General features: G+C 38.6%; 12 protein-coding genes across 14 annotated transcripts; 3 read left to right on the forward strand and 9 right to left on the reverse strand.

Moving 5' to 3' along the window:
• Nucleotides 1-1,895: 1,895 nt before the first annotated feature.
• On the reverse strand, nucleotides 1,896-25,105 carry cabp7a (calcium binding protein 7a). The gene is made up of 5 exons (XM_085368699.1): nucleotides 24,997-25,105; nucleotides 6,937-7,080; nucleotides 6,678-6,790; nucleotides 4,746-4,896; nucleotides 1,896-2,026 (listed from the first exon to the last, which is right to left on the reverse strand). Exons 1-5 carry the CDS (start codon nucleotides 25,103-25,105, stop codon nucleotides 1,896-1,898), a joined length of 648 nt encoding a protein of 215 aa, XP_085224825.1.
• A 50,666-nt stretch (nucleotides 25,106-75,771) lies between these two features.
• Nucleotides 75,772-108,195, reverse strand: nf2a (NF2, moesin-ezrin-radixin like (MERLIN) tumor suppressor a). Of its 2 annotated transcripts, XM_085368700.1 has the most exons (16): nucleotides 107,497-108,195; nucleotides 106,288-106,413; nucleotides 106,049-106,171; nucleotides 101,472-101,555; nucleotides 91,923-91,991; nucleotides 91,405-91,487; nucleotides 89,861-89,936; nucleotides 88,233-88,367; nucleotides 87,812-87,886; nucleotides 87,551-87,664; nucleotides 87,091-87,213; nucleotides 86,614-86,831; nucleotides 85,004-85,109; nucleotides 83,547-83,665; nucleotides 80,420-80,579; nucleotides 76,838-76,947 (listed from the first exon to the last, which is right to left on the reverse strand). In XM_085368700.1, exons 1-16 carry the CDS (start codon nucleotides 107,608-107,610, stop codon nucleotides 76,897-76,899), a joined length of 1,776 nt encoding a protein of 591 aa, XP_085224826.1. In that variant the 5' UTR covers nucleotides 107,611-108,195; the 3' UTR covers nucleotides 76,838-76,896. The 2 variants fall into 2 exon arrangements, with proteins under 2 accessions (XP_085224827.1, XP_085224826.1); XM_085368701.1 differs by lacking the exon at nucleotides 80,420-80,579 and having other exon boundaries at nucleotides 75,772-76,947.
• Nucleotides 108,196-109,418: 1,223 nt separating this feature from the next.
• fbxo21 (F-box protein 21) lies at nucleotides 109,419-116,870 on the forward strand. Its single transcript, XM_085368702.1, has 12 exons — nucleotides 109,419-109,642; nucleotides 110,221-110,356; nucleotides 110,711-110,820; nucleotides 111,435-111,556; nucleotides 112,189-112,335; nucleotides 112,613-112,749; nucleotides 112,858-112,994; nucleotides 113,640-113,819; nucleotides 114,107-114,239; nucleotides 114,507-114,697; nucleotides 114,834-114,991; nucleotides 116,235-116,870. The coding sequence occupies exons 1-12, from the start codon at nucleotides 109,419-109,421 to the stop codon at nucleotides 116,474-116,476; spliced, it is 1,917 nt and encodes a 638-aa protein (XP_085224828.1). The 3' UTR covers nucleotides 116,477-116,870.
• A 1,268-nt stretch (nucleotides 116,871-118,138) lies between these two features.
• Nucleotides 118,139-124,820, forward strand: tesca (tescalcin a). Its single transcript, XM_085368703.1, has 8 exons — nucleotides 118,139-118,199; nucleotides 119,508-119,577; nucleotides 120,187-120,267; nucleotides 120,883-121,022; nucleotides 122,949-123,010; nucleotides 124,363-124,470; nucleotides 124,554-124,601; nucleotides 124,702-124,820. The coding sequence occupies exons 1-8, from the start codon at nucleotides 118,139-118,141 to the stop codon at nucleotides 124,792-124,794; spliced, it is 663 nt and encodes a 220-aa protein (XP_085224829.1). The 3' UTR covers nucleotides 124,795-124,820.
• A 953-nt stretch (nucleotides 124,821-125,773) lies between these two features.
• fbxw8 (F-box and WD repeat domain containing 8) lies at nucleotides 125,774-147,840 on the reverse strand. The gene is made up of 11 exons (XM_085368704.1): nucleotides 147,301-147,840; nucleotides 147,109-147,213; nucleotides 146,062-146,226; nucleotides 145,321-145,409; nucleotides 139,956-140,113; nucleotides 139,489-139,685; nucleotides 138,869-139,087; nucleotides 132,251-132,378; nucleotides 127,557-127,730; nucleotides 126,979-127,095; nucleotides 125,774-125,980 (listed from the first exon to the last, which is right to left on the reverse strand). Exons 1-11 carry the CDS (start codon nucleotides 147,748-147,750, stop codon nucleotides 125,815-125,817), a joined length of 1,968 nt encoding a protein of 655 aa, XP_085224830.1. The 5' UTR covers nucleotides 147,751-147,840; the 3' UTR covers nucleotides 125,774-125,814.
• Nucleotides 147,841-150,949: 3,109 nt separating this feature from the next.
• On the reverse strand, nucleotides 150,950-160,225 carry rnft2 (ring finger protein, transmembrane 2). Its single transcript, XM_085368706.1, has 10 exons — nucleotides 160,175-160,225; nucleotides 160,021-160,098; nucleotides 158,665-159,176; nucleotides 158,503-158,579; nucleotides 157,743-157,843; nucleotides 157,265-157,418; nucleotides 153,397-153,546; nucleotides 151,988-152,053; nucleotides 151,781-151,882; nucleotides 150,950-151,084 (listed from the first exon to the last, which is right to left on the reverse strand). Exons 2-10 carry the CDS (start codon nucleotides 160,065-160,067, stop codon nucleotides 150,950-150,952), a joined length of 1,344 nt encoding a protein of 447 aa, XP_085224832.1. The 5' UTR covers nucleotides 160,068-160,098; nucleotides 160,175-160,225.
• A 137-nt stretch (nucleotides 160,226-160,362) lies between these two features.
• spring1 (SREBF pathway regulator in golgi 1) lies at nucleotides 160,363-167,722 on the forward strand. Its single transcript, XM_085368707.1, has 5 exons — nucleotides 160,363-160,959; nucleotides 164,606-164,762; nucleotides 164,860-165,011; nucleotides 166,588-166,701; nucleotides 167,221-167,722. Exons 1-5 carry the CDS (start codon nucleotides 160,864-160,866, stop codon nucleotides 167,302-167,304), a joined length of 603 nt encoding a protein of 200 aa, XP_085224833.1. The 5' UTR covers nucleotides 160,363-160,863; the 3' UTR covers nucleotides 167,305-167,722.
• Nucleotides 167,723-169,016: 1,294 nt separating this feature from the next.
• On the reverse strand, nucleotides 169,017-170,488 carry LOC146621672 (uncharacterized). Its single transcript, XM_085368567.1, has 3 exons — nucleotides 170,470-170,488; nucleotides 170,227-170,381; nucleotides 169,017-169,481 (listed from the first exon to the last, which is right to left on the reverse strand). Exons 1-3 carry the CDS (start codon nucleotides 170,486-170,488, stop codon nucleotides 169,017-169,019), a joined length of 639 nt encoding a protein of 212 aa, XP_085224693.1.
• A 4,968-nt stretch (nucleotides 170,489-175,456) lies between these two features.
• castor1 (cytosolic arginine sensor for mTORC1 subunit 1) lies at nucleotides 175,457-198,432 on the reverse strand. The gene is made up of 9 exons (XM_085368708.1): nucleotides 197,877-198,432; nucleotides 191,873-191,943; nucleotides 187,922-188,115; nucleotides 185,602-185,737; nucleotides 184,549-184,672; nucleotides 183,927-184,037; nucleotides 182,669-182,751; nucleotides 182,012-182,106; nucleotides 175,457-176,317 (listed from the first exon to the last, which is right to left on the reverse strand). The coding sequence occupies exons 1-9, from the start codon at nucleotides 198,032-198,034 to the stop codon at nucleotides 176,246-176,248; spliced, it is 1,044 nt and encodes a 347-aa protein (XP_085224834.1). The 5' UTR covers nucleotides 198,035-198,432; the 3' UTR covers nucleotides 175,457-176,245.
• A 1,772-nt stretch (nucleotides 198,433-200,204) lies between these two features.
• nipsnap1 (nipsnap homolog 1 (C. elegans)) lies at nucleotides 200,205-208,181 on the reverse strand. 2 transcript variants are annotated; one of them, XM_085368710.1, is made up of 10 exons: nucleotides 208,052-208,181; nucleotides 205,641-205,768; nucleotides 205,043-205,088; nucleotides 204,606-204,700; nucleotides 204,215-204,285; nucleotides 203,788-203,928; nucleotides 202,569-202,600; nucleotides 202,354-202,448; nucleotides 201,286-201,369; nucleotides 200,205-200,741 (listed from the first exon to the last, which is right to left on the reverse strand). In XM_085368710.1, exons 1-10 carry the CDS (start codon nucleotides 208,096-208,098, stop codon nucleotides 200,677-200,679), a joined length of 804 nt encoding a protein of 267 aa, XP_085224836.1. In that variant the 5' UTR covers nucleotides 208,099-208,181; the 3' UTR covers nucleotides 200,205-200,676. The 2 variants fall into 2 exon arrangements, with proteins under 2 accessions (XP_085224836.1, XP_085224835.1); XM_085368709.1 differs by lacking the exon at nucleotides 200,205-200,741 and having other exon boundaries at nucleotides 200,978-201,369.
• Nucleotides 208,182-210,645: 2,464 nt separating this feature from the next.
• On the reverse strand, nucleotides 210,646-230,566 carry lrrc74b (leucine rich repeat containing 74B). Its single transcript, XM_085368711.1, has 10 exons — nucleotides 230,468-230,566; nucleotides 229,464-229,638; nucleotides 228,850-228,992; nucleotides 223,980-224,112; nucleotides 217,737-217,943; nucleotides 215,653-215,762; nucleotides 214,502-214,617; nucleotides 214,050-214,128; nucleotides 210,845-210,940; nucleotides 210,646-210,762 (listed from the first exon to the last, which is right to left on the reverse strand). The coding sequence occupies exons 1-10, from the start codon at nucleotides 230,564-230,566 to the stop codon at nucleotides 210,646-210,648; spliced, it is 1,275 nt and encodes a 424-aa protein (XP_085224837.1).
• A 4,537-nt stretch (nucleotides 230,567-235,103) lies between these two features.
• Nucleotides 235,104-277,659, reverse strand: nos1 (nitric oxide synthase 1 (neuronal)). Its single transcript, XM_085368712.1, has 29 exons — nucleotides 277,400-277,659; nucleotides 277,078-277,084; nucleotides 273,925-274,685; nucleotides 271,177-271,279; nucleotides 267,562-267,699; nucleotides 260,128-260,273; nucleotides 259,665-259,827; nucleotides 259,384-259,475; nucleotides 257,277-257,418; nucleotides 257,038-257,177; nucleotides 255,853-256,027; nucleotides 255,142-255,243; nucleotides 254,577-254,771; nucleotides 254,409-254,494; nucleotides 253,784-253,928; nucleotides 252,777-252,881; nucleotides 252,633-252,691; nucleotides 252,410-252,526; nucleotides 250,580-250,754; nucleotides 250,128-250,266; nucleotides 248,664-248,742; nucleotides 248,258-248,451; nucleotides 247,340-247,509; nucleotides 245,673-245,883; nucleotides 244,597-244,684; nucleotides 236,960-237,081; nucleotides 236,615-236,763; nucleotides 235,944-236,138; nucleotides 235,104-235,226 (listed from the first exon to the last, which is right to left on the reverse strand). Exons 3-29 carry the CDS (start codon nucleotides 274,644-274,646, stop codon nucleotides 235,104-235,106), a joined length of 4,275 nt encoding a protein of 1,424 aa, XP_085224838.1. The 5' UTR covers nucleotides 274,647-274,685; nucleotides 277,078-277,084; nucleotides 277,400-277,659.
• Nucleotides 277,660-288,358: the final 10,699 nt, after the last annotated feature.

The following is a 288,358-nucleotide window of genomic DNA, read 5'->3' on the forward strand; positions in this document are numbered from 1 at the left end:
CATTTGACTCAGATCTACTGAATGAGGGACACAGCACTGCAGCACTTAAAACACTCGCATCTCAGACAACACAGTAGAGGCTTGGGCAGAAAACAGTATCATCAAAAGGTCAATACATCACGACTTAACAAGGGATATTCATAAGATCTGTCTTTATAGAGTCTTTTTTCAGGGTACTGTGGAGGGCTTTTTTTTATATCTTTGGCTGGTGTTAAATACAAGTTTATAAGAGACTGCAGCATTTCTGATTTCTGTTCAATAATTCAAAATGATCAGATTTCAGAAATTGTGCCCTTATGTGGCCCAGTTCTCCAGTCACAGATTCCTCCTTAGCTTTGGTAATGTTGGCTTATATGTACAATACACATTAATAACAAGAGACCGTACCTAATTGCATGCACAACAATCTAAACTACACACTTTGTGTGTTGTTTCACATGTTATTATTTTATTGCAATTCTTTGCCATCCAGCCCCTGTTAAACTTTAACTCAATGGGCAGCTTCAGACATACAGTCTTCTCGTGCTTGAGCTTTCCATCTCAATGAATAAGACAGTAGTTCCATTTTCCCTTGAACATCACCAAATATATCTGCTCTAGAAGTGCTATAGAAAACTAATGCAAAACAATTTCAAGGATTCATGTCTGTACTGAGTTTTGTGTAACGTCTTGTGTCTATTTCACATACAGTTATTGCTCTTTAGCAACATGTCCAGACATAAAAACACTTAAAAAGAACAAAATACATTGCTTCACATTTTTCCCTATTACCAACCAGATGCATATTCTTTAAATACTTGAGTGATGTATTTTTTTACTCAGTTACTGCCCCGTGAGTGTGTGATGACTTCAGGCCTGCATGTCCATAGCTTAGCAATTCCAAAAAAAAGACTTTTTCTAGGAGCATACTGTATATTACCACAGCCCTTCTTTGTCATGCAGTTGTATGCTTTATATTTGTTGTGAATGCTGATACCCTGCACCACACACAATTGCTCACAGTTTTCATTAAGGAATCGAAAACAGCTCTAGTACACAGTCATAACAATTAATACATTAAGAAGAACTTTTACAAATGTGTCAAGACGACTGTTTAAATCCATGCATGTCATGCATAGATGATGATCATTGTCTCAAGCCTGCAAAGCAGACAGAGCCGAGTGTTTACTGCATGACCAGTTATTTTCAGCCAGTTGCCTGTCAGTTCAGCATCTTCCCCCCGAGAACAGTTAACCTACTTCACCCTGCACCATCCTGCTAAGACCAAAGCCCCGCAGCCTGTGAATGAATGGGAGCATCCACACAGTCACATCCACCGCCCTGCAAACCTATTAAACCCTATAAACTATTATCTCACTTTCTTACCAAGCTATTGTTATTCCCAAGTGGTTCTGAACAATGTTGCACCCCATACAATTTCTGCAGAGCACCGTGCACTCCAGACCTTGCACACATTGACACTTCCCACAATATTTCACAGATTCTTTCTATTTAATATTAACAAACCCCATAGTACACTGAACAAATACAAAACTGGACAGTCACTAAACTCTCTATAGCTGCCACCATACTGAATGCAACACTGCTCAAATGCACATAGCTAATGAATACTAAATGTTGTGTTACGAAGAGTGATATGTGTAGTTAGTTGTCCATTATAAGAGCGCCACTGTTTCTTGGTACGTAAGGTCCAGGTGTCCTTGGAACTGTAAGTTGTCGGCGTGTATTTGCCACCAAGACAAATGTCTGTGTCCTTGGGGACTCCAGTTTTTGTATTCTACAGTCATGTTTTATTTTACACGCATGTGATTGTCTGTATTTGTTTTTGAGTTTCATCTTCACAGTCTTTTATGGTAGCCAGTAAATGCTGGTCAAGGCAGAAAACGCCTCAACTCTTATTTCATGCCACTTCGCAGCACCTGATTAGCTGCGATGAGCATGACGCTGATGATGAAAGCAATGGCAAAGGCGCATATCAGGCTTTTGCGCACACAAGTTTGCTTGACTTGCTGCGTCGGGCTGGAGCCTGGGGAAAAGGAAGTAGGAAGAGACACAAGGAAAAGCAAAATGAGCTGAAGGTCCACTGAATCTGGTATTATTTAATGGTTGAAAGACATTTGATTGTTATTTCCAAATGAAAAGCTCACCACAAAATCATACAACTACAAGAACACAAATGAAGGGGAGTGTGCACAGCCAAGAAAATTTGCTTTCACACCTGTATGCTACATAATTACATCTAGATTGAAATGTTAATTGGAGTTTTGGAACAATAAACCAATGAAAGGGCACCCGACTGGCATATTAAAGGACAAAACATCATCAAAACTATTGTGAATCAAAGGTGTAATTGTTTAGGTCCAACGCAGCTGCAGAATCATCTCCAGTAAAGTTAGAGTTCATATCTGTTGTACTTTTACATCTCTGCTTCCCCAATAAAAAATAAATAAATGAAAATTGATAAAATATTGTTTAAAAACAATTTACATAGGAGAAAACATCAAATTACTTTTGAGAGAAAATCATCAGCAAATTTCATGTATCTAATAATAAAGAGGCATAATTTGTTTTTTTGTTTTGTTTTTTCTGTTTTGTTTTTTTCCCCCCACTGAGTGAGAAGAAAGACAGAGGGGAGTAGAAATAATGTCATATTTTTCATATTACAGAACAGCAGCCTATAAGAGCACAGCAGTTCACTTACTGCTGATAAGCACCTAGAGCACATTTTAATCGAGTGAGCTTGCTGATGGGAGAAACTGGTTGATGGGAGGGCTGAGTTTTGGTGTGGTTTTTTTTTTTTTTGTTTGTTTGTTTTTTGTTTTCAAATGCGATTGTGGGGAATTTTGAAGTATGAGAACTTAATCTGAAAGAAATAATAATGTATTCATACTGTTCGACAATGTAAATAGTTGTTACTGTATTATTATTATGATTTGGGACAATATAAGTACAAGCAAACTGAATTGGATGCTGGAAGGCGGAAGCTTAATTCAAAACAAGTTGATTAGTCCAAAAATACAAAGTCCAAAATTTCAGGGCCAACTCGGGAAGAAAGCCAGTGATCGAAAAGACAGACTCACAGGGAACCAAGCAAGGAGATACTCAGCAATGCAGAGAAGAGAGCTGAAAGATACAGCTATGAGGACATCACAGCAATGAACGAGACAAGATTACACACAGGTTCACAAGTGGAGAGCTAACAGGTGGGATACACAGCTGGAGACACAATGAGAGGCGGGGGGAAGTTAAGCTCAACACACGACACAGAGACCAACAGTTATAAAATAAAACAGGAAGTGTGACACAACAGAATAGGAGAATTGGATTAACTTGACACGTGAAGAAGACAAGAGGACCAGGTGAACACAGAAAGACAAACAAACATCAGACAAAGTGAAACACAATGGAAACACAAAGTGAACTAAATGAAGTTCACTAAATAAACAAGGCTAGAAAATAAGCAATAAAAACCTATACAAAGCAGGAGATGAACAAGACTTAGGACACAAAAGGGAATAACAACAACGGCATATATAGAAAAATAAACACTGACAACCAAGATACACAAAAAACCAGAGATAACCTAAAAAGTAGACCTTTAATACTAAGCAAAAATTTAGACAGAGGTTGCTGGAAAGATATAATAATTAACAATATATAGTAAAATACAAAAAATGTCAAGAGAAAACAAAAAAAGAAAAGAACTTGAACATACATTTCTTTACACAAAGCCAAAGGAATTAAACATTTAAGAAAGAAAAAGTACTCAAAGACCCAGAGACCATGATAGGTTTAGCAGATGGTATCGCATTACACAATCCTGGCTTACTTATTGTTGACTCCTTAATCATTCTAGAATTTATCTTAAGATTTTCCTCACTGAAGTACATGACAGAAATACTGACCCCATATAAGCCAGTTAGCAGCTTTGGATCCACAGGTGGAGGCCTCTTGGCTTTTTCAAAGTCAAAGTTTAAATCTAAAGGTGGCTGTGCTTTTTTAGCAGGGCCCCTTAGCTTTGGAGTGACCTGCCTGGGGAGGTAGGGCTCTCAGAATCGTGACTTCTTTTAAATCCCTTCTTAAAAGCCCCATTTTTTCCAGACTTGCTTTTATGTGTTGTTGTCTTTTCATCTTCTTTCTATGGTCCTTGTTATTGTTGCTTTTAGTGCTTTTACTATTTATACTGGCCTTTCCCTATAATTCGAAATCTCATACTTTAGACAAATACATAATCATAGAAAAGGACAGAGCTTGCAAGTGTGATGTAATTTACAAGTGAAGATCATTTGTGAAATTAATAACAGATATCATTTACAACAATTAACAACCATTTGTGTGTAGAGAGTGTCTGTGATTATCAGGGCCTGAACAGCCCAGGAAACCTTGTGCTTTGTTTACAAAGACATTGTTATTAGCATAAATAATACATTATTATATGTAAATGTCATATCTTTTAAATACACCATGAAGAGCTACACCATGTTTCATATAGCTTTAGGGACCTATAACCTATAAGCAATGCTAATTTCTACAAAGCAGTTAAAAGTTAAAAAAAAAAAAAAGAAGAAGAAAAAAAACCCAGAATGTTATTTTTTATTCAATATTCATATTTTATTCATTTATTTGTTTATTTTATTTATTTATTTATTTTGTCTCTAGAAAATCTTGATTACGTTCTAGACTTTCGCTTTAACTTCAGGGTACAAAACACACAGCAGTATGCTGAAATATAGGAGGTTCCTTACTGTCTATGTCCACCTGGCAGTCCTCGGGGTTCTCTATGTGATTCTCCTCAGTCATTATGATGTTTTCGATGTCTTTCATGGAAAGATGATCACAGAAGGTGTCATACAGTAGCCTCTTCAGCTCCTCCACTGTAAGCTTCTGCATGTCACACTGGGGATAGACACACCAAACATTAACGTGGACACAGGCTGGAAGGCACAGTAAAAACATTCAAATGCAAAGACAGAAATCTATAAACACACACAGGCATAAAATATAAAGAGAATGTAAGTGCATAAATAGCACTGCTGTCTTGTAATTTAAAGAAAATGTTTTCTGCAGTGTAGGCTTTACCAGAAGATGGAAAATATGAGTGATATCAATGTGCATTTTAGATTTCTAAATGAATGACATTTAGATCAAAGGAAAATTTGAGTGAGAGATTCCCCAGGTGGATCTGTTACTCAACAAATCCTATTTCTGATTTGAGTGCAAGCTCCTCATTTTAGGTGAAACATGTGCCCCAGATCTAAAATTTTAACCTTGGGATTTTGTGTTTTTTTCAGTAAATAATAAATATTAGATTATCTTAAATATTTCATAAAATGGAAAACAAATGCAACATAATCGCTGAAGTCAATCTAATAAAGGTGAATAAGGCAGCAAAAAAAGTATTTACTAGCCTTTACCACATCCCTTACATTCCCCTTTAGTTGGTGTAATCTAAAGTACTTTCCCTGAACACTGTTTTAGATACACTTCTTCAACTGTTTAATACAAATATCTGATCAGCTAATTACATGGCAGTAACTCAATTTCAAACTGAGCATTAGAACAGGGAAGAAAGGTGATTTAAATCACTTTGAATGAGCAATGGTTGTTGGTGCCATATTAGGCTGAGTATTTCAGAAAATGCTGATCTACTGGGATTTTTCCACACCACCATTTTTTATGGTATACAGGGACTGGTCAGAAAAAAAGAAACTATCCAGAGAGGAGCGGATCTCGAAGCAATGTTTCTAGCACCTTGTTGAATCCATGCCACAAAGAATTAAGGCAACCCAGTGCTTGCAAGGTCTACCTAATTAAATGTCTGGTGAGTGTAATTACTTTCTAAACTACTATTAATTTCTCATTTCTCATTTTTATGTGAACAGAATTGTTAAAGAGAAATTTGTTCACAGAACAATAAAACCATTCTGCATTATGTATTCTTAATTTGACTATCAATGTTTTATTTCTTAATTAGTGATCACTGGTCAGTCTCGTCAGCACCCTGGCATCTCAGACACATAAATGACCCTTTGGTGTCAATATTGTGCATCACTGCACAGACACCAGTCTCACTCCCAGCTTGTCACATATGAATTGAGCTCAGCCTAAGCTCATCTCGCTGTTGTGACTGAAGGCACTGTGTGATCAATCCAGCAGCACATGCGTCATACTAGTATTCTGTTATATAATGTTACACGATGCTATGCAACACTCTCTTGGGCTTCTCGACTCCCTCAGCAGGTGTGATTCTTCTTTTGTGCACTGAGCATATGAAAAACTCACATTAATTCCCTTTCTTTCAGACTCAGTTTGGAACCTCATTTTTTTTGACAGGCATTTCAATGCTATTATCACACAGCTACAACAAAAACAACCCTGACATGAGCTACATCCCCACTAATTTCTATCACACTGTCAAAATGAACAGCTGATTGTCTAATGAGGTGTCTGTAAATAAATTAATATCTATTTTGCATGAAAAATTGACTTGACTAAGTGATAAGACTGCCGCCACATGCAAACAAAGATCCAGGATTCCATTAACAAATCAGTGGATGTAACAATTTAAACAGCTATTCCTTTAAAGAACCTAAATGTTTAATAGCTTTGAAGTTTACCACATTAATGATGTCTTTGTCTCCTTTTAATAACAAGAAATAATGTTTTATAATGAGCACCTTCCAAAAAACTGAGTCAAAGTCAGTGCCACTGAATTTGTCTGGTAACCCAGCTGCTGTGAGCTTTGGACCCAGAAGAGTAACAAACTCCTCAAAATCCACCTGGCCGTCACCTGCAGAAAAGAGGAACAGTTAGTGTTCATTATAGCTGATTTTTTCTTTTCTGCAGTAAAGCCTAGTTTTGTGGGCAAAAGCAGAACAAAGCATCTGCGCTTTTGTGATTTAAAATAGTAAAATCCAATCTGTTTGCTGGCCTCACCATCCATGTCCAGTCTCTGGATGATGACTTCCAACTCCACCTCATTTGGCATGTAGCCAAGGGAACGCATGGCCATGCCCAGCTCCTGCTTTGAGATGAACCCATTCCCATCGCGGTCAAAGACTTTGAAGGCCTCACGGATCTCTGCAGAAAAAGACACACACACAAACACACACAAGCTGAAGTCTTACGGCAAACGAGGATATGAAAGTGGGAAATTTTCCACACACCAAAGACACATTTGTTATGCTGCATCACTGCTTGAGTCATAGTTATATGGGGGTTGGCAGCTCAGGAGAACACAAGTTAACTGCCAAAAAAAGAGTCAAAAAAAAAAAAAAAAACCTTGAACACAACGCAATGAGATCAAGACAAACTGTAAGGGCAGTAGTCTCTGCCTTGTATTTTGATAGGGATGATTTAAACTTATTAAATAACAGAAGGTTGTTGTTTTTTTACTATCTAAAAATAGTGTGTAATTCTGCCACACTGAGAGGGAAAACAGAGACATTCTGGTAAATGCTTTCTGCCAATTCTTTAATAAATGACAGTCAGGTTGAAATGAGATTGGAAACTACCAATGGACCAGCAACTCAAAAATACTGTAAAACTTCTCTGTGTAAGGAATGGCATCATCAGATGAAATAAAATCACTCACTGTAATGTGAAGGAATTGCTACAGTAAAAGTGATGAGCTGATTTTAAACTAGCTCCACAGCACAAACACATACTTATCATTTTGTTAGAAATCTAATTATTGTGGGGTCCAAAGAGACTTGAGATGTTTGTGTCAAAACATTTGGCAGTCCAAATTGAAAACATCTGTTGGATGTGTGGCTTTTTTGTATTTGAGTCTGTTTTGTTATTAAGTATCTTAACAAATGATCAGTTACAGTTTGTATCCAAATGTATGCACTCTCTGTCATCAGTTGAAGAAAAACTACAAACTCAAGTCACATTAAAACCAAACCTCAATTGTAGTATGTTTGGAGCCGTTTCTGTGGAGGAGGAGCTTACCGATGAGACAAAAAAAAAAATCTTATAAATTCAATACCTTGGATCATGAGACTACAAATTGTTAAGAGCCAGTCTGCATTTCAGGCTGTAGCCATGGAGTTTGAACAGCATGGGCCTTTATGAGGCAGGAATGGTCTAACAATGAGATCTTATCAAGATACATCACGGGAATAAGCATTGCTTAAAATACTTTCCCTTCCTCTTTTTGTACATAGAGCTTCGAGTCCCCAAGCTGTCTAGTTATTTTTTCAGTATTACTAAGAATATTTAGTTGTCACTATAGCTCAGAGTTTCTTGTTCTAAAATCAGTGTTCATTGGTTTATTTTCTCTTTTGACAATTTAAATCTTTTCATTGAAGGAGAGCTGCATTTCAGTTTATGTTTTCACTGTGTATGAACCTGAAACTAGAACAGAGGTCTTTTATTTTTCATTTATCATTGAAGGGTGACTTATTGTAAATCCCAATTCTATATTTCTGTTTGGGTTTCTTGCAGCCTTGCATTATCGCAGTTCCGAATAATCCTTAATCTTATACCATCCCTTGGTATATTCAATTCATCCACTGTCTGAAATGACCTGTTTTAGCTAACCTCGCTTTACTACCCCTTTGAGCCGGTTATCGTCTCACTGGCTGGCCCTCACATACAGAAGGTTTGAACTACATGTTGGCTGGTATGACTAGAGTAAGGATATCCCCTCCCCACATAGCAAAATTGGTATGGCCCGGATCTGGCCCACACAATGTGCTTACACATGGCCCACGTACGGCAAAGAATGACGGCCCTTTGGTGGCCCAGATCTGGTTTGCCAGATGTGAAATGCAGACTGGAGGAGCCAGGGATCGAACCACTAACCTTGCGATCAGTAGGGGATCTGCTCTACCGCATGAGCTACAGCCACCCAGTGGTAAACATGAGTAAACCTCACTAGGTTTTGGATAAAGTGTACACTCACAAACCTGTCAAACCTGCATTTGAAACGTTGGCTACCATAGCAGTACAGTATTGCAACATGGCATGTGGATCTTCTAACTAAAATAGGAAAATAGGAACATAAATAGCGCCATCATTGCCAGACCTGGCATACATCTGGTTGACATACAGTTTGCCATGACACCAGTCAGTCAGAAGTGCCAGCTTGATGGCAGATCCGGGCCAGACCTGTTTTCTATGAGCCTGGGCCACATAACCCAAACCACAATTGAGTCAGATATTGCATGGCATCACATAAACAGTGCTATCATTGCCAGACATGGCGCACATCTGGTTGACATACACTCTGCCATGATACCAGTCAGTCCGAAGTGCCAGCTTGATGCCAGATCCGGGCCAGACCTGTTTTCTATGGGCCTAGGCCACATTAACGAAACCACAATCGAGCCAGATATGGCATGCTATCACATAGACAGTGCCATTTATGCCAGGCCTGGCCTATATCTGGATGACATATCATGCCAGAAGTCAGCCAGCAGTGCCGGCTTGATACCAGATCCGGGCCAGACCTCCTTGCTATGTGGATCTCAAGGATATCCCGTCCCCTCTTACATGAATCACATGCAGATTCATGTAATCCAAAGCTTGAGTATTTGGCTCATAGAAATGATGTGTACACAAAATGACCTTATCATGCAATATTTTTAATATATTTGCCATTTCAAATGTAATTATAAATTAATTTTAATATAATATTATGATTTTAACATGAGCATCCACCACTTTAACACTGTACAAATACAAATACATGATCAAAAAGCTACCATTTCTTCTGATTTTTATGATTTTGGCGTACAAAATCTCTGCCTTTTCCTGGTTAATGAAACCATCCCAGTCTGTTGGATCCTCCACTGTGAGTGTTTGGGTTTTAGTGTTTAGAGTAGCAGACGACATACAAGTAGGAGCTGATGAGTCCCTTAGTTTTTAATCATTTCTTTTGATGTTTTTATAATGTTAACATATCAAATCTCACATCCACTGACCAGTATTAACAACAACAATGATAATAATTATAAAAATAACAATAATAATAATTATTAGTTTGATGGTGTCATGATCCTGGGCCATGTTGACCCAGCATTCTTAGTTTTCGCGCGTTTTGTATTTTGTTCCTTATTTATGCCTCGGTTCCTAGGTTGTTCTGTTAAGATGTTCCTTATTTGATTTCCCCTTGTGACTTTACCCCCTGTGTGCCCCTCTGTGTATCGGTGAGTCCTCCCCTCCTTGTGTTTTATTCCATGTTTCCCCAGCCCGGTATGTCTGTGCTCTCCCCGTGCTTTCTCTCTCCTCCTGTCTGCACCTCTGTGCCCTTCCTGTTTTACTTTGACAGTCTCCCGCCAGTGTTGTGTTTACTCCTGCCGTGTCTCGTTATGATTATCAGTGTCACCTGTGTTCCCCCACTTCCCTCATTAACCCTCTGTGTATTTATGTCCGCGTCTCTCTCAGTTCTGCGTCGTGTTCTCCCTTATTCATGGCTGTGTGTTATAGTTTCCCAGTTTAGTTTGCATGGTTTTGCTCTCCAGCAATAAAGCTGTGAATTTTGAGTTCATTCCTGCCTCCGTGAGTTTGCGATTGGGTCCCCATCCTGCCTGCACACTGCCGCATTATGACAGATAGTGTTCAAATTAAGTGCAGCTGAGGCTGAGGTACTCTAAGTGTTTTTTTCCCCCCATCACAGACAACTAGAAATCCACACTACAACAGTAAGAAATCAGAGTAATGTGTGTGTGTGTTTTTTTTTCTTTTGTTTTTAGTATTATTTTTACAGCACTTACTTTAAACATAAACTAACAAACTCGACAGCAAAGGGCATTAAGTGTTGCAACTACTCTGTGTCAGCAGAAAGCTTCTTCTAAACTTTGAAACCTTGAGTTCAATCACTATGGGAAATCTTTCAGCAGTTAATTGCTCCTCTTTGCCCCACTGCATATTTCCCTTCATTCTCCACTTGTTTACCTTTCACGAGGGACTGAATCCCTTAATTTATGCAACAACATCCACGACCGAGTCACCTACAATTTGAAACTTGTCACATCCTCGTCTTACAAGCCTGATTAGCACACAAGAGCAGAGCTGGGGATGAATCTTAAAGAGACAATACATAGTGCTCAGGAAATCACATGTCAGATTGGCAGTATTTGTAATTCGTTTGTTGAGATGAAATGTATCACTAAAGACCGATGTGATGGCATCAGCTACACAGGGGTAAGTCAGTCCATTTTTTCACTTTATTAGTTTGCTTTTCTTCATTAATCATTTGGTTAAACCTAACACTGATATTATGAGGCGCGCACATAGTAGCATTGTGTGGTTTTTCTAAAATGTTTTGTTATATTAATTATGTTTCTCTTTCTTTGAGTTACCTGGGTTTGGGCGGTGGCTGTTTCCTGTCTGGGCAAAAGGCGTGGCTGAGGACTCTGGGAACAACATGCCTGCTCAGCAGGACCAACCATGGGCTTACCAGGAGCAGGGGTGTTTTAGGTTTAGTTAGGTTATTCTGTGCTTAGTTAATATTAGTGTGTTTTTGTTTCCCCCCCTTATTGTGTGTAAATGGTTTGGCCAAATCATTATAAAAGCTACCCTCATGTGTCTTTGTAATTAGGTCAGTTTGTGAGTTAAGTTGTGTCTCACTTTGTTTTGTTTAAGTTTCTGGAAATTACTTTTCGTAAAGTTATTTTTAGTTGACCTCTTTTATGGGCCTGCTAAATATGTTTTTGAATTTTGTTAATTTTGGACTTTTTGAGGGTTAAAATAAAGAAAACCCTTTTTGAAGATACTTTTTTGCCTGTTTCCTCTTTGCTTTGGCTGCTTGGTCCCTCACAACTGATGATAAATCTCATGCGGAATTTGTAATAAGATTCAGGAACATTTAAATTCCCCACACGTCTGAGGAAGTTTTAGATCAGGTCAGAGTAAAGACAAAGATAATTTAGGTGTGTAAATAAGAAAAATGTTGAGTAGGTTTGGAATGAATAATGGAATGCTGCTACTAAATAATACATAACCTGTCTCTATTATATGATTTAGTTCCAATAAAAGCTTTCTGGGTAAGGAAAATAAAATTGTTTTTTTAAAATACTTTTCAGCTTGCAGCCAGTAGCTGCCGTTAAATTACTGAACTCTAATGCTAAACGAGTGTACATCATTTGAAGCAGGGTAATGAATAGACAAGCCTAAGGTAATATCGACAGTGTGACAGTACAACAAATTTCTCAGCAGAAAAAAAACCCATAAAATGTCAGTGATGGTAGAAAAGAGCATATAATTGTGCTGTACTGTATAGTAGTAAATCCAGGAAATAGTCTGTTACAATCAAGTAAATGCATAGGATAGAAAAGAAACTGCACGAAGGGGACAAGGCTACTTAAAAATCATGTTTTTCAACAGATTACGTCTGGATATGCAATTTATAAAGCCAAGTCTGGTGACATTCACAGCAGCTGTTTTGACATCAATTTCCACTGCAAAATGTCTAACTGAAGATATATTCTGAATCACCGAGAGCCTCCAGCTGTGTTTTTTCCTTCACTGGGTATGATGTTATTGTTTATAGAAAAAATAATAGCTCAGTATCCACCTGAGGACCCTGCTCCATCTGTTTACTTTAGAAAGAGGGGCTTTCCAGCAGACGCTGCTAAAACATGTTGGTGCCTTGCAGGAAGCAAGCACATTCTCAAATGAGGTGCCAAAACTGTTTTTGCAAATGATCTCCTTCATGAAAGCCTTTTCATGGCTCAAAGGCCAAAGTAGCAGTGTTACTATTAGTAGTTATAGTGTATCATTATATTTGTTATTTAAAAATAACCTGTTGGAGGATGATTTTATGTGGTGACAAACATCATTTACAGAATACTGAAACTGTTGTGTTGTACAGGCTTGAAATATAATGAATGGATTATCGTGTCCTGTGAGATACATGAGCATAATGCTGGAAAATTTAGAGTTAGTTCAAATATTTTATCAAAACCACTTGGTTCCACATGAAACTAGGCCAGAGTGCTACTTGAATGAAGTAACAAATCTCTGAAGTAAAGAAGACCATGTGTAATCTCCATAGGCTGACTAGGCTGACTAATCAGTCTCTAAAATAATTAATTTTTCTATTCTTGACCACATTCTATCCAGATAAATAAATTCTCAAAGAGATAGCACTATATCTTAATTTTACCCAGAAGATACAGCTTTATTCTTTCCTTTTAATTTTATTCTTTTGCCCAAAATGGACTGGACTCATATGTATTATGTACTAACTGTACTGTAAAGAAGACACTCTCTCTATAACAATAATTTAAAAAAAGAAAAATCAATTAATTAAATTGCACTGCACACTAATCAAAGAGACAAATACTTGTTTAAGTTGAGTATAACAGGTTTTAAATGCTCAGCCTAGCTAGCCTTTAAAATGGCATCATTGTCTCTGGGCACCAGTGCCAGAGGGCATTTTTAATGGGAAGATGCAGAAGATCGTGAAAGCTTTCGAGCCAGAAGCTTGTCCTTACATTCACTCACTTGTACCTAGTCATGTTTTCACTTTTTTCCTTTGTTTAACTTGTTAACAAAATTCATAAGGAAGCAGCTTTCTGAAATCAGCATATCCTCCTGAGAACTGAGAAAAAAGAACCTTCCCAATGAACTTTTTTGAGATTTCCTGCCTCTTTGGAGGCCACCCGAACACATGAAATATCAATTGAAAGCCCAGGATGTCCTCTATTTAGTACATCAGGATTTTGTAAGGTCACTCATATAAGTCAAAAGATATAGACCAAAAACAGAGGACATAAATGAATAGGCTGGTTCTCAGGATATGCATAATAAATTTTAAAGATTTAAAAATGAGAAAAAGTTGTTTGTAAATGTCAAATTTGACTTGTTCAAAAATCAACCAGAGGCCGTACAAGTGACGAGCAGTTCCCTTTAAAATGCCATGTTTTTTCAATCCCTGCTCAGAAAAACTTGGGAAACTGCATAAAATGTAAATAAATGAAGAGAACATATCAAATTTATGAACTGAGAAACTGTTCTGTATTAAGAAATTTTGAATTTGATGGCAGTAACAAATCTCAAAATGCTGGGATGGGACAATAAAAGGCTTGTACACAGGTCTAAATAAAAGCAGCTGTAGGAACTTTTTGCAACTCATTAGATTCTGAATCGCAACAAGTCAGTAACATGACAGGATACGAAAAGGAGCATCTTAGAGGCAGAGTTTCTCAGAAAATGGGCAGATGTTCACCTATCTGCAAAATATATATCTATATTTCTACAAAGTGTGAAACATTGTTCCTCAACATAAACTGTTAATATCTCATCATTAACAGTTTAAAGTATCATCAAAGACTATTAGAATCTAGAAATTTCTGTTCACAAGAGACAAAGCCTAAAATTAATATTGGATGCCTGTGATCTTCAGGGCCTCAGGTGGCACTGCAGGAATGATTTTGTCATGGACTCAGGGACATGTATGTGAACACAGTTCACCATGCTATCCACAAATGTAGGTTAAATGCTATGATGCAAAGAAATGGGTGTATATGAATATGATCCAGAAACACCACAGTCTTTTCTGGGCTGATCTCATTTAAAATTGGAGGCAAAGTGGAAACCTGTTCTTTGGTCAGACAAATCTAAATTTAAAATTCTATTTGGAAAATATGGACATCACATTTTCTTCACTAAAGAGGAAAGAGACCACCTGACATGTTATCAGGTCCCTGCATATCTGATGGTATGGGTTGTGTATTATTGCTTATGGAAGATGCTCACACACATTGAAAAGCACAATAAATGTTGAATGGTTTTAGAGCAACACATACCCCCGTAAAATATTAGGGTCTGGGTGATGAACCGGCTTGCAAGCGCTCGAGACCTTTCACCAGCTGAAAACATTTGGCACATCATAAAATGAAAAACACTACAAAGGAGACCCAGGACTGCGGAGCAGCTAAATTCACAACATTCCTCTCCTAGAAGTCCAACAACTATCCTGCAGACTGTTGTTAAAACAAGATGGGATGCTATACATGGATAAATACGCCGCTGTCCCAACTTTTTTGAACCATTCAAGTGTGCCAGTTTAAAAATGTGATGTTTTCTACATTCTTTTGTGAATAAAATATGGGTTTACCATTGAATTGTGTTTATTTATATTTTACACTGCATCCCAAAAGTTTTTATTTTTGCTTCCAGCCTTTTAAATTCCGACTAATGTAATTTTCAGCTTCTGCCTTATTAATATACATCATTTAATCGATTTTTTTCTTTTTAAAGCTGCTTCTTCAGCTCTGTTTCTGGGACCATAGCTTCACCAGGGAAGTGGGAATATTTTCGCTGAAAGCATGTGATATTTGCTTTGATGTACAGAGGTGCTTGTTGGCCTTCAGATGCAATGCCACATAGTCCCCTGTGGTGTGATCTGACATAGGATGAAACCTCAAGTTAAGCTCAGCGGCTGAAAGAGCCAAGCTTCTAAAGCAGAACACCCACAAGAGAAAGGTGCAGTGCACTCCCTTTTGCACTACGCTCCCTGTATACTGCTGTTTATCAGTGAATTGAGCTGCATCCTTGCAGCAGCACGGAGTTGCTAAACAGTCTGTACACAGCTCTAAACAAAGTGAGGAACCACTTAGAAGTGGAGCTTATTCATGCATATAAATGGAAAAGGCTCGACAAGGCTCGCAAGTTCCACTTTCTCTGCAGTGTTTTCCTTTAAGCAACACTGGGACTTTTTCTTTGACAGGTAAAAGTTAATTAAGTAACATTAATGTCTAATTTATTTTAGTACTAACAAGTTAAGAAATTGATATTAACAGTTGCTATTCTACAGATCTAATATGAGATAAATGGGTCAAAAATAAAGATTAGTTTCCCCCCTTTGTTTTTTGCTTTTATCCTGTCACACATATTATAGTTTAATACTAACCAAATACACAGCATATTAACATATTAAAGTGCTAAGACAGAAAAAAAATCAGAAAATAGATTAAACAATGAAAATATTTACTTGAGAGTTTTGAGTGTTTTGGTTTTTAACCATTTTCAGGATAAATTTAGCTTCACTTAAAACTTTTGCCAATTACACATGGTGTTTTTTTGAGCAGACTAATGCCAGGGCTTTTGTAACAGCAACGCATCCGTGAACCTAATCCAGGGCTTGTTTTTCAGAGCCAGGGATCCTCTTTGCCTCATTCAGACCTGCATCTGCTTAGGGCTGCTTTGGATCGGTAATTGAAGCACACCCACTCTTTATGTGAGACCTTATCACTGTGAGAAAAACACTGCTCTGCTCTGTGTGTGCAAACCTTGGGTGACTATTTTTAAACACTCATAGCAACCTTAATCCATCTTTAGCTGGATATGGGCTGACTTGGACATCCAAAAGATTTAAATATTACCATAACAGGCTTCTAATAAGGCTCTTGGGGATTTGAAAGGAGTATATGGTGAAGTGTGTGTGTGTGTGTGTGTGTGTGTGTGTGTGTGTGTGTGTGTGTGTGTGTGTGTGTGTGTGTGTGTGTGTGTGTGTGTGTGTGTGTGTGTGTTGCTTCTCTCTTATCGTTTGCGTGTGTACCAGCATCTCCTGGCATCTATTTCCATGAGCCTTTCTCTGGGACCTGATACAAATGCTTAAAGCTCAGCCTTGGGACTATTTTGAAGCTACTTCCAATAGTGCTGTTGTTAGGCTGTGTGGAAATGGGCTACCCACTTAATTCCACCTGCAGTGATATTGACACTGAGCTGTGTGTATATATAAATGTGTGTGTGTGTGTGTGTGTGTGTGTGTGTGTGTGTGTGTGTGTGTGTGTGTGTGTGTGTGTGGGGAAAAGCTCGTCTTTGGGTTTGAAATGAAATTCCACCCTTCGTTAGAAAATTTAAAGTGCCTTAACTTTGCCAATGCAGCACTGAAGTGACCACAGGGAAAAACTTTATTTGAATGACTGTAGCCAGTGACAGGCAGTGAAATTTTAGTCTGATGTTCAGTTTTTCTTTTCTGAAAAGGAAAAAAAAACATGGAGATCTTTCCATCTTTCTTCTCTCACTCTTATTCTTTGCAAGGCATAAAGTTTTCATTATCACAGATGATGCCAAGCTGAGATGGGCCCGATAGCCACAAGACAAAAACCTGTCAGAAGCACTTCAAGCACAGGTCAGTCAGGAAGAATCAAAAGCCTCCACTACACAGTACATTCCCCCCATCAGTTCCACCAGGCTAACAGTGCACACTCACTTATGGATGTTGTTTTTCTACCACTATTATTGCGTGATAAAGACTTTTGGTGTATTGTTCATCAAAGGAAAGGAATATTACCCTGGAGAAAAAGCACTTCACCTCCCAGAACTCATCACAGTTCATTTCACAGGTAATAAAGTCTGCGGGATTCACTTCTTTGTGGCAATCAATCAAGATGGAAATAAATGACTTAACTTGAAGCCACCAGGCAGCCATAATCAAAGCATTTCATGATATTCCCCGTTAGTCTGCAGCACATGTTTTTCATCAAAACCCATTTTGGCGTGATAGAATGCCATACCAGATTACACTGACTGATTAACTCAGAATTTATATGAGTATATAGATATCGATGGGATCGAAATGTCAAATAACTAAACTATAACAAGGGTCAGGAAAATAATAAATGTCAGTGTCAAGACTTTAACTTTTTCTTTTCCTCATTATGAAGAAAAGATGTATGCAAAGAAATGAAGACTTGTCTTCTGCTTAGGTAATAAATTGGGGGAAATGCTTTGTTTGTCATATCACCACAAATATTGCATAGAGGAGGTTTTGTTCAGAGAAAAAAAATATATCTGAATACCTCAAAATCTCCCCTTATTTTGTTGATTTATTCAAAAAAGTGTGAAAACAATACATCAGAGTTTTGAATGGAGATGTGATCCAGTCACCTCCAGATAAAGTCAGGCCCATTCCCACCCTGCTTTATGCTTGCTGTTTATGGTACTGAAAAAAAATTGCTTTTCAACTCCATAACCTCAAAATTAAAATTCTCTTAATCAAATTAACCTTCATATATTTTTCTGGTAGACAATTTTCAAACCCTTTAAGATTTTTTTGTGTGTGTCTGTGACCTTGTGGTGACACCTGTGGTGCTGGGGCACTTTGCCCTCTAAGAAGAGGCTCATTTGAGGCTCAGTTAACATCTTTTTCACCATCTATGTCAAGCAGAGCTTTTCCATCCAGGCAGGTGATACATTTATGAAATCCATTTTCAAATCCAGTCCTGTCTGCCTGCCTGTTTGTCTTACAGGCTGTGTAAGATGACCCTGCATCTACGCAGAACTGAGAAGAGATGGGAAGAAAAACAAAGTGAGATTTATTATCCTCAGCCTGATTACATACAAGGACGGCGCTTTAATGGCCGTCCCAAGTGACACGCACCTGTCACTTGGGTTTCTCTTCTAAAATTAATTATTTTAATGTTTTTGTCTTGCTTGTGTTTTTTATATATCCTTTTTGATCTTTCTTCTAAACTTACGCAACATTATCTCACCGTCCTTCACTGGTACTCACAAATCCATGTGCATAAAAAGTCAAATTCATAATGAATATGCTGGCTTTATTGGCTTTTTTTTTTTAAAAATTGGAGCAATTGAAAAATTACAGCAGTCTGTGCTGCTGTGCGTCCTTCTTCTTTGTTAATCAACAAAAGCCCTTTTGAGCTTGAGCTTGATGTTTGGCAGACTTGTATCAATGTGAAAAGGACTTGATTTGTGAGTACAAGAGCGATGGTTTCAGCAGTAGAAAGGCACTTCATTTATTAGCTTGATTCACTTTATTGTTAATTTTTTTTTTCAATATATTTTTTTAAGAGAAAGTGTTTAGATAAAAACAAACTCTTCTGCAGGAGGGTATGAAAGCATTCAAGGATTCAAGGATGCAAGCCATGTTTTTTGGGGGGATCCAATTTAAGGGTAGAACATGGTGTTTTTTTCTGAACGAGAACAATAATTGAGCTAATTTTGGCTTTCTAGGAGAGAGCATGCAAATAGCAGTCGATAGCTGATGTGAATAGGAGAGAAAAATAAGTGTTTGGTTTTGGTAAACACTTCTGGATCGTTTGCACACTCCACACTCCTGAAAATGAGCCAGCGTATCTTCATCTATCAGCACTGGTCATTTGTTATGTCCAAATCTTCTTAGCAATATATATGCTTTAAAATGGTCTCAGTTGACCCCTTAGAAGTACACCCCCGCAACGCCTACGGATTCTGCACCAGCAATACGTTATACGCATAATTTCTGTCTTTCCGAGCAGATGCCGGTGTCTTTAAATATCTTCATTTGTATTCATGTAAGTATTTCCAAAGGAATGGAAGTCAACCCTCCACCTCAGGGCAAAGAAATGAGTCAATGTTGCTGCTGCAGCTACAGTAGGAGTCGAGCAGAAACATCAACAACGCCTCACAGGCAGTTTATGCCATTAGAAACACAGTGGTGTCGGTGGTTTTTTTTGAGTAGCTGTCAGTCAAAACGATTTGCAGTCACAAAAACTCTGCCAAGGGAATGACTAAAAAAACTGAAAAAGAAGCCCCAGTAAATGTTAAATGCCTGGTACTGAGAGGAAAACTCATTGAATAAACTAAATCTGAATATTCAATATTCTAAATGCATTTTGATGAAGTAAACAAGCTCTGCAGTCAGTCCTGTACACTACCACAAAAACGCTGACTTCAGTAGTTTCATCATCCAAATAATCAAACTCTGCTGGTTGTTTGAGGAAGGTTTTACATTCACATCCTCTCTCTCCCACCAGAGTGTCTTTTTCTCTGGCACAAAGCAACATATAAAGCTCCATTTAGTGATATTGTTGTAACCACAAATATATGAAGGAAGTGGTAAATTCTCACCATCATTTGTTTGATATTTCATAAAATAATACTAAAAATGCAGTATCTCTAAATCCAGCTTTCAGTCTCACTGATTTCAGTCTCATTGTTCCAGTCACTTCCCGTTTGCACCATCTCGGTGGCTCTGTGCCACGGGAGGGGTGCAGACGACAGTCGAATCTGTGTTTGATCTTGAAACGAGGAAAGCCCCCTCACTCTGCCACAAGTGTGCACAAATGGAGAGATAACTTTGTAGGCTGCACTGATTTCAATTGCTGTGTAGATGGTTAATTGGTGAGTTTAAAATGCTCCGTGAGAGATTTGTCCCTGCTGGTGCTCTGTGACAGGTTGGGGTCGGGATATGCTTGCATCTTTCCGTAATGATGATTAAGAGAATCTTTTTTAATACTAATACCAACACAGTGAAAGTAGAAATAAAGACAGGTTTTATTAAAATCTTCGAATACAATGTCTATTCACTGTAAATTCTATGCAAATTATGTCAAATACTGACTGCTTACATGTTTATTTTGCTGCATGTGCTGAGTAATAATACCTGCAAGCATGTGAAATAGCTGAAACTAATATGCACTAACATTTTCCTTCTGGTAGCTAGACATGTAGAATATAATGCTAATGTGATATTTACTTATTTTTGTTATGAATTCATTTACTCCTTCCATAAATAGCCATTATAATGGTCTTGCTTTTAGGCAGAAAATTATGTTATTAGAAAACTGGTGAGTTATCCTTTTGTTTGGCTTTTTGAGCAGTTTGCATAAGTATGTCAAATGGATTAATTTGCCTTAATGCCCGAATTTATTTACTACTGATGAATACATGATGAATACAGAGTGTTTTTTCGGGGCGAAGCTTCCAAGAGTCTGTCAGCAACAGAGGAAATTTGGGGCTGATTTAAAAAACGATACAAAAGCACATTTCCTTCCAAAGATGTCCTCACGGTCATAAAACAGAGGGAATGAAGAAAAGATGGAACTAAAAGTTGTGTCAGCAGATGTTTCCTTCAATGTTCTTGTGTATTTCAACAGTGCAGGGGAAAAGGCGGAGGAGATTTCAACTGCAACAATAAACAAACTGTATTATCGCAAGTTTGCTAAGAAAATGCAAACATTTTGCTTCTCTCTTATCGTTTGCGTGTGTACCAGCATCTCCTGGCATCTATTTCCATGAGCCTTTCTCTGGGACCTGATACAAATGCTTAAAGCTCAGCCTTGGGACTATTTTGAAGCTACTTCCAATAGTGCTGTTGTTAGGCTGTGTGGAAATGGGCTACCCACTTAATTCCACCTGCAGTGATATTGACACTGAGCTGTGTGTATATATAAATGTGTGTGTGTGTGTGTGTGTGTGTGTGTGTGTGTGTGTGTGTGTGTGTGTGTGTGTGTGTGTGTGTGTGTGTGTGTAGTGGTGGAGGAGGTCTAAACTATATTGAGCACCTGTAATATGACCAACTGTTTTTTTTTTCCTCTTGTGTAGGAGGGGAAATGGACAATCTGGAGTCCAATTCAAATTATGGTCACATTACTGTACATTAAAGTAGTTGTTACCACCTCTAAGTTTCTCTCATGCACACACACACACACACACGCACACACACATGCACACACACACAAAGCATTAGAAAAAAATTGAGTTGCTTTTTCTTTTTTTTTTTCAATTATAGCTTTGACAGCCTTCTTGGTCAAGATGTTTGGTGCCACTGGTCCATTCCCTTGGGTGTCCAAGCCAGTAATTGAAAATCAAGTACTTGGTTATGTGTGCCAATAGGGCTTTAGCCTCCTATGCCTCTACATGCGCTCACATACACATATTCACTAATGTGCTATTTCATTTTCTGACAAATCTCTGACGGCCAAGCTGATGATTGTGACACCTCACACTTCCAGCCAATTCTCGTCCCTCTCTAGAGAAGAGCCACAGGGTCGCTCGGGTAATGCGTTCCTCATTTACAAGTCATTTCTGAAACGTCACTGCTGTCAAAATTTTATCAAAATATGTTTAATGATGTTACTATATATTTTAAATTTTTATGTTTTCAATATTTGCAGTGTCTCCAATCTAGGAAATACTTTATCACTGGAAGTTCAGTTTGTTAAAATTGCCTTTAAGTACTAGTAGCCATATTATTCCAGATATCCATATTTAGGGTTTGGGCATTATTTTTGATCATAATTTGTCAGTTAAGATCCAGAATGAAAATCTTGTCTCCTCGTCTTTCACTTAAAATTTGTCGTTACATAAAGAAGAAAAACATTTTTTCTGTTATTCGTTATATAAGCTGCACATTTAAAAAATAAATAAATCACCCAAATGTGATTTTGTGTTAAAATATGTCACACATAAAAAAATCATGTTTGGCATCTGGAGCGTACCACTCACCAATACTGCAGTGGCATCTTTATACAATATGTATGTCTGTTTTTAATGCAATTCTTCCTCATCACTTTCTTGCTACTTTTGACAGCAACATCTAGAAAATAAGGGCGAGTCTGTGCAGTTGTCAGCTGCTCCAACAGTCGTAATAAATTCCACCTTTGGAATAAGACTGAGTGCAAAATGCACAAGCCTTTACGTCACATAGAAACCTCCATCTGAGATGTTTTACATAGGTTTTCTGGCTGTGTGGAAGACGAAGGTGCTCAGCAGATTTGGATTAAGAATATAAACAGAAACAATTTATGTTCCTACTAACAACAGGACAGAAGTTGTTTCTTAATAACAGACAATCTCATAGTGACTAATATGAGTAATGAACAAAATGAGCATTAAGTCACAGAAAACTGAAACTGGCTTCACTTCTTAGACTCAGAGGCTGTTTCAAGCTTTACTGTTCAATTTATGGGTGAAAGAGGACTCAGAAGCTATGCCCATCTTTTATATACTGTCTACAGCTTAAATAGGAAATGAAGCTATGGTAATACTGGCTAATACACTTTCTAAGAGCTGCAGTGGTTGCACAGAATAAATTAACTCCAGCTTGCGTTACTGTCTTCCATCTCTGCGACACTGAAAACAATAATGAGAGTAATATCAATATTGTTTCCATAGATTTAAAATTTAGTTAACTAAAAGTAAGCACCAATACTGGCACATAACATTTCATTTTCTTTTTCTGCTATTATTCAACAAACCATTCAGCCCTGTCATGTTCTATATTATTCTCATTTTGTGCTTTCTAGTGGGAAAAGCTGTGAAGCTGTCACTTGACAACGACAACAACAACAATGTTCAAATCCCTTCATTGACGCTGGCTTAAAAGTCTGCCTCTTTCGCTTTCTCTAAGGCATCCCTCACACAGCATCACAACAGCTGCAAAAGGCTCTGTCACTGCTGTTAACTGTGCATTACCACAGCCTTCTCCAATCAAACTGCCACTATAAGTTGAGCTGTAAAACCCAAATGGCTCACTTTGTCTCCTGACACATGTGGCAGATAAGTGGATTTGACTAATTGCAGCTAAAATGAAGTGTTGTTTGTTTATTGCATCCAGAGCTGACAGTAAAGTGGTTGGGTGGGGTGAAAAGAAAACTGAGATTTGTCAGTCTCAACAGTCAAGAGCTACTTCTGAAACCTGAAGTACACATGTTTGACAATAAAGCACTGTGATGCAATGCTGAAATTAAGAGCATAACATCATGCAAGGATCACTTTTGGCATTGACATGTATCTCTTTGATCTTTATTTTATTTTATTTATTTTTTGGATTTCAAAGCAAAAAAAAAAGAAAGAAAAGAAAAAGGCAAAAAGCATTAAATGAACAAGGGAGATGTGTATTGCGTGTCTTAGCTTTTCTGGATATTTCTGGTGTTTTCTGAAACAGAATGTTCAAAATGCACTGGGGATGTTCTGCCTTTGAATACCCTCTGGGAGTCAAAACCAATATATATTTGGCCTCTTCCACTCAGCTTTTATAATTAACATCAACCTCAGTGTGAAGGTGCCAACCGTATTATGTGTTTACAAGTGGTTCTTTGCAAGTATTGCAAATGCAAACCTGTTTATGTGAGACAAAATTTGTGCACCTGCAGGTAACATTAGCAGTTTGCTTCTTGGTGTCTGTGCTCCAGCACTCACAGACAGAAATTTTTCACAAGACCAGGCTTGTCTGTACTTCACACATATACATGAAATGCAGCTGTCAAGAAAAGGTTTTAAAGGTTTGTGTGCCCACTCATCTCTCTGAATCTGTCCAGCGAAGGAGTCGAATTTGTCAGAAATGTGTTTGTCCTTTGTTTTTCAAAGAAAGTGCGTTTAATCATTATGGGGGGAAAAGGATCAGAGGTGCAGGGGACGAATCATTTAGCATTAATATGTCAGCTTACAGCATAAACACACTTGCAGCAAAACAAGAACTTCCTCTAATCACATCCACTTGGGGACTTCAGTCATGTCTCAGGGGCTGCTGTATGATAATGTGCAGATGTCACAGGTTCATATTGCAAGCACTCCTGGCATAAACGCTCTCATGATCCTGAAATACACATTGTCCTGTGTAGCTGTCATTTTTCAGCATGCTTCTTGGTGTTGATATTTAGTGCTGTGATGTTTCAGATGTATTCAACTTTTTTAAAAATGATGGGATTTACCCTTAATTTAATAATCTTGCAGATGTGGGACAAATGCTTCACATTCTTCAGGAAAGATGGGGATAAGATGCATAAAATATCTCTAAACCATTCAGTGTCAGTGTGGCCAGGCTTAACAGGCCAGTGAATTCCAGCCCTAGCTTCTGGTACTAGATCGAGCCAATGCATCACTAACCTCACAGAGCAACGTTTTATAACAAAATTCCTTTCTTAAGAAATCCTGCTTTGAACTTATGGAAAATAATGATGTGATAATGTGAATAGACAGAAAACAATTTTTTTTTATTCAATCAGTGAAAAAAAAATCGAAAATGAGGATTATTGTAGCACATTCTGTTTTATATAACAAGATAAAGAAAGGGAACTGTGAAAATAAAAACTGCCCTTAAAATCCAAATCACTTCTAGTCTCGATACTTGTGTATTAAATCAAAGCTCTCCGAGCGCTGTCCAAGGTCCTGACCGCGCGTCAGTTTAAAGGAACTCCACCGCAGGAGCTGACCGCGGCCACATACACTGCCGCTGCACAAAGTAACACCTCCCGTATACTCACAAGTCCTGATAACATTCAGTTCTATGTGAGCAGGTATCATTATTCTCACCTTCTACTTCGTCTTCAGGCAGGTTCACCGGCGCGCTGTAGGAGAGGATGTCAGGGATGGTGCAGATCCCCCGGTACATCAGCGTGGAGGTGACTGGATGCATCGGCATGGCTGCGACCTCTGGATACCACCTGCGCCCTCGTCATACAGAAATGTCTACAGAGAGGATCCTAACTTCCCCGCTCAGTCACCGACGGAAAAGCAAATCCATGGATGAGGGGCTGGGGGTGCGAAGGGAAAACGTGGATTCCGCAGCGTGTCCGCCTCAATATGCCTTTTGGTCAATGAATGAAGAGCTAGAAAATGTGTGTGGGGGGGCTCTTACCTCTCTGCAGTTGTTATATGTTTAGAAGGAATAACACACAAAGTCAGTAAAAGGAGCAGTGCAGAACACCGACAAAATGCGCACATAGAAACATCACCATCAGCTCAGACAACCTCCACATCTGAGCTAATTAGCACGTTTTCCGTCTCTGCTGTAAACAACAATTGTGATAAAATTGCGGGTTATGAATCCATCGATTTCTTGTGTTTTTTTTAGTCCCGATGATTGCCTGCCGTGATGAAACACATGCATCCACTTGTTGGATACATGCGCTAACTTGACGCACTCCGTCCTCAGGCTCCAGCCAGCTTCATCCACAGAAACGACGTGTTAAAAAAAATTTTTTTAATGATGAGTGAATAGCATAAAAGATCTAAATGTGTGTCTTAAAAGCCCGATATGATGGCAGGTAAAGTAGGGCGCATCCGGATCCTTACAGACAATAATTACTCGCTGGCTCTTAATTGGTCGTGAGCACTGGGCGCAGTGCAATCCAGTTGTTCAGTCTTCAGTGTTTTTGTGAAAGGAAGCTCTCTGTGTGGATCAGATATGTAGTCTCTCCCTTCTCTGTATCGCCCCCGTCACTCTGTCTCTCACATACATACATGCGCACTTACACACACACTTATACGCTCAGCGTGTGGACGCAGGCAATCCCACAACACAGCACATAAACGCAATACACCCTCCCTGCCCTGTCGGTTTCTCTGATCTTTGTCTTCTTCTTTTTTCCCTTTTAATTACTCTCACCCTGAGCATTCCGGTTGCTCGCCGACATTACACTAAAATCATAAGTGTGATTGATTACCGTATGAATGGTGGGTGTATGGTTGATTTCCTTCTACCGCTGGAAAGCCGGGGGGATGAATGGCTTGCAACCCCAAATGCCTAAATTATAATCCATGAGGCTGAAGGCATAGCACTTATTATGCACTAGAACCTTTGTAATGACGCAAAGCTGCATACACAATACTGCCAATTTAGCTGCTCAGACTGCGGTCAGTGTGTAAATTGACTCCTGGGAAAACAAGAGTAGGAAGTGATTTATAGTTTTTAAAAGAGAAAGGGAGTTAAAAGACACTGCAGCTTTTTTGTGTCATCTTCTCCAGTTGGATACTCAGCTGCATAACAGTGCAGAGTGACCCTCTGAAATGAACAGCTGTAGCTTAGCAGTTCTGTGGTGGTAAAATGACGCAACAGTCTAGATAGACATGTTTGGCATTTGGCAGGGCAGTGCTGCCTTTAAGGTGCTGTCAACACCAGCAGCAAGCAAAGAGCAAATAAACACGTACAGTAGTTAACCTAGAGATGTGGTCTTAGACACTGTAATACTTCCAAGTTACCAATATTTCCAAGTGGCAACTGACAAAGAGTGACAAATGTGTTACTGAACTCCACTTTATTAAGTTTATTTCTTTGTGTATCTGCTACGTTCAACCTCACTCGTCTTATCTTTTTGTGTTAAAGTTATAAATACTGTCTGCACCCTTTAACAGGCAATTAAAAAAACCATTAAAATGGCGGTGAATGCATATTGTAGCAGTTGAAGAAGCACCTATTTTGGGTCAAAAGAGACCTGATCAATTGTAATCTCCAAAGTCTAAAATGTTTCATAAAAGTTGGGACTCCTCCAAACTCAGTCACTCCAAGTGCGCATATAAAAATATCCAAAGTGCTGGCTGGCATTTTCAAATGTTTAACAGACCATTGGTCAGTCTGACAGAGTTAGCAGTGTCCACGAACCACTGGCTGCACACAAAAGGGCACCGCCAACTTTGTATCCTCAGGTGACATGTGGCACCTTTTATTTCTGCAAAAACAGTCCACCTAAAGCTCTCTTGACAGGGGGAAACTTAACTCTTAACAGTCCTCTTTTTTTCCTGTGATTTCAGTAGCTTGTAGAACCACCTTTAGCAGCAATAACTTGAAGTAATCATTTTCTGTGTGGCTTTATCAGTCTCTCACATCTCATTAGATAAATTCTTGCACATTCTTCTTTAAGACATTATTGCAGGCATTGGCTTATGCACAGATCCCTTCAAGTCTTGGTAGAGCATTTCAGTGAGGTTGGGGACTAGGCTATGACTGGGCCTTTGCAACATTGTGATTCTTTTTGTTTTCAGCCATTCTATACTAGATTTGCTAGCGTGCTTGATCATTGTCCTGTTGCATGACCCAATTTGGGCAAAGCTCCATCTTTCAGACAGATGGCCCTACATTTGGCTTCTGCAATACTTTAGTAGAAGAGCTCATACTCAACTTTAAACAAGCCCCTAAATCATCACCCCTCTATTACCACGGTTGGCAACTGAAATAGGGTGTTTGGTTTTGGCCAAACATAGTATTGTGAGTTATGACCAAACATCTCTATTTTGTTTTCATTTGTCCAAATGACATTCCAGGTTCCTGGTGGAAACGCTTGCATACATATTCAATCTTTTTATAATTGTACTGCCATGAACTTTAACATTTAACATGCTGAGTCCTGTAGAGTCTGTGATGTCGTTCTCAGTACAGCATAGTGTCCTGTGAAAAAAAATCTTTTTTTTCATGACTGTATATCATTTTTGTCAACTAGAACTTTTTGTTCAGGTACTAGGCCTGTAACAGATGGTATGGTTTCCTCTGAATCCCAATCTCAACATTAATGTCTCAGTCTATGATAACAAGATCAAATCCGAAGAGATTCATGCTTGTTCCATGCTTTGAAAATTTCTTGGACCACAATACTTTCTAATTACCTTGAGAAACAAAAACAGAGGAGAGCTGGTGCTGCAATGAGACCTAGTCTTGAAAGCAAATATCAGTCACCCCACGTAATGATTTTTGTGGTGGTGTTTTTGGCACATTATACTCTTAACAACCAAAGTCCCTGTTTGAATCAGCTGAACATGTTCTTTCTGAGTTCCAAAAGTGTATAAAATGGCAAACAAATGAACCTAAACAGTTTGGCATAATTATCCAAGTCTTCTGAAGCCAAATGATTGTCCAATATTTTCTTCATTAAACCCCTGAATTCTCTCATTCACCATGCTTTACCCTACAGCAGTCTGCCCCTGCTGCCTTCATCTGCTGATAAGCAAGACTGAGAGTTGCAAAACACAAGCCTAAACCTTAATGTGCATTCAAGCACATTTGGTTTCTATAGAAAGATTTTCAGTGTCATTCATTATTCAATGTAAAGTTTATAACTTGCACTTGAGTTAATCATTTGAAACAATAAAATTCTGCATCCCGTTGCTTAAGGAACGCTGTAGGACCAAGAGTGCCTGAGAATTTCTCATCTTTGATAAAGAGGAAAATTGAACAAAAAGAGGAATAAATTAGTCATTGTTTTCACAAATTAACCATATAGAGTAGATTAAAGATCTTTATCAAAATGGCCTGAAAATATAGTCAGTAGCATTAAACAGGATTTAATTTCCAGATTAGTAGTAACTGATTCTGAATGCATGTTGGTAACACAGTAAGAAATAGGCTACTAAGATTGCAACTGCCTAAAGTCAGCAAGAATCTGGCGCCTTTGCTACATTTATCCATCTGGTCAGAGACCAAAGAAGAAGAAATAAGTAATTAAAGACAAAAATAGTTAAACCACAAGACAAAAAAAATCAGATTTTAGATGCAAATTACATTTGTCCATGCCCCATGGTAGCTGTTGGTCATGCTTTTGAAATATACAGTATTAATATGGGATTTCAGTTTTTGCAGGCTGCTCTGCCTTCTGTTTTTTCTATAACTACATAATCATCCAGCAGACTTTGACGCAAATAGATGAGACAGTAGTCATAACAGTACAGAAGGCTAATACAGATTATAGTCATTTGCCTTAATCATGCAAAATCAGAGGTATAAGATCTATTTAAAGCTTTGCTACCACACACAAATGTGGTATGGCTTACATTTTATTATCTGCTACACAAATGGTGTAATGTTACCCTGAGTAAAATCAGGTATATCTTACCTTGACTGTACACCTCTCTGATTTCGTTATTCTCGTTATTCCCAGCTCACCTGACTGCAATGGGGCCAAATTGAAATCCTCACGCTCCTTTTCCACACATCTCATCCTCAAATGAGCAAAAAGAAAGGCATATAACAAGGATAAAGCACAAGGAAGAACCCGGGTGCACACACAAGCTGCCTGATTGAATTGTTGCAGATTAAAAGTAAATGAAGTGAAAGACTGCAATTCCATGTCAGGCTACCTGCCACAAGTTGTTACGTCTGAGGATTTACCTTATTTCCTAATAAATATCAAATAAATAAATGTCTTAAATCACCTGAGTGACAGGGAAAAGGGACAAATAAACAAACCAAGATGCATGGGTAAAATGTGGGCATCCTCGGGCACCATTTTTCTATAAAAACTGTGGAGTACATAAGTTGAGGGCTTGTTGTGATGCTGCCCCTGTGGTCAGATCCATCTGCTCTCGTGAAAGAAATAAACTTTTCAATTCCGACTACGTCCTTTGCTATTGACCGGCACAGAGAAAATGTATTGGAGTGAATAATGGCCCATATTGCAAGCCATTGAGCTGGTCTAGGATTATATGCATGGAGCCAGAGATGGCTAGAGACTAAAGGGAATAGATGGAGAGAAAAGCTTTTCCTGTCTGTTTGGGAGAAACAGGAAAGACGAATCTGGTCATTTCTGAAACCCTCTTAACAGGCTTATGTCAATAAAGCTCTGCATTAAAGCCAGTTTATGTAATTAGGTGAAGCATTTTCAAGATGTATGAATGACAAAAAAGTTCTTTTGGTTGCCTTAAATGCTGACAAAAGTCTGACATTAGTGACTAAGCATTATCATGGATTTCTCCTCCACACTATTCATTCACACTGAGATCTTGCATCAGCCTTCTTTGGAGATTATGTGTCTCCTCACGACCAACGTGGTTGGCCTGGTGTTGCCATTCTTAAAAGTTTCTGTGGGAAGAGGAGTTCCAATCTGCGAGGGAATTACGGCTCTCTCTGTAGGCGCCTGCACTGAATCCGCCTCTGAATGAAGCTACAGGATCAACATAAGCTGCACTGCAGGCCCAAACATGTATTCCCAAGGTGTTTTGGCTTGTATCTATCATTGCGTCACACCCTCTTCTCTTTCTTTCCCTAACTGGACAGCCCCAAGCTGGACCCTGTCAACGGTTTTTTGGATGTTGGCGTCTGTTTGAAGTGCTGCTTTGCTATTTGGGGAGCTTCCGCCGGGAGGAGGTGTAGGAGGGGAAAAAAGATTGGATTTAGAAGAAAAGAAAACCTCTTTATTTGTGGAAGAAAGAAATAGCAACCCCTGGTGGCAAACAGATGCAGGCTGGTTCTTCCCTGAAGTAACAGGCTCTTGATGATCCAACTAAAAATCGTGCATTTGAGATGCTGTCATAAAAGACAGGAAATAAAATGAATGGCATTATTCAAAATATTTCACATCTTGTACTATGCTTTGACATTTATGTTTACCTGTCCTGTATTATCTTGTTATTCATAAAGCCTGTGTATGCAAGGAGAAAATATTTACTGATGAATTGGTTTTATAAACATAACTTTATAAATAAAGGCAAATAAAAGTCACCAGAGGAGTTCAGAGAACATTTGCAAACCTGTAAAAATGAGCAACCCTAATGTTATTATTATTGTAATCAGATTACATGTTTTTTCTGTTAAAAATTACTGTAAAATACAATAACTAAACATACCTTTTCCCTTCATTATTGCTCAAAAACTGCCAACTTCAGGCAATCATGTTGTGAAATAGAGATTTCACATGTCACATGCTACAAAGTAATACAAAAGACATCCTCAATACTGATTTCGTATTGGATGCTTCTATAAGTTTGTTAAGTTAACATCTCGATTTTGTGTTCTCTCATTAGCCTTCAGCTGAAGTTTAGTTCATAATGTGTATAAAACACTCAGTTTTTAAGTTTAGTTTAGTTGCCTGCAGCGTCTTGGCCTAAAAGCACAAATTTTGTGTAATATTAATCAAAGCGTAACAATATTTTTTCTAAACTTGTCATTATTGTCCTAGAACCTTAACTACAAAATAGTGTTCATGCACAGATATTTTTTAAATGAACTTACTTGCTTTAGGGTTTGAAGAATCAAACACTACTGTGTGTAATTTTGTGGAAAAGTAATTTCACCATTCAATTTCTGTTGAATCATTTTTCAGTACATTCCAGTACTTAATTAGTCTTTTTAATCACTGGTTTCTGAACTATGATACCTCAGGGCTTACAGTATTGACACCAGCTGACTCCAAGCTAAGCGCAAGAGGCCAGAGTGACCAGTTTTAAATGCATAACTAATACTCTGCATGCATTTTATTACCCAGGCCACTATTCGTAAAAATCAGGAAACCTGTGCTGCCAGTCATGGAAGGGTTATCCCCCAGGCGTTTTATGAAATTTAATGTTCCATTAAGAGTACATCAATCATATTTTAAATAGTTTGGATGCCCATTAGTCCTTATAAAGCCCCAGAACTGAGAGTAATGCAGGTGTTATGATATCGGAGAGATATCATCTTTTGAAAGGGCAGCACATATTTGCCCTCCAGTTTCTCAAAAATGTTGTCTGATGTCAGATTGACTGTTACCAGCAGCCAGAGGCAACTAAACAGCAAGAGAATAATCAGAAAAGGACTTAAGAGCACAAAAATTTGTGATGGACTGCTTTAAGCTCCTAGGTTAAGGGAAATCAGATAAACACGGCAGGAAGCTCACCCTCCCTCCAGAATGTTAATGCCATCTCCCAAACATCAAGTTGTGGAAACTAGGGTAATAAAGCCTCGTCATGTTTACCTCCTGAGTGAGATGCTGAGTGTTTACACACCTTTTCTACAGGAAACGTTTCGACACATCAAAAACGCCCCAGTCTGTTTTCCCTCTCATGACCCAGAAATGAAAGACAACACTGAAGGCGGTGGAAAGAGAAACCACAGGGGAATGTAGCCTTTTGAAAAAAGTTAAGCAAACTCCAAGTTCAGTAAGAGTGAGGTGAAATCTGATTAGATAACCGTGACACCAGTGAAAATGTTCTTTGTTGTCTTTTTTGGGGGGTTATGTTTTTGCTTATTTATTTCTTTTTGCACCAGTTATCCTGAGGGCATAAAATGTTCCAGCAAAAGTCCTTAAACATGGCAATATTCTGATTTCTTAAACATTTCTGGTGCATATCATCTACTTAGTATATTGCAAGCCTTGCTTTAGTACCGTGTTACTTTAAATGTTGACATCTAAGTGAACGCGATAAAATTTCATTCAGATTTCTCACGGAAACTTGATATTATTTCGCAAATTCCTCGGGGGGAAAATCCTAGGCCTACAAAATGTACTTTCTCAAACTTTGGTGAAGTGTTGCAAGTATCAGTCAACTATTGAATCACCTCCTCGAAACTCTCCTCTATATGGAAATGGGGGTGGGGGGGGGGGGGGGGGGGGGCGCAAACGTCTCCCTGGTTAAAATCAATTATTCACAGTCATCTCAAGGGATGTGGAGGCCCCGGTAGTCTCCTAAGATGATTCAAAGTGTGTAAGTGTTTGAGTACGTGAAAGGTTCGAGCTTGGCTTTATTATAATGTGAGTAACATTTGAGATGAAGAGTGTATTTGGGAAAACCCTCTCTGCCACTACCATCTCCTCCATGACTGAACCCCGCTGAGGAAATGGGCCTCTCAGACAGGTCTGCAAGAGCAGATAGGAAAAGGTTACAGTGTCTCTTTAGTGTGGAGTCTTCCCATTGCTGACAAGTTGTGAATCTTTCATAGAGAACGGTGGTGCACTGTTTTTTCTGTGTGCTTTATGACTGGAAGTGTTTCCTCTAAAGCTTCCTCTTTCTCTGTTATACCATATGCCTCCATCTGGAATTATTAGCACACATCTAATGTTATGTCAGCTGACAAGAACAAAATTTTACTATAGTTATTGCTAAATGGTGACAAATTTAAGAGAGAACCTAAATCCTGAGCCTCTACAATAATGGGATCCACTGGCTCTGTTGTTTTGTGGGGAGTTTTTGGCTTCATCCAGAGAAAAAGATACACTTAAATTGTTCTGGTCTCAAATGTTGCCCTTAAAAAAGACATGTATACTACTAAAACACCTAAATCAGAACTGTATGCACTGAATATATCTTCAATTCTGTTTGAAGATATATTCAATTCTGGGATAGGCTCCAGCGCCCCCCACGACCCTGGAAAGGATGAGCAGACGGACGGATGGATGGATAGCTTCCACATACATTAGGGCTTGAAAATGTACTATAGTGAAAAAATCATCTCAGATAGAATTTTACAGTGTACTTAACAGACACTGATTTACCCAGTGTCCCCAATTCAGCTTTTTGTTTCAAGTATAGTAGTATTTTACATCCATTTGTAGGCATCACTTTAAGACAGAGAAAAAAAATGTTTTTATTCAAAGCTGTTCTGTCACTTTCCAGTATGAGTCAGTCAAATACCCTTCCTATAGTTATCTTGTCCATTTTCCTCCTCCAAATTTATTAACCACTCCAATGAGCAGTCTGTCCCAACACAGCCTGTAACCAAAGTCTGAGGTAACTGCCTATTATATAAAGACACCCCACAAATTGGATAAGATGAATTTAGCCAAAAGAATAAACAGAAATTAAATTGTTAGATGACATAGAGATGTAGTAGCAGTGCTGTCTCCAAGCAAGAATATTCTATATTCAGCAGAGGCCTCTCTGTGAAGAGTTTTAATGCCTTTACTGCAGGTAAAGAACTTCCAGGTTCTCCCTGTGCCTGCACGGGTTTGCTCTGCATGCGTTGGCTTCCTCTGCAAGAATGTTGGGTTAATTGGTTAGTCTAAATTTACCACAGGTATAATGTGAGCATGAATGGCTGTCTGTCTTCGTTAGCTGTTGGCTGGGTCTCACACAATGTCAGCCATGTTGTTTTGTGCATATCCCACAGAAAAACTCACTGTATATATGACTTCAGAATGTGAAGTTCAATAAATGACCATACACAGATGGTAAATTGTTGTGAAGTGCCACATAATATGTCTGAGGGTACTTCTGCACTTGCTACTCCATACATAAGTACATTTAACCCTTAAGTTCAGGATGCTTAATAAGCTTGAACTACATGTCTACTGACTGTACTACATTTTCAAACACTCCCCCAACGAACTCTTCTTGCTTGAAAATCCCTCACTTAGAAGTAATACAGTCCAGGGTTCTTTTTGACTATGTAATAAAGTTAGCTCTAGAAACTACATAAACTGGAAATTACCCTAAGTTTGCTTACACATGGGATATTTGTAGTGGTGGTTAAAACCAAAAATTTAGTATTGCATGAAAACCTGGTGGAATCTTGGGCTACTTCAAAAGGAAAAGGAAGGCATTTGGTGTTTAAATGAAACCAGATGAGATATTTTCTTTGAGCTCACTTTTGTCATTTTCTAATAATTCTTCAATTAAGCTCCCAGGAAACAGTCTTTCACTCATCTCAGTCTGATAACAGTTTAAGATCTTAAAATGCTTTTTGATTTTCATCTTACCTCACCAATCTTTATTTGTCTGAACTAATCAGTGATATTCAAAATAAAACTTTATTGGCTTATAAATGAGACTCCACAATATCTAATATTTTTTTTTGCTCAGTTATCAAATTCATGGCTTAATACTTTATCTCCTGTTTTTCCCTTCTTTCACTTGTTATTCTCAAACTGTACAGTATAATTTGTTTTAAATTGATTTATTCATTGCTCACTATTTCTCCTAAGGGAAATTATAGGAAAAACAGGTCAGGAAATCCCCCAAAAAGAGATGATTTATTACTGACTATGAGTGAACAAGAAGACTGTTGTGTGCAGCAATATTTTTCCTCTAGGTGCAGACATCAAATGAGGTTGAGTTTCTCCATAGACTCTAAATAAGATTTATGTTAATTTCTATGCAGCAAACCAACAAATATTGGCTCCTTAGAGTAAGATAAGTTGTGATTTTCAGTTCCATTCCATATTATGTAAGAGCTTAAAGTTTTTATGGTTTCTATGCATTATGCTAACAAGTATGGGTTTACTGGGTTTCTCATTTACAAATGCAAATTTCAAATACAGCTGGAATGCTGTGTAAGATGTAAGTAAAGACACAATGTAACCACTTTAAATCTCATAAGCCTACTGTTTATTTTCTTCACAGTAAAACACAGAAAACTTATCAAAACTAGTTTACACAGAGAAAATGTATCACTTTAAGTTGGTACAGGGCATGTTTACCACTGTGTAATCTGCTCACGTCTTTTAACAACACTTTGTACACATCTGTGAGATCAATGTTGTCAAGTTCTTGTCCGATACAGGAGTCTATTCACTCAACAGTCCTTGATCATCTTTGTTGTAGTTTTCTTTTCATGACCAGAGATGGGCAGTAACTGTAATCCCATTACTTTTTTCAAGTAACGAGTAAAGTAAGGGATTACTATTTTTTAAAGTAATTAGATTACTGTTACTTCCCGGAAGCATACTGCATTACTGAACAGTGATTTTGTTTGTGAGAGTGTCTCATGACAATGACGTCAGACGTGTGCAGATCAACAATGGATGGAGTGCGGGAAAGAGTACGACCGTGCAGCTTTTAAAGCTTGGAAGTACTGACATTACGGTACTCTGACATAAAGATTAGCGTCCTCTGTACACTCTGCGTGGGAAGAAAATGTCTTTCTACAGTGAAAAATTAAACTTCAAATCTGAGCAAGCACCTAGCACGCCACCCCGGGAATGTGATCCTCCCACTGACATGACCGCTGCAGCACCGGGCAAACCTCCAGCAGCCTCACTCAAACTAAACAGGTGAAAATAGATTTAAGAGCAACAGGACTCAGTGCCACTGAATATTTTATTTTATTTTATTTATTTATTGCTGTGTTTTACTTGCATCTATTTGAAAGAGTGAGTGTAAACACAAAAAAAATTATTTTATTTTGTATGCTGGAAAATGCAGAAAATAGGTTTAAATGTTCAACAGATTTCAAGTCAAAGTTGCATATAATTAAGTTTTTGCTTGATGCAATGTGCATAAAGTTACAAGATTAAAACTAATAAAACAAGTTTTAAAAAGAGACTTTTTCATTTGATTCAATTTTATCTGATGGATTATGCAGAAAAAAATAGAGCTCGGCTGAAAGGTCTATTGCTTTATTACGTATTCAGGATGTGTATCATGTTTTTAAAAAGTAAAAAAGTAATAAGGTAAAAAAATACTTTTGGATATAAGTAATCAGTAAAGTAATGGGATTACTTTCTTGGAGAAGTAGTCAGTAATTAGTAACTCATTACTATTTTCAAGTAACTTGACCAACACTGTTCGTGACACACTAAAAAAAATGTTAATTAGCGACAGCTCTCTACTTTAGGCCACTCTGTTCAGGAAGTCTGCCTTGTGTTTAAGATGTAGTATGTGGTTTACCTTAGTTCTGGGTCCAGTATGCGAGGCCTTCCCTGAAAAAAGACGTCACCTGAATGGGACCGTAAAATGTGTATTTACCTTTCAGCACAGATGGTGCCTTTCTAAATGCGCAAGCTACCAATTCCATAGACTCAAAGAAACCCCCATGCCATCAGAGATGCAGGCTTTTAAAATGTGTGCTGATAAAAAGAGTTGATGGTCTCACTGCTCTTTAGCCCTGAGGATGTGGTGTCCATGTCTTCCAGAATTTCTCTGCTTTGCATAAAAAAGCTTTGACCTGCATTTGTGAACGGCACCGTAAACTCTCTTCACAGAGAATGATTGGAGGAACATGCAGTGGCCCATTGCAGAATTCACATCTGCTCGTTGTGACGACGCCATCGAATTCACGATGAGCTAATCTTTTTCGTGAAATAGAAAAAATGTTTAAACACTTGCTATGTTTTCTATGTTCCACTGTGAATAAACTATTATAAGATTTAAAAATCATTGCATTTATTTACATTTTACAGTGTTTGACTGCTTTTGGAATAGGGATTGTAAAAGCCATACAAAAAAACTACATAAGCCCCCGGGTAACATTAGTAATTGGCTTGCAGCATAACTTTCTCATTAAAACACTATAATACAACTATATTCAGAAATAAATGAAGAAAATCTTCTTGCCATATTAATTTATAGATCAGAACAATGACCTACAAAAGTCATTTATAAGTGAAGGTGGATGTAGTATAATAATATTCAGTATTATTTTTTGTTGTAGACACTGAAAAATGGAAGGAACTGCTTATTGCTTTTGCTACTGTGGTTATGTATGAACGCTTTTAACAGAGAAATCTGTCAGTTTCTTGTACTTCGCTCTTAATTGGCTTAGCCTCTCTGCTTTACTCTTATTTAGAAGTAAAGCATGTTTTATTTACAGTGTAACCCTGAGGTTGATCACAGCAGTCAATAAAGCCTGACAGACACATACTTTCACTTGTTTGCTTGCTGTCAGTCCTCTCCACTTCACCGCACAGGATACCAAACCTCCTGAATACCAAACCAGTGATGCTCTTCTGCTTCTTGCGTCAGTATCTTAATGGTACATTATTGCATTGCTGCATGACCAATAAAGCTAAAGAAAAGTGGATCTGAATGCTAACCTGCCATGGAATCTTTTTTTTACGGCCTTTCTTAAGATTTCCCGACCCCCCTTCCTGCTCTGTGAGGTAGAACCAATAGACCGTGACAAAAGAAATGGAAGAGAGAAATGGTAGCTGATGGTTCTGGTTCGTGCCAAACATAATGGTATGCAGTTCACCTGTCAGTTTATTTTAATGGACATGCAGGAAGATAATTGTGTGACTTAATTGCAACATTTATTTTTGAATTCCGTATTTTTTCTTCTTATTAAATGTCATTTTCTACTCATTTGTTGGTGAATGATAGTCATCATTAAAATAATAAATTCATATTGTAAGTAATAAGGCTGTCACATTTATCTTGCTCTTATGAATTCATTGTTTTACCTGTGGTTGTAAGGTGATGGTTGGAATAAATTAAGCGCAATGAGGATATTTTTTATATAACTCTCTTTATTTGTCTTATTTTCTGTTAGAGATACACCCATAATATCTACTTTGCAATTCTGCTACACATAGTGAAATCTCCGGTTAGATTACTCCAGAGTCCTGCATTACTGCATGCATACATTATGAAAATTTAGCTGTAAAATGTAAATGAGCCACATAACTCATTTAACTCATTTCTTTAATGTCTTTCACATTCAGAAAAGTATGAGTAATATTCCTTTCCTCTGACTGCCATGAGAAGACTTTCACTGCAGTGATTCTATTTTTACCTCCTTGAATTAGCTTTGTTGAATCATACTTGGTGATTTCATGACGGAGAGGTACATATGTGAAATCACTCCGCACTCAAAGGTTTGTGAGGTTCCTGTCAGAAGTGCAGTCAGAGAAAAGAAACTCTGCTTTTCCCCACACTGATGAAGGGCATCCTGGTGTCCTTGGCGTGGCTGGATGTGTTGCCAGTAGCCAAACTGGAGGCAATAAAGGCAGGTATGACAGACAGCTGGGAGTGCCACCCTTAATTCCTGCTTGATTTTACAGATGCCATGACACACCATATGCAATCACACCTCTGATGCAAACACTTCTAAAAGAGCAGTAGTTCAAAGGAGCCGTTCAATAGGTCCTGTCTATCAATCTGCCCATCCTCCCGCCCCAAGTCTCTCCTCACAAAAGCATTTCTTCCAAGTAACAGCTTGTGGTCGATATCTCCCTGCTGTGAAACACTCTATTTGCCTGTGACACTACGAATATATGCTCACACTCAAGTATCGACACAGATGGACCCGGCGTTATCTTTTTTTTCCACTACTTGTAAATTGTTCTTTGCTGGATAGTAACATGTTGTGTAACTGTGATACATTTGGCCCTGCAATCATTCATTACATCACTGTCATGACTTCATGCTGCCTGTAGTCTCCAAAGAGTGCTTTGTATTTTTTATTTTTTTTTACGCTGGTGAATTTGTTAATCAAATTAGAAGTGAAACGTACAAGTTAAGTACACATTAGAAAAAACTGCTTTGTTCTCCCTCTTTTCAAAATGGTTTTAGAATCATGGCAATCATAAAACAAACTCAAACTGCAGAAACAGTGAAAGAATCCAAAGTGTTTCTACGGAATGAAAAGAATACCCGTTAATTTCCCCAGAGAAACTTCCAAAGGATCAAAGGCTGCATTCACACAAAGACAGCAGGGTGTGTCAGAGTCTTGCCCCATTTATAAAATTCCAGGTCAACGTCTTTGCTTTGTTTTCTAACTTCTTTTTATTCCACCCTAGAGGTCACGGGTACCATCGTTTCTTGCACTGCTATAGCAGCAGTCAGTTTTTTACTGACCATAGTTTTTGAAGAGGAAATAAATCTTAGCAAATGCTTGCACAAACATGAACACCTGTAAAAAGGCAAATACCTGTTGCGTAGATCCTTTTTCTTGTACGAATGAATTTGTCACAAGGGAGCCAGCAAACCTCAGATAAGAGCTCAAGAGCCTTTCATTTGTCTTCTATACAGATGGATGACAAATGAAAAACCTTTTACAAGGTTTCTTTACAGGGTGATGGTGAACCACAGATTCTGTGGGCTGCAAATGGAAATTAGCTGGTTGCTAAATCTGGCACAAGGCAGCTTTTGAGTTTTTCTGTGTGGTGCCTGCCAAAAAAAGAATAAAACCAAACCTACAATGTAAGCACTGTAAAGTTATTGGATGCAATCATAGATCCTGAATGTTGAATGTAAACATATTCTAGTGACACGATGCTCAAATTCTGATGGATGACATAGAGAAAACACCATTTTCTGTGTCTGCTGTATATCTTTAAGAACAAAAAATGTCTTTACTCCTGTCACTGTCAGTGATGGCGAGGACAAGACCAAAGCAAAAACTACAAAAACAAAAACACTTAAATACGCTGAGCTTCAAATTAATCCTTTGATTGAGCTATTTGTTGTGGACACATCCATACACTTCTACTAAAGACTTTTGACACTAGACAGCTCTGATGTTTCTTGTCTATGAATGGTAACAGCAGCAGAAATATAGTATGATATATCAGTCTTTGTGACTTCTGTTGGAAAGGTGAGAATATGTTTGCATGCATTGTGAATATACACTACATCATAAGCTTGTCATTTCAAGAGATGGATTAAGGGACTGTAGAGGGATTGAAGAGTCCACATGACCCGAGAACCTTATCAAGATTGGCTTTACAGCAGTCATGATGAGCGAGGAAGATAAGAGAGCAGGAACAGTGCCAGAGTCACCAAGGTCAACAGCAGACTAACGGTCACATCTTCAAAGACAAGCTGAACATCAGACAAACACAAACCTGCCTTTGGGAGACATGATAAAATTGTCCTACGTGTTGGCTATAGTAGATTATTTTTTTAAATTTAGCATTATTGCTCTGAAATAATAATACAGAAACAGAATAATTAACTGGGAAAGAAAAGATTACACATAAATTCGTGCCAGCTCGAATGCACACAGTAAAACAAATTTACAGTGAATACTTGATGTAATACCCTGTTTCTCTTATTACTCTCTCTCTCTCTGTGTGTCAGGTCCTGTTTGTGGTGCTGCCCTGCTATTATAACCCAGCGCTGATTGTAACCAGTGAACCACAAACATTACTCAGGCCGCATACAAATATGTTATGCTAGCTGTTGAAAGGTGGCCAGAAAATGAATCATAAATCTTCCCTTATCTACTGCTGTTCAAATAAATCACTGAGTTAGGAGACGAAAAAGGGTCATTTTTTTCATATTATGGCCCTTTATGGATTTTTAATGCCTGGCGTTTATTACCATGTGATGTACTATTTGCATTACTGAAAGGGGTAACTTCAGATGTCAATAAGAGGTTCACAATAAAGGAAAAGTGTGGGATTCTCATTCAATCCTGATCCCACTATGCTCCCTCCACGACTCCACGTCTGGCTGTGTTATGGTGTCAAATGGGAAATGGACAGACAGAGGCTAATGTAGTACTGCCTGTTGAGAAATATCAAACTGTGTCCACTGCGGGAGGGTAAAGAGCCTTCTTTAGACTATTTTAAAAAAACTATCCCTCATCTTTCCCAGCAACACCATCTGAAATTGGCAGTCCTCTCCATGCTTGAGAAGAGATTAGGGATTCCACGGCTGGAGGATTCAGGTATCTGATAATCCTTAATATTTTAGGCAGGCACCTCTAAAGTTAGATATACAGGTTTGTATCAGCAAAGGTTCTTATTAAAGATGAGCAAGGGATGTGTTTGCATATAAATACATCAGGGAACTGCCCCAAATATGTCATATCTTTGCCTAAGTAGTATATCAAAAAGAACGAGAAATATAGAAATGTTTATTAAGTTAGCTACCGATAAAGACAAAGGCAATTAGACCTCATCAGTGTGAGGCATCCTCATAAAGCACATAGACTCATGATGATAAGAGAGAAGACTTGATCCCACAGAGTCTAGAAATCTGTTGGTGGTCAAGTTAGTAAAGAGGAAGGATAAATTCTTGAAGGTACCAACAAAGCAGTTTTGTATTCATCATTAAATACATATTGATGGTTTTACCAACCACAAGTTTTCCATAATTAATGTCAACTTTAATCATTCATTACCAATTAATGTTAAATTATTGTAGTGTGCTATTATTGTAGTGTCTTTACCTTACTAACAACTGTTGTTGTGATTTGGCACTATATAAATAAAATTTTATTTAATTCATTTCAATACAAATACCTTCTAGAAGTCCTAATAAAGTGTTATGTCTTTATATGAAAGTATCATGTGTTTTGGAATTGCTTTTCAACAAATGTAAGACTTCCCTTGCTATTCAAGGTTTTGATAGTCATCTCTGGCCACTGTAACACCTCAACAATAAATCCTGTATTCAACAATTCATACCAAAGAATGGAATAGAAGCAGAATGTTCTTCAGACACCTAAATTGCTTGTTCTTCATAAAGATAGTTGTAACTCCTGAAAAGTTAAGTGCTTTTGTCAAAAAGAATTGGGTGATGGGTCCTTAAAAATCTGAGCAATCTTACTCTTTTGGGTAAAGGATGAAATGCATTAAAAGGGTTAAGAAGGCTACACTCATGCATTAAATTTATGAATCAAATCATGGTGTGAAAATTACAACTAACTAGTGTTGAATTCTCCCAATTCTTTGAATCTTTGGGCTGAAGGAGGGACAATACTCGGTGTATAAATGCTCAATCAACAATCATTTATTTCCATACAATTCAACAGTCAGAGCATTACAACGTCCGGACGGGAGAGATGCTACCAGAGGGTCAGGCACATGTCTCAAAATGGTGACGGGTTGCTCAGCTTTTTATAGTCTCTAGTGGCCCCCAGCTAGTCGTAAAAGCCAAAACATCACATTTTTTCTCTGTTACAGCGCCTAAGTTATGACCTCGGCAGTTGTTTCTCTGCTTTCTGTAAGGTGGGGGTGTGGAATGTGGTCTATCTATCTCCCCTGTCTTTAGACACAGAGTCTCCTGCTTACAACCTTCTCTTCATGATTCAACAATTAAGCATGTCAAGAAAACAGTGTAACACATTCCCAGCAGATCAAGGATACAGAGTGATGCACATTTATCTAATGAACTAATATGTGAATATGTTCTGTTAACTCAAAAGTATAATGAGAACTACACTACATACAGCTCACACACTCTATATTAAAGGTTATAATGTGATCTACAGCAGTATTCTAATTCAACTACTTTGATTACATATATAAGGTAACATATGATAACAGAATAATCTAATACTAGAAATAACTGGAAATGGCAAAAAGTGTAGAAAAGTAGGATAAAGCACAATGTTTCTCTCCCAAAGGTAGAGGAGATTAGGTTAAAAAAGACAACATTAATAAAACTGTTTGCCTACTTCCCACCATTGGTTTTACCAGCCCCAAGCATCGATTAGCTTACAGACAGGGCTGAACTGGTAATCTGGAAAACCAGGTATTTACCCGGTGGGCTGATCCACTTTTGGGCAGATGGGCAGACCTTTGCTGTGCACTCATGCACCATGTAGAGCAGAGTAGTGTGGAAGAAGTGATGAAAAGATGGCGCTGAAAAGCTAAAGGATTTGAAGAAAAATAAGCTAAAAAGGCTTAAAACTTTCCTTTTTTGATAAAGCATATCGTTAGGGTTGGATCCTGAGTCCTGCCTTAGTGAGTGAAAATGCTGATTAAAAAAGAAACACTCAATGCATCATGGATTTCCCCAGTAGCCTGCACTTGACTATATCTTTATACACCTCCACATTTAATTGTTAGTTTTTATTCATCTCTGCAAACTTTTGGCAAACTTTTGTTATTATAAGCAATGTCCTCCCACGACAATATTAATGCATTAATGCAATCCCTTGTATTTATCCTTTGTGTCTCTACCGTATATCTTTGCCACAGTACATTGATATTACTGCAATGGAAACATTCTGCAAACCTATCACTGTTCACAAATAATTGCAGTGTTGCACCCAGATGAACGTAGCTAGTTTCTAATCTTCTTATCTCAAACAACAAACACTGATCAATTTTAAAAGCAATACAACTATATATCATGCTACTGCTGTTGTTCATGGTTCCTTCATGGGTGGGAAACATAGTTTAGAAGTTCTGGTAAATTCTCTAGCTAGCAAGATATTAGCTGCTTTTAATATTATTAGAATGAAGTCATGTCAATAACTTAGTTCTAGTGCGGAAAATGCATTGGATCCCAACAATGTTTACACAGGCCTTTCATCCCGCAGTCAAGTCAATTCTCCATCTGACAAGTCACCTGACAGCCATGGTTATGGAGCGATGGCCTGAGCTGGTCATGCCTAAGTGATCTTGATTGATTTGATTCTGCCTACAGTCAATGTTTCAGTTCCGGCGTCAGAGCCCGCATGCGGCAGCACTGTCAATCACAGCTTGAGACAAGGCCTTTGCTAAGTTTGCTGCTGCAAATCAATATAACATCACAGACTGGTATCATGGGATAAATGAAACCCTTGTGAGGAAGTAAGGAAGACAGAGAGGGATGTATTTGACATAGTAGCTTTAGTCTAGCCATGGGAGTGATTATGTTGACATATGGGAAGATTTAGGTCCACTTCCTGATACCAGAGGAAGCGTCTTTTGGTGTTGAAAATGTGGAAAACAAGTCAAGATTTAATTTCAAGAAAGAATAATTTAAAGGAAAGAAGATGAAATATTGCTAAAGTTTTGACATCCATCTTGGAAGCAGAAGAGGCAAATGCTGTCGTCCTTTCTTCAGAAAGAAAACAATGACTGTGACTTAGTTTCAGAAACAGACATTTCCTTGTATTTGCACTACTAAAGTCTGAAATGTAATGTTGGACATACTGCAGAAGGAGCTTTGTCTATTCATATATTAACAGATAATCAGATAATCAATGCACAAGTCTGGTTAATTTTTAACTGTTGCCTGTGAAGTTTTTAGTTGAAAGCTAAGTAAATGATGTGTTTTTGATTATGCATATGCTGAAATTCTTGGCTTCAAAACGTAATTCTTATATTCTTATATTCTTATTTTAAAACTTATTACTTATTGTCCAAGATGTTGTCCAAGATAAGGACAATACTGGACAATACCTGCCACCCATCCACAATGTGCTGGCCAGTCACAGTTCAGTGAGAGATTGAGGTTACCCAAATGCACCACTGAACAACATAGGAAATCATTCCCTGTACAACTCCTCCATCTAATGCACCATGCACAGTGTAATAGTTACACCCTTTTACACATTCTCTACAGTGAAAATAACAAAATAACAACGTTTTACAGTTTACATTTTAGAGTAAAATGTCAACCATATATATCTCTGTAATATTCTGGATATTTATAATTGAGCTATATATTAGAGCTTTTTCGTATATTTTGTAACTTTGTAAAATGTTGTATTATTAAATGTAGTTCAGTCTATTACTGTTCGTATTGTCTTAGAGCAACTTGAACCACATAATTTCCTTAGGATTCTGATTCTGATTTCTTAGTAGATAAATTTCATTCTAACAATGATCACAGTCATCTATTCATAAATTCCGAGCATCTTGAATCTATTTTTCACAAAGACAAAAGCTTTTGAAAAGCTTGCAGAGTAGAAATTAAACAATACTTTTGGGACAAAAAGTAACCATTAGGAGGCCAAACTACACAAAGAAACATTTATGGTTAATTAATTTAATGTAATACATCTTAAAGCATATTATATTATCCTGTAATATTTTCATGTATAATATGCTATTATATATCATGTACTGATCCTATATTTGCAGAAAAAAAAACACAATTTGTGCAAATCACACATTTAATTTCACACAGTGTGTAGCTGATATTACCCTTAGTGTCATAACTGTCGTGCTGTGAGGACTGATAGCTAAAGGTTATTTTAGACAGAGTTGAAGATTGAACAGAAGAATGTCGGTGTTCAGCTGTCAGTTGTTCTCCTTCTGATTTAAATTTGCAAAAGATTACTGGAAATCTCTCCTTTACAACGATTGTGTCTTATACTATTTAAAGCCAACTGGAACAAACCGCTACTATATCGATGACTGAATAGCATAAATCCTTATTAGTAAAACCTGCAATAGCTTTGGCCTTTTAAAGCCATCTTTTTTTTCTTTTTTTTTGCCTGTCCTGTTTGGCTCTTTTGCTATCAGAATTATTGTCTAAAGGCGAAGAAAGATGCCCAATGGATTTACTTTACCAAATGGACCATCCCAGCCTTGCCGTAATGATCTATTTGATTCACCTTTTATTGTTTATTTTATTTTATTTTCACTTGCTAAATACGGGACCGACTTGACTGGGGAAAAGAAAGGGGAGAAAGAAAGAGGGAAAGAAAAACAGTGGAGAAGAGGGATGGGGATAAAGGGCAAAAAACAAAAACCAACAAAATAGGCAGACAAATATACATATATCGATCACCTGGATCACCTGTTGAGAAAGAAAAAAGAGAAAACAAGCAGAAGAAAACGAGAGCAATACAATAAACAACATCACGATGATCTATGGGAATATAACAGTAAATACTAAATATTAAACATTATTGTGCAGCACGTAAGATCAACAGCGCACAGTGTGCTTTGAGGTAGGAGCCAAAAAGGGTGTAGTTTGTGTGTGTGAGCACCCGTGTGTACACCTGTGAGCATGAGTGCGCTTGTATTTAAAAGGTTCCTTCATGATCTGCTAGAGGGTGTGGGGAGCCACAGCCCCGTCCTCCAGGGCATGAAGCAGGTATGGAGTAGATCAAAACTCCAGACATCCAGAGGCCCTCAGAACACAAGAGACCAACAGAGGGGCAGCCGCGCCACTGTCCCAGAAATAGCTGAGGAGAGTCCCAGATGAGGGGTCACTCAGCAGCCGCGGAGCAGAAGCCAGGGGGGGTTGCAGTGACATGCCAGTGAGCTCCACCGGCAGCCAGCTGCGCCAGAGTGACGGAGCCCCAGGCCGAGAGGCTGAGGGCACCCCACCTCCGAAGTGGCCCGAGCGAGCCCCGGGCTCCAGGCCCCGACAAGCAGCCACCAAGGAGTGAGCCGGTGTGTACCTGGACGCCCATCCCCGGACACAAAGAACCACCAATGCACCGATGTCTGAGGGCGTCTGCCACTGGCAGGGGAAGTGGTGGTAGGGGGAGATAGGCCTCCATACCTTGGAGGACCTGAGATGTCCCTAGAGAGGTGGCGTCTGATAGCCAACCTGACATATAGACACAGACATACAGGCACACACAGATACAAACATCTATTCCCACCCTCATGCTCTCATATGCAATTAAATTTTAAAGCCATCTTTAAACCCCGAGAAATTCGGAACTTGAAATTTTGTGCTCTTTATTTTCTATTAATTGTGAGTTTAACTGCTTCTGAAGTCAGTGTAGCAGTGAAGCTGATTTTTATCTGCTTGAAGAGTACAGGGAAAACCAGAAGTCTAAACAAGATAAGAAAAGAGACACTGATGTGCATCTTAGACTGTGAGGATGTTATCACATCTGACAGCTGGACAACTGACCCACCACACCAACATCTGTCAGCGGGATATTACACTTTAGGGGAGCAGTCGCAAATTATCTCTGGCATGAGAGTGATACATATTATGTGCTTTCCCAATATTGTCGGATCAAGTTAAAATGTTTTTTCCTGGTGTGTACAGCACCAACCAGCATTCACCAGCTGGATCACAACAACTTCAGCTAGGCAAATGAAAAAGACACCTCTTCCAAACTCATTATAATGGAACAGCTGTTCCAGTGGGGACTTTCCAAAATCAACAGTCACTTCCTGAACAGCTTGTGACAGCCACTGCTCGGTCTTGTAAGAGAGCTGAAGACACTCTGGCACTGCCTTTTCTCATTCTTAACACATCTCAATTTGGCATGCTACTGTGGTATCCTACTCTCATACCAGAATGTGTAGAAAGTTGGCAGTTCTTACTAATGTTTTATGGCAGTGACGACAGGAGGAAAAACAGCAAATTTGAACTGATGAGGTTCTCGTTTTGTGGTGCTGGAAACTAGAGCGCAGTTAGTTTCTTTCTCCCTGGGGCCACCTGTGCTGCAATTAATGCACATGACCACCTATCCAGCAAATGGGACATGTATTCTACTGAGAGTTTGCAGCCTCATGTTTATTCAGGCGCCTTGCTGTTGCATGTCATGAATCAAACCATTACTTGACAACTAAATCTCATTAGGGGGATATTTGTTTGTTTGTGTGTATGTGTGTTTGTGTGCATGAGAGAATGACTGACTGAGAAAAAGATAAAAGGACAGAGTAAGGACAGTCTGGCAGACTGGAGAGGGATAAGTAACAGTGGGATGGAGAACGTGGCTTGCTGACAGATGTTCACCATCGCAGTTGTCCAGGTCAGCTAGCACAGCCTAATGGGTGATGTCCAGGTGTTGTGATCGGTTCTCAGTGGACACACATGTGGGAAAGTAGGCGCACAGATGTCCAGCTCCAGTTTGTGTTGATTTATACCCAGATTGAATATAAGAAAAGAGGACAGTGTATTATGACAGAGTCATGCTTGTGTGTGCCAATGAGCTCTAGTTTGGACATACATTTGTTACATACAGTATGTATTTGTCCAGGTTCTGTATACATCTGTAACATGTGTGGCTGGGTAGTGGAAACTATTTAATGATCCAACACTTCAAACAGGTTACTAGAAATCTGCCAATATTCAATAGAGCTTCACAACCAGGGAACCAGGGATGATTTGTGGCAGCAAGATTGTAATGTATGAATGTAGCCATCAGTCCAGCAGAGATTTACCCACACAATGCATTTAATTAAATGAAGTCCTGCTCAGTTTGCTCCAGGTGTGGACAACTTTAATTTCTGAGAGAAATATACGGAAAAACCACACTGCAAAAATAATACACAGAGACATTAGCGTGCACTGCTTAGGTAGATAGTAAACTCAGAAACAATTGACTCTTTTTTTTTTCTGTATTCATTTTCAATTGCTACCTAATCAGTGCTTGCTGGGTAGTTGCATTAATTCACTAAAACAATGCATTATAAAAGGCGCCACCAAAGGGAATAGAAAATGGAATATTTTTCTGTCCAAACTTTATAACATTTCAATCACAAACTCATTGCACCTGCAGTATGAATAAACTTGTAGCTTATTATTCAGCGAAGATTAAACTTTTTAATTATTTCTATCCTCGGAAAACAGCAGTCCGTGTATAAGTGGTATGTATCAGTCATATGATTGGAATTTTCTTTCGCTCAAGAACGAACTCATAAATAAAAAAAAAGTGTGTGTGTGTGTGTGTGGGGGGGGGGGGGGGGGGAGTGTATCTTTATATTCATATTTCTTCTTTCTCGTTTACTTTAGTTCCCCTTTTGCATCTAGTCAATTTCTATTCTGAGTCTCAATGTGCATATGTGTGCGTGAGGGTGTGATGTTTAGTTTTAATTCCCTTGTCTTCTCAGTCATATTCTATTAAGCTGCGATCCCCCAGGTGTGTCCACTCTGCCCTAATGCCCTTCTGTGTATATATCGTCCACATGTCCCTCTGTTCTTTGTTATGTCCTCCCTCATTGTGGTTGTAGCTTCTGTCCATCAGTCTTCCTGTCAGTCAGTCAGTGCCCTGTTATAGTTTTGCTTGTGTTTTCATCACCTCTAACTAGCAATAAAGCTGTGATTTTGAGTTTAGTTCCCTCATTCCCCATTTCACATGACAGTATGCTGATCAGATATTTTTTTTATTTTAAAAGGCATACAATGTATACGGCAGTCGTTCACTCATAAAGTAGGAAACAATGTTTTTTGCTTATATTTGTGTTCTAGCTAATTAGGAGGTAGAAGCACTTCTAATAAGAAGGACCTCTTCTAGTTTAACTTATATACAGTACTCAAGCGACCTGTCTAATTACCTCTAATATCATCTCAACAGGTGTCCCTTAATCCCCCCCACTCTGTGGTCTTGTCACTAATTGTTGCTTCCTTTTCAATCTAAACAGCCTAATATGTCATTATGCAAATATGCACTTATGAATGTGTTTGCCCTGCAACGTTGTCAGGAGTTCCTGAATTCCAGCAGTCAAGAAGGAAATGCCAGCAAATTTATCAATGTGCAGAAATAGAATTCAGTTTCAGAGAGAGGAAAGCGGTGCTTTCAGTGCTGTCACACTTCTGCCTTATTTACAGGAAACTAAATCTCTCTCTGGCTGCAGTTTAATGAGGCGATGGAAATATTTTTTTTTCAAATAGTGAAATAATTTTTGTATTTCTGAATGGATATACTGATAGGTCTGTGCTTCATAGTTAATTTCACTTTTTTAGGTTGCATAATTAAGTAAGGCAATCTGTTGTCTGTGATGAAAAGTGTCATAAAATGAGCTAATTACATTTTGCATTGATTTTTTTTATTATTATTATTTGTATATTTTTAGATAAATATACATAACCTCTATTAAAAGTGACTGAGTTACACAGGCAATATTAATTTAAATACCTTGCAAACTTTAATTACTTTTATAATTAATGTTCTAAGGGCCTTGATAGTATAAAATTCTTTACCTGAGAACAAAAATGTTATTTTGTATCTGAGGCAGGTATATGTCAGGACAGCTCTTTGAATTATGCATGTAGCCTCCCACAGTTTATTTAGCAGCTCCACCTCAGCCATCTAGACAGCTTCACTCCCTGAGTTGTTTTTGCTTGTTATTCAAAGCTGTCTCTGATTGTCGGCATAGTTAAAATTGTCATATAGGGCCCTATTTTAAGTTTGCAATTGCTTAGGTATGTGGTGCACCAAATAGTGCTGTTCATACACTAAAGGTGCAACTTCCCCAGAGTGCTTCTCAAAAACACTCAGGGGACATGTATTCAAAAAATGCTGATGTTTCTCAAACTTTAAACTAGCTATGTCACTGTTGTTAGTGAATATATCTTAATATGCAATCTATAAGATAGCTACTGTGAAAATATATTAAGTGCTGATGCTTGTATGGAAATCTTAAGCCTCCAAGCCTCAACATTTCATCTGCTAAGACCCTTAGCTACCTACTGTAATGTCTCCTTGTGACAAGTAACTATAAGTAGCTTTAAAAGTAGTTGAACAAACTAATACAATATTGAATATAAGGATTGTTTTTAATAACTGTGTGAAAATCCTTTACAATCAATAACTGGAGTCTAGAAGCTATAGACATCACTAAATGTTGTTTCTTCCATCGCTGCTTATTTTGTGGGTCTTTTTACCTTCAATTGGCTTTTACTAACCAAAAAGCATGCTGAGAAACTCCTGGGTTGCTTTTCAGTTTGCTTTAAAGGGTAATTATCCATGTTCATTGTGTGAATACTTCATTTGGCTGAACAAGAGTTGAGAGTGTAGCCATATACAACTCAGAATACATCCTGTGATTTTTGCCTAGAGTTATATGGGGGGCATGCCATCAAAACAAGCAAATTTAAAAATTAACATAAAATGTACCAAAGTAAAGCAATCTCTCTCCTTTCACCTCAGGCAGCACTGTCAAAAAGTGCCATCTTGTGGCCACAACTGGCTATTGTTGCTAAAGGTTTGGCTTATTTTGTATTCTTAGGCAACTATAGCTCTCTCCATTTTATATTCACTCATCTCCCATTAATAATAGCTTGAGCTGGGCAGGCTGGAAGGCTACCAGCTTTTTTCTGGTGGTTCGTGCATACGCATAAACTTCTAGTCTTTCACAGTAAACTGACAGGAGACCAGCATGTGAGGCAAGCTGCTGCGTCCTCTGCTTTCACTGATTTGAGATCAGTTACAATCTGCACTTTGTATGGAAGCATAGCTAGCCTTAGCAAGTAAATAAGCTTCATTGATTTATCATCATATCAGATGAGCTAGTTTCCTTATGCCAACCACCTTGGCCAACATGTGTGATGTAGAGAAGACAGTATATAAAAGCTGTTAATAACTCCTCCAGTACATCAGAGGGGGAAAGCTTTGATGATGATAGAGAAGAGACAGCAGCTCTATGTCTAATAAAACAGGCAAGTTAACCAGATGCAGACTCAACCTGTACTTTGACATTAGGATCTATGATAAATTATTTGGTTGACTGAATGTAATAAATTTAACCAGATGTTTTGCTAACATTCCACCTTAATCTGTCATTAATAATGTTTAATATTAATAATTAACATGCTGCTCAAGCCTTTTAATTCAACTAAAGTTTTCTTTGTTATTAATCTATTTGAACATACTTTTTTATTCTTACTTTTTACTCAAGCAATACAGTTTTGTGTGTAGTAAATGGTTTCATAGTGTTTTATTGTTTCCTTTCCTAAAAGAATAGTTTGAACATCTTGCTGTAAAAGTCACCATACACCCCTAATTCAGATCATCAATAAGCCCTAGTGACCCAGTTCCATGTTGCGGTATGCTTTGGATCACAAACTGTTTCTATTCTTCTCTGTGCTTTTCTTTTTCCATCATTAAATACAAAACTTGGCTTTGACTGTCCAAAGAACTTTTTTCAGAATCGTGCAGGCCTGTCAGTGTAATGACTGCCCTCCCTCTTACGGTTCCATCTTTTTGGCGTTCTTTTCCCCACAGTGCATTGCAGTAGTTAAGAAATATGGAAAAATGCCTGTAAATAACTAATATGAAAAATTCCTTCACATTTATGCACATTGTACTGTATTTTTATGGATTTTTTTTTTTTACAGTATAATTTGTCATACTTGCATGTTTTAAAACATCGAAGAACCAATAATAACCAAAATACGAAATGCATTTTTTTAAATAATAATTTCATTTATTAAGGGTGAATAAAAACTTTTCAAAGTTACCTGGTCCTATGTGGAAATGTAATCAGTCTTGTTTAATCAGGAATTAACTGTGATTCAGTTTGACTGGCCAAATTACTGCTAGACATGTTGAATTAATAGTACAGAAAGAAATATGGAAAAATGTTTTATTGTCCCAAATCCCATAGAACAGTTTAAAATTTTTAAAAGCACCACAGTTTTTACATATCTCTGTATGAATGATATGCATGAAGTTCTTTTCTACTGCTATAAAAAAAACATAATTGCGACTGTATGAAAGAAATTACAATAGCTATATGTTAGTTAATTTATGTAGCCCACTTAACAGTGCTTATGCTCATTTTCTTAGATATAGTTGTATACCAGCTTAACATAAGCTGATAACAAGTGATTTAGACTACACAGCAGACACTTCAAATGACAACATTTATATATTAAAGTGGGACACAAAAGCAAATAAGTCTAATTTGCAAAAAAATCTCCCCTGTTAGCAGTTTAGTTTTTCTCTGGATTATTTCTCCTTAATAAAGTGGGTCAGAAATTGTTAAAAAAAAAAATCTTTATTTGACTAAACTAAAATTATTTTAGTGAGAAAACACCAAACCCAACTGTGACATTTAGAATACAGACTGAATATACTGTATTTTCTATACTGTTCCAACCTTTGGCTGCTGCAAATATTGGAAAATTGTCTTCGAAAGCAAGTGTTTGAGTTGACGTTACAATTCCCATACTGAGTGACTCCCAACAGTGCATGCCAGTGAATGTTTCACTGTCGACTGATTAGATAAAACCCTATCTCTGCTGGCCAAACAGCAAAAGTAATGCACTATCAGTAGTAGATAATAGGATATTGATTGATTAAATTGCTGTCAGCACAATTTCTCTCTCTCTCTCTCACTGCCTTGCAAATATAAATACACAATTTGAGAAGCATGTTATCTGCTTCATCTGCTTCAGGGTGCTTTCCCTCCCTGAGTAGCTTAGGAATGTGTAAGTGTTTATGTATGCGTGTATGTGTGTGTAAGTGTCCTTTATGTCTAAGGATTTGGATGGAAAATCCCCATATCTGACAGCAGAGTCCATTAAGATTCTGCACAAGGACTCAAGGGTGGAGGGGGTATTCTCTAGCTTACTCGGTCTCTCTCTCATTCTCTCTATTCTCCACCTTGCAGCTCTCTCTTCTCCCTGCTCCCTTATATTAGATACACACACACACACACACACACACACACACACACACACACACACACAGCTACAGTCTGCTACACCTTCCCTACCCAAATGCCTTCTCTCTCTTTCTCTCTCTCTTTTTTATTCTCTCTCTGCAACACACTTGTTTCCAACCTGTCATTTGAGCTGCAATGGTACTGCAGCACAGTCAACTAAGGAAATGTCTTCACATGCATACCCCTACCCAGCAAAAAGAAGAAAGAGAAAAACCTCTGGCATGGCGGCACTGGCAACAGAGAATAAAAGAGATGGCAGCAACATGGAAAAGTGAGGAATGCATTGGAGAGAATGGACACAGAATGGATGCTGGGAATTTATATTTTACCCTCATGCGTTGTTATTTATAGTCAAAAATACAAATCACGTTCCACTTGCATGCCTCGATTGCCACTTTGGCCTAAAAGCTCTGTCATTTTTAACTCTGACCTTGGCTCACAGAGATCTTTGAATGTACAACTAAAAAGATAACAGCTGGCATCAGGATTACTATGAAGTGACTTGCAATTGAGAAAAAACTTTAACTCTGTGTGTCAGAGTTAAAAGAACTGTGAAGCAACATCATTCATGAAAATTATCTTGAAAAGGAGAAATAGTAGGACATAAATGTATGTGACTTCCAAAAAAAAACTTGTGCACTTGACCTGTTTAGTAACATCAAGGTATTATTTGTAGCTCACTTGTATTACCTATATTTGATATTTTAACTTGCACTCTGCATGCTGTCTTTTATGTGGATTAGGGCCAGGGCACTACAATTGGTGTGCCTGAAAATGTCTTTGTTACTTGATGAGTGATGAGTGCTGTCATCACATAATCACAGAACAACAAAGGCAGCAAAAAAATCTAAAAGACCTCTTTTTATTTGGCTCCTCAGTCACCTTCAGCAACAGATTCTACTCATCTTTGTGTGCAAGGTATGCCTAATGAACAAATCTACATTTCACATAGACTTACCTATCACAGAGTTGTGCTGGTACAGCATTACACAAAAATGTATTGATGTTCACTATCTCTTGGTATGTCTCTCTGTGTTAGCCCTGCAATGGATTGGTAAGGCTTTATGCCTCATATGACAGCTGGTATATCCTCCAGCTAAGCTGGACAGGCAGTTGACAGAATTGATGAATGACATCGATTTAACTCAATTGAAGTTGAAAATGCCATTCTGATATGGAACAATTATTTATATCATTGTACTGATTTTAACATATCTCCAGGATGTTCAGTGTGACCTGGATTCTTGCCTCTATGTTCATACCACTAGATGTCATGAAAAAGTTCAGTATAGGTCTGCTTTTTTTTGACAACCTCTCATACACATCTCACACATATTTGTGAGAAAAGCAAATTCATGATCGCAAGATGTTACCTCCCAGGGTTCTGGCGCGTCACCATTCTCAGGGACACATTCCTTTTATATATTTTCATCTGAGGCCTATCCCCTTGTTGCCTGATGTTTTAGGAAGGGAAATATTTATTGCATTAAAAAGGCAGATAAAACACTCCAGGGTGCCCCTAATTGGTAGTGGATAATCGTTTAAGATAATTTTGTCACTGTATGCTCAGCCTTTGTTGGGCTCAGGAGTCCAAGATTTCCACACGGATATAAATAAGGTCTAGCAGTTTGGATTAATAAACAGGAAGCAGCTAATGTAGTGCCAGAGAAAAAATACATTTGGGATTAAAAACTAACTATAAAAATGTAAGAATTCTTCTTCTGTGGACACTTTGCTAACCAGCCTAACCATAAATATAATTGCCTCCAAAATCATTCAAGTACATTTTCTATTTTAATAAGGCCATTAACAAGGCAATATTATAGACAGTGCATTTGACAACATGACTCATAAGATGTGTCACAGTAGAGAAAACAGTGGTTTGAGACTATTGCATGACCGGAAATTATTGCATGCTTTCATTGTGTGCTATGAATTTGTGATCTTGCTGCTTCCAAAAATAAGAAACAGGTCTGTGACCACTCGCAGTCACCTGGTCATCAAAGTCTTGGCTCCATTAGCAGACTGACTCTGTCTTATTGCACCAAGTTTGCAATTACATGCAATCTGTTTGCAACAATACAGTGATTGTCTTTGATAAATCAGTGACAACTGTAAATCTAATGCCATCTAAATACATGTAAAAACCACGTTAAACATGAATTCACATTCATTGCTTACATTCAATTAAAGCCACAACCGCATCGATTTTAAATAGAAATTCCTTCACAAATAGTGACAGAATATAACCAGAATACAACCAGTTCTTAGCCAGCTAAATCAGCTCCCCTGTTGGTAAGAGATGTACCACAGATGAGTTCTATTAATGCAGCCTCTCTGCATTTACAAATTAGATGTCAACCTTTATCTGTCTTGGAGTGACTGCAGTCGGTCTGAGTTGGGCCACAATTGTATGGAGACAGGTTGCATCGTAATAGGTAACCTGTGCAATCACCTTGCGATAGGAAAAGGTCGCCCAACTTTTGTGGTCAAACTGCAGTCGGTCAGTGAATACAAAAAAACAAGGTGGCTGCAGTCATATTTTGTTCGCTAGTGGGACTGAACATTAGGTGCCATTAACCATTAGATATATTTTATTGACTTCACCTGTGTTTTGAATGTTGTGGCTCATTATCTTTTATTGAAAAATTATGCTTTTTTGTTAGAATAAATGTTGAGTGCTAACATTTCCTAGTAAGAACAGCCTGTTTTTACAACATATAAAAGAATGCAGCAATTTAGAACCATTTCCCACTACTGATCCATCTATCAGTGGTGCATTACAGTTTTTTCTGATTGCTTAAGCACATTTTTTGTAACTATTGGCTAATTTTGCAAAACTCTTCACACAAATAAGAAAACCTGTCACCCAATAATCAAAACATTGTAGTTCTCTTGCAAAAGCAAACACAGCTAGATTAACTCTTCACACCTTCGTAAAAATGGTGTTTCCGTATCAAACAGTACACACAAGCCATCATCTACTAAGCACACAATGCGCCAACTGCACAAAGATGGTATGAATACAAAACACATCTGGCTTTTGCTTTCTCTGTGCACAAGGTAGGCTATGTCAGTTTGAGCTCATACTTCTGTCATAGATCCATAAGCATAGAGGGATCCAAACTTCAAGTACTGGGCCCTGTTTCAGGAAGCCGGTTTAGTGGAAAAACTGAGTAAGTATACCCTGAGTTAACGAAAACTCTGGTTTTTCGGTTTCACAAAGCGAGTTCAGCTGAAGCCTGAGTGAGTCACTATGACGATACACGCCGTGAAGCTAACCTGCCCCCTAGCAGGTTTACTACAACTAACCCTGACTGTCTCCGCCCCTTTGTCGGAAACCTGACAGTAGGAAGTGTCAGACATGGCGTGCCCCGTCCTTGAAGAGCCAGTAGATCGTGAAGCCCAAATTCTCCGCAGAGCTCTCCGCCGGGAGAGAGTGATTAGAGCGCGTTTGGACATTTTATCATTTCCTGATGATTGTCTGTGCGAACGTTACCGTTTTTCAGCACAATCTATAATTTATTTGGATAACATCCTCAGGCCATATATTACGCATGTGACACATCGCGGACATGCGCTCAGTCCATTACATATTATTTGTATTGCACTTCGGTTTTTTGCAAACGGGAGCTTTCTGTATAATATTGGTGACGCTGAGCACGTTTCCAAGGCTACCGTCTGTCGGGCAGTCAGGAATGTTACAGTTGCACTGAAACGTCTCCTGTACTCGTGTGTGGTGTTCCCCGGTCATAGACCCACAAGATTCATCAAAGAGGGATGCCACAAAATTGCAGGTATCAGGATGACCAAAACTTAATTTATGATGTGGTGATACTTGGACTACTACTTAAATTCTACATTTATTTTCAGGGTTCCCAGGCGTGATTGGCTGTACAGATGGCACTCACATTCCAATCATTGCTCCTTCAGTAAATGAAGGAGACTATGTGAACAGGAAATCCTTCCACAGCATTAATGTGCAGGTACATAGTTCCCTGTAGCATTTCAAACTAACAAATTATTTCATTATAGTAATGGATGCTAATTTGTGTTCTCTGCACTGTGAAGATCATATGTGATGCTGCCAACATTATCACAAATGTGGAAGCCAAGCGGCCAGGCTCTGTTCATGACTCACAAATATTCCGTGAATGTACACTGAGCACAAAATTTGGACATGGTGAGTTGAGAATACTTTAAAATATATAAAGACCAATTGCTTCAGGGACATTTGAACTGAAGTGTACCCTTCTGTCTTAGGAGAGTTCACTGGCTACTTGCTTGGTGATAGGGGGTATCCATGTTTACCCTATTTGCTTACCCCTTACCCTGACCCTGAACCGGGCCCACAGCAGCGATATAATCTGGCTAATTGCAGGACAAGAGCCAGAATTGAAATGACTATCGGAATGCTTAAGGCCCGGTTCCAGTGCCTGCAAAGACTCAGGGTCACCCCAGAAAGGGCATGTGACATTATTGTGGCATGTGTGATTCTTCACAACATTGCCACAATTAGAGGAGAACACTGTCCTTCTGAACCAAACATCAGCAGTGATCCAAACCATGAACATCCTGACCCTCCCACGGACATACAAGATGGAAGAGCAGTCAGAGACACCATATGTCACAATCATTTCCTTTGACCCATCACCTCAACATGTTGAAAGAAGAATAAACAGATTTTTTGTTCAACTGGCTTTATTGGTCGCCTGTGTTTCCTGTACACAAAGTATTAAAAGATGTAAACCTCATAAAGTGTCTCTGTTGCTTCCTCCTCTGTAACAGCTGTCAATGTTTCTTCATTATTTTCCTGTAGTAAAGAAATTAACAACATTGCTGTTCTACTGTAAACTCATATAATCTGTGGAGTATTACTCACAACTGCATGTTGGTCTGGCTCAACAGGAGGCTGCACCAGATGCAGTACACCACCACCATCAACTGATAGAATATGAGGTTTATACAGGTCACTTATAACTTACAAGGGACCAAATGGCAATTAACAAACATACCAATCACCTTACACTTCATTGTCATTATGCTCTCAAAGACAACCAAGACTGAGGGAAGGCAAGATCAGTAGGAAAATAACTTCACTACAAAATAATCCATTATGGTAAAGAGTTTATCAAATGAATGAGTAGCACTGCAAAGGTGACTGTGAAGAAAGGATGTATGCACATCATGTATTATTTTGAATTTACCCCCTATGTAGGCACTTGTGTCTTGCGGGGTTATTGACTCAGAGGATGTCCCCGCAGAGATGCCTTCGGCCACAGGGCGCCCACTGTTTTGGCTGAGGGCCAACTGCTCAGCCTCTGTGAGTGGTGGTGGTGGAGGACCCCCACCTGTTTTTCGGGCCTCCGCTTTTTTTCTGTTGGCTATAACGGGCCACATTTGAGCATACAGAGTAAGCAAATATGTACTTGTAATGTGCTCAGATAATTTCAATAAGTGCTTACAGAAAGAAAATTAATGTAGCCTCTAACTGCAATTGATTTACATGGGACAAACAGACCAAGCACTATGGCTCATAATACAATTACACCTTACCTGTTTGGACTATATTTTTATATTTCATTTTTACTTGCTGCCAGGAACGTTTGGGGCCTGTTGGGTTGCACCTGCGCTCACATCACATCACAAAATAAAATGTATATAATAACAAATAAAATAACATATGATAAAATAACGTGTTAAATGGGTGGAAATCCCTAGATCAATGTTTATATTAACACTCACGCATTGACTCTGTCGGCTATGTTTTGCCATGCATGCTTCCTTTCTTTCGCAGCTGAGGCTGTGTTACTTTTTTCCGCGGAATTTGCATGTTATCGGCATATGCTGCCATCAGAATTTCGGCCTCAAGCGCTGTAAAATACATTGACCGCGCCTTCTTTCCCTCCGTCTCCATGGTGACTCGCTTAATCTGTGCTCCGCTTATCAGGGCTTTATGTATCCTCGTGCGCGTGCTTCACTTGGGGTTAAAGCAACTCCGCGTTGATTGAACTACTTGTTATCAGCCTTTCTGAAACCGAATATTCCGAGTTGGACAGTTCGGGGTTACTCAACCCTGAGTATCGTTTTTCACTCTGAGTTTTCTAAACCGGCTTCCTGAAACAGGGCCCTGGTGTTTATTCAAACACATCAAAACAAACACAAGTGTTTATTTCCAAGTATAGGATTATTTGCAATCGCCATAATGACTATATGGGTTACTTGGTCTGCAGTGAACATGCTTCCTCTGCCCCCAGCATCTGGTCATCTAGCAATTCTGTAAAGTAACAATTTCAGTATTTTTACATCAATGGTATTGGTGTGTTTCTCATTGGCATATGGCAGTGCTACAAATCTTTGTGCGAAGTGACTGTACTAACTGATTCTCATTTCAAGATGTCCTTATGGTGCTTGCTACAGTGTAGCGGCTCGAGTTAGGCTGGACCCGTTGGCCAGCTACCCTCAGGGTCATTCCACGGTTGATTACATGGTCCACTATTGTAGCTCTGATGTCATCAGCAATTCTATTTCTTACTCTTCCTACCCTTCCTCTCCCCCCTCCTCATCTTCCTCTCCCCCCTCCTCGTCTTCCTCTTGCTCCTCCTTGTCCTTGTCGTCCTCTTCATCCTACTTCTTCACCTCCACGTCCTCTTCCTCGGCCTCCTCTACTTCTCACTCTTTCTACTCCCTCCATTGTACTCCACACACACAGCTTACCTGTATTATAGTGCTTAGGCTGATTGCAAAGTGAACTAATTATCTAAAAAAGTTTTCACATGTGAAAGTGTGCCAGACAGTTGGCAAATTAGTGTTAATGATAGCCATACATGTGTATACTTTTGCTAGGAGTGTGTTGGAAATTTGGTAATTGAGTGTTGTGCAGTGAATTGTGCCTACAGTTTTGCAAAGTGTGTGTTACAAAATTGCAAACTGAGTGCAAAGCAGTTTTTGTGCTTTTAGTTTTGCAAACTCAGTGAGTGGTTTTGCTATAAGTCTGAATAGTTTTAGAGATTGTGCTACAGGAATCACAGTTAGGGTTTAAGCATTCAGAAAAAACTGTAAAGGGGTAATCAGGAGGTAACTCTTTAGACAGATGTCATCCCTTTAAGTCACCTTGAACACAAAACAAATTACAAAAGAACAAGTCACATTTTTAAATCAGGGACAAGGCTGTAAACAAACATGTTGTTCTAACCGGACGCATACAGTACATCACCACACAAACCAAGAAGAGAGCTTCTGCACTCATTCTGGCTCCTGTTAGCAGGCAGTGGAAAGATAAAGATGCCTCAAGGCCATATCTATCTCTCTGATATCTGCACTTCAGGATCTTCTAATGGCATCGCTATGCTTTCCGTGCATAACTTTAAGTGCAAAAATATCCTCAATATGTTTGCTTTTTAAGGATCTGAATGTTTTTGGCAGTCTGCACTTCACTGAGATGAAAGCTTCAAGACACGTTGTGAAACATATTATGCCAGCAGATGGTAACAGAAACAATTCCTGGGACTATTTTGTCAGCATAAAGAGTATACCAAAACTCACATGAATCTCAGAGACTACTTAGCTGTTCTGAAAAACCCTTATCAGCTAATTACGTTTTAAAAATCATAGAAATCAACCATAAATGTCCACATTCACCCAAATATGTTTCACATCACAATGATATTTCACAGCAGTCGTCAAGTGAGTGATAGTGTTGCATGAAAACTACGACAACATAACTTCATTATGATTGTGATGAATTAATTAGCTTTACTCCTCAACATGAGCCAACAGCTGGAGTGTGAAATAGACACAAACACATCTTAATCCTTATTTAACTTAAGCAGCGTTTCCTTTCTTTCTTTCTTTCTTTCTTCCGAGTGCTTTCCACATCTTTCCCCCCAAAACACACACACGGTATCTATTGTTTTTGAAATTAGACACATGGCATTTCACGTGCAATGATTGCTTGGTGTGAGGGGAAGAAAAAAAAGTGTAGAAGGACACAAAAGGACACTTTGGGCCTGGAGTGCTTTCTGGAAATGTCTTAGAAGTCAGATATCTTTGTTAGAGAGAAGTGAAAGCTGCAAAAAAAAAAGGTGGGACTTACAGAACTTATATAAGTCTCCCAGATGGTACTGACTGCATTTGATCGATGACAGTGAGGCTATTCTGGAAAGAAATTTGTGATAGGAGTTTCATCACAAATATTGCTTTGTTGTCACACTAAAAAGAATATTTATTACTAGCTCAAGATTGTATGTTTTAATATTTTTATATCTGGAAATCTCGTCACAAGGACATCTGCATATGTATTTTCACAAATCCACAAATACATGCAGATGCATACACAGTGTCAACCTGAGGATTTTTGATGCAAAGCCTAACTTAAAACAAAAAAAAGAGAGTGAAAGAAAATAAAAAGAACAGCTTCACACATTTTCTGTTAAAGCAATGTTCACCCAACCATAGAAGCCGGACAGCAGGAGCTCCTTGTAACACCCCTTCGGCTTTGTCTTTTTCACCCCGCATTCTCATTCATCTCACCTTGTTTATTTTTCCACTAGTTCTGAGGGTAATGGAAACAGGCAGGAGAGCCAATTGTAGACGATCCCAATGAAATTACCCCTGGAGAACAAGGCACGCATCAGTTCCCAAGCCGACTAGGTCTCGGTATTGATAGCCCCAAGATGAAACTGCTTCCCAATTAAACTCACTCATGTGTTTAAAAAAAAAACAAAACGTGAACTAATACCGTCCCTTTTTTGACAGACCCACACGGGCCACAGGGAGGTAAATCGCAATTTCACCCAGTGCACTTTTTTCTTTCTCTTTTCTTGTCTAGTTTTACTCAGAGGCTTGCGGTGAATAATTGACTTTTGGCATCGGTTAACAAACAGTAAGCCTGCCTGCAAGAAGCAAGTTTCACAGGACAGAAACAAAGATGCCCTGAACAAAATTTGTAATGTGTATTAATGATGTAATTAAAGCCGCAATGACTGACGAAAAAATTGCCTCTTTGTAAAAGCCGTTTTCACTGCATTAAATATGCGTAACTCTTCCCCTGCTAAAACGCATTCCAACTTTCTCACACACATTTTTCAACATGTCTCAAAGTGACTAAAAATGAAAACACATATTTCTTTTTGTTGGAATAATTTGATAGTGACACAGCTTCCAAACATAAGGTATTATAATCAGCTGTCATCTCAGACCCAACCCTTGTGAGAAATTACTCAAATTAGTTTAACTTTGTTTATACAGCAGTGATGAATTCACAGAGTTCAACGAAATATGAAATAAATACTGTGTCATCTACAAATATTTGTGTAAGGAATGATTACATTGATTTTTTTTTTCTGAAGACATTGAAGAACTTGTTACTAAAATCTATGACTATAATGTCATAGAGAGGCCATCCAATACATAACAAAAAACGCATTTTTAATCAATGTAAAGAAGCCTCTGGTAGTAGAAGTTTGAAATAACCTGTATAATAACAGACTGTCAGTGCAGTTTTCTTTCTTTTAAATTAAATATACTGTAAACATAATTAACCCATTTACCATCTGCAGAAAATGTGTCACTCAGAAATCTGTCCATGTATGTAGTCATGTCAAAAAGAAAATCTTCACAGAACTCTATGTAGTCCTGCTAAAAACTACATACACTCATAAGAATTCATGGGGTAGGCAGCATGTGTGACCATCTCTATTAAAGCAGACATTTTAGCAAAATGTTAACACAGCATTACAATCTTCTGAGGAATAGAGGTCCCAGAAAATCCATCCTAGTGTCTGACCAAGCAATGTTCAGAAAAACTGCAAAACTCTACAAAACTCTACAGGTTGCAGTTAGCATGTTAACTGTTCACATCATGATGGCATATTAAAAAAAGACTGACCGATTGCTTGTCTGGAAGTGATGCCAAGCATCTCTAACAGAATGACTTAGGTTTGCAAAGTGGCATCTGAAACCATAAAACCTCTGGAACAATGTACTTGGACAGATGAGCGAAACGTGCATATGTCTGCCCATAACGCACAGATCCATGCATATCAGAAATCATACCTCATAACAACGGCCCAGCATGGAAGTGAAGGAGTTATGATTTTGGTGTTGTATTGCAGCCAATAATGAGCCAACCATGAACTTCTCTGTAGTCAAAGAGTCAAATATGAAGCCATGTGTCTGACAGCTAAAGCTGAAATTTGGTCATGCAACAGGACAATGATCCCCAGCAATAAACCTACAACAGAATGGCTGAAAGAAAAAAAATCAAGGCAATCAATGGCCAGACCTCAACCTGATTAAAATGCTTTGACAAGAACTTAAGAGAATTATGCATAAAAAAAATTACAATTACAATGAATGTAAAGGAAAAACTACACAATAATGTGGGGGACTGATAAAGTCATACAGAAAACAATTGTTTCATCTTATTGCTGATAAAAGCTACTTAATCATGGAGTGTATTTAGTTCTCCAACAGGATTCCCAGACATTCATGACAAACCAATAGGTAAGCAGAAACCTGAAAAGGTGCCCCTGGCATCAAATGGCTGGACTATGGAGAGCACCTGCTTCAGTGCTCAGTGGGCATGAAATTGAACAGAATAGTAGTGACACAGGGTATCATCATGCATCCGTTTATTTTGCCAGAGTGTTTTTTGCGTGCTTCCATGATTTTGTAACTGTGAGCAATGTTCCCCTGTGACAATGTGCCAGGGCACTGGTGTTTTGTTTTTTGTTTCTGTTTGTAACCAAATTCATATGTGAAGGGGAAATGAAAGAATTGCTTCACAGCACTCATTTTCTGTGAATTTTCCGCTTTTGACCAGCTTGTTGATGAATACAAATAATCCAGGACTTGGCAATGGAAGCTTCAGGAATTTAAAAATACAAAGTTCTGTGAGTTGTATTGTGAGTAATATTGGGTTGTACCGAGTGACCCACTGCCAGGTTCACAACGCTCTAGGAGGTTTAATGCAATTAAAAGTTTCACTGTTTTGAGACATAATTCATTTCCCAACAATAGTCTTTCAACATTCTAATGCAAAAATTAGAGAAAATCTATAGTATAGTTAGAAAATATATGAGCTACTGGGTGATACAATTTCAGCAAATCCTTAACTTCATGCTTCGTTTTACATTTCAAAAATTATAACCCATTTTCTAAAACCCTAATCCCTCAAAGAAATTGTCCAAACCTAGCTCAGTAACTAGCCACTGTAGCAAAGCACAGCAGGTTTCTGGGGTTTTCTTTAATGTATTTGGGGAATTTTACACTTTCAGAACTTCTATTTTACCCAAACTGTAAAAAATTTAACCTGTACTCAAAACAGCCTTTTTCTTTATTACACTAAAAGCAAAAATATAGTTTTGAATTGAATATATATAATAACAACCTTCTTAAATTGCCATATTCATTTTTTTTTTATTGGTCATGTTCTTTAATTTTATATCATTAATTGCACTCCTTTGTAACAGTTATTTAAATTATTCCACGTTCTGCAATACTTTCATACTGGTAGACCAAGCTGCCAGTACCTTAATGTACATTAATTAGCCAATTTATTAGGTCAGCCTAATGACCTTCTTGTTAACACAGATATCTCATCAGCCAGTAACATGACAGGAACTCAATGCATTTAGCCATGCAGACATGACAAAGATGGCCTGCTGAAGTTCAAACTGACACTGAGCATCAGAATGGGTGGAAAGTGGGATTTAAGTGACTTTGAACATGGCATGGTTGCTGGCGCCAGACAAGCTGATCTGACTATTTCAGGGAATCCTGATCTACTGGGATTTTCGCAAACTACCACCTGTACTGTTTATAGAGAATGATCTAAGAAACAGACAATATACAGTGAGCAGCAGTTCTCTGAATGAAAATGCTTTATTGATGTCAGAAATAAAAGGAGAATAGACTGACTCCTTCAAGCTGACAGTAAGGCAACATTAACTCAAATTACCACTTGTTATAACCAAGATATACAGAAGAACATCTTTGAATGCAGAAATACACATCCTATCAGCTCAGAACAGGAAACTAAGGCTACACTTTGCATAGGTTCACAGAGAAGACTAGAAAAATGTTGTCTGTTCTGTTGAGTCTGTGTTTTTGTTGTAATATTCAGATGGTAGGGTCAGAATTTAGCAGTGTGAGGGATATTTTCTTGGCATACTTTGGACCCAATACTACCAGTTGAGCATTGCTGCTGAGCATGAGGGTCTCTTTATGACCAGATCATCTCAGACCCTTGAGTGTGACAGTGGGCTCTCATTGTGCTCAAGTGGTTTACACAACCAGTAGATCTCAGTTCAATAGAAACCCTTTGGGATATGGTGGAACACGAGATTTGCATCATGGATATGCAGCTGACAGATCTCCAACAACTGTGTGATGCTGTCATATCAATATGGAACAAAATATCTGAGGAATATTTCCAGCACCTTGTTGAAGCGATACCATGAAGAATTACAGACGTTCTGACGGCAGAAAGGTGTCCAACCCAGGACTGGCGAGGTGTATATTCTCTATAACACTTTTGCAGTTGAGACTGCAAAAGTGTTTACCGGTCAATTCTGGCTATGGTTTTATATAGAAACCACACAGACTGAGTAATGAGGTGTCATCTATGCAAATCAGTGATGTCTGTAGAAAGCAAAGAAGTGACAAGCCTGAAAATGTTACACTCTCTGACAAGTAGGTCACGAAACCACAACCTATAACGTGGTGGAGGGGGGGCATGATTCACATCACAGACAAAGGGAAGAGAAAACCTGAAAAAAGGGACATATTGACAGTAGCTGCTGAGTCAAGTAATGGCTACGAGGGGACAGTCTAATTATAACACTGTAGACAGGCTCATGCTACTTCACAATGCATGTTTTTGTTGTGGCGAAGTGAGTCATATGACAATTTTTAGTGGCATTTTTTCTTTGAGGTCTTTGTCTAATTTGCTGTTTTGGTGGCCGCAGAGAATTGGGCAGCAATGGGGAGAAAAAGAACAGCAGAAAAGAAGAAAACTCACAGGAATATGGAGATGACAAGTCTGAAGGACGAGAAAGATTCCATGCACAAGTATAGATTTTAGACAGAAAGGGAAATGCATAAAGCAGAATTGAAATGTGATGTTTGACTGCCAGCCTAAAAACAAGGGCTCAGTAGGAGCACTTCCAGAGCTGACAGTGTTTTGAGTTATGTTTCTTTTGTTGTTAAGAAACAGAGAAATATGAACATCAAGAGAGAAGAACCCTGTGCCAAGTGTGTGAACGTCTTACACTCAACGAGGGATATTGGGATGTCTGCCACAAGGGTGTTAGAAGGCTAGCAGCTTGGAGAGACAGAGTGAGGCACATGAATGAGCAATGCAACTCACATAACTCCAGTGCAACACAGCCTTCTGCGCTGCATTCTGCCCCAATCCCTGCTCGTTACATAACACCATATTACATCCAAATTCCCCAGAGTACAAATGAACCAAAATTGGCATACTTGGATTCAATAACACTTTCTTATTTTTCCATTTTGATTTCATACCAAAATAGAAATCAGTCCTGAAAGGATTGGGCTGGCATTTTTATTTATTTATTTTATTTCAAAGACTCCATGGTAAAAGACAAAATGTTAGCTTGTTTCTCCTCTATGCTGCTTGTACCCCAAAAGCCACAAATTCCTTCTGAAACGCATCATTTAAACATGTCAAATAAAAATTAAATAAATACAATATACTTTAGACTTTTATAATACACTCTCTTTGTAAGGCATTGTATATATAAATATAACAGGATTCCCATCCATGTTGTCAACCTATTATTAGATGGCCGACCGAACACAGCAGCCCCGGCTGTAGGTTTAATCAAATTCAGCTTTTTAATGTGTGACTTCTAAAGTAGAACTTGCCCTACATTCTAAGAAACATCCACTACACCATGTCTGAATGCAAGATTTATATTGCTGTCCTTTAAAGACTGGTGGGAAAAATCAAGGTATAGCAACATAACAGCTGGTACAGTCACTTGTGTAGAAACTCAATTCCAGAAATGTTAGGACTAAATGAACTAAATTATTGCAAATCTCATAAATCAATACTTTATTCAAAGCAAGACATAGAAAACAGAAACTGAGAAAATGTGGTATTTTATGAAAAATATGAGCTTATTTGGAATTTGATGGCAGCAACATGTCTAAAGCAAGTTGGGACAGGGCCATGTTTAGCATCAACTCTTCTGTTAAAAAGAGTCCATAAAAATCTGGAAATGAGTTTATGTACTTTTGGGAGAGAATAATTGTCCATTGTTCTTGTCTGGTGTAGGATTGTAGCTATTCAGCAATTAAGGGCCATCTTTATTTTATTTTTTATATCATCATGTGCCAAATATTTTCAGCTAGTGAAAGATTTGGGCTGCAGGCAGGCCAGTTCAGCACCCGGACTCCTTACCCTGACAAGTCAAGTTGCTATAATAGATTCAGTATGATGTTTATCATTTTCTTCTCCTGAAAAATACAAAATGTAAAGGAGCATATGTTGCTCTAAATCTGTACAGTATATATCTTCTAGCACTGATGGAGTCTTTCCAGATGTGCCATCTTTCAATTGCATAGAAACTAACAAACAAACATACCATCAGAAGTGAAGACTTTTGAGGTAAATAGTGATAATAAGCCAGATGTTTGCTCCCCTCTTTGTCTGGAGGTTGTACTGTCTATGTTATCCAAATAATAATTTAAATGTTTAAGATTGACTGAGGAACAGTTTTATACGCTTCAGTCTATTTTAAATGATCGTTGGTCCAGAGAAGGCAGCAGTGTTTTTATATCATGTTCAATCTGGTTTCTTATTTGCATGATTTGGTTTAATGTGCATTCGTAGATGGCAAGGTGAACTGTCTTTCTGGTGTGTTCCTGAGCCCATGCAGTGATTTCAATCATGCCTGTTTTAATGCAGTTCTGCTTGAGGGCCCAAAATTAATGATCCTGTATTGATTTTAGGTCGTATCCCTCGCACACAGAGATTTCTCCAGATTCCTAGTCTTTTGATGGTTTTATGTACTGTGAGTGATGATATATTCAAAATCTTCCCAATTTTGCATTTAGGAAAAATTTTCTGACACTGTTACACAATTAGCTGTTTACTATGAACGCTTTAAACTGAGGTATACATGAACAATTTACAGTCTTTTAAGCATATTTAGGTTGTGTTGGGAAAAAAGGAAATTTGTCAAGTCCTCTATTTAGCTGCTGTGCAACCTTTCAAATGCAGAGCACAACATTAGTTGTCTGTCAGCCAAACAACAAAACACAACAATAGAGCATCCCTCCTGGTCAAATCTAGCACCAACAAAAGAGGCGACAATTGGCGACCGTGAGTCTGCCTAACTGTAAAAGGTGCCTCACTGCAACTTAATCATGACACTTTTTTTGGCACAAAAAGTAGCTGCATTCACACACACACACGTGTGTGTGTGCGCATTGACCTTTTCATTTCAAATATCCTAAACTGCACTTTCATTTGTAGAGCGAGTACAATGGATACCTGCAAACAAATGCATCTGAAAATCTACCATTTCAGACTCCTAAGATCCATTTGCTTTTACTCCAAGAATTTAGATTTAGGTGTTTATAATTTTTGAACAATTCTTAACAGATTTTCATTTGTGACTATCTGCTTATATTTTATGTGAATAGCCATGCTTCCAGTAACAAACTAATATTTTTTTACTAGGTTTTAGCTAACTTTATGAAATACCACGAGATTTTTAAAAATTTTTAAAAACAAGGGGGAAAAAAGTTACTAGAAAGAAATTGAATTAAAAATGTTGTTACTGTAGGAAAGCTCCTGAAATAGCTTACGTCTGAGGGTCAGACTGTTACTGATGAGATACAAGGTGAGGTGACACGCTTTGAAAAACCAAGTACACAGTGAAATCAAAAAAAGGCCTTAAGCAGGAAAACAAAAACCTGTTCTCCCAGAGCACAACTAATGCATGCTCTGCAACACCATAGCAACCAGGTAGAAGTGGGTCAGACAAACAGGTCAAGATAGATGAACAAGTGACATGTGGTTTCTCTTTTACAACCTAATTAATACCTCCAATACTTGTCTGGACGCCCACCCCACCTCTTTTGGCTAGTTTGTGGGTTTAAAATCAGACTGACAAACCAAACAAGCCACTAGTGGCTAATCTGAGCAGTAGATGAAAGGCGAAAGAAGAAACAAATTGCGAGATGTACTGAACAGCATCTTGGGGTATGTACACAAATGATTCGTTTTTGGAACTGGTGAAAGAAATAATACAATTTGTGTTCTATTTAGCCTCTAATATTTACAAATTCTTTATTTCTTATAAATAATATGCATCCATAGTTGGTCGGCCCTCCCTGAGTCTGGTTCTGCTGGAGGTTTCTTCCAGTTAAAAGGGAGTTCTTCCTTCCCACTGTCATCACAGGGGCGTCATCTGATTGTTGGGGTTTTCTCTGTATTATTGTAGGGTCTTGGCCTTACAATATAAAATGCCTTGAGACTGGTGTTGTTGTGATTTGGCACTAAAAGAAAAATAAATTGACTTGACTTGTTATAGACTCATTAATAGTCTTGCTGCTTAGATATTCTTTACAGGCAGACACTCTTTTACTTTATGCTCGAGTGCAGAGGGAAGTGTTGAGCATGGACTGATTATGATGTCCACTGACACTCACAGAAGCACTGGAGCGGACATGGAAAGCAGATTTATTTAAAAAAAAAAAAAAAGATAACTGATAAAGCAAGAAAAGAGAGTGGATACCTCTTAGTTTGATTTATCTATATCATGATGAGAGAGACAAGCAAATATTCATAGTATAGATTAGAATGGGCAGAGACAACTAAAACAGAGTTTATCATTATCTTTCAGTCAGAAGGAAATTTATTCGTAGCTTTTCATCAAGTAGTCTAGAAATGTAAAAACAGGTAGACAGCAGCACTTCATGAGTCTAACAAGTTGATATGTTGAAAAGGGAGAATTTATTTATTTATTTCTTCAGCCTAAAATACCAAACTCATTTCCATTCCTGCTAACTGCAGGAAACATAATGAACCCAATCATGGCGATTTTCCACAGGTATTTCACTGACATCTGCATCCTGGAATGAAAGAAGATACTAATTTGGCTGGAAGGACCGAGAAGAATTTTTTGATTCTATGGGTGTGTGTGAGTAAGTGTGTGTTTGTCAGAGTGTGGGTGCATGGCTGTGAGAAATACACAAACTCCAGCAAGTGATGAAGCAAGGCGAAGCTTCCAAGTCTTTTATATCCTATACAACCCTCGCTGCTACCATACAGAGTGCCCAGGGACTGGAAAAATTTAATCACGCTAAACATATGTGTAAGGCGAGGTGATGCACTATCAACTGAATACATGCATGAGGAAAATCTGAAAAGAATAATGTCAAGAAGATTCATACTCAACATCTAGTAAATAAGACAGGACCAGTCAGGCTGCTGCACATCACCCCCACATGCTGAGGCACAGTGAGGAAGCATTTCATACAGAAAAACTCAATGGAACGTCCTCAATTTGGCAAAAGACGCTGAAAAATAAATGTTTTACTCAAATATGTCAATATATACTGCAGATGTACAGTATATGTGTGGATATTTAAATTATGTTTCAAAGTGTGGTTATTCCGTTCATAAATCACAACTCTAATGCACTGACATGACTTCTAAAACCCACTTAGAAAAAAAGCCTTATTGAGATTCCTGTGTAGGCAAAGTTTACACCCACATCAGACCGAGATTATTTCATGAACATTTTTTTTTAAAATCTCTACACTATTCACAAAATATTTATTTGTTTTTATTGTAATATTAAGAGTATTTTCTTAACTGTGATGGAGTCACTTACAATTCGTTTATTGACACACCAGAGCCGAAAACCAGTACTATCAGGCATTTTCATATGCTTGGAGCACACAAGCATAACTTGGCACCAAATTCAGTCATCCAAGCTAAATAACAGAAATATGATATTTTTAGACCTACAAAACCCTTCCTTTGGCTTATTACCACACAACCAACTGGAAGGCTTTGATTTGCAGAGCTTGAACATTAAAATATAGTCATGGAATTCCGCATTTTCTAAATAGTTAGAGATGACTCACCAAAACAAAGTTTCTCAGACATATCTGAGACAGGCATGATAACAGTCAATTTCACATCTAACAGCCAAAGGGCCCCTTTTGCATAGGTCTTGCATGGTCTGCTTGTGTGCACTCTCTCAAGGAACTTTAGCTTCCTCCCAAAGACAAGCATGGGTTAGATTAACTGGCAATTCTAAATTAGCCATAAGTATAAATGTGAGCAAGATTGGTTGTTTATGTCTTTGTATTAGCTCTGCGACGGACTGGGCACCAACACCAGGAATGCTTGCTGCCTCTGTCTTAACATCATAACATTTCTCAGTTTAAACACCTTCTGTCCTGTTTTCGGTCACTTCTGTGGTGAGAATATGCAGCTAAAAGTACTCGATTAGGTCTGGATCATCTACACAATTAAAATTGGCAGAAACCGGCTCTGATGCCAACTTATGAAGTTGATAAATGAGTGTTTTTATGGCGAGGACTGGTATGCTTAGACAGTTGTCTAAGCTTACCAAGACAGCTAACATAAAAGCTCAAGTAAAAAAATCGCTCAGGAAGAAATAGATTTGTCACCTGATTTAAATATACTGCTGGATTTGTCCATAACAATATAAAGGGAAAAGACTAAAGGATTTCATAGCTGGCATATATTAGGACAGGTATGGGTGGGAAGAGATTAGCAAATGGGAGTAGATTTGAGGAAGCAGTTGATAAGCCCACAGGATGTAGCAAGCCCCACCATAGCTGGTGCAGATAAAACACACAATGGATGGTTTAGTTTGTGGAGCTCAAAATGTCACGGGAGGACACGGCAGATGAGACGTGAAAGAAAATGCTTCAGGTTGGGATAAGCTGGTCACTGAAAGTTTGCTAAAATGTTGATGGTAGTAATAACCTAACAATTCCTGAAACTGTTAAATATGAGGATTAATAATATATTAATATGAGATTTTTACAAGTATCTTTGGCAATAACATAAACTGGAACTAAAACTGAGGAATCCATAAACACATTTTCTGGACAATGAGCCTCTTGTTGTTCTCTTGCTTGTTTCCATGATAAAGAGCCACTGATCAGCAGGATTATTTCACACATCAATATTCTAGAGGCGTTTTCTGCTTTTGTGCATTTCCTATTTTAGTACGGATCCTATGCACAGTTTTATAAATGAAACCATATTCTCTATTTTTCTGATGCCTATGCATTTGAATTAGGAAGCTACATAACAACAGTACCTATTTGGTTTGTTACCTAAGCTACATGCAACATCATTTAGTAAAATAAAATAAATGAAAGGCATTTTTGATTACTTAATTTGTACATGCTTGAAAAAAGGGTTGAGCTATATGTATTAAACATCTTAAGAGTTCTTGTGAGTTTTCTACTAAATCTTTTGTGTTTGGTACATGAAAATAATCAGTGCATCTACCTGCAAAGTAATTTAACGGTTCAATTCAAAATTTAATTAGGCACTGGCAGTTAACGTTTATTACATGGCTATATCCTTACATTTACATCGTAAATTGTAAAAGTATAATAAAGATATTTTAATGGTTATAGTAGCAGCCAGTAAAACTGCTACTGCATCATACATTTGATTGGTTCCCTAAATGCAGGCTATCCCTGGATTATGTGAGAAGGGTTTTCCCTTTCTATTGTTTGTGCTTGTGCTAAATTCAAGCACTTGGCAGATTCAGTGCAGTGCTCGTCAGCTTCCCCAGCCCTGTGGTAAACTGCAAACCTTTTCCAATATGCTGCAAGTTGTGTATTTGTGTACTCACATCGCTGTGTGCAGGTGTGACATTAACTGTGATCCTCTGAGAATGGATAAATGACAAAAGATGTGATCCTCCCCATCCCCGCCCCTTTTCACTCTCCCTCAGAGACATGTTGAGGGGGAGGCAAGCAATGAAGAAGAATCTGTGTATCTGTCAGTTTGTCTGATAGCCCTGCACACTCTCCACCCTTGTCCCTCTGCAGGGGCTAAGCTCCTGAAGACACTGCTTAAAGTGTCACAACACTTACAAACCAAAGGTAGCCATACTTCAGTTGCAGACCAGAGGAGGCATGGTTATGGAGAAGCCCCTTGAACTCAGTGCAAGTCATTCTGTCAGAGAGTAGTCAGACTGAGAGACACAAAGCCACAAGCAGAAACATACATTTAAGGGTTAATGCGGTGACACACAACACACAGAGGCATTAAAATGACTGCAGGGGCCATGCATCACATGGCGCTCTCCCACACATCCATAGGCATACAAACACACATACGCAAGCACCTTGTCACTCAAGGAAGCAAAGTATGTGATCTGGCACAGGATGGAGGGCGCTTACATAACACTTGATTTTTTAAAGGTGTAATTGAATGTCTTTTTGGGTTAAGTGAAAATCATCTGGGTGCACCAGCCATATCAAAGCTGACATTCATCAAAGTCTGCCATAATAAGAAAAAGTCGTTTGATGTGAAAAGAAATTCACAACACACACAAAAATCATACCTGATATACTTTTATTTGATATGCAAAACTTACATATATATATATATATATATATATATATACATATATATATATATATATATATATAAAAAAGGGGTGCAACAATACTCGTATTGATATTGAACCGTTCGATACAGTGCTTTCGGTTCGGTACACATATGTATCAAACAATACAAGAATTTTTATTTATTTTATCAACTTTTCTTCTGACGATGCTGTCTGTGTTGAGCGCTCAGTGGATCTGTGTTCGACTACTCCACCTAGGCTGCACTGTGGAGTGCAGATCCACTGAGCGCAGCAAGACAGAAGCTAAGCTCGTTGCAACATGGCAACTCCCTCAACGCTACCCGAAATTGAACCTCCCCCACCCTCATTCAGAGCTGGGGTTTGGTACTATCTTGGTTTTCATGTGAAGCATGACCCTGATGGTAAGCGCGTCATGGACAAAAGTAAAACAGTATGTCGGATGTGCCACGCAATGCTCAATTTGTGGGAACTAGTGCATTAGCACAGTTAGCTTGTTAATGTGTTGACGCGGTCCAGCCCCATGCACGGGGCGATCCGTGGTAGCTCGTTAACGGAGATTTGCCGCGTTATGGCGTTAATGTCATTTTAACGAGATTAACGCTAACAGCACTAGTGGGAACACAACGAATATGGCTGCACATTTACGCCAACATCATCCTAGTGCAAAGACAAGTGGAGGCAGACAAAAACAATAAGCACGCATGCTACAAACTTTACCCGAGTCATTTAGACAGCCGTTAGCACATGATTCTCCTTATGGGGACCTGATATGTTTAATATGCTGCTGAGAATATAGCCCAGAAGAAGCTTATAGTATAGCTTTTATTTTGGAAAGAGCCATTTCTCTGTAATAAACTCTCTTTTCCAAAGATGAGTGATTTCTCCATCAGATTAATTTTTTTTATTACTTTGTTGTTTCAGCAACATTAAATTTAAAAACTGTACTTTTGAGTTAAAATATATATTTATAATTTTAATAAATGACAAATTAAAAAGCATGAAAATTTTTTTGTATCGAAAAAATATCGAACCGTGACACCAAAGTATCGAACCGAACCGTGACTTTTGTGTATCGTTGCACCCCTAATACATATATATATATATATATATATATATATATATATATATATATATATATATATATATATATATATATATATATATATATATATGTCACATTATAATTCTCCAGAATAAATTGCTTTCAGTGGGAAAGAACACATTAATTCAAAAAGACACATTAATTCAAAATAGATGCTAATTTATGTTTTTAAAAAAGTGGTTGTGGTCACAAAAAAGTAAAAACAAAAAAAACAAAAAACAGAAAATACAATAAAAAAGCTGAGATGGATCTCAGATGTGACAAAAGCTCACATCTAAGGTATTACACTTCCTTGATCCAGTTTAAATTCCAAGAACCACCTAGTAAAAATGACCATTTCCTCATTTTCAAGAGTATAACACAGTGCACCCGGTGCATTATGTAAGGACACAATAACTATATGCGCAAGGCCGCTAGAGATATGTAGCGTGACATCTCTATGTATACAATACATATATGTAGGTATTAAGGCCTCATGATTAACACATGGACATGCTTTCTGAGACAAACACTGCTCACACAACACAGCTAAGGCAAATTCCTGGTTATAAAGATACATTTTAGTGTTGAGAAAAAGAAACCACAAACAATAAAATTAAAATGGCTCCCTAAATGACCAGTATTTAATGGTCAAACATTCAATTTCAACGGCGGAATCCATTGGGATTATCAGTAAAGTTGACTATAACAAATGGTCAGTGTTGAAGCAGCGGGAAGTTTAAGATCAGTTGTTGTTTACAACACTAAATATTAAACATTTGCTTCAAAGTGGGATCGATATGTAATCATCACCTCTCTTGCTCAGATCTGTTCACGTTAATTTCTTCTTGAATTGTGAAACAGCTCTGCAATCGGACAATACAGAGCTGGGCAAGATATAATAACCAATTTAAGCACCACAAATATAACCACATCAGACTCAGAGTCGAAAAGGAACAGTGCAGTTTCACTCCCTTTTTCACTGTCAATGCTTATTCTCTGACAATAACAAATCCCACACACAAGTTCACTTCAAAACATTCCTGGAGCTTGTGCTGTATGAAACACACTCTCACTGTAAACAAGCACTCATTTTAAGAATGAATTTAAGATTTAGTGCAGGAACAGGCATGCATTCTTGTTTGTGCATACGCAAGGCACGAAGATTTGGTGCAGATTAAGGCAGTGGGCATTTTTTTGTTTTGTCTTTTTGTCCACAGTGTTTTTTAGGAGGAAGAAAACCATAAAGCCTTGCAGGGTGATCTGTCTTTTCAACTGACCAGGAGTGCATATAGAAGAGGTTCTTGGCAGTTGTTCATCCTCATCTCTGCAGCTCTGTTGTTTAAAGTTCCTCAAAGAAGGCAACCCTGGACTTGGTGCTCTGTAGTGTAAGCTGTGTAAGAATCAATAACAAAGGTGTGGTGAGGTTTTATATGAGGGGTAAAAATAAACACAAGAGGAGGAGTATTCTGGCAAGCAATCAAAATAAGTAAAAAGACAGAAATCTTTATTGGAGATTCTGATCATGAAAGTCATCGCCTGGCCTTTCCCTTAGCCTTTTTGCCTGATCTAATCCTTCTGTCTATTCCCAATACACACAGTGTGTGCAAGACCCTGACTTTCAACCAAGACACCATAAAAAGAGTGCAGCGTGCAGATGGTCAGCATGCTTATACATACTGACACAATAAGAAATGTGATTTGACAAAAAATTGGTTAGCAGGTAGCTGTAATTCTGAATGTACACACATGCATGTGTAATCCAATTATTTCTCTGATGAAGCACTTTTAATTAGACACTAGAAAAGCCAAACACATAATCTGACTTGTTTCCCTTGACTAATCAAAAGACTAAATGATCACAAGAAGAGGATAATTGGAGCTTCTTTGGCGTGTTTACTGCAAATATACCCCGAAGGTTATTCTGATTGTAATGAATCTCTGATGGTGTAAAGGCATGCAATGTTGTTGATACACCCTACATAGATTATAATATCCAGAAACTGAAAGAAAATCTGCCTCTATTAAGGTTTACAACTCAATCAGGGTACAACACAACTTTGCAGGTTTTCCAGCTCTCTGCTACAGACAATCAAACAGATGAGGAGAGAAGTGGGAGATCAATGCCAGTCAGAGAAAAAACTGTTAATTGTCTTTCTCTCCAGGTTTAAATGAGCTGGTGATGGATTAATTCGGGTCACTGGCTGTGCTTTAACCATTCAGGTGAAGCTAACCGTTGACTTATCTAATACTGCATAAGACCGCACCAAGGCAAATTGGCTGGGCAAACTAGTTTCTCTTTTTAACATCTGCAGGGCAAAGGGAATTAAACCGACTGCCAAAGTCAATATTACACGGGGGATGAAGGAGGACAGTTCAGGAAATCCAGTTTTTTCTGGGGAATGTGCTGATTGAGGGACTTAAGCAAATCCAAACAGATAATGTGTGGGAAGGGATGGATTAGCAGTGTTATGTTTACTGATCACCTTCTAGTGTCCCTGCTGACAGAAAGCCTGAGCTATATTTGTGTGTGTTAAAGTCTGACCGCATGCTTATCTGTATCTAACTCTCGAGCATTTTTCTCCACACTGGTCACAAACTCCACTTTAGAAAGAGCAAAAACTCTTTCCTCGATGTTCCAGGTATTAGTGCTATGAAAGACACAGCAGCAAGATATTTCCAGAAAAGAAATGCTTTTGTACAATAGCTAACCTCCTTTGTCTGCCACTTCATACGGTCTGAATGGACTGCCACATATAGCATAAAAAAAGCACTGCCTCTCTTAAACTTCACACAGAATCTCTAAAGCTCTTGTATTGAGACTTATTTACAGAGAATGAGCTCTCTGTAAGCCCTGGTGCTAACAAAACAGAAACTGTGGCCTGGATGAAGTGCAAAGGCACTGTGCCGTGTCAAAGGAACGTTCATTAATCATCCAAAGGGGGAGAGTGAGTCTGGGAGGAGAAAACTTTGCCCGGGGTTGCAGCTGGTCCTGATGCTTTGGGCTCAGTGATCTGTGCTTCGTTCCACATTCCCTCTGCTCTTCTTTTCCCACCGTCTCCTCCTCACCCCAACCACCCCCTGGTCACTAACTTCACAGTGCATTCTTGGAACTTATCCGTGACTCAGCCTCCTTCAAACTCCTCTTCCTTTTTAGTGCGCCCCCCGCCTTCCCTAAACTTCTCACCTCTTTTAGCAAAGCTGACTTAGCTTCCTCACTCTTGATTTCTTTTCCCTTCCCCCTGCAATGCCACGAGGCCTGGCCCCTTCCCTCACTAACAAGATAAATGCCAACGCCTCTGGTTCAATTAAAGCAACACTTTTAACTCAGCTCCTTTTCCACTTGCATGTCAGAGGTGCCCCCATCAATCCAAATGACTAATCACCAAGCAAAAATCAATTAGTGCTCCCCCTAACAAGCGTATTTTACACTCAGAGACAAAACGAAGGAGGGTGGGCTCTTTTGTTACACAATGTGCTGTGAACAACCCAAATTTTTATTTGATACTTTTATTTAAATTAGAGAGATACTGGAGTGGTAGGATAAAGGAGAACAAGTCTAATCTGCCAGTTCATCAGAGGACAGCGGAAATATAATCTTTTTATAACAATGCTGCTGACTTTGACCAATCAATTATGAAATATCCCACAGGCCAAGAGCCTGTCACATCTACTGTTTTTATATCATTACTAAACCAGAGACTGGGTGAGATGAAATCGCTAATACTAATGGAGTTGCTATAAGATGAATGCAAACGCACAGATTTTCACAAAGACTGTACCTAAAAGATGGACACAAGTAGGCTACTGTGACGTCACCTGTTGTTCCAACGTGAAGCCTTGAGCTGACCTCTTTATCTGGTGCATTTTTTGTCTTTGGAACCAGATGTGTCACAGCAACAGGTATATATGATTTGGAAATACATCGCACTGCATGCTCATGGCTGCCTGTCAATCACAAACATAACCCCTGTAGCTTACCCTGCTTTAACCTTCTTTTTGACTCAAATGAGCACCATAATTTACAAAATGGCTCAATAAGACTTGAGTGACTGAGACCATAAATTCATGAATACTTGTTTTTGCACATATAGTCGTTGCCCTGCTACTAGAAACAACAGCTTTATTTTTTTAGACCTGGTTGCTAAGTCCATCTTTTATATACAGTTGTTGTCGCTACAATAGGAGGGGGCCATCCAGGAAGTATTCAGAGTTTATTTAAACTTCATAATACTGTAAATGTGGCTCATGTAAGCTCATTGGATAGCAGTTGAATGGCTTAAATAACTGTAAATGTAGTGATGTGTTTCTCACTTCATTAGATGTTTTAGTGCTCATTTATATTCATTAACCATGAGAAAAATATCCAATGCATTTGCTTCACTTCCAGAACCACTTTATGCTTCAAGATTTGCTGTTTTTAATTAAAATAATGATCACATGTACCTGGCATCAGTAGCAGTTTGCCTCCCCCTAAAACTAAAGTCAGATTAGCTTGAAATAGTAGTAGCTGCTGAGACAGCTTTACTCACACTTTCTTATCTCTTCTCCTCTGCAACTGCACTGCTAGTGCCCATGCACCCACTGACATCTTGAAATTTTACTTTCAAAATTCAGAAAGATGGGTTTTTTTGTCAGATGTGTGGGTGTTTATTTATGTAGTGTAATATCTGATTATTCGTTTTTCCAATATATAACCTCGAGGTAAACAGCAGAGGTAATCAGATTTCTGTTTTGGATCTGAAGGCCTATTGAAAACTATTTCTGTGTGAACACAAATATGGACAGACAAGCCAAGGTTACTGGGAAACATCTTATTTTTTAAGGACTGTGTATGTTTATGTGGCAGCTGAGCTGGGAGTTACCTTTTTAAAGTTACTGTGCTTGCTGGTCCCCTGTTCTGTGTTCTGATTGTGAATGATGTCTAGAGAAGTCTCCCTCTCTTTCAGCTTCAGACTTTCAATTTCCGTCTTCAGCTCATTCAGCTGTTCCTGCAGGTGCTTGCTCTTCTCCATGTACTCAACCCTATGCATGAACAAATTGCCAGTTGAGAAACAGCCATTATTTCCATGGTCATTAAGAATAAACACAGTGACAATAAGGTTAAATTAAGTCCAGAATTACACCATATGATTTCATATCAAATAGGCCAAAGGACACATTAAAAGTTTGGCTTTAAAAGCGGTATAACACTATAATATGACATCGTACAAAAAGACAGAATATGTGGATTCAAGTTTTGATATAAATTCTGTTTAACTAAAGATAAAGACAGAATGTCCTTTTCCATTTGAAAATGTACTGCCAGCAGTCTGTAGGAAGTAGCTAAAGCCTGCCACAGTGACATCTCGCGGTAATTAGCATATCCATGACATCACTGTGTCAGCTGTCCTTCTGTCCTTGCATATAATACCCAAGAAGGCTGTTTTCATCACATAATTTTCAGTTTCTGGTATCAGACAATAGAATGAGCATGAAACAGTGACTGTTGACCAAGTTGATGTTTTGATAAAATCCTTATTTTCCCACTGTGATGTAATCTGACAACATCGCTACGTAGATAAGCTAAAGGCAATAGCTAACCTTTGATTTCAGCTATATTCGCATTTAAAAATTATTATATCTTCAAAGATCTAGTACGTTTGCATGTGCAGCTCATTCTGCTGCCAAGTGATGAGCTGAATGTGCTGCTGGGAGAAAAAAGTGTGTAACTTTTTGGGCATTAAAAAATGGGCGCTTTGAAAAAAATCACTAAAAGAAGCTTAATAAAGGTTATCTTATCTTATCTTATCTTATCTTATGTGCAAGTTCAATAAGGAAGATCTGTATTCCCACATTTGCCTGCATTCTTGGGAGTCTGTGCTGCTAGTCTATCCTGTCCATGACTTCCTCTTTCCCACACTTTCAAACTGAATTTTGTCATCATCGCTCATTTCTATCACCAATTTTTATTCTTCTTTCTTCCTGTCAGCCAATCAGCTTGTGTTCTGTGTGCTTTAAACCTCACTGCTCCTCTGTCATTCTAACTCTCCGACTCTCTTTCCTGCAACCCACGTCCTTCCCATCTCGGCTTCCACCTGCTTCATCTCTGCCACCATAAACATGTGGACTCCGGGGGGTCCTGTCCTACTTCCTACCATTGCCACACTCTGCTCTGCTATGTAGCTTCATTGAAGTCTAATAGTCAAATAGAAACTCAAACTCTCTTCTTCAATAAATCATGTTCAGTCATTTTAAATGATCTCTTCTTATTGTAATAAAGTTGGCAACAATGTGGAGAAATTTTAATCAAGTGGAGCTGGGTATGCGTGTGAATGCAGAGGGGGAAAATGAGCTGGAAAAATGTAATAAATAATTTTTATCACTTGCTACTTTAGCACACTATAGTAATGGTGAAACTGCTGAAAACACACGCATCAGGCACAACAAACCAGACTTACTAGCAGTGTGTACCATTGTTAAAATGCTACTGTCTGTACTTACTAAAGAACTGAGATGTGTGGAAAGGAGAATTTTTGTGCATATGTATTTACATGAGTTTACTTTTCAGAATGCAACATTTGTGGAGCAACTTATTTAAATGAATTATGCATTACATGAATAAGATTTGCAACACATTGTTTCCTAGAAATTGTACATTTCTGTATTTCTGTTCCAATCAATAACACTGGTATTTTAATGAAACAGAGCAGAACTGAACTGAACTTAACATGTAATGTCAGAGGGAGGGAGGAGAACCCCCCGATACAAAAAGTATACATGCATGCGTGTTTACATTCTTCAGTGTTTTAGCTTTTAGACACATTTCTACACAGACATTGGAACACAAAAAAATCTCTGCATGGGTTTTGCAAAGTAGTTCACACACATCCTGACTTCATGTACATTCTCATTTTTTTCTCTTCTTCCTTCATTTTCTTTCTTTCTTTCTTTTTTTTTTTTTACTTCTATCAGGGCAATTTAATACCATATTGAAATGTCTATCAAAACGCAGATATTAATGGGACCTGAGTTAGTGTGTAAGATTAAATTACTACGTACCCAGAGACCCACTATTCCTGCAGAAAAAATAAGAGCAGCACATGCATTTCTGCATGAGGCACATTAAAAGTATCTCCATTAATAAATCGATGACCTGTCATTTGACTGTAACTAATTTTTTGTGCTCTACACATCGTACAGGTCAGCTATTACACATAGGTTTCAGGTTTGTACAGTGGACAAGTTCATCATAATGCAGTTCTCTTCTGGATAAATCAGTTGCCTCTCACTGACCTGAATTGCTATTTTAGAGAGAAACACATTCGTAAAAACCTGAATTTACACTGTAATAATTTTTTTAGTACATTACTCTCACCCTGTTGTTCAAATATTTCACTTTTACATGTATACAAGTGTTTGTTTTTTTAATTATTATTTTAGCTACCAGAAATACTTAAATGAAAAACAACAAAAATCAATCAGCTATTTTACAGCATGTGTCTCTCAACTCCGCTGCAGTTTTCTGGTTTTGTGAAAAATTACCAGCTAGCTGCTGCCCTGCAATCCTACTCTTTGAAAAAAAAAAAAAACTAATTACCCAATTAGATGACAACTAAGACCCAGGTAATTTACCCAACCGTACAGTCAGGGTCACACTTGTCAAAATTTACTTTTTCCTGTCTGCAAACAGTGACCTACAAGAACTACTGAAATAAAATGGCCAAATACGGGCAGCAGAACAACTTCAGTTAATGCTGAGGGGTCAAATATTCACCAGAGCCCTGAATTAAAATGTGCATATTTAAAATGATGGTGCTCCTGGACCAATTTAAATCTTTCTCAAGCATATTCTGAGGTTATTCAAAAGCACTTAAAATATGTATTTCTTTTCTACTGATTAATTCCTTCCAATGACAACTGCAAATAGGTGGAGCCACACAACCAGAAAGTGAGAAGGTGCAGTTTTAAGTCAAAATAATAAGTAGGATCAGCACAGAATTGGCTACTTACTTCTCCTTCTCGATCTCCATGGATAGACGTTTCATGTCAGTATCTTTAAAGTCAAAACTGAGGTTTTCTCTACTGAAGCTGACATCTTGAGGCATGCTGTCAGGTGCCAGTCCTGGGGACTAGGATTGGAAAAAAAAAACAATGAGGTAGAGGTTTATGAAGTGACAGTAATCTTAAATTACAAATAGGGGAAAAAAGGCATTACTTTCAGACATAAAAATGATAGAAAGAGAAACAAAAGCGAGCAAGACAGAATAAAAATATGTGGTTTTTGCAGAGTGTATGAGCAACAATGTGTGAAAATATGACACAAGGACACAATAGTAACAGACAAAGTGAAGAAGGGCACATGAGCTGATAAAAATGTGCTTTTAGGGTTTGATTAAATTTTTTGAAATGCATATGTCACAACCTAATACACCAAAATGTAAATTGTGTAATGTGTAAGTGCACTAGTATGTCTTTATATATTTCTTTAGGATCCTCATTCATATTATATCAATCACCAGTATCTCAATGTGTGTGTGTGTGTGTGTGTGTGTGTGTGTGTGTGCGCGCACAGGCTAATGAATGTGGAATGTGTGGGTTTTTAACATGTTGAAAGCCCTTGTGTAGGCTGCCTGATGTGGTGCCTGGTCTTTTGCAAGTATCTCCTGTTCTGTTTGGCTTTGTATGAAAACAATTGCATGTGTCAGTGTGTGAACATGTGTGTTTTAAGGAGTCCAGATAAAACTGGTAACCCTATATGCTCATGTCATATTTAAGACCCACAACACACAATTTTCCAGATGGGGATACATTATCATTCTGTGAAACTACACTGCATGTGCACCTGCACCACCATTTGTTGATGGTTTTCCACAGAAGATATTTTCTCTCTGTGTCACTTGTTATTTTTTATGGATAATCTTTTAGGAAATTATACATAAAGTATATCAAAGAACTATGGAGGAAACATAATCTTTAGAAATATAAATTACAAAAAAGTATATTACATTTAGAGTGATCTTTATAAACACAGAGATGCAATGAATGGTGTATTGGTTATTTTTAAGCAGACATTCCTTTAAATTCTCAATAATGTATGATTATGCTGCTTTTTTTGGTTTTGCATGCATGTAGGAAAAGTGTGTTGGGGTTTGTGACATCATTTTGTGCTTTAGGATGTCATGAAGGGCATATCTTTTATCTTTTCTGATCCTCTGTACACAGATCAAAAGGTAAAATGGTATAACTGATTCGGTAATATGAGAAAATATATGGTCATTTTACTTGATTATTGGCTTACTGATGTATTTCTGAAAACAGATTGTGAATAGTTTCAGCCTCCCTGTTTGATCGTGAACACTCATATCTGACCTTTTCAGATACTATGTACTGCATGAATTACGTTATCTACCTATGCGTTTGAAGAATATGTGAAGATCAAGCCTGTGTGTGTGCCTTGGGTCAGTTACCACATAGACAGCCTTGCTGGTAATCTCCAGCAGCTTGTTTTTTGCTCTGCGCTCAGAATCCCTGGCTTCCAGCAGGTCCTGTTTCAGCTGCTCAGCCTCCTTGGCCCTGAGGTATAAACAGACAGAGAGATTGATACTTTATTCTTTCGTTCACCTCCCAGTCCTTCCAAGGAAACAGAATTATCTAAACCAAATCCAAAAATTATCTTACATAATTGGTACATTGGTACTCAGTGAACCTGGAATGTCACTTTGTTATTACGTAGATGATTGATGTATGACCCCAGAAGACAATCATTCCCGACTCCATTATTTCACCATCGAGTATCCGCACAAAGATATAAAAGTGTTACATGCGAGAGATTACATTTCTTTTGATTGTGTTCCTGAACATTCAGCAGTTGTGGGGGAGCTACGTGCCTCGAGGGTTTGAGTGGACAGAGTCATTTACATGTTGAGTACCACAGGTTTAAATTTTCTCTGTTGCAGAAAAGTGCTCATCCAAAAATTCCAGTTACTGAGAAGTGGTTAATGGTATCCATTTGAAATGATTGCCTAATAAACTGTGAAGTAGAGGCTGTAAAGTGATATTCTTAGTATGTATATTGTTTTTGTATGGAAATGAATTGATCGGCATCTATTAAGTTTTATAAAACCACTCAGTCAAGTCCCACTCTCTTTATATCCATCTGACTGCTACCGAAATAAGAAAAGTCAAGAGCGCACGGTGTACTTGATTGATTTTATCTACTTCAGGAAGTTTAAAAAAGAAAATGTCAAAATTGCTTTGCAAGGAAGAGATAAACCCAGATCAAAAAATACACTTTTAGTATTGTAGAACTTACAAGTACTACGGTGTTATAAAAGAGACTCTTTGACAGGGACTACCACCATCACTTGGTATTGCTACTATCCGTTAACTAGCACAAATATTAGTGCTTCTAGTTCAGATGACGTGCCTCAGACCAAAGTAGTGCAACAGAGTGACTCAAGCTGCAGTGCAGAAAAAAATGCCTTTGAAATTAAAATTTTAAACAAGTTTTAAGTTCTTATTTTTTGATGTGCTCCTGGGCCACTCAGGACTTCATTGTTATTCCAACTAGAAATTTTAAAAAAGGATTTATGACTGTGAATGCAAATTAGTGTAGCCATGATCTTGATCATTTCTTTCCACAAACAGACAGGTATATAAAAACCTAACAAAGCACTCAAAACCGCCCTTTTGGTTGTTTCTGCGACACAACAGGTGCCTCAAGGAACACTGTTTACTGTTTACTATAATGACATATACACCATATTCACGTGCACACACACACACACAACCACAGACAAACAGGCTTGCAAAGTGACAACAATACAATCCTTGCTGTTGCAGCTGGCAACAAGGAAAAACAACTCTTGGGAAGTTAGTGAGATGTGGGAATAAGTTATTTATATCTGAAAATTATGTACTGTGTGCAAATGTCTGATGTGGATACAAAGAGAGAGGATTTGAGTGAAATGCTGCTTATTGAGCCAAAGCCACAAAGCTAAACAAATACACTGTATAGTCTCCACAGCAGGACACACTCTACATTTATCCACCCAGTCCTCCTTCTTCTTCTCCCCACCTCCTTTCGGACTCCTCGGCCATCTTGAGGGCTACCATCTTTGCCTCCAGCATCTTCTGTTCCATGAGTCGCCGCTCTTCCTGGCCACGGATGGCAGTCACTTTGATACGCTGCATCTCTGTCTCAGCCTCGGCGGCTTTCTGGGCCAGCAGCTTGGCCTCCTCCTCTGCGATCTGGGCCTTTTCAGCCAGCAGGTCCGCCGTCTGCTCCGAACGCAGCTGGAGAGAAGAAGGAAGCGCAGGACGAAAGGGCAAACACACACAGATAGAGGACAAGATAAGTTAAAAACAGAGAGAAGATATGTCCAAGAAAAAACTGTAACGGGAGGTACATGCATGTACACTCGGAGGAAATTACCTGTAGATATTGTTGATGTTGAGAGAAAATTATTTTGTTTTAAATCTGGCATATACTGCATGTGTCACAGCCATCAACACAATGGTAAACTCCAGAACGATCGAACCAACTCAATCTTACCAGTGCCTCATTGGCCATGTGAGCTTCATCCTGCAGCTGAATTAGTCTCCTTTTCAATTCGTCCCTGGCTCTCTCCGCCTCCTCCCGCAGCTGTTTCTCCCTTTGCAGACGTTGTCTTTCTACCTGAATTATACATACATATATATTTAGCAGTGTGGTAAAACATAAGATTACATGGTGGGGGAAAAATGGAAACGGGTAAGAAGACAGATTAAAAAAAAAGATCTGTTAACATAAAGGTGGAAAGGTAACTGAAGTGGAAAAGATGATGCACAAAAAGACAATGTGACAAAGCTTTACTGAAATACACCAAAGCAGCAAAAACTATGTGATGACATGGTGTGACCACGCCATTTTTATTAGAGAGAAATCAGGTTCAAATTTGTGTTTGTATTTGACTAGAAATTTGGAAACAAGTTCAACCCATTCTTCTGTTTCTGTGCTTTTCTATTACCGGTACCTGTTTTCTTGCCCTCTCTTCTCTGGCCTGAGCCTTCATCTGCTGTACTTCAAGCGAGTCCACCCGCCGCCGGCGCATAAACAGGTCGTGGTTCCCAATGCATAGCTGGAGGATCTACATAACAGAAATGGTTTACAAAACTCTAATTTCCCACTAACTACTAGTATTTGTCTTTATGTTTTTCAGCCTACTCAAGTGTTTTGATGAAAAGCAGTACTTACTAATCATGGTCAAAACAACTTGAATCTCAGCTCAACTCACCAGCTTGTTGACTCTTAGCCGTGAAGAGTTGAACTTGAAAACGTTGGCTTTCTTATCCAGAGGTTTGATTGTAAACTAAACATTGAAGAAACAAGAAGATGTATTATCAAACATCAATAATAATTATGTATCGTCAAATGACAAAATAAAAAAAACACACCTGTTCTGTAAGACAGTTTCTTTGGAATCCATAGAAACACAACAGGGAATTATTTTTTTTCTCCTATTTTAACTGATGTTTTTTATTGTAATGTATTATCAATTATAAACTTAGATAACGTAAGCTTAACATAATTCATTAAAAGATTGAAAACCGACACTGAACAGTGGTAGCTCTCACTCCTATACTCCCATGACTTCAATTACCTTCTCTTTTGTCCAAATAATATATATCAAGACGTTAAACTGCAGATTTCCCCACCTCTTTGTCGCTGTATGAGATATTGCGAATCTCATTCCAAGGAAAGGAGCACTTGGGTGTCAGCTTGTTGTCTGGCTCGTATATGTGCAGCCCCAGGGCATCTACTCCCAGGAGAAGATCTGTTCCCTTTTTATTCTGAAGCATATCAGCAGAATAAACAAAGCTTTTTTATTACCCAGCTGTTCAGGGCCACTGGCAAGCAGCTGTGAAACCACCCTTCCGGCCACCATTTATTTGTACCTGCATTAACCCTTTAAGACCTACCATAGAACCAAGTTCGCCAGAGCTTATATTATATTTTTACATGCTGTGGAGCCATTTTTGGGAGCATTTCAAGTTGCTATACATCAATACAACCATTATAGCCCAAACTTTAATAATATGTCTGCATTAGGTGCATAGTAATTACATAAATTGCAAAAAAGTGCAATAAACTACAAAAAAATTGAAAATCGTTTTTGTTTTTTTAACATATATTTCTAGTTAGAGAAATTTAAGAGGCTTATCCCTCAAAACTGTAAATACAAAAAAGTTACACAAACTAGTTTCCCACCACAGGAAATTTATTTTGAGTGTCTTCATAGTTTTATTTTTGAAATACACCAATTTTTATATACTGCAGGAAAAACGAAAATAAATATTATAGTGCAAATTTGCAAAATAACAGCATATGCATCAGAATAAACTATTTCCAGCAGTGCAATATGAGTCTTAAGCATCCCAGAAACGACACAGAAAGTCATAAAGTCAAACATAACTTTTTAAAACACATAACAAGTAAAACACAAGCTCATAAGGCCCCGATCGTAAAAAACTACATTTCCGCAAAATGACGTCACTTCCGGTTTCGGGCAGGTCATGCGGTCATGTGATAGTTCGCGCTGATGGACGTAGGAAGTGTTACAAACAGCTGATGGATCGGCGAAGCGTGTTTCTGGAATATCATGTTTTTGTTGCTGCAAGTGATTTTTATGCAGTTTTTGCAAAGCTATATGTGGAAGGAAACTGTGACCTAGGACAAGCTGATGGCATAAGATGTAAGTACAACTCCTCCAGTTTCATATGCAAAAAAAATTATTGCGCTAGCTTACGTGGTTTCAGAGCTACCGGGATTTAAAAATAGTTACGCAAAACAGAGCGTGCCCGCTCCGATCGGCTGTAAAGGGTTAAACAGTAGTGGCTTTGTGATGCTCCTGCTTGCCAAAACTTTTTGCTAGATTTGTGATAAACAATGCCAATTGCTAGGTGTATATATGCAGTCTGTGTTTGTTAATCTGAAAAGGAATGCTTGAAAACTATTTACTTAAGTCGGGTTTTACTTTTTGTTGATACTTCAAAATGTCTTGGCTTTTAGTGAACACACTGATAAAGGCCATAGCCACCACCAGTGGATTACTTTGTGTTACAGGGTTGTTTTTGTGATGACTCACCTAGAAAATACAGAGCTAAATAGCACTATATTTAACCTAAAATATACCTATTTCTTAAAATATAACTAATAGAATCAAAAGGCAATCAGTTAAGTCAGGCTATTCTTTAATTAATAGCAACATGGTGAAACTGACACACCTCCAAATCCCTTATATCACCTGCTTTTGCGATGATGGAGCGAAGCAGCATTGACTCACCCTGATTAAAAAGTAATTCACGCCATACATGTCCAGGTCCTGAGCTATTTTTAAATACTCCATCTCAGCTTCATCCCTAGTTCAAAGACAGAAAGAGAGAAAACGATTGAGAGGGATCCAGAGGAAAGAGAAGAGAAAGACAGAGGGTGGGAGGAGAGGAGGTGCAGAAGTAGAGCGAAACAGGAGATCAGACCTTGTTTCTTCTGCTTTCGTGTGTGGCATCTGTCGTGTTTGTGTGATCTATAAAAACTCTGCCACGCAGCTCTTGCGAGGGTGAAAACATAACCACAGTGCTGACACAAAACACAACTATAATTCCCTAACAGGCTTAAGAGGTCATGCTTGATGGCAAACGAGACTTATTCCGATGCCTCCAAGACTCTAAATACTGCAGGAGAGAAAACAAATGCACAAAACTCTTCTCCCTTTCTTTCTACAGTGCTGTTAGCAAGTCAGGGTCAACTTAGCAAAAAAAAAAAAAAAAAGAACATTAGCATACTTTGATGGCTGAGCAAAAATTAGGACAGACTTAGCCCTAAACTTTTAATAGTGTGCTGCATGATATGGGTGGTTGGGAAATTGATGATTTAAGCTTCATCAAAGTTTTAACAGGAAAGAGAGAATTATGCCAAGTAAACAAATTTTAACTAGGTTGGACACTGAGGATCTGAAAAAATAATATGGGAGAGCTTGATTTATGGAAAAACATGTAGAAGCACATAACATGTCAATTGCTTTGATGTGTTTATGCACTAACTTCACGGCTGTACTGAGTTTTTAAAGAAATAGAAATACATGCCAAATCAACCAAAGCAATTGCTTTAGTGGGAGTTCCGGCTATAGCAAGGGTCTCCAGGACGACATCGTGCTGGGTGAGGACCACCAGCTTCCCTCCCACTGATTGGGTTGAGAGGGTTATTGATCAGTACCAGTGACTCAGTTATTACTTTTCCAAGTGCTGAGGTTTATGGCTTTTAGAAATCACTGTCCAGCATTGAACTCACCACCCACAGAGTTGTAAGACACTCCACATCCCTCACACTTGCTCCCTAATCATTTTCAGCTTAGCTCAGTTTAGCGGTGGAGCAAAGTGCAATGGCACAAAAATAGATTTTCATTCTCCTGTCATTTTAGGTTCACTACAGCAATTAGGGCAATGCAATACCTATATACAGTGCAGTATTTACTCTTAAAATAGCTGCATTCATTTTGCTTCCTATGAATGTAGAGGGTGTTTAGCTACACTTAAATGATGTAAATTCATAAGTTAATGGACTTTTTAATATTAATATTAATAATAATTTTAATTTAATGGAATTTTTTAATAGTCCATCTAGTAATGCTGCTGAAATACAAAAAAACCTCAGTTCAGAGACAACTGCTATGAAATCCTTTTTGCATTTCAATGTAAGCCAAGTCCAGTTTTACATAAAACATTTCTTGCAGTATCAAGTTTTAGGCACATCCCGTGTGAACTCAAAACTTAAATAGTGCTGATGACTGTGGAACTTCACAGCAGTCCAGTTCAGTGCGGCAGCTTTTACCTAGTCCTACCCCTGTGCTCCGCATAACATGCTGTGATCCTTTCCTCCCACATTTCTGGAGTCATCTGGTACAAGTTAATCACCTGAAATGGAGAGGAACAGATTTAAATACAGAGGATATAACACATATTAAAATGGCCACGTGACCCGACCTCGGATAACCAGAAGAAGGTGGATGGATGGAAAATGCTAATAATGCAATAATATAACAAATATGTCAATCGAGAGTAAACTATCACACCAGATACTTCAGTTCACTTATCTGTAAATTGGCCTTCATTTTGAGATCAACTACTCACCTGTAAAGCCTTAAATTACTGTAATTGTTGTAATCCTATTGATTTAACAACATCTATTCATAGAAACATACATTGCTACATCAAGTGTCTCCAGGACCACATTTTGCCATGATCGCACACGCACACCGCCTCACGAGGTGAAAACAATATCAGCTATGCTTTTGTGAACGGTTACAATATCAGCCTCTCTGTCACAGCCGGTAAATGGCCATCACTCACCCTCTTTGGCAGCAGTTCCTCCTCAGCCAAGAAGCCAGGCTTGTGAACAGCAGGGTCATAATCTCCGTACTGTAAAATAGAGCAAAAGTGCCCCAATTGTTAAAATCACTATCCACCTTTCATTCAATAACAGCCAAGACAATATCTCTCCTGGGAGCTGTTCATAAGTTAGAACTAGAGCACCTTTAAGAAAATGGTTTCCTGGACAATGAATGTCATTCATATGCACTGCACATATCAGAGCCCAGCTGTTGGGAGATAGTGTAAATGATGTTATTAGAAATATCTCTTGGACAACTGAGATCACTTATCAGCATAGATCTAGGGTGCAAATTATATTATGCATGTTTAAATAGAGATATAAATGGATTAGGCATCTCCAACTGAGGAGTTGTGGGAATTTGCTCTGGGCTACAGTAAAACAGGTAGAAGGATGTGAATTATACATGCGGCTATAGTCTGAAAAGTGGAGATTTTTTAAAGTAGGCTAATATGAACACTGACTTTCTTTTCTGCACAGCTGTACATTGCTATATGCACTATGCACTTTGTGGTTGATGTAAGATGAGTCTGGTAATGAGGATAACAATTTTTAATCCTATAGTTTATATTTTTGGGAATTACACCAAGCAACAAATAGACTTTACTGTCCCAAAATGTTGATTCTGTTCATCTGGACGTAGCGTTTTCAATGGGAAACATTTTGTCGCTCATCCAAGTGACTTCACGAATCAACTTTCTGAGATTTCCTTACCTGGATGATTGAGCACGCATCGAGACAGTTCTTTATTGTGTGACTACCAGTCACTCAGTTTTTAATATGAAAATATAACTCCATTTAAAAGTTGCCCTTCAACAGTTTTCTGAATCTGTAATCCATCATGCTAACTCACTGATGAGCTGCATCTTTTGTGGTAGACCGTTATAGAAAATTACTTTTAAGGGCATCTTAAAGTGCATAAACTGAAGAGAGAAACCATCAAAGTCACCTATGCAGTTCCTGAACCTTGGTGAACAGTACACTGAAGACGTTCTGGGAAAAAGAAAACAAAAACACCCTCGCGGCTCTGCAGAAATCAAAAATTTAATTTGTCCCGTTTCTTCTAATTTTCCACAATTGATGTATGTTTACATTTCGACTGTTATCATTGTAAATATAAGTCAGAAAGGTGTTTTTTATTTATGACATTGTCTTGGGGTTTTCCACTTGAGACTGACTGTGAAACTCCAAGCCTTTGAAACCCTGTTCAACCAAATATCCAGTGACAAGTGCACACCCGCTCTAGCTTGATTATAATTGTTTGCTGCATGGCTTTGTGTACGTTGACGCTGATGAAGGCAAAGTGTAAAAACATTTCCATCACACAATTAAAGGTTTTAAATTAATCAGTGTGTTCCAGTCCCCTGTTCTCTTCTCTGGAAGTTTTCCGTTTCTTGGGTTGAGTAGTGTCTGATCCAACTGAAAGATGACTGAACAACTCTGTTTTTAAGTATTGTGTCTGTATATCTCTTCACATAGATTTCAACCATTACAACTAGTGAACCTTTTTGTTATACCTCGGTGAAAAACAGGTGCTGTACAAAACGAATTAATTTCCTTACTCTGATTCTGGAATCTTATTCTATATAAAGTTAAGGCTGCTAAAAACCGTTTACTGCTATTACTGGTATTGTATTGAAAATGTAACTGAGTCACCTTTAGGTAATAAGTAAAGCAGAAAAATACACACAACAAAGAAACTGGGAAATGAAGAACCAAAACCATGTACTTTGATGTTGCATTCAATAGAAAATACATCCATAAACAATGACATGAGCTTTGAAATGCAATTTTCAACGCAATGATCTTTTGCACTTTAAGTGTCTATCTTTTGACCATGTGTCTGTCTATAACAAAGTAAAATTAACAAATACTTTGTTTGGTTGTGATTAAAGCTTTAATATTGGTATTTTTATATTATTTTTGTGCACAATAGCGTGAAAACAGTATTTAACAGACCTAAATGTAATATGCCTGCAAATCCTGAACATCACTGCAGTGACTAACAGACTGGTGAAGCCAATGGCCATTTAATTAGATCCCTTTATTTCAGTTTCCCATCTTCCCACTTCTGCTCCCGAGGTTCAACACCTGCTTGTTTGTAATTGCTTCATAATTGATGATATATAGACTTATTAAGGTTTTGTGGCTCCACTGGGCTTCAGCTCAGTGACAGACACGGTGATATTTTGCCAGTGACAATGCTCTCAGATACGTTCTGATTACTTACCTTCCAATTATTTCAAAACAACTCCAAACTACCCGTGGTAATCGACTGTCCAAGATAGCTTTTTGTCAATATCTTTAACTGATGACCGCCAACAGCAGCTCCGCAGTCTGCAACGGCTAATTAATGGACATTATATTCAATAAACCCCAAATACAACAGAAGAAGGGAATTTATCACACTATTCCATGTAAAGAAAACCAATAAAAAATGAAAAATACAGATTTTCTCACACCAGCAAAGGAAATGTTCTATGGATTCAACAATTCTCAGACATTTCTGTGCTAAATGGCAATTTTAAGATGCTTGCACAAAGAGATGGAGAAAATCTTAAACATTGCATTTACTTTAATTACCATGTAACAGTAAGTAGGCCTCAGTATTTAGCTCAAATTACTCATTTACCTAAGTCCAGGCAGTCATTATGATCACATCTTTTTGCCACCCAGCAATTATCTTGGCAACAAAATAAGATTACATATCGACCACGCAAGTGCAATATTTCATGACATCAACACGCTTGTGTCAGACCGCTTCAAACTGCTCTCATATTAGTAAATTAGCTTGATGTTTCCTGGTATAACTGTTTACACTCACTGAGTAAAACCCTACCAAACACATGGAGCACAGTCAGGTAGAGAAGAAGAGTGTTACTCAAATTAGAGACAACTTGTTACATTACTACAAGTGCAATAAAAGCTTTACAAAATGGGTTTATCTGGCTGAAACAACAAGGGTTGAATCTCACTCTGTCTGGCAAAAGCAAGAAGCCAACAGGGAAAGGCTTTGTTCATTTAAGTCATCATATTTAAACATGCTTCAGCCTAACCCATGTGCACTACAGTTGGAATAATATAAGTAACAACAATGACAAATAAATAAAAAATACTTTCTGGTTTCATAGCTAAGCTTTTCCAGTTACTTGTTGCTACAGTGAACGACTGCAAAAGGGGATTAACCTGATGTGTTTCACCAGCTTGTTGTCTATATCATTTTTTCCACAGTTCCCTGCCTCAGTGTCACAAATGTTAATGCTAGATGACCTGACTGTGGCAGGATTACCCATTATAACACTTTGGACAGGTAGAATTTTAATACTCTCAAGGCAAAGCTGACAACTTCCAATGAATACTGAATAACCAGAATTAAACTGAAAAAAGCGACATATTTGAAATCATTGTATCTGTCCCATAAAACCCAGACTGGGATACAACTACAAAGTAAGTAGATTATGGCTCAGGATTTTCAAAAAATATATATTAGTACATGTTTTGTGAAAGCCACCTGTAAAACAGAGCTATTCCCACCTGTGTCTTTCATGCCTTTTAGCTTCTCATATCCCTCCCCACTCAGCACGACACGTATTACAAATGGCCGAGTGATTCAGTCTCATTCCCTACATACCCTCTGTGCCAAAATGACTGCCTGCACATTTTTCCAGGGTGGCTTCTTGTTGAAATTCCATGTCAACACTCCCTTCTAGCACTGCACTTGCTTAGGATATAAAAAAGGACACAGTAAAACTTCTGCAGACCTACAAAGGCTGAAAAAGTATGGACACTGCTGGCTTTACTGAAAGTTTTGGAAAGGCATCGCATCAGATACAGAACCAAAACATAGAGGGTATTTACATGAACGCAACCACATAGAAAATGAAATTTTCCAGTAATCTCCCAATAAAAGGTTCAGGTTCAGGTTACTTTATTTGTACCCGTAGGTAGGTCTGGTTTGCAGTTGTAAATCATCGATCCTCACATGCACACTCTCAATACAGACACAACAGACAACAGATAAGCGTAGTACAAAATACTAAAAACTAATAATAGTTTTGAGCATCATGTAATCCACAAAGTAACAAAGCTATAATTTATTCATCTGTGTGATGGCTGCTGAACAAAGCTGTTCTTAAACCTTGTTGTTCAACATTTTGGGACCAGAAACCTTCATCCAGAAGGAAGAAACTGAAACTGACTTTGCAAAGGGTGCAAAGTCACCATGAAAACTCAAACCAGGCAACCGCTGTTAAATATGAATACTTTTAATATCTGTGGAAAGATTTAATACATAAGCTAGGATTGTTCCCTTCACCAGATATCATTTCTTAAAGTCATTTTTGAATAATTGCCCACTGTTTCTGACAACAGCTTTGGATATGTGGTCTCACGTTATCTTTAAGTATGTTCTGATTTGATGCAGAATTCAAAGCTGAATCAATGACTGCAAGCTGCCCAATTCCTGAGGCAGTGACTCAACCCCAAACCATTTTCATCATAAAAGGCTTTTTTCCTGGCATGCCTCCCATGCAGGTCAAATTTCTGCAATCTCTTTCTGGCTGTATACACATGCACTTTCAAACCAGCCAGCAGCTGTGAGAATTACCTGCAGATATTGAGGACATTTTGGTGATCTTACAGACATTAAACAGTGTACTTTTGGGCTGAATACATTGGGGCAACCAATTCAAGACAAGTCTTTTAGATGACTTTCATTCCAGACTCACAAGATTCCACAATCATAGAGTTCTTTAGATGCTGGCATGAAAACATACCACACTTCAATAACAAAAAGTTGTCACTGGCATCTAGTTTGAACCCTCTAAGTTAATTTTAATGGATCCAAAAAATGTAGAGGTGTACTTACTTTTTTGTGCAACTTATCTGTTTTCTCTTCCCTAATGAAATTCTGAAAATGACCAAAAAATCTCCAGGGCTATTTTCATCAGTTATTATCTAAAAAATAATTATCATGGTCTTGGTCCATGGTTCATCATCAGATGGTCAAAAAAATCCCCACCAAGGTCATGTCTTCAATTTAAAGACTTCTGATTTTTCCCACAATCGTAGACTTGAATCTTTCACTTAGATGTAAAATATGTGGAATATTTTTCCCTTCCAGCTCATTTTTCCATTACTCAGGCCCCTGTCGTTCCCTGATAAGATGTTTAGAAAATGGATACAATAAAGAACATATAGAACACACAAAGTCCAACGTGTACAACTGTGTACAATTGGAACCAACAGTAGATATCCCCAAAGTTCAAAGAGGAATGTTGTCTTTATCATTAAAAAAAAGTTTAATAGAGACTAATTTATGCTTATTTTCTTATGGAATTTCAAGAATATAGTTTTGTTAGCAGCAAAAAAAAAAGCTAAAGGTTTATATATTTATAAGATTTAACATTTACTCTCAGTTAACAAAGCGAGCTTTCCTTTGATATCAAGTTCACCGTTTAATGACGATACTCCGTCAACAAATTATATTATGGATCAACCTCTTGAATGCATATTGCATTTCTCTATTTCTCTACTTTCTGATATTTCAGAACAAGTTTTTTGAAATGTTATATTATTTCTTTTGAAATATCATTCACTGAGTTGAAAACATCAGACACTGACATAAAAGACTGAAAACCCTGACAGGTTAATATGTGCAGCTTAAGAGATGATCAAAGTTTAACTTCTATAAAAAAGAATAATTTCCATGGAGTGTACTGAATTTTTCACAACTGTAAAATCCACACACAAAGATGTGGCAGAGCACCAAAGTAGATCCCACTGTGTGATATACTCTACTTCACTGTCTGCACAGTGGTTATGGACAAAAAAAGCTCATGATGAGAGAAGGAGAAGGGAAACGTCTGCCAAAACCCTCTCAGCAGCTGCACTACTAAACAAGTACCTGCCTCTTCTACAATCCCATTTTATTCGAACTGACACTAATCAAAGTGGACTGCTGATTAAATAAAAAACAGATTGTGGACCAGTATGTTATGTTGTTGCTGATACCGGGGAGCACAGGGATTGTGCTGATTTGCTGACTTTTCTTGATCCACACAGTTTCTTTTAACCTAGCCCTGTCAAATTGGCATGGAAAGGCAAGTCTCTGAGGCCTCTTGGGCAAATCTTTGAGGTAGCAAGCAAAAGCTGCACCTCAGTTTCCCGATCATTTTCTTGCGGGTTTAAGAGAGATGGGATCCTTCAACCAAGACGACTAAGATCGCTTGACATTTATTAAGTGTGCTCTTTTGTGTGGAATGATTTCCATAGCCTACAGGTAACATATGTGATCCTTTACCAATAGATCAAAGACATATAAAAACAGAGCACATTTCATACAGGGCAATGCACTTTATAGAGATAATATGCCTACTTTCATGTAAAGTACTGAAAAAATAAACAGTGAAAAGATATTGACTAGCATACACATATCACCAGCTAACAGACATCAAAGTAATTTTAATAATCTTAAGTAAAAACCAACAAAATTAAACCCTAAACCTAACCCTTGGCAAAAGCCACTCTGGAAAGGTCAGTTTGAGCTGGCATGAATAATCCACCAGTGCAATTAGTTGCATTTTCTTCCATTTTGGGAATCTTCAATGATTCACATTGATTACATTCTCATTTCTCAGGCTTTGATTTGTTTAAATCAACATTTACGCAAGTCTAGCAATCTGAATGACTGTTCAGCCAATTCCATAACCGGCTCCTAGACAAATGGCTCTACTACAAGCTTCTTCCATATTAGTTAACAACATTTGTATTTTTATGTATATTATTAGTTAGAACTAGAGTGTAGGGCTGAACGATATATCGCATTTGCGATAATATCGCGACATGATCAAGTGCAATTTTCTAACCGCAAAGGCTGCGATTATACTGCGATTATATTATACAATTCATGGGCTGCATCCTCCTGAGGCCGCATTTGTAGACCGATTACGTCACAGCGACGCGCCGAAGGCTGTCCAAATTACTACCATATCCCAGAATTCATAGCGCGGCCCAGCCAAACTCCAGTTTCCAGCAATGGCGGCCGCTACTAAGTTTTAAAATTACTCATACTAATCTTTCTGGGTCACAAAATAAACTTTTAACATATTTTCAGGCGAGAAAGTAGTTGTGTAAACATCAAATATCTGCTCGGTTTATCAAGATATCCCATATTTGCAAAAGTGCTTCGACGTTTTCAGAGGCGTCTGCTACCCACCAGCTCGACAGCTAGCCGGGAGCTCGAGGGTTACTGATGCGGCCGAGAACGGCACAACTCCCGGCACATCATTTTCAGATCACCGCGGAGTTTCGCTGCTCGGGTTAAACGTAATATATAAGTCACTTAGACAACCTAAAAATGTTATTGTTGGGCTTTTTTCAGTGTTTTGTTTGTTCGTGAGTAAATCGGTTTGGCTGAGATTAAAGTTATTAGATTAGATAAAATAAAACTTTATTAATCCCCCGGGTGGGTTCCTCCTTGGTTTTCACACAGCTGACTAAACGTCAAACAGAAAACTTATTAAACAGAAGTATGAGACAGTCGAGAATTTACACCAGTGTCTGGTTATATTTTAGATAGCAAGAAGCAGACGGCCGAGTTTATTAAACTCCACCGAGACAGCGGTGACGCTAATCAGAACTAGCCTTCTGATTAGCTAATCAGAAGGCTAGACCGTCCAATTTCACGCCTTTAAACTTTAAAGGCGTGTTTGTGTGTGTGTTTATACAATTGCTATTATGTTTGCACTTTATGTGTAATGTTACTGACTGCAGAGATCAGTAAGATGTGTGTATTTTTTATTTATTAGTTTTATTTATTTAATATTATTTTTTAATTGAATGACTGTCTAGTAGTTCACAGATGTCGAAAAACTGAGTGTGGTAAAGCCACCGATTTTTTTAATGTATATTTCTGCAATCTGCACATTGTACTGACTTTCATTTTAATGTTTACACCAGGGTTCCTTGTCAGCACTTTATGCTCAGATGTTTGTAAGCTAAAAATAAACTATTGTGTATGTTCAAATATACTGTTGTGATTGAAGAAGTTAAATAAAAATGTCAGTCATCAATTCATGCATCACCTCATGTCATCATAACAGAGGTCTGTCTTCCAGGAAAGAACAGTTTAAAATTAATGTAATATAGTATTGGCCATACTATATGATGTATTGCTTGTCTTTGTTTAATAATACAGAAGACAAATACCTTAAAAAATAATCGCATATCGCATCGCAATCGCAATATTGGGGCAAAAAATCGCAATTAGATTATTTTCCATAATCGTTCAGCCCTACTAGAGTGTACAATAATTATTGAGGATCTAAAACTTATCTGGCCTATAAATTTGCTATTTCCCGAAATATATCCATTTCAGCATTTATAACGACCGATAAATGAACTACTGAATTTGAGTAAGAGACAGAAGAAACACCTTTCAACCATGTCATGACTAAGTGTTACATAGTTTGTCCACCAGAGGTCAGTCTGCAACTTCCTTGTTGGCAAGTTGTTTGGAATGTCATAAACACAACAACTAACCACGTAATCCATCAGTCACCCTATCGATCTCATGCATCATCATAGTCTTGTCTTTGAAAAAGACCTCAATATACCCAACCTCCTTCACTTAGACAGCAGCAATCTGGATCAATTAAGGGTGATTTATGACTTCTCTGTCGGGAAACCATTTGCTGCCAACTGCAGGATTTTTCCACAACAGTATTGCATCCTTCAAGGTGATAACCCCTATTACTACAAAGTTCCTTGTTCTTGTTACAGCTTGTACACCTTACTTAAAAGAGCAAAATGCTAAAGCCATGAAACTGAACAATGGACTATTCTTTCACACCTGTTTAGTAACGAATGTCATGCTACTGTTTAATGAAAATGGATTGTGCCATTTTATTTAGCTGAGATTTCCTGCTGCCTCCACACCTGCTGGGTGGCTGCAACACCCAGCTGGTGCTTTAGGAGTGTAGCTAATTCTATGTTTTAGAACACTTATTTTAAAAAAATAAGCTTGTAGCTAGGTTCTTGGTTTGTATACTTCAGCTGAGGTTGTGTAGTACCTCATGAAAAAGGCAGAGCTCTAATATCCTACCACTATCCTAAAGACAGTGATCTCTCAAGGAGACTTTTTTACCAAGTTCCTTCCTGTTCATAAAATTCCACCTCTTAGTTTTGTAAAAACAGCCAAAAAACACTGGAACTATCAAGGGAAAATGAAATATGCTCTTCTGGTCCTTATCAAGAACTGAACAGCAGCAATCTGGATCCACATTGGATGATTTATGGCTTCTCTAGGCAAAGCCAAATATGAGAAGATTATAGAAGTCAAACCCACAGTTCATAAGAGTAAACAGTACATGCAGTACTAAATTCAGGTACTGAACAGAGAAAATGCCATTTCTTCTGAAATCCCATAAAATAAATCCATGCTGTTTACAAGTTCATTTTAGAAAGTTTTTAGTAAGCTGCATCCACAAAGTCCCAAAATGAGTACCTACCTCAGCGTGGACAGCATAGGAGGCCAACAGCACAGACGCCTCAGGGGGACAATGAATCTCTTCGTCAAGGATCTTCTTTTTCACCTGAGGAGTACCGAAATATAACCAGCTTTACTTTTTTCCTCTGAAGGCCATAGAAAGCTCTTGAGATCTTGGTACATACAAAAGAGGGCCTGACCCTGGCTATGTCAGGCTTTTTAATCAGACAGTTTCCATTTTTAACTTCACAAAAAAGTTTCCATTCATTGGTACTAAACCTGGAACCACAGACTCTAACTTTATAAATATGAAGCTGTCATAAATGAAGGTGTGAGCTTGTAAGACATTTTCTGTTTAGAGTAGATTTTTCCATTTGATAAGGTCTCAGAGACCCGACAGCTCAAAGCCTCAGAGAACAGTCTCTATTCATCTCTTCCTGAGAACCATCTTTCTTACCTAATTTTGTGAAGAGAGGCATGGACCTTGCTTAAATAACACTTGAAATGTGTAGAACGAATGAGTATAAATATACCCTGACAGAAATAGCTTTCACAATTGGGTAGCAGTACATCATGTCAACACATGCGACCATCTTTGCTCTCCTTGATCTTCTGAGTCTCTTCCTGCATGATTCAACCTGATTTCACGAGATTCCCACAATCATACTTAGCAATTTCTTGCGACTCATCTGTTTTATTTGAATTATGACAAAATGTCAATTTTATGTGTCTTTGAGCATATTACCATTATAAAGGCAGTGCTTCAAAGCAGATTATGTGTTTGCTTGATCAAAGATGGTTAAAAACAACAGTGCCAAGGGATGTGTTTATTTCCTTACATAAATGCAGTCTTCAAACCAGGTAACTTAACTTTCAACTATCACTGCTACAGTGTTTGGTATTTGATCACTTTCGAGAGAGGTCTGGAAACAGGATGAAGTGTGCCAAATAAATACAGTGGGGCAAAAAAGTATTTAGTCAGCCACCGATTGTGCAAGTTCCCCCACTTAAAATGATGACAGAGGTCAGTAATTTGCACCAGAGGTACACTTCAACTGTGAGAGACAGAATGTGAAAAAAAAATCCATGAATTCACATGGTAGGATTTGTAAAGAATTTATTCGTAAATTAGGGTGGAAAATAAGTATTTGGTCACCTCAAACAAGGAAAATCTCTGGCTCTCACAGACCTGTAACGTCTTCTGTAAGAAGCTTTTCTGTCCCCCACTCGTTACCTGTATGAATGGCACCTGTTTGAACTCATCATCTGTATAAAAGACACCTGTCCACAGCCTCAAACAGTCAGACTCCAAACTCCGCCATGGCCAAGACCAAAGAGCTTTCGAAGGACACCAGGAAAAGTATTGTAGACCTGCACCAGACTGGGAAGAGTGAATCTACAATAGGCAAGCAGCTTGGTGTGAAAAAATCAACTGTGGGAGCAAACATCAGAAAATGGAAGACATACAAGACCACTGATAATCTCCCTCGATCTGGGGCTCCACGCAAGATCTCATCCCGTGGGGTCAAAATGATCATGAGAACGGTGAGCAAAGATCCCAGAACCACACGGGGGGACCTGGTGAATGACCTGCAGAGAGCTGGGACCAAAGTAACAAAGGTCACCATCAGTAACACACTACAACGGCAGGGAATCAAATCCCGCAGTGCCAGACGTGTTCCGCTGCTGAAGCCAGTGCATGTCCAGGCCCGTCTGAAGTTTGCCAGAGAGCACATGGATGATACAGCAGAGGATTGGGAGAATGTCATGTGGTCAGATGAAACCAAAGTAGAACTTTTTGGTATAAACTCAACTCGTCGTGTTTGGAGGAAGAAGAATACTGAGTTGCATCCCAAGAACACCATACCTACTGTGAAGCATGGGGGTGGAAACATCATGCTATGGGGCTGTTTTTCTGCCAAGGGGACAGGACGACTGATCCGTGTTAAGGACAGAATGAATGGAGCCATGTATCGTGAGATTTTGAGCCAAAACCTCCTTCCATCAGTGAGAACTTTGAAGATGAAACGAGGCTGGGTCTTCCAACATGACAATGATCCAAAACACACCGCCCGGGCAACAAAGGAGTGGCTCCGTAAGAAGCATTTGAAAGTCCTGGAGTGGCCTAGCCAGTCTCCAGACCTCAACCCCATAGAAAATCTGTGGCGGGAGTTGAAAGTCCGTGTTGCTCGGCGACAGCCCCAAAACATCACTGCTCTCGAGAAGATCTGCATGGAGGAATGGGCCAAAATACCAGCTACTGTGTGTGCAAACCTGGTAAAGACCTATAGTAAACGTTTGACCTCTGTTATTGCCAACAAAGGTTATGTTACAAAGTATTGAGTTGTATTTTTATTATTGACCAAATACTTATTTTCCACCCTGATTTACGAATAAATTCTTTACAAATCCTACCATGTGAATTCATGGATTTTTTTTTCACATTCTGTCTCTCACAGTTGAAGTGTACCTCTGGTGCAAATTACTGACCTCTGTCATCATTTTAAGTGGGGGAACTTGCACAATCGGTGGCTGACTAAATACTTTTTTGCCCCACTGTATTGTAAGACTTAAACATCATAGTCACATAGGGACCTATTAGACAGAGCCAGGAACTATGTACATAAAACAACACCATTTCATATGATCATTAAGATGCCCTAGGAATACCAGCTTAGATACCAGAAGAGCCTAATGACAAGTCCTAAAAAAGCACCAAATGATAACTAAAGGAGAACCACCCGTTTTTATAATATGTGTTATTTCTGCATCTCCAGGATTAACTGTTCTGTCTATGAATTCACTCTTTTCAGTGTCAAGAGTGGTAAACAGTTTGTAGCTTACAGAAAGACCGGTGCATGTTTAGTGTTGACTTAACTGTCAAGGATCACAATATTAATATGACTTTTTTTAATGGGCATGAATCCCCTATAACAAGGTCCCTCCTGATAAGAGTTCTGCTTCTCATTAGGTGTCACTACCTGAATAGCATCACCTATCAAACTAACTGAGTTTCATGCTTGCATAACTGCATACTGAGCACAAAATCTAATGGTAAGGTTAGATGGTGCAAACATACTTCAGCTGTACTTATATAAGACAATTTTATGCTTTTAACCTCATTAATTTGCAAAGCCAGTCATGCTGTCTTCTCTTGTTTTTGAACTAACAAAGGTGTGGAGCCAGAGGTGACAGCCCCTAATCATGGCATGCACTCAGAGGTTGACGCTGGAATCTGGTTTACAAATGAGACAAAGTTGTTGCTAAGATTACAGGCTGAGGTGACAAAGATGTGCATGTGTCTGTTTGTGCGAGTGGTCTAAAGTATGTGATAAGTGTCTATGTGTGTTGTGTGTGTGTTTCTATACGGGTGGGTGACCATTTCTGATAAGGACTAATCCACCTGACATGCCTGTGACACTAAACAGAGAGCACCTCTTGACATTATAGGAATTAATGAGAGCAAAGTAATAGGAAGACAAGCAACGCAATTCACTACACATTTGTATTTATTTCCCCTTGTAGCTCTGCACTTCTTGTGCACTGCTGTTATTTCTTTGCTCTTGTCTTTTTTTAAGCAAGGTCTTCCCTTTGGAATAAATAAATTACTCCAACTACCTTTATACGGATTAAGGACACAGAGAGACACTTTATATGCCTTAAGTAGATAAGTGCTCTACCCAAACACTGGAATGCACTGCAGTTGAAAGTCACGTTAAACTAGCACATTTGGCTAGATATGATGGGAGTGTTAGGGGAGATAAACATTCCATAGAGGATATGTTATTAATTGGGGCAATAACTGAGCCTTTAAAATCTAACTATTAATTGATAAACGTGGCCGGTGGCACTGGACGACAAGCGCACAGTTACAAATCCTATCTTGTGCGAGGGGAATGGTGTGTCAGGCTCTGCGGGAAATCCTAGAAGAGTATTAAAAGGATAGAAAGGATAGTGGTAATATGTTGTGCATTGATTCCAAGTGGCCGCACACAATCAGACCTAGAGAACAGAAAAAGTATATTACAGAGCCTTCTGCTCAAGAACCTAGGGGGAAAAATATAGATTCAGAGGCCCTGTTGCCACTGGATTAGAAGAGTAAGAAAGTCACAGAAAAAGCACATTAGCCAAATGCATGTTGTGCAAATGTGCAATGGATAATCTCCGTGTTGCAAAGTATTTTCAAAGCTTTAGGTGCAGGTTTGTTGGGGGGGGTTGTTTGTTTGTTTTTTTTCAGAAAGTTCCTCCTCTGATGTTGTGTTGTTTTAAAGGCTCAAACATGCCCACACCTGCACTGGAAAATGTAGAGAGAGAAAAAACGCTCTTCCCTATTACCCAAGTAATAATCCAAAATCCACGGTTCTTCCAAGACAAGCATGTTGTGTAGCTAATATCCTGCAGTAATTTTGACTTATAGAGCTGCTGAGATAACATAATGTCAGAGACAAGCAAAAGCTCCATAGCAAACCCAGAGGCCAAAGAAAAATCTGGTAAAATCAAATATTTCAGTGTGCACTACATATGTCCTGACTTACATTGACAATGAGAGAACAAATGTATAAATGTACAAAATGATGCACATAAACAGCGTATAGTTACTTGTAGAAAGAAGAGATGTTGTGTGATATCTTGCACTAGCTCCTCCTCTGCATTTTCAGGGTAAAACTTGGCCAGGAAGTGAAAGGTGATGGGTTCTTCTTTTGGCACCTCCTGATCTAGAACCTGCAACAACAAATAAACAACTTTTTTTTTTTTTTATTGTCATGACTCCTATATCTATATTAACAGCATTTACATAGCACATAGTTTTTTTTAAACAATTTAAGTGCAGCAGTCACCTTTTTGTCCATTTTAAGCCATGCAACTGTGTCCTTGATGTTATACCGGAGACCAAAGAACCATGTCTCTCTCAGTCCAAGAGTTCGGCACACCAAGTCAAAAAGATCTTTTCCTTTCCACTTGACCTGTAACACAGAAAAAAATAGGAGGGAATTTTGCATTCATAATATCCTGCATCTTTGTTATCTAGTCATACTGGCATTTCTATTACAACACTGGGTTCCAAGCAGAGAATCATACATGTTCTCCTCATCCTGCTGAGAGCTAAGAGGTAGGCATATCAGGCACACATATCCAATTTAGATTGGCTTTCATCTCTAGCCTCTGAGTTAACTTGGGTTGCAAGCTACTGTCAAGTGCTTCCAAGGCTGGCATGAAAAAATGCCCTAAGAACCGCAAAAGAATAGGATAAAAAACTCTCCATGCACAAGGAATGGCAACCTTGACCATGCAATACTTCTATGCAAGGCTGAAAGAACACTGTCTATATGACCAATACTTATTATGTGGTTCTTCTTCAACCCATAATTGATACAATCGTCATCCTAGCACAGAAAATAGAAACCTGTAACTCGGATGACGCTGTTATGTGTAATTACTATCTCTAAAGTTTAGTGGGGTTCCTCCCTTGTAAAAATTAAAAAAGGCATGGTGTCTGCAAGTCATTTTGAAGCCTTTCAATTCTCACATATCCCCAAGTCATTTGATAAACCCAAAACACCACACAAAGGCCAAAATTACATTTTAAAAAGCAGCATAAATCTCTGTTAGCAGATAAACTTCAGCAAACCTTATAATGCACTGACTTTTGCCACCAACTATTTCCCTGATCACATTGGTGCAGAAGACACAGATAAATATATAACAGATAATCATCTGTTATATGTTATATGTTTATATATAATATTATACATAAACTGTAGTTGATATCACCATAATATCAGCTACAGCTGTTCAGTTCATGGGTCACAGTTGACTGCTGCCATCTAGTGTCGAAAAGTGCTAATTGTTTATCTTAAAAAGGAATGGACACCTGTACCCATTCAGTTACTCTATCCATTAGATTCTTATCAAGCAGTTGTAAATACATTACAATGCATAGCAATTAGTAACTAGTCGTTATTAGCAGTACCTGGCGTTGTGGCCACGGTCACTACAAATGTCGAAAAGTCTCGGCTCAAGCTGAATGGATTTAAGATTAGTCTCACCTCGCAGCTGAACTCCAGGTCCGACTCCATTGTGGAGATCCTGACGTTGAAGGTCTTCGCTTGTTTTCTCATCAGCGAGTTAAATCCCATTTTTGCTGCAAAGGCACTTGCCATGGCGAACAGTTCAAAAAAACTAACAATTCAATTGTTCAAAGTCGCTTCTACACTTACCTACAAACTGAGTGCACGGTCAAGCCATTTTGATTAACTTTTTTAACTCTCTGATGGAAACAGAAGACGAGTCATCCGGCATAGTTGAAAGATGAACACAGCTGTGCATGTGACTTTCCAGACTTAGTATTTATCGTTCATCTATCGCTGGATGCTCAAACGAGAGTTACATGAGTTTTTAAGACTCTGACTGGCATGTTATTGCTCTATTGTTGTCCCGCAATTACGTATTTATGTTATTTTTCCCTTTAACTGCCAAAAAGAAAATTATCAATATATTCATCCCAAGCAGATAAATACAGCGTAGGCTTGTTAGGCTTGCTATTAGTTAGCTAACTAAGATTACATATAATATGAACCCTTAAGTGGCGACAACTTTAAATAAATCCGTAAGAAATACGATAATGTTCACATTTATGCGTCTCACCCAAATCATTCCGTCTGGAGACGTCAAAACACTTAACTTGTTACACATGAACTACGCTAAAAAGGAAGCGAAACACCAGCTAACCGCTGCTAACCACTTGTTAGCCATCTCATCCAATGATGCATTCGGGTACCGCCCAAAATGTTGTAATGACAAAGTAGTACATAATAATGGCATTGACATAAAATGCCATTTTATTTTATGGCAGGGCAGAATGCTATTTATGGCTAGGCCATTATAAATGAATACTTGCATGCACTTCGCTTTCTTACTCTAAGACAAGCTCAAGGGGTTCACTTTGTGGTGACTAAATCCACAACTATTCTGGTGATCAATAAAAATGTTGTTGTATTTTTCAGACAAAAATGGCAGACCTAATTGTGTTGTGTCTCAGTTATGAGAAGCAACTGCTTTAGTCTGTGAAATGGGATCATAATCTGAATATATTTGATTTTAAAGTGCTGGGCAGTAAAATTAATTAATTAAGTAATTAACATTTAAATTAAAGGAAAACAATATCAGCTCATCTTGGGCATTTGAGCAGTGGATTCTTGAAGAACAAATACATCTGTTCTAAATACAGGATCTCGTTCCTGGAAATCAACACCAGTAACCCACCAGTACCACGTGCAATAACTATCTACCATAACACTCACAGAATATTATTATTATTAGTAGTAGTTGTAGTAGTAGTGGAAGAGAGCGTGGAGATGTGAGAAGATGGTACTACAAGATGATAGTAAGACCTGTTATGATGGATGGTTTGGAGACAGTGGACCTACAAATAGCCAGGAGGCAGAGTTAGAGGAGGCAGAGTTGACAATGGGAAGATTTGCAATGGGAATGATCATGGGCTGCCTTAGAAATGACTACACCAAATGGTGTAGTCAATACACTAAGGGTGAGTTTCGAGAGTTTAGAGATGCTTGGTTGGCGGTGGCTTGGACTTTTGCAGAGGAGGGACAATGGATGTTATTATTATAATTATTAATATCTTAAATAATTTCTCAAAGGGTAAAATGCTGTAGAATATATAAGTGAGACCTGTTAATTACATCTGACACTACTTGCCTATTAAACAAGACTTGTACTTTTTTTTTAAAAGTTTCCTTTTATGTTTTTGACTTGCCTGTAGTTTGTTTTGCAAAAAATAAAAATAAAACATAAATAAATAAATAAAATATATGCAGAATTTCCGATGGTCATGAAGGCAGCACCGCTTTTTATTTCCTCTTGAGTGAACGTGGCTCCACCCTCGGCCCGGCCCCCTGCGCCATAAAGGGGCGGCGAAAAGGCAATGAGGTAATCGGGGTAAACAGTAAAGATGGCGACGCCTGTGGATGGAGAGGGACAGCCAAGTCTAAATGGGACTATTCCCGACCCCCAAACAAAAAAACTGACAGACCTGCCGACCGAGTTGCTCGAACACATCCTGTGCTTCCCTGTCCTCAAACATGTCGACATTTGTAACGTCTCCTGTTGCTGCAAGCGGCTACACGACGTTTGTCATGGAAGGGGGAAGGTCTGGGGACACCAGTATAAACTCAGGTGCTGTTTTTTTGTGGTACTCTCTGCTGGCTTCTGGTGACTTTTTGTGCTGTCTATAGAAATGAATCTGACTCTTTTGTTATTTATGCGTAGTTTAGAGCTATTAATCTCCAAATGTCTGCTCTGAGGTGGGTTCGTTTACTGCGAACTCACAGGCAGCTGTCAGCCGTTGACATTGTGCTGATGCACCAAATTCATCATCACGCCATGCCGGTGGCTTACCTCCTGCAACAACAATGAGGCTTATAATTGTTTACAGCTTTTGCAAGTAGCGATTTATTCTCCATTACACCAAATGAATTCATTCACAATGAATTTGTATGACCTTGAATGTTAGCCTCTGATCTGCAGAAGAGTGAAGCTCTTGGCAAAAGCTAGTTACTGTAAGCCCTCCTCCTGAGTGACTTGGCTGACAGCTTTGCTCTTTTTTTTAAGCAGAGCAAAAGACACCTCTTCAGCAAAATGATAAACAGTTCTAGAGACTAACATCTAATGCTTGAGGCACCAGGCAGTTAAATAATTCAGAATTTTTAATCTGTTTTCCTGTAATAAAATAATTACACTGCCTTTATTAACAGATGGCCAAGACTGCAGAGGTTTTATCGTCAGAATGAGTCTTGTGACTGGCTCAGAGAATACAAAACACGCCATAGAGTTGGGATACAAATACGAAGGACTGTGGAATCGATCTCAAAGAGATTCTTCACAGAAGTTGTGAGTAATCATTTTTATCAGTGTTGGGTTTTTTTTTCATTATCTGTTTTAGTGTTATGTGTGACTTCAATACCTTGTGATAGACTGGCAAGACATGGATCAGTAGCAGTTATACATATTTCACTTAAGATGCAACATTTGATCTTACCAACTTAAATGCATGTTTGTGAGAGATTACGTGGGATGCGTCTGAATTTTTTTTATATTTCTTAACACATGCAAACTGTACAGTCTAGTATTTAGCATGGAAAACACAGATATAATGGTCTTTGTTTGGTTTTTCATGCGCACATATTTATGCAAGAAAACCTGAGCTTTCAGTGTTCCAAACTAATCTTGAGGTCTGTAACGCAGCCTTGCGTTGGTCAGGTGCTGGGAGACAGCTTTGCAGAAATTGAGTCACTTGGAATGCCTGAGCACTTCTGTGAAGATGAGCTGCTCTTCATACTCAACTCTGACAAGAGGTGAGAGCAGCATTGTGTTTATACTATAATCTCAGTACTTGAAATTCTTGCTCTGTAGCTGCACACCCACTGACCTCTGTATTAGGTACACATGTTCAGTTGCTCATTAACACAAGTGTCTAACAAGCCAATTACAGAAAATCAATGTATTTAGGCTTGTAATGATGACCTAATGCAGTTCATCAACATCACAATGGGGAAGAACAGTAATTTAAGGGATTTTGAATGCAGCATGGTTGTTAGTGCCATACAGGCTGGTGTTAGTTAGCAGTTTCAGAAAATGCTGAACACCCAACATCTCAACACGAAACTGGGATCCATCCTGTCTTGTATCAGCAGGTAAGGCTGGTGGTTGTAGTGTATTAGTGTGGCTGATATTTTCTTGCACACTTTTATCCCTTTGAACATGACTATGAGTTCACAGCACTCAAACGGCTTTCACAGTCACCAGATTTCAGTCTGATAGAGCACCTTTGGGATGTAGTGGACATTCAGCCAAATTGGGTGTTGATCATGTTAATCCTCTCTAAGACCTCTGTGATTATGATAGCTTTTGTTTTGTTGCATGCGCTCTCCTTTGATCTACCATCTCTCCATTCTCGACTCAAAATTAGGAAAAGCCTGACCCTGAAGTACTATGCAAAGAAAATCCTTTACTTCCTGAGACAGCAAAACATCCTGAAGAGTCTGAAGAATTTCCTGGAGCAGCCCACAGAGCAGCAGTCAGCTCTAGAAGGTGAGGCATCTGTCCCGATAATACAAAGTTATTATACATTTATGTAGACTTATAAATCTCTATTATTACTGTGTTAATAATTTATAGCTACTAATTTTGCTACTAATTATAACATTATACTGTGCTTAACAAATTATTAGTCATAAAAACAACAACAACTACAAAAAAAACACAAATATTTTAGAAATCTGTCAAAAACCTTTTTTTAAAACTAAAAATTTCTACTCAAATTTCAGCCGGCAAACTTCTGAGTTCTGAGAAGTCAGACATTGATCCATGACAACATTCAACCATTAAAATGTATTTTTCTGTTCAGGAATGCAAGTAAATGCCTGTCATTTGGCATCTTGAGAAAAAATAATGTGAGTTACTATTTTTCTCCCACCTTTTTTTCAAAACAAATAACAGTCACTTCAATCATTTTATTTTGGCATAAAAAGATACAATTTCGATTGACGAGCTTGTGCAAACTGGTGAATTACCCATTACAGAAACCTAGAAAAAACGAGTTTAGGCTACTGTGGTGGTGGTCTAATAAATTTGTTATGCACAATATATTGAAATAACAGTGCATTTAAACTTTCCGCCTTTTCCTTATGTAATTCCTGTGGTTCCTTTTTTTTCCTCCTTAGGTGCTGTACTAGTTGATCAGTATTGTAACCCACTGGCTGATGTTACACTTGACAGCATATCAGCCCAGCTGGATGAAATCACAGAGAAAGTCAAGAAGATGCTGAGGATCAAGAACCCATCTCACCCCAGCCTGCGTATTGCCCAAGGTCAGCTTTTAAGTCTCACAGAACTTGAAAAGAACATTTGCTTTCTTTTCTTTTCCGTTCTTTTCTTGTCTTTTTTCCCCTTTATTATGTTTCTCCAAAGATTTATCATCAGTTGATGCCTAAAGCCTGAAGGCTTGGGCTTTCCATTTCTAGTGCATTCTAAAAAAAGTCAATATGAGCAAATATGTTTGGCAAAGGTGGCACAGCTGCACAAAATCCATAACCTTCACTTTAATGCAAAGTTTGGTTGATGTTTTATTTCTTGTGTGTATTGCAGGTAACTGTTCTGTTGTAGAGGACTTTGAGCTCCAGAGACAGGTCATTTGTGCCCTTAACTCTGTCCTGTATGAGCAGCTTCAATACAAAGGCAATGAGTGTGACTACTACAACCCCCTCAACTCTTATATCCACCAGGTAGACTTTCCAGAAATCCTTTATCTTCAAGGTGTCAAGCTTTTGAATAATTTTCAAATTATTCTTCTTTGTGGAATATTTTCACTTATCTTCTTGGTAATTGTGCAGGTGCTACTACGTCGTACAGGCATTCCCATAAGCCTCTCCGTTCTCTACATGACATTGGCCCAGAGGCTCGGTGTTCAGTTGGAACCCGTCAACTTTCCCAATCACTTCCTGCTGCGCTGGTGCCAGAAACCGACAGGGTACAGCTTTCATTTAAAAAAAAAAAATTCAGATCCAGTTACTGACTGAAATTTAAGCTGTCATGCATGAAGTTTATGGAAGGGAAAGCATGGAGGAGAGGAATAAATAATCAAGATCAAAGCATCCATTTTCAGGGTTTATGCACACATAAATCAGTAAATCAACACCCATCAGCATTCATCAGCATCAGCTTTAGGAAGTGGGAGTTTACAGTTTGTGATGTTCATTTATTTTTTTATCTTTCATTTGATTTAAGCTACCACAGACAGTCATTTGCCATTGATTTCCCTTGCTGAGGTTACCTGTAATAGACACAAATGATAAACGGCGATGGCTGCATAGCAGAGGTATGAAATCCAGCTACAGTAGTTAGAACAACCATTCCTAATGGGAGTTTGGAGTATGTTAAATGTATGCCAGTGTGTTTTAACAGACACATAGGAACATATGTAAACACATTTCTGCACCTTACTCAGAGATAAGGACAAACAATTTTTTTAACTTCCTTTAACATTCTTAAAACTCCTAAGCTAATTATCATTTATGTTTTATAAAATTATACAAAGCTAAAGCTGGTGGCAAAGTGTGTGTTTAATGTGAAATGTGTATTTCTATGACATTAATGGAATTTCTTTTTCCTGCAGGACTGAGGATATCTATGACTTTGTCTACATTGATGCCTTTGGAAAAGGCAAGCAGCTGACAGCAAAGGAGTGCGAGTACCTCATCGGCCACCAGGTTACAGCAGATTACTACAGTGCCATAAGCACCACAGAGGTGCTGCTTAGGATGGTGGGAAACCTGCTTAACATCGGCAAGAGAGGGTAAGGGAAATTGAACACCTGACTCTACAATCGCTACAATCGCTTAGAGATAAATGGAGGGCGGATCAGTGGATGATAAAACAAAGAGGCTAATCAAGAATGTTGCTCTAAATTCCTGCTTATCTTTTTGTTTTATGATCTGACAAAATAATTATGGCATTAAACGGTCTCAAAGCAAAATAAATGATTAAAATGGATTTGATGTCTGTCAGATGAATAAATTAATAGCATCTTCTCTTTACTATTTTATTTCTATTTTTTTTTTCTTTTTTTTCCCCCCTTGTCAGTGAGGGCAATGAAAAATCCTACCAGCTACTCCGAGACTCTCTGGACCTCTACCTCACAATCAACCCAGATAATGTGCAGTATTTGCTGCTGCAGGCACGCCTCTACTTCCACCTGGGAATCTGGCCAGAAAAGGTCAGAATAGCCAACTATGTGTTAAAAATAAGTCTTGATTTTTAGACTACTGAAAGTAGTTTTTGTAGTGTTACTATACTGGAATTGTTTTCCTCATTCTCTACCTAAATTAAGTGTTAAATATTATAAAAAAAACAATTAACATTGTACTGCTCTTGCACAATAGTTTAATATGTAACATAATGTGCAGCTGCATAGGACAGCTATTCTCAGAGGTCATATATCTGACATAAACACATTGTGGATTGACTTTTATCCTTTTCCCAGGTGCTTGACATCCTGCAGCATATTCAGGCACTGGATCCCTCCCAGCACGGAGCGGTGGGTTACTTGGTGCAACATACGCTGGAGCACATCCAGCACAAGAAACACCCTGTGACACCCGAGGTGAAGAGGCGTAGTGCTCCAGAACACCTGGAAGTCCAGTATTCAGTCGGCCTTATTATGAAACACAAGCGGTAGGTCACACCGTAATGTCATTCGCCATGCATCATACATGACAAAACCTAAAATCCTTTCTGATCTTTCTCTCTGATCATACCCTGTATATTTGATCACCTGAGCATTTTGGCTCTTTTCCACCTGTTTTATCAGCTCTGGGTATAACTGTGTGATCTATGGATGGGACCCTAAATGTACAATGAGTCCAGAGTGGATCTCCACCATGAGGGTCCATCAGCTGTCCAATGGGGCTAATCAGCCTTTCTACAATGTACTCGTGCAGGATGGGACTTGCCGCTATGCAGCACAAGGTATGAATCATATACAATAGTGTGGTGATGGTAACTATTAACATCCCCTGTGTACAGGTTGTGTGATTGAAAACAAAAATGTGTAAATAATGTATATACTTGGTAAATTCCTTCACCTTCAAGGTGGCATATAGCTGTTTGTTTGGTTTTGTTGGCACTTGTAATACACATTAATGGACAGAGTCTGATCAGTGCTCTACGTATGGCTTATTTACTGAGTAAAAAACACACAACAGTGGCAGTACAGATTGAAAGTTTGTAGTTTTACTAACTTGGGGTATGTGGGTCTGCTCTGACTTTGAGTGGGAATTCCAGGTTAAAGGGGCATTCCACAAAAACAATCAGACTGGGAACGCTGAATTTCCAACTTTAGACTTGTTTAAGAATGCAGCATTAGCCAGTCTCTCTGTACTGCTCTGGTGCTTATTCCACTTTCCAGAAATGAACAGGACTTTAAGCTGTGATGTGAAAATAAATTTAATTTGAAATTATCTTGATGAACTTAATTTTTCATTACACAATTTTGACATATTATTTTGTAATTGTCCTCTGTGCAGCGCCACAGTGGATTTTAAAATCAATCAATCAGATGTGATTCGTGTCACCCTTTCAGCTTCAATTTATAAGGTTTAACAAGTATTGCATTATTTTAAATACCCATTTTTATTGTACATAGATGCCCATTTTCAGAGGCTCAAAAGTAATTACTCCATTTACTAACATTCAGTTTCATGGCCAGACAAGGTCAGTTCCCCCAATATTGCATAAGAAATTCAGCAGATAAAGGATTTGGGGCTAATTTTAAGTGTTAAACTTGCATTTGTTAGCTGTTCACTGGCACTCTGAAGAGGCCGATAAGGATGTAGAGGCTATCGTTGGGCTAAAAGGACAGATTACACCGTGCCAGAGAACCTCTAGAGCAGGCTGCAAAGTTCTGGGAAAAAATGGATACAATGTTGATGACGTTCTTTGGACAGATGAAACCAAGATGAATTTATACCAGAATGATGGGAAGGGAAAAGCATGGAGAGGGGAAAAGAACAGCTCATGATCCAAAGCATACCACATCAGTTGTCAAACATGTATGGCTGCCAGTAAAAATGTGTCACTAGTATTTATTGAATACTGACAGCTGTGGTTTACAGAGGTAAAATTACAAAAACATAAGTCCTTGTTCAAATACTTATGGACATGTCACATATACTCAGTCCCACCTGAAGTATGTTTTTCCTTTGTTCTCCAGAGAACCTGGAGCCTCACTCAGCCCCCCTGGAGATTGGCCACCCAGAGGTGGGTCGCTACTTCTCCGAGTTTGCTGACACCTACTATGTTGCCAATGAAGAACTGCAGACACGATACCCAGAGGACATGGATGAAACCTTGTGTACAGTCCGGGAGTTCTATCACAGACTGACACCCAGTGCTGGGAACCAAGAAGAAGCTCCTACCACAGACCAAAACAACCAACAAGCCATGTCTATGTAGCAAGCAGCGCTGTCTAGCACTCTGCCAACCCAGGCTAACCGCTTACAGGTCACAATTAACTTAGCTGGTGCTTTGTTGTCAAAACCAGAGGGGTATACTATGAAGGAAATTCAAGAAAGCCAGGCTTTTGTTGCCTTAGCTGGCGTAACAGACCCTAAAAACCCAGTTGGAGATGATCGGTACCATGACGGTAGTTGTCAGCGTTCTCTATTAAGCTTTCTGCTTCAAACTCTGTGTGTGCTCACATAAAAGAGGGGAGTTTCACATGACATGCAACTCTTCTTGCATATAAAATGACCCATATGAGTGCTACCCTTTCCATTCAGAGCCATTATATGATGATGATTATAAAAGGTGATTAAAATCTATAAGGAAATTTGAAAAATATAACAGTAAAATGCAATACTGTTTACTCACCAGATCAAAGTGAAATCAATTTGACTGAATAGGTATAAAAAAAGTATAAAAGTATAAAAGAAATTATACATTTTCAGTATCACCAAATTAATACATTCACCTTCCTGTGACAATGCAAAGAACCTTTATTCAGTCACTTTAGCAATGTGTGAAAACCTGGCGCTTCCAGATGATTTTCAAACTAAAAACCAGAACATAACCAGCTCCTGACCAGGTTACGAGAACACTACAAGTTACCATGGTGATTTAGCCAGTTAAGACGACCACTTTCATGACACAGAATACTTTATGTGGAAGTAGCTTGCTAAGCCATTGAAATTACTTCATAGTAGACCCCTCTAGCCGTGTGGAACAGAGAGTTTTTGCTTTGATACATCTGTCCTAATACCCGTGTATTTGTTGTAAAATCAAGGTTCAAATTGTCAGACAATGATGTATGATACTCATTTAGCAGGGATGTATTTTTCACAACCCAAATACCTTCAGAGAGCCAAGTTGGAAAATTAATCAAAACCAGAATAATTTAACTTTAGAAACCACTAGATTTAAAGTAAACAATTAAGCGGACAAGTAAATATCAGAATGAGTGTCCACGTGCTGCAAATCCCCATTGTCTAAAACCAAGGAATGCTCTTTTACCCACAACTCCACGCATCCAGCACCAGTCTTAAAACCATTTACCCTAAATCCCCAGTACATTGACACCCAGACGACTAACTTTGTAAATTGACTTTTGCTTTTATTTCTCCGTATTTTAATGGTGACACTCACTTATGAAGGTCTAACTTTCACATTTCTAGTATTTTTTTTCCTGTATATTTACAAGTGAAATAAGTAGGATGCCATGGCTCATCAGTCTTTAATGAAAAAAACAAAAATAAGTGGAACCAATAAGGACACCAACTACTTGAAGCCGAAATGACTGAGTTTTGAGGAGACAAAAAGAATAAAGCGTTCCAGGTTGTAATACTTACTTTCTGACTCATTTCTCTCGCTTAGTGTATTCATTGTTTTCTAGTTCACGACACATCACTAACTACATCTGCGCTAATGAGAAACATGAAGCAGCAGGTGGTTTATCCGCACACTGTGTGGATTTAGGACCTTGAGGACGCCAGACGTTCCCAGGACGCCAGAAGCAAACTACACTTCTAGTGTCTTGCAGAGGGAAGCGGGTTAATATTGCAACACTACAGAAAAGTTCAAACAAAGTATGCGCTCTGACGGAGCGGTGAAGCAGCAAGAATGGGAGCTTCGCAGACGCGCCCCGAGCACAACTACGACGATCTGACTGACAAAAGTGGATGTAAGTAGGAAGATTCTCGTTTGATGCCGTGCACCGTGCTGTTTGAGTTAAGTGCTTCACTTGCATCGTGGAAAGGCTGGTAGCTGTGATACGCGTCGTCGAGGAAACGAAGGGAGACTAGTGATTAACAATTAGTTGATAGCCGTGCCGACCTGTTTTTCTAGTGTGCTGGCTGATATTAAAACCGCTTATCTTAAAGAGGTCTAAATGGTACTTAGCAAAAGTAGGTCAATTTCGGTTTAAGGCGGAAAGAGCAATAACCGCATTTTGTTCCAATGTTTTTCAAACGCCTAGCTATTTTTAAATTAAAAACCTAATCTCAACGGGAAGAAGAGAGGTTGATTGCTTACACGGAGTAGCTGTCAAAGAAATGAGAAGGTCCCATAACTTTGTGTAAATGGGCTCGACATGTGACACATGGTGTGACAGGTGTAATATTTACGTACTTAATATGCAAAAGAGGATCTTTAAAACGATCTAATAGCGATAGTTATGACTAACAGACGCAAGTTTAAAATCAGGTCTACTGTTCAGTGCGATTGTATACATTGTTGGCGCATTGAGGCACTCAACACTTTACCGTCTGTATGTGGAAGAGTGAAATAAACAAGTTAAAACACTAGTAAGTAGAGTTTTGTTTTTTCGTCTTCTTTTTAAAAGGCGAGTCTCCAAGTAGCGGCATGCCAGTCTGATAAACGGGGATTAGATTTGAATCAACTTTATGGCTTTTGTATGTTTGAGACTTTGAACTATTTTATTGCCTTCATTTCTTCAAGGTGCGTCTCTCTCTGGGCTCAGCTGGAGAGCTTTCTGGACTTGAGTTCTGCGCAGTTTGATGAATTGATATGTTTCATTGCACCCACAAGTGTGTGTGCTTTTTGTTGAGCACAATACTACAGATTCTTCTGTTGTTGTTGTTGCCCCCCCTTTTGGCTTTGGCTAATTGGTCCATGAAGTTGAGTGTTTGTTGCACCACCAACAATGACTAACAAACTGGTTTGTAGAAAAGCATTAATTTACATGCTCTTGGGAAACGGGGGAAAGGTCACAATAAACAGGGGTGTTGTCCACAATGATTAGAAATTCCAAACTAGTTTGATAAGGCACCAGGTAGAACTAGAAAATCATGCTTAAGGCTTCTGGTATGTGTTTGTAGACCTAAAAAAATGAGTGCTGATTTAAGTAACCATGTGAAATTGCATAAAGGTGTTCAGTTTGTTTGCACTGTTAAGTGAATGTATAATTATAAGCATTACTGTAAAAATCTTCACAAATACATTCACATTGTTGATGTGTGCTTCTTTACAGTTTCACAGGAGCAGATCAAAAATCTTTACCAGAGATTCCAGCAGCTGAGTGGAAATCATGAAAAAATAAGGTAACGTGTCTTGTTACATGGGGGTCAGCTCGCAAGTGGTTTTAATGGAAACACCTGGGCTTTCTTTGGCTGATATAGTAGTATGGCAGTTGCAGAGTGGCAGTTCAGACTCACAATGGAGACGTTGCAGTTGCTGCTAAAAGATGAAATACTGTATGGTCAGGCTGAGGAACTGTGAGGATTTCTGGCTTTTCCAGCACAGACAAAAACAAGTAATGTAATGGTAATACAGACACACACCAAAAGAGAAACATTAGCCAAATATAACATGCAGATAATGATGCATTAGTAATACAGAGCAAACACTTACTGTGCAAACACACCACTTCATATATAGACATGCCACATGATCACAGTGGCCGGGTTTTGGTTCCTTATTTTGAAAAAGAAAGGGGGAACAAATGTTTGTTCTGGTAGGTTGGACAGATAGCACTATTCACACTCATTACCACCCTCTAATGTTATTTAAATTTGTCCAAAAAAAAAAAAACCCAATCTGACTGTGTAGTAGACTGGAGTATAGTGAACAACAGGTGCCTTGAGTTGACAGGTTGCGATTTGGTACCACATGAATAAAACTGAATTAAACCTTATCCTGTCCCACTGCAGCCGAGATGACCTGGAGCGCATACCGGCCCTGAACAACAACCCAATCAGAAAGCAAATTATTACTGCATTCTTTGATAAAAGGTGAGTACAATCAAATGACACCATATTCTCTCTGTTACCTGTATGGTTAATGTCAAGATGACTGAACTCTTTAATCAGAATCAGTTGTTTACTGTCGACTTCTGTGTGTTTTGGCTGATGAAAACAATAGGCTGAAGAGAACCTAATATGTGGAAGTAACTGTTATTGTTGGGTTCAGTCTTCAGCTAAAAGAACATCCATACACTTTGTGAACACACATTATCCACCTGTTCACATGAAGCAGCAGCTTTGAAAATGAGGGTTTTGTTGCTATTACAAGACAGTTGTTGGCATTTTTAATCACTGTGTCATGCTTTGGAGGGTGGAAAGCAGCAGAACAAACCACAATGAACTGCATAATAAACAAGCTGTCTGTGAATGCATGTGGCTTCTGCTCACAAGCAAACAGCTCTTGTGACAAACTGAATAAGGAAAAAAATGTTTTATTTTCCCACAATATGGAGATATTTTCATCCATTGTATCAAAATGAATAGTTTAGGATTATCATTATTTATAGTTATTCTTTTTTTTTTTAACCAGAAAAGGCAGGAAAATGCAGAAATTGCATTGGTTAAAACAAGCCTATACATTGGTTTGTTTTGATTGTGATACAGGAACCAGCATCAGAATGATGTTGGCTCCCTTGACGAGATTGGCTTTGAGCAGTTCCTCATGGTCATGTCCCACTTCCGCCCTGTGAATTCAACAGCGACAGAAGAAGAGAAGGTGACTGTAAGAAAACAAAAGCTTCGCTGTAAGTATCGAGGTGGTTTTGTTTTTTTGTTTTTTTCCCCCCCACTGCTGTCTTCACTTCTCTTTGTGTGTATCTCAAGTTTAAATTTTTTAAAAAAGTGTGCCGTGCTTCTGGATAAGACTGTGTGGTGATGCTTACACATAAATGACAACTGAATTCTTCACTGCTTGTCCAGTACTATATTGAGAGCCACAAAGGTATTTATGACCAGACTGGGAATGTTGCCCAGGACAGCCACACAATGTCAAATGTCACAAGTATAAAGGTATGATTCGTCCTATTATAGAAGAGTGAGACACATGAGATTCAAATAAATGCTGACGTGAAATCTGTGGGAGAGCCTTGGACCCAAAACATGGTTGAAGTACAGTTTAAAGGGAAAGAAGGCTTTTTAAAACCAGTTTTTTTTTTGTTTTTTTTGGGGGGGGGGGGGGTTGTTTTTGAATCCTTCTAAGCAGTTGTTGTCAGATTTGAATAATGGGTCTACGCATGTAGTTATGCCCCTGTAACCACTCAAGTGTGTGTGTGTGTGTGTGTGTGTGTGTGTGTGTGTGTGTATTGAAATAAATTTGGGATAAATATAGTATCTTATCTCTATAGGAATAGATAATAATTGGTCAGAGTGTTCCAGTAGGCACTACAGTCTACATTTGTGATTTCTCTTTATTTTGGACTCACTTTCTTTTTAAGCTACTTGTTGTATAGTGGGACAAATGCATATAACACAATGTTAGATGATAAGGAATATTTAACATTTGCAAGTGACAGCAAATTGTGGGTTAGCTGAGTAATTTGTGAGCACAAGTGTGTCTGTAAATGAATTGAGTCATTCCTCAACCTGCAAAATTATCTTTAGCAGTACCGGATTCTAGTGCTTGGTTCTTAGTTTTGCACGGGGGCAAGGAAGCATGACACAGTATGATACCAGAAGAGCTCAAAATGACAGATGCATGATAGGATCCAGGTAGTTGGCCTTCTTGTTCGATCCATGGGTCAAAACCTGAAGCTACAATAGCAGATGTGACTCATGGTTCATACAGGCAATTATTAATTTCTTTTAACTGCCCTAATTTGGTGTGGTCCTGGCATATTCTTTCTGTGTTTCATCATACCTGATGAATGAATGTTTACAGTGTATATTGTGTAAGACTTCTTTGAAGTCTTACAAAAATATGCCCATAAAACTTGACCTTAAAGCTAATTTGTCTCCTGGCTAAATGTCTAATTTGATAAAACATGAACAAATGTAATTTGAAAAGTTTTTTTACTATTCTTGGCAGTTTTATTCCTCTTTAAATTCTAAAGAGAAGAAATGGCATACCACAAACATTTTTAATGTTAACACAACCATGACGAGCAGGAAGGGAGGGATGAATAGAAAGGTAATATAAGTTTCAGTCTCTGACAACCTTAAACTATGGAGGCGTGCAAGTGACTAATGTGACCTCTTGTGTACTCTTGGAACTCCTTTTAAGAATAAATGACATTTAGAATAACAAGAAGAAGGAAAAACAGTTTGCTCTCCAACAGTCAGTTACTTGACATAAAAAGAAAGGAATGCTTTCTGTGTTGTCACCTGTTGTTTCTGAATATTTACTTCCCATGTTTTATTTATTTAAACTTTGGGCAACTTTTAAGTTAGCATAGCCTTCCTACTGTCACACTGATACATTTGTAAAACGGAGACAATGCGACATTAAATCTCAGATCAGCAAAATAGTCAAAATGTCTGGTTATTAGCAGAGAGTAGTTTATGGCTGTTACTAGTAAATTTGTTATGGGGCTACAGTAAATAGTTATAGTACTGTTATTCCAGTATCTTCTTAAGCATACGTCTAATTGCTTCTTCCTCAACTTTCTCTGTGAAATCCTGTGACTTGATGAAAATCTGATAAACCATTTTTCCTTTGTTTGTGTGTTTTATAGTCCTGTTCAACATGCACGACACAGACAATGATGGCATTATTACTCTGGATGAGTACAGGACGGTAAGAGAAATTAACCATGCACACACTAGCATACACAATAGCTGCTGATAAGAAGCCTTAAGTAAAAATTCCAACACAGGAATATTTAAACGGAGGACATAACAAACTTAATTATTGTAAATATTAAAGTCACTTTAATTACTTTAATATAGCTCAAATTATTTATAGAGCATTTTAAAAAATGACATTCATCACAGGCGAAAACAATGTTACACAAACCTTTTTATTACAGTGCTGTAATGTTCAAAGTTCACCTGTGGGTTCAAAATAAGACGGGTAAAGAATAATACTCTATTTAATCAACAATTACATTATCTGTCCTGTCAGTTATGTTGACTGATTTTGTGAACAGTCGACTATTGTGTCACTTTGAATTGTGGGACAGCGTTATCTATTTTCCTATTATAAAGGATGAAGTAATCAAGGGAGATTGTAAGTGAAGCACATTTCTTAATGGTTTATTAATTTAACTAGTGCTTACTATGGCTATGATGTAGCTCCTTGCGTGTAAGAAAATCTGAAGGGCTGGCTTTCACCAGAACTTACAAATGCATTTTTCCTCAGCAGTCCTGATATAGTACGTAAGTGCCCTTGAGGAACTTTTTTTTTAATTATTTGTGTTGACATTTTTTTTTTCTTCAGGGATTAAGATAACCAGACTAGGTCATATACTCTACTGAAACCCAACTGGCCCTTGTTTTAAACACTAGGCAGCATTATAAAACAATGCCACCTGCACATAACGTGTATGTACTTTAAGTATTTTGTATTAAAAGGCTGGACTGTGGAAATGTTGATGACTAAATGTACATCTCAGGTTTAAAAACAGAAATCTCCTTGAAATTATATTTAAGACGACTCATCAGCTAATGTTGCAAAAGATTTAAAATGCCTTGCACTGAAAGACTGACTGAACCAGTCTGTACACACCCACATGGCCCTCAAACAGCATTATCAGCCAAAGCACATAAAGACATATAACATACAGTACTCTTCAGCCATCTTCACCGTTAATTTTCGTGTGAAAATAACATGGTAGGCACCTGCTGTGACACATACGCGATTAACTGCAAACCAACTGCAGAACAAGTTAGAGTTTAATAGCTCAAAAGACTGTTCATACTTGCAAGAATTAACCCAGATGTTAAGTTGGGTTAAAGCAAGATTTACAGATAATGTTTTATCACAAAGACTGTTAATATAAATCCAAGTGGATTTTTGGGCACTTAATCGAAGCAAGCTGATTGGCTGCGAATACCATTCTTAAAATATAACAGCTGAATTTCTTACCTCTCGCTGTATTTGGAAATCATCGTGTGGAGTCGACTTTTAATATTCTGTTCACATCCAAGGTGGTAGAGGAGCTGCTGTCTCAAAGCGGAGCCATTGAGACCGAGGTTGCCAGGTCGATAGCAGATGCTGCCATGCTGGAGGTGGCAAGCACAAATGTGCCCCACATGGTAAGAGAACTCACCAAAGCTGAAATGTTACAAGAAATTTGCACATGTGCAGCGAAGTAACACAGTCACTGGTCTCATTCCAGGCCCCGGATGATTTCTATGAAGGAATCACATTTGAGCATTTTGAACAGGTTTGCACTTACCTTATATATGCAGATATATCTATATATTAGATTTAGATGGATAAATATATTTTCAATGTAAGAAAAACATTTTGTTTTCTGCCCACAGATTTTAAAAGGCATTGAAATGGAGTCCAGGATGTCCATTCGCTTTTTGGACATGAACACCGCAACAATGCGTTGTGGGAAATTAAGCTCTTGATTGGGTTGTTGTAAGGAAATATTTATGTTGCTGCTGTTTTAGCACAGTGTCACCAGTCGTAAAAAGGAATGAAGCCAGCCACTTCTGATATAAATAAATATATAAAGACAAACAAATATATTTTTGAACAGGAAAAAATGCTAAATAAATGTAACACACTGCTGTAAGTTCATTTTCATGCCAGTTTTAAAGACTGCATGTCACTTGTGCCTTTCTAGAGTTCTTCAGTTAAGCTTTAAGAATTCAGTTTTTATGTTTTATTATCTGAAAAATAGCTAGTATGAACGAATGCAGTGAGGTTTACATTTAGGCTTTGGTCACAACACACACCAGTCTCTCAGCACTACAACTATTCTACAAGCTCCACTGCAGCCAGCAGGTAATGTGAGGGTTTCTTTATACTAGAGAGAATCTTCACTTTAGCTTAACTCAGTGGCTACTCTGGCATTCATGGGTCAACTGTTATGGCATCCAAAGTGAGACGCTGCAGGCACACACCATTTCCTCTGTAGCTCCAGAATAGCTCTTTTTGCTGTGTTCCTCTGTTTAACCAACCACTACTGATGTACTGTAGAAAAATGCACTATTTTTGATTACTGGTATATGGGAGAGTGTACTTTCTCTAAGGTGAAATCTGACATCCCTCTCAATTCTATTAATAAACAAAATAAATGTGAAGAAAAATGCTTGTGTACATTTTTTTTGTTTTAATAGGAAAAAATATTCAAATGATTTGCATATAGTAAATGAGGTAAAAATGACTTTATTCCTGTGATGTTGGACTACATCAAACCCAGTGTTTCATCGGGCAGCTAGATTCAACAATAACATAGAGATACCTATGCAACAGTTATATACAATACACCGACACTACTACATTTTAATAGCCTTGATTTGATCAGGATGATGAAAGAGGACCTGTTAAATAAAACGACAGAGTTTAAAGGTTCAAACTGATAAATGTTACTGTCTTTTCAATTGCAGTCAATTAAGTCCATTTGCAGTCTGGAAAACTGCGTGTCATTGGGACGGATGGGAACCAGACAGCCTGTCGTAAGGCACTGCTAGGCTGATGTTGTAGTTGTAGCCATAAGACTCTATGTAGTCAGACCTGCAGATGGGCAGGATGTGATCCTGTGACAGGGCGTCCTCAGAGAAGTCATAGTGGCAGATGACTCCTCTGTGTCTGAAGTTTAGAAAAACACAACATTGACATCAGTAACTGTTAGGTTTTGTATTGTTGATTGTCATTTATGCTTAGACTTTGCTTTAGAAGACTGAGACAAAACGGCAGACATGCAGTTTAGCACATTTATCTCCTAAATGCATCATCTCCAGAAAATCATAAATTACTGTTTTTAAATGTGGATATGGGATAACAATCACTTAATGATTGTTTGTGTGTGTTCAGGGCAGACTGTAGCTTTCTGAAGAAATGCTTATCCAAGCAACATGAATGAGTGACTGAAGGAAGCCAAAGACGTTACAAAAACATGTCTAGCATCTCTTTGTGACTAAACATTGTAAAACGGTTTGTCCAGTTGTCATTTTTTCCATACCCATTCAAAAGGCCTGTACGAATTAAATTTGTTAGTTTGTGACTACATTAACAGCGAATCTCCTCACAAAAATAGCCCAACAAACGTGCTTGTCTGAGCGACGCAGCCACACAGCAGTCATTTTTGGGGAGATGCTGGTAACACGCTTTAGCTCAAATGTGAAAAATGCTCATCCTAACAAAGACACAGGGGGTGTGTGTGTGTGTGTGTGTCCACTAATAGACCTACCAAGAACAGACAGAAGCATAGGCAGACAGATTTCTCAAATTACAGGTAAGGTGATGAGTAAGGTCTTACTAAAAGAAGGTACTGTTGTTCTGTACAAAAACATGATCTCACCTAAGGATTTTTGCTACCTCTGGTTACAGTGAGACTACCTTCTTGCTAATGAAGGTCCTCAGCAACCTGTTGAAAAACAGGTTGCTGAGGACTCAGAAATGACAGCTGTATCGCTTTTCTCAAAAGGAATCAACCATCAATCCCTCCATTCTTTTCTGCTTGTCCTTATCAGGGTTGCATAGTGGCTGGAGCCTATCCCAGCTTTTGTACAAGAGACTTATAGGAGGTAGAAGAATAGAAGAGATCCAGGCAACAACAAAAAAAAGTGTAGGAGGGAGATCACGACCTGCGATGAGCTGTTAGGTCATCATCTGTGATGCAAGCTCCCCGTGGCGACTTGTCATCAGGGATGTTGGCTGTTACCAGAGTGCTGGTGTTGAAGCGTACATGCCTTACAGGATGCCTGCAGCAAAGATGGATAACACCTTGAATATTAAATATATAAATCGCATTCTTGCCAGCATGTGTTTCGCTGATGGATGTATCCACTACTGTAGCATCTACAAAAGATACCAGTTAAGATGCTGAATGTTTTCTATGCGGTGAAGGCGCCACAAAAATGACAGTTACTGCTTGGAGATGTGAGTGTGATACTAAACTGACTCCACAATATTGTCTTAAGCAATTTAATTTACATGAAATAAAAACATTTATGTGAGAAGATTACGTTAACTGTGGCACAAGAAACTGAAATGAGAAGAAAACAGAGTAATCATAATCACTGGTTAAATGTGTTCGAATGAGGAACTACATTTACTACAATGTTAAAGTCAAATATCATACTCATAATGTGATACAGCAGAAATAACATGTTTAAAAAACAATTTTAGTGTTTCTGACAGTTTGTACTGAAAACAGTCCTACCTGTTGTGCATCTCCCATAGCTTTGCTCCCATCCTCATCTCCCAGACACACACCAATCCCTCGCCTCCGCCGCTCACAATCTTCCAGTCATCCGCTTGCACAGAGGTGACCCCCAAGTGGTGGGCGTACAGAGATGCGACAGAAGAGCCAGATCTTATGTCGAACACCCTCACCCTGAGACATAGTAAGGAAAAACCAAAACTAATATTAAGTTATTGAGAGAAAAGTGCTTACTTTTGTCATAAAACTACAGTTATTTAAGTCAGACATCCTTCACAGGCCACTTTATTGTTGGTATCCTTGATAAAACTCCCCTGACGATCCAGCGTAAGACCCAAAGAAAAATAAGTGAAGTAAGTACAATAGCACTCTAGCTAATTTTGGATTTTTTTTAACAAAAGTGGACATCTAATACCAAGGGAGAGCTACAGTTTATCAAAGAGTGCATTCATTTGCAGACAAAAGGACTCTATTCTCACTTCTTGAAGGAAACGTTTCAGCACAGATGGCCCACTCCAAACTTTAGTCCCAGCTTGATTTGTTCTCGCATCTGGACAACTATTTCATAATTTGATTCAACAAACCAAGATTATAGTAGTTATTTAAACATGACTACCAACTAATAAGTAACTGGAATACAGACAGAAATCCAAAACCAACTAAACAAGGATCTAAACAATATTCAAGAACGAAGCAAAAAAAGAAAACACAAAGGGCGAGCAAAACACCCACATGCACAAATGTGGAATGAAAAGGCTGCTGTTGTGCAGATACTGTAGAAAATAAGAAGGAATTCAAAGTGTATAAATATATTTGACAGCACATATAGGGAGTGTATATTGTGCACTGTAAATAAACAGTTCATATGTCGAACGTGACAGAATGAACACGACAAAGGATACTTTCTCTGATCCATTTTCAAACACGTATCTTTGTCACCTCATGTTTTTAATAAAGTGTAGCAAGTTTTACTTCATTTGTTGTACTTTTGTTCACTTTTGTATTCAACGTTACCGTTTTTCTCTTTTAAAGTTTGACAAGGATTTTCTTTTAATCTTTTCTATGTTTCTCTGATCCTTTCTGTGTTAAAATAAGCTTTTATGATGATATGATAATTATTATTAATTTGCTGGTATATCTGAGGGATGAAAAGCAATAAGAGCAGGCTTTTTACTCTCCAGGTTTTATCAGCAACATGAGCCCAGGGGACCCTCAGCTCCATCTGTTGTCATTGTGGGTTTATTGCAGCTGAAAGCATCCAGGACATGACTCTATCCAGGCCCAACCTTCTTCCAAGACCTCATTACCATAATCAAATTCACTTTGGGGACTCAGACAGATTTCATTTTCCCTTCCAAACTTTTTAAAAGAATCAGCCTTAAATAGCTAAATGGGCACTGAGGACTTGTTGTCTGCAGTTAGTTCTGCCTGTTTAGTGGCATTACGTGATGGAAGCACACGTTTAAACAATGAGGACTGACCATTACTGCCAGACCTTGGGGAACCATAAATCTAAAGCAGAAGGCGGCTCTGTCTTCAGTTAACTGTCACTGGCTAGGCTCTTCTTCATTAATCAAGAGGAGCTCTCCCTAATACGAGATGTGTGGGAGAAGTGCAGTTAACCCCTGAAAAGCTATTTACCTAACGCTGGAAGAAGACATCAATCATTGCGCCCTGAGAGAGACAACCGATTCAGTGGTGTGATTGGATGATTGCACCGGTCTTGTAGTTTTAGCTAAGCTTGATATTCCGTTAAAATGGATGTCTTAAAAACTGGGAATAACTAATTTTGGCTCCTACAGTTGAGTAACAGTGTTCAAATAATTTGTTAAGTTCATTTTGTTTTTTTTCCATTCAAAGTTATGGGTTAAGTATTAAATGATCAACAATAAGATGGAGATTTAAGTGGAATAAACCAAATTCCACCACAATTTTTTTTTTAAATTGATCGATTTTGGAGTAATATAATGTGCACAACTGTGGATGCTCCCCTTAGCGTAGAATAAACTGCTAGTTTGTGTTGCGTGCCAGATAATGCTGTGCCACGTATAGCCTGTGCACCGAAAATGTTGTAGCAAAAATATTCATTTGCATATGCAGTGGGCAACACGATCTCCAACTAAACCCATATTTTCTTGTGCGTTTCTCGAGCAATTTTTTATTCAATTGAAAGCCTGCTATTTTTGGATTGAAATATGCATCTGTGGTTTGTGAAAAAAGCATGCCACAAAGCAAAAATCACTTAGGTTTTCGTATCTGATGTAAAGTGCTGTTGTTGATGTCCATTAGTCTTTGATTATGGAAAACACAGGGACATTCATTTTTTCAGAAAGATTGATGGAAAAAAGGCTAAATAAGTGATTGCATTCTGTTACAGAGGCGAGCCCAGACATGACGTAAGGACATCAAATTTCTTTCTTTTGTTTCGAGACTAAGCATGCTAGCATTTTCTAATTAGCACAAAGTATAGCTGAGAGTGATGTTAATCCTATTAGGATTTATTTATTTATTTATTCTTGTGGGAAACAAATGGCGGTTTGGAATTTAATGCCAAATGAAAAATATTTCATTGAAAACCACAAATATCAACCGCATTATTTCTCTAGAAGAAAAGTTCAAGGACCACAAGAAAGTAAATACAGTTTTGGTCAGAAGTTTACAAGCACTCATCATGGGCATGACTGTCGTGGTAATTTGGAGCTTTTAGTGCATTGTGCATCTGTAATCCACATACTGTCTAAAGTATACTTGCTCAAGTAAATGTCCAGTAGCAAGTTGCACCTTGACCAGGTGATTTTGGTAGTGATCAACAAGCTCCTTCATTCATAATTCAGGCTGGATCCTTCACCACTCTAGGTAGAATTGGAAGAAGTTATTTAAATTGGTTGGTTTCCTCGCATAGACTCGACTTTTAAGCACAGTCCAAAAATATCAGTACTGTTGAGGTCAGAGCTTTGGGCGGGTCATTAGCTTAGTGTTATCCTGTTTAGTCCATTCCAAAACCTTCCTAACTTGTATATCTACAGTTCTCCTTCTTAGACCTTCCTTGGACTTTCCCTTTGTCCTCAAAAGATTTAAGTGAATATATGTATTTAAGTACATGGATAATTTTGACCGCGTTTGCAAAAGAGAAAATCCAAAATATTCAAAATTCAGGCTTATACACCCAAGTCTTCTTTTTTTAAAAAGATTATTAAAGATGCATGCTGTACAATCGCTCTACCCTGAAAAATCAACAGTTTAAAGAAATCATTACAAGCATATGTAAATGTCTGGTCACAACAGTGTCTGTGAAATATTTTGGTCCAAACCATTCAATAAAACCTTAACTGTTTCACTGTATGTCAGAGATGTTCCTGGTTAGAATGGACCTCTGTAGGTCAGCATGATAAGCCCATGTATAATCTATCAAACTTCAAACTGGCATAGCTGTTCATGAAGCCGTGCCACAAAACATTTGATTGAAGGATAAGTTTGCCAGTAAAACGGTCTCAAAGCTGAACACAATATGTGCAGTCCTTCTTAACTGTAACAGTACTCATTATTTCTTCAATTTCTAAATATATGTAATATTTCCCTTTGTTACATTGTTCCTGTTTACACAAATATGGCAAGGTTTTTCCCGACAGCCATCATTTGGACTCCTCATGTGCTCCTTGGATCTCGCAAAAAACAAAGGGACAAAACTCATTTGGACAAAAAGAAGGGATGCATTAGGCTCTGGCCTTAAGCCACCCTGTTGAAGGGCCAAGATTTCAGACTGTCCCTCAGTTTCCCAATTTCCATTTGTCCTCGGCTGTGCGCTGCATCAGCTGGGGCCAAAGTGGAAGAGCCAACCTGGTGTGTGTACCTCTCTGGACAAAATCTGATCAGAAAGTCCAAGAAGAAATCACTGAATTATTCATTCAAAGGGTGCTGTTGAATATTACTATGAAAATCACAATTCTGTGACACTTGACAAAAGATCTTTAGTGGAGCATTTCCTGCTTTTGTATGAATGTCAGGAGTCATAACTAGTAAGAAGAGGGGGAAAAAAATAGAACCTAAACAATACGATGTGGTCTGTCTTTTGCTGTCAGCCAACTACTTAACAGCCAGATGGATTTGGTGCTGAATAGAAACAGCGGGGGCAGCTTTGGACAAAGACACGCCAGGGATTTTTTTCTTTCCTGCCAGCTCATGCACTGTAGCACCACTAACAAGTAGAGAATGGCTCTTTTATGTGTCCTTTTCTCAACTGGAGAGCCAGGTTAGCAATGTGGTAAGTGTGTCTACATGAATGAAGAGAATCAAGATAGCCAAATTTTTCTCTTCTATAGTATCCCAGGTACTGGAGGAGAAAGACAATGAAAAGCGAGATATTTGTCTATTTAAGACAAAGAACAGAACATCACTCTTCTAAAAAACTGTTAATGAATTAATTTTCATCTCAAAAAGCTTTTCAAAGCCTTGTTTTTCAACATAAAAGGTTGTACTCTAAAAAATTCACAAATTTAATCAAGCCACGTCTTTCACACATTTTCAAAACATCTGTTATCCACTTCAAGTAACCTTAGCTTTCCAGCCTTCTTCATCATGAGGTGTCGCTTTGAGAAAACAATTTCACAGGCACACTCCTTTTAGCTTGCATTCTTGGCTCAGGTTTCTGATATTATGCACGATTTTACATCTGTATGTGTGTTTTTGTGTCCTACCTCCTGTCTTTGTTCCCACACACCAGCAGATGAGGAGAGCTGTCTCTCAGGTTGATGCAAGTGAAATCTCCCGGTGAGTTGCCGACAGAAACTGTCGGTTTGCGCGTCTCCAGGCTGTAGATGTGGATCTGAAATTTGAGACAAACATTACTCTTTTCATATATGACAGTTAGTCAACTTCCAAGACTGTCACCACATGCATAAACCGTACAGCAGATTTTAGCTCTCAATATAAGACACTACAGTGGAAGTGTGAAACCAAATCAACCGAAATAACAGCATCCTACTGAAAAACTAGAAATACAACAAAAAGCTCCTAAAACCAGCAAGCATGCCCAGCTGAGTGTCGCCAGGGAATATATAAAAACTGCATAAGGGTGCATTGTCAGTGGGTTGCACTGTTACAGAGACAGTTAAAAAGAATCTATTGTATATAACAACTTTAACTGTTTTTATCGGTGTTAATCATCATCTAGTTATATATGCTAATAAAATTTTGTGTAAAAAGTGTTACAATTCATAGATTATCTGATCTGCGCACACACAGTCAATAAGGCTACAAACATTTTCCTGTTACCCAACAATGGCTTCTTCATTTTGCATCTAATTTAAGTGCAGCAATGAAAGCACAGGTGAATAACTATTGTAATAGTTTAAGTGCTGGGATTTTCAAGAGATATTCAAACACACATTACTATGTTTATCTCCATTAAAATATTGTTTTTAAACTTTAATCACAAATCTCCTACAAATCTCCTACAATGTTACAGGAAATTGACCAAAAATCAGAAAGTTCAAATAGCTAAAGCCTGAATCACAATGAATGATGCTTAGATCATTCTGATCCACTTTGTTTTCCTCAAATAAATTATACACACACACACACACACACACACACACACACACACACACACACAATATGTAACTACACCTCAAAGTAAAACTTGTGATACTGGATAGACGGTAATACTGCACTAACTTACTGTACAATTGACAATTACAGGTAACGGCAAACACCCTTGGCCAATTATGTGAATGCATGAAGATGAACTGAGGGGGGAAAAAAAGACCTGAAGGAAAACTTCAATTACAGCCTTTCCTGCTTTTGGCTTGATGACGGCAATAAACTTTCCTCATACAAGTTACAATGATGTCATCTGGAGCTGGCCTAATTGGTCAATTAGCGGCTGGTGTTTTCTCATCCAAACGAGACAGAACAAACAGGATAACCGCCAGGCAAAATTGTCTTTGAATAATTAAAACGACAAAGAAATTAAAGCGAGAAGGGAGGGAGAGAACGAAAGAGGGCCAAAAGGAAAGGAGGGATAGAAAAGGACAGACAGAGAAAGCGAGAGAGAGAGAGAGAGAGAGGGAGGGGGGTAGAGAGACAGCAGGAAACATAAAAGAAGTTTCAAAAAAGGAGAAAGATGATGTAAGCCTTGAGGAGGTGCCAGCAGTTTTTGTGTGTCCCTTATTTGGGCCAAGCAGAGCTTTAATTGTGCACCACCCCGGGGCAAAACCCAAATCACACCGGACTTTGAAATGACAGCTTGATAGGATTTGGACAGGAGAAAAGAGGGAGTACCATGAATTGAGAAAGGAGGGGGGGGCACAAAGCCTGCTGTTCACAATGAATCACTGCAGATTCTGGAAGATACTTCTATTAAATATCTGCCTACCTCACCCACTAAAATTATCGCTGAGGGAGGCAAAGGAGCTGTTTAGTGATAATATTACAGGCAGTTAAAAGAAAGCAGCAGAGAAAGGATAATCGTATGGCGACAGAGAAGCTGTTAGGTTAATGCATTAGATGAATCTCCAGTGAGGCTTCCAAACAAAAGCAGCTCTAATAGTTGCTTGTATTGGGATGTTTATGTAATTACTCTGTATGCTTTTAAAAAGATGAAAAGCTTAGCAATTACTACTACATCTCAAAGAAAATCTTTTATGCTTTGATAATCTGTACAAAAGTGCAGAAACTGGCTTGGTGTGTCATATCATAGACCAGCAATGGGAAATCATCCTGTGACATGGAAACTCAACCTTCTGTTGGTTTTTGTTCCAACAAAAGAATCCACCGGTTTAAAAAAAACCTACAGACTGCGGGCTTTTTTACTGGACCACACCCTTTTGTTTGGATTCAGCTCTATATTTGCTTTAAATATACGGACAGACAGATGTGAGCGCATCGGATGAAACGCATATTGTTAGGTTTGTTCCAGCCAACACTTTCTAAGACTTGCACTTTACATTTCACTTTGTGAACACTTACAGTGTCGTACAGAGGGTTGGGATTGAGGCTGAATTCTCTATGGACAAACAAAAAATTTACATTTATACGTCAGATGTCGCGCCATGCTGCTCTTTTTAGATTTGCATACTTACAGAATATTTACTTAATCATGCACAGGTGACTGAAAATTGCTATTGGGCTCTTTTAAAAACTTTATCATTATTATTATTATTATTATTATTATTATTTACCTGGGAAGGAACCCATTTCAGGTTTTATTGAGCAATTCATCCCTAATGATCTGATTTCTGTCCTGACAGATTAGTAGTTCTCTATATAAATATAGAAAACCCACATTTGTACATGCTGTACAAACACAGCCCATCTAACCAGCCCTCTGAACTTTGGGCAACAAGCAGATGACAGGTTTTCAGACAGCACTTGAGCTCAGCGGTAGATCCACTGCAGAGGATTGATAGTTTGCCAGTGAAGAAGCCAGCCTGTTCTGAATGCAGTGCCACAAGCAGGGCAGATGCCAGGGTGCCCCTAGTCCAATGGCAAGGGGAAGACTAGTAGTAATGAGGACCTGGAGAGTAGCTTCAACCACACACGCAGAGACACACACACAAACGAGGGAGGGGAGATTTACAAAAAAAAGAAAGAAAGAAAAAAGTGCAAGCTAAAAGCTGTTGCAAGCCAACGTGTGAGAGATAATCTCTGATGTGATCGACACAAAACAAACTTTGATTTTCAAACAAAACTTCAATAAAGTCACACAACAGCACAACGAGTCAGCTCAACAGAAACGTGGCAGCACGGTTAGTTTTATCTGGGTCAAAATGCTGTAAATTGAAATACTTCACTCTTCTGTCTGGAAAAAAAGGTGTTACATGACTTCCTTGGATGCCACCTCCATGTATCTTAACAGATTTTAATGAACCATATGTTTTCTTACTAAAGGCATAACTAATAGCTGCAGCCAAGTTGTGCTTTGTCTTCTTCACGGTATGAAAATTGCTGATAGAAGCGTGACAGGAGTGACAGACAAGTTAATTAAATTTGTAAGATATTTTAATTAGTCATGCCAATCATGAATTGGCATAATTGAGATGGGATACCAAAGACCACATGTATCTGATCTGCGAGTGAAATTAATCAGATCTAAAAGGCAGTGCATACTGGGAGAGGAACCTTTGATTTTCATTTTTAACCAGCTTTAAAATTTTAACCAATTTTAAAGCTGAAGATAAAAAATATGATCTCAGTTGGACTGTCTGAGACTAGCTGTGTTTACGGAATAATGTTAGAGCTGGGTGGGGGGTTTTAGAATCAGAGGCAATCCCAACAATGTACAGTACTCGGGATAACACTTTAGGAGTAGGGCGCCAACTACAGCCTGAACGATCCACTTAGCTGTCTATAATTTTTCCAGTAAATATTTTGTCACACTGTCTATGAACACCAGTAAGTTAGGAAACAAATTTCATATCTGGTGCTATCTGATTTACAGACCCCCACATCCCACAAGAAAAACTGATAGTAATCAATTAAAAATGAAGCAAAAAGAGACAAAAACAGATAATTCTCACTCTGGAAAAGCAAGAAGCAAAGAATGTTTTCAGTTATAAAACCAATTTCCTCTTTTATCAAGCTACAAATATTTTTTCTACAAATCAGCTCAAAATTAAATACAGAAACAGCAAAAACAGCACGTTTGAGACTGCATCCATGGATCCATCCGTATTAGCTTGTGATATTTTCTTGAGAACATTAAGACGATGTTTCCCAGTTTTTCTTGTTTCAGTTAAAGAGTTTTGTGAAGATATGAAAGGAAATTTCTAATTTTGCCTCAGCTTCGATGGCATAAAATACTTCCAAAATTCCAACTAAAAAAAAAAAGTTAACCACTTTCCAGTTGGATCGAGCTCTACCCCAGGTAAATATTTTCACCCAACTCTGGCTCGAATTTTGAAAAATTCTGTTAGCAATTAGACAAACAAACAGAAATATATTGAATCAATCAGATAACCTTCTTGGTTGGTGGATTTAATTAAGTGATACAAAAGTGAGACCCTTAAAATAACAAATGCTTACCTAAATGTCAGTCTCTATACTATTTAAGAGCATCATCATATATTAAGGTTTCACTGCTAGTCTCTCTTTGGTCCACTATGTGGTGCTTTAGTGCTGTCGCTGAAAATGTGCTGCAGCGTTCCAGCTGTGATTTCTAACAGGAATGATGTCAGTGTAGTATCTTTGCCAAAAAGCAATAAGTCACCAACAAACTGGTGTGTGCACTCACACACACAGTGGGTATTTGCAGCTCTACAGCTACCACTCCACCACCACATTTAATTGAGACTGCCTTCTTTGAATAAGCAGTTTACTTGAATCTTTATCATCACAGAAATACATGATTTAGATGAAGTGAACCTGACCACATAATAACTGCTGACTAGTTGTCCCCAGATCCCAAAAGATGAGTTTGTCTCATGGCTATTTGTAGTCTCTAAGTAATGGCTTAAGAGTCAATTAGGTACATGGAGTCCTTAGAAACACAGTATTATTAGAAGCAAACAGATACAGATCAAGGAACAACACTCCACAAAAGGTGCTCCTAAAGCTCTAGTAATTAAGAGCAGAGGTCCAGAGAGGGTTTGCATTATTTAGGCTAGCTATTTATGCTATAAACTAATCCCCTACAGGCACATGACATTATTTCTAAAGGGACCCAGGGGGTCTAAAGGGACCTCAAGTAATAGTGATCACACCCGCAAGAAAGTTTAGACACAGAGCAGAGCACCTAAAAACCAGAAGCAGTTGTAAATATAGACCAGATTTAAAAAGGGAAAATGAATCTATTCCCCAAAATGTTGTTCTTTTTTTTCTAAGAGAAGATTGGTATTTCAGCTACAAGCCAGTGATTAAAACTGACACTGGCCTAAAGCCAAAACTTTTGTCCTCACTGCTTTTCACTCAGTAAATTATATTTGTGCAACAAAACATGCATCATTCCATTTAAACAAACCAAATTATTTACCCCGTACAACTTCCCATTTTTTCATTACGCACCTGCTGTGAGCACAGCTGACCTTGTTAACTCTGATGGAAACCTTCCATTTCAATTAGCGAGGTCAAGGTAGCTTTTTATACATTTAAAATCCAGCTGCAGAGTCCAGAGGCCTTCCATCTAGTTGGTCGACGTTCAAGGTTTTGTTTAGGTTTATTTGTGTTTCGCAGTATTTTCAATTCCACCCACCACAAAACCTTGATACAGCTCCATCAATTCCATTAACATACAAACACTAGATTACAATCCCACATACATACATACTGGAGTGCCCTTCATAAAGGCTTAAATAATCATCATAACAGCATGTAAATTAGTGGCCAAAAAAAAACAAAACTGTGGATAATCACTTTATTCTCTCCCAGAAAAAAAAAATGCATATGTCAAGTGAAGAGTTGCAGATGTACCATTATAACAACGTGCTTTATGTTGACTTTTATAGCTTTTACTGAGAGCTTGTTTTTGTGTGTGTGTGTGTGTGTGTGTGTGTGTGTGTGTGTGTGTGTGTGTGTGTGTGTGTGTGTGTGTGTGTGTGTGTTTTTAATGTCTTGGTGGGGACCAAAATCTCAAATTTACTACACTGGTGGGGACCAACAGCCCACATGTGGACCAAAAATCAAGGTGCTTATGGGGTTGAAGGCATTTTTCACACTCAAAATGTGGTTTTAGTGTCAGGGTTACAATTGGGTTATGGTTAGGTTTAGGGTAAGGCATTCATTTTTGATGGTTAGGGTTAGGATAAGCAGCTAGGAAAAGCATTATGTCAATGAGATGTCCCCACTAACTAGCAACACCTGATATGTGTGCATGTGTGAGCATGCATAAGCTTTACAAAAACAAAAATGTTACATGTGTTTTTATTTTTAAATGTCATAATCATTGTTAATGCTGGTATATCACAAAACCCCTAGTTTTAATAAAATAATTCACTTTCCCAATAAAAAAATCCATTTATTATTGAGTAAATGGATTTTACACCAGACTAGAAAATGGTTCATTTGCCACTATTAGCAGACGAATAATTCCCTGTTCATACTACATCATCATAGTCAAAAACTGGACAATCATGGCCAGCTGTACTGTTTATTGCTGATTTCATCCACGAGCAGACCTGAAGCTTTGCAGTGCTTTATAAACATTAAGGCCTACTCAACTTTGATTTTTCATGTGCCATATACATCACATAGCAAAAAAGTGCCAGGGTTCAGTTTTAGGTTTTCTGAAGAAACTGTGTAATTACACTGATTAAATTAAGGTACTTTTAAAACCTATGTGTTCATTTTCTATGGGAACTGTACACAGAAGCTGAACCCACCTTGTTCCCTCCGTCATGCATGGCCCAGCCTGTGCGCTTCACCCCAAATGCAACATGGGATTCTGAGGCATCCAAGCAGGTAACAGGATGACCATAGACTGAGTGGAGCATCAATGGCTCCTCCTCCCGAGGGTCCAACAGGTACATGGACTCTCCTGCTGCCAGAGCTGCCAACGGACATTGCTGGTCCCTACCTGGGACTAAAGTCATGCTCTCTACCTGTGAGATTAGACAGGATGGAGCACAATTTTTTTTTACATATACATCAGTATAGAAAGTGACTTTATTAAGTATATAACTGCATTTTAGTACATTACTTGCACACTTATGTACAAGTCATTTAATCACTGCACTTTTTAATTCTTTGATCATGTCACCTTGGTCTTTTTTGTCCTTCCCTACCTGCCACATAAATGCCTACTACTATGCCTGTGAACTCAAACTACCAGGATACTAAATAAATAACCAGTACTTTAAGTGATTTCCTCCACAGTCCAAACCCCAACGAAAGCCAATTTCTAATTTGATATTCAGAGAAAAGTTGAAAGCAACAGTCTATTAATTAACATAATTGCACATTGAAATGTGTCATCTGATAAAAATGAAGAACTCTGACTCACAGTCTTGGGTAGCTGAGTCTGGCATACTGTCCTCCAGTAGCCACAGTCTTTTGCGCAGTCAAGCCGAACATCTGATCCAGTGGCAGAGATCAGGACAGGACTGTCAGGGCTTAGGGACAGAACTTGGATCCTCCCTGGAGTCTGGTAGTGGTAGATGGGTTCCCCACCTGTCTCTGTGCTCCACAGGTCTACACAGCCTATCCCAAAAACAGTCCCCAAGTCTTTTACTGTATGCATTTAATGTATGCATTTATCACATAAGGAAAAATGATAAACAAAGGGCATCATGTACAGAAATTACAAGTGCATCTAACCATAGGTTTCTAGGCTTGATAAAGAAAAGTTGATTGAAAAGACTAATGATTGCCTTGCTTTTGATTAGAAGTTATACATAGTGTGTATTTGGTGTGGGCAATGCTTTGCCCAAAAGATACCACTGCATTACACATATACACACAAACACTGACCATCTTCATACGCAGCAGCAGCCAGCGTGCCGTTGACCTGGACGTGACTAACATGTGGTCTCGGCTCAGTGTTAGCAGACAGACTATTGGCCTTCAGGTACGAAGCCGTTGAGTCCCAGTGGAGGGTATCCCACAGCCTCACATCACCAGACGTGTACCTTAAATCCAAACACGCAAAAAGTTCATCAGTCTAAGGAAAGTTTTGTTGACCTTTTTTTTTTTTACAGCACGTTGAAAAGTTTCCACCTTCGAGAACACCTGACGTCACCCTCTCACCGCTGAATCATTTCCCCTTTCACACCCTCCTCCTTTGCTCACTCTGACTTGTTATTTTGTTTTCATCCTTTGTTACATGATCTTTCGACAATTATGATGGTGTTGTTTGGGCAACACAATAACAAACATTTCGCCCCATTTTCCAGGACAGCTTGCCCACCACGAGTTTTCAGTTCCTTTTTAAATTTTTTATACATCACAGCTCTAAAACTTCTGTCTTACTACAAATGAAGTAATATTTGATCATTTATTTAAAAGTATACTTTCACTGAGACTGGGATATGCACACATACACAGTGATACACACTGGACCTTGATTTTACTTTGGGTTTAAATATTGATTTTATTTGTTCTGATGACATTTTTATCTCTGATCATCACTGTATTCGCCGCTGTATTCATAAATTCCTCGACAGCGGGACTTTTTTAGATGCTTTTAATGTAAATCCATCCCCTCAAAGCGATGCCGATTTCTTAAGAGATCTATTTAATAAGCATTGTCTTTCCATTTTGGATGAAATTTGTCCAGTTAAAATGAGACAAGCTTCTGTTTTTAGTCCTCACCTTAGCTAAATGACAATATTTCCTGCTTAAATCGTGATTGTCGCAAAGCTGAGAGCTTGTGGAAGAAAACTAATTTAAATGTTCATCTCCTTTACTTCAAGGATCTGTTAGTTTCTTTCAACAATGCAATTAGAGATGCGTGGGCTGCCTATTTATCTTATCTGGTTGCAAAGGGCAGAGGTAATCCTAAGGTGTTATTTGACACTATTACTGTATTGACATTATTACTCCTGCTCCACCTGCTGCCCCATTTATTCAAATGAAGACTGTGAAAGTTTCCTTCCTTCTAGAAAAAATTAGTAATATAGGAAATTATTTTTCCCCATCAGCTTATGCACTGTCTGATCCTACTCTAGCTTGGTCTGTTATTTTAGAACATTTTCTACCCATTTCACTACCCGAGCTGGTAAAAATAGTTAGCTCAATGAAAGCATCCTCCTGTTCACTTGACTGTTTGCCTGCATCGCTATTCAAAAGTGTCTTCCATTCCACTGGTCCCTGTGTGCTCACCATAATTAACACCTCTCTGACATCTGGTAAAGTCCCTGCTTATTTTAGAAATGCTGGTATACAACCCCTTTTAAAAAAACCTAAGTTAGACCTTTTCTTACCAGCAGTTACAGTTTTAGACAAACATAATATTCTTAACAAATTCCGGTCTGGCTTTCGTAGAACCCATTCTACTGAAACAGCCCTTCTTAGGGTCTCCAGTGATATTTTGTTGCAAAACGATGCAGGAAAATGTTCTGTTTTGCTGATGTTGGATCTCACGTCGGCCTTTGACACCGTTGACCATCACATCCTACTTGAAAGACTAAAATACTGGGTCGGTGTATCTGGATCTGCCTTAGAGTGGTTCTTATCATATCTGTATGAACGTTACTTTTTTGTGGCAGTTTCTAAATACAGGCCATCTTCGACGTCCCTGTACTATGGTGTGCCACAAGGCTCTGTGCTGGGGCCTTTATTGTTTTTAATATATCTACTTCCCCTCCAGCATGTTTTGAGCCCCTTTGAGGACATCTGTTACCACTGCTACGCAGACAATATCCAGTTATACATTTCTTTTAAGCCCCAAGATGTTTCTAAGCTACAGATTTTGAATGAGTGCTTAGATTCCATTAAAGTTTGGATGGCTGACAACTTCCTCCAACTTATAGAAGGAAAGACTGAAGTCCTTGTATGTTCTCCTGATAGACACGTACCTAAGATAATGAATGCTCTTGGTCCCCTTGCAACATTTGTGAAATCGTCTATCAGGTATCTAGGGGCAATCTTTGACCCAGCTTTCACTTCGGATGTTTACGTCAAATCTCTGTTTCGGTCCTGCTTTTATCACTAAAGAAACATTTCTAAACTAAGCCCTATTGTATCTCGTACTGAACTGAAGATTGTCGTTTATACTTTCATTTCATCAAGACTACTGTAATTTACTGTTTAAGTGTTTAAACAGACTCTTTGGAGCGTCTACAGATTTTTCAAAACACTGCAGCAAGACTTCTGACCAAAACAGCTGCACTGGCTCCCCATTGAATTCAGAGTCCATTTTAACATTCTGGTGCTCTTCATGGACAAGCTCCTGCCTACATCATTGAACTTCTACAGCCCTATGTCCCTAGCAGGTCACTGTAGGTCATGTAAGCAGGGTCTACTTGTCATTCATTATACAATGCTGAGAACTAAGGGAGACAGAGCTTTTGCCACTGTGGCTCCCAGACTGTGGAACTCACACCCACCGAGCTTAAGATCTCTGGACTCAGTAGCTTCTTTTAAAAAAACAAATAAAAACACTTTTTTTAGAATTGCATTTAGTTAACTGTTGTCTGTTTTGTTTTATACTTTGTTGTCGTTGTGTGAAGCACTTTGTGATCTTTTATCTAGAAAGGTGCTATATAAATAAAGTTTTAGCTTACCTTATAATACATAGAGATGCATTATATATTTAAAAAATGAATAATAAGAAGAAGAATATGCATGTACGATTTCAGACACATTAAAACAAAACTAATTCAGACCATGTATGAAGTTTGGCTTGATAATTAATTGGTATGCAATTTACAAATTTACAAATATTAGAGAAATTCTCACATTTAAAAACTTTTAATTTGGTCAATTGGCTGACAAATTACTTTACCAGTTTTTCTTCAAAAGTTTTAATGAAATACATTTTTTTATCTATCAACAAACTAATTAATAACCCTAGACCAGATGCTAAAATTAAGCTTAAATTTGATTTCGGTGATTTTTTTTCCTCCACTTTTAGTCTTTCAAGGAAAAAAAAACAAAAAAAGGTTTTCTTTCATTTTCTTTCATACATTTGATGCTGTCTGCCTAACTCGGGGCCAAACCAATCTAACTTATCGGGAATCCAATCAATGGGTCACACCAATGTAGACCTCAGGGATTAAATTAACATTAGTTACACAAAAGTGAATTTATTTGCAAGGATGATTAATTGATCATAAAATACCTCATGCAGCTCACTCAAAAATAACATTTCTAGTAGCACAATTTCTTCAACAGATTGGAACATGACCTTCTGTTCATGTCATGTCATTTCACCAGACTCCAAGTTAGTGGAAAAGCCCTAACTATATCCCATCACACCTAAAACTCTCAAACCTTCCTCTTTCCTGTTTTTTTCTTTTTCTTTTTTCGCCTAAGCCAATGAGCTCTCTCTACAGGAGACAGCAAACTGCCAAAGTTCCCACCTCCGCGGATACCATCATGTCTGAACAAGTGTGCAGTCGCAGTGTGTCATGCAGTCACAGCAAGTGTGACACAGGGTGTTCATGCGAGCACCCGTTATTTGCATGCATGACTTTGTTAGCGGGGTTTGGCAGAGAGTAGACAATTGGGACACACACTTTGACTTAATTGGTACGTCAGCACAATGCCAACTATCAACAGGAGGAAGATGATGTTGAATCATATCCAAGGAACTCGTCAAAAACTTTGTACAAGAAGAGTTGTGCACTGATTACTGCAATCTTCACGCAAGCCTCGGGAGATCCGGCCTCTATGTTATTGTGTGACTTTAAGAACTGTTGGGTTAACGAGACAGCATCTTATGTTGCTTTTTAAGTGCCAAATCTCATTTCACTGGTTTTCTAATAAGATTTAGTGGAGACAATTGAATCACTTCTGATTACTCTTAACGGCCATTGATTCCTTTCTAGATAAACAAATTCAAGTAGTTGAATTACCTTAGTTGAATTAACTTTTAATATAATGGGAAAAGTATTGATATTGTTAATTTGTTAATAGCAGTAGTAAGAAAAAGAACAATTTAACAGCATGTTAACATTGTGCAAGGTGCCTTATTTCATAAATGCAATTTTCGTTGTTTTATGTGTCTTACATGTGCTTTTTATCAGTGGGACACAGCAGGACTGAGGGGACTCTAATCACATCACTCTAAAGAGATGCTCCAAATTTCTGAGGCCTTATTGGGTCCCTTTGGCCACTCACAATCAATCACTGTCTCAGCCAACTAGTTCAAAGCAGTTGCAGTTTATTTAAACTGCAATTTATTTAACCCTTCCCTCACCATAGGACCATAAAGACACTCGTTTTGACTGAATCACACCAGTCACTAAATTCCAGAGTACTCAGTACATTATCATGGCTCTTTTAACTTGGCCTTTATTTTCATCTTCATCTTCATCATCAAAAGAAATGGAAATGGAAAAGGAATTAGAAGATGGCACATAGAACGTCCACTAACAGTTTAGCCCCCTGGCAACTAACCCTATGGGAGGCTTTAAGGCTTTTTTGTAAATGTCAGTGCTGTGAGCTATACGAATGATAATTGTGGACATCACACTCATGTGGGCCAATGACATGTGACTGAATGTGGCAATACATTTGGATACTTAAGGCATCCGTCTGTGCACGTTCTTTAGTCTCAAAATCTTTTGCACCACTTCAACTCCACCCTCTTTCTCTGAAGCTTCTCAAAATTTGGGGTGGTGGTGGTGAATGTCAGCAAAGTGAAAAACTGATCTCAACTGTAAAAATGGAACAATAAACGATATTTGATAAGTACTGACTTACGTGTTAATTTTTGGTAACAATGTTAGAAAATCATTTATTTACACTGTTAACTATCACATGTTCCAAATCTTTGACCAGAAAATTATTACCAGCTTATAGTCTTAAATTCACCGCCTGTCTCATCCCATGAAATTGAAGTCACTTAAGTGTTACTGCAAGTACATTTCTAACTGCTTCACTTGATTCTTCAATTGACTTTAAATGAATTATCCCCCTAATAAGGGAAAACCAAATGTGTTGGATTGTCAGTAACCACTGCAATAAGACATATAGTCATACATGTTTAATTAAACACCCAGTAAAGAATCAGAAAGGTTATGATCAAGATTAATTTACACCAAGACACCTGACAAGAAAAAGAGACAGAAGCACAAGGCAGAAGAATTGAGTATATGAGGAGTCAACATTACAGTTAACATCGTTACTAATCGGCTGTCAGAAGCATCCTATATGCATCCTTGATACTCACCCAGCTAAGACGAAGTTGTCATAGGAGCTGACGTCACAGAGCACCTTCCCCAACTCGAACTGCAGCTGGCTGATGGATCCCACTCGATTCTAGGTGAAAATTATAGGCTGGCTGAAAACTGATATATTTTATTAGATGAGAGACGCGCAGCTGGTCTACTGTCAGTTCTGCACTAATATCAGTCTGAGAAATACAGTAACAATTAGTATTTCCCAATGAAGTGAAGCAGTGATGCTTTACAAAAGAAAGCTTGTAAGGGCCTTGCTGTATAGTGTCCATGTTCTTCTGCCTGTGCGGGTTTTTCTCTGGCTACCTCACACATATTTTGAAGGTAGGTGCAAGTGTGAGTGCATGTCTGTCTGTTAGTTTTACCGATACAATTAGGGTAAGTCGATGTCCCAGTTTATGTATGACAGCACAGGATTTTCATCCTCTGTCCCAGTATCACAAATTGACATAATGTCCCACATTTTAATGGGCCCCAGTTTTGAATAGTAAGTGCTTCAGGAGACGCTTTCCCAAAGTCTGCCTTTTTTCTGAGAAAGCAGGAAAGGCAGTTATCTAGGTCAACTTGTCACCAGCTTTTCCAGTTGTGCAAAGTCCAGTGAGGAAATGCAGTGAAAATGAAATCTTTGTGAATCTGTAGGTCATTCAAAGACTGTCTTTTGACTTATTCTTCAATTTTGCACAGCTGCTGGATGGAAGCATCTGATTCGCCACAGTAAAGTAGTTCAAGCTCACCTTCCAGTTGAAGCGCACCGTTTTAGAAGAGTTCCTGCAGTCTCGCAGCATACTCTTCCAGCAGGGCGAGTCAGACATGCTGGCATTCTGATGGTAACCATCCCTCACGCACAACTTGAACCACAGAACAGAGTCCTCTGCAAGGACTCTCCATGCCCTGCTCACCTGAGAGAAGATTAAACCGTGTAACTGTGGATTGAGTCAGCATACATTAAGAGCTTGCATCACTTATTTCTATTTAACAAGCTCGGCTGACTGCCAAATGGACTCGTCACATGCGGGTCTGGCACACAAAATGTAATTTATTAATCTGTACCAAATTAAGTCATGAAAGGCAAATAAAGCTGCCCTAAGCAATTCAGTATGTGTTGCTACAAATGAAGAACTTAACTTTTTAAATCACAACACATCGCTATTGTATAGCTGGGGTGCGGTTTTGGCCATGAAGATTTCTGGTCCCTGTGCAACAAAATAATTTGTTTTAGCCTCAGAGTTGTTTTAATTTGAATCACTCCCAGATTGTAACGCTTGTCAGTGTGCAACTGTTCTTCTAAAGTAGAGGTTCAAAAACCCTTTTTAGAATGTGAAAGATAGATACTTGCAATAACCCCTTGATGTTATCCACTCGCTCACTTAAGCAAGACTTAAGTCACCAAGTAGTTCAATAAAATAATGATTTATTTCTCTGTTGCCCATTTAAACACATTTTAGAGCTCTATTTTCACAAGAAAATAGCGAAGAATACTCACGAGTAACCAGATAAGCATATGTCCATTCCTGTCCCATTAATTGGACAATTTATTTTATTTTGAAGTGACTGCCAAAACAATGTCCTATTTATGTAAACACTTTTTTCATCAAATGAATCCCTTCTGTTGGCTGAAAACTACAGTACCAGGGTTTTCCATCAGTGAATACAAGGCCTTGCAACGTCGTCTTGTGAAAAACCTGATTAACCTCTAAGATTCATTCTGGAGCTGGTGGATGAAAACACTGACCTGCACCCCTGAGGTGACGTTTGTCCAGCCTCTTACTCAGACTGCTTACCTGGGCACATCGGCCTAGTTCTGCACAGTTGAGATATTGGAATATCTTCAAAGCTATCTCATACGGCAACTCAATATCAAAGAAGGGAATGTCATTGACTTCATTCTGCAAAACAGATCATTAAACACACATTATATACCCAGCTGACTGTGGTCAAGTACCATCTGACGGTGTGCATTATCGCTCTCATACCAGATCCTGAATGAGTTGGTCTACCAGCTCTTCTTCTTTCTTGACCTTTCCCTGAGGCTGCTGCTGCAAGGATGAGCTGCAGACATTAGTCATGTTATGATATTGCCTCTTTCTCCTGCTCCTCTCCTCCTCAATTCTGTCCAACAGAGGGCTGGTCCTTCCATCCAGCAAACTACTTGCAATGGACACATACTGAGGCTGATCCTCTGTCTCTGCGGCAGCAGCAAGAGCAGCAGGTTTTCCCCCTACACGAACATGCTCCGTGCAACCACCTTCTTCTGGCTTTGAATAACTACCGGCCTTGTTAAGATTTTTTAAGTCTCTCTGGCCTAACTGATCATCAATATCCCGGGAAGAGGAAGGCGCACAAACCAGTCGTTGCTCCCCCTTTTTACTCGATAACTCTCGTTTCCAACGCTCCCTGAACGCAGCAAGATCGTTCTCTGCCATATTCTTCTGTCATCGCTGAAAATCTAACTTTTTTTCAACATTACAAAGTAAAATTTTGTAGTTTTACAGACGAGTTAAGAATAGAAACAGAACGACACCGACAAAAAACAAGCACGTCCTCCTGTATAAATAGTCCGAAGAGGGAAAGCGAGCAAATGTGCAAAAGTTCCGCCAAACTTTTAATTCCGCATTTTTATTATAGACGCGTCGATTGCAGGGGGAGATATATTGTATTTGTGGGCAATGTTTTGGCAATTTGTTTTTATACAAAATTTATTATTTCGTATTACATAGTTATGTGTACAGGATGATCACATTTTAGAAAAAGTGCAATTTTTATTAGAACTTTAAAAGAATTTAAGCGTGCTAATGCAGAAAACTCCCCAAGATAAAACCAAACAGGAGCGATCCAAGAGTTAATCATTGCATCGCTCTTTTGGGAAAAGATGATGTAAACCCCACACCATGTGACACTGTAATGAATAATACAGTAGTGAGAGAGGTGGGGGAGAAAGGGGGGACGCAAACACTGTAAAGGTTTGCTGAGAAAAAGAGAAGGAGGGTCCTGTATCCTCAAGACTTAAACTGAGTAGACCGTGCGTTTTGCCGCGAAGACGAGATGTGCTGGCTGCCGATAGACCATCCTCTGCTGCTTCCAGGTGACTCAACCTGCAGCTCCCGTCGACCCTCGCCGTGCTGCGTGGCTCAACTGCTCGCGTCGCGCCTACGAAGGATCGGGGATAAGCTGGAGAAAAGCTGGGCGACCGAGCGGGCGGACGTCGGCTACAGCTGCGGGGACAGAGGGACGGTGGTGGTAAGCGGACGGGGTCACCTGAAGGAGGGCTTCCTGTGCGTTGCGCTGCACTTCACCGTGCTCGTGCTGTTCGTCGCGAGGCGACACCTGTAGGGCGCGAGGCTGCCTCACCAGCAACAGGTGAGTAAACAGAGTCACGTCACCTGTTCGAGCGCGAAACCACTAAGCCTATCTCAGATTTGGATGAAAATTCATTTAGGCATATTTGTCAAATTGAAACACACACACACACACACTAAATAAATACAAAAATGCTTTTTTTGACGCAGGCCAAGAAAACATTTTCTTTACTACTTCCATCAACTTTTCTTGGCCTTTCCCAAATGAAATAATCAATTTTAAGATATAAAAATACATTTAACCTCTCAATATTTGCACAACAACTTTCATCAAGGTACCATAAAAACTGGATAAATAAATTTGGCGATAAAAATGTTTTAAGTATTAGGTAATTATTAAGAGTCGCACTTCTACAGAAAACGAGATGAAATAAATATTAGGATAGAACTGATGCCATTCTCTACATTTCATTTTCAGACGGTGCTAAATAGAAATTATAGCTCTACTGCAGGTTTCACGTTTCTTATAATGCGTCTCAATAAAGTGCGTGTATCTCTATCTCATCATAGACGGTGCCTTTAAGATTATGCATGAGGGAAAGCAACGGGCTCTCATCATTTGCACTTAAAGCAAAGGATGGAGGAGAGTCGGAGGACGCGGTGCAGGAAGAAGTGTGCACAGCGGGTGGAAAAGCGACAAACGAGGAAGCGGGTTAAATTTGTGTTTCAGGAACGGAACTGCGTTTCTGACTATTCTGCATGTGGCATGAAGACTAACTCAGGTCGGATATGGATGCACTATACCGAGCTGAGACGACACCAGCAGCCCTGCAGTCAGTCAGCGGCTATATCTACCCCTACGTGACTCTCCAATTCTGTCATCCCATCTACAAGCCGGTGATGTAATCTTCCCCTGGTAGAGTGGAGGGAAAAGCTTACTAATAGTACGCCTTTAAAATTTTCACCTCCCACAATGCGAGTGCATCAGTGAAAACTGGGGTTAAACTCATTAGACCTTCTGTATCTAGGCTACAATTAGTGCAGCAATCCTTAATAATGCACTGAAATGTTTCCAAGCTTCATAATGCACTGTACCTTTTCTTTTTTTTAAACATAAGCTATAAGTGTAAGCATGTAAATAATGAGAGTGGTTTTTACAGGTGTTTTCTACAGTGTTTAGATGATGTTTACACATTACTCTGCTTTTTTTTTAATCTGTTGGGGGGAGTGTTATGTGGCTTGTTATTATAAAGAAAACTCCTAGGAAGCTATGCTGTTATGCTGTCTGTGATTTCTGCAAAAAAGAAAAAAGCTTTTTCCCCCCTAGTATATTTAATGTAATGTGGGTAAAATTCCTGAAACGGTCTTTTATAAAGTGTATGGTCTTTATACTTTTAAAACATTTCATATGAATTTTTAGCAGTCCTGATAATAAAAAAACGTTTACTGAGATATGTTCTTTGTGTCATTGCATTTAGACAAGAAATACACCTGATATTTGAGCTTAAGTGTTTTATTTCAAAACCAATGATCTCAGTGCTTCACTGCGCATTTTCCATATAGTCCTAGAGTCTATTAAGCAGCCCGAGGAAAATTATTCTAAATAAAATACACAGTAACAACATAAATGAGGAATAACAATGGAAGACAATTTACAGTGTGGACGATTATCAGATATGTGCCTCTGATGTCAGTGACAATGTATGTACTACATATCAACACTTTTACAATGCACCGTTTATGGTCAGGCTACTTAAACGGCACACACCACCTTGTTCCTTATTCAGTATCTATATATGCTTATGTTTTACCAACCACAACATCTTCTACCTAAAGAGTACAAACTGATTTTCCATTAAGAATCATTCTGAGACATTTCATTTTCAAATAAAGTCATTTGTAGAACTAAATCAATACATGTGATGAAATTGTAAAGACAACTCAGAGTGTATATTCAGTCACGTTTTACATTATAACCGCACTTAAAACAAACTTTTATATTAAAAAAAGTCAAATAAAAAGTTACCCATAGATTACAACAGTAGCAAACCATTGAAATTGAGCTCAAGTTTATGTTCCTTTACCACATTGATCATTTCTTTAAACATGTGGCCTCAATCACCAGCTTTATAGGAGATGATTGTTTTTAAATATATTCGATTATGGCCTTCTCAAATGCCTATAAATTTAATGTCCCCAATATATCATGTATTACCCCAATTATTCCTTGCCTGATTTATATAAGACATTTACAGAAACATCACTGTTTACCTGGCTTCAGAGTACAATCACATATCTCTGGATGCTCATGCTATATTATTAGAACTTAGTAAATTTGGAAGTGAGCTGAGGTGGTGCCATCCTTCCAGCATCTCAGGGTCTCAATGACAGTAGACCGACACAGTGGACACGTTCTCTCACGATCGAACCACAAACACAGGCATTCCTCGCAGAACACGTGCTGCAAAATAACAAAATCTTCATTTATTTGATGGCATTTGATGCTAAAAATACCAATAAATAAGTAAATTTGTCACTCAAGCTACTCTTGTGAAAACTGCATCTAAAAAAAATGGACATAGTCACCATGAAATCATCACGGGTTAATGAAGCCTCGTTGTGAAACATTGAGCATACTTGACCCTCCATATAAGCACTTCCGAAACCAGATGTCACAACTGCAGGGAACATCTGACTGTGAAACCATGTGACATAACCATGGAAACAACAAAAGTAATAATCACATGTTAGGCTTGTCCTGCATTATTGCTCTTTTGGATAAAGGGGGCTGTAATTTCAAAAATTAACATCAGTCACTGAACCTAGTGACTGAGCCCTTATTAGAGGATCAAGGAATCTAAAAGCTGTTTGTGACCACAGAGCCACCCTCTGCTGGCCATTAGAAAGAATGCAGGTTTGGTTTCAGACCCAGAAACTATGTCCATCTTTTATAGAAGTCTATAACATAATTGTTATTTACAGATGATAACAGAGCAACAAAAGTAGGTCATATTAACTTTTAACCACACCCAAATAACAGTCAGTATATAGTGACATTCAGTGACAACAATTTTGACTTTAAATGAGCCAAATAATTTGCAAAATTTAGATTTTTTTTTTTTTTTTACCATTTTGTTACCAGTTAATGAACCCTTACCTGACAGAGAAGTGCAATGGGGTCTCTAAAATCAGCCTGACAAATAGCACAGACATCACCTGCCTCGCTGCACTGCTGACTGCCAGCTCTCACTCCATAACTCTGGATGACATATGCACAAACACACAAAGGAGTGAAATCTTCTGGATAGTCATTTAGATTTTTTATAAATTCTTAAAAAAACAAAAAACAAAACCCACAACTGACCTGGGAGCTGCAGAGCATGACCAAGGCCTTGTGTATTGCAGATATACGTCCGCAGATGTCAAAGGACTGCAAATCCATCAAGATCAAGACAAAGCACAATTATTTAAAAAATAAAAAAAATATGGAATTACAGCATCCGTCAGGATTCCCCATTTCATCCAAAATTAGAAAGGACTTAGTTTACAGACATGCAAACAGATTCACAAGTCCATATTTGGGCACACCGCTGCTTTGAAATGAAAACAAAGAAACAAAAATCTATTTTACATAACTGTTCATTTCAACTTTAAAACAACAAAAATGGATTTCTTTTAGGGGCACACCTCACTAACTTAATTCTTATCTCACTGTCTTTATATGAAATAAAGCCATTACAAATTGATCAAAAGTCCAAATTGTTTCAGTTACACACAAACTAGACCTTTGATAACTTCCTTCACCTACAGCCTTCTGGTGTAAGCTCGTTTCTTTGAAGTTCATTCAACTGTTGCCCAGTCATTCAACACCGTTATGACGACAATGACTCAAAGAAGCATTCATATCAGCATGCTGTTATACTAAAGCAAGCCTTGCTTTGCCTGATTCTGGAAAACACCTGTGTGCTGCAACTTGTACATGGAGTACGCACATCCAGGAGATTACCCACGTAACTCAGTCGAACACCCCCATATTTAAGAACTACAACATCTGAATCACTGTTATATTTAAAGAAAGCAGGTCAATAATTGTAACCACACATTGTAGAATGAATAGTCTCAGAGTGTAAATAATCTTTGCATCATCCATAGACTTGCTCATTCATGTTCCATTAATTTTCACTATTTCTGTTCTCCCACAGAATGTCGTGTCCAACTTTTAGTGAGTCATTGCCCAAGAAAGTCTATTTTCTGAGTTTTGAAGTCTTTTTAAAGGCTGACCTTCCTGTGACCATTGACTAAGTTTTCTGCCTTCTTTCTTCCCCTGTCACGGGTCCATGAGCTGAGGTGCATTCTTACTCTGAAACTAATGTTGCTTAAAAACATCATCATTGTCAAATGTGACAATGCTGGGGTTTTTTTTTTTTTTTTCCACCAGTTTTACAGAAATTTGCAGAGGCATTACCTGTCCATACTGGGAACAGCAGACTAAATGGTACTAATGACTTACAATTATTGGGGAGAAAAGAATGGTTGAGGAAAAGTCTGATAATTTTAAATGACCCCTCATCTGGATTCCCCCTCATGCCAAAATTTCCATGATACCAATACATGACTGAAAATAATGACTGAATTTTGATGATTTTTTTGCAAAGGAGCACCACTAAAATTCTACCAGAAGTCTAAAAGTAAGTCTTTAGTGGAAACCTTCCATGCAAAACCTAAAAAAAAAAAAAAAAGGACAAAAGCAATTTTGCCCTCAGGTGCTGAAACCTTGCAGAGGCTGTAGATGATGATGAGTGTAGCTCCCAGGAAGTAACTGTTTGAGGGGTCTTCTCCCATGATGTACTTGTACCACAACTGGATGGGAACGAGGGCTCGAAACAGCTGGCTCAGCTCCTCGATCAGCAGGTAGAACTTACCCTGCACAAACACACACAATATTAAAAACTACATCAATAGCTGAGACTTCAATTATTCAGTGTCAGTGACTATATGTGGCCATGTAAACTGAATGGCAGCACTTTTGAAAAAGAAACAAAAAAGACACATAACACAAGTTTCAAATATAAGGAAAAAATATATATACCCAGTGGAGACAATATGTATTCTTTGTCTGATCCACTCACTAGCTATCCAAAAAAGCAAAAAGGACTCAGTAGCTTCAGGGCACTCTTCTATCTAGTCGAGAGCAGTGTGGTATTAAAAGCTTAAAACAGCATGCCTCCAGCCCAAATGTGGCCGCTGTCCAGATCTCAGCAGTTTCACAGCAGTACAAGCAATTTCCTCACACTGCAAGGGAAACTGGCAGCGGCTCTTTCCACCTGCTACCCAGTGCCCACATTAAGCTCAGCCCTATGGGGGCTCGCTAGCTATCTTTAAAGGGCCTCCCTTCCGTAATCACAGAGTAGAAATGTACTTCTGTCCCCACTGCCACAAAGTGTGTTAAGTGAATTGGGGACGGTTAAAAGCGGGGGCGAACAAAACGAAGGCAAACTTGATTCCCCGATTGCCCTGGCTTGCATAATGACTTCCTGGATGATAGCTGACAAAGATTGATGACTGTGGGTAAAGAGGCACAAGCAGCTGGGTAGGCAGGGGAAGTAGACCTCTACTAGCTACTAATTCATCTTCCTTATTGTCCCCTCAGTCTGGCATCCCACAGTGCCCATCACGCCCACGTAAAAACTGTCAAATTTAAAGTTTGGAGATGAGCCAGCCAGTGTGAGTAGCAGATACTGCTTGAGTAGTCCTTAGCTTAGCCATTACTGTACATTTTTATCTACAAGACTGGAATCTACATTACTCAGAAAGGATTGACAAACAAAATGTGTAGTCGGTTCTGTCATAGCTTATTCTTACTTCCTTTGACTGGCACATTGTGGGTCATTCTTTTAGGGCTGTTGCAATATCCAATGTTATTTTGGACCTCAAAACAAAAAAGGATGCACTAATATTATCACAATATGAATAAAATAACAGTAATAATAGCGTCACTCAAATTTAGCTATATATATAATACGAGTGTATGGAGGTGGTAAGAAAGTTACACAAGAAGAACAATTGCAGTGACAGTTACACAGAAACTGCAAGCTGGACAAATCATATCACTAAAATTAGCCACACAGTTATTCAATTCACCCGAAACATGAATTTACTTTGTTCTATACTGCCTTACATGTAATACAATTTGACTTTGTATGACTGTTCAAACTAAAAAACTTTAACAATGAGATTTAGTTAATAGAACTTACTGGACGCTCCTGTTTGAGTCATTTTTTCCACAGCTACCAAAAGTCTAAAAAGGAAATCTTTCTGGCGTAGGCAGAACAAACATTTAAAATAATTTTTGTGCATTCTTTACCTTCTTTAGTTTATTATTTTTATTTTATTTTTATTATTTTATCTTAACAGAGCTGCATTTCTGTGCAAAGGTCTTGCGCAAATGCTCACTTCTTTATATTGTTCTTCCAAGGAACCAGCCTTTCTTCTCAGTTTTTTAAAAAAAAAGTGGTCTTCAGCAAAAGTTTTCTGAAGGTCTTTTAAAGGTTTTCTTTGGGCATTGGCAGCTTTGTTGTGCGGTTCAGTCTTTGTACTCGACCATTTTCAGTTGAACACTTTTCTTGTTTTGTTTTTTTAAAAGTGTGTGTCCTTAAAAGAAATGAGGAAAAATGAAGGGCAAAAGAAGAAGTAAATGCCCTAAAAATGATCTACAGTAGATTACAGTAGCTGAAAGTCATGTTCTTAAGAAATAGAGTAAAAACAAATCCAAAGACTCTGTGAAAGGTCTTTGATATGCATACCTGCGATATGCATTTATTTTATAGTAATTTCTCTACTCTTGGGATTTATTAGGTATATCTTATGTATTTAAAATATATTTAACTCCATATTAGCACGACTGAAATTAGCGACAACTTGATAACACTGAAAATACATGTTTAGTAATTACCCATTAAATAAGATTCAAGCAAAAGCAGTTTTATGAGTCTATGCCTTTAAAACATAACCGTCATGGAACTTCTGATCGCATGCCCGCTATTGCTTGTGCAAACTTGTGCTGACTGCAGTGATTATGTGGAATCATTAGTGTATCCACAGCTGGACACAGTAATGAATCCAAAAGGCAGATTATATGACTTCATGGGGTTCAGAACAGACAGCACTGTCTGGCTTCAATGAGAAAAAAGCTAAGAATTGATGATATAATTGGGGATTACCAAAATATTTTACGTGTCCCATCACAACTGTGAAGCTTCAATCCGTGTGTGTATATTTGTGTGTTTGTGAGCGGAGGATACAGGTAATGGTCCAGCTCCAGGGAGGGATGACCTCACCTCTGCAATCCCCTCGAGGGCAAATGAGCTCAGTTGCTGGCTGGTGTGGTTCTGATAGGCCTCTAGGTTTGTTTATCAGTGGAAAATTTAATCCTAATACTTTATAACTCCCCCCTCCTCTACCTCCCATTTAACGCACAAGCACACAACGGGAATACAAGCTGCACCTGTATGGAAATCAAAGTGTGTGTGTGTGTGTGTGTGCGTGCGCATTTGCAGTCATACTTTGTCGCCTCAGGACAGAAAAAAACCACACAAGCAGACACCCGCACTCACAAGGCTCACCTAAGGAGTACCGTTTAAAACCTAATGAATACAAAACAGCTTCACACTGTGACCCTTTAGCACTTTGTTCACTCAGTGGAGTATTTCATCATAGTTTAGCAAATTTTCTTTTTTCACCTCATGAACCGAGCTTAACAACTTTAAGAGTGAGCACCCTGTAACTTGACATGTTGTGAACAAGCATGAATACTGCCTTTTGACAGAAACTTGGCTTAGATGTCTTTCAAGTTTGCTATACAATCTTACAACAAGGAAAGGAGTGCGCTTGATTTTAACACAGACAAAATGATTGCTTTACAGTAAAAATCAAGGCAAAGAAGAATTCATTTTTATCTGTTATATCTGTTCACTGCATCACTATCTGATGAAGAAATCTACAACACTCTTACATCACTCTGACCAGACCTGATGACAGAGTAATGAGCACAGAGTTTCAGATTAAAGCCGCTGCCCAGTCACAGTGGAAGGACCTGGTTGAGATGATTTAGCTATCTGACTATTATACCTTCTGGCCACATTCTAAATGAGGTTTTTCAAAAATGTGCAAAATCTGGACGTTTCTATTGGACATCGATCTAAGTGGAAGAAAATTAAAGCAGTGGTCCCCAACCCCCGGGCCACAGACCGGTACCGGTCCATGAGTCGTTTGGTACCGGGCCGCGAGAGTTGATGTTACTCTCAATGTCGTTGGCGCATTTCAGGAGGACGCTGCTAATAAAGTTACACAATTACACAGTGAATTTGCATTTATTATTATTTTTACAAAATGCCACAGTTTTTTGTCTTGGTCGTATCATCCTCGACACCTTAAAGGCCGGTACGTGAAAACATTGTCTGACATTAAACCAGTCTGTGGCACAAAAAAGGTTAGGGACCGCTGAATTAATGGATACTTATTTCTTAATTTACACTTTCACTGAAATCAAAATGTTGTCTTGGTCTCTGTATCTTTTTTTAACATGAAAAACGTGCATTTTCTGTAAAAAGCTCTAGAAAATGAATGAATCTGGATTTCTTACCCTGGATTTGAATGCCAGGAGAATCTTAGGCAGAAAGAGGACAAAGCATTTCAGGATGATGGTGACGTACTTGAGTACAAAATCTGTGATGCCCACTGCCCAGATCAGATCAAAGAAATCAAAGCTGTTGAGGATGGGCTTGGCAAATATGAGGCTAGAAGAGAAAAACAAAATGAATCAGCGACTTATTGTCAAGGATGGTGTTGCTTACACTTCGTCTAATGACAAACAACAGCAAGAAAAGATGTCAGAACATGTCAGAAACTCTGTGGAAACAAAACAACAAAACAAACAAAAATACTCACAGGACAAGATCAGACAAGAACGGGAACACTGCCTGAAGGAAATGGAAGTAAAAATAAAACGCACAACATAAAAATGAATGGGGAAAAACCTAAATGTATATGTAGAAAAAATAAAATAAAATGGCAGGCAAAGAAACACAGAACTACTAGAAAAATCTTTGCTGGTTCACTACCTGTTGTGCAGCTCTTCATGACTAAATGTGTAGTAGATATACACGATGTTCCCTCCAAGGAACATGATGATCCATAGAGCAACAAATACAGAACGTTCCTCCTGGTAACAGAGACACATAGAGGGATTTCAAGCAACATGCACCATACATTTCTTCTAAATGTGCTGTAAGGTGCTAGTATTTCAAATAATGCTGCAAACTAACAGAATGCTTGGTGTGTTATGAGTTTGTTTGAATGTGAAAGAGCATGTATACATAGACATCTCTCACATAAAAAGTCAATTTTAAAAGGTATTTCAGTGATTATACACCAAATTGATTTATGATGTTTAGAATAAGACTTATTCAGCGTGTATATTTTTCTTATGCTCATCAAGACCAACGACGATGATGAATTAATCCACCTACAAAATCTTCTGTCTACCAAAAAATGATTACACTTATTTATTTATTTTTACAATACAGCTCTGTTGTAGTCCAATTGTTATTGAAACGGCACTACGTTACATTTAACACACAATATCGTCAAAAAATGGATCAGTGCATTCTGTTTTAACATCACTAAAAATATTATTTAATAATAATAATTACTAATTTAATATCATTTAACAGTTTTATTAAGTATAATAAAGAGAAATAAGGAACATAATTACATCTTTCAGTAATAATTGCTGTGCTAAAACGTGCTTGGAAAACATTAGCGTGAATCTGATCTAAGAATAAAATAGCTATACTTCTTGGATTTTGTTCTACCCTTTACCCGTAATGATACTTGGTGCCTTAAAGTGGAATTGGCATAGGCAAACGTGCTGGCCATCCCCACGCATACAGCAATTCCTGCGAGAGAGGTGCAATATCATCAGTGCATGAGAGGTACCGTTAAACAATCTTAGCCACATTAGTCCTCCACAAGCTGAAATACCTAGTTTATGCTGAAAGCAGACTTTAGCCAACAAAATAAGGATGAAGGGGAAGCCTCTCTGTAGCCAGGTGACCACTGCTTTCAACTCAGACAAAGCTGGGGCTGGGGTGGACTGGTCTTCCTGGGCCTCCTCCCTGGAGCTGTGCCTTTCTGAGCCAGCTGCTGTGGTAGCCTGCTGGAGCAGGGACGAGGTCCTATGCTGAAGGGGCTGATGGTGGAAGTGGTGATGGTGATGATGGTGCTGAGGTGGCCGAGGGAGAAAAGGTCCACCCTCTGTGCGATGGGGCCCCCCTTCCTCTCTGGATGATGCTGTCATCTGGATAAAAACTTCAGGGGGAGAGCCCAAGACTAAGCCGGCTGCCTGGAATTGGGCAGAGGAGACAGAGCTGGAGGGGACACCAACAAGGCCGGAGAAGATCTGCTGGGGAGAAGCGGGTGATTCAGGCTTCAGGCAGTCAAACACACCACCCTCATCCAGGCTGCTTTCCGATCCCAGAGTTTGGCTTCGGCTCCTAAATGGAGAAAAATTGCACGTAGTATAGTATGCAGTCTTTGAATAATCATCAGCATCTTAATCTGTGTAGTGTGTTCTTCAATTATCAGAAAACCTCTGGGGACAAAGATGCGTTTTTCTTTTACTCCAAGTCACAGATATTAAATTGAGACTGATGATAAAACTTGATGAGTTTGGCTTTCGGTTGCAGTTTTTCTTAAACAGGGGTTAAATGAATGAAATGAAGAAGCCTAAAGCTCCCTCTTCAGAGCCACGTCCTCTAGCTCTTCTGCTGGGGACACTGAGACATTCCCAAGCCAGCTCAGAGACATAATCTCTTGAGCGTACCCTGGGTCTTCCCCAAGGCCTCCTCACAGTAGGGGATGCCCCAAACACCTCACCCAGGAGGCATTCAGGTGGTCCAGATGTCAGATGCCCAAACAACTTCAACTGATTCATTCATTGCAGAGGAGTAAAAGCTTTATTCTGAGTTCCTCCTGTATGACCGAGGTCTTTAGTATGTCTCTAAAGGCCGGCCTGAGCGCCATTCATTTCCGCTGCCAGTATGTTGCTCACTGAATTATTGAACTAAACGCGATTGGAGCTCCAATTTTTTATTCTGGCAAAATGAAATGATGCTGGTCTATAACTCCTTTTGTTTTGTGCTGAGAGTAATTAAGAGTTATAAGGCAACAAATGGAGGAAGGCCAAACTCAAAGTGTTGCAACAATGTTGGAAAGCACATATAACCTACAATTGCAAATATGTGGCCTTGCCAAAACTACCAAGAAAGCATACAGGCGGTGCAGGCAGAAGGGGTGACAAAAGCATCTGTGCATTTGTGCAGCACCTCCTTTCCCCACCTTTCAGAGGGCATGCCATCCGTGTTGCTGCTGTGTCTCCTCTGCATGGCATACCGATCATCACCACATGGTCCAGTCCTGTAAACGCACAAATCCACAGTATCATCACCAGTATGTGATTCACAGAAGTGACCAAAAATATAAACCACTTTACCTGAATTAATGCGGTGTACTGGACTACAGCTCTTGTCATGGTTGTTGTAAATGGTTAGCTAGACAGCTGCTGCTGCTGCTGCCCAGACGATCCGCTCGGGAAACTTCCGGTGTGGCGTCACTAAGACCGCCATCTACCAATCAGCACCTTCTTTCCGACCACACTACATCCGTGCTGGGGATTTGTTTTGCTGATGCTGGATGTCAGATTTTGCTGAAAAAAAATCCCACCGTTTCTTCTTACTAGACATAATTTTGGACATGATCGAATTATTATCTACAGAGGAGACGAAGAAGCGTTATTAAACAGCGTCATAGCTTATTGGTTATCGCTCCTCATTATTTATCTAGCAACACCGAGAGCAGACGGCGCTAGCTAGCAGGCTAACAAAGCTGGCATTTACAGTGAAACACTTAGCTTGCATGTCCAGCGCGTAATTCGGTAGTTTCAAAACATTATATTTAAAGGTTGCTATTGTGAGTTTAAGAGTTAAAACATGGGTTAGCTAGAGTTAGCTATTTTCCGTCTATGTCCTATATTTGCATTTTTACCACCAACTGAGCTAGCTTTACATTATTTACAGTTAGCCTTTTCATATTCCTGAAAATTGAAGACAGCCAGAGAACTGCTATCCGTGGAGGTTTGATGTGTTGGGCTGTCACTTGCATTTCCCCAAAGCAAGCCATGCTATGATGGTGCTACGGCGGCTACTGAGAAAGCGCTGGGTGCTGGGAGTTGTCTTTGGACTCTCCCTCATCTACTTTCTGACCAGCACACTCAAACAGGTACAGAAACTCACACTGAGATAAGTCGATTACAGAAAAAAACATGCAAGAGGAAAAAAAGATCTAGTCACTTTCTTTTTTCTTTGCTTTGTAAAAACAAAAAAACACACTACATGCCAATTCTAAGTAGGAAACCAAACATACACGCATTAGTAGGGAGCTGTATATCCAAGCTTCTACCTTGTCCAAATAACTATTCTTCTGAATAATCACAATTTGTGGCATTATTTTTTGAAAGTGTAGCTGGGTCTAATATTACAGACTTTTACCAGCATCTAAACAATAATTTATGCCCACTTTTTTGACAGATTTCTAAATGAAAATGTTTGTGCTTTCTGTTTTGTGTGTGTATGTGTTCCTCAAGCTTGGGTCCTCTACCAGCAGCCCGAGAATGTGAGGGCTCTGATCTTAGCTGTTCCTATGACTGCACTCTTCTGGACAGGCCTCTGATGGTCAGCCTGCAGTCTGCTGGAGCCACTATTCAATTTTGGGGTTTACAGTTCGTATCACTGGGGCCACTTGACTTTTCCTTCCACGTCTGCTTCAGTTGTTCCTTCAGCTTCTCAGTTTTCTCATGCTTTCTTTTTGAAGTTGTTGTCCCATGGGATAGAGACATTTGCAGTCTCCTGCTTTTTGTCAGCCACCACTTTCTGTGTGGCTGGCCATCAGCTTCTTCTCTATCCTGAAAGTCCCACAGGGTCTTAGCCCTGCAGTTTTCAGCCAGCAGGTAATAGTAGACTTCTAAAACACATGCGCATAGATATTCTCGTACACTATCCCAGCCACTTGATAGGTCCTCTCAATGTATGTTGTCCCTTCTTGCATCTTAGATTCTGCTGCAGTGTGCTGGATAGTTCTAGGAAGCCTTTGCACAGTCTGCAGCTTGGCTTCTGTCAGCTGTGGTAGACCCCTGCCTCTATGGATCTGGTGCTTAGGGCCTATTCTTGTGATGCCATGAGCTGCCTCTGTGCTGTCCTTTAAGTCTCTAGCCACTGGTAGGATTTCTTGATGCCAGCCACTTCCTCCATCTGTTGATGGTACACCCCATGTAGGGGCTTGGTCTTGTATGATAGCTTCTCTTGTTCCTCATCACCAGCTGCCTTCAGCCAGCTGAAGACCTCATAGAGCAGCTTAACTTGGGGGCTCTCTGTCCGATGCATTAACAGAGGCTCCACGTTTCTTCCTGGATTGTGGCTCTGGCACTCATTAATCCTCTTTATTCCTCTCTCTGTTGCTCATAGAGCCTCAGGGTGATGGCCTTTGGGTGGAGAACTCATCAGTGGCATCTGTGGCCCTTTCATTATTATTATTATTATTATTATTATTATCTGATGACTACCATTGAGCTGACCGTTCTGCCTCCTGGCAGCTCCACCTCTTCAGTCCAGATCACCTTTACTTTCTTTCTAACCATTCAGCCACACACTCACTCAGTCTGAATGACACCTTAATGTCTAGAGTCTCGGATTACTGCTGCACCAGTAGCTGGTGCTTTGACCCAGCTACTGGTCAACGTACCCGTTATTTCCAATGCTGTGCTCATGTGTGGACTCATGTGCCTATTCAGTTTGGTTACGGTGATGCTGCGCAGGATCTTTGCTTTTCCTTGAACTGCACTTTTCTGGACAAAGCTGTCGGTTTTCATTCCTGGAATCTGCTTTTTCACTGCCCAGAGTGTTCAGATCATCAAAGTGACCACTGTTCCCCTCTCCTTGTACATCTTCTCTGGCTCTTCTCTCAGCCCTTGGTATTTCTCAAGCTTCTCGTGTTTCTTCATCCTGATGTTGCTATTGCTTGGTATTGCTACTGCTGGGTATTGCTACATCGATCACTATGGCCTTCTTACTCTACTTGTCTTCTACATTGTTGAAACAGTGGCTATAGTTTCTCGAAACATTACTGTTATTGACAGATATTATCTGTCAGAATAATAATATAGTGAATTTAGAATAGGGTTACAGTGGGGCAAAAAAGTATTTAGTCAGCCACCGATTGTGCAAGTTCCCCCACCTAAAATGATGACAGAGGTCAGTAATTTGCACCAGAGGTACACTTCAACTGTGAGAGACAGAATGTGAAAAAAAAAATCCATGAATTCACATGGTAGGATTTGTAAAGAATTTATTCGTAAATTAGGGTGGAAAATAAGTATTTGGTCACCTCAAACAAGGAAAATCTCTGGCTCTCACAGACCTGTAACGTCTTCTGTAAGAAGCTTTTCTGTCCCCCACTCGTTACCTGTATGAATGGCACCTGTTTGAACTCATCATCTGTATAAAAGACACCTGTCCACAGCCTCAAACAGTCACACTCCAAACTCCGCCATGGCCAAGACCAAAGAGCTTTGGAAGGACACCAGGAAAAGTATTGTAGACCTGCACCAGACTGGGAAGAGTGAATCTACAATAGGCAAGCAGCTTGGTGTGAAAAAATCAACTGTGGGAGCAATCATCAGAAAATGGAAGACATACAACACCACTGATAATCTCCCTCGATCTGGGGCTCCACGCAAGATCTCATCCCGTGGGGTCAAAATGATCATGAGAACGGTGAGCAAAGATCCCAGAACCACACGGGGGGACCTGGTGAATGACCTGCAGAGAGCTGGGACCAAAGTAACAAAGGTCACCATCAGTAACACACTACAACGGCAGGGAATCAAATCCCGCAGTGCCAGACGTGTTCCGCTGCTGAAGCCAGTGCATGTCCAGGCCCGTCTGAAGTTTGCCAGAGAGCACATGGATGATACAGCAGAGGATTGGGAGAATGTCATGTGGTCAGATGAAACCAAAGTAGAACTTTTTGGTATAAACTCAACTCGTCGTGTTTGGAGGAAGAAGAATACTGAGTTGCATCCCAAGAACACCATACCTACTGTGAAGCATGGGGGTGGAAACATCATGCTATGGGGCTGTTTTTCTGCCAAGGGGACAGGACGACTGATCCGTGTTTAGGACAGAATGAATGGGGCCATGTATCGTGAGATTTTGAGCCAAAACCTCCTTCCATCAGTGAGAACTTTGAAGATGAAACGAGGCTGGGTCTTCCAAAATGACAATGATCCAAAACACACCGCCCGGGCAACAAAGGAGTGGCTCCGTAAGAAGCATTTGAAAGTCCTGGAGTGGCCTAGCCAGTCTCCAGACCTCAACCCCATAGAAAATCTGTGGCGGGAGTTGAAAGTCTGTGTTGCTCGGCGACAGCCCCAAAACATCACTGCTCTCGAGAAGATCTGCATGGAGGAATGGGCCAAAATACCAGCTACTGTGTGTGCAAACCTGGTAAAGACCTATAGTAAACGTTTGACCTCTGTTATTGCCAACAAAGGTTATGTTACAAAGTATTGAGTTGTATTTTTGTTATTGACCAAATACTTATTTTCCACCCTGATTTACGAATAAATTCTTTACAAATCCTACCATGTGGATTCATGGATTTTTTTTTCACATTCTGTCTCTCACAGTTGAAGTGTACCTCTGGTGCAAATTACTGACCTCTGTCATCATTTTAGGTGGGGGAACTTACACAATCGGTGGCTGACTAAATACTTTTTTGCCCCACTGTATATGCGCAACCATATTCTGAAATTTATGTTGCTCTTCATTAGCTTTCCATGACCCGTTTCTTGTATGTGTGCATTTTTCAGGAGGAGCGGACCATACGAGACCGAACACTCTTAGAAGTTAGAGATTCAGATCATCGCATCCCCTGGAAAGTCCGCTTTAACCTGGGGAACAGCAGCCGACAGATCACTCAGTGTAGAAATTCCATCCAGGGCAAGACACTGCTTACAGACGAACTTGGTGAGTAATAAATCTATTACTCACCACCATACAGTGATAACACATCGGATGTAGCCTGTAACCAGTGCTTATCATAATCTGCATTAATGTTTTACAGGATATGTCTGTGAGAGAAAAGACTTGCTCGTTAATGGCTGCTGTAACGTCAATGCTCCCAGCACCAGACAGTACATATGTAAAAGTTGCCTGGCCAATGGATGCTGTAGCATCTATGAGTATTGCGTGTCATGCTGTCTCCAGCCTGATAAGGTAATCTGTCACATCAAGGGCCTTCAGGATCATCGCGTTTAACTTTCATCGGAAAAGGCATATCTGCCCACATGCTGTGCACCTTTGCATGCACACATTTGAAACTAGGGCTGCTCAATTAATCGAATTTTAATCACGATTACGATCTGGGCTTTCAACGATCATTAAAAATGACTGAGCCGATTATTAGCCCCTCCCTCGTTTATCCGCGACACCTTAAAGGCCGGTCCGTGAAAATATTGTCGGGCATAAACCGGTCCGTGGTGCAAAAAAGGTTGGAGACCGCTGATTAAGAGGACCCGAGGGAAGCTCGGAAAGCTAAGCAGAAGTTATTTGGAGAGGAGAGTGACTGCCGTTGGTTGAAAAGAGAGGTAAAAAAAAAAAAAAACTTCAGTGGTGTTGCACACTATTTTATATTATTTTTAAAAGTCATTGTTAACCCTTTAAAGCCGTCAGAGCAGCACGCTCCGTTTTGTGTAACTATTTTTAAATCCCTGTAGAACCTGGACCATGTAAGCTAGCGCAATAATTTGTTTTGCATATGAAACCAGAGGAGTTGTACTTACATCTCATACCATCAGCTTGTCCTCGGTCACGGTTTCCTTCCACATAAAGCTTTGCAAAAATTGCATAAAAAGCGCTTGCAGGAACAAAAACATAATATTCCAGAAACACGCTTCGCTGATCCGATCAGCTGTTCGTAACACTTCCCACAGTGAAACAGGCGTCAGCGCGAACTATCACATGTCCGCCATTTCCTGGCCGAAACCGGTAGTGACGTCATTTTCGCGGAAATGTAGTTTTTTTTACTTGTAGGCCTTAAAGGCCTATACTGGTCATGTTTGACTTTTCTGAATAGTTTCTGGGATGCTTAGAACTCGAATTGCACAGCTGGAAATAGTTTATTTTGATGCACCTGCTGTTTTCTTTGAAAATTTGCATCATAGGATTGTTTTTTTGTTTTTCCTGCAGTATATAAAAATTGGTGTATCTCCAAAATAAAACTATGAACACACTCAAAATAAGTTTCCTGTTGTTGTAAACTATTTTTTGCAACTTTTTTGTATTTAAAGTTTTGAGGGATAAACCTCTTAAATTTCTCCAAGTAGAAATATATGTAAAAAAACAAACAAAAACGATTTTCAATTTTTTTTTGTAGTTTATTGCACTTTTTTGCAATTAATGTAGTTACTATGGACTTAATGCATACATATTATTAAAATATGGGCTATAACAGTTGTATAGCAACTTGAAATGCTCCCATAAATGGCACTACAACATGTAAAAAAATAATATAAGCTCTGGCGGACTTGGTTCTATAGTAGGTCTTAAAGGGTTAAATAAATATCGTCAAATAATCGTGATCTCAATTTCAGTGAAAATAATCGTGATTATCATTTTTGCCATAATCGAGCAGCCCTATTTGAAACCAAAGATATCATTTAAAATTGCATATTGAGTTTGCATTTTAAGCAAAGCAGTGCATGCAATGGGAATAGATAATAAATCTAAGTGATTATAAATCTATACATGTTTTTGTACATGTTCAATTTCTTTTCTTTCTATTTTTGTTTAGCAACTTCTTCTTGAGCGCTTCCTGAATCGTGCAGCTGAAGGTTTCCAGAATCTTTTCACTGCTGTCGCGGATCATTTTGAGTTGTGTCTGGCCAAGTGTAGGACATCTTCACAAGTATGTTAAGTTCAACAGAAGAAACAAACATGAATTGTTAGATTTTCCAAACCAGTTTTAAAGTGTTGACCCATACAAATCATAATAACAATAACTGTAATCATTTGGAAACAAAGGAATAGTGAAATTAGTAGTCTGGCGGATATGCAGCAACACTTACCCTTATCTCTTGACATTCAAAGTCGATATTTTGCTCATACATTTATCTGTATATTTTTCAGACAGTTGTTGACAAAAGATACGCTTTTATTTGAACTTGATGCATCACTATGACACATAATGATTTTCTCATGAATTTCCTGAGACAGTTGGTTCATTTAGAAATTTGAAAAACTCCCCAAAATAAAAATAAATAAAAAACAGAAACAAAACTGATTCTCGGCTAATCTCATTGTAAATCACTGAATCTGCACAAGCTTTGAATATTTTCAGTACTGTGAAAGTATTGAGAAGAGCAATATAAGTGCTTTGTGAAAAAACTTTTTAGTTTGTCTCATTTCTATTTTTCCCCTTCTCCAGAGCGTTCAACATGAAAACACGTACCGAAACCCTCAAGCAAAGTACTGCTATGGTGAGAGTCCTCCAGAACTTCTGCCTGTATGAGCCTATTTGACTTGCTTCTGGTGTTTAGTAATCGAAGAGCAATGGAATAGCAATTGACAAATAAGGGTGTTTGTTGAAGAGATGGTGCATATGAAATGCTTGGACAATTTTGCAATATTGTGGCAAAGAGATGAAGGAATGCAAGACCAACCTCAAAAAGGACAAAACGCTGTATGCTTTTTTTTTTCTTCTTTTTTAAAATTATTTACACTTCATAAGTGCATAATACGCTTTATCCGTTCATCCGTGATGATCATCAGGTCTATTTAGCAGGCAGCTCATCCATCAACACTTGCTTCAAACAAGTCATAAAGTCATGTCATGAAATCAAACGAACCTTTCTGTTTTGTTCTGAACATTTTAAAATGGCAAAGAATGTGTCCTAACCTCTGTGTATAGTGCATGCAGATGAAATGCTTATTTAATAAAAGGGACTGTGAAACTGAATGAGTTCCTGCTTTTTTCTCTCTGAATGGTGACATGTAGATTTTGTAGTAGTGTGGTTTAAATGGCAGTTTAACTCTAGCAGGTTTTATTTAACTGAAATAACAGTGGTAGATAGCAATGTCATGCATTCAAATTTTATTAAGCTTGTGGGTCTAAAGCACCAGGAAGAAAATCAAACAAGACATCATTTTGAAATAACAGCTGTTTTTTTATTTATTTATTTTTTTAAAATTAATAGTTATGGTGAATAAATATAAGTTCCACAGAAAAGAAAGATAATGCAAGGAATTTCAGTATAAATAACAGTAAAAAAAAAAAAATCAAAATTTGATTAAAAGTTCTTGAAAATATAGAAACATTTAATATAACTTGATTGTTTTTTATGTGGAGTCCAAACTAATAGCTCTCTGTAAGTTATTGCTATCTGTTTCTTTCTACCTCAGGCAATGTAGCCCCCACACATGGGATAGTTGGTCAGAGCAAAACAATTAATCAATGTGAAGGCTGAGGAAAACAAACTGTCATAATTAGGAGATGTATTAGAGCCATTTCTCATTTTCCTGGTTGGCAAGTTGATTAATTACTGCCACAAGGGAACATGTTGATTGCTTTGAGCTATCAGGTTTGGAACAAAGACATTTCCGATAACGCTTTTATGGTAGCAACATGACGTTTTGGTAAACGGAGATATTTGCTTTATTAGAATTTGTTGAGATGGTTGTTATCATTCACACCTGTGATATCAAATGTGAAGCGTCAAATAGCAGCCAGCTAGAAAAAGATCCAGCTGTTAGCGCAGCAGTACTGGGGTTTACATTTGTTAAGAGGTGCCGATTGGTGGATTTGGGTGATAGCAGACAAAAGCAGCGATTTTCACCTTTTTTTTGTCTGTCAGGTTTAAGCTTGGATAATTGCTTCCCCAGTTGTGCCTTACTTATGTTGTCGATTAGACATTTGCATGTACTTTCTCATTTAAAATAATAAGAACAGCTCAATTTTCCAAAATATCAAAGTACACCCTTCATAAATTTTATAAAAAAAAAACCCTCTTTGGCTGTTTTAACCATGTCGGTTGTTATGTTTGTACTGAAATATCAGATATATTATAGAGAGAGACACTGTAAAGATCCTTAATGCATAACAGCATACTGAATGCATGAAAAAGTAGCATTTAAAAGTCTTGGACGGGGGTGGGGGGGCTAAAGAAAAGCTGCCACAAACTATAACCGCATTTTCACCACAAACTCAGCTAAACTTGTTCATAATCAGAGCAGGTATCCACTCCCCTCCAGGTACTTATGAGGCTGGGTCTTTGTTACTTTACCTTTCCCCATTTTTGTTCCTTTAACATATGAAACAAACATTTGCTCCAGCCATACCAGGTAATCCCCGGCTGCCTTTAGCAGGGTATGACTCCACTGTTTCCTCTCAAATACTTGTTTAGGCATTTTAGGTGGTGATGGCTTTGAGGGACATGTACTTTTAAAGATGATGTTTATACAATTTGCAAGCATTTTAATCCTGGCAATGGTTTCCTCTAGCTTCTTGTGAAGTGAAACGTTTTGAGGATTCAGGTTGTTTTTCTGGTCCTCCAAGATGTCATTTAGACCTTCATACATGAAGCGCAAGCTGCAATGAACTTTTGTCCAATTAGGAGGAAAGCTCTTCTGGACGTGGAGCTCAGGGAAGCCAGGTAACCAAATACCAAGGTGTTTTCCATTGGCTTCATCCTAAAAGAAAAGACAAGAGTGAGGCGAGGAGATTTTGAAGACGTGTGTTGCTCATCCCATGAATACGCAGCTAATCTCTTAAACTGCCTCTGAAAGGTCATGCAAAGCATCTCAGCATGAATCTATACCACAGCAAAAGAAGAAACTTAACACTAGATTTAATCAAACGATGTGTTTTTAAACCCATTATATACACAAAAAATCTGTGTCTCCTGAGATTATTCAGGCAATAGAAATAACAACTTTTTCTGTCCTCACAAAAATATTCCTCCAATCCCCTACAAGGACATGTCTTGTTTATTTTGTAAGAACCAGAAAAAAATACCCAGTTAGTTTAGTTAGTTAGTTTTCTGGCTGATGCGCTTTCATAGATAAAACTTGTTTAATCTACACCTGAGATGTAATTCTGTTAAAAAAAAAAAAAAAAGCAGACATCTTAATAGCAACAAAGTGCAATTTAACTGAAACTGTTTCAAAGAATGACTACAGAATTGCTATGGTACTGGCACTAAAAGTGTCTTAATCTGGAGTAACACACTCTAGAAATGAAGGCTGTGACACAGCACTACTCAGCAGAGCTTTGGGAGCTGCACTGTTTTTGCGAAATTTAAGTGATAGAAAAATTCAGACTACCTCCCCACAGCTATTGCGTCATCCAAGCACGCTGGCAGATTGCAAATAGCGTCACAAAACCACTTCTCTGGGTTGCACTGGTGAGAAAATGAATAGTTTTAAAGTTACTTACAAAGCATCTCAAGCTTTCATTGACCAAGCTTTCGGTCAGGGCTGTCAGGTGTTTGGGACTGCACGATGCACCTGCAGCATGTTTCTTTGGTGCAAGTTGTGCATCCAAGCCGTGCATCAGAATCGCCATCCAGATACAAGCCAGTTTCAGAAAACCTGTAAACCAAGTGTACAATCACAACATTTTAAGTTTGGTGTACTTTCTCAAACAAACTACTTCACATTGTTGCATGGTATACTGTACCTGCTCTATATTCTCCCATTGTAATTCTCCTCATAGTTTACTGTGACAAGGGCAGTAGGTGTGTGAAATATAATTTTGCCCTATCGCTTACTTAACCATATCCTCTGATGAAGAAAGTCAACCACTGAACCAATCAATTCAGTTTCTTCTGGCAGGTCACCACCTCTTCCACCAAAGGAAATTACTGATGATGATGATAAGTATTCTCTAGACTGTAGAACAGTTAGATTATAGAGTTGAAAACTAAAAAAAAGAAAAAAAAAGAAAAGAAAAACTGATATTAAAAGATAAATGGGTTAGTTTCTCTGCAAAAATTTTAAAAAGGAGACTAAGAAACTAGGTTGTAGATAGCAAGGGTATATTTTAAAAACTGGCTGCTATTTATCTTATATGAGCTACATAACATAAGTGAAATTGTAGTTTGTGTAAGTGTGAAATGCATGATTATTTCTTAGTTTTTAAATGAGCTTTCTTTAGCTTACGTAAGTAGTTTAGCAAGAATTCTGTGATGACATATGTACTCTATGAAATATTCTATAAATGAGTCATGCAGTACTGCGTAGATGCAGCTAACCACAGCCCAACAGTTTTGACTAGTTTCATGTCCTGACTAAAATTTTAACTCAACCCTGTTGGTTGATCTCACAAGCAAATCAGAGGGAGAAGAATTTGAAATGCAGCTCAATTCAAAACGCTGAAGTTGGATTAAAAGTAAAATTTTTGTATTTACAAAACACAAACGACTCTTTCCCAGCGTAAGTTAAAACAAAACAAAACAACAAGCTGATGAATCTGAATTTAATGTAGGTCGTAAGGTTTAGTTAAAGACTTTACAGAGGTGAGGTCATTGCTGCACTTTATATAAACCGCAGACACCTGCCTCTTGTATACAAAGCAGTTGCCATTTTCAAGAGATAAATATATAATAAAAACACTAAATAAGTTAAAAAAGAACTGGCTGGAAAATAAATAAATAAATAGGTTACAGAAAATTAAGCTTCAAACAGAAAAACAAAACAAAACTAAAACTTGCAAGTTATGTAATACTCTCCACATACAGTATGCATTTCAGAAACATACAGAAACATCATATTTCAGTTGAAGGCATCAATTCACATAAACAATTTTCTGTTGGTATTACATAATCTCTGGGTACACATACACAACCCACAATTTCAGTAGAAGGTTGATTATTGCAGAAAAAGTTTACACAATTTGACAAGTTCCTCTGTTTTAAGAGCACACTGGTTTTACTCATCACTGTACCTTAAACAGGATGTGATAATAAATACACACACACCAGCACAGCACATATGCACACTCGAATAATATTAAGTTATAAATAAATGACAAATTAATGAATGAACCTTTCTGAAACACTGGAACAATTAAATAATAAAACATTTTAAGATATTGTTAACACTGCGACTGGTATTATATTAACCATAACAAAATAAATAAATATTCTCAAATATAAATAATTTTGCAAATTTAAGCTACATCATATTCACATTCAAAGAAATAGATAAATAAAAACAAGGTACCAGTAAATAATTAATATATGGCCAAAGAGACCATTCTGAAATGCACAACTTTGAATTCCCTGTCAAAACATCATCAAGGGTTAAAAAGGAAACCTTAACCGTGACAGGAATAGCAGAGAGGTGGTGGATCCCAGATAACAGAGATATTTTCTCAGTCTTATTAGTGACAGAGTGTCTGATTAACTACCGTCAGCACTTGTTTGGACCATTCCGTCAGTCTGACCGCAACACTCCATACATAAATTTTTTGTTTGTGGTGATCGGTTAACTCTCGGGGTGGGGTTGGGGGAGTGAAATCGAATGGTCCGAGCATAGTCTTTATCATAATGTTTAAATTTTCTAGTGTTTTTTCAACGCGCTCTGTTTTATTAAAAATTTCAACTGGGTACCTCAAAAGTTGTTCGTGATATTCTTTGGCTTGTAAAACATGTAACTTAAAAAGCTCATTCTTGATATAGATGTTCTGCAGCTTCTCACAAGTGCTTTCACCAGATATCTGGGTGTCAGGAACTTCAGGTCGTATTGTCTCATTCCTTTTTCCATAATTTTTTATCTGTAGGTAAAAAAAAACAGGTAGAATTCACCATAAAACTTGTAAAATTCTTATTCTCTATTCAAATAAGAACAGAACCACTTGATGCTTCAGCCTTGCACTGAGTTTTGTGACACGTTCATACAAGTAATAAGAACAGTCATGAGTGAATAAATGTAACTAAATACACTTTGGAAAAAATAATGTGCCGTGTACGTCGTCAACTTGTCTATTTTTGTGCTCACAAACAGCAGATTCAAAGAGACATGACGGATTCATGTCATTCAGCATTACTAATTTAAGATTTATATTTATATACTTCCATAAGTTGCAACCCCAGCAGGTTCTTGCACTAGTAGTTTAGATTAAAAGCACACAAGTAAGACACTAGGCATTTACACTGAGGGGCCTTTGAGAGTACCGTTATGTATTGGCTACTTAAGCTCTTACTGACTACATCTGTTCATGCAAACATCCACTATACATCAGTGAGCATTTTAAACATTTTCGACAGACGCGTTTTAAATATTACATGAAGTAAACTCTAGAGTTTAAAACCATTTTAAACAGGCTTTCTCTGAGGACAGACATGAGGTGAAAAATCAAGACTAAACTCTGGAAGATGATTGAGATTAAATATGACATATAAGATTTGGATCAATTTTGCAGCAGTTAGGTAAAGTCTACAGAATGTCCTGTGTATAGTTACAGCAATCATGCAAAGAGTATATGACAGCAGATTAACTAGATGGTACTTACAGATAAATTCAGTAGCTCAGTTGCTTCGAATTCGAATAACTTGGCAAGGTCATTGGTTCTCTTCAAATGATCACAGGAGTTATTAGATGGACAAATCGGAGCAGAAAACACAGGACTCCACTGAACTTCCAGGAAGATCAAGAGGATTGCTGAAGAAAAACAAAAACAAATGGAATTGGACAATGTTCTCTTAAACAAGAAATTGTAAAATTACCAAAATAATGCAACCAGATTAAACGAGTAGTATATGAGGCTTCCTGATGTAATGATGAAACTATGTAGTATCAGTTGTATTTGTTGATCAAATGGCCTAACCATGTCAAATTTGTGTTTGTTAAATAATAATAAAAATATATATTTACCATAGTGCAGGAGAGATCTATTGAGTTTAGAACCCATAGTAGCAGTACTAACTCTTATCCTCAGTGGTCCGTGATAAACCATACAAAACAGCAACATGCAACTTTGCTTTGGTAGGCCGGCTTAAATTGCATTTTAGGTACACCCACATTCACCTCATACAAAGGAATTCCATGACAAATTTTTTTTTTAACATCACTCACATTATGACATATTATTGGATCATATGATTTCATAAGAGGTGTGACCATGGTCAGATAGACCTCAGATAACTAAAATCCTCAAAATATATCAGAGCATGAAAAACATTCCATCTGCATGCGATGTGGCTTGCATTATATAGGCCAGGTTTTTAAACAGAAGTTGGATAACATGGATAACGCTCAACAATAAACCATTTGAAAGTTAACACAGGAAAAAGAAAATCCCATTTAATTAAAATAATATATTAAAACTTTGACAAAGACTCATTAGTACCCACTTCTGTTTAAAGGGGACACAAGTCAGAAAGGTAGGGAAATATTGTGTAAATAGGTTTGATAAAATTTTTTTTTTAATTTATGTCTTATTAAGGACATTAACTGCATCCAGTATATGTCAAGTAAAAAGAAAATCGTATTTGTCTCTTATGTTTTTCCGATATTACCTGCCCATCATGGTTTTATGTAACTTCCAACCACAAATTTCCCTTTATGACTGAAGCTTTAAGACGTCACGCAGACGCCAACCTGTCAGACAAGAATAGACTTAGCCTGCTTTCGCAGAAAAGCATGGTGCTGTGTTTGCGGCTATGTTGCTGCTGGTGTTGCTTAATAAAATCTCTTACAGAGAAAAAGAAAAACCTTAAAGAAGAGGTGTAGAAGAAGCTCAAAAGCTGTCTTAAGCAAAATTGTTATGTTTCTTTTGTCGCATTTTCTTCAACTTTTCTTACAAAAACAGTAAAGTAGGTGTATAGTTCAGTCAGTGATTAACAAAAATGATCAGAGCAAACCTGCAACAGACTCTCTCTCGCTTTCTTTTTTTTTTACCCTTTTGCTTGGAGATCTACAGATCAGCCTTCTTTTATTTCTTAAGGATCCATTCTGGGACCTCCACTTTGTCTTTTAAATGTCACCTTTGGACAACAATCAGTTTAATAAATATTATTGTTTATTCAAATACGCACAAGCTATGCTTTGGTTTCATCTTTGGAATTTAAACTCAGCGATGAGCATTTAAACACCAAATTCCTGCAGGTAAACAGTCAGGATTTTTGCCCAATAGCCTGTTCAATGTTGATTTGGGTTGAACTTAAGAAAATCTTCAACAAATGTGCTTAATAGGTAATTGCTCCTGTTACAGCCACAACAGGAATATCACTGATCTGAGCCCTACTGCACCTCCAGCTGGGAAGAACTTTTTAGTGTGTTGGTTTAGGTTTGTTAATACTCTTAAAATGAAAACCAAAAGAACACCACATTTCGCCTCTCAGCTGTCTCAACCGTTTCTTCAAAAAGAAACCCCCCTCCCATAAATAACTATTATCAAAGCTACTTAATACAGGCCCAGTTGCATCATGTAGGACAAATGACAGCAACATTTGTTGTCAGTACTTGTTGGAATGACTTACACCAAAGCCAACATGGAACTTATTTTAAAGAACTTTTATTAACTGAAGCAGCACAAAAAGAATTTTACTTCAAATTGTATAAAATGCATTTGTACCACCGAAAAACGATCTAAGTGATAATAGCTAGATACAAAGTTTATTGTGCAAAAAAAACAAAAAAACAAAAAATAAGACATAGTGTTATTGACCTCAGGTTAAGAAATGCTGACCCATTATTTATTTATTTATTTAAAAAAGGAGAAATGGTCGCCCCCTACAGAGATTGTGGTAGTTTTGACACAAGAATCAACATATTTCTTCTCAAACCAGAACAAGTGAGCTCTGTTGTCAAAACCAAAAATTTTTTGCATGATAATTACAAACGATTGTTTGTCACCGCGTTGCGTTTCAAGCTACACACTTCCAGTTGAACACAAATGAAAACAGCAATACTTGCAAATGGTCTTTAAATGAAAAAAGAAGAAAAAAAATTCCCTCACAAACAAAACAACTGTTGCTTTGACATGATATTATAATATAACACCACACTGGAAGACTAAGATGTGTGTTGAGTGTATTCTGGTCTATGCTGCAAAACAATTCATCTTCTGACCATACATGTCTATTATACACGCTCAAGCCCAACTTTCAGCTTATGAAACTGAATGCTAAAGTGTGGTTGTGTCCGTTTTCAAGTGTTTGTGTACTGTGATGTGCATTTGTCAGCTTGAGGACCCCCTAAGGCTCATCCTGTGCATCCTGCCTCGACAGGTATAACAGGAGGCCTCGCATACAAACTGTGTGCACGCACCACAGAAAAGCGCTTGCGGTGTTCATGGCAAATTTGTAGTAGTTAATACTTCTGGCAATGCAGTCTTAATCTAGGCACAGAGTTAGTCTCCTTCTCTGCTGGCCTGACACCTCTAGCTGTTAGAACTGGAGCAAGAGGACATAAAGAGCCAAGATCATCAAGAACTATCAGTCCTTCAGAAATCAGCTGGTGGCTGGTTCGTTCCTCTGGTGCTGAAGCATGTCTGTCACACTGACTATGTCCTCTTCAGGGACCTAGAAAAAAAAATTTAAATACGTATTATTACATTTATTGCTTGGCAACTTAAAGAACAGCTTTATTGTGTTATAATCTTATAAAGCTGACAGGATGGAAATACTGTGGTTGCTTCTGTTATCTCATTTAAAAAAAAAAAAAAAAATCTGGACTCACTTTGTACAGTGTTTTCTGCTGGGCAGGTAGTGTAACAACTGTTTTATTACAGTTAAATTAGCCTAATATGGATGCAGACAAGGTTAATCACAGTGCTAAGAATCAACCAAAACAGTAAAGTTACAGTTCCTAATACCAAAACATTGAGCTTACACAATGATTAACTTCCATGAAATCAATTGACATTTACTGGCCCATCTACTTTAGTTAAAGATAAAATGACTGTGATAAATTCACTGAAAGGTGCTGACCTACCACCATCTCATATGCACATGTTCTTTCACACGGACTACTGACGTACAGTGCTTTGAAAACACCCCTCTGATTAATTGTTTTTGGATATTTGTCACACTTGTTTCAGATTCAATCACATTTCAACATTATGCAAAAATAACGCAAGTAAATCCAAAGTGCAGTTTTAAATGATTTCCTTTATTAGGGGATAATGCTAATAATACATAATGATAATCATGCAGGAACACAACTATCTGAAAGGCACCAGGACCTCCACTCTGAATGGCTTTGGAGTGGCCTACTAAAGTCTTAAATATGACCAGATACTTTGGCTTGACGTTAAACGGGTCACTCGTGTTCGAAAACCCTCCAGTGTGGTTGAATTAAAATGATTTTGCTCTACAGTAATGTGAAAGAGTCACTGCACCTCTTGCTGTGTTGTTTAACATGACTTTCAATCCTTTTCATCAGTGTAAAAAAAAAAAAAAAAAAAAAAAAAATTCTTAAAAAAAAAAATTTCTTAAAATAAAAAAAATGTAACGATGGCATTACCCCACTCCCCATCAAAACACCCTCTGTTTGCGGGTGCCCATTGGCAAGAAATACATCTCAAATACTACAACTGGATGACATAGCAGAAAAATATTCCAGGATTGCAATTATCTACTAATGCAAAGAATTTCTCAGAAGTGCACACGTCATTGTGACGTCACAGGAAGTGTTTTTTGTTACTTTTTTGTTACTTTTTTTCTCTTAAAGTTGCAAGACTTTGCTATTAACAGAACAGTGTGGTTATGGTTCACGAGTAAAGATAGCACCTGATTGCAGTGACAGAACAAAGCAATAGTGTTCCGTGACTAAGACTTTGGTTATTACTCCCGTCATCCATACACCCATCCATGTTATATTGAAACATTGTACAAATATTTAAAATTTATAACCCTGTTTCATAAAGAGATGGGACACTGTATAAATCATACCATAAATAAGAACAGAATAAAGGGATTGTAAAGTGTCTTCTTCAAAACCCAAGAAGTTGAATCCTTCACTGCTCATATAAACACTGTGGATAAAAACATAAAGGTCACCAGGGAAGACAAAGGATAACTGTAGCTGACCTGCATTGGCTACCCATAAAATACCGCATCCAATTTAAAATACTGCTGCTTACATTTAAAATTACCAACAACACAGCACCGAGCTACCTTAAGGAACTCCTTAAATCGTATGTTCCTGCCAGAGCATTAAGATGGTGCAGCCTAGATCTCGGCTGAAGTCTAGAGGTGACCGGGCCTTTGCCCTGGCTGCACCAGAGTTGTGGAATAACCTTCCGATTGTGATCCGGGCGTCCAATTCCATCCAATCTTTTAAATCACGGTTAAAAACCTATTTTTTTTTTTAATCTCGCCTTTCCTGCTTGTTAATGCTCGCACCTGACTCTTAGACTTACTCTATTTTTCCTTATACATATTTTTTTTTATGGCTTGTGCTTTTATTATGTTTTTATTTTGATATGCATTTTATATTACCCCTGTGTATTAGTGGCATTGACCTGTGGGTATATTTGATACTTTGCTAAGGCCTTATAATATTCGTGTTACTTCTCTGTCTCTTATGTTAAGCACTTTGGTATACCGCTGATTTTTAAATGTGCTCTATAAATAAAGTTTGTTGTTGTTGTTTTTGTTTGCCATTCCTGGACTGTGCCGCGGGCATTGAAGAGAATGGAAACGTCAACCCTGAAGTTTACTGGAAGCCCACACACACGGACCACACACTAGTTTCAAAATGAGTTTACGCGAAGCCTTGACTGACTATGACCTACACCAGTTTTCACACCTTGGCTCATGTGATTAGGTAGAGGATCATTAGGACGTCGATTGTGCCTGTTTGGGGGGGGGGGGTGTACACTCGCATAGTTGACCCTTTTGAACTGAAGAAGCTTCTCGGATGAGAGGTGAAACTTCAAGCAACTTAAAGAAGTCCGGACACTTTTCTTTCCAAGCTCCTTAGACAACGTGTCTAAATGAAAATTAGCTCAAGATCGCTGCATTTTTCTTTGCCATTCTTTAAATTTGATCCTGTGTTTGTGGGAGGTATGAGATTTTTTTTTTTTTTTTTTTACATTTTTCTAATCCATGTATTGCAGGGGTGGGTAACTCCAGGTCCCAAAGGCCTGTGTCCGGCAGGTATTAGTCATCACCCTGGGTCAACACACCTGAATCAAATGATTAGTTCATTACCAGGCCTCTGGAGAACTTCGAGACATGTTGAGGAGGTCATTTAGCCATTTAAAATCAGCTGTCTTGGATCAAGGACACATCTAAAACCTGTAGGACAGCGGCCCTTGAAGCCTGGAGTTGCCCATCCCCGACGTCCTGGTTTCCAGAACCAGATCTTGTCGGTTTTAATTGCTGTGCTGCTTAAGCACCCAAAGATTGCACCTCTTCAATACCTTTATTTTTAAGGATTTTAACTAAAATAAATAGTTGAGAACTATTTATTTCATTGGTGAATTATTCACCTATGCAGTCTTCTACAGAGTAGGGGGCCTCTCCACATCTTTAGTCTGGAAAGACTGAGTCAGTTTATGTATTTATTTTTTAAATACCCAGTCATGTTACTAATCAATTTAACTAGTTGTTTGATATTTGGCCTTTCACCATATTTCATTAAATTAAAAACAACACTTTGTTGTCACACAAGGGGCAGGGATAGCTCAGTAGGTAGAGTGGTTGCCCCATGATCGGAAGGTCGGGGGTTCGACTCCACTGAACGGCTACCCTGAGGTACCCTTGAGCAAGGTACCGTCCCTACACACTGCTCCCCGGGCGCTGCATTGGTGTATAATTTTATTATTATATTATTGTACTGTTCTCAAAGATTCTTAAGGTTTTCAAATCATTTCATTTACATTTTATACAAGACAGCTACTTTTTTTATTTGGATTATAGCTGCAGATAAGAAGTCTAATATTGCAGTAGAGAAATGCAATATCATACGTGGTTTACCTCAGATCTCTCTACTCACTTTACAGACACCATGAGAAAAAGCATTTCTTGCCTAAATGTAGAGGGGAAACTTGGTTTTGTTGATTCACAGGCAGGTTTCTCGGAAATGGCAACAAATGAGCCAGATAAAGCTTTCTTAGTAATTTTCAAGATAATGCAGATAACTTGCTTACCAAGCTGGAACATACACAATTTCAATGCAACCGATTTTTGACAGGCACGATAATGTACATATCAAAATGAACCTTTGAAGACACGTCAAATTTTGATGTGCTATCAAACCACATGGAAAGTACAGAGTTTCAGCATCGTATTTGGAGTCAATTTAGCTACCATCACCTTCATCTTGGTAAGGTTCAGGTGTGTGGAGGCTAATACGGCAGACTGAGTAAGGGACAGGTAACCTTACATGTACCGTAATTGTCGGGCTATAAGCCGCTACTTTTTGCACAAGCTTTGAACCCTGCGGCTTTTAGTCAGGTGCGGCTTTTCTATGGATTGTCCATGATTTTTGTCATATCGTAAGACGATTTGTTTTGTTTGTTCCGCTGTTGTACGGCACTACGTTGCCTGGCGGAAGGGCATGTGATCAGACACACAGTATCGGGGTTCAAGAGTGGTATGTTGGTCACATGTCCATCCGCCAGGCAACATAGTGCTGTAAAAGTAGCGCGAAAAAACAAACTTCAAAGTAGCGCTACCCGTTCAGCGGGAGGCGTGGATGACGAGCGGCAATAAACTTGCGAAAAGCAAGTTATGCTCAACTCCACCGGTGGAATCTGACAGCGTGGAAAAGTGTGAAAACATCCATGATCATCAACGGATTTCGAAGGGCTGGACTGCTGCATGATGGAGAGGAGGACACCGCCACGGCCCTTCTGAGGGTGTTCGACTCTGACACTGACAACGAGGATTTGTTTGGTTTTGAAAGCGACAACGAAGGAAAGAAGCTGAGAGTGGATGACGAAGCCATCCTGAGCCTGTTTGTTTCCGACACTGGAGAAGAGGACTTTGGTGGTTTTAGTGCGCAGGAAGAAGAGAAAGATGGTGGTGAATGACTGACTTTTCTTCTTGTTAAAGCCGTGTCACTGCACCTGAGCCTAAAAGGTAGTCCGAATCTATTTTTCTGGTGTGCTGTAGGTTATTGTTATGTACTACATTTGTTACTCATTTATGAAGCACAGTACATGTTTCGTACTTGTAATTACCGCTACTTGTACATATACCTAAAAAGTTATGCAAATATGTACCCATAACTTGTTTTTCAAAATATTAATAAAAGGGGTGTGTCTCCAAACAGCCATCTCTTTCCTGACAATTCCCTTTGATAAGTCAACATTGAAACACCTGCGGCTTTTAGTCAGGTGCAGCTAATGTATGTACAAAACAGGATTTTCCCCTGATTTTAGCTTGTGCGGCTAATATTCAGGTGCGCTTTGTAGTCCGGGAAATACGGTACATTGAATTTAAAATAAACTGTGGAGTTAAGAAAAACAAACTTGCTTTGAGAGTGTAATATAGGACTTACCTCTATAAATTTCACTTAAATGTTAAATATCCAAAAATATACTGCACAAAATATCCTTTAAGTGAGTCAACCAGTTTAAGCATGCTGAGTAATGCTTCCACGAATGACATTTATGTGACCAACACTTGGTTTTTATCTGTGCATAAAGACACAGATCCAAACCTGAAGTCTTTAGACAATAAAAATGATACTGAGATATAAAACTGAGTTAAGTTTCACTTTTTTTAAGCATCCAAAGCAAAAAGTGTAGCAGCCTAGCCTATAGGGTTTGGGATCTGACCCTACAATAGTCTTTTAAGATGGAATCGTGGTCCATAGCCTGAATAACGATTCACATTATAGACTTAGTTGAATCTATATGATCGAATTACTAGCAGCATATGACTGACTGAACACAAAGTTTGTGACTTCAACTCGAAAGGCAAACATCTGCATCCTGTTTTTATGCTTAATCTTAATCTTAACTCTGACAAGAAGTGATTTGCATTTCCACTGATTTGCTGATTCGATTTCTCTTCAGGATGTTACCCAATCACATTAATCTTTTGACCTCCATGCTGTCGTCTAATAACAGAATAAGTTAAACCTCCAGTATACACATTACATTTCCCTAGTTGCGTCATAACACGTTATACTTTTGCTAAGCTTGTGTGGCGTATTTATCTATTAATCACAAATGTGATCTGTTCGATTTATTTGCATAACCCATGACATGTCAGATTGAGACTGTTCATAATTTAAGGTGATCAAAATGCTGGACTCACCAGAGCATGGTCAAAGCTGAAGGTGCTTATGTAATAGGCAGAGATGTCACTGTCGGCGAGAGGCTGCGATATCTGGGCAACTATACCACATTCATCTATGAAACATAACGAGAGAAGGAGAATAAGCAGCACAATCATAATCAAGCGAAATAAAAAATAATAATGAGGGTTCAGCTGTTTGTAAATTTAATGAGCACAGTGTTGCCTGCTCATTTCATTCTCCTGTTGACAGAACAAGTTTTTGGTGACAAAGATTATGGTAAATCAAATCAATCATAAGTCTGTTAAGCATTTAAAAACCTGATAAGTAAAAGTGGCTTCAACCATCAGGTATGCTAATTTGGTCAGCACAGTAAAACATCCGTTTGGGGACAATTAAAGGCAGGGTTTTTTCCCATAGGTATAATTTATATTATATTACATTTATCCAACTGCCTGACAGGCAAACTACAAGTCGCTGTGAAAGTGTGATAGCATAGTAGTCTTTACTTCCACCAATCACCAAGTTCCTAATTACTTACCTGCCAAATCGGAAGTGGACTAGATCTGCGGTTGTCGAGATAAGTGAAGACGGATACAGCCAAATGCATAGAGTTACCTCTTGATAACACATATGGCTGATTTTGAAACATTTGAGGAATGAGTAAAATATCGTACCGAAACCCAGCGGTTGTCCTCCTATGCGAACCATTCTCCACAGCTCCCCGGAAGAGCTGGTAAAGAGAAGATCGGCCGGAAACCTGGAGCACACAAATCAAACGCTGATTTGTTACGTCAGAAATGTAGCGGGGAAAAACATCCTGTAGCAATCACCAGATAAAATACTGCAAAAGCAGCAATGCAGTGAGCTGAGAAAACATCAAAACAACTGCTGTTCAGTTTGATATTCATATTTTTTTGGACTCAATGAGGTTAAATTGTCCACACTTGGCTTAAAACGCCTGCATTAAAATGATCAAATAGAGCAGCGTCAAACAACATGAGCTGTGTTGTGCCTGAGACATTAAGAAGACAGAAAACCTGCTATGAACTCAAAGCAGCCTTCAGTGCACTCACTCAAGTAAGCAAACTTTTTATGTGGCACCTATTCATGTGCAGCTCAAAGTACTTCAGACATGAAGCAACTTGAGCAATTTATAAGCCAGAATAAGACTCAGTTTGAAATGTCTGGATTCATCAAGCATGAGTTTACTTATGTGGGTTTACTTATGTGGGGGACTGAACCATGACCTAAGCTTTGTCTCTTGCCAGAGAATGCTCTGGCTGCCACCCGAAGATTAAACAACAAATATACTAAAATAAGGATTTTTCTTTTTAAAGGGCTCGAAAATATATTTTGCCTTCATGATCTGTAATGAAATTATTTAGACAATTTGTAAAATGAAACCTAAAACCTCTGAACTTAATCCTAAAAGACTTTGGAAAGTCATAGATTTAACAATTCAAACACTTTATAAAGGCAGGTGACTTAAGAGTCATGAAGACATCAGCAAGCACTAATAAATGTTCACAAAGGCTCCTCAGGCAGGCCATGTTGGCAGATTTATCCAGACTGACAGTAACTAAAACTAAGGTCAATTCCTGTCTATTTTTATTTATTTTGTCTTTTTTCTATTTTCATAAAAGCATTTTAGTTAGTTGAAACATTTTCTTAAGTGTATTTTTATTTTAGCTAGCTAAAATGGTTTTGACTTTACTTTAGTTTTATTCAACTTTAATAACCTCGGCTCTCAAGTCCTCTGACTGTTCAGTGGCAAAAACATATGACTTAAAGATTTAATCCAGAACTTTGGAATAACTCGTGCCAGAGAACCTGAGGGGTTATACCTGTTCATACATCGTAAGCAAGAAAGTCATAGATGCCAGCAAAGAACCATGAAGTAAATTAAGAGTGTGGGAAATTTAGATTGCTTACTGTCTCTGAGCCTCAGTGTCCATCACCAGTGAGATGTATCCATCGATGAGGGAGAAGGAGAAGAATTTAACACAATCCTGGCTTGGACTTGGCTGGGGGTCCTCTTTAGGACTGAAAAGGAGGAAACATTAAATGTGACAGAAAGACAGTAACATTTTTTAAATTTTTAATAAGGACACCACAATAACAAACTGCGTCAGCCACACATTTATTACGGTTGTCAAGCACAGAGCAAAAAAGCAAGTCATAAATAAAAATGTTGGTCTTACTTTAGGAGAATTATACGTGAAAACATGTTAAACAAACATATGTATGCAGAATAAAAGCAGTCTTTATCAGCCTAGATTTAGTATAAAATATGCTACAAGTGTTTTTTCATTTCAAGCGTGTCCTAAAATTAATAAAAATACTTTATAAATTTTCACTTTAATGGTAATATAAACACAATCAAAGCAATGCTGCAAAGAAAAAAATGAAATAAATTCATATTACCATCAATAAAACAAAAACAAAAAAAGCCTGAACTGACTGAACTGAACTCTACTTTGAGTCTTCTGCTGCCACCTTGTGCTTTAAAACAGGTATTGCAGTGAAGTGATTAAAAACAAAAACAAAACGTCACCTGCTGGAATAAAAGAGAACATCGATGAGTGTAGTGGCAATGGACGGCAGTGTATCGGGATCCAGGGACATGACACAAAACTGGTTCTTTGGGATCAGAACCGGGTGAACTGTAGGCTGAATGGCTGCAAGAACAAGCACAGTGTTAGCCGTAAAAATGGGAAGGATTGGAACTACTACAAATGGGCATTGCGCACAGGTTTTTCAGATTTTTCTAGAGAATAAATTGTCTTTTAAGACAAAAATCATTTTATCAGTGGATCTTTGTTGATCTATGGATCTACTCTGTTACTGTTTTCTATTGTTAAAAACAAAAGTAAAAAAAAAATAATAATGTGGTAGCTTTTCAGCTTCTACGTGTATATTGACCTTCAAGCTCATTCATATTGTACAAACTCTGTTTTTGCCTAAAATACTGTGCATGTTTTAATAAATCACTGCACATACTTCACATTTTCCTAGCAAAATATAAGGAAATGAGGGTTAGTCAAGGCTTTTGCACAGCGCTGTAAGTCCCAGTTGGTTGCTGTCTTTTCAATCATGACTTCGCTTCTCTCTGTAGCATTTTCTCTTTCTTCAGTACAGCATCGTGGCAGCACTGCTGAGTTATAAAATATCAAAGAACAGCAGTGATGCCAGCGCTGACACGGCTGCATCAATAATGACTTTGCATGGGCTCACATGGCTGCCTTACATTCAAATTGAGTTGTGTAAGGTTGCACAAATGTTAGTCTGAGAATGCAAGACCACTCACAGCAGAAGCTGCTACAATATTTGCAGTGTACTCACTACTGCATGTGTTAGACTTTTCTAAAATAAGATGCTTGTGGAATGAAAAAAACAAAAACAAAAAAAAACTGCTTTTAAGTACTTTTCCATAGATAAAATCATTCTTCAGTTGTCGTTTAATGATTTGTGACCTGGACTGTAAAACAGTCACCTGATGACACCGGCCTTAGTGAACGTGGTGCTCTGGCATTTTAATGTCCGTACTTCCTCTGAGACAAATTGGATCAATGAATAAATCCATACTAAATAGCCCTGTGACCTGTACCTTCTCTGCCGTTCTTGTGGAGGCCGTTGGAAACATCCTGACAATGCACAGGAACAGACTCTCCTCCCTCCTCCTTATAGATATTGAACTCCTCCTCTAGTGTGCTGACGACCACAGACAGGTCTTTCTCTTTCACCTACACAACAAAGAAATTGTTGAAAATAAACATCACTAGTAAGACAGCTTATCGATTAAACATATGCAACACCTCCTCCATAAGCATTTCATTTGTCTATAATGTCATGCTGTTTCAGGATACTACACTCGCTCACTTTAAGGAAATACCTGAGCTCAAGCAGCATGTGAGACATTAATATACTTGCTGACACAAACATCTGTCAAGGTGTTATGTATTTGTGCCCACTTCACACTTTTCACATCTAATATGTAACTTTTTAGTGTCCTCAGCACTGTTGAGGATTAATCCCTTAACTGCCAAATTGGTGAATGGACAAAATGCAAACACAGGCTTCTTTTACAGTGGGGCAAAAAAGTATTTAGTCAGCCACCGATTGTGCAAGTTCCCCCACTTAAAATGATGACAGAGGTCAGTAATTTGCACCAGAGGTACACTTCAACTGTGAGAGACAGAATGTGAAAAAAAAATCCATGAATCCACATGGTAGGATTTGTAAAGAATTTATTTTCCACCCTAATTTACGAATAAGTATTTGGTCACCTCAAACAAGGAAAATCTCTGGCTCTCACAGACCTGTAACGTCTTCTGTAAGAAGCTTTTCTGTCCCCCACTCGTTACCTGTATGAATGGCACCTGTTTGAACTCATCATCTGTATAAAAGACACCTGTCCACAGCCTCAAACAGTCAGACTCCAAACTCCGCCATGGCCAAGACCAAAGAGCTTTGGAAGGACACCAGGAAAAGTATTGTAGACCTGCACCAGACTGGGAAGAGTGAATCTACAATAGGCAAGCAGCTTGGTGTGAAGAAATCAACTGTGGGAGCAATCATCAGAAAATGGAAGACATACAAGACCACTGATAATCTCCCTCGATCTGGGGCTCCACGCAAGATCTCATCCCGTGGGGTCAAAATGATCATGAGAACGGTGAGCAAAGATCCCAGAACCACACGGGGGGACCTGGTGAATGACCTGCAGAGAGCTGGGACCAAAGTAACAAAGGTCACCATCAGTAACACACTACAACGGCAGGGAATCAAATCCCGCAGTGCCAGACGTGTTCCGCTGCTGAAGCCAGTGCATGTCCAGGCCCGTCTGAAGTTTGCCAGAGAGCACATGGATGATACAGCAGAGGATTGGGAGAATGTCATGTGGTCAGATGAAACCAAAGTAGAACTTTTTGGTATAAACTCAACTCGTCGTGTTTGGAGGAAGAAGAATACTGAGTTGCATCCCAAGAACACCATACCTACTGTGAAGCATGGGGGTGGAAACATCATGCTATGGGGCTGTTTTTCTGCCAAGGGGACAGGACGACTGATCCGTGTTAAGGACAGAATGAATGGGGCCATGTATCGTGAGATTTTGAGCCAAAACCTCCTTCCATCAGTGAGAACTTTGAAGATGAAACGAGGCTGGGTCTTCCAACATGACAATGATCCAAAACACACCGCCCGGGCAACAAAGGAGTGGCTCCGTAAGAAGCATTTGAAAGTCCTGGAGTGGCCTAGCCAGTCTCCAGACCTCAACCCCATAGAAAATCTGTGGCGGGAGTTGAAAGTCCGTGTTGCTCGGCGACAGCCCCAAAACATCACTGCTCTCGAGAAGATCTGCATGGAGGAATGGGCGAAAATACCAGCTACTGTGTGTGCAAACCTGGTAAAGACCTATAGTAAACGTTTGACCTCTGTTATTGCCAACAAAGGTTATGTTACAAAGTATTGAGTTGTATTTTTATTATTGACCAAATACTTATTTTCCACCCTGATTTACGAATAAATTCTTTACAAATCCTACCATGTGGATTCATGGATTTTTTTTCACATTCTGTCTCTCACAGTTGAAGTGTACCTCTGGTGCAAATTGCTGACCTCTGTCATCATTTTAGGTGGGGGAACTTGCACAATCGGTGGCTGACTAAATACTTTTTTGCCCCACTGTATCTGGCAAAACTCAGTAGTAGCAAAAGGTTTCAGTGCATAATTGCAGGGTGACTTTTAAAAAAAAATGCATTTAAAATTGTATTTAGAATGTAAAAAATTGATCCAAATTATACAACCGTGAATAGTTTAGAGTGGCTAATTAAACACGATGTGGAAGCTAATAAGACTGGAGTGTAATCAAGCAGAATAAAAATGGATAAAAAAAATGTTTGCAGATTTAAATAGATGGTGCTTACCAGGATGAAGTCAGTCTGATAAGTGGAGAGCATGAAAACAGAGACATGCTGCTGGGCAAGGGGTGCAATGACCGACTTGGCAATCTTAGTCACGCCAACAGCCTGAGAGCTGCTGGAGGCACTGCCATTAGAGACCACGTTGAGTGGCAGCCAGATGGCGCTCTCTACCTGGAGGTGCTCAGAGGGCCGCAGCTCTAAGGGTACAAATAAGAGTAAAGATGATTGGTAAGCAAAAAACAAAAAGATGCATAGATTAAAAAAAGAAAACAAAAAAGGCTAATATTAATTGAATACCCTTGGCTACTGTTTATTTCAATGTCCAGCAGGACCCAACTACATATTAATACTGTTAAAATGCTGCTGATGTACTACTCAGGCTGGGAAAATGTTGCATGTTTCAGTATTCCCTTCATGGCGAGTCTAGGGGGGGGTTTCTGTAGATTGAGAAATTTGGGGTTGGGATGAACTGATAGGATGCAGTGTTGGAACTTTTAAGCAGAGATTTCAAAACTCAGGACTGCCTTGGTGCCACAGATTTTAATAATTCACTTTTAAAGAAAATCTGTCCTACTTTTGTGGAAGTGCTTTGACTTAAGAGGCCTAGATGCTGTTTAAAAATTACCAACATGGTGGCTTCCATTTACATTTGTTGCCATGTTTTTGTTTTACCAAAAAAAAAAAAAAGAAGAAAAAAAAAAGAACTTATCTATAAGAAAATAATAACGATGCCACTGTCACACTAATAGGAAACCAAGCAAATTTTCTCATAAAGCTCAATCTGCAAAAAAAAAAAAAAGTGCAAAACTTTCAGAAGTTGCAGCTGGCAGCATAGCCGTTGAAAACACACTGAGCGTACATGTTGTGTAAATATTTTACATTTGATAAATATTCAAAATTCTAATAGAGCAACCGCACAGCTTCTCAGAGGATCAGTCATGAGTTCCACAAACAGTAGCAGTTTAATCTACTTTAGGATCAAGTGCAGCAAAGTGGATGCTTAAAATGTTGCTGCTGTTGATGTATCTGTATCTTTGTGAGGCTGCAAACGAGGCGGTGTTAAAAGATTACTTCCTGTTGCTTTTTCTGCTCTGTACACTGAACCCACACTTTCTCTCTCCCACCTGCTCTCTCTTCCTTTGCCACAGAGACCTAACATGTCCCCGCTATTTACACCGCAAACGGCCAGCAGTGAAATAAGATGTGAGCAGCACTACAGCAAGTGCTTGATCATAGAGTGGGACTTACTACCAGTGCTTTTATGGGGCAAAGCTAAAATAGATGATCCCTCGCAACGCATGTCTGTAACTTAACTGGTAGTGGCAACCTCTGGGGCTAATGTGGAAGTGCCGAAAACTGTAGTAGCCACTTGAGGCGGGGCCCACACAATTTTTACAGCCCAAAAGTTTTACTCTCTAAAGCTATTTTGCATTTATATCAAAATTAATATGGCTTGCCGTATGATCAGCTGTCTAATAGACAATCTAATAAGTGTTTGCTCCAGTGGAAAACTGTATTTCCTTATATTTTTATGTTACTTAATGCTAAAAAGCAGGCATCTGTTTGCACAATGCACCCATCCAGGCTTACTAGCGATAGCTCATAAGGAATTCATCCTGTTGTTCAAATATAATTACAACCCCCTGCAAAAAACAAAAAGAAGGTGGAGGCAATCATGCAAAGGGCTTCAACAGTGAGAATAAAAAAACCAAAACAAAAACAACAACAACAAAAAGCCCACCTTCATGGCGGCTACAACCATCTTTTATATACAGTCTAGATTTTTCACAAATTCACACTACCCCTGAAATTTTCTCAACATTATCACAATGAGCTTTATGCAAGATCACATATATCCAATGCAGTTAGATCATACGCCAAGTAGTCTTTACTTTCAGTCCTTGCAACGTTCTGCCCACGTAATAGCAACATTAAATGTCAGAAGAATTCACAGCAACTCTGTGGGCACGCCTTACCCAGGCAGCACTCTTACATAAACCTGCTTTGTGACAAAAAGCAACTGAATACAATGTCTTGACTGCCCAGAGTTCATGTGCAATAACAGCTTAGGCAGAGATACTCAGGTTACAAGCTTGGGAATTGCATGTTGTAACTTTTCATCTTTTATGCCAAACCTTTCATAAACTATTTATAAACATTTAAAAAACAAAAACACATCCATGAATACTTTTTGACATGCACGTTGATTTGAACTTCGGGAAACCTTCACAACGTAAAACATTACTAAATGTTGTCTACCTCCTGCAGTGAATATTCCCCTTTCTGTTTCTTTATACCCTTCAAAAGAAGCAATGTTCTGGTCGCCATAATTTGTCACAGGAAGCCCCTTGCGGCTTCACTACACCAGCTTTAACCTCTTAAAATAGGTTTTCCGTCAGAAGGAGAGCAAGAGAGGAGAGTAATGGAGAACCCCGAGGCGGTACATGCCTTTAACAACTACATTTGTGTTAAAGGACGAGACAAAAATGGCAGCAAAAGCACTGGATGGGATCAGAAAGTTGTTTTTCCAAATGAACTTCAACAATGTTGCGATAATCGGGTCCAGGCATTGTCTAAAGTTGGATTTTCTCACAAGTAGAACACAATGGGAGATTTTGTTTTCACTACTTGAAACACTTCACATGGTTTAGCTGAGAGGTGGTGCCTAGGTAGAGCATGTAAGAGGCAGGACACATGACGTCCATTCGCTTGCACTGAACTCTCTGGACAACTGGTCTATTCACAGATTCACACGGGCTCGTTCTGACATTACAAAGACTTTGTACTAGAGATGGCAGCAGGTGCTGTCACACACACCTTCTCTGCGTGATGTCTGGAAAAGTTCATTGCTGCGTTTCCTTTTTTAATTGCTCTAACAATTTATTTTACTTTTTACACAAGATTCTACTTCTTCTACTAAGTTCAGCAAAATAAGCTGAACTTTTTCCCCCCGGAAAGTTGCATTAGACCACTGTAGGTTATGTGGTGCTGTGCATTTCATCATCAGATGGTAAGTGTGAGGCTCTGTGCAGGCATCTAGGCAAACCAAACGACGACTCGTCCATGGACTACCTGTCCGTGTATGCAACAGATTATACTCTGCACAAAGACAACAGCCTTATGTGGTGGAGTGGTTAGCACTGTCGCCTCACATCAAGAAAGTCTCTGGTTTGAACCCTGGCTGGGTTCCTTTGTGGGTTTTCCTCTGGGTACTCCTGCTTCCTTCCACATCCTAAAGACGTGCATGTAAGGTTCACTGGTAAATCTAAATTGGCCGTGGCTGTCGGGTTGATAAAGTGCTTAAAGTGAGTAGAATAAAGTTCTATATGAATGTATTGTTAAGATGTGGCAGGGAGTTTAAAGCACTTTAGTGATGCTTTATACTGTCAGTCCTTCTTTCCTTCACTGATATCAGAGATAAATTAGATCATCTCCTGTGAAACTGGAAGTATGGCAAAGTTGCATAAGCTCTTTGGGAGGCCACGAAAAACACTTTTTTTGCTCGACTGACATAATTTAAGTTTACAAGACTTGTTTTCTTCTCATTGTATCTCCACAGTTTTAAGTCTACAACCATTCTACCGTGTGATATCTGTGAGGCTGAACAAGAAAGGAAGGAAGCAACATTAGACCGCTAAAACAACACAGCCCTATGTTGTGGACCAATTCAAGAATACATACTAATTCCAAATCGTGTTTTTACTGGAATCGGCAGTAGCTTCCTTACATTGTTTATCAGACCGTGTCTGTGCGTTTTGCCTCTTTTTCTCCTAAATTTTTACATTATTGGTAGATTCTTTTTCTTCTGATAAGGCTGGCTGACAAACAGATATGCTACAAAGATTAGACATAGCACACATTTATCGATATCTGCACACAGTGTTCAGTTGGTACTAAAATGTGGAAACATAACCCCCTGCCAAATAGAAATGCAAATGAACAAGGGTATTATACCTTTGAATCCTTCCTCGTCAAGGACAACTGTGTAGTTCTCTGGAGTCTCAGTCAGACTAAAGAACTTGCATCTGAAACAGGAGAGGAGGCACAAAATTAGAAAAAAATGAAAAGTAGGAGATGACAATAGGGGAAAGAGAAACAGGAAAAAAGGCCATTTGCAACCAACAAAAGGAGGTTCAATATATTCCTTTAACAAGTAAATGGAATTTTTCACCAATATGTACATGGGGTTCAGGACTGGATGTCCTTTAATTATCACAAGCCTAAAGCTCTATATTATGCTTCTATCACTCCATTGTCTATAGCAAATGGAGGGGAAACATACCAAACTGGGGCACTGCTTTGGCTGACAAACGCTCCTTTCAAATAATGTCTGGGCAGCACAGTTTAAAAGGAGATATGTGAGCTTATAAAAGTCACTAGATTGTTTATACACATCTATAATTAAATCTGTTTTTCACAACTGGATGAACCATAGGCAACAGTTTACATCTTTATGGTCTTCTTGAAGCTTGTTTTAAAAAAAAAAAAAAAGTGTGAGTTTCATTAAATGTTTGAAAACGGTGTCGTTTTGCCTGCTGATACAGCCCAACAGGGTTAACAATTTTTGAAGAAAAGAGCAGCTGGTATGAAACAAGACAGAACATTGATGACAATTTATTGTAATCTCTTCACCAAGCTTTGAGCTATTTGTTGTAAAAAGGCAGACTCAGTGGCTCATGTTCAGTCCTACTGAATGGTGTCTCTGTGAAAAAACAAACAAACAAAAAAAAAAACAAAAAAAAACACTAGGCCAATAGGATTTTGTGTGGTTTGACAGAGGAAAAAAAACTCAACAATCTGGTACGTTCTCAAAGAACATACAAGTAAAGAATACAAAGGGAAGCTGATAGAACTGATCTGTGCATAACTCTGTCTATTGTCTACTTAAACATTAATATGAACTTTGACAAAACAAAGCAGGGTTTCGTTTTTCACTGGCCAGGCTAGACTTAAGATTTGCACTTCTTTAAAAAGAAAAACAGCCACAGTTCACACTGCTGATGTGTTGAGTTTAAACTGTTGTCATTTTGTTTCATATCTGGTGCCATTCTGGACTGGAGGGCTTCTAACACTTACAATCAAACATTTCTGAAGTCAAGCTTGACTTGGGGATGGAAACACAGGTAGCCTGGCTCTGTCCTTCAAAGCTCAGCTGATGATGTTTGTCTCACAGAATGCAATGTGATAGTAAACACTGTCTTCTAGGCTGCTATAGATAAACTTGAAACTTCATACTGAAGAGTCAAATCTTGGCATATATATTTACCAACCATTTTATTAGGTACACCTTTTCAATTGCTAATCAACACAAATGTCTAATTAGCCAATAATTTGGTAGTAAGTGTATGTATTTAGCAATGTCATCAAGTTCAAACAGAGCATAAGATTGGTGATTTATGGGATTTTAAATGTGAATATTTCAGAAACTGCTGATCTACAGGAATTTTCCCACAACGCTCTCTCCCAGAAAAAAAAAAAAAAAGAAGATATCCAGTGAGTGGTAGTTCTTTGGATAAATAATGGCATAATTTGGTGTAAACAACATGAAAGCATGGATTCATCCTGCCTTTTATCAACAATTCAGGCTCATGATGTTGGTGTAATGGTGTGGAGAGTGTTTTCTTGGCACCCTTTGGGCCCCTCTACTACCAACTGAACATCATTTAAAAACCACAGCCTACCTAAATATTGTTGCTCATCATGTCCATCCTTCTATGACCACCAAAGCTCAAATAATTTCAGACTCGTTTCTTGAAAACTGAGGTCACTGTAATCAAATGGCCTCCACGTTCACCAGATCTCAATGCAACAGAGTGCTCTGGAATGTGGTAGAACAGGAAGTTCACATCATGGATGTACAGATAGCAAATCTGCAGCAACTGTATGATGTTATCATGTCACAATATGGACACAAATCTGAGGAATGCTTCCAGCAGTTCTGAAGGCAAAAGGGACAAAGAGGTACACCCAATGAAGTGCCCTATGAGTATACAAAGCAACAAAGGATTAGGGGTTGATATTTCTGGAATTTCATTAAACACCAATATTTTTACTGATTCTTCTTCATAACACTGATTTTTTAAAGTCAATATTTGGTCCCTATTTAATGTCCTGTGTTGAAAAAACAAAACAACAAAAGCAAATGGCAGACCAAAGCAACTGATCAATGACCTAAAAAAACAAAAACAAACAAACAAAAAAAAAAAACTTCAGGTGTGCAAATTCCACTGCCACAGGTCAGATGTCATTATTTTGTGCTCCTCTGCAAGTGTCAGAAAAGCAGCACTGAAAGGATTTGATAAGCTTGAAAGCATATGATTTAGATGGACTGGCAATTATGGAACCAGATTTTAGCTAGAACTAGTTAATACTTATACCCTTAAAAGGGAGATATCTGCTAATAACTGGTGGATTAACAATGGGGGATAATAAACACGTTTTGCCAGAAAGAAGTCAGGCTATAGCAGGGGCCTCATTAGCGAGTGTTTTTATTTTTAGTGATGGAGAACCTAAAAGCAGTTTCTAAATCGAAGATCTCTTTGTTTCATTTGAAACCCTAACAAGGAAGTGCGATTTTCCTGTATTCTTACAATGTCGCTGAAGATACATTCCTCTTCCTCTGCTTATCAGTCAGCTTAGACTACTACAGCCAAAACCTGAGAGAGACAGTCTAACTCCTGAGTCAGCAAAAAGTAATCCCTGGCATGAAATGGGACAATCACGCCACATAGACAAAGAGAGGCAGAGAGAATGCTGTTAACAGTAACTACCGGCTTTGCTAGCAAGCTCAGCCAGCCAATTGTGTTACAATACATCTCTCATTTCCTGTTGACCCCTCACCTTCCCTAGCAAGCAGTTTCCTGCAGCTAGTGTATGTCAAGCAGCTTTCCTGCAAGTAAAAACGGCAACGTTTAGTGCACAAATGAATGTGCTGTGTCGTTTGGAGCAGAGGGTGAAGACTGACTTTGTACATCCAAGTAAGCCACAGCTCAGCAACATTCTGACAGTTTGAGGGAACTATCTGTGAAACAAGTGTGCATATTTGGTTTCCTGTTTGCAAAGTACATGCAAGACAGATGTTTCACCTATACATCTATGCATTATAATGCACTAAGAAGAAAGCTGGAAAACCATTTGCACTGCATTGTTTTTGCGGTCACATGAAGACTGCAGAACTGCAGTCAGTACAGCCAAGGACCTCTTATGAAGTCAAAAGGAAGATCCAATTTGACGTCTACTGTTGTAGAAAAAGTAAAAAGTATATTTTCTTTCAGCTTCCTTCAAAGAATAAATCTGCTCAACAAAAAGAGTTATTGCTGTTCATAACTTGGTGGACACCAGTGGCACAGATCCATTTGCAGGCTTGCCACTGTAGATTCAGGCAAAGAATCTACAGTGGCAAAGCAAAGTCAGTGCCCCAAACATGTTTCGTACAGCATCCAGTAACATGGGTTGGAAAAATAAGCTTCTGTTGAAGTAGAAGGAACACTGAGAGAAGGAGATGAAAATAACTAGAAGAGATGAGGAAGCAACGGGTAGCGAGGGAGCGGCCAAGTGGGGAAGATGAAAACCAAGCACACAAGAGGTTGGACTTTGATCCAGCTGCACAAAACAACGGGTGGTAGCAGCACTTAGGGAGTGAGGGCTGGTGACGGCACTGGGCCTGCAACTGATGCTCCAGCTGAAAAAACATGATAAGCACACAGAAAACTTATGCTCAAGGGGGAGGAATGAGCCTCAAGCGACTCAAGTCCTATGATCACAGCACGACAAGTTGTCTACTACCTTAGCAACTTATGAAAACAAGATTCCTAGTTTTCTCTCGGGCTCTCCCCCCCAGTTTCATAAAGGCGGGTGGGTACGGGGTGTGGGAAGTCCTCTGTAAACAGGAGGAGCGGGAGCCCCAGCCTTGACGGATCACTGAAGCAGACAAGTGGAAAACTCCCAACCAGGTTTCTGGCTCGGCTGAAGTATTGTTCCAACCCATGCTCTTGTTAGTTAGCCGCCAAAGAGAAGAAAGGAGGACTGTGTGGAGCCTGCGGGGCTACATCCACAATTCAGGAAGAACAATATATTGAGCTGATGCTGAGCTTTGTTTATTACTCTACCTACAAAGTGTAAACAACTACTAAAGACAAAACCAGAATACTAATAAGACTAGAATGGCTTAGAAGCTCAAGGTGCACATTTTTTCAGCCATTCTAGGAGAATTCACTGATAACTTTGATATTTTATATTCTGCAAAACAGAGTATTTGACATTTATGTTTAAGTTGGTAATGACACTGACATTTACAGAGTAATATTGTAGCTAATAGTGCAAACTTTATTCCGTCATATGAATATTTTTTTGTAGACAAGGCAAAAGTGTTCCTTTCACTACTTTTAGCCTCTGCACTATAGACATAGTAAGCTCCAACGCGAATGGACGCTGAAGAAAAATCCACTATGCCACATGTGATTACCTCCTTAAAATTCTGCTCAGAGCTGCGTTCAAATCGCTTTGCACAGGGAGTTGTTCACAAATGAATAGCAGAGGCCTGAAAAAGGGAGATGGCTAAAAGTGTCCCGGAGCAATCAGGCTTGTTTTTGCTCCCCGATTGAAATCAAGCAACTAAAAACAAACTTCACCACCACTCCCCATTCCGCATCACCTAGTATTTGACCAAAAGGTGGAAAAAATAAAAAATCCCTCTTGCTCATGGAAAAAGAAACAGGAAAAACAATGGTGACATAACTCCAAAGCATGATCAAAATGCCCTTTCTGGTTTATTCAGTGCTTCGCCTACTTTTTAAACATATACTGAATGCTTCACTAAACCTGTTCAAAAAATGTTTATACCTTTCAAGTGAGTTTTTAAAAGTAACTATATATTTATATGGATTTTCTTGTTAACCGGTTGCCCAATGCCTTCCTCACACAAATCCCACACATCTATGATTATTCACAGAGACATGTTATTTACTTTCTACAGTACTGTAGAATAAGTCATCATGACACAGTGTGTCTAGTTTGAACATGTCAAACTTATTCCATTACCCAATACTCAACCAAGTACAGATGAAATCAATCGAGCATGTACAGAGATGCATTTGACATATGGATTTATGTTAGATGTAACTTCTCTATGGTCTTGTAAGGATGCACTTTTACTGCCCATCTGCCCCAAATAATGAAAACGTTGCTCTCTTTTTAAGAGGAAGCCAAAATAAGGTACATCATAAGAACCTTTCAGAGTATGGTGTGATGTACAGACTTCAGAATCCAGAAAGGCGATGACATAAGGAAGCGCTTTCTAGACAGTCGTTTACAGGTTCTTTGTTACTCAACACGAGAGCTGCAGCTGAACCCCGCACGGCCTATATCATGGTGGTCTGAAGACAGATGCCGATCTCTTCTTTTGGTCGTTTATATGTGGGCCAGCCGCAAGAATAAACAATTGCATAACAATGGAGGGATATCCAGGGATTAGCTGAAAACTGGTACTAATGCCTGGGTGAGATGAGAAAAATTTGCAGGCTGAACGTTGGTTTCGAGCGCAGGATGTCATGTATTAAGTTTGTTTCGGAGAGACGGGATCCAACCAAAATACACAACGGTACTGCACGCTTCTGAAGTAGTTTGATTAAAGCTGATTTTGTGCCCACTGGAAGAATCGCGTATTAAAGGTATGCAGGGCACAAAAATTCCGTTTAAATGCTGCAGATTTTTGTGCAAATGCAACTATAAAACAGAATGTCTAAAAACAAAAGCTACTGCAATTCTTTACATCTACATGCACTGTTGTGAATGATTCATGGAGGCAAAGCATGTGCAGGCAAATCGCCCAGTAATAGCTCGGCCACCCAGTGAATGAAGAGGCGCTGTAGGTTATCTCATATATCCGTACTGGATTACCAAAGCTGTTTCGTAAAGCAAAGCGACATGACCATCTGGCCCGATCAACGAATCTCCTTACCGTGTCCTGTTCCGGAGAAATATCAGCTTTATCAGTGGGTGTGTGAAATTCACCAGACCATTCTTGGATATACTGGTGACCCTCAGCCTGTGGTCCAATATGTGCAAGTCCATATTTCTGGTTGCGAGCAGTTCCTCTCCACTGCTCTGTTTCTGCATGCGGCGGAGAAGACGCCTTCCTAGCTGGATGATATCATTCAAATGTTAAAGAGACATAGGTCATGAGTATTTCCGCCGAATAAAAAAACCCACGTCACGCTGGTGCTTCTCTCAGAAAAGAGAAAAACATGCGACGCAACCATACGCCAGCCCCGCTTAACTACTGTATATTCAAATAAAGGGACAGCCCTAGAAAAGACACGCCCCCTCCTCTTAAAGCTACAGGTTTATGCCGATGCTTGGCACATGCACGCAGGGTGTGTGAAACGAGCTGTGACGACTTCCGGTTTTGTTTTCAAAAATAAAAGCCATCAAATATTCTCATAATAGTTTCTGTTCATTTAGCGGATTTGAATGAACAACTAAAACAAAAGATTACAATTATTATAACTATTACTATTATTACAATTATTTACACTTTTTTCACAAGAGTGTAAACAAAACAATATCAGTATAATTACTTGCTGCTTTCCCCCCTCCATCAACTACTCATGCTGAAATCTACCAAAGTTCTCTAATGACTCTGCCATAGCAGGCCTCATCAAAGTTGAGGATGACCCAGAGTACAGACAGTGGCCTGGTGCCAGCAGAATCATCTACTGATCAATGTAGGGAAAACCAAGGAGCTGATGATGGGTTTCAGATCAACCACACCAACACTAGTGAACATCCAGGGAACTAGCATTGAGATAATGGACTCTTATAAGTACCTGGGTGTACCCCTACCTGAACAATAATCTGGACTGGTGTCACAACGCGGATACTCTTTACTGGAAAAGTCAGAGCAGACTACCTGCTGAGAAAACTGAGATCTCTTAGAGTGCAGGGTGTGCTCCTGAAGAGCTTTTTTGACTCTTTGGTGGCATCATCCATCTTCTGTGGTGTTGTCTGTTGGAACAGCAACTTATCTACAGCTGGAAGGAAGTGGTTGGATAAATGGTCTGTATTTGTATAGCGCTTTACTTGGTCCTAAGGACCCCAAAGCGCTTTACACTATACACAATCATCCACCCATTCACACACACATTCACACACTGGTGATGGCAAGCTACATGTAGCCGCACTAACAGAGGCGAGGCTGTCGGACACTGGCGCCACCGGGCCCTCTGACCACCACCAGTAGGCAACGGGTGAAGTGTCTCGCCCAAGGACACAATGACCGAGACTGTCGGAGCCGGGGCTCGAACCGGCAACCTTCCGATTACAAGACGAACGCCCAACTCTTGAGCCACGATCGCCCAAGAGTCGGACGATCGCCCTGATAAGTTCATCAGGAAGACCAGCTCTGTTCTAGGATGCCCCCTTGACCCAGTGCAGGTGGTAGGAGGCAGAAGAACTCTGGCCAAAATAAATCAATCTTGGGCAGTGTCTCCCACCCCATGTATGAATCTGTTGCAGAACTGGAGAGCTTCAGTGACAGACTGCTGCATCCTAGCTGCACAAAGGAGCATTATCACAGATCCTTCCTCCCAGCAGTTGTTAGACTTTGTATCCATCACTGATCCCAATGAACACAATAAGTTGTTTGCATCACTGCTGTTATTTGCACAGTTTTTCAATTTCCTGTAAAGTGTGTCTCTTTGTTGTTTTTAAGCACTTTTCACAGCACTTTTTGTACTTCTGTAAAAGAAAAAAAAAAAAACCATCCTACTCAGCTGCACATTTCTTTGAGCCTGGGTATATTTTTAATAACTATACAGTATTTTTTTTCTTACATTGTAAATTTGCCCTGTGCTTTCCATTTCTTGTTTTTTTATTTTATATTCTTTACTTTTGTGAGAATCTGTATCCGCCTGTCACTTTGGTGCTGAAACATGTGAATTTCCCAAGTATGGGCAATAAAGGATATTTCTGTGTCTGTAACATTGCCCAAAGGTCAATAAAGAAATGCTTGTTGAACCTGACCTCTGAGTAAAATTCTTGCGACCTTAATGGCCATAGACTACAGGTGAACTCACTGACTAGTTTCTTGATTGATCTTATCTTCATATTTTATTGATTTGATCTTATATGATAAAGTTTTCATTTATCAAATAATTGCAGCTGTTACTTTCATAAACAGAAAAAATTCTGTTTAAGTAGATTTCAATTCTGCAAAATTTAAATGTACTTAATTTTCAAGTACAATCAGTGAGGCAGGCTTTTTTAATTTTTTTTATCAAATGGTTGTTTTACATTCACTGTTGCAACTTAGCATGATCTCATTCATTAAGTCATTCATGTACATTTAATAGTACTATCATAAAAAAAATTATTGTGGAAAAGAAAACAAACAAAACCCCCAATATGTGTTCCGTTACATCAATTAATGATCAAAACAGAGCAAACACACCTCACTTCACTCCACTAAATCAGAAGGTAAAAATTCCTCAATAACACCGTAACGCACAAACACCTTTTCTCTTGTGTTTTCCCCCCTTCACGTGTTTTATCTAAACCCCTGCAAATCTTGGTTTTTCATGTTCTTCATACTGAATGTGCTTGGAAATTGTACAACTACTTTTGACTTTGGCAATATCACAAACATGGAATCAGAAGTTTTACTTCAATGCTTTTAGTAACAACACAGATCATACAAAAGAAATGGAAACTACAATTAGTAAAATTTGGTCATTGAATTATTTGCAGTCTCAGTCGCTTTCTCATTGTAAAGGTGAACTTTTAGTTGGAATCATTATTCTTGACTCCATACTTTGCAACAAAGGCACTGAGGACAGACAGAAAGACACATGTTAGAAAATGATATACCGAAAATTACAATTGTAATAATAAACAAACAGGAAAGCAAACAAACATACAGCTCTTAAAATTCTTCAAGCTGGGCAGTATCATTTTATAATTTGATGCTCATACTGCTTAAGTCTCATTACCATGGATGGCCAATAAATTACGATTTTTAAAAAAAAAAAATTATTATTACTGCAATCCTGTCATCTCCATCAATAACAACAATGGGGGAGGGGAGGCAGCATTATATAATTTTCTGATTTTGTGGCAAACATTTAAAGAAAACATTTAAGGTTTATTTTAGCCCTACTTCAAAGAAATACAAATTTCAGATCCAGTACAGAGACCACATTAAACATTTCAGCAGAAAGTTGTTGGGAGGCATCTATGATTAAAAAAGTTTGGTGATCTACGAGTCTCAACTTTGCTGAATATAATTGCAGGTAAAAATAATCAGCGAGGTATAAAGCCCTGACAAGAACATTGGGTTTTTAAGGCATCTGGGTGAAGCATTTCTTTCTTACCTGTATAATACACGTTTCCGTCCCATCCTTCTTTCCGCCAGGCAGAGTTTCTTGTCTCCTCTCGGGACTGGAGGCTTTCGTAAGCTATCAAAAGACGGCAAAGAAAAAAAATTCCAACGAAAAAAGCAAAGCAAAAAACTCCACCACACACACACATTACATCGCATTATGTGTGGATAAAATTTATAGTCACTGGCAACTTCATTAGTTCAACTTCATTCACTGGCAACCTTGCTAACATCAGGCCGAATCTCTTTTGCCATCAAAACTCAATTCTTAACTACACAGATTGAACCAGGTGCTGGAAACACTCCGATCCATTTTCACATAATAGGATCGCACTGTTACTGCAAATTCATCAGCTGCACGTGCAGTACATGATGTGAATCTCTTGTTCTACCACATTTCAGGTACGAACATGTAGTTTGTGGGTCACATATGGGTCAATTTGATCAACGTAAAAAAAGCCACCCAAATATTTCTTCCCGTGTGTTTTGAATTTCAAGTATTAGTGCATTCTGTCTGTCAGTGAATAAAACAGCCAAACATGTCATATGGAAAATATTTGCAATACAACAATATGTCTCAGTATTTCCTCATGCTATTGTCATTTTAAAGAAACACACTGACATAGCTCTTTGTCTGAATGCCCTTACTTCATTGAGATAATACAGGCTTCAAAAATTTGTGAAATTTATGATTCTAGCCCAGAGGCTTGATATTTTTAATATCATCTGAACCAGAGTTCAGATGATATTAAAAATATGGACAACCACTCTTAAAACACCTTTAATAATTTGATTGACTCGTTTCCTGTTCCAAGATGCAATCAAAAGTCCAAATGTTATGTCGAGTGTAAAATCATCCTTTGTTGATGTTTGACACACCCGGGCTTATGTTGGAACCGTCACACTGAACTTTAGTGATTCATTAGAATACAGAATGTATGCAGGAGCATTCAGTTAGCTGAAATTCAGCCAGACCAAACTTGTCAGACATTTTTACATACAGCAGTCAATCACCTCATCTTACTGGTATGTTCTAAGTGTAGAGTGCTTAATTACTCACCCCACAAGTGATGAACAACATAGAGTTGGCCAATCTGTGTGAAGAAACCGCCTACTGCCTCATTGTTTTCTTGTCTATGTTTGATTGCCCTCGCCCTGTTGCAAAACATTATCTTATTTAGTATAAAGATCACTGAAACACTTCTGATATTTTCACTTCCACTGAAAGAGATTCAGACAAATGACATATGTTTAAATAAATTCAACGTATCTCACCAGCGATTGCCCCATTCAATCATGGTTCCTGGCTGAAGCACAAGTATAATATTAATTAGAATAGGTTTGAAACTAGATTATGACATTACCACCATCATATTTCCATAGAACTGAAAGACTGAAAGCACTATTTATCTATTATTCATAGCTACGTTTTTTTTTTTTTGTTGTTGTTGTTTTTTTTTTAACTGATCAGAGAACTCTGGGTGTCACAAGCCTGCATGCAAGAAGAACTGGAGCACTGAGTAAACAGATTTTTATCATAGCTGTTTTTGAACTTCTCTCCACTTGTGACACTCTTCAATTCAGTGAGTCAGGTCTGAATAAGTGAGCTGAAATTACGCAGGAAACCTTGGAAAGGCAAAATTGCAGAATAGGCCAGAGGTGAAAAAAATATGACTACTTCAAACAGATGAGAATTGGATTACTTGTTCAAGACAAGCAGCTGAAAAATATGGAAAGAAAACATTGAGAATAAGAACTATGCTAGTTATGTAACAAATTTATAAAAACTGCACTGACAGTTATACAGGATTACCAAAGTTATATTATTTCTGTTTGAACAGCACATGAACAGTACACTAATACATCTAGATTTTGCTAAATGTGGACCCTGCCATGCACTTAAAAATAGTATACAACATGCAGATGTGTATATTTTTTGTAATTTTGCTTTTGTAAATCACCACAGGAGATTTCAAATCAAGTAATCAGGATATATCTAAAGAGCAGATGTCATGTTCTGCCAGGCCTTTCCTGCTGTCACCTTCATTTGCTTCTTGTTTCTGGGTCTCTCCGTCTTCAGTTCTATCTTCAGTAGATAAAAAGCATGCTTTAGCAGGCCTACATGCCCATATGCAAAATTGCCCCCACCATATTTGACAGACAACATGGGATGATTTGGATGGTGAGCTGTGTCTTTCCTTTTCTACATTTTTATCCTCCCATTATTTTGGGGTAAAATGGGAACAGGCCTCACCTGGTCATAAAACTGCTCGTCAATGAACTGTCCAATTACTTTTGAGCTTCTGAAATGGAAGACTACGTATAAAAATAAAATTGAAGAGGCTCACTTGCTTACTGAAGATAAAAGTGACGTTAGGGAAACCCAGAAACAGACTGCTTTGTTAGTTTTCCTACAAATCAAACAGTATTTATGTTGTACTGGTCACACATGTTCAAGCTATGCATTTTAAAAATGTGTAGCATAAATAGATACCTTAAGGTAATAGGTGCGCATTTCATAGAGGTTTGGTCCTTGTCTGGGAAGGGGTTCATTCCAGAAACTGAACTCCAGAAGAAGTTCATTTCGTCTTGAAAGCAACATTTTGGCCCGTTCCTTCCGAAACTCTAAGTACTCCTAAAAAGGGATAAAATGTTTGTTTATAACACTAAAAAGTGAATATTAATATTATATCTTAAAAATCAAACAAACAAAAAACAGCACCCCTGAAATGCCTTTTCTCCACAGAAACAACACATTAACATTTAAAGAAAATTATTACTTAAAAAAAACAAGCAAACAAAAAAAACGCAACAAATTAAAACAACAAAATAAGCAATTTTCCCCTGGAAAATCAAAGGCCTTGTATGTATTGTATGCAATGTTGACTGAATAAGAGACGTTTAAAAAGGTCACAGCATGCCTTGTTAGCTCTCAACTTCTGCAGACAATCAGTCAAAGCTGGGTAGCCTCCTCTGTATCGCCACAGATGCACTGCACAAAAACAACAGCAGATGTCACTGTAGCACTGCATAAGGTCTGATGCCACCCACACAACTAAGAGATAAAGAACCTCCATCACCATGCAATTACTTTTTATAGTTACTGACTGCTTTTTATGTATACAATACACTTAAATGATCACGTTAATTTATCATATATGCAGAAGGTGAAGTGCTGGTTGTGAGTCATCAGGTAGCATCCGTCTGCAAAGCTTTGCAAAAAGTCAGCCACTGAAATTGTGTTTTATGGGAACTTGATAGAGGAAAGCAGCAGTGATCAGTCAAAGGTGTCTTTTTGCATTTACTGCTTACCAGCCTGATCTTGTTCTCCATACCAGGTATTCCAGCTTCCAACTACCTCACACGGGTAGTCCTGGTCCTCGTGAAGTCTTTTCTGCACTTCAGCCCTAAAGCCAGCAAAAAAATAATAAAATAAAATACAAGTTAATGAAGGTGTATGCTGTTTGGAAATGCTCTCACTTTAGCTTAAAAACCAACTAGAGGGCAGTCAGGAAGCATAAAAATTCATCCAAGATATAAACTCAGCTGTATCTTCACTTCATTTTTTTTTAAATACATTTATATCATGAAGCTCATCTGATTTTAACTTTGTTCAGACCATATCTTGATTAATTAGTCCAGCACACTGTCTATTGCACTGCTGAAAGAAATCCAAAGAAAGTAAAGCACTGAAAACGTAACTTGACTGACAGAGATGCAGGAAATATTTCAAATGTATCAGTACATACTCCAGACTGTTGTATGCTTCTAGGCATTCTGGTTTGACGTCATGAACTGAAAAAGAAAAAAGGCAGAGAGAAACCTATCAGAAATGGATGCATTAAAAAAAAAAAAAAAATAAAAGCAACATTCAAATTCTTCAACAAAGTAATTTCACACTCCGATTCAGCAAAGACTTGATATACAAAACTGATTCACTTGCAATAGGTTATAGGCAACGGCTGATAGAGTGTTCAAATTGAAATCCCTGTGCGGTGTGATGTACGCAACACAAAAGATCAAAGCCCCGAGAGAATGATAGATTTCTGTTTGAGAGACAGAAACAGTTACCTCTGCAGACTAAAAGAAAACCAGACAAATTGTTCAGATGTCACTAAAGTTTACAGGCATGAGACATCATCTTATCTTAGAATTACTTGTTGCTGACAGTGTTTTGTGTATGCCTTCCATTTAAATGATTTATTTCACTTTTGAGACATATACAGGATCCATGTCACAATAATGTGATGTAAGTGTATCGCAGGCACTTGTCTTTGGCCTTCTGTAACCCAACACTTAAAGAAACTAAACCCTTGCTTTTATGTAAGTAAAAAGGTGTAGGCCTACATTGAATCTTATACAAGTTGCTGGTCTCCTTCTTTGAAAGCAGGTTGGAGTGAGCATCTTTCCTGGCATCGACTTTGTGCACAAATAAGGATCGGAACCAGCCTTTGTCGCTGCTCTCTGAAAACCTCCTACACAGAAACAAGATGAAAGAAAGTTTCACAAAAGCTCGGAGCAAAAACATAAAAACCCAGAAGTTGTCAATATAAAAAAGAAAAACTTAAAAAGGAACATGGAGATGTGCATGACATATGGACTAAAAGATAGTCATGCTAATATTCTTTGATATGAAAAATATGCATACTGTATGAGTGAGTGGGCTGAATGCTACAGCTTGTGTCTTCAACCATAAAACTTTTTTATTTCACCCACTCTGGAGTGGATAAAGGGGGAATATTATTCACTTTACAACTATTGGAACTATCCAAGAGGCTCCAAATGGTATTTGAATATTAACCTAGCCGTTTCTTGCCCCACATAGCAGAGAAGTAAAACTTCAATCTGTCAAGTGTTAAAGCTGTACTTTTAGAAGGTGTTCCAATGAAAAGAAGAGAAGTACAGGTGATATGAATTATTCCAAACAGTAAAACAGCAGTTTCATTAAGAAAAGTGACAGTAAAATTGACAAACATACTTAAAGTCAGCTACATTTGAAATTCAGGGACCTTTGTAATTCTTTTTAAAACTCCCAATTTTAATACAATGTCACATTAACCTCAAATCCTGGATTTGCCTCATACTGTATGGCTGGTGTATCCCCACTAATGGATTAGGAAGCCATATTATGTTTCAAGTTAGTACTTGCAAAGTCATCTGCTGAGTCTTTTGCTTTGTTTTGTCATTCTAAAGTCCTAAAACTTTCAAGGTCAGTGGGACGTTTCTTTTAATAACCCCATGGGCCAATGGCTTTAATTGGAAGCTATAATTAAAAATGCATTTCCCATGGCACCCTATCAACAATAACAAAGCATATAATAAGCCAAAGACTTGTTTTCTGAATAACATTTCAGTCAGTGACGGAGCAAATGCGTACTGGATGGAGGCCCAAAAAAATATGGTAACCCGTTGACCCACTTTGTGTGGAACTGCACAACATTTTCATCCCTTGTTCCCCATCCCACATAGTGAGACAACATTTTCATTGGCTCTAAAATCAATGCCGCAGGACAGATCATTTCTAAAATCTGGCTGTTATTGAATGGTTCTGATGAAAGGCCGTCATCATGGGTCTTGTGGAGGTGTGTTACCTAAGGTAGAAACTTGTTAGTAGCCACAAAGTTTTGATGGATAAGGCTGAAAAATGGCCAAGAATAAAAGGAAATCCAATTATAATGTTAAATGAAATATTTAAATCATATGCTAAAGATAAGTTGACCAATCCCACAAAACTACATGTGGTAAAAACATTGTGTTTGTGTGAGACAATGTGGGGCATGCCAGCAATGTTGGGGAAACTTAAACAATTTAAACATGCAATCAAGTGTGTAGGTTACCAGCTTAGCTTTTAGCATGTATACGCTGAATAAATTATATTTAAATGCAAACTTTCCTACTTCGTTCTAAGTAAATACAATAGAGGATTAAAGCTGAAGTTTGGTCTTACGTCTCGTGCTTTATATACTCCTGTGTTCTCTTTTATTTTAATAGCTATTTAGCTGCTGTTCTATCTGGTAATGATCACTGGATTTCAATAGGGATGATATTCATAGGTTAGCTTAAGTTTTTGAGCAATATCTGACCATTTTAGCCAATTATGACACACAGATGGTGTGTCACAACACGCTATATTTTCCCTTGTTTATAAAAAAAAAAAAAAATCCAAAATTGCATCCAGACAAAAACTGTATTTACCAGAATAAACTGTCACTTTATTTTCTTTGAGGTACTTTCCACCATATTTACCAAAATCAGCAAAGCTTAGGATTTCTCAGTGGGGCACTGGCTCAATGTGTGGGACAATGGATTAAAAAGAAAAAGAAAAGAAAAGGGGAGAGCTGTGCTGTCCAACATAAACAGAGACATCTGATCATCCTACTCTCAGATGAGTACGTGTCATACACAACATGCTATCGGCCCCATGTTCAGTTTGCTGGGACCCAGTTATCCTAGTGGTGGTTACGTAACCCTATAGAGGCAAAAAAGTTCAGACAGGACAAAGTTCAGAGGTCCTCCAAGTGATCAAACCATGTTTGAAAAACATAAACGTATCATAGGAACATAATGTAGAGATACAATATATCCATATGCAATATGTCTGAAAACATAAAAGATATTGAATTGCGAAAAATAATGTTTAACCGTTTGCCATTTGCTGCTTTAACAATTCATTTATTTAAATGGGTCCACGTGTTTTCCTATATCTGCAAAAACTGGTTTACCTGCTGGTTCCGTGCAGATTGACAGAAATAGCTTACCTGTACAGCAAATATCCTTTAGCCTGAACAGACCTAGTTATCGCCATGTTCTTCTTTCCAGCAAAAAGTTTCTTTAACACGCAAACAACTTGTGCTGGTTAATGTTTACCTCTGTGTGTGTGTGTGTGTGTGTGTGTGTGTGTGATGTGACCGCTAGTCACGTTAAAGCTACTGAGTCAGCTAGCCACAGACTGAAAAACGCACGTGAAAGAGCGAGCCAGTGCACATGCACAATCGATCAGACCCAATTAGTTGATCCTACGTCACACGCTACGTTTTTAATCCAAAAGATCAGTGTTTTATCTAATATCCAGTAGATCAGCGTATGTTGTGCTTTAAATGATATATGCGTTTAAATGAAGAACTAAACGCATACAATAAAACTATAGTCACAAGTTAATAATTATAGAGGTACTTATCTTCCCTGTATTTCAGGATTATTAAAAATGAAATATACATTACACCAGCCACTTTGTTTGGTACACCTTGACGGTATCACACAGTTGCTGCAGATTTATCGGCTGCACATGGGTAATGTGGACCTACTGATCCCCCAAGTCTCAAAGGTGCTCTGGATTGAGATGTGGTGATTGTAGAAGCCTTTTGAGTACAGTGAAGTCACTATCATGTTCAAGAAACCAGTTTGAGATTATATAAAGTTTGTAATATTTTACATTGTTCTGCTGGAAGCAGCCATCAGAAGATGGGTACACTGTGGTCATAAATTAGGATGACCAACCCTCCACTTTTTTTGCACTTGTTGACTTGTAAAAGGCTATATGACATTTTTTATTTCACCATTCACATAACAGCACAGAGAAGGCATCGTTTAAATATGTTAAAGTTTTCTTTAAGCAAACAGTATTCTTAAAGTTCTTCGTGACTGGGCCAAGTGTCCTCTTTTTTGGAAATCAAAATATGGTCACCCTACATAAATGCATGAACATGGTCAGCAACAATAGCCCGTGTGGTTTTTGGGAGTCTTTTCCACCAGCTGGTGCTCATTTGGAAATAAGGGGTCCAGATCTTCCACAACACTGCCACCAGCCTGAACCGTTGATATAAGGCAGGATTGCTTTCATGTTGCATATGCCACACTCTCAGACCAGACAATGTTTTTCTGATCTTTAGTTCAATTTTGGGGTTTAGTTTTGTGTTTTCAGGAGTGGCATCTGGTGAGGTCATCTGCTGCTGTAGTCCATAAGGTTTAACTTGTTATGCAATTCTTAGACGCTCTTCTGCATAGCTCAGTTTTATGTTTTTTCCCCCAAGAGAACTGATGCTCATGAGACGTTTTCTCTTTTTCCTGACCATTCTTTCTGAAATCCTTAGGTTATACAGAAAGTTCCAGTGTAGTTTCTAGTCTGTCTGGCACCAACAACCATACCACGTTCAAAAACACTTAAATCCCCATTCTTTTTCATCCTGTTGGTTGGTTTGATTCTCACCAGGTCATCTTGACCATGTCTACATAGCTAAGTGTAGCAACTGAACAGGTGCACCTAACAAACTGTAAAGAGGTTGAAACTCCTGTAGCAACTTGTTGTATGAAGAACAACTTTATTATTTATGGGTTTCTGTCTGTGACCCCCAACGAAAGCTTCAATCTCTAGACTATTGCTCCTTTCCATGTACTTTGGAAGGAGGTGAAGTTGTGCCAGTAAGTGTTTATCACATATGCAATAGTTCGACTGATTTCAAAATCATTTTATGTTGTTTGCAGCCAAATGATCAGAGGGTTTAATTCTATGATACAGTACATATGTAACTAAAGTAGTAATAGTAATAAGTATTGATTATTTGTTAATGAAAAAATATGCAAATGTAGTCGTAAGATGACCCAAATCCCTACAAGCTATTAAAAAGCCCCAAAATAAACCAATTAGTTGTCAAATGTATTCAAATGCATATACATTACATGTTACATACAGTGTTCTGGAATAAAATAACTTGGCTTAAGATCATTTAGTGGTGTGTGGGAGAGATACAGTACATGCATACAAATGACAGCTCACTGTATGTATCTAACACAGCTCGAGTTGTCCTTTCTCAGTAAACAGGTCTCTTATCTAATAGTGGACTGTTCTTTCAAAGCTGGTTTTTCTATTAGACTAGTCATGCAGTACTTAAATCCTTTTTGTGCAACCCACTTTCACTTCTTTTCATACACAATACAGTGCTCTCTGATCCTCTCCATCATTCTACCCACTGACATTATATAACATCAAATCAGATCATATCTAAAAAGAATCATACTCAATACCTCTATTTTATGCCTATTTTCTATGACTTCATCAAATAAATTTGTTTTAAACACTACACACATGGTGTTTCTACTGGAAAATGAGCATCTGAATTGCTTTTATTTTCAATTGATTGGGTATTTAAGAAGTTTTATTTATTCACAGTGCATTTTATTCAGAAGGATATGCTCTCATGGCTCTTTAACAACAAAAAAAGACATCTTTTTAAAAGTTATATTTTTGCAGGCATGCATCCTTTGGTTTATCTGTTGATGAAAACGTCCATAGGGCTTTGACAAGATTTCTTCCATCTTTGCTGGCATAAAAGTACAGCAATTACAGTAACACTTTTCAAGCTTTTGCTTTGCTGAATGTGCCAAAGCGGCCCCCATGATTTACTCTAAGCGCAGGGAATATTTCTTTCACTGCTGTATACAAGTCGTCAAAATCCCGGCTTACTGTGATGTCCTAGAGAAAGTGATACACAGAGGAACTAGTGAATAAGAGAACACTTGGAAAAAATGTCAAGGACCTAAGACGTGTGACTTACTGAAAAGTCTAAAGTCTCCAAGGCTGAATCTGGGTTGTCCTGTACAGATTTAAGGATCCCATAGCATCCAGCATTCAGGATGGGGTTCCTACCAATCTGGTTACACACAGTACACAAGAAAAAACAGCAAAAATTGTTATGTTCTGGATAGGCAAGTGATGAAGAACCTTCCTATTATTGACTTTAAAAAATATTTCTACCCTTCATATCATCATATCTCCTCAGTGAAGCTATGTACAAAAAATAGTTCATCATGTTTTCTTATTCTGGTGGAGATTTAAATGCCAAAATCGGTACACTTCTCACATCTGTTCAGCTCCCGTGAAGTTAGTCAATTAACTTAGCCAAGTCCAGCCAAGAGCACTTATGAAATTCAATAATTAACTAGTTGAATGCAATTTTTTTTGTAAAAATGATAATTAGCTGTTTATGTGGGTTCTGGGAAGGAACCAATAACTTCCTGGAGTCTTTGCTGTTATACCGCTTAATGCCAAGAAAGCTGTACTTGTAATTCCCATAAAACTGGAAACTGTTTTTCCTTACGCTTTAGTTTTTCTACAGATTAAACAAACTACAACACGTCAGACAGTGTTAGGCAGACTGTGTAATCACAGAGCCACTATTTTTCAGTGTTTATACTCCACTAAACTAACCAGCTGGTAGAGGTAGACATTCATTTATATCTATGGTATGTCCCCAAATGCCAGCTTATTCCTTTATTCCTGGGATGGTTTTGGTCTATTATTATTTTAATTCAAAATTTGCATTATGTAATTCTCCAGAGTCAATCTAAACAATATACAAGGAAAAATACAGCTGAAATAATAGAAGCAGATACAAATTCACCTTCTTAACACCACACACACACACACACACACACACACACACACACACGCACACACACACACACGCGCGCGCGCGCGCACACACACACACACACACACACACACACACACACACACACACACACACACACTGTTGTGATATTTTGATACCATGGTAGCATTTACAGGATATTGTTTTATAGTGATATTATACAGGAAAACTGTTACTCAATAAGGCCCATTTACTAGTTGTTTTTCTCTTTCTCTGTGACCCAAGAATTAATGTGTAAGAATCACAGGATGGTACCTCAAGATTGAAAACACCACAGAGATCACTCCCTTACTCCCATCTTCCCTTCTTTATCTCTTAGAACAAGGCTTGTTAAAGGCCAGGTGGTTTGTTTCAGAATTCACTAATGAAAGAACTCTGTATTCTATGTCTAGGAGTGTATTTTGCTGGGATAATCATAAATTGTAGTTGAACTGATAAACTATACAAAGGATACTTCTTTGCTCAGAGGGCAGGAAGACGTTTCCTTATTTGGTCTGTACCGGTTTGAACTGAGAATCTGCTGACACACGAACCTTTTTCCTCTATATAAACTGTTGTCTGATGAATAAACCTTTGAGTTGATTTTGGGAAAGCAACCTGAACAGTCTCTGTATCATTTTGTTCTCCTAACTGCTCCCGACGTCGTAACTAACCCAGCTGAACGGCATACCTGAGTGTTACTTTGAATAATTTTGAATCTTATACAAAACTCTGCTTATAGGTGCCCACGCCTTGGAGGAAACCCGATCCACGGAGAAACCAGGGACGGAGATTTCCTTCACACACACACACACACACACACACACACACACACACACACACACACACACACACACACACACACACGCACCTCTTTTTAAATGATGACTAAAAGTTTGGAGACAGTTCGCTCATGAGAAACCAGCATTTCAAATAATGAAGTCAGTATAGGTGCAAACACAATTCCAAAATGAAAATGTTAACAGAAACAAAATAAAACAGAGAGCAAAAAATGTAATGAAATGTAAAAATGTCATAAACTCATATTTTATTCACAGTAGAAGATAGAAAACAATTCAAATGCTTAAACCAAGACATTTTACTATTTCATGAAGAATATTATGCCATTTTTAATTCAGCAACACGTCTCCAAAGAGGAGTAAAAAAAGGCTAAAAAAATAGCTTACTAGAAAGAAACATCTGGAAAAACTGAGTACAGGTCAGGAAAATGATTAGGTATGAAAAGAGTATCTTAGAGCAGCACTGCCTTTAAAAACAGACAGGGTGTCTATCAGGGAAACTGAACTAAGGAACACTTCCAGAATTCTGTGACCACAGTTCGCCGTGCCATCCACAAATGCAGGTTAAAGCTCTGTGATGCAAAGATATGTGAACATTATCCAGAAATGCCATCTTCTGTCAGCCAAAGCTAATTTAAAATGGACTGAGGCAAAGTGGAAAACTGTTCTGTGGTTAGACAAGTCAAAATTTGAAACTCGTTGTGGAAATCATGGGCCCTGCATCCTCCAGATTAAAGAGGAGAGGGACTGTCTGACTTATTATCAAAACTTAGTTTAAAATCCTGCATACCTCTGATGGTATGGGGGTATATCAATGCCTATGGAAATTGCAGCTCGTGCCTCTGGAAAGGAATCATCATGACTGAAACAGATTTTATATATTGGGCAAAATATGCTGTCATCCAAACAACATCTTTTTTAAGAAGGTCTGAAAAAGACAATGCTAAAAACAATATACTGCAGCTATCAAAACAATTGCTTCTTAGAAAGAGAGTACAAGTGCTTAAATGTCCTGCCGGCAGCACAGACTTTTCACCGCCTGAAAGCATTATAAGCTGAAAAAATAAAAAACAATGACAAAGACCACCCAGGACTACTATTTCAGCTATATTCACAATTGGGTTAGTGTGCTATCATATTAAAAGAAGCAACTGCTGCTATTGTTGCTTAGTCTGAGTTTCTCACAATGATTTTATTATTTTATTGTGAACCTTTATGCTTTCAAACAAAGTATAATTTGTTTCAGGAATATTTGGATGCTTCGCATATCAAAGAATTTTCAATTGATTAATCTTCAAAGATTGTTCATTAGTTTGCGTACATTTTAAAACTTGCATATGCTATGAAAGATTTCGAACACAGGAGCGCACAAGCAGTCAGTATCCGATTGGCAGAATTTAACTCAATTTAGCATGTTCTCTATAACTTTTTCAGTCAGCTGAGCTTTTACATTAAAATGAAGTACACTGATCCATTTATTTATCCTATTTTATCCACTGATGCCCCCCATTGCTCGTGAAGCTAGAACCAATCTCTTTTCAGCAGCTTACATTCAGGGATTTGATTGTCTTGTTTACTTTGAGGCCCATGGCAAGGTGGATCGCTCCTTCAGGGGGTATTCGGTTGTTACTGTGGCGAGAAACAAAAGCAGAAAACAAGAGTGTGTGTTGGAGTGTGAGGGAAGCAATCATAAAGTGTTACTTTTTTAAATGGCATTATTCATCCAAGTGAATTTGTAAAGCAAGCTCTGTTTTACTAAAAAAGTTAAGCAAACGGCAGAGGAAACTGGATTATTTGATTTCTTTCTTTAAGAAAAAGGGTAATCACCATTTAAGATCGATTAGAATCAGTCTGGAAGAGTAGTTTGAACTCGCCAGGAAGTTTATAAACAATGTGAAAGATAAGATTGTGAATTCTAATTTGTGAAAATGATCGTGGCTTGAGCTCTCAATTTCTACTCACTAATCTGATCATTCGATAGTAACACAACAAAGACACATACCTGATATTTAACTCTTCTAAAACATTGTTCTCTTTAAGAGCCTGTCCTAAAGCACTGGCTCCTTCTTTCCCAAAGCCATTAAATGACAGATCCAGTATTCTAAGAAAAACATTTTCCTGAAACACACAAAAGAATGTATCAATACTTAAAGGGACAACTTGAACAAGTTCTCTAACAAGATTAAATCTCAACAAAAGAAATATCTTACTTTAAAAATGACAGTGAAGTATAGATTCTGAATTAAAAATCCCTGCCAGGGTGTGAATCAATCACACCTGCCAGTGATCAGGGTCCACTTGGCCATGTTGGTCAATAAGATAGGGAAAGGAAAACTACTGTATAGCTTCTCTTGCAGTGAGATGCTTGATGAATACCTGCCTGGGGGGCTGCTTCACAAAGCAGGATAAGGGAGTCAGCCAAGATATGAGATGTCGTCTGCAATTAGCAATTACCATATTATTAATCTTAATAGGTTTTGATGTCAGTGTAGCATCATTATGATGTTGTTATAATTCTTTTACCAGATAAGTATCCCTGGTTTGGGAGTTTCCACTCCACTTAGTCAAAATTTCAGTCATTATCAATTCAGATAAACAGATCGCTTTATGTATAAATATTGTCAAAGGTGGGTGGCCAAAGGTACAGTTCACAAACGTTTTTTTTTTTGTACTTTCCTTTTATTGGATTCCCAATTTTTCAGTTCAAGGCCATTTTAAAGAGGGACTTACTTTCATGTTTTGTGTTTTTTTTTTTTTTTTTACTGGTTTCATTGGTTACAAATGCAGATATGAGGAAGTTATATAAAGCCTTTCATAGCTTTAGGGGAAGTTGTGCAAAATCTGATGTAACTGGGATGTGGAGTTAGAAAATGGAGGGTTACTAGATTCAAGTATACATTTTTTGGTTATGCACATGAAGTTAAATATTTTTACTTGACTGGTAAATTATTTATGCCTAACACCAGATGTGATATTTTTAGCCACTTTCATTTGACATACCGCTATTTTAACTTAGGATAATTTGTTATTTGATGGCTTCAACTAATCAATGTACTTTAGTCTTATTTTTCACTGTACCATTAGATCTTCTTTGTCTTGCATAAGGTCAGAAAGCTAATCTAGGATTTACACATTCATGTCCAAGTGTATTACCCCAAGACCATTGGCCAGCATTACTGCTCCTTTTTGTCGAATGCAATTCCATGCCAGGTTTAGCGATCTCAGCCCGGTGTTCTCAGACAGAGCATCTCCCATGTGTTCCCCTTGTGAAAATAGAAAATGAACATAAGAATAATTCAGAGCAATTTGATAAAATAAATAGTTGCATTATTGCATTTTTAAAACAATGAAATGTACTCATCCTCATATAAAGGCTTGTTTAGAAATAGTGAGTCTGTTTATTCATTATTCATGAATAATTATAATGTGTATCTAATGTAATATATTGTATCATCTCCACTATATTCCCTTAACGCTTTACTGAGTGACGACTATAGAGGTAACTATCTTGGACAAAAATATATACCCCTCATCATGTCACTGACATTTTCCATAAATATAAAAAACTGCATGACACTCGGTGGTTCATAATCACTCAAGATAATGTGCTCAGCTGGAAAAGCCATAATGCCATAGCATGAATGTCAGTGTGTTTGACTGGTACACTTTTGGTACATGCTAGAGTGCGCTTAAAACACATAAAAATGTACTTTGACATATCAGCAGAAGCATTGAGGAATACAGGATAGAGCATGTGGGGATGAATCATAGCGATAAGATATGGTGGTGTCCTCTTTCCCTCATGTAGATTTATTTTCAATTATCTATATCAGATGCTCAGTGCTCTGGTCTGCCATTCTTCCACAAGGTGCCTGTCACAAAGCTCATCCGCATGATAATTGAAAGAGGTTTTAATGAAGGCGAAATGTGCTTGACCTTTGAATGCCACAATCTGCTGCTGCATGCTGTCTTATGACTGCTTGGAGATAAGGCTGCACCATTATGGCAAAATCTTTTATGACAGCAGAACCCCTCTCCCACCCCCCTTCTGCTTACATGCTTACATACAGTTTAGTCCTAATGTTAAATAAATCTGCAGTAATAGTCACTTCACAGGCCTTTATTGTACATTAATTATAAATGGAAAAGAGAGCAAAAATAGCATATACGATGACTTCAGCAGCTATTGGCATATTGAAAATAATCATTGATGGTATCCAACCAATTTATGGGTGGGCTGATACAAAGGCCGATATTACTACTTGCTGATCTACAGATATCAGTATTTATAACGTGTGATTAAAAAAAAGTAAGTAAGTAGTGGGAGAAACATTCTTTAGCCATGTTATGAGTATTGGCATTACATAGTTTGTCCAACAGAGGGCACTCTAGACAAATAACTATAGATAACAAATGCTAGGAAATCTGTTTATGTTTTGTGTGCCTGAAAGAAAAACGAATACTGGCTAATATGTATATACAATTTTCTGTATTGTTATCTCTTGGCCTTAAAAATCCTATATCAATTTTGTTCTAATCATTTATGTACAGATAAAAAAGAAAAGTAAACACAGAATAACGTTGATTTTAGGCAATAAAATCCTTAAATAAATTATTTTGCTTGTCTTTAAAAACTATCTTCAAAAGATGGAAAGGGAAACTATGCACCAATGAGTGTATTTAAATAGTTGTGTGCCTTATATTTTCAATGGTTTTATCTACACTGTAAGTGAAATTACAGGACAATTATATAGGAAATTATAGTAGTCTACACTAATATTTTGGACTGTGCTCTCCAGTTTGCCCAGTTAACCCTTTAATCCTATCTGGCTAACCAAAATTAAAACTAGCAGCTACACCTTAGGCCAACATTAGTAATGGATCTTGTCTGTGCCTTCTAATCTCTGCTGCTGGTTTCTCGTGGAAATCAGGAAATCAGAGGGCAGATTTTTTTAAAGGCCCAAATTAAGATGAAAAGCAAAGAAAATGAATTTACATCCTATTCTCCACACTGCCTTAAGGTCTTTTGCGATTTATTGATGCAACATATAATTTCTAGGTCCTGAAGTTCAGTTATCTGGTGCTGTTAATGGAAAATATGTGAAAAACTGTATCTCTTGCACAAATCTTTAATATCATCTTAATAAAAACTGGAGTCATGGGTACTGTTTCAATCTTTGAAAGGCTACAGCCTTATAGAAACTATGAGACCTTTACAAAACTAATTACTTTGCTACCTGCACTCTCCCCCAGAGCATTGTAGCTGACGTCGAGGTGCTGTAGTTTGGTGTTGGTGATCAGCGCTGGGCAGAGGTGTTCAGTGGACCGGTCTGTAAAATGGTTTCCTGACAGAATGAGTCTCACCAGGGTGCTGTTCTCTTTAAGCATACCAGCTATGGCTTTGGCTCCATAAACCTCTAGATTGTTATTGGACAGGTCCACCTCTGGGATTGACACACAAATTGAAACATCATGCAAGGTGAAAAGAGACCAATAAAAGTGGCAAGTAAACTAAACACAAGAAGGTTCCAAAAAGACCAAATAGCACTCTCAAAATGTTTTTGAGCATTTGGTAATTGTCATTATTGCAGTACAGTATTTCACAAAAAAAGATGAATCATTTCCTCTGCTTTATTTTTTCTGAATTTCACATATTTCTCACATACTGTCTCTATTTTTGGAGTAAATTTCCTTTGGGAGGAGGTAGAGGAAAATTCAGTTTAAATGCGATAGGTTTAGCTGGGGAGTGCATTTGATAAAGCTTTTGAATCTGAAAAATAAATCACTGTTTTTAGATACTGTCTTCTCACTACTATAGCAATGTGTCTGAAATGACCTTCCTAGCTATTGCATACTATTTAAGTTAATCAACTAATTTTTAAATTAAAAATGAATTAAGTTGGATTTTTTGATGGCTTATCTGAAAACACAAAACACAAAAGTAACTGAGAAATGATGCATTTAGTATATAGTGACAATGTGCATTTCAACTGCAGCAAATCAACTGGACCAGCAATTTGGTTCAAGATTACAGGCATTCCTATCCCCCCCGAAACTGAATTATAACTACTTCTCCTGATCCCTAATATTTTATCTAGCACCAGCAGCAGCTGCAACATGCTTTAGCTTTTACTGAAACAGACTGGATAGACTGCTCTAATGATGAATCCCAATAAGCTAGTTTTCTTCAAGCACCACCCTTAGGTCAACATTTGTGTCTCTCAGTAAAACATTTTGTAAGTGTGCACATTTACAGACATTCACGCTGACCTCCACCATTATCTTGTATTCAGTGATACCTTCACTTTCTATAAGTCATAAGGTCAAACGTTCTGTTTAAACCAGTTTTATACTTACAACAATTCTGCCAGCCTCAACAGAAAAAGATTATCTTTATCGTTCACATAAACATGATAGAGTGGTCAATGGAGCTTGATAGCCTGCTGATGATAACAGCATGGTATCACTGGCTTCAGTGTTTTTCAGTAAACACGACTCATTTACTTTTCATATCCATCTAAAGATTAATTGGGCTTGTTTTTTGTTTTAATCTTGTGAACACATGACTATTAAACCTCCAATCTATAGTACATCCATGTAGTCCTGCTCCCATTCATTCCAGGCCTGGAGAAGGTCCTTAGGAAGGTTGGGGTCATCCCAGTCAGTCCGTGAAGCCCACATTTGCTGAACGATAATCTTAGCTCTTGTGGTGTATGGCACAATGTAGCCAAGTCAGTCGTACTGACTCGCTAAAACCTTGTAGACTGTGCGCAGGGTCACTTGAGGATGGTCAAGAGTGTGGAGCTTGTAGTACAGCCTGTCTGATGAGCAGTGCCAATGGAGCCCCAGTGCAGCTTCTTTCTGATCAGGTTTGCCATGTGTGATCCAGAGCTCAGCGCTGTCTGATCTAAGCTCTGGGGGCAGGTGGCTGATGATTGAGGGCTGGTTACTGGCCCATTGTCTTAACTCAAAACCTCCATCAGCCAGAAGCTTCTGTAGTTTCTCCACAAGTACTTTAGCTTCTACCTCTGTCGCCAAGCTCCGGAGGCAGTTGTCGACATAGAATGATTACATCACAGTCTCACGAACGTCTTCCCCAAAGATAGCGCAGCAGGGGCTACATGTGGTGCCGAAAGGGAGTACTGTCCACTCCTATACAAAAGGGGGGTTGTCACGTTTACAGTCCCGCCAGAGGAATCGGAGGAGTGGCTGGTCTTCTTTTAGTAGGCGGACCTGATGGAACATCCTACGGATGTTGCTGCTGAAGGCGACGGGGTGCTGTCGAAACCTCAAAAGCACTGCCAGGAGGGTTGGCCCCAAAGTAGGTCCAGGGAGGAGATGGTCATTGAGGCTCTGCCCCTGGAACTGGAATGAGCAATTGAACACAACTCGATTCTTGCCGTTATGCTGCACCATTTGGTGTGGGATATACCAGCTAGCAGGAGTGTTGTCAGCTCCAGGCTCAAGCTTGACAACAAAACCTTCACGTTGTAGTCTCTGAATCTCAGTTGTGTAGCAAAGGACCTTCTCTGATGACTTTAACAACCTCCGCTCTGCCCCTTTAACCCTAACTGCTGCGCAGTGGTCCTGAGAAGGATGGTCCGCTCAGACCCGTCATCCAAGACAGCATAAGTCTCTAGGACTCGATCGCCATTCCTCAGTAAAACTGATTTTCAATAGGACTTTACATCCTCCTAGTGGTTTGTCAATGTACAACTCTTCCTCTCCAACTCGTGTAGTACCTGAGCCTGTTGTTGCAGAAGAGGCCTGGGCGGCTTGCACATTTTTAGTGGACCTGTCATTGAGTTTGTGGAGGACAAGGAGATGTTGTTGGTTGCATGTCTTACAGCGCATCTTTAGATCGCATTCTGCAGCATGGTGGGTCCTCCCACAGCACCAGCACCGGTTGTTACTCTTGATCCAGTGATGCCTTTGTGCTTTGTGTAGCTGTCTGAAATTTGAGCAGTTGTTTAAAGAGTGATCGACGCTGTTGCAATAAGGACAATACTTCTTCCCATTGTGTTTGGCTGCTGCCACTGTTGGAGCGGCACCAGATTCTTGGGGCTCAGTGTTCAACAGTATTGTGGTTGTCTTACCGGTGAACTTCCTCCTGTCCTCTGCCATCAGAAACGTTGCTCTCTTTGAGCTGAACCATGCCATGTCGACTTGCACCTGCAGCTCATATTCAAGCCAGTGTGAGAAGTCAGTCAGTGTAGGAATGGGGATGGTTTGAAGATGAATATATCGACGGAAGCTGGACCTCAAATCATGCGGCAGTTTTTCAAGCAACCTTGACACGTGGGACCCAAATTCCAGCTCCACAATTCCTTTCCTTCCTAATTGTGCAAGCATGCTGACCAGGGAGCCTACCTTTAGTGCAAACATCCTGAAGGTCTTGGTATCTCCTGACATAACAGGTGGCCCGTCCATTAACTCTGCTATACGCTGGAGTGCCAGTTGATGCGGCTGTCCATACTCCTGGTTGAGGGCATCCATTGTGTTGGTATAAGTGTGCCTAGAATGGCTATAGGAGTCAGCAATAAGCAGGGCCTCCTCCAGCTTAAGATGGTCTACCAGTATTTGGAATTTAAACTGTTCTGTTGCGTCGGCTGGGAGGATATTTTTTTCCAATGCGATCCTCAGCCTTGCAAACTCTTGAGGATTTGGGTGTACAAAATATGGGATTGTAGGTGCTGACCCCCTATAATAGCGCTCCTGACCCCCCACCGGGCTCGGCTGTCGGGATCTAGAGTACGAATAGTACTCCGAGTGCGCGGGTCTTGGAGGGGCCTGGTAATGCGACCCATACTCTCGATGGGGGCAATCCCAACCTCCAGTTGGCAGCTCTGGGAAACGGTAATAATCCCTGTCCAAACTGCGAGGGTGACACGATGATGCTGCATGCTGTTTTCTCTCTGACAAGGTGAAACCCTCAGGTGAGTAATCACAACTTCTTCGTCGAGAGTGCTGGGTGTCCAATACCGATGCTGCCATCCTCTTCGAGGGACGGGTAAGATGTCTGGAATGAACAGCGTACCTTTCGAGAGAATGCCGGCGTGTTGCTATATGTTCTTAAGGGTGCTGACAAGCTGAATCTGGCTGCCTAACAGGTTCCCGCAGAGCCCCCTCATATGGCATTGTCATATCAAGTCCTGGGAGAATGTGTCCCTTAACTCCTTGGATTGAAGCTGCATGCAGTTTCTTGCCACCATCAGACTCTGCTCCACTGTGATGGCCAGGACTGGCCTGCCGATCCAGCTTGGCAGACTGGTCCCTTCGCTTGAACTGTTGAGGAGGTCGTGTATCACATGCACTCTGCAACTGAGTAATAACACTGCTGAGGTGGTTGAGTTGCTCACGTAACTGCTCTGTCTCATTTGTAGCCTGGGGGTGAAGCTGGCCCATTCTCTGGTCACTTTTCTTAGCCAGCTCTGCATTCTACAATCGCAACTGGTCCAATGCTTCCAGCAAGGCTTTCTGCTCGCTTCTCAATCTATTATTCTCCTGCTGCAACATTTCGGTGTCCTCTTCCCATCGATCCCTGATGTCCCATCCAGACTGGAAACTATCCTGAGTGACCGGAGATTCAGACCGAGGAGATCCATGAGCCCCACCAGGCTCCTCCTCATGTCTCCAACGCGGCGGGGGAGTGTGTGCTGATCTGGGAAGTGATGATCTCCCCCGGGGGAGATAGTCACTCCTCGAAGATGGGCAGGAAGAGCCTGGTGTCTCCTGGCGTGCTGTTCTTCCATGCTTTTATTACAGGGATCAGATCCGGCTCCGAGGACCACTTGTTATAGCGGACGCCCTGGACCACTATCTCTGAAACGTGATTCGGTACTGTTACCTGGTAATAAAATCCGGTCAGAGACGGGGAATGATGTCAGAGTGGAAGAACTTTATTTGCCACGAGCCCACATCGAACACACACACTCTCTGGCAAGTAAGGATGTGGTTACTTGCCCGCCTTAGTCCGATTCAACTCAAGTCCATAACTTGCCTGCAGCAGCGTTACTCTCCGACTACACTTTTAATTGCCACAGCAAGGAGAGAATGGGTGAGCATTCTGATTGGCTGTTGGCCCCTGGGGGAATCATGCTCCTCCCATGCAGGTAACGCATGCCCTGGCCCAAGGACTTTTTAACAGAGGCCATAAGAAGATAATTTGTAACATTCACTAAATCTCTTTCTGTACTGTGATGAGCTCTGAAGCCCGACTAAAACTCTTTCAATTAACCATTCCTCAACCGATGATCAGTTAGCTTTTTTACAACTACTCTATTATTTCTGAGAGAATAAGAATGTTGGAGCTTGGCTTATAATTAGCTTTTTAAATAGTGGTTTAACTACTGCCATCTTAAAGGCCCGTGATATGTAGCTTAATAGAGACATATTTAAGATTGAAGCATTAAAGGTTAATGGTAGGACTTCTTTGAACACTCTTGTAGGAATGGAATCTAAAAAAACACATTGATGATTTGGAGGAATTACTGAAGCCAACTCAAATGTTCTTATTTTTTCAATCAATGATGAAGATGTTCTAGCTTTGTGGATTTTTTATTTATTTATTTTTATAGAGCAACAAACTATTTGCTAAATGATGATCTTCTAAATTGGTGAGACAATTTCCACTCCAGCTTACAAGTTATCTCTTTTATGGTGCATTTTTGAGAGTTATACCAGAGAATCAAATACTTGTGATTTGATGCTTTTTCATTTTCTACTGTATCTGGAATCATATACAGTGAAGATGTAAATTTATTAATGAGATAATCAACCTTTGTGGGGGTAAAGTTCAGGTAGCTGGTCTGCAGTATGTTGACACATAGCATTGAAGAAGATAACAATGGAGGAATATTCGTAAACTAGTTACTGCACTTTCAGTAAGACTGTGATGAAATATATTCCCCACTGCGGTGTGATTCATTATTGTAAATTTAAATGTTGTTAGGAACTGATCAGACAAAATGTGGAAATTATCAGACAAATATATAATATGTTATGTAAAAAATACATAAAAACAACATGACATTCCTGAGTTAAAACTTGATTAGCTGTGTTGTCTCTAATATGTGACTGTGTGCATCTGAAGTTGTTTGCACAAGATCTTATTATAAATTGCAACAAAGTAACATGTTCCTACAGGAAATTGAAATTTCTTGCACAGTATAATGATTTGTTCTAACAATGATCTTGTGTATAGGATAAATTTCACCTTATGGGACTTTAAGGCTTTGGGATAATGATATGTAGAGTTGTTCTTCTCTTTAGAGTGTTCTCATGTTCCAAACTGCACATACAAGTAGTGCAATATGAGAAAGAACAGATATAAAAGGGAAACTTGAGATGGTAAGTGTTTTATATTTATTGGCGGAAAATGTTGAATATGTTGATGTTGGGGTCCCACCTTTGCCATTAAGAAGTATAAAGAAAAAAAGAACACAACGTGTTGAGTCCACAGTAAATCACAGTAAAACCACCTGTAATGTAGCAATTTCCTTTTAACATCTCAGCTATAGCAGCTCCACCCATGCCTTCCATCCAATTATCTCGCAGGTTCAGCCGCAGTATTGAAGTGTTGGTTACCAGGGGAACCGCCAGTGCTTTGGTGCCCTGAAAATACACAACCATACCCCCCCAACCCATCCTCAAAGTGAATTTCTTCTGTTTGTTCACAGCAGTATATATTCTTATCTGCATTCCTGTTAAAAGATGTACTCACACAGGTGGGCAGAGAGAGAGAGGGGAATATTAAACCTGTACAAGACAAATGAAGCAGAAGGGAGCGATGTGGAGGCGTAGGTCAGAAATGAAACTCACAGCACATGAAAATTATTGTTTCTAGCATGGCTAATGAGAAAGTTGAGTGCATGAAGCCTTAACTGAGTCGACTTGATGATAAATAGGACAGAATCTGCCTCATCGGGGTATATCACGTTTAAATGCAAGCAAAGTAAATTTCTGTAAGATTTAAAAAGCGTATCAATTTCCTAGACATAAAACAGATAACCTTTGGAAGTCACACTTTTTGATTTTACCCTTTGTGTATGACAGATAAAGACATATTTAAAATCCAATTTAATCTGTCTGAATGATGTTCCTGGTGCTGGAACCTACGGAATGAGCTGGTTGAGGAATGAATTTATCTTTTATAACTTTCATTTACACCATTATAGAGCAGTGCAAGCCTGTAAAAATGTCAAACTGTGCAGCAGCTGAAAGCCCCTGCCTGACCAGTTTCAGTTTTGGAAAGAATGTATTCATCCCTCAGTCGGATATGTAAAACCAAAGAGGTATTTTACACTGATTACTATGAAAAAAAGGACAGTAATTAGTATCGATTACTAGGGATAGATAGGGGTCATAATTGACAAAAATACAATTTTAAATTTTGTTTTGTTGAATGTTTTGTGCTTCTTCTTTTTTTAAATGAGTATATTGTAAGAATAATAAAGAAACCTTAATGATGTGTATATGTATGGAAATGTTAATGTTTAATACTAAATGTAGTGCAAATCTGTTTATTTCAGGTTGTGACACTATAATAATCTTGTCTCTAATGTTTAGCAGGACCATGTAATTAAATAGGTTTTCTCTATCAGCATAGATCAATAGAATGAAAATAGAAGAACAGAAGCTTGTTTTCTTAAGAGGTGAAATAATGGAGTAAGTATTGGTGAGGTCTATATAACAGACTACAGCATCAAAGCTATGTATCCACAAAATGAAAACAACTGACAGGTAAGTCATAACATTGATTATCTTGTTACAAACGGAACTGTCAAATGCTGTCAACAACAAGTACTGTAGACGGGATGCAGGAAAAGCGTAATGGGGCTTTAGGATAAAATGTGACAATTAACAATACCGCTTGCTGCATAAATCAAATGTATGGAGATCATGTAGGAAAAGCAATATTAGTGTTAATGTGTTTTGAGTAGATTTGGTACATGTTTTAAGGTAAAAATCCTGATAGCATATTTTATTATCTCATCTAAAAATCCATTACTGCAACTTTAATGGTCATTACCACTAGCTAAGACAAGAAAAACATCACAGTGAAATGCAAATCGTGCTTTGTTTGATAAGTATCTGTTAGCTGCAAAGAACTTGACCACAAATCTGACCAAGGACGCTTGCAAACTTTGCACATTAGGTTTACAAAATAGTGGAGAGAAGACAAATCAACAATATCTAACTTTAAGGCTGGCTAAAGCTCTTGCTCTTCAAATTAATAAGCAACATCTAAATCATCTACATCATCTACAGCTACATCATCTTGTTCAAAAAATCTAAGCTGCAGTCAGTGCATGGAAATGAAAATGATCTAAACAATGCAATGGTGTTTATTTGTTTGTGTTTTTCTCACCAAGAAGCAATAGCTTACTTTATTAATAAAACTTACAATGTAGCATCACTACTACTGCTACCACAGTGAACTTTTGAAGTTTTGATTGCCTCGGTTGGTTTAAAGTATTTTGTTGGGAGGAGGATCAGCACAATAGGAGACAGATGATTAAGTGTTGGGGATGATCCATTTATGTTCCGTGTCCTTGAAAAAGAACTGAAATCTTTGAATCTCGCTCTGCGCTGGACTTGGACACAGAACTGACTACTAAAGATCTCATGATCATCTATCCTGAAGGAGCCATGTGACTTTGAATTAGTAACACTGAGTAAAAGCCTGGATTAATCTAAAATACTGTTACAAGATTTTGAACATGCCTAGCTGGTACTCACACGCATGTTTTCACATGCATGTGAGGACCTTTGCACAGTTGGTTCATTTCAAATATCCTCCATCAGGTGAAACTGATCTGATGAGTGAGCCAGGGAGAGAAAAGAGAGATATTCTTCCATTCTACACAAAAAGAGAAGGGTTGTGGGGGTTGGCCTGAACCTTCTGTGTCAGTTTTTAATACAGCATGACCGCAGTTTTATAATGATGTCATCATTTTCTTTGGTACCTAACCCTCAATAGCTTGAAAATCATCTCTTGAAAGTCTGTTTAAAGCCAGAAAGAAATATGTTGAATGATGTGTTGACTTTTTAACACCAGATAAAAATGTTTTCAGTGACCCTGATAAGGCTAAAAACTGTGAAAAAAATTAGCTGTATTGTCTGCTTTGAAATGTTCCAGGCATAGCTGCTGAGGGTGTAGATTGACAGGTCTAATAAATGAAATGCACTAAGGGAGAAATCATAAAGTGCTGCAAAGACTATATTAAACACAGTGTGGCTGTTTCTCTGGTGCGGTCTGTTTGGAACAAAACTCTAAAACTACTTGAATTTATTAAACTAAATTTTAAATTTCTAACTTCTAACTACTTAGATTACTCAATTATTGAAATAGCCCCCCCCCCCCCCCCCCCTTTTTTTTTTTTTTTTAAATAAGTTTTGGTTTCAGTCTCCAGTTTAATTTGTGGTTTTTGGGGTAATAACACTCTAACTCTGATATTAATATAGTTTGATTACTGTAAATCCCAAAATTGCACAGAATATAATGAATACAAAGCTGATGGAAGGCAGTTAAAATTTTTACCTTCAGTATACTATTTCTTTTAAATACCTTAAAATCGCAATATCTGATTTTACTGTTTGGGTAGAACTAAATTTCAACATGAAGTAGGGCAGAATGTTGTTAGGTCAGAGGACATCTTTGTATTCCTGGCCACCTGGCAAATGTAAATTCAGCTTTTTCCTCTCTTGGTACTGCTTTTTGGTTCGAGGGAAATGCTGGGCCTCAGTAGTGTCTAGTGGCCAGTTGACTACTTTCTATCACTGAAAATAACAGCCAGCTGCAGCCAAACTACCAGTTTAGTTTTATGCTAACACTTTTTTTCTGGCTCTTTCCTGATTTATTTTCTCTCTCTCTGGGGTTGGGTTTTTTTTTGGCATATTTGTCCGCGTAGATACAAAATGCAGTTTTTATGTGATGATTATCCAAAACTACCTGGCCCCAAGTGAGAAAATAATTGCCCCATTTATAACCCATGAATAAACTGTGAATAAACTGATTTTTTTGAAAAGCTAAGTCTAATTTCTTTAGCCATACCTTTGCCTAATTACTGCTACACCTGTCAAATCAATAAATCGCTTAAATAGAAAAAACAACAAATCATGCAGTGACTTAAAGAAAGTCAAGAACAGCTGGGAAACAAAATCATTGACATTTATTTGTCCAAAAAGAATTACAAAGCCTTAGAGTGAAAGTCATTATCAACAAATGGAGGAAACTCATTCCATTACATTTAAGTTCACGTGTCTGTCTTGCTCTCAGTCTGTGTGTTACTTCCTGTCTTATTTTGATAGTCTCCTGTGCTGTGTATGCGATGTTCAGTTTTCCTCCTTCCACCTTGTCTCATTAGCTAGATTCTGTTCAGCTGTGTTCTAATCCTAATTACCTGACATGTATATATGATCAGAATCTCCCTTTGTTTTTTGTGGTGTTGTTCCTCATTGTTTTGCCCTCCCTTGCAGTATATTGCCCCTGAAGTCTCATTGATGTGGTTTTACATGTTTTCTGACTTTTGTACCTACTTTCAGTTAAATAAAGCTGCTTTTAGTTTACCCCTTGTGTTTATATGTCCTGCTTTTGGGTCCTACTCCTGCCTGATACACAGCCAGTCTTCACAAAAACCACAGCTGACAAAAATGAAGGTTTTGTAGTGGCCTAGACTTACAGGACTAACAGGAAGAAACCTTTGGCAGAACCCAGCTCCAGGAGGGGTAGGTTTCACAGGTGCACTACAAACTAAGATTAATGGTTTTGCAAGCTACTTGGAATTTAAAGTGAGACTTTTCTGTATCACAAAAGTGTCTCGCTTTGTACCTGGCTAAATCACTGTGGTAACTTAATTTATTCCTGTACTTAATGTATTTTACAACCAACTGATAGCAACAAAGTGCCTAAAGATAAAATTTAAAATGAGTTCACTGTTTCATTGATTCATTGTGCCTGAGTGATTCATAGGTCAGTACTAAACACAGAAAAAACATTCTTCTGAAAATGGTCAGGTAAAAGGACTGGACTAAAAATGAAAAAGCAAAAATATTAATAACATGTATAAATGTTTTTGTTGGTAATATTATTATTATCATTATTGCATTATTATTACTTATGATACTAACAATAAACATATTTCTTAAAACAATAATAAAATAGGAACATTTAGGGAGAAAAAGAGCTACAGAATAAAGAAATTAATCATCTTCCCCTGCACTATTGACAATCTTTTCTTTTGTTCTTTTGTCTTTTGGAGAAACTCAAACTCCAAAGCCTTCCATGAAAGTATCAGCCTTTTTGTCTTTCTAATAATTTTAAAAATGTTGCCTTATTTTTTACTATACCTGAGGCCCCAGGCCACGATGCATCATAACCAGTGTGCTATTTTGCATATGCTGCAGGAAATAAGAGGCAGGGACCACCCGGAACTTTTTACACGCTGTCACATAGCATGTCTGCCTCGTCAGATCGTATGCCGCCTCCTTACCTGCAACATAAAGACAGCACTCTGTCTCAGTCGTTCACGCTCCGTACCTTTTGTGTAAAAAGGAGTGATATTGCACATTTTCCCATTGAAGGACCTTTTGAGTGGGACATTGAAATATCCCTTGTTGTTGATTTTGCCCTGTCAGGAAAGCTCATTCATACCAGATGGTTTTCATTTCTGGTGAAAAGGAAGCCTGACACAAAGACTGAGATGAAATCATTAACATGCAGAATAGGACTCCACATATGTGGGTGGGTGCATGTAGGAGTGTCTTTTTTTTTTTTAAAGTCATTTGGTGTTTGAGAAAATGGAAAGGCAGATAGGAAAAAAACAGATGGGTGTCAAAAGGGCTTTGCCTTATCTTAGATGGTGTGAACAAGAGCAAATTAAGACTTGCTATCAAAACATGATAAAATATTGTAACATTCCCACCCAATTGATCTCCTTTTGGTTGCCAAAATTAAATTATACCTTCGAGCTCCAAATCTGTATCATAGTCCTCATCAGAGCTCAGGCACTCCTGTACTTCAGGCTCCTTTTCTTCGTCTTCCTCGTGTCTTGTGCCTCTGTCTAGCACGTTCCTGTCAGGGCTTAAGTGTTGGTCTTTTGGCCCACGCATATCAACCTCTGTCTGGCTCATTCTTGGCTAGATGGAAAATGAGAAAGTAAGACATCGTGACTCGTCAAACCTGTCTGTTGTACGCTGCCTGTGTGAGCAGAGTTGATTGATTTTACTGCCAGGAGAATAAAACCAATACCTACAGTGTTTAGTTCATCAGTGTGGGCTTGTGTCTTTAAGATCGTATCCTTTTATAATCTTTGAAAGTACTTCCCTATCCTCCCACTCCATTCTTCCCACCTCTCTTTAACCTCTTCAACCACAAGCTATTTTTGCTCCCTTTCACTCCTTTTATTTCTAAGCTTATGGTACATTCACATATGTCTCAGTCAGTGATGCTTTATATTGTTATTTCCAGAATACATAAGTAGAATTAGTTAGCATAGCAGAACAGGTCCTGCACATGTTCGGGCACAGCTCTGATAGTGAATTTCTCATACAGTGGGACCCAAAAGTGTAATTAAAACACAAGGACATGACTTTGAGGCCCCTTCTTTTAAATACATTCATGTGAGTACACAGGTCAAAAGAGCAGTTTATAAAAGGAAGCAGCAGGTCTTTAGTCTGTACGTTTGAGGCTGTGTTTCCTTGCCCAGGGCAAGGAAAGTGCTTAGACGTGCCTAGAGATTTGGTTAAGATCTCAATTTCTAAAACCTATTATGCTCTTTTATGCTCTTACAGGTCTATAACATGCTTTCAGTTCTCACCCAAAGTCCGTCTCCTATATCTTATTTAATCTCGAGCTTTTTGAAATTCTGCCTTTGAACAGTCTCAAGAATCTAATCTTACCTACCTGGTCGTTCACACTTCCCTTGCTCAAAAGTTTGCAAACTTGGCTGCATAGTCGGTTTCCTACCTCCCCCAGCTGCAGCTTCCCACTTTCTGTTTCTGCGTCATCGTCTTCCAGCACAGACGGCAGCAGCACCTGCTTGGCCAACTTCTTCCCATGAAGCATGACACTGATAATAGCTGTAATATTGATACTAAGACAACTATTTTGCTACCTTTATGCAGAAATTCCTTAGTAATTTCTTTCTTTTTTCCTTCTGTCCTTTTTTTGTGCTTTTAGATCCAAACGGCAAGTAAAATATTTGCGTTGTGAGCTCAATCACTGCACTGAATTTCAGCAGGATTTGGTGCACTATGTCTTCTCGCAACAGAGCTTACTTAAAGGTCTTGGCAAACTCTGCTGTGGTAATTAAAAAGGCTAGGACTTCACTACCTGACTGTAAGTCACCAATCAGAGTTCTTTTGTCATGTTTGGATGGCTTGATTTGTTGACAGGTTGTCATGGCACTCTCAGTACTCTGAGTGCCGACTCTTTCAACCATGACAACCAACATTTACAGGAGGAGGAAAAGGAGGAGGGGGAAGTAAATGGATTGTTTGCTTCATAAACTGAGCACCTCACCCCCGAACTAAAATGCCTCAACCTTAAACACTTTCTACTGGCTGAATAAACCTTTCCACTCTGGTTTCTTTCTTATATAAACAAGAAAAACAAACCAAGCAAATGTGTTTACATATTCTGTAAATGTTTCTCTTTATTTGTAAGTAAATGCAAAGTCCTTGCAGCTGATGCATTAAATGGAATACCCTCAATTAAGTACACAACAAAGGTCATTATAGCAGAGGCTGATTGGATCAGAGTTGTTCATAGCAGCAGCGATACGCAAACACCAAAAAATAAGAACCTCTCAACAAAGTTGTTACAGTCCAGGGCCCCGTGAGACAGGCCAGACAAGCTCAAAACAGTCTCACTAACTGACACAGTGCTGGTAAAGAGACAGAGCTTTTTAAATATGAACAGGAGACAAAGTATCATGCATTTGTTTAATGCTGCTGTTTTACCCTCATACCTAAAGGATATGACAGACACGACAAAGAATAGGCCTTTTTTTGTTCCTTTTAAATCAAGCAGAATCAAAGTGCTCATTTACATAATCAAAATACATTCTTAGAAAAGATTGTAGTGGTAGTTTTTATAGTTTATACTTTGTCTTTTGATATTTATATATATGTATAGAAGCTATATATAATATTCTTTTCTGTTTGCACATTTTACACAACAGACATTTTCTTGACAGCTTTCATTCCAGTTCAACTAAATGTGTTTAAATAAATCAGAGCAGACATTCATCCAAAATGAACAACAGCAGGGAAAATAGGACCCACCCATTATCTCCCAACTATAACATAGCAAAATCAGAAAAACAAAAAAGTACTCTCAGCAACTGGAAGGGACATTTAAAAATCACAATGAAATCAATTAGGCATGCTGACAGCTATCTTTAATTTGAAATAAAGACAAAGAAAGGGAATAAACAAGACACATAAGCTGACAAGAAAAAGCCACAGGTTAATGCAAAGTGGGTGATCAAAAAAACAATGTGGCCCCTGCACATACATTTTCAAATTACAACCCTGACTCGTTGGAAAGCAGCAAATGACCACAGTGGCAGTGTGATTGCCTCTTGTCTCTGGATGAAACTTCGCTGGAACTTAAAACAATAGAACCGAACTGCTGCGATCAAAACTAAAAGCCATGTGGGCAGCTTTCTGTTACCAAAACACCATCTGTAACATTAAATCTGCAGGCTTGTGTGACTCAGAGCAGGGTACTCATGCTTATTTTAAAAATCGAAGCAGTTTGACAAGGTAACAGACAAGTAGAATAATCATGTAAAAACACACACCTGAGATCATGCATGTTTTACACCCACTCGTATATAGAGATGCGCACACTTATGATAATTTCAAGGGCACACATATGCATGCATACACACATGCGTGCTGATGCCGTTGAGCAGGTGTCAGGTCACAGTGAAGGGGTGGCGCGTGAGCCACAAGGTAGCACAAACATGCAGAGAAAAAAACTGAAAGGATGAATGCATAAACGTAGGCAAAATGTTAATGTAAGGCAAGAGGCAGAGGAGATATGATGCTGTTAAATAGATATTTTAAAGGCTCAATAGGTGATAAGTGGAGCAAGTTGACAGCTGTCAGATACGAACTGGGCAGCATCTTTTCCCCTTCAGTAACAACGTTTTGTTACGGATTACTTGAGTTTTAAGGAAAAGGCTCTTTCTATTTTACTGAGAATAAAATGAACAGATCAATACCAATATTGTGTTTTTACAGCAAATACAAAGCTACAGCCAAGAACCATTTAGTGTAGCTTAGCATACAGACTGGAAACAGGCTCTCTACAAAGGTCGCAAATACGGCACGATTAAAGCTCACTGAGTAACATGTTATATTTAATTAGTTTATTCTGTACAAAAACCAAAGTGTAAAAATAGTAAACTTGATTTATGGGCAATTAGGGGTAAGAAGACCTGGAAATGGGGGAAACAGCCTTGCTAGACCAATCTGTTGATATCAGCAGCATTTTAATTCTGGACATCAGGTACCCATAAATACGTTTCTTCTTCAGACTTGTGTTTTAGTTGGACAACCTTTGCTGCAATGAAACACAACAAAATCTAGGACACATCTTAACAAAGTCTTAAACAGTTGCCACTGAGATAGCCTATTGGAGTGAATAAATGTATTTTCCATGATATCGAACAATTCTTTTAAGTTGTTACTTATTCATTTACTCACCGATTAGTCATTTACTCTACAGCTTATTCCAAACAGCTGATGAAAAATAAAAAAAATCCTCCGCGACATTTAGAATTTAACACATTATAATACGTTATACCACATTGAACATAGTACGATTTAGATGTTAAATTAAAAAGCCCTCAAGACCTATATTTTTGTTAATAGTTTATCATTGAAGTTTATTTTTAAGATATATTGACTCACGTTTGGTCTTTAGTGGCTGCCCTGCACATTAGTGCTGCAGTTTCAGCAAACACCACCTGGGACCCAAAAGATTATGATGCGATGGCAGAATGAGCACACTAAGAAAAATGGCACTCGCACAGAGGCTGATGCATTTTGAAGAATTGCCAATGAAGAGCAAGGTAATCTGTTTATGGAGGCAGTGGCAGAATTTATGTTTTCATTATTCAGGGATACCTGTCAATACGTTAAATTTGTCCGCAGCACGTGTCCTTCAGTTTCTCTGTCTGCATGCCTATACATCTTTTCTTTTTCTTAGTCAAGGACTAAAGAGATTGATATTGATAATGAAAAACAGTCCAAATATATTTGAGCAGTCCTTATACTTTCCCAACAAGTAAAGTTGACTTAATCCACACAGAAATGAAAGTTTACTATCTATGCCACACATTTCCTTGCAAATATAAAACCTCAATAAAAGCCTTTTAACAGTAACAATAACACAGAGTATATTATATTTCTTGAATATATTGTCTTGGTCATGCATTCACAATGAGGCAGGTCATTACACTAGATCATTTTTGGAAGTATCATCAACAAGCAAAAACAGATTCTCAAAGAACAGAACATTTCCAACTTGCTACAGACAAGATCGCAGAGCCCAACAGAAACATTAAAATGGTATATAAAAAAAAGAACACAAACAAACCCATTTTTTACAGTACAAAAATTGGCACAGTATTAGTAAACCAGCGGTGCTGTGTCTTGTTGTTTTCAGAAAGCCTGTCGATTCATCGACCTACGAGCAGAAAACCCTGAAGAGAAAAAAAGTGCGAAGGACAGACAGACAGGCAGGCAGACAGACAGACAGACGGAAAGAGCAACAGAGACATGGAAATAGAGATGTTACAGTCATTACTCATCCAGCAAGCAGGGGCTTTGATGGCCGAATGTGAAATTCAAGTGACAATCCACACAGGAACCATCGTCTGTGATGCATTTTGTTGGTGGTTAATGAGCCATAGTGGCTATGTAGGGCCCTTGTTTTGCTCTTATGGCGAGGGTATATGAAGTGTCTAATCTTGAATATGCACAAATAACGCTGGAAACAAAAACAGAAATGGAGCAGAGCCACTCGCTTTCACTCTAATCCTGTTAGTTTAAATGCTCTTCTCCACAGGTTTCTATGGTTACCTGCTCTGTTTTCATCTGAAGCTAGTGATGACAACACATTGTTGTCGACAGCAACTACAGGTTGCAGATTGAAGTTGACTTACAAATGTTTCTGAGATAAAGCTGCTCTTGTAGTTGCAATATTGACATAAATATGAATGGGCTTTTCCACAGTGGTAATTGGTCCTGATTTTACTGTACGGATGTGAATGAGTGAATGATCAATAGAAAAATAGTTGATATGAATCCTTTTCTGGTTTTTTTTTTATTTGTTTGTTTTTTTGAGGATGGAATACATTTTTCTATATTTTCTTAATATTAAATAAAGAACTGATTTTCACAAAGCCTTTCCTCATGATTAATTAGAAGTTAGCATGAATTCACAGTGAATCATCAGTCATTTATTTTACCCATGAAAAATATTTTACCAAAGAAAAGATTCTTCTGACTTTTACTGACATTTCAGAACAGTTTTGTAACATACTAAATATGAAAAGAAACAAAAAAATACTGGAAATGTAGAACACTTACTCATCTGAGTCTTTTTTGCTCTCCTCAATGTAGGCTATGGACTCTGAACGAATACGGTTGGTGACCTCGTAGGTGCGCAGGGTGACACCAAAGATGTCCTCGTGATAGCGATTCTCATCCTAATGACAACAGATTGGTAGCGAGACAAAGCTGAGTAACTGTTTACCAGATGTGTGTGTAGCATAATAATACGTTTTCTCTAGCAGGCTGTAGATATACCTTTTAAAATGGGATTCTATGGGAAATGACCATGACAAGCAAGCTAGCCAAAGACGCTGGCTACCATGATGTCATCCATCGATTTCTGAAGTCATGTTTTGAAATATAAAGATGAGTAATTTGAAGCCAGGTGTGACGAGAGATGGGCGGGTCTGAATGTGAAACTGCATACACACTGGTTAATCACTTGTCAATCACAGGTCATTAGCCAATGGGCAAACATCAGATAACCCTTCTTTCTGATCATAGTATGACCAATATTGACAAAATGGACCTGCAGTGGCAAAAACACCAATGTGAGCCAAAACAACATGGTAACATATAGTTACACTTTAGAGCCAAAATGCTAAAAAAAAAAGAAAAGTTAAGGTTTCAAAACAGGACCTCACATACCAGTTGGTGATCGGGCTTATGTCCATATCCAGTCCTTAAACAACATTACCTTTGCAATGATGGATAGCATCTTACATTTAGTATTTTCACAGCTGATCAGGTATTTTAACTAACTCTAGAATCTCCCTTACATTAAGTTTACTTCACGGTTCAGTAAGGTAGAATGGAGTATGAATGTGAACATAACAGAGGTGATATTGCAGAGAGAACTCCGCCACTCTTACCCGAAGCTTACTGATAAAGAAGCCAGCATCCTCCAGGCTCATGTTGCCCTGCTGCTTGATGATTTGCTGGACAGTCTTGAGAACATCTCCTGCCATTGTCACATCCCCACACACGTAGATGTGTCCACCCTCCTGCCTCAGGCACTGGTACACCGTCTCTGACAGATGCTCGCGCAGTACATCCTGTACATATTTCTGACAGAGAGGCAGTGAAGAAATGATGAGTGTACATGGAGAAGTGAAGCGTGAAAATAGCAGAAAAGGAAACAATGTGAAAAACTGAGTCAGGACACTACACACAAAGTAAAATTTGCAGACTGCCACCTAAAGACTGATATGCGCAGGAACAAAGCAACCTCAGAGTAAGAAAAATTATGCTCTGTGGATTTTGTTCTTCTTTTCAAATCCGTGTATTGACTGTCACTGCTAAAAGTAACAGAAGTGTAAACAAAGCAAGAATCAATCACAACAACAAAGGAAGCATTGAGCATAAAGAGGACAAAGACAAATGTATATATGAAAATGTATCAGCAGAATGACATTGGTAAGTAAAAATACACTATATCTACAGAAGTATTTATCCAGCCATCTCAAATTTGTGAATTTATTTCTACCTAAACAAGCCAGAGACAGATGTTACAAGCGACTTCCTTCGTGTTTAGTGCTTGTACCTTTGGTTTGCCAGGCTCTCTGGAATAGGCTGTGTAGAGCTCCTTAAACACCCCTTTATTCTTGGCCTGTATGGTCTCCTCCTTGTAGATGTGGTCCATCTCAGACTGCCGACAACCAAACACCAGTATCATTGGGCAGGATTTCATCCCTTGAAGATAAGAGGTAAGAGTTACTTTGTTGCTCTGGATGGAAATGCAGAAGTGATATCCAGAGTACAAGTGTCAAAATTACATTATCACTTTAATTTGAAGAATAAATCTATAAGCACTGAAAATACATTGCAAAGTCTTTTTATAAGTTGGTCAAAAGTAACTCTATGGATTGAGGGAGAACAAAATTCCAACCGTTTTGTTCAAGGTCATATAGTCTTTGTTGCCAGAAGCTTCTGAATGGGGCAATCCCTGTTCCTGGACCCACAAGGATGCAAGGTGCTTGGTTGTTCTTGGGAAGCTGGAATGATGGTGCACTAAAATAATGCCACACACACAAACAACATCCAACAAATTACCATGGAGCCTATAAAATGTAATAAAGGAATAATAGAGTATTTTAATAATAAAAATAATGGATTGCATTTATATAGCGCTTTTCAAGATCCTTAAAGCACTTTACAATTCCACTATTCATTCACTCTCACATTCACACACTGGTGGAGGCAAGCTACAGTTGTAGCCACAGCTGCCCTGGGGCAGACTGACAGAAGCGAGGCTGCCATATCATGCCATTGGCCCCTCTGGCCATGGCGCAGAGGTGAAGTGTCTTGCCCAAGGACACAACGACCGAGACTGTCTGAGCCGGGGCTCGAACCGGTAACCTTCCAATTACAAGACTGCCAACTCTTGAGCCACGGTTGGGGGACATCAAGCTATATGGGTAAGTATAGCTTGATGTCAAGATTCCCCTAATTCTCCTAATCCTTTCATTGCCTCTGTGATGGCATGCCACACATGGTAAGCTCCACACCTCATCACCCGTTGATTCACTTTAGTTTAATTTACAGTCACTACTTTAAAATATTCTATTTATTGTTCAATATCGTTTCTTTATTAAATGTATTCATTTTTCCATCACACCTTCCAATGTTTATATGGCGTGCACACATATTAACCTTGCAAGGTCAAAGTTCTGTTTTATGTTATATTAATACATCTTTCTTTGTTTGAGTTACCTGGGGGTTGGTGTCTCCTCCTGTCTGGCAAAAGGTGTGGCAAAGGGCTGGGAGACCTGAAGTACTGCTGACAGCCTAATTGGATTGCACCACATGCTTCATTGCCTGGGGGGTGTTTCATGTTTGTTTAAATGTTTTGTATTAGTTGGTTATATGGCAGCCATCTTGTTTTCCCCCGTGTGTGTCATTTGGTTTAGCTAAACCAGTATTTAAGTCCCCCTGTGTGTCATTTCAGCAGGTCAGTTTACCATATGGTTGTTTGAGGTTTTGTTAATTATTATCTTGAGTTTAGTCTGTTGAGTTGACCTCTTTTATTGGTCTGCCTGTTTAAGTTTTGGCTTTGTTAAATATATTTTCATATTTTTGGGTCAATAAAACCCGTTTTTTGAATTAAAACCACTGGTGTCCTTTATGCTTTACTGCTTGGTCCCTGACAATTGGTGGCAGCAGTGGGATCATCCAGTATTGGACACAGGTCTTTTTTCTTTTTCTTTTTTTCTTTCTTCTGTTTTTCCCCATGAGGAGGAAGAATGCATCGTGGTGGCAAGAATGAAAAGAAAAAGGGATCTGCTCAGCAAACCTGTGAAGAGGAGGAAAATGGAGCCTCAGGAGTCACTGAAGTTGTGGAGAGAGTTGAAAAGGAGCCTACTTTGTCTGATCTAGTCAATATGCTACATGCTCACATGGAACAACAGGACATCCGGGATGCAAAACAGAGTGAGTTAAATGCACGACAAGAACAGCGATTTAAAGCCTTTCAACATCAGTTTAGACTTTTGCAGTCAGAAATCCAAGTCAGAACATCACCATCAGATTCTGCAGAAGCTCGCTCTGAATCATTAGAGTTTGATATTCATCCTCCTTCCTCTGTTCAGCAGGCCCAGGCTGAACCAGTTATGACTAATTCCAATCCAGCCATTTCACCAGCATTTCAGTTTCCCCTACAAATAGAGGGCAGATTGGAAAGATTAACTGAAGCTGATGATATTGAACATTTCCTGATCACATTTGAACGTATGGCTACAGCTTATCGATGGCAGAAGTCAGATTGGGTTTTTCATTTGATACCCTTGCTTACTGGTAAAGCTAGAGGTGCCTATGTTCACATGGACATTGATGATTCATTAGACTATGATAAAGTGAAATCAGCTATTCTGTCAAAATATGACATTAACCCTGAAACATATAGGCAAAGATTCAGATCCCTGGACGTTCAACCAGATGAAAGCCCTCGTGAGCTATATGCGAGACTGAAGGAGCTTTATGGGAAATGAATCCAGCCAAAGGGTAAAACTATTCATGACATTGGTGAAACTATAATCTTGGAGCAGTTTCTCAGAATGTTATCTCCTGAGCTTCAGGTTTGGATCAGAGAACACAACCCTGGTTCAGCAATGGAAGCGGCTCGGTTAGCTGATGTTTTTGTTGCTGCCAGAAAGAAGGGGCAAGCATGGAGCCATAATGCATGGAAGGTATCGAGGGACACTCGGAAGATACCTCAGCAAAACCATCTGGATTCAGCAAATACAAGCACCAGTAAGAGCTCTCAGTCTACCACTAGACCACCAAAGGCCTCTGGTAAGAAGCTCATTTGTTATCTTTGTGGATTAGAGGGCCATACAAAACCTATGTGCCCAAGAAATTCTGCTAAAATGGTGCAAATGTGTTTTGCTCCTCGTTCTAATGCTGATCCTGAGCAGGAGAGTGACAAATCCATCAAAATGAGCCAGATTGAAGTGAATGGGGTTCTACTCAATGCCCTTCTTGACTCTGGCAGTTCTCGGTCTCTTATTCACTCAGATTTTGCCCCACCTAATATTGTTCGCACCAGTGATACAATTTCAATCTGTTGTGTCCATGGAGATGAGAAAAGATATCCGACAGCTGACATCTACATTAAAGTTCAGGACCAGATGTATCTGCTGAATGTGGGTGTTGTGAACAGTTTGCCTTACTCTGCCGTGTTAGGGCGTGACCTTCCTGTGCTTTTTGATTTGTTGGAGTCTGAGCAGACTGAGGAGTGCAATGTAGCTGTTACCAGAGCTCAGGCTAAGCAAGTCAGTACCCACTCTGAGACCCTGAGTGCCCTGCCTTTTTTTAATGAGGAGTTTGAGACAACTGTGGTGAAGCCACGGAAGACCCGCAGACAAAGAAGGCAGGAGAAATTCAAATTTTCACCTGTGGATACACTAACAGACGCTGAGCCAACACCGTCACCCCTAGGGTTTAATATTCCAACTGAAATTGCTGAACTCCAAAAATCTGATCAATCTTTAATATCTCTTTTCCGGAAGGCCAAAGAAAAGGAACCTGGAGTGGAGCAGGTTAACAGTGAGTACATCTTGCAAAATGACATTCTCTATCGTCAGCAGGGGTCGGTGCTGCAGCTGGTGGTTCCCCAGAAGGTTAGAAACGCCATTCTCACCTTAGGGCATTCTATTCCGTGGGCTGGCCACCTTGGTAAACACAAGACCACAGCTCGCATCAAACATCATTTCTACTGGCCTGGTCTTAGCAAAGATGTGGCTCAGTTTTGTAAAAGTTGCCCACAGTGTCAGATAACATCTGCTAAAATCCCCCATAGAGCTCCACTCCAACCTCTCCCTGTCATCGGCACTCCTTTTGAGCGTCTTGGAATGGATATTGTAGGGCCTGTTGAGAGGAGCAAAGCAGGAAATCGTTACATGCTTGTTGTAACAGATTATGCCACAAAATATCCTGAGGTGTTCCCTTTAAAATCTATAAAGGCCAAGCCCATTGCATTTTGTTTAGTGCAGTTCTTTGCAAGAGTTGGGTTTCCACGAGAAATACTAACTGATCAAGGCACTAACTTCATGTCTACTCTGTTAAAGCAAGTTTATCAGTTGTTGGGCATCCGGAGTCTGAGAACTTCACCATACCACCCTCAAACTGATGGGCTGACAGAACGGTTTAACCAGACATTGAAACAGATGCTCAGGAAGTTTGTCAACGACAGTGGTAACGATTGGGATCAATGGCTGCCATATCTACTCTTTGCTTATAGAGAAGTCCCCCAAGCCTCCACAGGTTTTTCACCTTTTGAGCTGTTGTATGGTTATGAGGTTCGTGGCCCTCTAACTCTGTTAAAGGAGATTTGGGAGGGAGACAAGGTGGAGGGGGGATCCAAGAACATTTTGTCTTATGTCATTCAGATGAGAGAACGGTTGGAGAAAATGGGTGAACTTGCTCAATCACATATGGTGGAGGCCCAGCAGCAGCAGAAGTCTTGGTATGATAAATCTGCTCGTCAGCGTGCGTTTGAGCCAGGACAAAAGGTGCTCGTGCTCCTCCCCAGTGACAACAACAAATTGTTGGCAAAGTGGCAGGGGCCATTTGAAGTCATGAGGAAGCTGGGACCCACCACATATGAGGTGTCCACCCCAGGGCAGTTGCGCTCCAGCAAGGTCTTGCATATAAACCTTCTGAAGGAGTGGGTGGAGCGTATTGAACACAAGGCGGATGCAATGCTCATACGGCGAGTGCCTGAAGAAGATGAAGCAGATGAGCAATATCTACCACCTGCTGGCTCTCTAGATTATGATCTCAGCCATCTCCCAGAGGACAAGCAGCAGCAGGTGAGAGAAATGTGTAAATCAGCAGTCTTTCAAGAGAATCCAGGGAGAACTGACATTGTCGAACATGATATTGTGGTACGAGAAGGTGCCTCTGTGAGACGATTAAGTTACAGGATCCCAGAACGTCTGCTGCCTTCATTGAAGAAGGAAATCGATTTGATGCTATCTCTAGGGATCATTGAAAGATCTAAGAGTGAATGGTGCAACCCTGTGGTCTTGGTACCCAAAAAGGATGAGAGTATGAGGTTCTGCATTGATTTCAGGTACCTGAACTCCATATCCATGTTTGACTCCTACCCGACACCAAGAATTGATGATCTACTTGAACGTCTGGGAAAAGCAAGGTACCTGACCACAATAGATCTGTGTAAGGGTTACTGGCAGGTCCCACTCACTCAACGGTCCAGAGTTCACAGCATTCAGAACACCATGGGGGCTTTTCCAATTTACAGTCTTGCCATTTGGACTACATGGAGCTCCAGCAACTTTCCAACGGCTGATGGATCAGGTATTACATGACTGCTCTGACTTTGCTGCTGCTTACTTGGATGATATTGTTATCCACAGCAACACCTGGGAGGAGCATGTGGAACACCTGCGAACTGTTCTGGACCACCTGCACTCAGCTGGGTTGACGGTGAATCCGTCAAAGTGTGTTTTCGCCGCTGCTGAGACAGAATACCTGGGCCATGTCATCGGCAAGGGGGTTATCAGGCCACAAGTCAGCAAAATCGAGGCCATGGAATCATCCCCCCTGCCCCAAACAAGGAAGCAGCTGAGATCCTTTTTGGGCATGGCAGGTTTCTACCGTCGTTTCATCCCTCAGTTCTCCAACAGGGCAGCTCTGCTCACAGACCTGACGGGATCACGTTCCCCCAATTACATCCAGTGGACAGAGGAGGCAGTGGCAGCGTTTCATGACATACAACAGTCACTAAGTAAGCAACCGGTTTTGTACAGTCCCAACTTTGATGAACCATTCATATTACAGACTGATGCTTCAGATCGGGGCCTGGGAGCTGTCCTCCTTCAGGAAACCATGGAAGGCCGCCATCCAGTGGCTTACATCAGCCGGAAACTGTTTCCACGGGAAGTTCGGTATTCCACAGTAGAGAAGGAGACCTTAGCGATCAAGTGGGCCCTGGACTCCTTCCGCTACTATCTACTGGGAAGAGACTTCACCTTGGAAACTGATCACAAAGCACTACAGTGGCTTGAGCAGATGAAGGACACAAATGGGCGAATTACCCGCTGGTACCTGGCCTTACAGCCATTCCGATTCACTGTCCACCACGTACCAGGCAAGGAGAACCTTACTGCTGACTATCTCTCTCGCTGTTCCAGCGAGAGCTCTGAAGAGGGGAGGTGTGTGATGGCATGCCACACATGGTAAGCTCCACACCTCATCACCCGTTGATTCACTTTAGTTTAATTTACAGTCACTACTTTGAACAATAAATAGAATATTTTAATATCGTTTCTTTATTAAATGTATTCATTTTTCCATCACACCTTCCAATGTTTATATGGCGTGCACACATATTAACCTTGCAAGGTCAAAGTTCTGTTTTATGTTATATTAATACATCTTTCTTTGTTTGAGTTACCTGGGGGTTGGTGTCTCCTCCTGTCTGGCAAAAGGTGTGGCAAAGGGCTGGGAGACCTGAAGTACTGCTGACAGCCTAATTGGATTGCACCACATGCTTCATTGCCTGGGGGGTGTTTCATGTTTGTTTAAATGTTTTGTATTAGTTGGTTATATGGCAGCCATCTTGTTTTCCCCCGTGTGTGTCATTTGGTTTAGCTAAACCAGTATTTAAGTCCCCCTGTGTGTCATTTCAGCAGGTCAGTTTACCATATGTTTGTTTGAGGTTTTGTTAATTATTATCTTGAGTTTAGTCTGTTGAGTTGACCTCTTTTATTGGTCTGCCTGTTTAAGTTTTGGCTTTGTTAAATATATTTTCATATTTTTGGGTCAATAAAACCCGTTTTTTTTGAATTAAAACCACCGGTGTCCTTTATGCTTTACTGCTTGGTCCCTGACAGCCTCTAAAACTCACTAATTGGCACATTTATTTTGTTTATTCACTGTAAACTTATAAATTTTACAAAGAACACTCCTGGTAAGATAAAAATGAGTTGTTTTACATAAAAAGATAAAAGGTACTAATTAGAGAACTTTAACAGCAAATATTTCGGTTATTTTTATTTCCACTTTTAGTCTTAAGGAATGAATTGATAATCATATTAGCTCTATATCATGCATGCAGACAAGAGAGTGGTACCTATCTTGGCAAATCAGCTTACTTTGTCAAACATCACCTTTTCACGTGTCATGAAATGTTTCCAAGGAGCCAGACTTTCTTGTATTTTTTAATGTGGCCTTGAACAACAGTTCTCCAGGATTTCTAAAGGTCTTTTAAAGCTTTTCTTTAAACACTGGCTGCCTAAAATTGTACCTTTGTACCAAAAAGATGATTCTCAAAGGGCTCCTAGACAAAAAATTGGCATATCTCTGCAGGAAATAGTGTGTCCATAAACATTTAGCGGAAGTAGAGGACAGAAGAAGATCAAAATCTCATAAAGAGTATTTATAAGAAATGCATTTCAGCCAGTGTTGTTGGGGATCTTGTAAAAATTAATGGAATTATAAATGTAGAAATGTACTGTGAGGTTTACCATCTGGAAAAATGTCTGGATCTATTGTCATGCTGAAAAATGAAGCTGTTACCAATCAAGCGAACTGTCAATGCAGTAAAAACACAACTGGATAGAAAAAACACTCAAAACACACCACCAGTCATGGACTGGCCTCCGCAAAGAACGGACCTCAACATTCTTGAAGCAGTGCGGGATCATCTTGACAGACATTATCACAAAAAGTGGGTAACATCCAAATACGAGCTTTGAATGTCCTTCAAGAAGTCAGCGGAACTATTCCCAAAGAATATTTGAAGAAATGACAAGAAGGCTTACTTAAAAAAAGACTTACCAAATACTGACTTTTAAGCTCTTTAGAATTGTACCTGATATACCAGCTTTTATACTGTTTGCCTGTGTATGTTTGCATGCTTCAGTAAATTGCTGCACCTACTTCCCATTCTCTTAGAAAATATAACAAAATAAAGGGTTGGCTAAAGACTTTTGCAAATTAGATTATAGATTAGATTAGATTGCATTGCCTTAAAATTTCTTGTAAAAACACTTTGATATTTACCCTCGGACAAAGCACGGCACCATCTCCCCCTTCTCTATCCTGTTAAGCCACGATGAACACACTCCATGATGGATTGGTCCCTCTCCATCTGAAAGAGATGATTACCGAGCAAGCACTTTACCTTTTTCTCTCCCCTCTGCCTCCCACTCTTTTTAAGCGTACAAACTAACAGGAAAAGAGTGTTCCTAACATGTGTTCAAGGCTATAGCCATCTTCCCCTCTTCCTCACGCTCTTCCTCTAAAGGGAAATTACAGTAATTCAGCTGTTGCTTATACAATCATAGTAATATGTTCACATAAGTGCACATTACAGGTGGGAGAAGATAGCAGTTAAAAGGTATAGTAATGCTTACTGACTACTTTACAGGCTGAGATTATATACTGCCACAGTGGTGCTAAAAACAACACTTAAATCGTGCCCTAAATAATGCCTCATGCCTAAATAATGCAGTGAAGTAGACTGAAGTATACTGTTTGTGCTTGTGGCCATATATATAAACAGAATATGTAAAGTCTTTCTCCCAGTGCGTGTTTCTGGTTTTTACAGTTTTGTTTTGGCTGCCTTGTAAAGCAGACTTACATTCTAAGATAACTTCCAATCATTTCTCTTGTAGCTTCAGAAGGTTTTCAGAGAGTCTGACTCATTTTTCTTTTTTAATCCTTGCAGTAGCCTTGAAGGAGCTATGGCACTGTGCCTTTTATCCATGGCAAAGACTTGACTTAACCGAAATATATACCAGGCCTGCACTGGTTTGAGAAATGTCTAGTATGTCTAGTACTTTAAAATACATGATCACTGAAAAAGATGTTTAAATATCAGACTACTTTCTAGTTAAATGAAGAAAAAATAAACCAATAACTGCAATATATTAATTACCCTGATATCTGTATAATTTGCATTCTTGACATGTTGATAAAACCCACATGCATAATACTTCAGACTATCAAAAGTCTTCTGAGTAGACTAAAATTAACCTCTCCAGGCAGCTGAGAAGACCTAAGCATCTGAAGCTACGCCTACACAGCTTTTAAAATCTTGGACAGGAATTAGAGCAGTTCAAGTACCAGGGCCTTACCTCTGGCGCGATAGGAGACCACAGCCACTGTGAGATGGATCTCCCCTGGGTGCAGGTCTGGAGAGGAGCTGATAGAATAGTAGCGAGGCTGCAGAAGAGGCAGCTGGGTTAGCAGCAAAGTGGAGGGCATCTGGATAGAAGGAAACTCTTCTAGCACCTCCACCAGTGTGGGATTGTTGTACCACTTCCACTCCTCATACTCCTGCAATCCCTGGAGTGTCACAGAGAAAGACAATGTGGTACAAAGGTATCGGCTGACATTTCTTTGATATAGTTTTAGTCATGGTAAGTTATTGAATTATTGTCGTTCAGACTAAGAAATCAATGCAACTCCCACAGCAACTGAAAAGAAGAGGATAGTTTCCTCTTTTGGATCTGTAAACATTTCTCACTCAGGAGCAGGAGGCAGCCACAAGCAGAGCTATTCGCCATTCACTGCCCAACTGTTTCTGTGTGTCATCGCTGACATTTGGATGTGAGGAAAGTAGAGCACTGCCATCAGGCTAAAAAAACCTTTGATATGTTACCAACTTTTGCTTTGTTCTCAAGCTGCTAATGAGCGACAAAATGCCCATTGAGAACCCACTGGTGTGGTCCACAATATGAGCTTAAAAGACAGTTTGAAGCACCTAATGCATAATTATAGCAAAACACTAACACCATAAGCACTTTGGGGCCTGGGCTTTTTAACCTTGATAAACAGAAGGGGGCGTAGGACTGTACAGATATGAGAAGCTGATAGATTTGTTTAATTAACTTTTTTAAAGAAGAGAATAAGCCAGACGTGGCAACATGTTTGCTTTGTATTGCTTGGAAAAACAAGAAGAGAAATGTTAAAAAACAAAACAATTATTCCTGTAAGGAATGAACTTGAGATTTAACTCATTAAAACATGTTCTGCAGTGCTGTTTCTACTGTACAATTTCTTCTTTCTGAATTCAGAAGCCTACCATCTTTCCCTCTTGCTTGGTGACAATAATTCTGTGTATGAGCATATGAGTCACTGCTTGGCCTCATCCAGCCTTTTCCACACATTGACAAAAATGGAGAGTGAATAGTGGGAGGCACTGCAAGGGGGGATGGCTCTGGGTTAGAACGATCAACGGCTTTAATTTGGCGCCAGCTAACTCCTACTGTACGTACTCTTGGTGCAAAGAGCACCAAATCAGCTATGAGACACATAAAACTATCTGCCATATTCTCTTATTTTGAAACACAGAGAATGTGTTGGTTACTGTTGAAGCTTAAGCACATGGTGACTTTTTATAGAACAGTTCTTGGAAAAGTGATCTAAAAATACGCATACATTTTCATCTCAGATTGGAAATGGGGGAACATATCTTTGGATACAGCCCACATGCACACATCGGAAATCCCTTATGTGTTTGGTCACAAAACAAGTTCAAGCACTCAGCGCTGCTGCAGCTCAGCCATTTGAAAGGTCAGTGTAAATCAAAGTAAATATGCATTTACACGTGAAACACTTTTCAGATGAAAACACTTGGTCGCATATTTGTACGTTTTATCAAAATCGTAAACTAAGGTTCAGTTAGTTTGTCTAATGGATTCTTCTGGTGTCCAACTTTGGGTTCCTTGAAAAGCGCTATATAAATGCAATCCATTATTATTATTATTAAATGGTAACATTGAAAACTAAGTGAATTTACCTTACTGAGGATCTCTAGTTTCTTTCTTTGTTTGTCATTGGTTGCTAGAGCAGCAAACTGCTGGAGCAGCACAGGGCTCGGTGGAGTCGTGATATCCATGAAATACTGGAAAGCCTGGTAGATGGTGCAGGGAGGGATACGGGTCTCATTTGTCCAGTTACTGATTACACCTGCAGAAAATTATAAAGTTAAAGTTGAGTTAATTCATATGATGTACTAGTTTTTTATATGTGTAAGATGAAAGAAAAAAAATGAGGTAACAAACTATAAGAGCAGTCTGTGTGTGTGCAGTTTTTTTGCTGGCTTGTTTTTTGGGAGGTTTTTGCTGCAAAAGCTCTTAGCAATGCTGTTTCCCTGCTACTTGATCTAATGCTAGACAATGTGGAATTTGTTGACTGAAAATGAACTAGCTTGAGAATCAGTATCAAACCAGTCCGAAGATCAGAGCCATTTCTCTGTGTGATAAGCATTTGCTAACACGTTATACACAACACCCTTGGATATGTTGTCTAGTTGTCTGTAATTAGCAAAGTACAACCAAAATGCAAGCAGCAGTATGGAACATGTGATCCTCGAATTGAAAGAAAATTAGATACAGTGAGAGTTGTTAACAACAAGGGCTTGAATTGTGGAGATGAATTTTGAATAAGCACTAATCCTGTGTTTAGCAAATGTCTTGCATCACAGTCAGAGAAAATCACAGTTAAGTCACCCGGTGTCACCACAACTGTTTGCCAATATGCAGTTCACTGAAAAATTTCTGGGCATGGATATCCTGCTAAAGTGTGACTTCATGATGTCTGCTGTGACTTCTTATTTACATTTGGATTTTGACAACCTGCCCAGATTTTAAAATGCCATTCTCGTGATTGCATGCCTACTGTTTTCGCAAAGTAGCATGACTTTGCTAATACCCACCTAGGGCAGTGTTTCTCTCCTCCAAGAACTCCACTTTGACGATTTGATTGACAGGTGGAGCATCCTCCAGTTTTTCTATGAGAGCTGTTACCAGGTCCTCATGGTTGCCAGGGAAGATGCCCAGATGGTCGCCAGGCTTGTAGCGCAGGCTGTCGTGGTTGTTTGTGTGTAACCGCACAAATATGGTGGAGCGACTATGAAAGGGATCAGAGATTTAGGAAATAACATTGCACCATTTTCAGTCTGTTCCATTTAGTTAAAATGTCACTGTAAACAATGAATGAGTTGGACACCAGAAGAATCCATTAGACGAACTGAACGTTAGTTTACGATTTTGGTAAAACGTACAAATATGCGACAAAGTGTTTTCGTCTGAAAAGTGTTTCACGTGTAAATGCATACTTACTTTGATTTTGGACTTTGTAAATTTTGAGATTCAAGCATCTTTGCTCCATAAACTTTCTTCTTGTGAATGCTGTGTAATGCTGTTGGCAGACACAAATAATACATGATTTATGGATTGATTAATAGACATGTTCTTCTTGGAAAAAAATACTTCTTTGATTTCTTTCTGGGAGAGACCGATAAGAAGTTTTATGTACAGACACGCAAGTGTCTGTATATAAAGGGTAAAGGTAAGGGTACATAAAGGGTTTTAGCCCAGCCCTATATCCACAGGCACTCCCATGTCTGTACATATAGTTCAGAGAGTCAGGATCCAATCTTAACATAATGGCATAATGTAAACAACTGTCACATTATGAGATTCAAGCATCTTTGCTCCATAAACTGTCTTCTTGTGAATGCTGTATAATGCTGTTAGCAGACATAAATAATACATTATTTATGGATTGATCAACAGACCTGTGCTTCTTGGAAAAAAATACTTCTTTGATTTCTTTCTGGGAGAGATTGATAAGAAGCTTTATGTACAGATACGGGAGTGTCTGTACACAAAGGGTAAAGGAAAGGGCACAAAAAGGGTATCAGCCCAGCCCTATATAGTTCAGAGAGTCAGGATCCAAACTTAACATAATGGCATAATGTAAACAACTCTCTACTTTGGCAAAGACAATGCAATGATTTTGTAGCAAAGTTGCTGCACAGACATATTATGCTGAATACTATGTATTCATGGATAAATACATGGATTCTTTTTCAAATATTATTATATTCCACAGCACTAATAAACCAAATCAAAATACATAAAAAATTCTAACTGAAGAACTTCAAAAGAATCATATCATTAACAAACATTAACATCATTAATAACATCAAAGACACATCTTGCCAAATTGTGTAAAATTGTTGTAATATCAAAAAAAGAATCAGAACAAATTTATGGATATTTCTCACTTTATACTGAAATATTTGCCATTTCGCTTCAGATCCCAACCTTTTAATCTCTCTCAACAAGGAAGGGAATATCCTCTGATATCCTCTGACCAAGCCATAAGTCCTGGAATGCTACCCTTTGGTCCCAGGGCTAAATGAGCAGACTAGTCAATGGGTCCCAGTTTGCCCACCCCCAAGCTTACGTCACAATCTGTGTCAGTTTGAAGGTGCCGAAGTACCAAATTAATTTATGGAAATTAAGTAACAGAGCCACTTCAAATCTGGTCCAGTACTTTGAACTCGAGACCTCTAGGGAAAAGTTCTCAAAATCCTATTAGAATCTCATTTTGATTTTCTCACACCAGTGCCACAAATCTCAGCTTCAGGTCACGTAAAGGCTGAGTGACTCATCTTTATCAATAACCGTACTACCACACTGCTGATCAATTACAGGTATTTTGTACAGATGAACTTTCCCCTTTAATATTAAGTTGCCACAAGCATTTTGTAACTAAGTACCAAGAGGAACTTTCACCTTCTGTGAGGGCTGGGGCCTCGGCCGTGTAAGTCAAGCGGAACTTGCTCTTCTTCCAGCTGCGATCATTGCTGATCAAGGAGTCATTGGCCTTCTCAATGTTCACGTCATCACCAACACAGAATACATCGCAGGCAGCCTTCACGAGCAGCCACAGAGAAGATAAACAAAAGAGTTGGGTGGGGCACGTAAACGAGAATGAACAGCTTGCAGAAGTAGGGGACACCTGGAATGAGTGTGTTTGGAGGTGTGGTCCCACTCCTGAAATTCATAATACATAATCTCCAAGAAAAAAAAACAACAGAAAGAGGATTGTACTGGGATGAACAGCTACTTGACAAGTAACTAACATACCGGTCTTGAGATAAAGCTTAACTCTAGGTTCATAATGTACACTTTCCAAATACACCACCTTTAACCACGCCCAAAGGGTCTCAGCCCAGGAAACCAACCTTAAAAACTTTCTTGGCCCATGTTCTGAATGACTCCTCCTGGCCACACAGCTCATCTCCCTCTCCCATGCGTAGGATGCGCTCACCCCCTAGCTCTTCAAACAGTGTGTCCACAGCGTGGGCAAAGGCGCAGAAGTGTGGGTAGGCCCTGGAGCCAAGGCCAAACACCGAGAACCTAAACAGAGACACACATACATGAAGAAAACACAGAGACTGAGAGACAGGTAGTGTTAAAAAAAAAAAAAAAACAAGAAATAAAACACAAACATACACAACTGCAAACCACCACCACTGTGTCCATGTTAGAAACTTGCCCTTTCCTTCCTCTCAGAATATGTCAAACAGTTGAAAACAGCTGATGTATTTATAAATACGTGTCCTGTCTGAGTTTAGATGGACATAAACATGAAACAGATCACTTTGTTTTTTGAAGGCAGACAACATCTCTTTCCACTTCTTTGCCGTGAGGAAGTCAGCTCACATCTGATCCAAGTTTGAGCAAAATCTCTGTTGTCTTTTCTTCCTTAGCTGATCAGCAAACTGTCAGCTGCAATAAGATTTTTATCCGAAAGGAGTTTTATAGCCATCCTCATGTGGAGTATGCACTGAGGAAACGCTACAAGGAAAACCCTCCATTTAGACATAAATGGAGGAAGAACTCAACTTAATTCAGTTCAATTTTATTTTATATATATATAGTGCCAAATCAAAACAACAGTTGTCTCAAGGCGCTTATATTGTAAGGTAAAGACCCTACAATACAAAGAAAACAGACCCCAACAGTCATATGACCCCCTGTGAGCAAGCACTGCTGACAGTGGGAAGGAAAAGCTCCCTTTTAACAGGAAGAAACCTCCTGCTCCTCCATGTTTACATCTGAGCTCATTCTAAATAATTTATATTATATTTAACCTAAAGTAATCCATCATATTCCACAATATGAGATGTTTAGTTGGTGTCTTGTGAGGGCAACGTAGCTCTAAAACATAGCTTTTCATAAGCTCCATATAACAGACCTGCACCTTTATTTTTTTAATAAAAAGTATTTTACAGTGTATTACACAGTTAACTGAATATCTACTGGGGGTTTTAATATATTGATTAAAAAAATTAAGTTGTGTATTATCAAAACAGCTCACTAAACTTTGTGCATTCAGACAACCACATGATTTTTTATACATGTTAATCTGATATTGCTGGTGGACCCATTCAGCTTGCTAATTTTATTAAACCAGGCATGGTGACAGTTGACATCATTTATCTCCATTAAAGGGTTTCCTTGCTAACTTGCTAAAGGAGCTATTCATTTCTTTACACTGCAGTCTAATTCCCTACCACCAGTACTGATTGGACCAAGTTCAAAAGTAATACATTACTGTAATCAATTTATTTAATGTGTTACATTACATTGTTTTAGTAATGCAATAATGTAACACATTACTGTAATAAACTCAGTAATCACATTACAGTTACAATTATGCTGCTACCTGCATTACAAAGGCTCTACTGTTATCTGCACAAGAGGTGAACTGAAAGAACTAAAACTAATCAAACATTCAAAGATTTTTTACTGATTAGATGATAAATGCATATTTATGTATTATGTATCCCATTTGATGTTTCAAAGTGAATGTGCCTGGATATTAAGCCAACATTTAACCATTCTTTTTACAGCATTTCATTGACTATGAGCATAGCATGTGCCTATCCTATTTAGCATAAGCATTTTTTGTAGTTTTCCTTCCAGATTTCCTTGCTTTCCTGTTTGATAATTTAGGGATAGATTTGCACATAAACACCTGTTATGTTTGTTTAGTTTGCTTTGTTTACCTGACATTAGCAAGTGGTCCGGTGCTCTCAAAGTTAATTTTGGTTTCTGGTTCATCGCTGGATGACTTCCGAGTGTCAGAGTAAGAGGAAACACTGTTAAAACGGACCTTGTAGCTCCTAGAGAATAAGAAAAAAGCAGAGGCACGCACAGGCTTTTAACTCAAGAGACAAAAAATTATTACTCAAGTAAACATTAAAAGCTGGATTGAGATATCAAACTCACTTCCTATCTTCTGTGTTTGTTGTTGGGTGGCACATTTCCATTAAGGCGGCTCCAAATTTCTACAGCAAAAAAGAGCAAACACATACAATTAGAAGTGTCTGCTGAGCTCTTAATAACTGACAAGTATTAAGTATTCATAAATACCTCTCCATTCTCAGGTGGGTCACCATTCCCAAATGTGCTGGTCACCACTAAAACCAGTGTTTCATGCTCCAGGTCCACAACATCATATTCATCCATAGACATAACCTGCAGGAAAAAAAAGAGCGTTGTACTGATGGAAGCTTAGCGACTTACATGGTGTAGTGTTTATCTCACTCTTGTTTCCTAGACACAGACTCCAAATGACAGCTGACTTGAGCGTGTAAATTAAGACTGAACACATAGCCGCTGGCAGAGGAGGAGGTTGTAATGACCACTCTGTCCTCGCCTCTAACGAGATGATAATATGCTGCTGCCACACATTGAGCATCCATGATGCATACCACTCAGCATGATGGTGTTTGTCTGCCACAGGCCGCACTTGCATTTCACATGCATATACGCCTCAAAGACACACAACCAAAGGCGTGAAGAGAAAGAAGCCTTTAGCCCCACAACAACCAAGATTCCCCCTAAGCGTTTGCATCTGCCCTGCGATCCATCAGCACACGCCCACTCACAGTGACACACACATGCACAAATCTTCATGCATGAATCTCCTTGTGTGATTGATCACACTGGGAAAACAGGAAGAGCAAATAAAGATAGGACCGGGAGGAAAAATCCCATAGTGTGTGTTTGAGAGAAGCTTCTTTCTCTTGTTTCTGTTTGGTTTTTGTATACAGATTTGCACACCCAGCGGCACTGAAGGATTTTGTCTTAAAACTACTACCCTGTTCTATGCTTTAGTGGATAAATCTTGCCTCCAACCTGCGGCACTTTACTGCATGAGACAAGAGGAAAATGTAACAAAAGATTGGCTTTTCTTTCTTCAGACCTTTTGTCATCTATACTCAGCTGGCATCTGCTCAGCTTTATCAACCAGAGAGTGGGGTTCGGGGGAGGGGTGTCTTTCAGTTCCTCCTTTTTCAATTAGATATTAGAGCAGCGATACATAAGCTAGTTCTCAACCTTTGGAAATGATGATGCAAGGTGGGAGCAAGGGGTACCTTTGCGTCAAAGGCGTGCTTGAAGATTTCACAGAGCGTTTTGGCATAATCTTGCGACTTGCCCGTCTCTGTAGCAAACAGCATTGTGGCTTTAACCCTCTTGGCCATAGCTTGGCCCATGAGTTTCGCTGAAAACTTCACAGCCCTGCAGAGGTGAAGAGAAAGACAATGCAAATGAGATGCAGCAAAGATGAAGACCAACTGAATAATAGAAAGAAAAAAAGTTTCTTATTGAGCCTCTGAAATTAGTAATAGGCTGGTTCACTGTAGCAGACAGCTACGGATGGATGACAGTTGTGATTACCTAGCTTGTCATCTCCTCAAGGCAATTATAATAATAGCAGAACACGCGCACAAGTGCATGTATACACAAACAAAACACTGACAAAATTCTGATTACTCCTTAAGGGGTTGATTGGATGAATTTCACTGCTGAGCACGCCAGCGTCTTTGTCATGTGTCTAACTTTTGTTTGCAAAGTGAATACCTGCTTAGCCTTAAATTAACAAATACAAATCATTTGTGATCTTTCACATTTAGAGTTGCAATTTAGCTTTGACTCTTACAGTGCAAAGACAAAAAAGGGAAAAGAAATGAATGATTAAGTAAAACCAAGCACACTTACTTGGCAAGCTTCTTGAATCCAATGGCTCTTTTCTTTGTGGGTGTCCCATTGACCCCTTTCCACACGTGGGTATTCCATGGATCGGGCTTTTGCATAGGAGAAGAAAAATCAGGTGATCTTAAATCAAAGAGATCTCATGGTGTGTGGTATGTGGAATGACTTACTCACCTGGTACTCAAAAGAAGGGCTGAGGCGGTAGTTAAGCATTTCTTGATGGAAAACTGGCGTGATGCTTCCTGACATCGGAGGCACAATCCACACCCAGTCCCCAGGACAGCCACCTCGCACCCGAAACTCATTCTCCATGTGCTTCATGAAGGACTCTGTGGCTGAATGATGGTCTACTATGGTCACTTTGCATGTCTAAGAATAGGTACCATAGATGGATGGATATGAATTATGTCACAACCAAATAAGTGTTTTATTATTATTCATGAGTGCATTAAAATGGATACGCTGAATGCTTACAATGGTCAAGTGCTATTAACAAACAAACAGCTGCACATCTTGTAATAAACCAGTGGAGTATCAAGCTATAATTTGATCACAAATATCTAGTCATTTTGACACCAACAAATTGTTATAAACATGGCTTAACACACTTCACCACGGAATTTGCTCAGCAGTAGCCACTTTGAGTCCAAGATAACTGTAGGCACTGTTGTTCCAAGGAGCTGTCTAAAAACTTTAAGAAGTTAAAAATCTACTTACTTCAAATCACAGATTTCAATACCTGGTAGCTGTGAAGGACAGCAATATTGATCTCCACGAGTGCCTGATCTTTCCAAAGGGAGGATGTCTTTCTGGTGTCTAAGGCCATTTTGTTTGCCACCTCCTATATAATACAGAAAAAAAAATGCCTGACATACCTGAGACTGAAAATTTTAGTGACATAAACTTTAGCATTTCATTTCTGTGTAGAGTTGCTGTGCTGTGGTCATGCTGTACTGAAGCAAATGGCCCTCGTCATCACTGCAAGCACAGACAAATCCAAAGCTGGCACCCATGTGCCCTGAAGTGCTCTTCATAATTGGACGACTCTGACTGAAATTTTCTTCACTTGTCAGAATAATGTGATACATGCAAAAATAGCAAACACTCTGGTCTCCCTAATTATATGCTATGTCACATATATATTTATACTGCATGCCCTAAAATAATTTGAAGATCTGATTGTTAAATATTACAAAATAGGTTACAATTAAATTTGCCCATCTATAGAAAAATATATTGGTAAACATATTAAAGTATAAAGTACCACAGTTTTCTTTTATATTAAAGGATTTGCAACAAAACATGGAGGAAGAAGAACTGCATTCTGACAGGCTCATTTAGTGACACAATACATGCTTTCTTCTCTGCACATGGCTTCAGTCAATCTGTGCCTGAAATTCTTTTCTCTTCTTCCAATGGAACATGACTGTATTTTGGCACAACACTGTACCTCCAGAATGTTGTAGCGTGAGCTGTCACAGAAGTCTCTCACACCAATCTCTGTGCCCATGTACCAGCCACTGAAGGGGCAGCCCGTGAACTCCAGACCGCCAATTTCCAGCAGCATGTTGGAAACCGCCGGGAGGCCGTACCACTTCAGACCCAGATCTTTAAACCACTCATACCTGAGCAAACAGGGACATGATAGCTAAGGGCTGCTATTTCACATAATTCTACTCATTATAATCCCTACTGAATTTAGGATATTATCCATTGCTTCATTAGTGATGTGAATGGTCTCTAAAATCCTCAAGAGCGCGAGTAATTACTCCTGAGACACATAATTTAAAAAGGGACGACAGCCAAAACAAGCATTAACACAAAGAAATCTACTGTCAGTGCTGGACAGAGCAAGCTGGACCTCTATCTACCTCCCACCACTCACTCCCTGCAATCTCTAAGGGGATTGATAACACTGCTCTCAGTGCATTATTTCCAGAGCTGGGTCTAATCTTGTGTAATGATGAGACACCGTTGGTGGTCCTGGCCTGTGCCAAGCTGCTGCCAGGCTCAAGGCCAGCTGATGCAGGGTATGGAGCAAGAGATGCCAATTTTAGGGGAGTCTAACAGTGAGAATTGTGCATCAAGGGATTCTGAAATATTCTTGGTAGCATGCAGTGATGCACTGATAACCTGTTGTATAGCTTTTTGAAGGTGTGAAAACTTCTGTAGATGTAATATCTAATTCTTCACTGTGATTGCACATATTATAGGACTGCAGCAGCTTAACACTTTAAATATCAATGGCTTTTATGGCATGTGTACAGTGGCTATTGTTGAAAAAGTTTTCTTAAAAGTAATAGAACACATAAGAATAAAAAACAGGAGGAAAGTTAAAATTTCACTAACAAGCCCCATGGTTACCACAAAAGCTGGCATGGCAACAGATAAAGCACAGGCAGCAGTGTTTTCTTGGAATAATCAGCACAGTTGGAAACTGACGATAACCCAATCATAGTTCTTGGCTTAAAAGCACCCTATTGTTTTAGAAGTATTGTTAAAAGATGTTGAGTGGGTGGATCTTTTAATGCAGCCCCCTCTCTTCTTATTTTTGCTAGATTCTGTATGTTTTTTCTTTCTTTTTCTTTCTTTTCTTTTCTTTTTTTGCATTTTCAAGATGAAAGACATAACTCACTTTGGATGTGTGATTGGCACCTCAAGAATGAGGTCTTCAGGGATCTCAAACAGCTCAGGGTCATTCCCATTGGCTTGCAGCAGAAGGGGCAGAACATCAAAACGACCCTTTGGAGCTTTCCATCCAAGCTGCATGCAAATCTAATGACCAAACACTACATGTAAGTTTCGAACAAATAGGATAATAAAAGAAAAAAAACATTACTTTACTCATTTAATAGCACAACTCCTCATGTGTACCTCTGTGAATTCAACATTAGCAGGATCTCCCAGGATCCGTCCATCAGGCTGTTTGTAGCCAGCATAGCGAATCAGCTGACTGTTCCACACTCGAAAATCATGTTTGCCATCTGTCCTCTGAGGAAATATGGTGATAGCTGACCTGCAAAAAACAAACAGAAAAAGCTAATAAAAACATGTTATTAATATACAATATAGGCACAACATTTTTTTTATTATTCAATGGTTCTGTCCATATTGAAGTCAAGGGGAAAAAGTTCCAAATATATTAATATTTGGAAATTTCTCAACATTTTCAACATTCCTAACAGATGGTTAGCACTGTGTCAGTAATCAACTTGAAGGAAATGAATTTCAACATCTCAAAAGACTCAGAGAAGTGCCAAAGCTTAGCTACCTTTGGCCTGCTCCACATGATACTGTTACCGTTTAATACTGTGACTGGGTCAAAGTGTTAATACTACTAAGCTGGTTGTAAGTCGTGTGGGGGGAGAATACTAAGCAGCTGGTGTCAATCTGTGCCAGTTGTGTTAATAATCATCATCTGTACAACATTAAGCCTTGTACAGCCTTGTAAGGTGTCAGCTGTATTGTTAAAGTAACATATAGAAACAAAATATTATTATCTCCCAGTGACCCCAATGTTTTACTTGTTCATTTTTCAAGTTTAGCTGCCTACCTGACTTCTTTTAACAGGAGTTGCTTTATTGTTGAAAAAGAGGTGATATAAATTATATAATCAGGAGTAAATTCTGCATTCTTGAGATTTTGCTTCCTCTGTCACCTCAGTCTTCCACCTTGTATGTTTTGTTGACTTGGATAATGATTTCTATTGCTTTTTTGCCGTACAACTGGGGTCTTGTCCAGGACAGAAACCTGATTTATTTATTGATTTTACCATCTGTACACCTTTGTTCCAGTCTTGGTCTAATCAAAGGATGCAATCATTAAATAATAATCAGTAATATAAAGTCTGCATTTTTAATTTCCAATTACTTTAATTATATAAAGTGTAGAACTAAATAAAGCCAAGAGTTGTATAAGAAAACTTAACGTACATGTGCTAATTTTACAGTATATGACAACGTTTTCCTGTGTTAAGTAATTTTGGCACAGATCCATTTGACATCTGCATTTCATAAGTAATGATACATTTTAAAATGATCTTTTTCTTTATAAAGTTATCACTATTATGTAAAGGAGTTATTACAGTTATTAATAAGTATTTCTAAACAGCTGATAAGTTCCTTACTAATGAATAATTGACAGGTTTAAGGCCAGTAATTAAAATGTGTGAGCTCTCTTCCTCTTCTAATATTGAAAGGATTAATAAATAGTTTATGACTATATAGAGTTTTTAGAAAAATGGTAGATATTCAGAAACATGAAATGTTTTGTTTATTTGCAACCTTTTTAAACCTTGTTACCTTGTACAGTGCTACTTTTTATATAATATTATCAGTATGTAGACCAAGAGTATCATACAAGAGCACAGTATTTTTTATAAAAATAAAATAAGATACTATTATATGATAATTTTTTTGGAGTTATTTAGAACCAAGTTATTTTTTTCAATTCACCATGTGATAATTATATTCCTATTTCTGAATCTGTGGCCATTTATATTAAAGCCAGCCATCCAGAGAGCTGTGGATTGGATATTATAATGGCTCTTTTCAGCATGCATATCTGAGTTGACTTCCCTAGGCCAGGCTAAGTGTAGTAATGAGTCAGAAGCTATCCATCATCCAAGAAGTAAATGTGAGGTGTCACATGTGATTAGGACTTGGCAGAAAGTGAGTGAGGCTTTGCAGGTCTGACAAATGACTGCTTGTTAGTAAGGTCTGGCACTTTACCAACAGGGCAATGATTGGTGCTGAGATGCTGACAAATAGATAGACAGGCTGCAGATAGTGTCAGATACAGCGTTAAGAGAGAATGCTGACAGATGGGACAGTGGGTCAAGTTAGGGTAGTCAGAGAAAGAGTGGCGTGATGTGCAGTGGAAGGAATACATGGCGAGCAGTACCAAATCAAAGAAAAGACAATAAAGGAAAAGAAGGCTTGAGAAAAGAGCTGAGCACTTTGCACTATATGTATGTGTTTACCTCAGATTCCCTTTGTTGGTGGCGTACTTAATGTGGTTACAAATGTAGTTGTACATTCCATGGGCTGTTGTGCAGTCTCTGGCATCAAAAACCTGAAAAGCAAATATAAAAACAAGAAGTCTGAAGTATTATGAGTGCATAATAGGAAAACATCTAAATGTTGGCAGAGATGTATCCATCTATATAACTGTCTACATTAATTGACAAGCTGTCAGAAAAAAACATTAACAGCACAAATCTTAGACAACAGCATTCATGGATTTCAGGCATTCTGAAATTACCTGTAGTTTGGACCACTGAATCCTTCCCACACATCTGGCAGCATTTCTCCAGGCATGCTTGGCTCCATAAATCAGTTCAGTATCTTTGAGTTGATAAGTTCCTGAAGCTTCTATCTCCTTGGTCACCTCCTCCAGCCTGTCCACATGGGCTTTAGATCCATACCTGTTGACAGGACAGGGTATCATAAAATAAAAGATCAGGTACATATCTTCTTTTGGCCTAATGATGTGTCTCTGTCTAGGTTTCAGTCAGTCCTGTATGGAATTACTCTGTTCTGCATATTGTTTTGACTAGAATAAAGAATACACTATATAGTACTATAAGAATAAAAAGACACAAATAACCTAAAGAGCACAACATCATAAGAAATTGCTATTATTTCTCCTGTTTCACAGAATTTTGTTTGCGTTGGTACATGCTCTGAGACTTAAACTCTGTCTAGGTATCACACAGTTTGCTTGCCTTTTGATAGAGGTATAGTACTGGTCTATGAAATCGGTGGCCAGTGGAAGAAGCTCTTCTTTAGTTCGGACTTCATCTGGTTTGCGGATGTGCTGGTTGGGCATCACCACAGAGCCAAGGCACACATTTTCGGAACAGATTGGCATCTGAAAAGAAAAGTAACATGCACAGATTAGAGAGGGATTTGGATGAATGTATTATTATTTTTAATTTAACCTCCTTTAATTTGTCAACATACAAAGCATGAGTGTGGAGAGAATAACAACTGGCTTCATTTTATGGTTTTGTATATCAATATATCTTACTTTCCAAAACTGATAAACAAGAACCTAGCTTTTAATGGCTTAAATCATCTTGATTGTGTGCATAACCAGGTGGTTATTTTCTTTTACTTCTTATCTTTCACTCTCCTCGAAACATTCCGCTCACTCGCAAAACATGTTCAGCATCGATCTTTGTTTTGTGTTTGTATACAAACTAAGAACATCATTAAAAGGCAGAATTTTGTGTTACTTGATATGAAACAGAACTAAAGGACTGTAATTTTGCATGCACATTTAAAATTCTTTTCTTGGTCTTTTAACTTTGGCTTTGTGTAAAACAGTCGTAATTTCAGTTATAAGAACTCAAGACAGTAACACCATAAAACATGCTAATTCTGTTGACAGGCACATTTACCTCAAAACTTTCTTACCAATAATTGCCATTAGATTGTAGTTATTGTTTTAATTATTATTAAGACCTACTCCTAACCTTTTAATATACAAAGCAACATGGCTTTGGTAAATTACATCCACTCACCAGGTATTTGTTATATCATGGTTATGATCATATTCTACTTGATTCAAATAAAGATAATTTCTTCACAATTCCTGGACACTTAATGCATAGAAAGATTGTAACTGTTACATTTCTTTCACAATATCACTCACACATGGCTGGCACGCATGTTAATGAATGAGTAAGTCGGTGAGTCATAGATTGGTATCGTTCCACTAAGCTGAGACAGGAAGACAGAATAAGGAGGAAAGATTAAAAAAAAAGAACGAAAGACAGTGAAACAGGCAGATGCAAGGAGAAAATTGCTCATAGCAACCTTGTTTGGTAACTTTAATGTGATTAAAGTTGAAGTCAGCTGTCACTTTGGTTTGCCGTCACCAGCTTAGAGAGAAAACGAATGAGTGAGCAAAAGCTCACGACAGAAATGATAGCACAGGCGTGCAGTTGAAGAGGAAATTTGACAGTGACCCTTGCAGTGCTAAAATTGGCTTGTTACACTGAGCCACCCACTTACACTGTCCAAACACTCAGACATGCACCAACAGTGTGCCCCCCCAAAAACTTTGACCCTTCCAACTAACCTAAGACGTCACTCAGCAAGAGCAGAAAAAGGAAAAAAAATTCTGTTGAACTGCACAAACAACATCACAGTAAATCAAGAAAAGGGAAAATGTGAAAAGGAGTTGAGAGAGAAACTCAGGAAGAGCTATAAAAAAAGCAAAGTACGTATAATTATAAGGAGGTTGAAGAAAAGATAATTAACAAAACAAAAAGACAACAGAAATAAGACTAAAAAACAAAAAAGGTGGTGGTTAAAGTACGATGATGGATGTGGAAGGTAAGAGGAGAATAAGAAAACTGATGATTAAAACACAGAATGTTAAAAATAAAACAAAGGAATCACTTGTGCTCCAGCACGTCCGCTCCTCATCCTGCTTTAGGCATTCATGCCAGCCAGCTGTCCTTTTCGAAAAAGACGGATCATCCACGAATACAGCAGAGTCTGTGATATACAATAAATCTGAAAATGCTATTACAGACCATTCATTGGGATGCATGTGACAGCCTGTTCGATAAGTCACCAAAGTAATTAGGCTGCCGGTTGCTGTTTACAAATGGCTGCAGTGTTTTGAAGGGTGAATACTTAAACAGCACAGCTCACCTTGTGTTTGGTAGACTGGCTTACTAACTAGAGGAGGAAACTTTAGCTGCATGACAAAATAGAAAACAAAATAGGTGGACCGAGCAGTTTAGGAAAATGGATAGCAAGAAATACTTTTTACATAGTCTTTGCATAGCTGAGGCTTTCTGAGGTATTATCCTCAAACTATTTAGAGGTTATCTTATATACCAATTAGAGCCACCCTACCACCTCACTGTTTTAGGTCCTAAAGTCCAAGAACACCAGTAAAGATAATGTGTTGCATTAGGTTTGCAGCACAGTTTTTCATTAATAACAATATCAGCTTTGTGACACATTGAATCACTGAAAGATACTCATGAATCTCAAGTCTTATGGCATTAAGTATGCCAATCTTTCACATCCCCATGAAATCATGCAGATGTCATACAGAGTGGATAAGAAAGTGATTTTTTGCAAATACACTGACATTGTTATTTGAAATGGTATAAAGCTATATTTATCAGTAAGTACACTGGCAGAAAACAAGGGAAACCATCATAGGACCTCAGTAAAGACATGATACACTGAATCTGGTACAGGCTTTCTCTCAGTCTTTAAATACCCCTATAAATGGTAAAGTACATGATAGTCACCACTTCCAGGTCTTCATTGTCCTTTGTACTCTAACAAAGCTTTTTATGTGTGTTTGGGCTTATTATCCTGTTGCTGTATGAATCATTCTCCACAAAGATGCAAAAATGCGGGAAGCATGTCGCTCAAGAATGGAGTGCTTCTTCTTCGTCAGGGTGCATTCATTTTGGTGGTGCTATCCAACTGTGTTTGATACACCATGAGCGTTTCAAATTCTGTATCTGGAATGAAGCATGCATTGAAATGCTGATACTGTGGTCAGTTTGGTCTGCATGCTTTATATACATCTGGTGCAGCTTCCACAGTCTTTTTGAGTTCACTGCTCCCTCGAAACATGACAGTCACAGTTAGGAAATCATTAGACATTAGGAAAGCCCAACATGAATTTGAGCTCTTGTGCTTAGATGTTTTATTGTGATGCAATATTCAGCTACTTAGTAAACAATGTTCTGATGGAAATGTAAGGGAAAGCAATAGTTATAAAAGATGCACAATGGCTTCAGACTGACTTGAATAAGCCTCCATGGAGGCTCAAATCCCTTACATTGACAAATGAAAACATGGTTCACTGGAAGCAAACACACCAGTAAAACAGCAGTCAGTTTAATCATGTTGTTCCTATTTTAATAAAAAGCATTTTTGTTTCAGTTTTACTGTTATGATTTGAATTTCATTTTTGATCTTTGCAGAATCATCCTAAATAGTATTTACTGACTGTAATGTGGTCCTACTTGTCCAGCTGGTAAGACAATACTTCATCTGACAGAAAAACCATAACACTCATGTACACCTCTGAGCCCTTTGTAGTTAAATCACTCCTAATATGTTTAAAATGGACTCCATTCACATTTTTGAAAACTTGTGCTTTAAATGTAAGCAGTGGATCTGTTATGACACCTGATAGAGTTGTATTGTTGATTGTCATTTATGCTTAGAAACATTTACTCATTTATGCTTAGAAATATTTAACCATAGATGCTTAGAAGTGTATAATCAATTGTGTAGTGATAAGTTGTGTGATCTTTAACAGGCTACAGAGGCCTGGTGTGCATTCCACACTGGGAGCATGGGAAAGTTCGTACCTTGTTTAATTGTTATGGTAGGATTAACGTAGTTACATTTGTTTTAGTTTAAGTGCTTTTTGTGTATAAATGAACTGCTAGACTTCCTTACTGTGTTATCTAGGATGAGGGGGGGTCTACCCTCTTCCTGACCAAGGATGTTTGCTTGTGTGCTTTTATGACCCTTTGATCAGCAGTAACACACACACACACACACACACACACACACACACACACACACACACACACACACACACACACACACACACAAGGTACTCTTTGTGTATGTAGACGTCATATGTTAATGAACCTATGCATATTCATGTAACCTCAATAAAAGGACAGTGATACGGGAGAACGGACGAGAGCAACTGGTGCCAAGCGAAGGAACGGCGTTTGTCCGGTTCTCTCCCGTGCACGAGTAACATGAAGCTTGCCTACTTCGTGTCTTGCTTTGCGGTGTAATTATATTGCCTTCAACGTTCCAGCGAATAGGTTTATGCTACAAACCCATCAACACCTAGTTGTTTAAATATTGTCTTCTCCCTCCTACAGTTAGATTGAATTTGTCTGATAAACTGATAAACTGTCTGGAGAAAAATAACCACATATTTTTACTGACTTCGTGTAGTCACAGAAATCTACCCATGTGCATTATTTTAAAACGTGTTTGCCTCGTTTCTGATTTCAGGATTTTGTGACACTTAATAAATGAAACAATCATTTGAAAACTGTACTGAAAACTGCCATGTAAAAAACAACAACAACAAACCTAAAAAAACTGAAAACAAAAAGAAGATAAAATGTCGAAAGGGGCACTTTTTAATGACATGTTAACCGTGTCATCAGCACATGTGTGGGAAGTAGATGGACAAATGTCAGTTTATCATCATGAACATAAAAGCTAAACAACAGAGAACCCTAACTTGAACCTTGAGGAACTCCAAATTTATCATTAACTATTTGTGAAGTTTTGTTATTATTTTCTTTCAATTTGTAAGAAAATATTTTATTCATTCATTTACATAAGATGGAATTTTAATCTTTGAAAACTTGATGATTAATTGTATTTAAAGATTTCATTAAATCAAGTTCACAGCCATGGTTCACTTGCCCAATTCGGCGTTAATATTTTTGAATGCAAACCAAAGACACCAAATTGCAATGAGTGAGAAGTAAGAAAAGATGATCTGTTCAAAGGTCAATTCCAGTGTTAATTTTTATACTACAGGAAAGATAATTACTGATTTGAAATTACTAGTAGTCATGTGATCACCAAAATTAAACACAGGTTTTATTGCTGCAGTTTTCCAAACACTCCATTATTGATGGACCCAATTAACATTTTTATAATGAGAGAATTAGTGCCTCATTATGAGTTTTGATAAATATTATATTGAATATGTGCACAGCTTTTGTCCTTGAACAATTAAGAGAATTTCTGAATTTATTACTTCTCAAAAATGATTAATTATTTCTTATTTGGGAGACGAAAAGAAGAGTGCAATGTTATCACAGAGCTCCAGAGTCTATGTAGAGAGGGAATCAGAGCAGATTGATGGAGCAAGAAAAGATTAGCCATTAATAGTGCAGACTTTTGTTTTGTTTCTTTGTTTTCAACCAATAATCAGCATTTCTTGATAACAAATTCTCAAAACCACAAAAATAATCTCCAGTTTCGATCTTATAGCATTTATAGTAGCTTTTTAAATGTAATACATTATTATATAATTTTTGTCAATTATTGTGGTTCGCCTGTGATGCTCAAGCTCTGTTCTACTATACAGATGTTTTGTAGTCCAGTTGTGGGGTTTTGCTGGGAAAAGTGATGGTGTCATAATATATCATGTGTAATTCAAGTTTTGTGGCTCTGAATGTGATGCTATTGTTGTCAAATAAAAAAACTTTTTCTGATATGTTACAGGTGAATAGAAATGGTTAATCTTAGCCCGTTGCTATAGGGTTTCTAGGCAACTTGACAACATCAGAATATATGATATAGATAAGAACCTTCAGAGGCCTAAGATCCACCTGTTTGCCAAGTTTCTTTTACTTTACAAGTTTCTTTTCTTTTTTATTTTATTCCTTGAATTTTTAAAACTTGTTGTGGCTGAGGGTGAACTCTCTGTTGCACCATTGGATTTGCCGCATTTTTGCCTTCAAGTTAGCCTACTGATCACATCACACCTGTGAAAATGTTATGTGAAATGATCACACCTGGAAAACTACTGACACACTTTGTGATCATGCCATTTAATCAGTGCTGTATGATACACTGCATTAAACTCGCTTCAACAATGGCTTTCCGAGTCAGTTATCATGCTGAGGTTAGGCATTAGCTCAAAGCAGAAATCATCATTTTCTGTTCAATATTCACATCTCACGATGAGTATTAAAGGTACATCTACTGATTTTATGAATCCTAATGTATCACTTAATGCCTTTCATTAGTAATGTTTATTAAAGCAGCTGCAGATGGTTGATAAAGGGATGAATGAATTGGTTTTCTTGAGCCACTCATGTTACTGATTCATGAATGTATCAGCATTTTGGACAAAAATATCCACTAAACATTACGTATTTAATTTCCCAGCACTCTCTTCTGAAAATGCTGAGTCATCGAGTCATGACTACGTGAGTCACTATCTGACCATGTGAGCTGTCCCAATACGGTAGGCTGTGCCAGTGATATGTTGTTTTTCGGTCTGAAGAATTAATTGTTTAATAAGCTTCACCTAGATTTACCTAACCCCCCTGATTTCCTGCTTAATTCTAATGAGCTGAATCACCAACAGTTCAGACAGGATTCTACTAATTTATGAATGGTTAGCGAGAAGCAGCGAAAAGGCAGACGCCATGCTGTGCTATTGTTTTCCAATCTACTTGACTTGCAGATTATGTGTTGGTAAGTCTGCAGGCTAAATGCATATTCAGTCAACCAAGACACTGTACTTTATGTTCATCAGTGCCTTCAAGATTACCATTTAAGTCACAGACATCTGTCAACTTTGTTAGTCAGCTTACAGTATAAAAGCTGTGGAAAACCAATCTGTTTCCCCCTTTTGTGATATGTCAACAAATGCAAAATCACAACTATATTTCTTGTTATAGCTGATAAAATTATTAAATCTTGTATTAACCTTTGTGTTTACAGAATCTTGTCACACACTCTCTTTTTAAACTTGTTATCAGTATTCACCATATTTCGTGACAATGAAAACCCCCAGTACATTGTGATTCAATTCAATAATGAATACACTCTTTATTAAACTCTGTGGTTGTTTCGGGAGAATTAAGCAGTTTGTTTTGTGAGACAGAACTCCATTTGATTGCACATAGTCTCAAAACATTTTTCAAGCATAAAAGCCAAACACTTTTTCATGTTTCAGCTTTTAGGAGTTTGCTTTTGTTCTTTTGCTTAAGAGATGTCAGCCGTAAAGCGAATATAGTTTATTTGTCTAAAGGTACAACAGGCTGAAGATTATGGGAAGATGTGATTTAGAAAAATTGTACTATATGCATCACTACTTGCAGGTTTCAACACTAAAAAAATAAAATAAAATAAAGAATATAAACACAATATTGCATTGCATTAAGATTGCATCATACAGGTGTTTCTTTTTGCCAGTAGTTCTAATCTTTCTTATTCAGTAAAGGGATTTAGAATGTGAAGAAACAGCATACTACTTAATTGAATAATCCAAATCTTTCTCACCCTTGCTAGGATGGTTTTCTGTGACAAACACAGATGCTATAGCAGGCTCCTTGATCTCTGTGATCCTAAGGATCTTTTCTTCAGGTGAGTTTTAATTGTCTTACCTTGCTGGAGCTGTGGTGGAGTGTGTCACTGTAGATGGTGCCAGTCTCCCAGTTCTTAATCTTTATAAAGCGGGGGCATTTGGAAGGGCTGCCATTCTGCAGTGACTTACTGGGTGAGGTCCTGCCCTCAGCTGGAGGCTGTAAAAAACACAGAGACATTCACACATGACTCATTTCTTCAGACCCTTGTACTTTAACTGTCTAATATGTTCTGGCCTTGGTAATACTTTTGGTGGAAACTGGATAGATTGTTTATAACTGGGAGTCATACCGAAGTAAGTTGAAAAGTGACGCAGACCTCCCACTGCCAGGAAATGGATTTGAGTGCATAAAGTTGGACATGAGAGTTTGACGTAAGAATACTATGTGAAATATCTGAAAGCATTTCAACTGGCTGCCTCAGTGAACCTCAGCCCTTTGTTCTCAAGGAATATTGATTTGTGATTGTGCTTATGTCTCTCTCACTCAGGCCTATGCACAGAAACCATCTGCATTCTTTCCTTTCTCCATTTCTCTCCAGAATAAAGGCAATCAGCATTTAACAGCAGGTTGATGGCAAGCTAACTCTAGGCTCACATGGTTTTCCAGTACTGTAGCTATTGACTGATGAATGGCTGCAATTTAACCCCAAAGCCAACTGTAAGAGCTCCTGGAGAAGGCAGCAAATGATTGCCAAAGATCAGAGTAATCAATTGCACACCTTGGAAGCTCTTTCATCATCTTCCACAGCTTTGTTAGTCAAACAGTGGTGCAGCTTTTGAAATACTTGCTTGCATGCTTGCTGGAGCAATGAATACCGACAGTGTCACACTTGTGGGGTCTCACTGTCATTTGATGTCCTCTCAAACTGTAGGAAGGAGTGAATAGAATCTGATTTTACACGCACAAGTAGTGTGTTTAATGCTCGAACAACAATAACCCCCGCCGAGCACCTCAGATATGACGTGAGGTTGTGGATAAGATGAAAGATCATTGTACCATAAGGAGAATGCACATCAAACAGGCAAAGTATTTCAGATGTGGAAAAATTAAGCCTTTCTGACTTAAAAAAGAAATAAAAGTTGTGTATCATTTGAATGTAAGGCTTGTTGCTCACGGGCTGGAAGATAGCTTTGGCATTTACATTTATTTCATTTTATTTTTATTTTTTATCGCTATCTGCAAGTTTCAGAGAACCACGTTTCTTTGAACAATCGCTAAATACAGTATAGATGTGGGTTTTTTTCTGCCATCAAGATCCTTTTAGAATAATTCTCCCTACATGTTTAACTTCCAGGTAAAATGAATTATTTTATGCGTTTGTTTGTTTATTTGATTGTAACAGCTCAAGTTAGGTAAGGGGAAAAAGTGATTGCCTAAGACTAGCCCATTGTCATCCTTGTTATGACCCAATGTACTGTACAAAGATGGTCACTGTTTACAAATGCAAAGATAATACAACCTAAAACATAATCACACCATAGCCAGTGGTCTTAAGACACTTAAGGGATGGTGTTTCCTTTTGCTCTTCCCATAATCTGGTTGCAAGTTTTGCTATCTGTTAATTTAAACATAGTTTGGAGTGAGAATCTCAAACCACATCATGAAAGTGCATTTTTGCCCAGTTTGGTGTGGGAACATGTGAAACGGGCCACTTTCATGAATAAATCAGCACTCTAAGTCTGATAAGACATAAACATTTCTCATCGGAGGGAATAGAAGAAAGGCTTAATCTCGTTTTGTTTTAATCCAGTGAAGGTCTGCCTAAGTCTTTGTTAGACTTGAGGGTGATAAGCAGCAAAACAAAATAAAGAAGAATAAAACAAAAAAATAAAGAAAACTGGATTTCCATCCAAAGTCTGCAGTTTATTGATAAAATCTGCTAGCAACAGCTGCTATTACAGTCTTCAACTGATAATATTGTTGGCACCACAAGTATTTTGAATGGCAAAACTGCATAAATAATATGTTCCAGTGCCTAATGTCAAAAAAGCATTTGCTGGTGCATGTATCATGCTTTATCTGTTTAAATGACCCAGTCCTCCCCAAGATATTACACACAGACTTATCTCTTATTTTAAATCCTGAGCCCTCAATATCAAGAATAAGGTGTGGTTATGTCAGAAGGGAGGATCCATGGTGCTAGAAATTAAGATAATTGAAGCTAATTAGATGAAAATGATTTCATAATGGGGCATAATCATTTTCTGGTAAATGTGGTTATGCAGTAAAGTTCCCCACCCACCCAAACAAAACCCTCTGATGGGAAATCAAGATGAAGCGCACAGGACAGATGTAGATATGAATAGAGAAATGAATGAAATTGAGAGTTTGAGAGAAGAGATATGTTCTATATTTTAGATTTTGAAGACAAATACATTTCTGATTTGACAACTGATGCCTTCTTCAGTGATGATTAAGCCATAATGTGCAAAAAAAGGAAGCACAGAGGCATATTTTCTGTTTTCAGTGGAGTATCAGAGTTGGTGACTCCATAAATCACTAGACGGTTGAATATGAGAGAACATCCCACCACCTTGCCTTTTCAGTCAGCTTATTACACATTAAATTATGCAGAAGCTTAAGTGAGAGACACATGGAAAATCCTTCACCAAAGTGAGAAAACTAATTTGCAGGGCATCAATGTGTCACTTAAAATCTTTGTAGTCAAAAAGGGGAAAAAATCATCTCCATTTTCTGAAACTATTTAACTTTTGTGTTTATAATGAACTTATTGTTGTACTTGAGTCTGTCACATTAAGTACTAAGCAGGGAGCCATCAAAGTTAGTATGAGTGTCTAGCAAAACGCCTGCAGGGGAGGTTCCTGCTGCATGAGTAAGTGCACATATACTGGACACACATTGATTCCAGTTCCCAAACACACATTCTCACAGGCAAATAGGCTTCCTCAACTTTAGCAACTACACACGACAATGAAAGACATATGGCTTCTTACTCCATTAAACATTTCTACTCTGTTATCAAGCACCATCCATATCTCCCCTCCCTCCCACTTTCTAACCCTCTCATACATATATTCTCTCAAGCATCCACATTAACACTCTCTCTTGTGGAGGTCTGAGAGGATGGATCAATTTAAGAGGGGTCACATTTGATGGTGCGAGACAGATCAGCAGCTGCATGCATTCATTAGGCCATCCTGTCTCATTGATGGGGCCTTGAAGTGGGATAACCATGTGCAGATTACTATCCCTATCGCTGACATTTAGACCTGTGGCCAGATCCTTCTGTGTAGAAGGCATAATCTGGGTTTAATGCTGCACAATCTTGCTGATGGTTGGATCTAATGTCTAGGTGATAGGATCTTAAGCAAAGGCTTTGCACAATGTAAAAAGAACATGGATGTGCATGCTCAGTTTGTGAATGCATGGGACCATAGAACACTGTGGATGATTGTTTTAAGGGCACAGAACCATAAAGGCAGTCACAGATTTACATGCATTACACAGCTGAACTAACCAAGCCTGCACAGGAAGACTCGAACACACAGGGAACACAAAAAGGTTTATTTTCCAAATTCTTGATCTATCAAAGTATAGATGAAAAACTTATGCTTACACCTGCTTTCTTTCACTCTAAATCATTTCAAGGGCTGGGAATTTGTTTCACTTTACCTTGTCAGTGTCAGCATTGTTAAGCACCACCGGCATGTTTTCCAGCATTCTGTCATTATCTGGCACCAGCTGTGGGGATGTGCCATTTCCCACGCCAAGGTCCCTAGAAGTCAGATACAATTTTCTGTCAGGTGTATAAACTCGCATCTGGTGCAAACTAATCTTTCATTTTAATTTAAAACCTCATCCAAGACATGCATACACATACACATCAAACAAGCATTCCGTTTGGCAAAGAACGAACAAAAAAAAGAGGATCTGTAGACACTCTAAAATACTGTTAAATAAGGAAACCTTGTACAATTTTTAAAAGCTCTGCACACCCACGAAGGAATTTCTCTGTTCAGAACATAGTGGGTGCACAAAGACAGGCATAGCTCACTGCTTCAGTCAGACACATTTATGTGACTAAACTTTTACACTGAAAACACAGATTTTAAGTTCATTTCAAAAGTGTTTCTGCTACTTTTAAGTTGTTAAATTGAACTGAAAATACTTTGCAAGTTCATGCAAATAAGTGGTAGTGAAAAAACATCCGTTTAGCATCTCTTGCCTATGTGGTCTTTGTTTAGAAATTCATGTGTTTATTACTAGTTCAATTCTACAGCCTAAACTGTTTGTGTGTGTAATAGTAAGAAAATACAGATTTAAGTGTTTTCCTGAATCGAAAATCAGACACAGAGATGCATAAACAGATGGTGAATCAAGGTGACTGACCGCAGATCTGTTTTTCTTTCAGTAAATAGCCCTACAGTATGAACGGCTGTTATTCATCAGAGATAAAAGAAAAAAAACATATGAACAGTGAGAGCTCTCTGTGAGCTGTAACTATCTAATCCTAAGAGATTGAATGAGAAAGGGGGGAAGGGATATCCCTGAGCTGCCGCTCTTGCAAACCATATGAGACCAAAGTCGTCTTTGTGTGATTTCAAGTTTGCGTTCCTCCAATCGAAAGCGCCCACGCACATTGTGCCTCCTACTTTCTTTCACACTCCCCCTCCCCACCCCCATAAGCATGCGTGCATGCTAATTGTAAATTCTCACAGGCATCCTTTCTCCCTTTCACACCCCCTGTCACACTGTATCTCTTTGCGAGATCATATTCATCCCCACAAATCGGAGGTGGAGTTCAAACATGCAGAAACAATGAGAGAAGTTGCATGTGTCATTTGTCATTAGCTCTGACTCAACCTCATGCTTAATTGTGAAACTGTAATTGCTTCTCCTCTGAAAACAAGCAACACTGGCTATAATGTGAGTTTATTTTCTGTGCAAATAGGTATAATTTGCAATGAAAAAATGACCAGAGATTAAAAAAAAATTATTATTTAGTATTAAAAAATATATTAGTATTATTCATCACTCTAACCTTTCTCTCCTCAGCATCTCTTTAGAAATAATTTTCCGACAGCAAAATAGAATTAAGTTAACTGACTCTTACCAGTGCTGAACAAATCTCAGCATGCACAATCAAATGTATTTAAATCCCTATTTGTGGGAGCACAGGTGGCAGCATTAGGTACGGTTGTTTAACCATACACTTTGGTGTTTTTGCATTGAGGTTTTTCCTTTTGTTGTGTTCTGTCTTTTCAGAGCACGTGTTTCTCAAGAAGGCAATGAATCACTCAAAGGGTATTTATGAAAGAGAGGAGGATGCACATGGATTGGTCAAGAATGAGATATTGATTCAAGGAGACTGCAGCCTCAATTTGATTTCAATTGGTCGTGGGAGTACAATGGTAGATAACTGAGACACCGATAACAGTACACTGTGCAGAGCATGTAGACTGAATCGAGGATGTTATATTATCCCTGACTTAGAAGCCTTGTGAAAAACTCATCTAGAGGGAAAACTTAAACAAACTGCAAGAAATCCAAGTCTTCCTCAATAAATCATAAAATAAAAGTCTAATGTGTAAAATAAACAGAATTGTTACCAGTTTTGCACTTTTTCAAAACTACTGTTATGCATAAATACTGCAGGACCTGAACTCTATATCCAAGAGGGGCTGTTCGTAAGAAGAGCAGCTCACTTACAAACTGATAGACAATACATTTTTTTTCTGTAAAGCTTTATGTTACAGAAAACTAATTAACTAATTAATTATCCATGATTAATGTAGGAAGTCGCATCCATTACTGATAAAGCACTTGCCTACTGGGAAATGCTCACATGCTGTGTATTTTAATCCTGGTGAAACAGCCTCAATGCATACAGCAAGCAAAAAGAAAAAAAAAGTAAAAAGTAAAAAGAAAAGTAGCTTTACATCTATAAAAAAGCAAAAGTTTGACAAACTGCCAAACTGTTTAAAGGATGTATTTGTAAGCCTACATAAAGCAGCTGGTTCAGCAGTAGAAGAATACCAACTGAATTGGTCCTGAGAAATGTTGTGAGCAATTTTATTTTAAGTGAGGCTTGCTAGAGACCAGCAGGCAGACGATAATTACTTGGCACTGTAAGCTGAGTCATATTAGTTGAATGAGAGACTGTCTATTACAGCTAATTAACACAGATGCGTCAGGTAGTTCAGAATCTTCGGGGTGGCAGAGTGAACAGGGATACTTTCAATCACAAGACCAGGTGCAAGTTCTTGTGTCAGCCAATAGCCACCATCTTTAAGAGTCCTTGAACTGCATCCTGAGTCTAATTCTATCTGGTCTCTGACGGCAACCCTCACTGTGAAGAGGATGGTGGACAAAGACACTTTAACTAAGGGATCAATAAGGTTGTATCACATCACAAATTACCAGGCCACTTGAATCTCGGCATCTCTTCTCCCAGCATTCCTCTGGCCTTCTCCATTGATCTCCTTTTTGCTGTTTTTGATGAGGCGCAGCACTGGTTCAATCTCCTTGAGCAGTTCATTGTTTTCCTCCAGCCCGTTGCACAGGAGAGCTCCACGGCCCCCATCCCTCATCAGCAGGGGGTCCTGGCCTTGCATGCCTCCCCTCTGTAGGAGGGACTGGGTGATGGATGGAGAGGAGAGGTTCTCAATGGCTCTTAGCTGGTTATCCTTGTTGACCTGCTGCTGTTGCCCAGGGCTCAATGCGTTGAGAGGGGACCACTGCTCGTAGGACTTTGATGATGGTAACACAGGGCGTGTGACCCTCACTGTACGCTGGCGCCCATCTCCAGAAAGCGTGGTCTCCAGGTGTGTGGTGAAGCCCTCAGGCCCACGGAGAATCAGCACGGCATGGCTCTCAGGCATCACATTCTTCAGTGTCTCCAGGGCCCGTTCATATGACAGATCCACCAGGGGCTTGTTGTTGACTGCCAGAACAATGTCGCCCACTTGCACCAGGCCACACTCCTCAGCTGCTCCACCACGGATGAGGTCTGACACAATGACAGGTGGCTTGGAAACTCTTTGCTTCACCAGGAAGCCCAGACCGCCAACCTTCCTCTTAAAAAGGCGCACTGAGATGATGTTGGGCTGGAGCTGGCACACTGTAGGCTCCGACTCCTGCATGGTGCCTGTGTATTGTTGTGTGTAATTGTGTGTGCTTGTCTGTGTGTGTATAAGTGTGTCCTCAGGAAGATTTCTGGAAAGCAACAGAAGTAGAAAGAGGAGGAGGGAAATAAAAGTTCTATTAGTTTTGAATGAAATTACATTGACAGCATGATTTGTTTACAGTGTGTTAATTTAACATCAGTCAGAGAGGGGTATATGAGTCATTAAAGCAGAGTGCTTTCACAAGGTAATGTTACACAGATCATTAAGTCCTGCTGAGCTACAGATGCAAAATATTGTCATAAACATGAAAAGCATATTATCCTACTTATCACATGGCCATGTTCTGTAATGTTTAAAAAAGCAAATATTGAGTATATAAAAACTGAAAGATTAATTGCACTTTGGAATGTCAATATTTGATTTCTCTAGTGGAAAAATTTCCTGCTGCATTTGATCAAGAACCTGGTACAATTTGGACTTATTTCTTTTTCTTAATACATCATTGAGTTGATGCACCAGTGACAGTGATCTAATAATATTTTCTCTGATCTCTATGATTTCCTGGGGGTACTTGATATAATGAATCATTTACATATACTTTGCATGCTTAAGCACAGGATTGGCGTCTTCACGACGCTACAATAATGCGTTTACCTCTTTAATTCAACGCCACTACATTTGTTCTTTGAGATCGTTACATCTGGTCGCGTGGGTGATGGCGCCTGCAAATGTACAGTAGGCACTCAAGTAAAGCTGCTCAGTGCGCCCGCTACGCAGACAGTAAAGAAGGGCAGGCATGCTGCTGCATAGCAGAAATAATTCAGCACCAAGGTCAGCGCCCCTCTGAACGCTGACGGTCTTCACATTCCAGTTTTGGTTATTCCAAAAAAAAAAAAAAGGTAAAAAAAAAATCTTTAAAAAAAATCTAGAGAGGGTTTTTTGAACTCTTGCCTACTTTTCAGAAATCCACTTGACAGAAAATCAACTTCTCCAAAGCTCTCATGACAATATGCACGTTTCCCAATATTTACTAAAGGCATGTAAACCTTTTAGTTGAATCAGTTCATCAAACAACCACTCCCGTACAAGTGAAATCACACATTCCGGGGGGCGGGGTCATGGCTTCAGTTCATAGCCTTGGGAAAAACTGCCACTAATCCATAAATATTAGCTTAGCTCTCCTGAGGTGCTGGAGTAACTTTTATAGGCTGGGCGGCCCTTTAATCCTCCTTTGTAGCTGCACCCCACGAAGATAGGAAATTGCCAATAACAGACGTGGAAAGTGATGGAAATGTGCTCTGAATATGAGGATTAAAATCTTTTTTGAGATTGCCGCTCTGTTTGGTTTGGGTAGAACGATTATCTGTTAGGCAACATAGTGGTCATAGTCGTCTAAATGTTAACTAGGTTACAATGCTATTATCTAGAGTGGGCAAACAACTGTTTACTAAGCTGTATGCAATGTGGCTTATAGCTTGCCCGTATTCGTTGACAAATGTGTACGTACATAGCCTATATCTGACTCAAATCACGATCTACTGTAATAGTCCAGAGTTATTAAGTACTTGTTAGGTATTCCTTAATTCTTAATGTTTTTGGTAACTCCTGGTTGAGTTTGTTTCTGCAAAGTTTGCATGTATGTTTTCATTTTTAATAACTCATTTCTAATAATTTACCGTTTGAAGTGATAAACTGCCCACTTATAACTCATTTTTACACCAAAGTTTTCAATATGGCGTGAACCAATGGGAGAAAAGAGGGATCGGAGGTCGTCTCCTCTCAAGGACCCAGTGACAGTATTAAAAACTTTACAAATGTTTATGTTGTGCTCACATGTTGCTCATAAAAGTTGCCACTAAGAAAATGAATGAACTGGGTACCAGGCAGCATTATTTTAACAGGTCGGCCCCTTATACCTCAGTGCCATGTTGTTAAAGGGAACATCGAGGCTGCACATAATACATAATGTTAGGGTGATAATATGGACCGAACAGCATTGTTTTAGCGGATTAAGAGATTATCCGGCAAGGCGCCAAACAAACACACAGGTGAGATTTATTTCGGGAACTGTCCCCACTCTGCTTGCAGAAGCAACAAAACGAACAAATGAGAAGTTTATTAAAAATACCTATACTAAGGTAAAATATTAATTAATAAATAAAATTAACAAATAGAAAAAAAAACCGAGAACCAAATTACACATTTTTCCAATACCCCCTAGCTGTGAAAGCAAGAATGTCTGATTTCTGTTGTCAAATCCAAAGCGAAACTGCGTGTTGCTAAGAAAAACACTTGCCAATGCTCGGGAAACAAAGATTAACTGGGAAAGACGACCAAATGACATCAATTAAATATAGAGCAACATCTAGCTTAAAAATGCCCTTTATTACTTTTTGAAAAATCTATGGGTAAATAAATTCAAAACTAGAATAATTTTATTTTGCACTGCTCCTCTCACTGAATACATTCGACAGAAAATCGTAAAATGTTCACATAGACCGCGGATATAGTGTTTATTTTTCTCAGCAACAAGTTCTGGTGACACTTTTGCTCCCAGAAATAAAAATAAAATAAAATAAAAAAAACAGCAGCAAAGGGCTGCCAAATCTACTGCTGTGCATGACAAATAATATTGAAATAAAACTGGTTTGCACATTAGTTTAAGAGCGCTCCATTTATTCTTAAGCTCTTCGTCCACCAGCGGAATGCACAGCCCCATTTTCCACGGAGACAGAAGAAAAAATAAAGGGAGGACAGTGAAGTAAAACAAGAACTCACCCCTGAGTTAAGGTCGCCGGCACAACGACCTGCTGCGGTGAACTTGGGCTAAAACTCCTGCGCTCCTGCTTCTCGGCTTCAGCAGCGGCTACCCAGCTCTTTCATCCAAAGACGTCTCCAAGTCGCTGAAACGCGCTCTGCCTCTCTAGAGACGAGGCACGCTTGTGCCTTTCTGCTCACCGGGGTTCTTTATAAATACAGAGCAACGGGAGACACTGTGACGAGCTCGGAGAGAACCGTGCGCGGGCATTTAAATGAACTGTAGGTGGGTTTAGTTATCTCGGATATCGTCATCACTCAGCATGCAAGTGGTCATGTGCCAAAAAGTGATTCCCAGGGTTTCGTGCTTTTTTCTCTTTCCTTTTTTCAGTGTCTAATATCCTCTTTTCTGATAAATACACAGTGGTTAACAGGAATTTATATATAAAATAAAGAAATGTTCTGTTTTGCAAATATACTTGTAACTCTGCATTATTGTACATGTGTGTCCTACTTGAAACGCCTTTATAGAGCTGTCCTGTTACATTTGTTGCAATTTCTGCTGCCATCTTGATCAGGTCTCTCTTGAAAAAGAGATATTTAATCTCAATGAGACACATAAATATAAAAATCAGTTTGCCATACAATGATTGCAGCTTCGACCTTGTGATGGACATTTTCTTACTGGCTTTAAATGGCTTTATATTATTCATAAGAGATATGTTTGAAAAATAGATAGATCAACAAACCACTGTCAACAGTTTAAATACCAGCAATCCACTCCTCAAAGAGCTGAGAAGAACAGTGGGCACTAAAAGAGAACAACAAGCTAAAACATGCAAATATCCATTCACTCGAATGCCGATTGATGCATTGGGAACAAAAGGGGTTCAGTATCTTGCCCAAGGATACTTTGGCATGTGGACTGTGGGAGTTAGAGATCAATCTACCAAAGTTCCAGTTGGTAGACCACTCACTTTACCACCTGAGCCACAGTCACCCTAAAATGAAGATGACATTAAAAACTCATGGCATATATTTGGCATTGCCTCAAGTATCATGACTCATCATGATCCTGCAGAAACTCCCCACAGCCCATGCTTCTCCAGGAACTACAGCGGCCACTGAAACACAAAAACTAAACATGGTTATCCCTGAAATCTTGAACTTAACAGGTTTCAGCATCTGAAAAAAACATAGTCTACATGCTAATAAATGTATCATACATTGTCTTTATGAGAAAAATCTGACTAGTTATAATTTACAAAAATAGTTTTATACCAAAATGAGCAATGATGGGGACTGAAACAGAAAAAAAACAATTGCAACACCAACACATTGCAGGCTTATCATTGAGACTTTTTTGAGACACTAATCTAAGCAGAGATTCCCAGATGCCACTCTTCCCAGCCACCTCTTCCAGCACTTTCAGGTAGACGCACTATGAAGCCAGCTGAGAGACATAAACTCTCCACCTCTCCTGAGGTCTCCTACCAAAAGAACTTGCCTGCACATTATCATGTTATCTTGTACTGTATTTCTGCACTTAAATCCATGTTTAAAGCACCAAACTGGAAATATTATATATATAACATTATCTGCTTCCGGTTTATTTCATTTCTTTGAATTATCATTCATAATTGTATGCAAAAATTCAGTTAGTTATATTGCGATCAACCAAACTCCTAAATTCCCTGCAGAATTCCAAAATAAATTCTCCAATCGGAGAATTCAGCTCATTTAGGTCGGTGACTTTAACTTACACATTGACAATACTTCTAATTGTATTGCCACGGTTTTTAAAATCGCAAAATCAGTTAATTTAATACAACATGGTAATGTTCCCACTATCAAACTGTCTAATTATTTATATTTTTTGTGGATTCAAAGAAATGGGAACAAAATTGATGTTTTTGTGACAACCTGCAAGTAACAAACTGTCTAAAGATGCAATTTAAAATTTGCTATGTTGTTTGTTTTGTGAAGACATAACACTGGTTCATCCCTTGGATGGCTTAATAAACAAACAAACAAACAAACTTAAGTGGCTCAACAAATGCAGAAATCAAAAGAAAATTCCTGTGAAAATGGCCAATAACCAATGCTTGAAAGAAAAATAGAGCTGAGGAATTAATCAAATACTAATCAAAAGTGACATTCACAACTTATAAATGACATAAACCTGCTCATCTTAGTTATTTCTTGATTTTTTTTTTATCTTGTTAAATTCTGACAATATTGTCCCCAATTTACGGCACAAGCCTTGTCGATCAAATATAAGGACAAGAGCCAAATGATGATAACAGTAATAATAATAATTGTTCATTAACTGTATCAAAGTAAAATGTTAAATTAATCATAATTTTGATTTGAGGTCATATTGTCCAAACCTGAAAAAGCAGTCAATGTCCACAGAAAAAATGACTTTCAGAAAGCCTGAAGAAGACTTGCTCAAGACTGCTCAAGTCTAGCTCTCTGGAAGCAGAATCTAAAAGAAGTGAGGGATGATGCTGTTGCACAGCACTGTATAGTGGGATTGATTATATTTAAAGGAAAGAGGTACTCTTGTGAAATTCCCTTTACAATCTGCCTGCTCAAAAAGCTCATTCAATGACTGAAGACTATGTATTGTGCCATCCACCTAACACAACGTTCACCTACAAGGGAGAGTATAATTTAAAATGAGTGAAAAGATAATTAAAATCTAATGACAGATAACTGACATTATCTCCAAAAGTTGATTCTGTTCATCTGGATGTAGCGTTTTGTGGGAGAAACGTTTCGTCACTCATCCAAGTGACTTCATCAGTCTCCGCTGACTGCAGGTTTCCCCAATCTTATAAATGGTACATTTGCATAAATAATTTGCATAACTGACATTACCTGGGTTATTATCGTCTCTCATCATGTGTTGGCAGGCATTCCCATCTTCTAGAGTACTCAAAAATGCAAGAATAACAGTGGGCGTTAAAATTAATAAAGGTTTGTCACTGATATCCTTTGGCCTTTGAATGAATTATGATTGCATCACATAAGGAAACACTGTTTGCATGCAATGTCATAAATCATGTAACTGACAGGAATCAGTTACAAGTACCAAGCTGCTCCTTCAGCAGACCACATCTAAGTAGACTGCATTCCATAGCCTCAGTGTTGGTCTTCCATTTCAATCTGTTGTCAATGTGGATACCCAGGAGCCTCCATCACATGCTGTCCCATGATAGACGCAGTTTGTGTAGCTGCCATCTTCCTTCAAAAGTTAATCTCTTTGGACTTATTCACATTCAGAAAGCAGATAATTTCTCCCAGACCACTTCACAAAACCTTCCACTTGTGTCCTCCTCCTTCTGTTCATCATTACTAGAAGTTCAGCCATCCGGGAGGGGCTCAGAGTAGAGCCGCTGCTCCTCCACATCGAAAGGAGCCAGCTGAGGTGGTTCGGACAAGGATGCCTCCTGAGCGCCTCCTGGGTGAGGTGTCCCACCAGGAGGAGACAGACCCAGGACACACTGGAGAGATTATATCTCTCGGCTGGCCTGGGAACGCCTTGGTGTTCCCCCGGATAAGCTGGAGGAGTTGGCTGGGGAGAGGGAGGTCTAGGCTTCTCTGCTTAGGCTGCTGCCCCCGTGACCTGGCGCCGGATAAAGCGGATGAAGATGGATGGATGGATGCACTGTCTTTGATTTGACTATGGAAAACCTGGGCTTTATTGTTTTTGCCTCTGATTGACTTCTCTGGGGACTCACCATCCTAACATGAGCCCATCTCCATGTTTTACTTTTTAGCTGGTTAACTTACTAAAAAAAAGGCAGATATTCAAGGTGTAGCTGCCTTTTCAAGTTGCTGACAGTATACACAGTGCCAGGTAGGTTACCACACCTACTTTTCTGGCACTGGGTTGTAAATAGTGGCCCTCTGGCTAATGTGGTTTAAACTGTGAACAAATGGAGAAAACTATGATTACCAACAATAAGGACTGCAACAGGACTGGTTAAATCATTCCTCTTAGTAGAATTTCTGTGTTCAATAATTCGTTCTTTTAGAGGGTGGGATGTTTCTCCTATGTATATTTTATTGCATGGGCACTGTATCATGTAGATGAGTTTTTAGTTTTGCAGGTGATAGAGCCTTTTATGTCAATGATGTTGCCACTAATAGGGTCTTTAAAAACCCACATTTGAAATTACCTGGTAGATTATGAGTTATCAAGATTTTTTCTGGAGTTTTAGGTCCCAGAAAGCTCTAACAAACCTATCTCTAATGTTTTTACTTCTCTTATAAGTTATCATTGGTGGTTCTTTAAAAATCCCTTGTAAAGTTGGATCTCTTTGAAGTATTTGCCAATGTTTTCAAATTATTTCTTTAATGTTCCTGGGTTTTAGTGTAAAGGCTGTACAAAAATAGGATTTGATTTAAGTTTTGGAGGTTTTTTAGTTTCTAACTCCTGCTTTTTGAATCCACCTTCTTTTCTGCAGATCTTAGCCAAGCATCTTTACAAGGGAACATGTTCATATTATTTTTTACCACCTGTCATACATTTCACTTCAAAACTATACAAAATGAGAGAAAAGAAGACTTAAACTTGTGAAAAATAACTGACATTACCTTCTTTTGTCATCATCAGTCATCATGTACTAACAGACATTCCCCACCATGCAGAGTCCTCCAAAGTCTTCCAAATGCCAAGAAGAACAGTGGGCACTCAGCCACCTCTTTCAACATTTGGAATAAAGTCATATTACTCAAAGAATATCCCAGCTTTAATTGCTGAGCATATTCACAGTACAACACTTGTCAATGAATTATGAGTGAAGATCCAAATAATAATAATAGTAACAAGAAGTACTCCAAGAGGGCAAATTTCTGCCAAGGCAGCTCAGTATTTACTTTTAAAGGAATTGTGTTTGGGATATTTTAATATAATTTTCTTTATTTTTTTTAAAGATATGTTAAGAAGTCTATAGTGCAGCAAAAATTATAAAAGGGTAGCATAACAGACGTTTACGTGAATTATAAAAACAACATGCATGTGTAGGTATTGATTATACTGAACATGTTCATATTGCATCACTCACCTGATATACATTTCACTGAAAAAGAAAAGGATGCAAAATGAGAGAAAGGAAAACTAAAAACTTATGACATATAGCTGACATTACTTGAGTTATCATCATCAGTCATCATGCACTGACAGGCATTCCCCACCTTCCAGAGTCCTCCAAAGCGTCAAGAAGAACACTGGGCGCTAAAAGAGAAAGACGAGGTAACCAGTCCAAATACACACACACAAGTGCCGATGGATGACAGACGTTCCCCATCTACGCCATTATTGACAAGCTGTGACAGGCTAATGCGATTGAGTAGCTTTCTGACATTGTTGTTATGATGCCAGCCTTTGATGAATCCTGTTGGTGATTATGAACGATGGAGGGGAGTACTGTTTCCTATCTAGATGCACGTGCCTTACCAATAATTTTAATGTCAGTATTAATTCATGGTGGGGGCAAGTAACTCTGTTATTAATGGAAGAGTAGGATCTTAATCTGGTTTTAGAAATAATTTTATTGCATCCGTGCTCATATAGGAAGGAACTAGACCATTGTTTTTGATCTCTGTCACAGTTCTGATGAATAGTGGTACCAGCATGGAGAGTTTTTAGTAAATTCAGCAAATGAATCCATCACCGCCTGTTGTCTTGCCATTAAGCTTTTGGTTTAAGGCATAGTGTAACTCATTAGTAGATAAAGATGAGACTATAGATGAATGAGATAAATGAAGTTTAAGTTATTTAAGTTGAATATCGTCTGTATTGCATTTTTCAATACTAGCTATAAATGATATGATTAATTTGTATCATTGTGATTGTGTGTGTGTTGCCCAGCCAAATTTCTTATTATTATGAGTCGTGTATGTATGTGGTAATTTGTGTTATGATCACTGCACAATCATTACGCAAGCCTGTGCCTTGCATCACCTATTAGTAGATAAGACACGCATACGACATGCAAAACAAAAAGTGCCTCGATGTTGCATGCATCTGCACAAGCGCACACAAGAACAGCAGGGTTTGAGTAAAGAAAAAGAGAGATGTCTTTGAATTCATTTTAAGGGTGTATCTTTAGAAACACACAGGCACGCATACACTTATTTAGTGCACACATACACCCACATTCCATGCTCGGCCATGTCATTATGTCAATCACTTCCTGCTTGAGTGGTACCATCTGCCCTCTTATAAAGCCACACACCATGTGGATCACTGTACAAAGCCCCTGCTTAGCCCAGTTACATAGCACATTGCCCAGAGTTAAGACTCCCTGGTTAAAATTACATTTGTTGCTTTTTATATATCCCCCTCTGCTTATCCTTAGATGCTTAGCCTTTTACTTCACAAAGAAAGAATTCTATTCTTTGCATGTGTGTGTAAGATTTTGTAGATTTTTCAATATTTTTATGCTCAGATAAGCATGTGTAACAATGTCCTTAGCATGCATAATCCTAAACTGTAATTCACATCTCTTAGATTTTAATTCTGTGTTTTCCATGGGATGTTCTCCTTTCTTTAGGGCTGTTGAAACAACAACCAGCCTTTTATTTGATTGAGAAATTATACAGCGGTGGATTCATCCCCTGAGCTGAGGATTTGAATCTATTTACTATCTATTTAGAGGAAGTTGGAGTATTATCATGGAAGAGTGCAGCCACATTTGTCAATGTATAGTGAGCATACAGTATGATGACTCAGTTAGATACACATGCACACAAAAAGCCTGCGGCAGTTTATGAAATAGTCACATAATTGAATCCATTGGTTTATGAACACAAGTATTCCATAATTTTAAACCCATTAATTAAAAAAGCTGGAATCATTTCATTTTAACACTTTTGTTTTAAATATGCGCTTTAATTAGGCTTTAAACAATCAAAATATTCAATTGGCCCCAGGCATCAAAACTACTTGGTGAAATTTACGAAATATGGTGTATTATGGGTTGTATCTAAAGCACACTGAGTGGTCAATAAGTCGAGAAAAAAGCTAGATAAGATCGTGGATAGTGGTTCAAATAGAATCTTACCCAGCGTTTGTCACACAGAAAGCTATTAGGATGCCCGAGCAACATTTCCAGCCTAGCTGTTTTGAGTTGAATTATGTGGGATGTCTTGTAGTTTTTCCATAGTTCCTCCCAATCCTTTCAACATTTTGAATCTTGTTTAAAACAAGAACTCTGTCTTTTGCTTGTATAGCAATATTTTTAGTAGTGTCTACTTCTTGCTGAGAAACACATTTTTGGAAGCTGCTTGATCACCAAACCTTACATTAATTAAAATATTTGTGTTTTCTATCAAGATATTCACAGTTCAATATCAGAGAGTCACTATGTAGAGTTCTTTATATTGATCCGTGGCCTGTATATACCGATCACTCAGAGCAAAACTGGTAATGTGAATAATATCTATCATCTTATAACAAAGCAGTGTTCAGCCTGTCATTAATGTGTAAGCTATTTTGACATGCCGTGCTCCTCTTACTGTTAGCTGTAGAGGCCTATGTCAAAAGACATATGGAAACATCACAGAGTTGTGTTTTTTCAGTTAAATTAAATTAAATTTTATTTATACAGCGCCAAATCACAACAACAGTCGCTTCAAGGCACTTTATATTGTAAGGTAGACCCTACAATAAAACATACAGAGAAAAACCCAACAATCATATGACCCCCTATGAGCAAGCGCTTTGGTGACAGTGGGAAGGAAAAACTGCCTTTTAACAGGAAGAAACCACCAGCAGAACCAGGCTCAGGGAGGGGCAGCCATCTGCCGTGACCAGTTGGCGTAAGAGATGGAAGACAGGACAAAAGACATGCTGTGGAAGAGAGACAGGGATTAATAACAAGTATGATTCAATGCAGAGAGGCCTATCAACACAAATTACCACATACATACATGACTCATAATAATAAGAGATTTGGCTGGGTAACACACCCACAATCAATGGTACAAATTAATCATACCATTTATAGATGAGTGAGAAAGGTGACTGAGAAGAAAACTCAAAGCATCGTGGGAATCCCCCAGCAGCCTATGGCTATTGCAGCATAACTAAGGAGGATTCAGGGTCACCTGATCCAGAAAGGAAAGTTTTAAGCCTAATCTTAAAAGTAGAGATAGTGTCCATCTCCTGATTCAAAACTGGAAGAGGAACCAAGTAATTTAGTTTAGTTTAAGTATTAAGTAAGTATTTTGTACTTTTTGTTATCTTGTTACTACAGTAAATCTGTTTTTGCAATGTATTCATGGAATCTCCACATGAACCAGTTGTCATTATGTTCCTTCTTGATACGCCTCGTGCGTTCTTGTAGCTCCTCGTCTTGTTTCTTTTCATTTTTCCCTTTTTTCAATTTTCATGTTTAAATTTACACATGACGTTTTTGTGAAACACTAACACTACTAAAACGCTACAAAAAGAATTCACAGAATATTTAATAACAACAGTTTTCAGGTTAAAGGGGAGACTTCTTTAGGCAGTGTGCATATACACATTTTGAAACATACATCTCTGCTTGTTAATGTAATGACAATCATGACTTTATTATTTCCACCCCTGCTTGAGGCACATGTACTCCACTCTTTTTATACTTTGGCTCTGACTGCTTGTCAGTGTTACATTTCATTACAAACTGAAGAGACCGACAGGACAGATGGCATGTTTAATGTGTATGTCTTTTCCAAGCAACTCACGATTTACCCTCAAGCTGCTTCTTCAGGAAGCACACTGGAGGTGTCTAGGTGTGGTCAAGGAAAAAGTGGACATGACTCTTAATGCTGTCCACCAATCTGGCATAAAAGAATGCGGCTTCACAAAATGAGAATCAATAAGGGGATATTTGTCCATTCTAAATGCAGTTTTATGAAATTACAGGGGAAATTAATAAAATGATGATCTTGTGTCATAAGAAGTGACAGACTTCAGAGTTGGTTTAAAAGCACTACACTGCAAAATATGATATTTAAATGAATTTTAACCCTAAATTACGACAAAAATTACTAAACTAACCTTAAACCATGTAATGTAAAGTGATGCCCACTGAGAAGTCAAAATATCATGTATTTCTTTTACAAGATTCATTTAAAAAAAAGACAAAAAACATTGTGGAAGCATATCACACTTCCTATCATAACAAACTTAATGTTGTATCTCTGAAAGCTAATTAATCAAACCTGACATGTTGTTCCTTGAAGCTCAGCTTGCACTTTAATACAAGCATGACAAAAATGCTTTCTTGCTTGATTTGCTTGACTGCATTTTGTGTTGTTCTCTGAGGGTTATTGGAAACATAACCTCGTCAGCAAATATCAACTACACTATATGAATAATGACAGGCGACAGGCGAAAAAAATGATCATTATAATTAGACAGACAATCTGAGATGCTAATCTATAACTTATGCTTGCTCAAAGCTTGAGATGTTATTACTTCAAATGTGCAAAATCCACATTTCAAAAGAAAAAGAATTTAGTCAAACAGGTGGGAAATTATTTTTGGCACTACATAATGGAAAACAATAAAATAAAAGGTTAGCAACATCAGGATCTGAGAGCTGATTAGGTTAAGCCATGATATATTTCATATGTGACCATAAAAAGGTCTTCAATACTGTGTCTCATTGTTGTTTGATCAGTTTCTTGTTTATTAGTGTGCTTTGCTTTTCCTGTTTTTTTATAGGTTACTGAAAACCTACATTTGGAAGGGGGTAAAATAAAACTGAGGGGGCAAAACAAGATCTGACTTACGGTAAGTTGAATATTAGTAGTTCAGACGGTGCCATTTTTGTGGCTTGTGCAGTGATGATAGAGAATTTAAAATGAAGTGGGCAGGGCAAGCAAAATGGTGATCAAAATAAGAAGGCCTGAACATGTGAAAGGTAAGTCCAGGGTTTTCCTACTGGCTATGATGTGGCGAGTGCCTTCTTTTTGATGTGATCTGCAACATAAAATTCAGGTTGATTCCTCATAGCTCCTGGGTGAAAGTGAAAATATGTAAAGAGCAGTTGGCCAGTGTGAGGCAAAACCTCAGCTGCGACATTTCATGCAAAATATCTCACTTGAAAAGAAAACACCCACTCTTTTTGGGGATCGAGATTGCCTTGTAACCAACAAATTGAGCGCAGCTAAAAGGGTCAACACTATAGAGCCAAAGACAGAGGATTAAAAAGAGCCCAGGGCAACGTTGCACATGGAAATGGGCTGTTTGCAGTTTGTCAAGGTCATTGGGCAAAATCATTATCAACACAGATGAGCTCCACTTTGTTTCTTATTTTTCAGCTTCATATCAGAGTGTTGAGGATGTTAACAGTACCCTCACTTCTGAAAATGCTTGTAGGTGTTATGCAAAAGCTTGCAGTGTTTTATATGTGGGAAGTCTTTTATCCAAACCATATCATATTTTGCTGCTTTCCTCTTGACATTTAGAAATATTTTATTATATGGAGTATGGGTTTTAATCTGAAGCACTATTTCATTACTTTGATTTTTTTTCTTTCTGTATTTTACACCCATTTCAGATGTATTTAATGTAGTTCCTGAAGCACAGCATTCCAAAAACTTTGTTGGAAATGTGTTCCTTATAACTTTTTCATGTATTTTTTAGTTTAGCTAAAAGTGGAGAATAAAGATATTAAATATGACACCACATGATAAATTTACAGGGTTTTTTTTACCATGAAAACAGAAGCATCCTACATGACCTTTCAAAGAAATGTGTTAAATGAGTGAAGGGGCATTCATTAATCACACTGGCCTCTTGAACCCTTTAGAGTGCTTCTTTACAAATTCAAATGTAACACTTTGAGCAAAGACTGTGAAATGTTCTTATCTTTGACATGGCTGGACATGACGAAAATGTAGAAAGGAACCCTTTAGCTGTGGAAACTGTTGAGGTCAAGTTAAAAACTCTGGTTTTAAACATTTGT

This window comes from Diplotaxodon limnothrissa, linkage group LG12 (genome assembly GCF_057381915.1).
Source record: "Diplotaxodon limnothrissa isolate DT_005_m linkage group LG12, D_limnothrissa_male_GT1.1, whole genome shotgun sequence".
In the NCBI taxonomy this organism is placed as follows: domain Eukaryota; kingdom Metazoa; phylum Chordata; class Actinopteri; order Cichliformes; family Cichlidae; genus Diplotaxodon; species Diplotaxodon limnothrissa.

Coding starts and splice junctions, on each gene's coding strand:
- fbxw8 (XM_085368704.1), bottom strand. CDS start 147,750: ATGGCAGAGAACGATCTTGCTGCGTTCAGGGAGCGTTGGAAACGAGAG. Junction 145,410..146,061: donor CGGTGCGCTTCAACTGGAAG/GTGAGCTTGAAC, acceptor ATTTTCACCTAG/AATCGAGTGGGATCCATCAG. Junction 125,981..126,978: donor GACCTAACAGCTCATCGCAG/GTCGTGATCTCC, acceptor TCTAAACTTCAG/ACACAGAGGAGTCATCTGCC.
- tesca (XM_085368703.1), top strand. CDS start 118,139: ATGGGAGCTTCGCAGACGCGCCCCGAGCACAACTACGACGATCTGACT. Junction 123,011..124,362: donor CTCTGGATGAGTACAGGACG/GTAAGAGAAATT, acceptor TTCACATCCAAG/GTGGTAGAGGAGCTGCTGTC. Junction 124,602..124,701: donor CATTTGAGCATTTTGAACAG/GTTTGCACTTAC, acceptor TTCTGCCCACAG/ATTTTAAAAGGCATTGAAAT.
- spring1 (XM_085368707.1), top strand. CDS start 160,864: ATGATGGTGCTACGGCGGCTACTGAGAAAGCGCTGGGTGCTGGGAGTT. Junction 160,960..164,605: donor TGACCAGCACACTCAAACAG/GTACAGAAACTC, acceptor TGCATTTTTCAG/GAGGAGCGGACCATACGAGA. Junction 165,012..166,587: donor GCTGTCTCCAGCCTGATAAG/GTAATCTGTCAC, acceptor ATTTTTGTTTAG/CAACTTCTTCTTGAGCGCTT.
- rnft2 (XM_085368706.1), bottom strand. CDS start 160,067: ATGCAGAGGAGACACAGCAGCAACACGGATGGCATGCCCTCTGAAAG. Junction 158,580..158,664: donor CTGCTTTCAGCATAAACTAG/GTATTTCAGCTT, acceptor CCTCTCTCGCAG/GAATTGCTGTATGCGTGGGG. Junction 151,085..151,780: donor CCATTGCACTTCTCTGTCAG/GTAAGGGTTCAT, acceptor GTTATTTTGCAG/CACGTGTTCTGCGAGGAATG.
- fbxo21 (XM_085368702.1), top strand. CDS start 109,419: ATGGCGACGCCTGTGGATGGAGAGGGACAGCCAAGTCTAAATGGGACT. Junction 112,750..112,857: donor TCAACTCTTATATCCACCAG/GTAGACTTTCCA, acceptor GTAATTGTGCAG/GTGCTACTACGTCGTACAGG. Junction 114,992..116,234: donor TTGCCGCTATGCAGCACAAG/GTATGAATCATA, acceptor TTTGTTCTCCAG/AGAACCTGGAGCCTCACTCA.
- castor1 (XM_085368708.1), bottom strand. CDS start 198,034: ATGCAGAAACAGAGCAGTGGAGAGGAACTGCTCGCAACCAGAAATATG. Junction 188,116..191,872: donor TGACGAGGAAGGATTCAAAG/GTATAATACCCT, acceptor TTGTACCCTTAG/AGCTGCGGCCCTCTGAGCAC. Junction 184,038..184,548: donor GTTCTCTTTTATTCCAGCAG/GTGACGTTTTGT, acceptor CCTCCTTTTCAG/TCCTAAAGAGGACCCCCAGC.
- cabp7a (XM_085368699.1), bottom strand. CDS start 25,105: ATGCCGATGCATCCAGTCACCTCCACGCTGATGTACCGGGGGATCTGC. Junction 4,897..6,677: donor TTGACTCAGTTTTTTGGAAG/GTGCTCATTATA, acceptor GTCTATCCCCAG/TGTGACATGCAGAAGCTTAC. Junction 2,027..4,745: donor CTGCCAGGTGGACATAGACA/GTAAGGAACCTC, acceptor CCTTTTCCCCAG/GCTCCAGCCCGACGCAGCAA.
- nipsnap1 (XM_085368709.1), bottom strand. CDS start 208,098: ATGGCGATAACTAGGTCTGTTCAGGCTAAAGGATATTTGCTGTACAG. Junction 205,089..205,640: donor CAACTTGTATAAGATTCAAT/GTAGGCCTACAC, acceptor TTTCTTTTTCAG/TTCATGACGTCAAACCAGAA. Junction 204,286..204,605: donor TGGAGAACAAGATCAGGCTG/GTAAGCAGTAAA, acceptor GTTTTTGTGCAG/TGCATCTGTGGCGATACAGA.
- LOC146621672 (XM_085368567.1), bottom strand. Junction 169,482..170,226: donor ATGAAAGCTTGAGATGCTTT/GTAAGTAACTTT, acceptor CTTTTCTTTTAG/GATGAAGCCAATGGAAAACA.
- nos1 (XM_085368712.1), bottom strand. CDS start 274,646: ATGCAGGAGTCGGAGCCTACAGTGTGCCAGCTCCAGCCCAACATCATC. Junction 259,828..260,127: donor TACTATACCTCTATCAAAAG/GCAAGCAAACTG, acceptor TCCTGTCAACAG/GTATGGATCTAAAGCCCATG. Junction 252,527..252,632: donor ACAAACACAGAAGATAGGAA/GTGAGTTTGATA, acceptor CTTATTCTCTAG/GAGCTACAAGGTCCGTTTTA.
- lrrc74b (XM_085368711.1), bottom strand. CDS start 230,566: ATGCTTCATGGGAAGAAGTTGGCCAAGCAGGTGCTGCTGCCGTCTGTG. Junction 215,763..217,736: donor TGCTCTGGGGGAGAGTGCAG/GTAGCAAAGTAA, acceptor TATTTTCACAAG/GGGAACACATGGGAGATGCT. Junction 210,941..214,049: donor AGACAATCAAATCCCTGAAT/GTAAGCTGCTGA, acceptor GTGTGTAACCAG/ATTGGTAGGAACCCCATCCT.
- nf2a (XM_085368701.1), bottom strand. CDS start 107,610: ATGGCAAGTGCCTTTGCAGCAAAAATGGGATTTAACTCGCTGATGAGA. Junction 91,488..91,922: donor AGGAACTGCTGCCAAAGAGG/GTGAGTGATGGC, acceptor TCTCCATTTCAG/GTGATTAACTTGTACCAGAT. Junction 89,937..91,404: donor GAGCACAGGGGTAGGACTAG/GTAAAAGCTGCC, acceptor TCTTTGAACTAG/GGATGAAGCTGAGATGGAGT.